At 42.7% G+C, this 252,988-nt stretch overlaps 28 protein-coding genes, 2 long non-coding RNA genes and 1 other non-coding gene across 63 annotated transcripts; 14 read left to right on the top strand and 17 right to left on the bottom strand.

The window, feature by feature from the left end:
- The first annotated feature begins 21,407 nt into the window (after positions 1-21,407).
- On the top strand, positions 21,408-21,845 carry LOC127776225 (SKP1-like protein 5). Its single transcript, XM_052302585.1, has one exon. It carries the CDS (start codon positions 21,408-21,410, stop codon positions 21,843-21,845), a length of 438 nt encoding a protein of 145 aa, XP_052158545.1.
- Positions 21,846-22,117: 272 nt separating this feature from the next.
- LOC127777214 (uncharacterized) lies at positions 22,118-27,205 on the top strand. 18 transcript variants are annotated; one of them, XR_008018285.1, is made up of 6 exons: positions 22,118-22,431; positions 23,093-23,267; positions 23,672-24,513; positions 24,829-25,301; positions 25,410-25,485; positions 26,359-27,205. It is a non-coding gene; the product is annotated as an uncharacterized LOC127777214 (long non-coding RNA). The 18 variants fall into 18 exon arrangements; XR_008018284.1 differs by lacking the exon at positions 26,359-27,205 and having other exon boundaries at positions 24,829-24,904; positions 25,190-25,301; positions 25,410-26,350; XR_008018283.1 differs by having other exon boundaries at positions 24,829-25,485; positions 26,359-27,204.
- A 1,193-nt stretch (positions 27,206-28,398) lies between these two features.
- LOC127776224 (putative disease resistance RPP13-like protein 2) lies at positions 28,399-31,566 on the bottom strand. The gene is made up of 3 exons (XM_052302584.1): positions 31,555-31,566; positions 31,300-31,463; positions 28,399-30,790 (listed from the first exon to the last, which is right to left on the bottom strand). The coding sequence occupies exons 1-3, from the start codon at positions 31,564-31,566 to the stop codon at positions 28,399-28,401; spliced, it is 2,568 nt and encodes an 855-aa protein (XP_052158544.1).
- A 2,836-nt stretch (positions 31,567-34,402) lies between these two features.
- LOC127776223 (disease resistance protein PIK6-NP-like) lies at positions 34,403-35,328 on the bottom strand. Its single transcript, XM_052302583.1, has 2 exons — positions 34,833-35,328; positions 34,403-34,481 (listed from the first exon to the last, which is right to left on the bottom strand). The coding sequence occupies exons 1-2, from the start codon at positions 35,294-35,296 to the stop codon at positions 34,403-34,405; spliced, it is 543 nt and encodes a 180-aa protein (XP_052158543.1). The 5' UTR covers positions 35,297-35,328.
- Positions 35,329-47,104: 11,776 nt separating this feature from the next.
- On the bottom strand, positions 47,105-49,662 carry LOC127775705 (uncharacterized). Its single transcript, XM_052301994.1, has 2 exons — positions 49,457-49,662; positions 47,105-48,561 (listed from the first exon to the last, which is right to left on the bottom strand). Exons 1-2 carry the CDS (start codon positions 49,552-49,554, stop codon positions 47,352-47,354), a joined length of 1,308 nt encoding a protein of 435 aa, XP_052157954.1. The 5' UTR covers positions 49,555-49,662; the 3' UTR covers positions 47,105-47,351.
- A 164-nt stretch (positions 49,663-49,826) lies between these two features.
- LOC127776005 (uncharacterized) lies at positions 49,827-52,308 on the top strand. Its single transcript, XM_052302328.1, has 2 exons — positions 49,827-49,906; positions 50,776-52,308. Exon 2 carries the CDS (start codon positions 50,797-50,799, stop codon positions 51,973-51,975), a length of 1,179 nt encoding a protein of 392 aa, XP_052158288.1. The 5' UTR covers positions 49,827-49,906; positions 50,776-50,796; the 3' UTR covers positions 51,976-52,308.
- A 947-nt stretch (positions 52,309-53,255) lies between these two features.
- On the bottom strand, positions 53,256-57,402 carry LOC127775851 (pentatricopeptide repeat-containing protein At5g27270). Its single transcript, XM_052302159.1, has 8 exons — positions 56,872-57,402; positions 55,482-56,763; positions 55,082-55,393; positions 54,796-54,900; positions 54,616-54,703; positions 54,387-54,508; positions 54,193-54,257; positions 53,256-54,097 (listed from the first exon to the last, which is right to left on the bottom strand). Exons 1-8 carry the CDS (start codon positions 57,358-57,360, stop codon positions 53,519-53,521), a joined length of 3,042 nt encoding a protein of 1,013 aa, XP_052158119.1. The 5' UTR covers positions 57,361-57,402; the 3' UTR covers positions 53,256-53,518.
- Positions 57,403-57,824: 422 nt separating this feature from the next.
- LOC127775852 (extra-large guanine nucleotide-binding protein 3-like) lies at positions 57,825-64,042 on the bottom strand. 3 transcript variants are annotated; one of them, XM_052302161.1, is made up of 10 exons: positions 63,807-64,042; positions 62,507-63,543; positions 62,283-62,420; positions 61,344-61,448; positions 60,866-61,048; positions 60,259-60,436; positions 59,931-60,175; positions 59,441-59,613; positions 58,923-59,120; positions 57,825-58,562 (listed from the first exon to the last, which is right to left on the bottom strand). In XM_052302161.1, exons 2-10 carry the CDS (start codon positions 63,497-63,499, stop codon positions 58,172-58,174), a joined length of 2,604 nt encoding a protein of 867 aa, XP_052158121.1. In that variant the 5' UTR covers positions 63,500-63,543; positions 63,807-64,042; the 3' UTR covers positions 57,825-58,171. The 3 variants fall into 3 exon arrangements, with proteins under 3 accessions (XP_052158121.1, XP_052158122.1, XP_052158120.1); XM_052302162.1 differs by lacking the exon at positions 63,807-64,042 and adding an exon at positions 63,627-63,796; XM_052302160.1 differs by lacking the exon at positions 63,807-64,042 and having other exon boundaries at positions 62,507-63,796.
- A 6,975-nt stretch (positions 64,043-71,017) lies between these two features.
- LOC127776762 (6-phosphogluconate dehydrogenase, decarboxylating 1) lies at positions 71,018-74,098 on the top strand. Of its 2 annotated transcripts, none has more exons than XM_052303297.1 (2): positions 71,018-71,141; positions 72,393-74,098. In XM_052303297.1, exon 2 carries the CDS (start codon positions 72,399-72,401, stop codon positions 73,839-73,841), a length of 1,443 nt encoding a protein of 480 aa, XP_052159257.1. In that variant the 5' UTR covers positions 71,018-71,141; positions 72,393-72,398; the 3' UTR covers positions 73,842-74,098. The 2 variants fall into 2 exon arrangements, with proteins under 2 accessions (XP_052159257.1, XP_052159258.1); XM_052303298.1 differs by lacking the exon at positions 71,018-71,141 and adding an exon at positions 71,196-71,214.
- Positions 74,099-75,499: 1,401 nt separating this feature from the next.
- Positions 75,500-85,165, top strand: LOC127776001 (putative acyl-activating enzyme 19). Of its 6 annotated transcripts, none has more exons than XM_052302321.1 (19): positions 75,500-75,795; positions 75,881-76,297; positions 76,697-76,893; positions 77,600-77,800; positions 78,536-79,246; positions 79,392-80,122; positions 80,390-80,465; positions 80,544-80,630; positions 81,422-81,465; positions 81,850-81,958; positions 82,038-82,097; positions 82,283-82,367; positions 82,622-82,686; positions 83,138-83,197; positions 83,313-83,357; positions 84,143-84,246; positions 84,323-84,692; positions 84,779-84,851; positions 84,943-85,165. In XM_052302321.1, the coding sequence occupies exons 1-17, from the start codon at positions 75,549-75,551 to the stop codon at positions 84,543-84,545; spliced, it is 3,462 nt and encodes a 1,153-aa protein (XP_052158281.1). In that variant the 5' UTR covers positions 75,500-75,548; the 3' UTR covers positions 84,546-84,692; positions 84,779-84,851; positions 84,943-85,165. The 6 variants fall into 6 exon arrangements, with proteins under 6 accessions (XP_052158281.1, XP_052158282.1, XP_052158284.1 ...); XM_052302322.1 differs by having other exon boundaries at positions 84,779-84,866; XM_052302324.1 differs by having other exon boundaries at positions 84,771-84,851.
- A 553-nt stretch (positions 85,166-85,718) lies between these two features.
- LOC127776003 (uncharacterized) lies at positions 85,719-87,726 on the top strand. The gene has a single exon (XM_052302327.1). The coding sequence runs from the start codon at positions 85,837-85,839 to the stop codon at positions 87,268-87,270; it is 1,434 nt and encodes a 477-aa protein (XP_052158287.1). The 5' UTR covers positions 85,719-85,836; the 3' UTR covers positions 87,271-87,726.
- Positions 87,727-88,677: 951 nt separating this feature from the next.
- LOC127776046 (cellulose synthase-like protein D2) lies at positions 88,678-93,881 on the bottom strand. The gene is made up of 4 exons (XM_052302361.1): positions 93,516-93,881; positions 92,123-93,110; positions 91,000-91,807; positions 88,678-90,736 (listed from the first exon to the last, which is right to left on the bottom strand). Exons 2-4 carry the CDS (start codon positions 93,064-93,066, stop codon positions 88,979-88,981), a joined length of 3,510 nt encoding a protein of 1,169 aa, XP_052158321.1. The 5' UTR covers positions 93,067-93,110; positions 93,516-93,881; the 3' UTR covers positions 88,678-88,978.
- A 9,546-nt stretch (positions 93,882-103,427) lies between these two features.
- LOC127775753 (pentatricopeptide repeat-containing protein At1g11290, chloroplastic) lies at positions 103,428-106,170 on the top strand. Its single transcript, XM_052302043.1, has 2 exons — positions 103,428-105,785; positions 105,897-106,170. The coding sequence occupies exon 1, from the start codon at positions 103,474-103,476 to the stop codon at positions 105,676-105,678; it is 2,205 nt and encodes a 734-aa protein (XP_052158003.1). The 5' UTR covers positions 103,428-103,473; the 3' UTR covers positions 105,679-105,785; positions 105,897-106,170.
- A 159-nt stretch (positions 106,171-106,329) lies between these two features.
- Positions 106,330-109,896, bottom strand: LOC127775755 (bark storage protein A-like). The gene is made up of 6 exons (XM_052302045.1): positions 109,166-109,896; positions 108,379-108,446; positions 108,044-108,199; positions 107,009-107,200; positions 106,754-106,927; positions 106,330-106,623 (listed from the first exon to the last, which is right to left on the bottom strand). The coding sequence occupies exons 1-6, from the start codon at positions 109,413-109,415 to the stop codon at positions 106,432-106,434; spliced, it is 1,032 nt and encodes a 343-aa protein (XP_052158005.1). The 5' UTR covers positions 109,416-109,896; the 3' UTR covers positions 106,330-106,431.
- Positions 109,897-110,750: 854 nt separating this feature from the next.
- LOC127775754 (probable transcription factor KAN2) lies at positions 110,751-116,568 on the bottom strand. Of its 2 annotated transcripts, XM_052302044.1 has the most exons (6): positions 115,592-116,566; positions 115,382-115,458; positions 114,069-114,114; positions 113,557-113,710; positions 112,322-112,379; positions 110,751-112,127 (listed from the first exon to the last, which is right to left on the bottom strand). In XM_052302044.1, the coding sequence occupies exons 1-6, from the start codon at positions 116,196-116,198 to the stop codon at positions 112,029-112,031; spliced, it is 1,041 nt and encodes a 346-aa protein (XP_052158004.1). In that variant the 5' UTR covers positions 116,199-116,566; the 3' UTR covers positions 110,751-112,028. The 2 variants fall into 2 exon arrangements, 1 of the variants encoding a protein (XP_052158004.1); XR_008018033.1 differs by lacking the exon at positions 110,751-112,127 and having other exon boundaries at positions 112,328-112,379; positions 113,624-114,114; positions 115,592-116,568.
- Positions 116,569-124,227: 7,659 nt separating this feature from the next.
- Positions 124,228-127,168, top strand: LOC127776663 (5'-methylthioadenosine/S-adenosylhomocysteine nucleosidase-like). Its single transcript, XM_052303171.1, has 8 exons — positions 124,228-124,430; positions 124,513-124,576; positions 125,028-125,119; positions 125,243-125,349; positions 125,438-125,512; positions 125,910-125,984; positions 126,210-126,302; positions 126,687-127,168. The coding sequence occupies exons 1-8, from the start codon at positions 124,355-124,357 to the stop codon at positions 126,882-126,884; spliced, it is 780 nt and encodes a 259-aa protein (XP_052159131.1). The 5' UTR covers positions 124,228-124,354; the 3' UTR covers positions 126,885-127,168.
- Positions 127,169-127,549: 381 nt separating this feature from the next.
- LOC127776664 (B3 domain-containing protein Os06g0112300) lies at positions 127,550-129,724 on the top strand. Its single transcript, XM_052303172.1, has 3 exons — positions 127,550-127,582; positions 127,940-128,166; positions 129,163-129,724. The coding sequence occupies exons 2-3, from the start codon at positions 127,954-127,956 to the stop codon at positions 129,475-129,477; spliced, it is 528 nt and encodes a 175-aa protein (XP_052159132.1). The 5' UTR covers positions 127,550-127,582; positions 127,940-127,953; the 3' UTR covers positions 129,478-129,724.
- An 867-nt stretch (positions 129,725-130,591) lies between these two features.
- On the top strand, positions 130,592-133,739 carry LOC127776662 (binding partner of ACD11 1-like). Its single transcript, XM_052303170.1, has 5 exons — positions 130,592-130,788; positions 131,717-131,820; positions 131,922-131,997; positions 132,531-132,614; positions 132,962-133,739. The coding sequence occupies exons 1-5, from the start codon at positions 130,774-130,776 to the stop codon at positions 133,466-133,468; spliced, it is 786 nt and encodes a 261-aa protein (XP_052159130.1). The 5' UTR covers positions 130,592-130,773; the 3' UTR covers positions 133,469-133,739.
- A 143-nt stretch (positions 133,740-133,882) lies between these two features.
- On the top strand, positions 133,883-133,954 carry TRNAD-GUC (transfer RNA aspartic acid (anticodon GUC)). The gene has a single exon. It is a non-coding gene; the product is annotated as a tRNA-Asp (tRNA).
- Positions 133,955-147,412: 13,458 nt separating this feature from the next.
- On the top strand, positions 147,413-149,433 carry LOC127777189 (transcription factor MYB53-like). Its single transcript, XM_052303734.1, has 3 exons — positions 147,413-147,769; positions 147,862-148,695; positions 149,057-149,433. The coding sequence occupies exons 1-3, from the start codon at positions 147,504-147,506 to the stop codon at positions 149,133-149,135; spliced, it is 1,179 nt and encodes a 392-aa protein (XP_052159694.1). The 5' UTR covers positions 147,413-147,503; the 3' UTR covers positions 149,136-149,433.
- Positions 149,434-155,438: 6,005 nt separating this feature from the next.
- On the bottom strand, positions 155,439-180,374 carry LOC127776647 (callose synthase 10). The gene is made up of 51 exons (XM_052303140.1): positions 180,089-180,374; positions 179,834-179,931; positions 179,595-179,749; positions 179,215-179,338; positions 178,966-179,079; positions 178,720-178,845; positions 175,302-175,391; positions 174,661-174,758; positions 174,459-174,576; positions 172,634-172,762; positions 172,227-172,303; positions 172,064-172,142; positions 169,988-170,080; positions 169,784-169,886; positions 169,396-169,519; positions 169,127-169,316; positions 168,985-169,037; positions 168,656-168,716; positions 168,479-168,560; positions 168,293-168,342; positions 168,117-168,203; positions 167,929-168,005; positions 167,749-167,773; positions 167,071-167,165; positions 166,914-166,995; positions 166,664-166,824; positions 166,431-166,551; positions 166,190-166,287; positions 166,013-166,103; positions 165,770-165,930; positions 165,584-165,693; positions 164,992-165,123; positions 164,742-164,810; positions 164,483-164,660; positions 164,220-164,328; positions 162,694-162,813; positions 161,872-161,987; positions 161,699-161,779; positions 161,455-161,567; positions 160,970-161,022; positions 160,370-160,546; positions 159,314-159,361; positions 158,793-158,951; positions 158,565-158,678; positions 158,402-158,490; positions 157,780-157,938; positions 157,388-157,490; positions 157,170-157,289; positions 156,684-156,734; positions 156,402-156,584; positions 155,439-156,177 (listed from the first exon to the last, which is right to left on the bottom strand). The coding sequence occupies exons 1-51, from the start codon at positions 180,330-180,332 to the stop codon at positions 155,941-155,943; spliced, it is 5,727 nt and encodes a 1,908-aa protein (XP_052159100.1). The 5' UTR covers positions 180,333-180,374; the 3' UTR covers positions 155,439-155,940.
- Positions 180,375-185,056: 4,682 nt separating this feature from the next.
- LOC127775701 (uncharacterized) lies at positions 185,057-190,934 on the top strand. 3 transcript variants are annotated; one of them, XR_008018015.1, is made up of 4 exons: positions 185,057-186,763; positions 186,860-186,973; positions 187,084-187,157; positions 190,804-190,934. It is a non-coding gene; the product is annotated as an uncharacterized LOC127775701 (long non-coding RNA). The 3 variants fall into 3 exon arrangements; XR_008018013.1 differs by lacking the exon at positions 190,804-190,934 and adding an exon at positions 187,482-187,577; XR_008018014.1 differs by lacking the exon at positions 190,804-190,934 and having other exon boundaries at positions 187,084-187,203.
- LOC127775700 (uncharacterized) lies at positions 187,262-191,811 on the bottom strand. Its single transcript, XM_052301988.1, has 5 exons — positions 190,724-191,811; positions 190,038-190,129; positions 189,189-189,285; positions 188,294-188,350; positions 187,262-187,733 (listed from the first exon to the last, which is right to left on the bottom strand). Exons 1-5 carry the CDS (start codon positions 191,809-191,811, stop codon positions 187,454-187,456), a joined length of 1,614 nt encoding a protein of 537 aa, XP_052157948.1. The 3' UTR covers positions 187,262-187,453.
- Positions 191,812-194,950: 3,139 nt separating this feature from the next.
- Positions 194,951-195,497, bottom strand: LOC127778016 (late embryogenesis abundant protein 6). The gene has a single exon (XM_052304654.1). The coding sequence runs from the start codon at positions 195,413-195,415 to the stop codon at positions 195,101-195,103; it is 315 nt and encodes a 104-aa protein (XP_052160614.1). The 5' UTR covers positions 195,416-195,497; the 3' UTR covers positions 194,951-195,100.
- Positions 195,498-196,876: 1,379 nt separating this feature from the next.
- Positions 196,877-201,369, bottom strand: LOC127776323 (eyes absent homolog). Its single transcript, XM_052302678.1, has 6 exons — positions 201,189-201,369; positions 200,682-200,919; positions 199,919-200,086; positions 198,846-198,939; positions 197,931-198,086; positions 196,877-197,702 (listed from the first exon to the last, which is right to left on the bottom strand). Exons 2-6 carry the CDS (start codon positions 200,910-200,912, stop codon positions 197,452-197,454), a joined length of 900 nt encoding a protein of 299 aa, XP_052158638.1. The 5' UTR covers positions 200,913-200,919; positions 201,189-201,369; the 3' UTR covers positions 196,877-197,451.
- A 1,258-nt stretch (positions 201,370-202,627) lies between these two features.
- LOC127776322 (ent-kaurenoic acid oxidase) lies at positions 202,628-208,344 on the bottom strand. Its single transcript, XM_052302677.1, has 7 exons — positions 208,006-208,344; positions 204,612-205,362; positions 204,411-204,500; positions 203,827-203,905; positions 203,542-203,648; positions 203,339-203,460; positions 202,628-203,076 (listed from the first exon to the last, which is right to left on the bottom strand). Exons 1-7 carry the CDS (start codon positions 208,272-208,274, stop codon positions 202,974-202,976), a joined length of 1,521 nt encoding a protein of 506 aa, XP_052158637.1. The 5' UTR covers positions 208,275-208,344; the 3' UTR covers positions 202,628-202,973.
- Positions 208,345-220,338: 11,994 nt separating this feature from the next.
- LOC127777188 (UMP-CMP kinase 1) lies at positions 220,339-223,519 on the bottom strand. 5 transcript variants are annotated; one of them, XM_052303729.1, is made up of 10 exons: positions 223,328-223,519; positions 222,652-222,721; positions 222,257-222,314; positions 222,006-222,123; positions 221,729-221,885; positions 221,487-221,567; positions 221,296-221,403; positions 221,059-221,130; positions 220,840-220,956; positions 220,339-220,705 (listed from the first exon to the last, which is right to left on the bottom strand). In XM_052303729.1, exons 2-10 carry the CDS (start codon positions 222,667-222,669, stop codon positions 220,610-220,612), a joined length of 825 nt encoding a protein of 274 aa, XP_052159689.1. In that variant the 5' UTR covers positions 222,670-222,721; positions 223,328-223,519; the 3' UTR covers positions 220,339-220,609. The 5 variants fall into 5 exon arrangements, with proteins under 5 accessions (XP_052159689.1, XP_052159691.1, XP_052159690.1 ...); XM_052303731.1 differs by having other exon boundaries at positions 222,652-222,713; XM_052303730.1 differs by lacking the exon at positions 223,328-223,519 and adding an exon at positions 222,785-223,282.
- Positions 223,520-231,514: 7,995 nt separating this feature from the next.
- Positions 231,515-232,591, top strand: LOC127777143 (haloacid dehalogenase-like hydrolase domain-containing protein Sgpp). The gene has a single exon (XM_052303681.1). The coding sequence runs from the start codon at positions 231,530-231,532 to the stop codon at positions 232,439-232,441; it is 912 nt and encodes a 303-aa protein (XP_052159641.1). The 5' UTR covers positions 231,515-231,529; the 3' UTR covers positions 232,442-232,591.
- On the bottom strand, positions 232,458-237,209 carry LOC127777142 (cell division control protein 48 homolog C). Its single transcript, XM_052303680.1, has 10 exons — positions 236,340-237,209; positions 234,919-235,532; positions 234,565-234,717; positions 234,224-234,340; positions 234,033-234,137; positions 233,775-233,840; positions 233,615-233,679; positions 233,331-233,532; positions 232,940-233,083; positions 232,458-232,816 (listed from the first exon to the last, which is right to left on the bottom strand). Exons 1-10 carry the CDS (start codon positions 237,136-237,138, stop codon positions 232,769-232,771), a joined length of 2,313 nt encoding a protein of 770 aa, XP_052159640.1. The 5' UTR covers positions 237,139-237,209; the 3' UTR covers positions 232,458-232,768.
- Positions 237,210-237,718: 509 nt separating this feature from the next.
- Positions 237,719-241,642, bottom strand: LOC127775862 (WAT1-related protein At3g30340-like). The gene is made up of 6 exons (XM_052302172.1): positions 241,348-241,642; positions 241,196-241,258; positions 240,979-241,095; positions 239,995-240,409; positions 238,252-238,403; positions 237,719-238,141 (listed from the first exon to the last, which is right to left on the bottom strand). The coding sequence occupies exons 1-6, from the start codon at positions 241,536-241,538 to the stop codon at positions 237,997-237,999; spliced, it is 1,083 nt and encodes a 360-aa protein (XP_052158132.1). The 5' UTR covers positions 241,539-241,642; the 3' UTR covers positions 237,719-237,996.
- Positions 241,643-242,447: 805 nt separating this feature from the next.
- On the bottom strand, positions 242,448-245,041 carry LOC127776451 (WAT1-related protein At3g30340-like). Its single transcript, XM_052302824.1, has 6 exons — positions 244,814-245,041; positions 244,652-244,714; positions 244,430-244,546; positions 243,940-244,345; positions 243,115-243,266; positions 242,448-242,792 (listed from the first exon to the last, which is right to left on the bottom strand). Exons 1-6 carry the CDS (start codon positions 245,002-245,004, stop codon positions 242,645-242,647), a joined length of 1,077 nt encoding a protein of 358 aa, XP_052158784.1. The 5' UTR covers positions 245,005-245,041; the 3' UTR covers positions 242,448-242,644.
- Between the last annotated feature and the right edge of the window lie 7,947 nt (positions 245,042-252,988).

Below are 252,988 nucleotides of genomic sequence, written 5' to 3'. Positions count from 1 at the left end.
TACACGAGAATGCACCACATCATCACAAATATAATAGCCGTCAGATAAAGGGTTTGGGTAAACTATTGCCATTGGATCAAACGGGTACATGTATTAAAAAAAACATAAATGGGCTAAACATATGGAAATTTCCGGAGGTTTCTGTTACCTCCTCCTAGACACATGATAAAAATGAGTGAGGATAAAAGAGAGAAGAAAGATCTAGTGATTTCTCTTATTATAACCATATAGTACAACTTGGAAATCAATACTTTGTAAAATAAAATTAACTTATTATATCAAAACCTTCTTCAAAGCTTAGCTAAACTAATAGACCATATAGAAAAGTTCTTAAACAGATTAAAAAGTCGCGCAAAGTGCGACTACGTGGCTAGTTTAATTTAGCACTGCTACACAGACTAAATTTTCTTACTCTCTCCATCCCAAAATAATTTTCTTACTCCCTCCATCCCAAAATGTTTGACGCCGTTGATTTTTTTAAACATGTTTGACCGTTCGTCTTATTCAAAAAATTTAAGTAATTATTAATTATTTTCCTATCATTTGATTCATTGTTAAATATACTTTTATGTATACATATAGTTTTACATATTTCACAAAATTTTTCGAACAAGACGAATGGCCAAACATGTTTAAAAAAGTCAACGGCGTCAAACATTTAGGGAAGGAGGGAGTATTAACAATCATCTCAACCATTTAATTTAGTTGCATGAAAGTTATAAAAAAATCAACGTAAACTCATAGCGTGACACGTCGGTTTTAGTAAGAAAATGTTAGTACGTATAGCCTTTTCCTTGTTTATTTATTATTAGTTAAAGACATTATTATTCAGAGTAATTAGCAATAGATTTGTTTATTCCTTGTAAAAGATTTCGAATCCTGATTAATGATTTATAGTATTTTGCAACGGATTTGCTAAATGTGTCGCCAGTTTTTTTAGGTTTATCAGGTTTTGGAAAATAATATCTGCTCAGCAGATAAATGTCCTTCCTGACCAGTATGAAAAAGAAGGCAAATTTTCAGGGAACAATGCTTTCATGAGGAATCCATTTATGCCGAGTCAATAAACCGTAGTTAAATCACACAAGCAGTATGGCTAAAAACTTGATGACAACAAAACGAAGATGATAGATAGATCACTGGTTGATGCAAGCCGACGCTTCTTCATTCAGGATTCCATGGATGTACTCACACATGACACATTAGTGTTAGTGTTAGTAAGAGTTTACTAATAAAATTTCAGTGAGTTAGTAAACCATTACTAAAGCAAAAGACATGATTAAATGATCGTCCGATTTTCGGTTCTGGAAACTAGTGTTAACCTATCTATCATGCGCCTTCTCGATCGCTAAGAGAAGGTAAAGTAAATTGCAATGCCAAGGCGTTCCGCTAACGAAGTCAATCATGAAACAACTCTCAAGAACATTCATAGTACAATTTAGCCTAAAGATATATATATATATATATTGTGCAACTCATGCGTCACATAACATTGTCAGCTATATAATGTAAGTCTGGAACTGTTGAAACATGAATTCGGCAATAATAAAAGAGATAGTGCATGAGACCTAAAAGTGGATGGATGCGGAGATAAGGATTTAGACAGGTTCAGGCCCTCTCAATGAGAGGTATCCTACTCCTGTTTGGGAATTTGAATCCGCCGGGTGTAGTATAGATCTGACGATCATATGTGCTTATGCCCCCTAGAGGGCCTCCTGCCCACCTTATATAGGATGGAGGGCAGGATTACAAGATAGAAACCTTAACCAATACGGTATCGGTTTACTAAATCTACTTTACAATCTTATCAAACCAGGACTTTAGGCCGTTCCGTAATATACAAGGAAACGTAATACCCAAGTCATGATCTGTTACATATTTTATAGATATGAGTTATCCCCTATAACTAGTCGGATAACCATGCCGTGTGGGTATGGGGTACCCATAATCTCCACAGTAGCCCCTGAGACCTTCGCAGTCGAAAAGATAATCTTCTCTCGAACTATATTACTCCAAAGCCGAGTGCTTCAATCATCTTCGCCATGATCTCCCGAGTACTTTTACCGAATCAGAAGACCGTGGAGGGCTGAAAAACAAAGTCAGGTGCATCGACTAGATGCACCTAATAGGTGTAGCCCCGACTATGTGGTTAATTGAATAAACCAAGCATATAGTCAGGGAATAAATAATCCAACCAACTGAGTGGTTTTTGATCATTATAGTCAACCAAGTGACTTGATATCAATATATAGCATATGCGGTATGAATCCCCAAATAACATGATCCAAGTGATATACCGACTACTTTGTAAAAATTGATGCGAGCAACCTAAAGTTGACTACATCATTGAAAATTCACTTAGCAAAACAGCTATAAAAAAGCTTGAATGCAGTGAATAAAGAAATTTCCAAAGTATTGGGCATACACCATGCACACACTGCTTTAACAGATGTGCTTAAGTCCTTAAAAGACACATGGTTTCACCACACCTGGAAATATACGGCATATGTGGTGTAACATCCGAGTAAATAAACTCATAAGGATTTACCAACCGCCTGGAAAATGACCACAATATATAATCAGCCTAAGCCATAATATTGGTCAATAAAAATGCACACTTACGTGGCAAAAAGCAATGATATTGTATCCAATCAATTGCTTGATAAACCCAAACAACGCCTTGACTATATAAAAAAGTCAGCGGGGTAGCTATAAAAAACTTCACTGTTGGTCACCTTTTAAAATGCATTGTACCAACTCCTAAAAAGTTGAGTAACTGTGGTATAAAAAGATTTTAAGGTATTGGGCACTTGATCACGCGCACTTTGGCCTAAGCAAAAAGTGCCTAGGTCCCTAAAAGAACGTGACAGGCCACACCTGAAAATATGGGCTGCAGACATATTAGGCCTAGGCCAAAAAATATGCCTTCGACACCCTTTAAAGGATGACGCATGTAACATGCTCCCGAGTAATAAATCTTTTGGGTGATATAGACCAAGTGTAGCTCATATGAATAGCTTCTGATCTGAGTGATTATCCCTTATGGGATACTCCCAAATAGATATAATAATTGAATCCCGACTGGCGCAAGTATTCGGTTGATAACCCTTACGGGGAATAATAAATAGTCCAGTCTTTGAGCATAGAAAATAGACCCATGATCATGAATTCATGTTGCATGTATCGGGAACAAGTCCAAATTGAAGGTATGATGCTTGTGTTTGAGCAGGTAAGCCCCTGAGCATATAGCTTGTCCTTCTGTCGTAGTCACAATTGTCCATTGATGGTAGCTGACGCAGTTGATATAGAGACAAGACGACCAATATAGAGATAATATTGCCCACCAGAGGTGGCAAAAATATTGGTGGTAGTGAAGATAATGATACCAATCAAAAGCGATAAAGTTGCATAGCCGTGGAGGCGAAGAAAGTAGTCGGTAGCAGTCAGGTCAGCCAGCAATGAATATGAAGGCGCCCAGCGATAAAGTTGCATAGCCATGGCAGCGAAATAATCAGTCGGTGACAGACGAGGCAGCTGGTGAAGAAGATGAAGATGCCCATTAGTGGTGACATAATAAGTCATCCGTGAAGGCGAGGATACCGGTCGGTGGTGACGGAAGCAAGCCGAGGGTGAAGATGTAGACACGCATCAAAGGCGATGACGAAATCCACCAATCATGAAGATGAAGAAAATAGTCGGCGACGACAAACGCAACCGACAGTAATGATGATTAGTAGCAACAAAGATGATCGACTATGATGACGAAGTTGCCCATCAAACAGCATTAGAATAGGCTATGTTGAAGAGGCTTGACAGGATATTGATGAAGATGACGATGTCGGTAATCCAGTCAATAGCAGTGTAGCAACCAATGATAATGACTAAGACGCTCATCAGCGTTTGCATAGTAGGTCAACCGTGAAGGCGAAATAACAAGCCGGCAATGACGGAAGCAACCGGAGGCTAAGACGTAGTCATCCATTAGCAACGGCAGAGATGTCAGGGCCGATGAAGTAGAGGTGCTGGTAATGAAGTCAGTGACAATAATCCATCAAACTGTTGAGAAGATATCAAAGCTCAAGTAATTTTCTTGATGTGTGCATAACGAAGATTGATGCAACACCCATTGATTTGTAAAGATGGTAGTAGAACTTGGAGTTGTAGCTGTTGCAGATGCTTCACTTGAAGGAAAGTAAATACTGTTATCCAACTCATCAAAACTGAGCTGATTGGTTGATAACTCTAAACTCTCGGACATGTAGATAAAATCTCAAACTTTGATACTTGAAAAATTTGGAGTAGATTGTGGCGGCGTGAAGAAGCCAAAATTGCCGGTGTAATAATAAGAGTTGCTGAAGTAGAACGTCTGCTCTGAAGTGAAGACGAAACTGATGACTCCCGAAGTAGATTCCATAGAACTCGTTGGCTGATTGATTGATTGCTTCATCTTGACATAAAGCTTGTCGAATTTTGAGAGTCTTGTATTTGTGTAGCCCCCGACTCTTTGGTTAGTTGAGAAACAACTAAACATAGAGTCGAGAACTGTAGCTTTTTGTCGTCGAGTAGTCATTGCTTGAGTGAAGATACGCATAGAAGATGTCCGAGTAGAAATCTTGAATATTGGAACACCACTTGTTGTAGTAAAATAACACGGCATTATACTTGTTGACGCATGCCGAGATGTTGAGGCTCTTGTAGACGTCGTGGTCGGCGAAGTAGCAAAGCTTGCGAAGTAAAGGCAATAGAGTTTGCCGGTGCCGAAGATAATAAAGATGAAGTTGCTCGAAGAAGTAGAGTGATGATGAAAACGAAGACGTTCTTTAACAGCGGCAAAATAGGCCAGCCATGAAAGTGAAGACGCCATGGGCGGTGGCAAAGGCAAACTGGTGATGATGATGACACCAGTCAATGTTGACGAAGACATGTAGCTGTGGAGGCAAACAAACCAGTCGGCATCAGACAAGGCAGCCAGCAATGAAGACGATGACGTCCATCAGTAGTGGTAGCGGTATAAACCAGCCGTAGAGGCAAGGACACCAGTCAATCAGTAGGCGAGACGACCGGCGGTGAAGACTATAAGGCCAATCAATAGTATCATAATCATGCAGCCATGGAAGTGAAGAAACCAGTCGGCAGCAGACGTAGACAGCTTGTGTTGAAGATGACGACGCTTATTAGCGGTGGCGGCGACGTGGCTAGCCGTGAAGACGATAGCACCAGTTGGCGTCATACGAGGTGGCCGGTCGGTGAAGATGTAGATGTCTAACGATGGCGGCAAAATAGGCCAGCCGTGCAGGCGGAGACACCAGTCAGCGGCGGACGAAGGCAAGCCGGCGGTGAAGTCGTAGACGCCCAACAACGGCGGCATAATAGGCTGGCCGTGCAGGCGGAAGCACCAGTCGGCGGTGGCGAAGGCAAGCCGGCGGTGAAGTCGTAGACGCCCAACAACAGCGGCATAATAGGCCAGCCGTGCAGGCAGAGACACCAGTCGGCGACGGACGAGGCGGCCGGTCGGTGAAGACGTAGACGCCCAACAACAGCGGCATAATAGGCCAGTCGTGCAGGTGGTGACACCAGTCGGCGGAGACGAAGGCAAGCCGGCGGTGAAGATGTAGACACCCAACAACGGTGGCATAATAGGTCGGCCGTGCAGGCGGAAGTACCGGTCGGCGGTGGCGAAGGCAAGCCGGCGATGAAGTCGTAGACGCCCAACAACAGCGGCATAATAGGCCAGCCATGCAGGCGGAGACACCAGTCGGCGATGGACAAGGCGGCCGGTCGGTGAAGACGTAGACGCCCAACAACAACGGCATAATAGGCCAGCCGTGCAAGCGGTGACACCAGTCAACGGAGACGAAGGCAAGCCGGCGGTGAAGATGTAGACACCCAACAACGGTGGCATAATAGGCCGGCCGTGCAGGCGGAAGCACCGGTCGGCGGTGGCGAAGGCAAGCCGGCGGTGAAGTCGTAGACGCCCAACAACAGCGGCATAATAGGCCAGCCGTGCAAGCGGAGACACCAGTCGGCGGCGGACGAGGCGGCCGGTCGGTGAAGACGTAGACGCCCAACAACAGTGGCATAATAGGCCAGCCGTGCAGGCGGTGACACCAGTCGGCGGAGACGAAGGCAAGCCGGAGGTGAAGATGTAGACACCCAACAATGGTGGCATAATAGGCCAGCCGTGCAGGCGGAGACACCAGTCGGCGGCAGACGAGGCGGCCGGTCGGTGAAGACGTAGGCGCCCAACAACGGCTTCATAATAGGCCAACTGTGCAGGCGAGGACACCAGTCAGCGGCGAATGAGGCGGTCGACGGTGAAAGCGAAGATGCCCACCAACGGTGGCATAATAGGCCAGCCGTGCAGGGGGAAACACCGGTTGGCGGCGGCAAAGCCAGGCCGGCGGTGAAGACGTAGACGCCCAACAACGGCGGCATAATAGGCCAGCGGTGTAGGCGAAAACACCGGTCGGCGGCGGCAAAGGCAAGCCGGCGGTGATGACGTAGATGCCCAACAACGGCGACATAATAGGCCAGCCGTGCAGGCGAGGACACCAGTCGGCAGCAGACGGAGGCAGGCCGGAGGTGAAGACGTAGACGCCCAACAACGGCGGCAAAATAGGCCAGCCGTGCAGGCGAGGACACCAGTCAGCGGCGAACGAGGCGGTCGACGGTGAAAGCGAAGATGCCCACCAACGGCGGCGTAATAGGCTAGCCGTGCAGGCGGAAACACCGGTCGGCGGCGACAAAGGCAGGCCGGCGGTGAAGACGCAGACGCCCAACAACGGCGGCATAATAGGCCAGCGGTGCAGGCGGAAACACCGGTCGGCGGCGGCAAAGGCAGGCCGGCGGTGAAGACGTAGACGCCCAACAACGACGGCATAATAGGCCAGCCGTGCAGGCGAGGACACCAGTCGGCGGCAGACGGAGGCAGGCCAGAGGTGAAGACGTAGACGCCCAACAACGGCGGCAAAATAGGCCAGCCGTGCAGGCGAGGACACCAGTCAGCGGCGAACGAGGCGGTCGACGGTGAAAGCGAAGATGCCCACCAACGGCGGCGTAATAGGCTAGCCGTGCAGGCGGAAACACCGGTCGGCGGCGGCAAAGGCAGGCCGGCGGTGAAGACGCAGACGCCCAACAACGGCGGCATAATAGGCCAGCCGTGCAAGCGAGGACACCAGTCAGTGGCAGACGAGGCGGCCGGCGGTGAAGACGTAGGCGCCCAACAACGGCTTCATAATAGGCCAGCCGTGCAGGCGAGGACACCAGTCAGTGGCGAACAAGGCGGTCGACGGTGAAAGCGAAGATGCCCACCAACGGCGGCATAATAGACCAGCCGTGCAGGCGGAAACACCGGTCGGCGGCGGCAAAGGCAGGCCGGCGGTGAAGACGTAGACGCCCAACAACGACGGCATAATAGGCCAGCCGTGCAGGCGAGGACACCAGTCGGCGGCAGACGGAGGCAGGCCGGAGGTGAAGACGTAGACGCCCAACAACGGCGGCAAAATAGGCCAGCCGTGCAGGCGAGGACACCAGTCAGCGGCGAACGAGGCGGTCGACGGTGAAAGCGAAGATGCCCACCAACGGCGGCGTAATAGGCTAGCCGTGCAGGCGGAAACACCGGTCGGCGGCGGCAAAGGCAGGCCGGCGGTGAAGACGTAGACGCCCAACAACGGCGGCATAATAGGCCAGCCGTGCAAGCGAGGACACCAGTCAGCGGCAGACGAGGCGGCCGGCGGTGAAGACGTAGGCGCCCAACAACGGCTTCATAATAGGCCAGCCGTGCAGGCGAGGACACCAGTCAGCGGCCAACGAGGCGGTCGACAGTGAAAGCGAAGATGCCCACCAACGGCGGCATAATAGACCAGCTGTGCAGGCGGAAACACCGGTCGGCGGCGGCAAAGGCAGGCCGGCGGTGAAAGCGAAGATGCCCACCAACGGCGGCATAATAGGCCAGCCGTGCAGGCAGAAACACCGGTCGGCGGCGGCAAAGGCAGGCCGGCGGTGAAGACGTAGACGCCTAACAACGGCGGCATAATAGGCCAGCGGTGCAGGCGGAAACACCGGTCGGCGGCGGCAAAGGCAGGCCGGCGGTGAAGACGTAGACGCCCAACAACGACGGCATAATAGGCCAGCCGTGCAGGCGAGGACACCAGTCGGCGGCAGACGGAGGCAGGCCGGAGGTGAAGACGTAGACGCCCAACAACGGCGGCAAAATAGGCCAGCCGTGCAGGCGAGGACACCAGTCAGCAGCGAACGAGGCGGTCGACGGTGAAAGCGAAGATGCCCACCAACGGCGGCGTAATAGGCTAGCCGTGCAGGCGGAAACACCGGTCGGCGGCGGCAAAGGCAGGCCGGCGGTGAAGACGTAGACGCCCAACAACAGCGGCATAATAGGCCAGCCGTGCAAGCGAGGACACCAGTCAGCGGCAGACGAGGCGGCCGGCGGTGAAGACGTAGGTGCCCAACAACGGCTTCATAATAGGCCAGCCGTGCAGGCGAGGACACCAGTCAGCGGCGAACGAGGCGGTCGACGGTGAAAGCGAAGATGCCCACCAACGGCGGCATAATAGACCAGCTGTGCAGGCGGAAACACCGGTCGGCGGCGGCAAAGGCAGGCCGGCGGTGAAAGCGAAGATGCCCACCAACGGCGGCATAATAGGCCAGCCGTGCAGGCGGAAACACCGGTCGGCGGCGGCAAAGGCAGGCCGGCGGTGAAGACGTACACGCCCAACAACGGCGGCATAATAGGCCAGCGGTGCAGGCGGAAACACCGGTCGGCGGCAGCAAATGCAGGCCGGCGGTGAAGACGTAGACGCCCAACAACGACGGCATAATAGGCCAGCCGTGCAGGCGAGGACACCGGTCGGCGGCAGACGGAGGCAGGCCGGCGGTGAAGACGTAGACGCCCAACAACGGTGGCATAATAGGCCAATCGTGTAAGCGAGGCTGATTTGTATGTAGATTCGTCTCTCTGATTTTGTTGACATGATGGGCTTGGTGCAGCCAACCGGCCTTAGAGGTGTTGTGTGTGGCATGAGCGAACGCTGCATCATCAACATCGGTAGTCGAGCCATGCACTATGTCCTGGCGTACCCCTCTCGGCAACATGGTTACAGTAAGAAGCATTGCACCGACGGCCATACATGCAATAAAAAATCATGAGAAGATTAATATGCGTTAGTAATTAATCTAAATATATAAATTACGAGGAGGTCAGGAACCGCAGCACTGCCAAATCCCATCACTCGTTAATGGACGATTTTTTGATCTCAATTGCCATCCTGGGCATGCGACCAACCATGCATCGCTCCAGTATACATGCAAAACAAACAGATATAATTTGATTAGCCTTAAAATATTACACGCTTAACTATGTAATACATATATCAAGCTAGGGTTTGATATTAAGCCGTGCATATCATTGATCTGCATGTGAAGCACTCAATTGCTGTTGATCCCATGGACATGAATTGTTCCCGTGTCGTATGAAGGTTACGCCGGCACCTGTACAGATCGTACCGGGCGACGAGAAGACACACCGGGACTTCGTCTTGATCTCAGCCGGTGCGTGAAAACAAGAAAAAGAAAAGTAATAGGAGATTAATGTGCAGTTAGAGAACAATCTAACTAGTGAAACGACAAAGCCAATGACGTTGGAGATTGAATCGATGAAATCGCCGAGATTGAACCCTTCGGCTGGATTGAATCCGAGATGAAAAAGACATGCTTGATGAATCCGGCGATGTCGCACATTGGTTCCATCACACTCGTGACAGGAAACTCGACGCTCCCCTACCTGACGCACCAACTATCGAAACATGAATTCGGCAATAATAAAAGGGGTAGCGCACGAGACCTAAAAGTGGATGGGTGCAGAGACAAGGATTTAGACAGGTTCAGGCCCTCTCAATGAGAGGTAATACCCTACTCTTGTTTGGGGATTTGAATCCGCTGGGTGTAGTATAGATCTGACGATCATATGTGCTCATGCTCCCTAGAGGGCCTCCTGCCCACCTTATATAGGATGGAGGGCAGGATTACAAGATAGAAACCTTAACCAATACGGTATCGGTTTCCTAAATCTACTTTACAATCTTATCAAACCAGGACTTTAGGCCGTTCCGTAATATACAAGGAAACGTAATACCCAAGTCATGATCTGTTACATATTTCATAGATATATGAGTTATCCTCTATAACTAGTCGGATAACCATGCCGTGTGGGTATGGGGTACCCATAATCTACACAGGAACTTTTTGTGCTGGAAGTCTGGAACTTGGTACTGTTGAGGATTTCCACTGGTGATGCTAGATAATGTTTCATTCTGTAAGGGTTTGGAACTTTTGTTCTTCGCAGCAATGGTTTGGAACACTAATGTAATGCTTGTGCACTTTGGCTTGTGATTTGGTGCTGCTCCAAATTTTCTTGCAGGACAAATAATTTTGGAGATATTTTCTTGTACTATGATATTTTCTATGTACTTCTGAATCGGAATCACATTGGTAACTTCGATCTGTAATAATTTTGGAGTTTCAGGAAGCAGAAAGAAGCCTAGTGTTCCGGTAATGGGCTGATAAATATATTGGGTAAATTGCAAATTTGCCACAGTTTTAAATTGTTATTGCAAAACTACCACATTCGAATAGCATTCTTGCAAAATATCATAAAAACCAGAGTTGTAAGTTAGATTAAGAAAAACAATGGACAAGTTTGCAAATGCCCCAAACGTATAAGATTTACATAAACCCTGTTTACACCCAAATTTGGCACCAAGAGATTAAATAGGAAAAATTGCCAAAGTTTGGAAGTCTGCCGGTTTCCTCCGAGTAGGGCCGGTCTGACCACCGTGCGTTGGGCTGTCAAACCACCGGTTTAGGGCCGGTCAGACCGGCGGCATGTGGCCGGTCTGACCGGCAGGTCCGAGTCCGACTGTGTTTCGTCGGGTCTTGAGGTTTCCTTGCTCGGGAAGGCATGTTTCGGGTTTCCTTTGGTTTCTACCCCGAGTTGGACGTGGAGGAGGGCCTGTAGAGGGCAAGACCAAGCCCTATATAAGGGACATGGCCGGTTCAATTATAACTAATCAATTTACAATCAATCAATCGAATCGTTTTTCATATTGCCTCTACCAGTGCTAGCCAAGCTCCTATAGATCAAATAAATAGTAAAACCGATGGAGCGAAGACACAACAAATCGGCGAGGGCTTTCCGGCGCAAACTGCCGATCAGACCGGGCCAGATGGCCGGTCTGATCGGGAAGCCACTGCCGGTCAGACCGGCCAGATGGCCGGTCTGACCGGGTTTCACCCCGGCGGTCAGACCGGGACTCAGGCCGGTCTAACCGCGCCTCTGGACGCCGGTCAGACCGGGCTCTGGACCGGTCAGATCGGCACAATAGTGCCGATTCAGGGGATAGATTCCATGACTAATGCTAGTTATTTGTATCATCTTAGAATATTTGATCCTCCTATATCTAATGCTGCAAGTAATCCCCAAGTTCCCCCACATGTTCCTAATGCTTATAATGATGTTTCTAGGGGGTATCCTCCTGATACTAGGCAAGGCCAATATAATCATATTGCGCCACAACATCAACCTATTAGGCCACCAAATCCACCACCAAATCAACATAGGCCTGATAATATAGAGGACTTGATTAGTGGGATTATTAGGGATAAATTCAGGATTGAAGCTAGGAATCGTGCTAAGGTTTTCCAAAAGCCGTATCCTGATTACTATGATAATGTGCCATATCCTCGTAATTATAGGGTTCCCGAATTTACCAAATTTAGTGGTGAGGATAGTAAGACTACATGGGAGCATGTAGGTCAATTTTTAGAGCAATGTGGAGAGGCTAATAGTGATACTTTTAAATTGCGCTTATTTTCTTTGTCTTTGTCCGGTACTGCTTTTACATGGTTTACTTCTTTACCGGCAAATTCTATTCATACTTGGGCTCAATTAGAATAGAGATTTCATGATTATTTCTATACTGGTGAAATTGAGCTTAGGTTATCTGATTTAACATCGGTTAAGCAAAAGTATAATGAACCTATCATTGATTATGTTAAGAGATTTAGAGATGTTAGAAACCGATGTTATAGCTTGAACATAACTGATAGAGATTTGGCTGATCTTGCTTTTAATGGTTTAATTACTCCTATTAAAGAGAGATTAGATGGCCAACAATTTATTGATGTTAGTCCTCATGCAAAAGGCTCTGGCTCAGGAAAGCCGGGTTAAGGATAATAAAAAATCTGTTAGACCATATGAGAAAAAGCCTAATGTTAATTCAATTGATTACTTTGAAGCTAGTGATAGTGATGATGAGGGTGATCATGACATATATGTTGCTGAGTGGTCATGGACTAACAAAAATAAGCCTTTTGTTTGCTCTAATTTAATGCCGACTCCTCGTAAAGATCGGCAAAGTGAGATTAAGTATAGGTTTGATGTGGCCAAATGTGATAAGATTTTTGATTATCTTTTGCAAGAAAAACAAATTAGATTACCTAAAGGCCATATTGTCAGGGTTATGAATACCACATACCCAATAGTAGTTGACTAAATCTCGGCAGGACCCACCACATACCATGTCTTATACGGAAATTGACTTCGAGTTGGAGGGAGTTCCGGATAAGGAAAGACAACTAGAGTTCTACATGGAAACGGCAAGGACTAATCGGATTGTATCCATATTGGACTCCCTAGTTCTACTTGGATAAGGGGACACCTATGGGTATAAATACAAGACCCCCTAGGAGGAGAGGGGACACGCAACAATAGAAGGAACAACAGAAGCCAACATACGCCAAGACAAGCCGCCGGATATTAACATCAGAGATATGCCTAGGAGGACCCTATCCGGTACCTATGGAGGCCGGCTGTAGGGATCTAGCGTTGTCTCTGATCTCGCCAGGCACGAGTTCGAGGAGGAAGACTACCCTGTTGTCGACTACGAGTCAGCACTCTAGACCGCCAAGTCGACAACAGATAGATAGGCTACCACAAATATTGTACTGGTGTTATTATGGTGAATAAGAGCAACGATCGGCTTCGGCTAACAGGATGTAGGGTTATTACCTGACAATTCAGGGGCCCGAACCTGTATAAAAATCCCTGTCTCTGTCTCTTTTACCTCAATCTCGCGTATATCCTAGTACCAACGATCCCCATACTATGCAAATACCGGAATCGCGACATCAAATGTCGACACATATCATACCATCTCAAGAAGAATTGAAGCATCGAGCTTATTGTAAATGTCATGATTCTCATTCTCATTCTACTAATGATTGCAATGTGTTTCGATGACAGGTTCAATCGGCCATAGATGAAGGATGATTGAAGTTCACTGATGGTTCCAAGATGAAGCTTGATCATGATCCTTTTTCGGTGAATACAATTAATTTCAATGATAAGAAGGTGTTGATTCGGCCGGAGCAAGCCGAATCTACTAAAGGAAAGGGAGTGATCATTGGTGAATCTAGGCCAAAGATGATAGTGCCAAAGAAACCGGAGGTTGGTGTATGGAAGGAGAATAGGAGTGAGGCTTCAACTTCTAAAGCACCTAGGAAGACTAAAGTGACTTTGGACATGCTTTTGGAGAAGTATGAGAAGCAAGGTGGTGAGAGAACTCGCAACAAAGGAAAAAGACCAAGATCACCTCCTAGGGAGCGATTTGGTCATTCACCAAAACGGTCGCAATCACCTCCATATCATCATTCACAAGACATGTCATGGGGACCTTATCCAATGCCGCCGCCGGGTTATCCTTATCCTTACTACATGCCATGGGGGGCAACACCGCCAATATTCAACCATATGCCTCCAATGCAATTCAACCAAGGGTGGGGAGGACCAAGGAGGGCAATTCATGAGCGCTTGTCTTCACCAAATAATAGCCGGTTTTATGGAAAAAATCGGGTTAATGAAGAAAAGAGGGAAGGAAAGCGTGTTAAGGTGGAGGCAAGGACTTCGGAGGTGATTACCATCAAAGTGGGATCTCATGATATGCCAATACCTTCTGGAGATGGAGTTGGGGAGTCATCAAGCAACAAATCCGAAATTGGGACCAGCTCATCGCAGTCAGCCGGTCTAACCAGGCCCTCTGGCCGGTCTGACCGTAGCTCTGTGGACGGTCAAACCGGGCCATCAGGCCGGTCTGACCACCGGCCTCACGTCGGTCAAACCAGGCCTTCTGGCCGGTCTGACTGCCGACCCAATGTCAGTCTGACCGGCGCTTCTAGCCGGTCTGACCGGTGGTCTACGTCCGGTCTGACCGGGCTCCAACGCCGGTTTGACAGGAGGTTTGAAAGGAGTAGTGCAGGGGCTTCATTGTCTTCAAGCAAAATCAATATGGGGCATTATTTACCTCCTGGAACAGAGCCGAAACCTAGGTGGATCCCTAAGGATTTAACGGCTACTCAAAGGAGAAGGTTGCAGCGTCTTCGGGCCCAAGAGATAAGAGAGAAAAAGGCCGAAGAACAAAGAGATAAGAGGTTCAATGAATTGCGACCACCACCTTTTGGAGGCGTAAATCCGTAGAGAGGGAAGAACCGGTTGTTGTAGAGGAGAAAGAAGAACAATCGGTTGCTAAAGATGAGTCATCTCCAAAGGAGGACATGGATATCAACATGGTGTGTATGTTGCCTATGGAGTTTTGTGCTATGGATGAAGCCGAGGTTGCTCAATTTTCACTAGGTCCTAAAGATGCGGTTTTTGAGAAGCCCGATGAATCAAACCGTCATATGAAGCCTCTCTATCTCAAAGGTCATGTTGATGGGAAGCCGGTCTCTAGGATGCTAGTAGATGGAGGTGCCGCCGTGAACTTGATGCCGTATTCATTATTCAAGAAGTTGGGGCGTGAGGATATGAATTGAAGAAGACCAACATGGTTCTCAATGGCTTCAATGGTGAACCAACGGAGGCGAAAGGTATCTTTTCGGTGGAGCTCACCGTGGGAAACAACACGCTACCAACCGCTTTCTTCATAGTCGATGTGCAAGGTAACTACAATGTTATTTTGGGTCGTTGTTGGATCCATGCCAATTGTTGTGTGCCTTCTACCTTGCATCAATGTTTGATTCAATGGGACGGCGATGATGTTGAGATTGTTAAAACGGATACATCGGCCGAGGTTGCAATGGCCGATGCTACATTTGAATGGCGTCATGGGAATATCCAATGCTTATCGGGGAGGGATCTTTCTAGCTATGATTTCATTAGTATCTCCGATGGCAAATTTGTACCTATCTCTGTAAAGCCGGCTAGCGTAGCACGGCTAGGCCATATAAATTTGTATAATGAGTAAAGAAGCTAATTTAGAGTGGTTGCAAAAGAGGGTGCAAGAATATCGGTCTACAAAGAACGATATTGGTGAAACTATTGAAGATTTTGATGAAGTAGAGAAGCTTGGACAAGGGTTTACATCGGCTGATCCATTGGAGGAAATAGACATAGGTGATGGAACAAAGCCAAGGCCGACTTTTGTAAACAAAAATATGAGAGCCGATTATAAGGTTAAAATAATCGAGCTACTTAAGGAGTATGTGGATTGCTTTGCATGGGAGTATCATGAGATGCCGGGTCTTAGCTATGAGCTTGTTGAGCATCGGCTTCCAATCAAACCGGGTTTTAGGCCTTATAAACAACCACCTCGTCATTTTAATCTTTGCTATATGATCGAGTCAAAGAGGAGATTGATCGGTTGTTGAAGGCGGGGTTTATTAGGCCATGTCGTTATGCGGAGTGGGTTTCTAGCATAGTCCTGGTGGAGAAGAAGTGGAGTGGTAAGATTAGAGTTTGCATAGATTTTAGAGATTTAAATAAAGCTACTCCCAAAGATGAATATCCTATGCCTATAGCCGACATGATGATCAATGATGCCTCGGGTCATAAGGTGATTAGTTTTTTGGATGGTAATGCCGGCTACAATCAAATCTTTATGGCGGAAGAAGATATGTACAAGACGGCTTTTAGGTGCCCTGGATTTGTTGGTTTGTTTGAGTGGGTTGTCATGACTTTTGGATTGAAGAATACCGGTGCAACATATCAAAGGGCAATGAATTTGACCTTTCATGATTTGCTAGGTATTATCTTAGAAGTCTATATTGATGATATTGTTGTCAAATCGGATGGTATGGAGGGACATATAGCCGATTTGAGGTTAGCTTTTGAGGGGATGCGCCGGTATGGTTTGAAGATGAACCCACTTAAATGTGCTTTTGGTGTGTCGGCGGGGAAGTTCTTGGGATTCATGGTGCATGAGAGAGGGGTTGAGATTGATCCTAAGAAGATAGAAAAGATTCATGATTTCAAAGCGCCGACATGCAAGAAGGAGGTCCAAAAGTTGCTAGGTAAGGTGAATTATTTAAGAAGATTTATTTCTAACTTAGCAGGTAAAATCGATACTTTTGTTCCTATACACGCTTGAAAAAAGAAGCCGATTTTACTTGGTGGGCAAAACAACAAGAGGCGTTTGAAGGGTTGAAGAAGTATTTATCTACTCCACCCGTTGTACGGGCGCCTAAAGCCGGAAAGCCTTTTCGGTTGTATATTGCTTGCGAGGATAAAGTCATTGGTGCTGTTTTGCCGCAAGAGGAAGATGGCAAGGAGTATATCATTACATATTTCAGCTGCCATCTTTTGGATGCCGAAACGAGGTATGTCTTTATAGAGAGACTTTGTCTATACTTATACTATGCTTGTACCAAATTGAGAAATTACTTGTTATCTAGTACATGCATAGTTGCTTGTCAAGCCGACGTTATTAAACACATGTTGCAATGGCCAATTCTAAGTGGAAGAATTGGCAAGTGGGCATATGCTTTGATTGAGTATGATTTGGATTATGAACCGTTGAAATCTATGAGAGGCCAAATTGTATGTGATTTTATAGTAGACCATCATGTAGATATTGCTTATGAAGAAGGGGTTTGCTTAGTTGAAGTTATACCTTGGAAGATTTATTTTGATGGTTCTTCATGCAAAGAAAGTCAAGGCATAGAAGTAGTTTTATTTTCACCTAATGGCATGTGTTATAAGGCATCAGTTCGTTTGGAGTATTATTGTACAAATAATCAAGCCGAATATAATGCTTTATTATTCGGCTTACAAGTGATGATTGGAGCTAAGCACGTGGAAGCTTTTGGTGATTCGGAATTGGTGGTGCAACAAGTCGCCGGAATCTACAAATGTTTGGACGGATCACTAAATAGGTATCTTGATTCATGCTTGGACATTATTACTAATTTCGATAATTCTAGAGCAAATGATTTGGCACAACAAGCATCTGGCTATAATGTGAAGAATGGATTATTTCTGATACTAGAAGAGCCGCTGCTTGATTTTTAAACCTTTGTGCAAAATTGGCAAAACTGGAGACCAGGGGCGGTCTGACCGGCGTTGCACGGCCGGTCTGACCGGTGAGCAGGGGCGGTTTGATCGGCCACATGCCACCGGTCTGACCAGCCACCCCGGGCGGTCTGATCGGTCTTGTATGGCCGGTCTGACCGATTCTGGACAGAGCGATGGGGGGCACGCCGCAATTGATTCAAAGACCGAATTAGCTGTGAATTCAGACATTTGTGCCCAGGGAACAGAAGAGTCCAGATCGGCTATGACCAGATCGGCTGAGTCCGAGTCAGATAGGGTTAGCCGATACAGCCGATTCCGACAATATGAATCGGTTTACATTATCGGGCTGAGTTAATGTGCTTTACATGGATTGCCACACATGGATAGAGTCCTAAGAAGGCAATTGTATCTATTAATTAGGATATTTTATGTAATTTCCTTAGAGATAAGTTTGGGCAAAAGTCTGCCGCAAAGACTTATGATATCTTAGAGTTTGTTAGAGATAAGAGTCGTGTCCGACAAAGGACATATTTTGTAGTCTCGGGTATAAATAGACCCCGAGTCCCATGTAATCAATTAACACACGTTCAAATACAATCTCGGCGCATCGCCACCCTTTTACTTTCGTTTTGTTTCGACGAGTTCTTGCTTTCGGGTTGAGCTGCATCGGTTTCGATCTTCGACTAGAGGTATGACTTGTTATGGTGGCTTGCGTTCTCGGGATTGGTGCTTCCATCATTATGATACTCTAATCCTATCTATGTAAGTTGTCGAGTTATCATATATCTTATATAATCTCTGACAATATCGCTATCTAACCTCCAATCGGCTAATGTCTATCGCTGGAGAGCAGCCGATTAGGTTAAGTATCGACGTTGGCTTAGATTATATAGGATATCTACCACTTTATGAAGCTTCCAATAGCTTGATTGTCTAAATATTGTCTTTCTTTTCATACTTATGGCTACATCAGTTGAGTTTGATCTCATAAGTCGTGCTTAGAACTATAATCTCTAGCCTGCTTCTTGGTTGTCGATTAGAGTAGTATCAGGGTTTCAGCCAATCTTACCTGATTTAGCCTTATATTTCATGTGCTTAATTGATATGTTAAATCTGTCCTTTATGTTAAGATCTTATTGCTTTTAGGTGTGTTAAACTTTACGTTTGATATATTTTACTTGCTTTAATATCTTAAGATAGAGTAGTATCGGAGTATTAGCCGATACACGCTAGATCTATTTATTCGGCTATGCTGTGAATGATTATAGTTTCCTTGTTAATATATATTTCGGTCTAAGTGATTTATACTGTCTCGGCATGGCGACCGATCTATCTCAATTACTTGATTTAACTATATATCGACATGAAGATTATTTATCATTGATATCTACAGCCGATTGAATAGATTTAGTTTCTTTATTATTGCCTCGCACAGCCGATCGATGCAAAGATGACATCGGCTCGAGTACAAATGATACGTCATCGGCGGCTGGCCGATCGGCTATCATTTACGGACTAACTACTATTTCTTTGTTTTTATTTCTTGTTGATTGCAGGATCAAATCAACTGGCATGCTCACGAACCTCAAAGGCAAGATTTTGGACCTGCACTGGAGTTAAGCAGATCTCCCAGGCCTCGTGTTTTTACATCAACACGCTCTTGGCACGCCCGGTGGGACCTGAGTTTTCAACGACTTCATCCCGATGGCCGAAAAACCACCACCATCACCGGAAACAGGAGTCAAACCTCCCGTAAATAAAATGGGGGCCAAAAATCCATCAGCTGAAGTGGAGCCAACCAATATTGTTCCAATCACATTGGATAGGCTGACAGCTGAGCAAAGGGATGAACTTGAACAGATGATGAGCAACGTGAAGAACAAATTCATGGATTCTTTTCAGGAGACCCGCAGAGGAACCATCGTACAAAAGTACAAGTTGAAGGTGGTCGCAGCCGATGAGGTCGGCCCAAGTTCATCTCAGGGTGACAAAGGTACTGCAACTGGCTCAGGTAACAAAAGTGATATTCCTCAAGATGGTACAGTTGAAGACCTTGGTGCAGATGGCAACCAAGAACCACTGCAATTCAATAATTTTCAAGATAGGATCGACTATGCCGTGCAACATGCCTTGATCAATCAGTCTGGAGTATTAGTTAATACCTTAACCACTACTGTTGTCGATGGTTCGATAGCCGAACATCAAGCTTCAGGACCAGTCTATTTACCAGGAGGTGTTTTTCCAAATTATAGACCATTGGTCACAGCAAATCAGTCGAATGTCTCCAATGCATTACCGGCTCAGCCGATGGCTTCAGCTTCAACTTCTGCACAAGCTACATCATCAGCACCAAGACAGATGGTTAACCCCAAATTGTTGACCAGAGAACAACCACAACATGCTGGGCAAAATGTCAATCGGCTGACTCAGGAGCAAGTTGCTGCAATGTTCTTGCCAAATCCGACAATAGCCGACCCAACACAGCCGTTGCCGACTCAGCAAGCACAGCCGAGGTAGCAGACGGTTCATCCGACTCAGCAGCAAAACTTACAACATGCGTCAGCGAGATTGAGAACACCTGACAATCGGCCAATGCAGCATACTGTGAACCAAGTTATTCCTGAACACTTGGTCCATCATGTACAGGCCGATCAATCAGTTGTGCCTCAGATTATCCCTGAACATTTGGTACGTAATATTCAACCGAACTTCCAGAACTATCAAGGAGGAAATTTGAATTATCAATATCAACCTCTGTCACCTCATGTTCAGTATCAGCAGGCAGGATCGCCTCAACCTCAGTTTGCTCCTCAGTTCAATCAATCAGTTTGAGCCAATGCAGCAACAAACACAAGGAGTACCTCAGCAAACATCATGGGCTGATATGATTGCCGATGTAATGAGGGAGCAGTTTGGGCTCAAACCAAAAGATACTGGAAATTTGTATCGGCATCCTTATCGAATATGCGGCATTGTTCGAGGGAACGCATATTTTTTGGAGACACTTCAAGGGGAGCATTTTCAGCAAGCAATCAACGGGAAATACTTGAAGAAATACTTCCCGAGCGTTTGGTAAGACGCTTAGGAGGTGCTATGGCCGGTAATTGGATTATCGCCCTAAGACCAAAAACATGTTCTATGCTTTTGGATTCACGTTGTTCATAAAAAAGGCAGGGGGGCATGTGTTTACACCCAATTTTGGCACCTAGAGATTAAATAGGAAAAATTGCCAAAGTTTGGAAGTCTGGCGGTTTCCTCCGAGTAGGGCCGGTCTGACCGCCGTGCGTTGGGCGGTCAAACCGCCGGTTTAGGGCCGGTCTGACCGGCAGGTCCGAGTCCGACTGTGTTTCGTCGGGTCTCGAGGTTTCTTTGCTCGGGAAGGCATGTTTCAGGTTTCCTTTGATTTCTACCCCGAGTTGTACATGGAGGAGGGCCTTTAGAGGGCAAGACCAACCCCTATATAAGGGACATGGCCGGTTCAATTGTAACTAATCAATCTACAATCAATCAATCGAATCGTTTTTCATATTGCTTTTAATTTTCTCTTAGTTTATCCATCTTTGTCGATTTGCGCTGTAAATCGTCCGCCGCCGCTGCGAGAGTGCGACACCCCTTTATAGGTTTGTCCTGAAAACCTTCCGTTTTGCCCACGAGACGGGTAGTTGTCTAGAAATCGGCTCCGCTAGCCGATTTAGTTATCAAAACCCATCTTGGTCTAGCTTTTGGCTAGATCGAGGTGGTTGGCGACTCCATATCACCGCAAATCGTTTAGGTGCTGTGATCGTGCTTGTCGACTTTTCACGAAAAGTTGCCAACAAACCCCTCTGGATCAGAGCAAATCCACTCAACTGCACGCGTGTGCATGTTTCAGAAACGGATTCATCGCAACAGTTGGTTTACGATTTCGTAATAAGTTGAAATTAGACTCGGATTAGATCGGTTTCATGCAATTAATTAATATACTAATAAAATAGATGATCGACAAAGCATATTACTAATTGATTTCTCCGTGCAAACCGGTCGCTAGCTCGCTGGACAGTTGTCGTCATCAATGGCGGAAGAAGATATCAACAAGATGATGAGCTCCGACGGGGAGATATCATCAATGGCAGAGAGGGCGGCGAGTCTGTTGCGGGAACTGCGGCAACTGATCGAGGACGGCTGCGCCGCCGCCAAACCCCTCGCCGAGATGGTCGAGTACTGCGCCAAGCACGCCGCCGGCGACGAAGCTGAAGGCAAGGAAGAGGAGGTATTAGATGATGGCGAGTCCAGCGACGATGAGGAGGAGACGGACATGCTCAGGCTGGAGGCCAGCTTGATGGACGTGGAGAACATGCTCAGCGTGGCCGCGCAGCGCACGGCGGAGCTCATCAAGGACAAGGACAAGCCGCCGGAGCCAGAGCCGTCGCCGGAGCCATCGCCGGAGAACGACCCCTTCCACGGCTTTCACAGTTTGCATTCATTTACTGAGCGCTGCTACACGGACTAAATTTTTTTATTACTAAACTTTTACTAACAATCGTTTCAACCATTTGATTTAGGTATATAAAAGTTATGAAAAATCGGCGTACACTCATATAGCGTGACACATCTACTCTATAGTTCAACAAATATCTACCCTATAGTTCAACGAAAACAAATTCTTTCACTCATTCACTCATCACTCGTTCTTTCATTCCTCACTCAACGGTCCAGATTACCTCACTCTGATCCAACGCTCCGGATTCACCCCACCTCCCTCCCCACCCCGACAGCCCGACCTGGTGACCTGCGCCCCCTCCCCCAACCCTAATCCCTCCTCTTCCCCTCTCACGCGCCGCCGCCGACGCCCTTCACCTCTCTGCTGACGCCGCCCGCGTCTCCGCGCCGACGCAGCCCGCGCCTCCGCGCATCTCCCTTCGCCTCGCCATCACCGCCGCCGTCAATTGCCTCCACCCTCTTTGATGCCCTATCCCCGCCACGCGCAGCTGCCTCGCCGGGGATGACCTCGCGTCAGTGACAGTGGTCCAGTGCTCAATTTGCTGCTCGGTCTGCGTTGACACTACTGAGGTCTACGGCGAGGCTACTCCCCTCAGGTCTTATCTCAATCCCCCGCCTACGGTGGTGTATGGTTTGCATACTTTGTAGTGTACTGTTGAACTTCGAGTCATTTTTCTCACTAAGAAAATGGTAGGTGATAAGATATCAGGTACTTCGGTTTTATTGTCTCTCAAACATCAGATAGTTCGGTTGTGTGTTTAACCAAATAAAGCATAATATAATGTATATTCTTATGACAATGTATTAGATCGAACAATGGTTTTTTTAGGAGTATTAATTTGGCACTGTTATTAGATCGAACAATGGTTTTTTTAGGAGTATTCAATTTCAATGTAATCTGGTTCTTGATCTACAAAGGGTTCACGTGTACTGTGTTGGCTTGGGGTCCAGTCTCCTCCTCCTGCACGTGATGTGTGCTGAACACGGCGGAGAAATAATGGACTGCCAACATGATCGGACAATTCATTGCTTCCTTTAGTTTAACTTGCAGTGTGAATGATTTTCCTATTAAGAACGCATGAAGTCAGAATTAACTGAAAGAAAGATATTGCGTGTTTAATTAAACTATCCACAGAATCTGAGTAATTCAGTTCATTTTCTTCACATTCTTTTCAAGAATAGTCTTTGATATTTCGTATTAGAATTGCATGCATATATACAACCCTGTCTAATTATATCTGTTCAAAATAATTTCAGCCAGCTTGACAAGCAATAATTTCTCAGGAACCTCACTTCTAGGAGGAGGAGAGGCTGCTCCGCGGGCTTCGTAGGGATCCCGGCGAGCTCGCCCCCGTGACTCCTGCTTCCTCTGGTGTGGCGAAATCAGTTACGGCTCCTCTGGGGCTTTGCTTGTGCCTTCTGTTCTGATTAGGTTAGGACAAATTTGTAACGGCTTTGTGGTCTAACATTTGCTCTGTGCGGGCGAATTTTTTGGTGGCCCTATAATAATTGAGTTCAACTAATCTACCCTTTAGAGCAACTCAAATATCGATCTGTCTTTTGTTAATCCAAGCAACACATATGCTGCAATGGATAAGAACAAAGAATATGGTGCTGTTATAATTTACATGTTTAGAAAAAAAAACTAATGCAGTAAACACAATTATTCATGGAACCAATGATAATTTACACTTGCTATAGATATAATGTCCTGTATATTTCAGAATAGAGTAAAGGGCACGAGCGGTCCCTAAACTTGTGCGGGTGTGTCACCTAGGTCCCTGAACTCTCAAAATGCACTTTTGGGCCCCTCAACTTGTCTCGGGTGTCATATAGGTCTAAATGGGCTCCAACTCACTCCGTGTGCTGATGTGGCATGCCATGGTAGCGCCTATATGTCAGTAGAACCCATATGGCAGCGGTGCGGTCACAAGTTCCACCACGGTGAGTGCCTTTCTGCGTTCATATCTCCTTGTACTGATTTGATCTTGACTAGCATAATTATATGCCTGTTTGCATAAAAATGGTGTATTTTTTATCGTGTTCTTGGCTCAACGTGCAGCTCTCCAATTATGTTCCCTTTTTCTGTGACATTTTAGTTAAATAAATATCCATATTCCATATATGACTATGCATGATTTGATCTGGACTAGCATAATTCAGTTTTTGCAAATATTGGCTAGTAGGTGGTTGTCATATGGTTGTTAGCGATTGTAGAGAGTTTTATTGAGTAGTTCAGCTACTAGCTTGGTGGTGTCAGTGATTAGTAGCTTTTTTAGAGAGTTTTATTAAGTTTGTTTCTGAACCATGTTGATGAAATAACGGAATTGGAACTTGTTTGGTCAAGTATATCAGTTATCACCAGAAAATTACATTGTGTCATCGCATTTAAAGGCTATAGATATTTTTCTTTTTTACGGAATGATCAAACCAAATCAGGGGATACACGGCAAATTATATCTTCTCGCCCTGGAGGACTTCTATATGGAGTGATCTATATCAAATGTTTTGCTTTTGATTCTACCTAGGGAAATGAAGGAAATTTTGGATTCTAGCTGTAGATTTGTGCTACATGTATGATGTTTTCTCTCGCATTGATTGCTTCATAGTCCCTTGCCTTGTTGTGTATTATAGGAAGGGGCTAACTGAGGCCATGGAATGATCGCTTCATTTTGAGGGTACTTCTAAATTTATAATTCTACCCTTAGAAGTTTTGTTTCAGATTTATTTTAATTTTTGTAACAGCAGTATATGCTATACATATTGCATACGTAAAAGAATAATCCATACCTCTTTGTTTCTTGGATGATCTGCCCCTTGTCTGTTTGTTTATCTGTCGCTGAACTTGGGGAGGTTTTGGTTTCTCGATGATTTCGGGGCTGTAATCATGGAGAATCTGGTTGCAGATGATATGTTAAAGTTATTTTTTTCCATGATTTCGGTTTCTGTGTTTATTTCTGGTGATAGGTGATAGGGATTTCATGACTCTGCAGGATCGGCAATGGTTGTAAGCATCGGCAGATTCGATTCACCGAGAAGTTCTTCCTCAGTGACACTGTTGTCCACAAGGTTGGTAGGTTCCTCTTCTTGCTTTCCTCATTGATGTGTGATTCCATTTAGTATGCTATACAATAAAACACTGAACCATGTTGTCTGAATAACCATTTGCAGTTTGTATTGCAAAGAGTAGGCTATAAATTCACTGAATCATGTGTCTCATGTTTTACCGGTTTTTATTTACTGATAGGATGATTCTATTTTTAGTTAGTGGTTTTCTCAACAAACAAAAGTTTTACATGAAGGATTGTTACTTTCACATATAATAGTTTACTGATGGGAGGATTTTATTCTTAGTTTCTGGTTTTAAGAAGACAGCAAGTTCTCAGCTTTTTTTCTGAAGTTCTGATGGTTGGCACAGTTAGTACTATGGCTTGCAATAGGATTATTGAAGCACTGCAATGAGCTGGTAATAGTTTTTTTTTTCCATCTTTACAAGAGGAGACAACCTATGGGGATGGTGGAACATCTGTACTTATCTTTTTAGCCTTAATATGGACCTGAGTTCTCATTGCAGGGAGTGCAACAATTCCCTGTAACCAAAAGTATGAAGTGGACGAACAGGTTCTTCTCCACGAAAATAAATTGGCAAGGTAAGGATACATAGGATGCAACAGCACAGTTTGTTGTAGTCAATTTGTAAGCTTGTTGTAGCACCACAAATGATAATTTAGTTGTTTAGAGAGGATAATTGCAATCTTATTTATGTTTAGGCTAACCTTAGAGTTGAAAAAAAAAATCTGGGATTGTAAGAGCATTGCAAGGGAGAACTTCTGAAAAGGAACTGTGAGTACAAAGAAGAGCTCACAACGAGTACAGAGTTCTTGCATTGAATTAACATATGATTTTTTTTAAAAAAAATCCTGCAAAAGGCTCCAGTTTTCCTTATATTTGTTCTATTCTATAAGTTCAGACTTTTTGTGTCCACGTTTTGAGGATGGATTAATTTTCCAAGCACCTCAATTTGATGTTGTACAACCCTTGACACAACATAAGCACCAGCTGTCTATTTTTTTGGACAACACTGTGTCAAGCGAGTGGAGATACGGTAATCACGGTGTGTGCATGAATGCCCCTGTAGGTGAATTCTCTCAATATTGTTAGAGCTGTACTAATTTTTTATTTATCAGAGTTGTTTCTCAGCTACTATACCGCTTGATTGGAATATTTACCATGTGCATGTAGGTTATCGATATCTTTAGTGCCCATATTATTTGGCTTGGGCAACTATAAGAAACTAATCAGGAAGGGCAAGCAGCTTAGGCTCCCATCGGTTGCTCATTTTGCCTAATAAGCCAAAATGGTTTATTAGAAAATAAAAAATAATTTATAAGTAAAACTTTTATAGATTTGTTCGTAGCGATTTAAAAGCCAACATTAACAAAAATTATATTAAAAGCATATCAAAATCAACTTCAAAATCAAGTTCAAAAATTTAAATTTTAGCTTATTCTTTGGCTGTTTAGGCCAAACGATGGGGCTGTTATTGTGCACGAGGTTATCCCGAGGTGGGCTTGCAACAGGAGAGAGGAGGCTGGCGCTTATTTCTTCCCACTCATAGGATCTGTCATCTTTATTTGTCTAGTGAAGGCTTTTTGTTTATCTACAGAAACTACTACAGGACAACCATTTTTGTTGGTCCTACCTTTGTTTGTTTCATCTGTATGAAATTTGACATATGAAGCATAACATGTTGTGGTATTGCCTATGATTTTACTTGCAAGGAATAAAATGTGCTCTGACAATAGTGTATTTGTAAAAAAAAACAGAACTATAATATAATGTCATTATTGTTTTTTCCTAGCAACCAAAGTCTGCGATTCAAAGAACAATACTACTATGTACGTACCTCTATCGTCTTTTGGTTGGTTGAAGAATGAATAATATCAAATATCGTCTTTTAGTTGAAGGATGAATTATATCAAATATTGCTGTAATGTTAGTACGGACATATTCCTAGTCGGTTTTAGTAAGAATTTAGTAAGAAAATGTTAGTATGTATAGCCTTTTTCCTTTTTTATTTATTAGTTAAAGGCATTATTATTCAGAGTAATTAGCGATTCCTTGTAAAAGATTTTGAATCCTGATTAATGGTTTATGGTATTTTGCAACGGATCTGCTATAAATGTGTCGCCAGCATTTTAGATTTATCAGGTTTTGCAAATTAATATCAGCTCAGCATATAAATGTGTCTTCCAGACATGTCAGGTGTCCACGTCAACACCTCCCTTTGCCCTCTTCTCTCCCTTCTCTCTCATTTCTCTGCTTAGGCTGGCCGGTGCCCGCCTGTAGACGAAGCGTGCCGCCCCTCTCCCCGTTGGCCGCTGCCCCTATCCCTGTGGCCCGCTTCCCGCCGGTGGCTGCAGTCGTCGTCCCGTGGAGCACCGTTTCTCCCTGCCCAGTGACGACGTCTGTCGTAGTGGCGAGCACCCCAGGCACCACGACCTCGGCGACGGTGGCCGAGGAAGGCATCTACGACAGCCACTTGGTGGCCATGCGCACGGATGCGGCGAGGTCCTTCTTGCGTGGCGCTGCGAGATGGCGGCGTTGCACCTACGTGTCATGCTCTGAGACAGTGTCCACTGGGTCTAGCCGGCGGCCACCACCGCCAATGCCAAGCTCCTCTCCGTTGGCCGTCACTTCTCTCCCCGCTCGTCTTCACCAGCGAGTGCCACCACCGCCGAGTTTAGGACGCGCGGGCGACCGCTGGAGTCGCCTCCCGTCGAGTGGAGCGGAGAACGAGACGAGGCGAGGGGAGGGCGAGAAAGAGGCCGTCGTCGGTGGAGCCGCCGCCGCGTCCGTCTCCACCTCCGCTCCTCTCCCCGCCCATCGTTAGCCCAACCCCGCTGCACGTCGCGCCAGCCCTCCTCTCCGCCGACCGCCGCCCGTCGCGCCGGCCCTCCTCTCCGCGCGCTCCCCCCTGCTGGCCGCTGGACGCACCCGTCGTGCTGGACCTCCTCCACCAAGTTGAGAGACCTTCGGTGTACTTTTTCCAACCAAACCGCATGCCCCGTACAGCTTTGCAATCCAGCCCAAATACTGATTTGGGCCCATATTTCTAGGCCTGCATGGAAGGCCATAAGACGAGAAAGAGGAGAGAGAGAGCGGGCAATCGACACGCTACATTTCTACTCCTATATGTTTCTGATATGACGTAATCTTATATTTTGGAAAGGAAGTATTTGATCTAAATTTGTAGTATTAATTTTTGTATTATTTTGTAATAGGTTAATAGGCTAGTATATTTTGAGATAGATATAGATAGATAAACTAATACACAAAGGCCGAAGCCTGATATTTTAAAGTCTAAATCTAATCCTGCACGGTGCAGGAAGGAATTGGCAGGGTAGGAAAAAACGTAGAAGAAAGCAATATTAAGGTGTTTGAGAGGGGTCAGAGGGGGCGCTCTCGGCAGGATACAAATACTAAAATTTATTTGATATAGATGGGATCAATAATACAAATCTTTTGAAATTTTACAAAGCTACTGTAAATATAGTTCAATTTTACAAAGCTTGATGAGGGAGACCCGGCCCCTGTTTGCCCCTCCCTTGGCAGGGTAGATGCGGCCTGAGACGGCGACACCATATGTCGAACCTATTCCGGCTCTCTGGCATTTGCGCCGCTCCGTTGTTTTGTGGTGCGCTGACACGGAAGAACTTGTCATTTATGAAGGTACTGCCTTCTTGCAACCCCCAGTTATCAGGCATGTTGATGACCTTGAATTCCGTGAGATTTATGAGCACTTGTTCCCCTTCAAGGTCGTTGAGTCTCATCTTGTTGCAATCTCCAACAGTAATTTTCCTGACTTTTGGGAGAGACTCCGACTGTATTATCAGCAAGGACAATTCAGGGAGGTTACGGATCACAAGATCTGTTAGGTTGCCAAATCCACTCGCCGGAGAGAACGTTAGTTGTTGCCCGTCATATGATCTAGACAACAACCGTAGCTCAGCGAGGCATGGGAGCTTGCCTACCATGTCGATGAAGCCGTGGTTAACCTTTGAATTTTTCAGCACCAGCTTGGTGAGGCTTGGCAGTGTGCACCGTTGTTCTGTGTCTGCGGTTTGCATGATCATCTTTCCGGTCAGCTGCAGGGATTGTAAACGCCGCATGCTAAAATTTGTAAACAGGGTGGATGGTATGTCAGTCCCGATTATTTCCAGGTGAATGAGTAGTTCTAGCTTACTGAATGCGTCCGAAAGGGCGGCCGAGTGACTGGAGGTGAGGCCTGAGATCTTCAGTTTCCGAAGATTTACCATGTTGTGCAAGGGGCTGATGTTGCCGTGCCATGGATGAAGGCAAACCAGGCCCATGAGTGCCTGCATGTTTTTCAGCACCCCTACTGACTCGGGCAGATCTAACCTTTCTGCGATGACATGCCGCAGCGTTGAAATCTTCCAAAAAGATGCGCTAAGTTTCTTCACACTACTTTTTGCAATATCCAGTGTCTGAAGGTTGATCAGATTTCCAATGCTTGATGGGAGCTCCACCAAGCAGGGACTCCGGATGCACAGGTACCTAAGATGGATCAAGTTCCCAATCACGTGAGGTACCTTTTTCACTTGCAACCCTGTGAGCTCGATCACTCGGAGCAACTCAGATTTTCCAAAATGTCCCAGATAATGGTCATCACTCGTGATAGCAGTAGCACCACCCACTGCTTCTGCTCGCTCCCAATTATTAGGGAAAGCACATAATACAGACCTTAGGTTAGGGAAGCGAGAATCCATATGAATGTTGGCGTTCCTGATGTTGTTAAGGAAGATGTGGCGAACAGCTGCAGATGACGGAACATACGTCTGGCCATAGACATCCAGAAAAGTAGCTTGATAGTATGTTTCAGATCGTGCCATGGCATGGAGTTGCTGATGGATGGTCACAAGCATGATTTCCCCTTCACTTTCCTTCTTGATTAGATGGATCATACCTCTTGAAACTAGCTCTTTTAGGTAAGTATGCCCGACATCCTCCATTGTTTCTCCCTTTGTGTGCTGGAGGAATCCCTCAGCAACCCATAGCCGCACCAACCGCCTTGCGCTGTAGATGGTATTCTCTGGCCTTAGAGCAAAATGCAAGAAGCATGGCCTCAAATCATGCGGAAGATCTTCAAAGCAGAGTGCAAGTAGACCCTCCAGAGGATTACAAGGCTTCTTGAGCTTCAGATGCTTGAGCACTTCATTCCACTGGCCCGGGAACTCCTTCCTCCGAAGGAGCCGACCCAAAAGAACGATCGCCAGAGGGAGGCCATTGGTTATTTCAAGCATATCCTCATAAGCATTCTCCATTGTTCTTGACTCCAATTCTCCAAATAATCCCCTGCTGCCGGCCGACACGATGACGGGATTCTTTCTGCTCCCACAAGCATTGCGAAGAAATAGTGACACTCTGTCTCCCAGAGGAAGCTCATTAACTCTGAGTTCATGAACACAACTTAGGCCATTAAGTGCACCTTCACTCTCCTTGAGGGAAGTGATGATCACTAGCCTGCTTCCCTTGTTGTTTTCTGGCAGGGCGTCCAGGACGGAACTCCAATTGAGCAACTTTGTGATCCCATCCAGCACAATCAAATATTTTTTTGTCTTCAAGGTTAAATTGAGGGCTTCAAGAATTTCTTGTGGGCTTTCAGCTTTAGCCCTGGCACCAGACGACAGGTGCTTGTTGATGGAGTAAAGTATATCAGGCTCTTCAAAGCATGGTGAGATATTGATCCAAACATGAACCTTGAAGCTTTTGCGTACGTCGGAACTGTCGTACACACTCCTTGCAAGAGTAGATTTGCCCATGCCACTCTCCCCGACGATCGACGTGATCGATCTCTCCTTACCACCTTCGAGAAGATAGGTGAGGAGGGATGAACGTTCCGTGTCGAAGCCAAATATTTCCACCTCTTCATCCCTGCATGTATATATGGAGACATATGGCGTTAATTCGTTAGATGAAACAAAGTGTCAGCTTATAACACATGCCCACATATAATAGCTTATTATATATCATCACGCATGTATGGATTGACTTAGATATGTGTTTTACGTGGATTTACGTTACTTATATATTGACGTGCAATTATTTTGCGCGTTTGCGAAAGGAAAAAAAGGTACTTATATATGTTTTAGTTTGGTTGCCGCCTTATTAGTTTTAGAATCAGGAAATTAATTTAGTAGTAAATCACTTAGGGATAGTTTTCCAAAGCAAAAAAAAAATCCGAATTAGTTCCCTAAATGTACCCCTTAACTCAAATACCAAATATTCTACACTCACTAACCGATTTCATCACTTCAAGTTGGTATTGGTCGTACGTGGCACACACATGGCAGCAGTTTGGCCACGTGGCGAAATTCACTAAGCACACAAAAACATTAAAGAAATTGTGGGCCCTACATATCAATGTTATTGCTCCACCCTACCCTTCTTTTGTTCCAAGAGATATAGGAAGAGCGAGGGACATTGCCTCATCATCGTTCATGAACAGCACGATCCCTCTACCTCCTCCAGATTTGGCCAGCAGCGCCGGCGAGCCCTCATCGGATGCACCTCCAGAGAGCGCGACGTGCACTGCCTCCGATGCACCCTATCTCTCAGAACGACAAAGGTCTTGGCGATGGCTCCAAGCGGCACAACGGTCCCACAACAACGGACACATACAAGTGGCGGTGGGTAGCCCAAATCCCCATGATCGGGGGTGAGCCGGGAGGCGGTGATGGTGGTCGTGCCTAACCCCGAGCAGCGGAGAGTCGGTGAGAATAACCCAACTAAAGACGCGAATATTAGGAAATGATCTAATATCAAATAATTAGAAGTGGTGAGGCTTCCAAATCAGATCGTGTAGCCAAGAAGACCCAACTCTTGAACGATGGTGACTTGGAGAAGGATCACACCGACAACGAGCTTACGACGGAGAGTTGCATGATATTGTTAACGACCAAATTTGGTAATCTAAGTATCGGAGATAAAGACTAGATCGAAGCGGAATCCAAGTTCGAGATCATATCGGAAATATAGCAAGAATCGGCTAGAATCCAAATCGGCTACGAACAGATCGGCTGAGTCCGAGTCAGATAGGGAAAGCTGATACAGCCGATTCCGACAATATGACTCGGTTTACGTCATCAAGCTGAGTTAATATGCTTTACGTAGATTGCCACACACGGATAGAGTCCTAAGGAGGCAATTGTATCTATTAATTAGGATATTTTATGTAATTTCCTTAGAGATAAGTGTGAGCAAAAGTCTGCTGCAAAGATTTATGGTATCTTAGAGTTTGTTAGAGATAAGAGTTGTGTCCGACAAGGACATATTTTGTAATCTTGGGTATAAATAGACCTCGAGCCCCATGTAATCAATTAACACACGTTCAAATACAATCTCGGCGCATCGCCACCCTTTTACTTTTGTTTTGTTTCGACGAGTTCTTGCTTTCGGGTTGAGCTGCATCGATTTCGATCTTCAACTAGAGGTATGACTTGTTATGGCGGCTTGCGTTCTCGGGATTAGTGCTTCCATCGTTATGATACTCTAATCCTGTCCATGTAAGTTGTCGAGTTATCATATATCTTATATAATCTCTGACAATATCGCTATCTAACCTCCAATCGGCTAATATCTATCACTGGGGAACAGCCGATTAGGTTAAATATTGACGTTGGTTCAGATTATATAGGATATCTACCACTCTATGAAGCTTCCAATAGCTTGATTGTCTAGATATTGTCTTTCTTTTCATACTTATGGTTGCATCAGTTGAGTTTGATCTCGTAAGTCGTGCTTAGAACTATAATCTCTAGCCTGCTTCTTGGTTGACGATTATAGTAGTATTGGGGTTTCAGCCAATCTTACCTGATTTAGCCTTATATTTCATGTGCTTAAATGATTTGCTAGATCCGCCTTTTATATTAAGATCTTATTATTTTTAGATATGTTGAGCTACTTGTTTGATATATTTCCTTGCGATAATATCTTAATATGGAATAGTATCGGAGTATTAGCCGATACATGCTAGACCTATCTTATCGGCTGCGCTATGAACATATATAATCCCATTGTTAATACATGTTTCGATTTAAGTGATTTATACTGTCTCGGCATGGTGACTGATCTATCCCAATCACTTGGTTTAAGCATATACCGACATAAAGATTATATATTGTTAATAACTATAGCCGATCGAATAGGTTTAGTTCTTTTATTGTTGCCTCACACAGCCGATCGATGCAAAGATGACATCGGCTCGAGTATAAATGATATGTCATCGGCGACTGGCCGATCGGCTATCATTTATGGATTAACTATGGTTTCTTTGTCTTTATTTCTTGTTGATTGCAGGATCAAATCAACTGGCACGCTCACAAATCTAAAGACAAGATTTTGGACCTGCACTGGAGTTAAGCAGATCTCCCTGTTTTTACATCAACAGATATGAATATGATGTGCACATATATAGAGTAAACAATTTGCCTACGATATATATGATGGAAAAGTTAGTACTACTACCATTTTATCTTGGACTAAATATATTACTAATACTATGTAGTCAAAATGTTCCTAATGCACTTTGGGCCTTTGTTTCTTACCAAAGTTTCACTTTTAATCATCCTTAAGCTTTGTTCGAACGTGCAACTAGACTTAGTTACTCAGTGGCATGGAAAACACAATATATGATTAGCGTATGATTAATAGGATATTAATATTGCAAACTTAAAAATAGACTAGTTTAATTTTTCAAAGATACCTTTATATCAAAAGTATTTGTAATAACATTCACACCGCATAATAGTTTGGGAACATGCTCACAATTAATGAGGGTGTGTTTGGAACTCCTACATCTTATTTTCCATGCGCACGTTTTTCGAAGCGTCAAACCGCACATTCTTTGAAAAATAATTTCCATAGGAAAGTTGCTTTAAAAATCATATTAATATATTTTCCAAGCTTTTAAGCTAATACTTAATTAATAATACATTAACTCGCTACTCCGTTGCGTGTCAGGATGAGGCGTTGGCAACCCACACCACGGAACACAACCTAATGCTATTAAAAGTCTTCAACACACAAGCTATATATGCACGAGATGGTACTGCGCGTGGCAACATATGGATTAAGGTGGTGTTTAGATCCAGGGACTAAACTTTAGTCCCTATCACATCGGATGCTTGACATTAATTTGAAGTATTAAACATAGACTAGTTACAAAACTAATTACATAAATGAGAGCTAATTTACGTGACAAATTTTTTAAGCCTAATTAATCCATAATTAGCACATGTTTACTATAGCATCACATAGGCTAATCATGGATTAAATTTAGTTCCCTTGACACCCTCTGAAAGGGTGATTTTAAAAACACGTCCTCTTAGAAGGCATGAGGCGTCTAGATTTATAAATTTTTGAAACATATTTTTTAAAAAATATTTTAATTAAAAAATATAAAAAAGAAAAAAAATCTACATGTACATTTTAATGGGCCCAAATAATTGAGTGGGTTCCACAGACCATGAGTCCATGACCCATCTATTATGATTGGGGATGGTTTGGGAGTGTAATGCGCACATTCAACCGGTTTTTTTCTCTAGTGCTGCGTACTCCATCTGTCCTGTAAAAACGAATTTAGAATCAGATGTGATATATTTTAGTACGATGAATCTGAACATATGTATGTTCAGGTTCGTAATATTAAGATGTGTCACATCTGGTATTGGGTTGGTTTTTTATGGGAGGGATGAAGTACAGGTGATGGGAGGAGAGGACAGGTCCACAGTTTTCCAAGTAGGAGAGACAGCAAGATATATGTGAAATTTGTATGCATATATATAGTCTTAGGAAAACTGTAGGTAAAAACATTAGCGGCGCCCGCGCCTAGTTTATTATTATAAGTAGAGAAAAAGATCTATGTAAAATTAAGAGACTTGGTAGAGAAGTATAGGAGATCGACGTACGTACGTACCATCCATCAATTACGGGCATCGAGGGAGCCAGTAGGGTTTGTGAAGAGTACTTGTGGATGTAGTCTCTCCTGTGCTTGGAGATCTGGTTCAGCCTTGCTGTGATCATGGAGATTCTCCCGGACAACTCTCGGCGGACGGTCACCTGCGTGGCGCAGGCGGTGAGGAACTTGAGGCACTTGCTCCACAAGGGCAGATGCTGATCCAAGTTGACGCGGACCATGAACCTGTCTATCACATCCTCCACTTCCAGCGAGACGTCCCGTGTCTGCTGCACCCACACGTCCACGTAGGCGTTCCCGTTGAGACGGCGCCTCTGGTCAGCTAGCTGGACGAATGTGTGCAGCCACTGGAGCTTGTCTCTCAGCAGCACCACGTCTCTTTCGACCCCCTGCAGGACTTTGGCCTCCTTCGCCACAAACTCTGCCAACCGCCCCACCACGAAGCCCACCGTGGAATCCGCCATTTTCTTCGCTCTTTTAATTCTTTCGTTTCTTGGAAGAGGGGAGCGCGCGCGGCCTCCCTTCACCGCCCGCCCGGGTCTATATATATATATCTAACATCCATCTGCAACTGATCGAATTTAAACACTTACCGGGTTTAATTAATTAGATCACCCACCTACTATAGAGGAGTATTTCAATTTGACGGTGACCTCGATAATGTAAAAATGGATAATTAAATTATGAGATGGCATCTTGGCCTTTCAAGCTTCAAAGGTCCACGCCACACACCCCATCGCCTGAGAAGGAGAAAGGGCAGGGCCAGGAGACCTCCACTTTCGGCGCTGCCTCCTGCTGCGCACCTTCTGGTTGCATACTCACCCTTATTTTCTTCAGTCTAGTATGTTTTAAACAACGGCAATGTACATCCCTCCTTGAGATATAAAAAAGAAAATGACATGCCACTTAGAAAAGGATCCTGATTTTCTAGCTAAAAGGGGGTTTCTAGCTTGGTGTTCTTGAGAGATTGGATAATCCATACACAGAAGTAGGGTGTTATTCCTCCGATGATCTAAACATATATAATTTTTGCGTTCACCTTCTTTTTTGGCTTTTTTTTACACACCCCATAGGTGAATTCAATCTCACACACAGCTGAGCCCTCGGCCGTATCTTCACGGGGGGCCTGCTCCTCCCCATAGTTGGCAAACCGCTTACTCAACAATATGATATGTGTATATACTATTGAAAAATTGTGGCAAGGCATAACTGGGTAGTGAATCAAACGCATATATCTAATAAAGTGAGCTACAGGTCCTCGAAATTACTAAAGAAAAGACCAATTTTTTTAGGGAGAAAAGACCGAACTTGAGTATTGCCTCCCTCTCGAGTCAACGGTTAACCTAACCTACCTGAGATAATATTTTTAGAAAGCAGGTCATTAGACCGGGGTTTTATTAGAAAGCCAAAGAGATTACAAAGTCAAGAAAGATACTTTTTCCTACGAATAATAATAATACAGTTAGGTTACCGAGATCAGATCTAACCATTTTGTATGCATTTGGATATGCTCCTGAACTATGTTACCCAGATACGGATACGGATACACGATACGGCGATACGTGGATACGTCATTATCATTTTTCTAAAAGTAAGGATACAGGGATACGCTTATATATATATATAATTAAAAATATATAAATAGGGAAGTTTTATAAGAAAATAATCAAAAGCATAGCATTCTTTGCATCCCTTAACAATCTTCACCAATTCTCCTCTCTAGATATAATTCAAGTTGGCGAACTGATTTAACTTGCCAGCTGCTAATAAATTAGAGAAAAATCAACACATACATGAAAGATCAATAAATTGATGCATCATGTATACAATATCAATTGAAGCGTCGACTAACAGGTGGCATGACGCTAGCACCAAGCCACCAAGCACCACTAGATCAAGATGTTGCTTGCCCTTGATGTTCTATTAGTCTCATGATAAATTTGTAAGCGTCAATAGCAGCCGCACTACCACTAGGATGGCTAGATATACACACGCACTAGCACTTGAGGTTCTAGTTCCAAAATCCATGGTAGCACTTGATTGACACATGGAACGAAGGAAAATGCGCTGGTGACGGTGCTATGCCTGGCGACGGAAGCGCTGTGGGGGCGGCGGTGGCCCTGGACACCATGGTCCTGGCGGCGGAGGTTCTGAGCGCTAGCTGGTGCACCCATTAGCGATGGCCTTGTAGCTTGCGCGCTCCTCTGCTTCGCTGCGGCCGGTTGCGACGCGCGCTATCGTTTTGGCGGATACGTACAGGATACGTATCGGGATCCGTCCGCGTATCCGATATGGATACGTGGCTTCTCTGCCGTATCCAGGTAAAGTAGCTCCTGAATAATAATAATACAGTTCTACCGAGATCAGATCTAACCATTTTGTATGCATTTGGATATACTCCTCTTGTTTTGGAATTCCGAGCATCTGCCGATATTTTTAGAATGGAATTAGATTCCAAGCTTTTCCATAATAAAATGCACATGGTCCATTTCATTGTTACCATGTCAAAAAGCCCAATTTAGCATGTTTTAATTCAGTTATTAATTCAGATCTTTTTGTGTGGGCTCTGGACGCATCCCCCCCGCGGGTGTAATCGCCCGATTGTTACGGGCCACTATTCTACACTTGTTTTGGGCTTAAAATTGCCCTTCTTTAACATGCACGACGATGCTTCATTGATCAGGTATCCAGAGCCAAAGCATTCTGAAAGCTGATATGCTACATTGCGTATGCAATAGAATCAGCATTTTCTGGCATAAACCATTATCTGTTAACTTATTGAAGTAATAGAAAACAAAAGTTTCCACGTTCGCTCTCATCATCTAGAAAATCTCATATTGATCGGAAAAAAAGAAAAAAAAATAGAGTTCAATATAAATACAATTTAAAAATAGCTTAAATTTGAAATTAAAAAATAAAAAATATTTGAAGAGGATATTAGAGTGTATACCGTCTCACCCTATTTGTACTACACTATTAGGGTTTCGGAAAAAAAAGAAAAAAAATATATTTACTATTAAAATTGACCAAAATACTCTCGATACACTTCACTTCGCGCCGAGGGAGTAGCAATGACGGTATCGGGCCTGCCGACGGGGGGAGGGCGTGCCAGTGCGCGGGGAGAGGAGCGGCGACGGTGCCGGCACACAGAGGGAGGCGAGGGCGCGGTGAATCTGGCACGCAGAGGGAGGGGTGGCGGTGCTGGCGCGCGGAGGGAGGCGGCGGTGCACGAGAAAGCGTTGGCTGTTGCATGTGATGTTGGTGGTGGCTGCCAGGGGCGGGCCCAATGGGTAGTCCAGGTAGGCCCAGGACTACCCTAGAATTTGGCCCAGAGAACCCCAGGTATTCATTTTTTTGGCCCACGAAAAAAGCCTAGCCCATCAAAACAAAGAAAACCCAAACTCCTCTCCAGTCTGGCTGTCTCCCCCGTGCGCTCTCTCCCCTCCCACTCGACGGCGTCACGGCGACGGCGCTCCCGCGACCCGGTGACCGCGACGCGAGCCGTCAGGCCAGCCGCCGGCGCGACTTTAGTGCTCCCGCCACTCCTCCAGGCTGGCCAGCTCCCGCCAGGCCGCCAGCCGCGCGCCCATTCGTGGCGGCAGAGCCGCGCCAGCGCCCGCGCGGCCGCGTCCTCTCTCCGTCCCGTCGCGTCGTCCGGCCGTCCAGGGGCGGGCCCAATGGGTAGTCTAGGTAGGCCCAGGACTACCCTAGAATTTGGCCCAGAGAACCCCAAGTATTCATTTTTTTGGCCCACGAAAAAAGCCTGGCCCATCAAAACAAAGAAAACCCTAACTCTTCTCCAGTCTGGCTGTCTCCCCCGTGCGCTCTCTCCCCTCCCACTCGACGGCGTCACGGCGACGGTGCTCCCGCGACCCGGCGACCGGGACGCGAGCCGGCAGGCCGGCCGCCGGCGCGACTCCAGCGCTCCCGCCGCTCCTCCCGCCGACCGCCGCTCCTCCCGGCTGGCCAGCTCCCGCCAGGCCGCCAGGCGCGTGCCCATCCATGGCGGCAGCGCCACGCCGGCGCCCGCGCGGCCGCGTCCTCTCACCGTCCCGCCGCGCCATCCGGCCGTCGCCCGGCGGCCTCCCGCAGCCCGCAGGCCGCAGTCCTGCTCCCGCCGCCGTCCCGGCGCGGCGGCACCTGCCCGGCGTCCCGGCGTCCCGCTCCCGTCCCCACCCGAGTCCCGACGACCGACGCTGCCAGCAGCCAGCGCAGCAGCGCCCAGCCGGCAGCCGCCCAGGCCGGCCGGCGGCCAGCGCCACTCCATCTCCAACTCGGGCTCGGCTCTTCGCCTCTCCGGACTGCGGTGAGCAATTCCACAGTCCACTCACTGTCTCACTCCCTCTCGGCCTCTCCCCCTTCTAGAATCTAGAGACTAGAGTTCTAGTAGTAGACCAACAGGCAGCACTAGTTGTTAACAGTGAAATTTGGTAAGCCCTAAAGTCATCATCGGCTGAAGATCAGTATCGGCTTCGGAGTTCTAGAATCAGCCGATTAGAGTTATCAAGTTGTCAATTGTCGGATTCTTTCTATATTCGGTTAAGGAAATTGATCTAGTAAAGGAAGCTTATCCAGAAGAAACTGAGTTCAAGGAGGATGCGGCATAACAAGTTATCTATTAATTAGGAATAGTTTGTTAGTTTCCTTTTATCTTTAGGAAAGTGTGTCCGATAAGGACTTTATCTTTTCCTTTTATCTTTAGTTTCTTTCCTGTCCGACAAGGACTTGTATCAACCCATGGGTATAAATATGTACACCTGGGGTCTATGTAATCTATCAATCTCGATCAATACAACTACTCTCGGTGCATCGCCACCCTCTTTACCGAGGTGTTTACTTATCTTCCGGCGGAATTTGGGCACCTGACGCGGGGCTGCATCGGTTCAGTTCGATCTCCGGCGAAGGGGTAAGTCCTACGTTCCGTCGGGCCCTAGTGAATTTGTCATCTACATCGGCGTCGTACAAGGCTGTATCAGTATATTCGACCTCTTGGATTGCTACGGTTTGGATGATATATTTACCTACCTATTTATCGTATGTCTCTGTTAATCTAGTCTTAGCATATCAATTTAGCTCTATCGGCTACTTCTCGCTTTAGGGTTTCTGCCGGTATCGGCTAAATCGTGTTGCTAGATTGGATTAGCTTAGGCATCTACCACCCTGAAAATCAGTCAAGGGCTTGATTGTCTAGATATTGTGTTTCTTTTCATACTTAGTGCTGCATCAGTTAAGTTTGATCTACTAAGTCGTGCTTAGAACCATAATCTCTAGCCTGCTTGTTGACTGCCAATAAGGGTTTCATCGGGGTTTCAGCCGATGAATTATCTAGACGTTACATCAGCTTATAAGGATTGTATATATAAGTTGGATTTAGCCGATGACAACAAAGGTTTCACTGTTTAATCTAATCTTGTGGATTTTATGACATCGGACCTCCAGCCGATGTATGCTTTAACCTTCGGATCAGTGCTTATTCTATCATATCATTGCTAGCCGATTGGTTTCTACTGGATTATATTGTTATTTTATTACATCATCATCAGCCGATTGCCTTTATATCATTATCTACATTGGACATATAGCCGATAGCTCAAAACCCTATCAGCATCGGCTATTATCGGCATCGGCTGAGATTACTCCATCGGCTTGTCAGCAGATCGGCTATTTGATCTACGGTTTACATATCTTGTCAGTTGCAGGATCAAACTGACTGGCACGCCCGCATCTCATCAACCTTTGGACCTGCACTGGAGCTAAGCAGATCTCCCAGGCCAGTGTGTGTTTTTTGCATCAACACTAGTGTACTACCCCTTTATATAACAATTTTGCATTGTTTGATGGTTGTTAGGAGATTGAGGCATGGAGAAGTCAAGCATTGCGTTGCTTTTTCAGAAGCATGAAGCAAAAAAAATGCTTGTGATCTACCAATCCCACATGTGGATGAAGGGTCGTCTATTCCTGCTGTAGATGATGCTCCAATTGATGAAGACACAGTTGTTGATGAAGGGGTATGTGAAGAAACTGAAGAAGATACTGTTGTAGATGATGCTCCACCTCCAGATGTTGTTGTTGATGAGGTTTCAATTGAAACTAAAGAAGAATCTCTGCCGGTTTATGATGTTGATGATCTTGAACATGATCCAGGCTTAAGGGTTCCTATTTCAAGTTTTGGTGCCAACGATCAAGATGCGGCTAGAAGAGGGTACATTCTAAAAGGTCCATGCCATCTTTGGGCCTTCAATTTTCCATCCAGAAAAATATATGGTAAAGATCGCCGCTTTAGTGTTATTTGGTTTCATAAGTACCCTTGGATTGAATATAGTGTTGACAAGGATGCAACATTTTGCTTCGTTTGTTATTTGTTTGGCAAAGAAAGTGGAAATTTTGTTACGGGTGGTTGGCATAATTGGAATGTAGGAGCTAAAGCCCTTGATAAACATGTTGGAGGAACATCTAGTGATCACAATTTTGCTCAAGAAAAATACAACTTATTTGTGAAAAAGGGTACACAAATTGATATTGTTATTGTGAAGGTGTCAGAACAAGATCAAGTTAATTACAAGGCTAGATTGACTTATTCACTTAGATGTTTGAGGTATCTTTTGCATCAAGGATTGGCCTTTCGTGGACATGATGAAACTGAAGAATCTAACAACAGAGGAAACTTCCTTGAACTTTTGAAGTGGCTTGCAGGAAATAATGAATTACAAAACTATTTTGCATATCATTGACATGTATGATACAATCCGGGAAGTACTCATAACAATTGGAAAAGATCCCACTCAAAGAGAGGATTGGCCAATCATACATGCTATGGTTCTTGCTTTTGAGTCATTTGAGTTTGTTTTCAATGCACACTTAATGCTTGTCATTTTGGGTTACACAAATGAGTTTTCTAATTCATTGCAAAAGAGGGACCAAGATATTGTTAATGCGATGTCACTTGTGGGTTTGGCAAAGAAAAAAAATGCAACAAATGAGGTTCAATGGTTGGGAAGGTTTCTTAGGAAAGGTTACATCATTTTGCATCAAATATTCCATTGATATTCCTGCAATGGATGCTAAATATGTGCCTCATGGAAGATCCCACCGTTTTTACCCGGATCAAACAATTGATGACCACTATAGGAGAGAAGTGTATATTGGTGTCACTGATAGAATTCATCAAGAGCTGGAGAATCGGTTTGATGAAGTTAGTATGGAGTTGCTTCTTTGTATGTCGGCATTCAATCCAACATATTCATTTGCCTCATTTGATGCACAAAAAATACTTAGACTTGCAAGCTTTTATCCTAAGGACATTGAAGGCTCCAATTTGATGAAACTTGAGCTCCAACTTGATACATATATTAATGATATGAGAGAGGATGATAGATTCAAAGGCCTAAACAACATTGGTCAGCTTTCTATTAAGCTTGTTGAAACAAAGAAGCATGATCTTTATGATTTGGTGTATTTGCTTCTTAAATTGGTGTTGATCCTACCGGTGGTGACGGCAAGTGTGGAAAGAGTATTTTCTGCAATGAATTTAGTGAAGACTAAAGTGAGAAATAGTATGAGTGACAAGTTATTGAATAATTGTTTGGTCACCTTCATTGAGCGTGATATGTACGTGAGAAAGACATAATTCACTCTTTCATGACTATGAAGAAGCGTAAAGCAAAAGCTCTTGAGTCTTGATTAGTATTGTAATATCCTATGTATCTAAAGACCTTGTATTATGTTTGAACAATTTACATTTTTATCTAGGTAAGATTCAAACTTATTTGTTATTTTTCTACTTGTATTGAACCATTTAGAGTTATATACCATATCGTACTATCGTTTACCACATTATATATCGAATCATATTGTATTGCATTCGAATTTTTTTTGGCTAGGCCTACCCTAGGTTCAAATCCTGGGTCCGCCACCGGTGGCTATTATTGCACTAGGCCATGAATTTGTTGTTGGAAATCTCAGTTGGATTTGACTATAATCCATGTTTATGCTTCATTGTATGTGATTTGGGATCCACAAAATATGACAATATGTTGTCACAATTTTTTAAAAAAATTCTGCCAAAATTATGTCAAATTTTGTTTTCTTTATTTTGTCAAAAAAAAGTTTCAAACTAAAGTCAAATTTGTTAAATTGATTCAAAATTTTAAAATTAAAAAATCAAAGACAAATATATCAAACTTGTCTTAAATGTCAAAGATATATCAAATTTGTCACAAATATGTCAAAAGATCCAAATATATGCATGTTTTGACGTAACGGAGTCAAATAAGCAAGGGCAAAGGGGACTATTTGCCCCTTAGTTAACACTATAGTTGGCCAAAAGACCCACAGCCCGACGAAGCAACCCATGGCACGGAGATTTGGCTAGATCCAGACACGTCATGGCTCGACTGTTGTCGGACCCATGCCAGCTAGGCCTAATTGTTGGGTCGTGCCTAGGCCTCTTCCTCGGCACGACATGGCCCAACGATCAGCAGGCCCAAATAGATGAGGGAGGCAATATAGACATTTTTTTCTAGCCATATATCCACGACCCTGTTAACGACAAAATTTGGTAAGCCCAAAGTCATCATCAGCTGAAAATCACTATTGGCTGCAACATCTCGGAATCAGCCGATGGGAGTTATCAAGTTGCCAATAGTTAGATTCCTGCTATATTCGGTTAAGGAAATCAATCTACTAAAGGAAGTTTATCCATAAGCAACCGAGTTCAAAGAGGATGCGGCATGGCAGTTTATCTATTAATTAGAAATAGTTTGTTAGTTTCCTTTTATATTTAGGAAAGTGTGTTTAGTGTCCGATAAGGACTTTATGTTTTCCTTTTATCTTTAGTTTCTTTCTTGTCCGACAAGGACTTGTATCAACCCATGGGTATAAATATGTACACCCGGGGTCTATGTAATCTATCACTCTCGATCAATAATACTCTCAGCACATCGCCACCCTCTTTACCGAGGTTTTTACTTATCTTCCGGCGGGATTTGGCACCTGACGCGGGGCTGCATCGGCTTTCGATCTCCGGCGAAGGGGTAAGTCCTACGTCCCATCGGGCCCTGGTGAATCTGTCATCTACCTCGGTGTTGTTCAAGGCTGCATCGCTCTAATCTCTTGGATCGCTCTGGTTTGGTTAATACATTTGCCTACCTGATATCTCGATTCTATCTCTAATTGCATTGTGTTTAGAGATGCATCGGCTTAGTTGGAACTGTCTCGGTTAGGTCCGATCTTCTGTCTTAGCCGATATATCTCTACAATCACAATGATGTTCTAAATAGATTTGTTATATCTATCACATTAGACAGATCTATCGGCTCATCGAGTTGATTATCATATACAATCTCGTGATGCATCAGTTAGGTTCGACCTACTAGATTGCTGTTGATAATATAAGTCTTGTTAAGCCGATAGGTTCATGCTAATGTTTTATCGGGGTGCTAGCCGATAATTTATCTGGACATTGCATCGGCTTATAAGGATTGCATATAAATATAAGTTAGATTTAGCTGATGACAACAAAGGTTTCATTAATTTATCTAATCCTGTGGATTTTATGACATCGGACCTCCAGCTGATGTATTATTTACCCTTCGGATTAGTGCTTATTCTATCATATCATTGCTAGCCGATTGGTTTATACTGGATTATATTGTTGTTATATTTTATTATCATCAGCCAAGTGCCTTTATATCATCATCTACATTGGACATATAGCCGATTGCTTAAACCCTATCATTATCGGCTGGTATTAGCATCGGCTATTATCGGCATCGGCTGGAACTACTCCATCGGCTTGTCAGCCAATCGGCTGTGGGATCTACTGTTTACATATCTTGTCAGTTGCAGGATCAAACTGACTGGCACGCCCGCATCTCATCAACCTTTGGACCTGCACTGGAGCTAAGCAGATCTCCCAGGCCAGTGTGTGTTTTTCACGTCAACAGACCCAAAGAGATGAGGGAAGCAAATAGACTTATTCCAAGGACGAGCATGATGGACTAGTGGCCTGGTCGTGCCTTCGGGCCGGCACAGCACGACCCGAGTTTTATTGGGCCATGCCTAGGCTGAAGGTGCAACCCATGGGCGGGCACGGCACGGTTTGTTAGTCGGGCCGTGCTGGCCTGGCTACTCACTAACACTATTAACTCGTTTTAATGGAATAGTGTCAGCCTTCATCTTCGATTTTGAAAAGGAGGATCAAATAAGCAAACTAAAAAAAGTAGGATCAGGTTGGTAGTTACTAGTTAGGCTGTGAAACAAGGTCAAATGAGCAATTACCCCTAATTTATTTACTGATATAAGGTGTCGTACCTATTTGATTTCGTGTTATATGTTTGCTTATAATGTACTCCATATCTTATATAGTGAAAGCAACAAGCTTTCTTGCATGAGGATGTGCCACATCATCAAAAATATATTAGCCATCAGATGAAGAGTTCAAATAAACAATGGTCATTGGATCGAAAGAGTGCATGTATTAAATTTCCGGAGGTTTCATCTCCTCATAAACATATGATTCAAAGAGAAGGAACAAAGGAGGCTTCTGATTTCTCTTATAACATACTCATATAATACAACTTAGATATATCTATAGTTGGCTAGGACAATCGATACTTTATAAACAAATTAACTTATATCAAAACATTTTTAAAAGCTAAGGTAAACTAATAGACCATACACAGAAGTTTTAAATAGAATCAAAAGTCGCGCAAAGCGCTAGTATATATGAAAAATATAAGGATAACTTCAGGAATATGTAACGAGACCACCACTAGGACTTCAATAAACTCCTAAGCATGGGCACCAAGATTTGTAATTGGTTCTCTACCAAGTTGTATCTGTTTCCCCCAAAATACATTAATTCATATGCATTTATGCAATTCATAAAGTTCAAGCGTGGATTGTGTTCACCGGTAAAAATCGTAATCAGCCGCCAGCTGATTTGAATTAAGCTTCGTGTCTCATTCTTAGGTTTTATCTCGGCAAATCGTGGTTTTTGAAGTTATCTTTTCCTGTGATCACGTTCATGCATGTTGTGATCACGTATACCGACTGTATATAAATTAGCAGAAGAGATGTGAGAGACGGATCGATGCCATTAAATAGCCGTGATGAGCACGTAGGCGAGACATGACAGGATCATATATATCCAATGTGAATAAAAGAACAATATTCAAAACAGATTGACAGAATTTAAGATGGTTCGATCGGTAGCTTGGAATTAAACATGCTGTGCATCGATGCATATAGGCAAGGGGCTGTCGATCATGCAAGTTGGACATATTAATTTTGGTATTTTCGCAGACGCCATCTTATGTGGTCCGTGTGTGAAAATATGTCTTCGCAGACGGATTGTCATATCGTCCTCTCCCTCCCCCTCCTCCTTGCCATTTTTTTAGGCAGTCGTTTGGCTTCGAGAGTTCTACGCGCCTAGAAAAACATTTTGCCATTGTCTAGGAAAATGGTTTTACTAGTTTAATATGAATGTGACTAATTTATTTATCAAGAGAAATAACCGTCCAAATAGTAATTTATTGACTATGAAAATCTTTGTGGTAATCTAAACATATGTTGTATAGATTCATTAACATCTATATACATGTAGGCAATATTAGAATGACTTACATTATGAAACAGAGGAAGTATATTTATAATGAGAGAAGGGGTAAGAACCAATTGGGAGTAATTCATTTACCGAGGGAAGAATACCAATTGATAGTAAATCAATTACCGAGAGAAGGAAGTGGGAAGAAAAATCAAGACTAAATCAATTACTGATAGAAGGATGTGAGAAGAAAATTTAGGAGTGAGAAAATGTGCAAACAAGAGTGGTGGGAAAGGTGTGGGAGGGAGGGGCAGAGGAGTTAGGGGGAGGGAGGGGGTGTACCTGTGAGAGTGCGTTTTAGCTAGCAGACACCCCAGGCGCGCTTTAGCGTGTCCCTGATAAAATGTGAATATATATATATGTGTTATTATGTGAGAAAATATAATAATGTTAGCCACGCAATCTACACGGCCATCATTCTAGTTATACATATACTATTAACTGAGCAAAGGACATGAACAAGCAATCATCATATTTGGGAAAGTAGTGTGAGCTTATAAAGAATTTGCCTTCCTGACCAGTATGGAAATGCAGATAAATTGTCAAGGAGAATTGCTAGCTAAATCATTCATGAAACAAATATCAATGATATTCATATAATCCAACTTAAAGGTAAATTGTGCAAGTCGCAACTCGCAAGCGATAATATGACATTCAGTAAGCAGTCTTCGAAAAAAGAAGAGAAGATCGTAAGCCTGCATTCACAAGGTCACAGAACACAAGCCAACTATGCGTACAAGCGAAGCAAGAACTAAGCATGGAAACTGCACGACAATACAACTTCGATGTACAAGAATCCATATATGCCAGGTCAAGAAGCCATTACAGGTACATAACCTATTAAATCTAACAAGCAGTAAGGAAAGGGCTTTGCAATGATGGCTAAAACATGATGACAAAACAAAGATGATAGATCACTGGTCAACACCATTAATAAAACTGGGGAGCACCCAGAGGTTCTCTAGTTGACTGCAATGGCCTTCAGTTCGCAGGAGTGCATGACTGTATGGAACACAATGTGTTGCACCAGGAATTGGTTGACCAAGCTCGACTGCAGTCCAAGGTTCATCAGAATCTTCAGATGGTTTCGCAACATAAATGCAGTTACTCTTTCCGCCCCATCTTTCAGGGTTCGTGCAAGAGAATGTAGGATTCCTCCTATCAAGGCTGACAAATAGAGCACTATTTTCCAACTTTTCCATCTTCATCCACTTGGCTGTTTGAGCAGAAAAGTCAAGACGAAAGACTTGAAAGGTGCCAGGGAAACCATACGAATGGTGAATGCCTACTGAGAGGTCAAGCATGAGAAGCATGTCACCGCTGATCACCAGCCACGGCTTAAAATGTACGCCCACAAACATTTCTTCTCCCCACACAACCCCTACTTCCTGCATGCTGAGCTGAGGTGCAAAGCGCATGGTATGGAGCCTGTGATGAAAGTCCATCGCAAAAAACTCACCTTTGAAGAGCACAATCTGAAGAATGCGCTCACCGCCAAAAGGGTGCTCTGACCAAGAATTCGTTCCAACCTGCCAATAGAATATGGACGATCTCGAACAAAGTAGGAGATGCGATATTGGCAAATTAAGTGGAGCAGTAAGGATGCCATAGTATGTTTCCTTGTTGCCTGCGGATTGTAGTTTGGGAGGCTTCACCTTAGCGCCAGTGTACATATCAACAAGGAGGCAATTCTCATAATATGAGAAGATGAGATACCCATATGAACAACCCAAATAGCGCATGCGATTTGGAGTATTTTGTGGAGCTGAACAGCGAAGGGATAAAGTTCTCTTGGATGGATCACCAAGCTGCCATCTGCATTTATATAAAAGAGTGTACCTAAAACTGCTGCAATGGGGATGGGAATTAGGTATATCTGGTTTCAGGTGAAGAGGTGGGAAGGTGAAAGTATATATGGATGGGAAGGAAGATAATGCAGCTCGCCAAGAGCGGCAAGTGCCACTAAAAGCAAGCAAGTCCTGGAATGAGCTAAGCAAAGCAATGATTTGGTGAAGTATGCTGTCCATGAGACCTGGCCAAACATGGGGTTCACACATGGTAGAGGATGTAGACACTGATGAGTGGCAGGTTTTCTTAAAGGGCCTTTCTGCAACAGAAACTTCCCTGTCAAACAAATGAAAAAAATTCAGGACGACTGGATCAGAGAAAGCACTCAAAGATAACATTATTAGTAAAGATTTAGAAATGGAATGATATTGATCACAATGTCGGTTCATTTAAAGAAGCAACATGAATTGGTAACTTCACCTACAGCTTGGGCATATCGAGCAATAGGCTCTTGTAACATGCTGAGGCAAATAATTATGCCCGTTTCATTGAACTGTAACAATTCCAAGAACCACTTACAGCTTTGATACCTTGAACAATAGCACAGTTGTAATCTGTCTAGTGTTCCAAACCCTTTTTTGGCCCCTCAAAACAATGACAGAGCGATACATTGTAGAGCACCCTCAGAACAAATATCACCAAAAGTGATGAAAATATTTATTCCGACAACATGAATATGCGGGCAATGCATCCAATTTAACAGGAAAAAAAATTGTAAGCGCATTTGATTAATTCATTAATCGATCTTGCTCCTCTCGCGGCCCAATTTAAACCACTACTGGCAATGCTACCATACAAGAATGTCAGGTACCATAAACGTCCTGGAACTATGTAATCGACTAGAATCGTGTCGAGACCGCATTAAATTGTACCTAAATTTGAACACCAAATATCCATCATCTCCCACTATACCAAATTACCAAATAGTTTCACACCTCATCACTGAACAACAGAACAAGTTATGCACTGGTGAGCTAGCTCACCCTACCTAGTTCATGACATCATGAGACGAAATCGCTATCGGCGCGTGGTATACGATGAATGAGGGTTCTTTGTCGCCTCACGATGATTTGACGCACATCCATCCACTCAGGAACATCGAATTAACAAAGGTGAAACAGAGAAGGATAAATAAAACAGACCAAATCATGGTTAGGGTTGCGGTGCGGACCTTTGGCCGAGAGCGGTGAGCTCCGTTGGCGAGGGCTCGGCCTGCGGCGACGGCGGCCGTGGTCTTCGCCGCTGCCGCTTCCGGCGGCTCCCGGCCATGAGCGCTTGCTAACCCGTAGCTTCCCCGGATGCGCCGGTGAGGAGACCAACCCGGCGGTGGCGACGGCGGCGGCGGCGCGTCCGATGGGAGTGGAGGCGAGGCGAGGAGGCGGATGCGTCAGCGAGGTGATGATCCATGGGAGGCCCAACCAATCCAGCCCAACTTTTGATTTGGGCCCACATTGCTAGGCCCAGTTAAGAAAGCCCAAATTGGGCCCACGATTGGAGGCCATAAAAGGAGCAGGAGAAGGGGAGTGAGAGAGGGGCTAACCGCACCGCACGCCGACATCGCCGGAGAGGGCGCCGCTCGCCGGCATCGTCGTCGCCGGAGACTCGTCCGTCCATCCGCAAGGCCTGCAAACTCTCTCCCTTCTCCCCCAACCTTGTCGCAACCAACACCTCATCTCGTTTTTTTTTTTTTAATTTTTATTTGATACATTTCTCAGTTTCTCCTCGTGTGTGTGTCTGTGTCACTCGTGTCTCCGAATCCGATCCTAACCGAGAAGCGCGTCCCGTCCTGTGGTGGTGAGATCTACCCCGCGTTGGTAGGGGTGGATCTTGCACTGGATTTTGTTGTTGGATGTGCTAGCGAAGAACCCTAGATTGACATGGTTGATCACGTATATGAGAACGGCCTGATCGTTTGCAATGTTTAACCAAACTCTACTATCTTCTTCTAATATATTGACGCGCAATCCTTTTGCGCATTCGTGAAAAAAAAACGTAGGTTTATGAGAGCGTATAGGTGCACGTGCCTCTACTAGTGTGAAAACAAAATGCGCGAAATTGGATGCAATGTGGTGATTCCTGAACAGAAATTTTGATGCCATGCATGAATGGATCCCCAAATTGAGGAAGGCCTCAAAACAGAAAATATTTGTTTTTGTCATAATTTGACCCTCAAATAGAGATAGGCATCAAAACAGAAAATATTTCAGGCCTTTTTTTTTACATTATTTGAATACAATGATGGGCTTCACATAGAAAGTTTTAAACTTTAAGCAGGCATGCATGCATTTTCAAGAAAAACGAGCTACTGTTTTTCCTGTATGCTATTGTTTCTCCCTGAACATAAAAAATGTACCTGCTGGAATCAAGATCTTTGCCTTTTATTTTCAGTGTATAATGACGATTGAGGTATCTTCCGCATATATTTGGTAGCTGAAATTCTAGCAGGCTTTCACCGTTCTAATTTGTTTTTGAATTCATTATGTGTTGCAGGGAGTCCAGCAATACTCCATCATGCAAAGCCCCAGCAAGGTTTCTGAAGCCTCTGGCTCAGCACCCCCTGCCACGTCTGTGATCGAAGGTTGGGCAGAACTCCCAGAGGGCCTGCTTCACTCCATTGTTGCTCTGTTGGGCTCTTTCCTTGACCTCCTTGCCTTCACTGGCACCTGCCATTCTTGGCGTGCTGCCTTCTCATCCTACCCATCAAAATCTAACTTTCGCACCATACTCCCACCCCTCCTCGTCCGACCCAATGTCCGCGTCAAAGCCCCTTCTAGCAGCAATGGTCATCGCAAGCTACGCTCGTGTGAGGTCATTGATCTAGCCAACCGAAACACCCCACTCCGCTGCCAGATTCCTCAAGAAACTCTGCAGAGGATGCATTTTGCAGGTTCTTCCCATGGTCAGCTCATCTGCTGCCGCCGTGGTTATTGTCTTGTTGTTGATGTGTTCACCGGTGCTGAGGTTTCACCTCCACGCCTTCCATTCAGTGAGAACTGTGATGAGTTCTACTACTGTGGCATTCTGACGGCTCCTATCACGTCACCTAACTCACATCTCATTATCAGCACTCAGTCCTCCCTGTTTGATTGGCCAGTTGGAAGTGACTCTTGGTCTGAGCTCAAGCTGCCCGTTAATCGGGTCGATCAGATTGTGGAATTCAATGGTCAGCTCATCGCTGTGATTGAATACAGTCTGTACACTTTGCAGTTGGCCCCCATTCTTCGCTTGGAAAAGATAAAAACTCTCTGGTGGGATAACATGAATGAATGTCCGTATATGAGACCATGGTTTGTGGTTTGTGGTGACATGCTTCTCATTGTTGACCACTACATAAGTTTTTCATTTGGAGCACCGGTCCTCTACAGGCCATACCGTCTGGACATGTCGACCAAGCCTGCAAAATGGGTGGAGGTAAAGAAGCTGGAGAACTGGGCACTCTTCATTGGGGGTGATGCAAGGAGCCCTCCATTTTCTTTCAAGAACCCGGAGCGCTGGGGAGGGAGGAGCAACTGCTTGTACTATGCTCACTACTCTCAGCCATTGAGCCTGCATGGGTTGGGTGATGATGCAGATGCTGTGTGGGATCCTAACACTGATGACAACCTCGTGTTCAAAAGAAACTGGTACCGCCAGCTGCAGGCCTTGTGGGTGTACCCAAGCATGTTCTATTCAGAGGGAGACGGCCAGTGATTGCTGCACAAGAGCTCTGCTCTTATCATCTGATTCTGAGACTCTCTTCTGAATTCTGATGTAGGGCAGAGCATCTTAATGCTTAGCTTAATAATACTTGCAGTCGTTTTGTAGCTCAGTTGTTAGCTGCATTCTCTAGTCTAATATTTTCGAGGTGCACTGGATGCTTTTGTACCTAAACTATTAGTAGCTGTTGCTTTTATGCTGGAAGTCTGGATTCTGGAACTCGCTACCGTTGAGGATTTCCACTGGTGATGGAGATAATGTTTCGTTTTATGAGTGTTTGAGCTTAGCTGCTATATTTTGGAACATTAATATATATTCTTGCGTGCACTTGGCTTGTGATTTGGTTCTGAATGTAACCTATATGTTGTTCGAGCTTCCCAATATAAATGGACATTCAGGCAGGGAGTCTGAAGCTGAGTCTGAAGCTGGGGATGTCGTAGATGCCATCAATACGAGTGGTGCGTCTTTCTTGAGGAATCTAAAGGTTGGATCAAAGTTGGGAGCAAGTGAATCTTGAACAAGCTGTGAATGTCACGTCCGATGAAACCGCTGTTAAAACCGCTCGGTGGAAGTCATATAAACCAGTATTAGGCTGTGTTCTTCACCCCTTATTTCCCAACTCACCTACTTTTTTTCACGCGCATATTTTTCAAACTGTTAAATAGTGTGTGTTTTACAAAAGTTTTCTATAAAAAAGTTTCTTTAAAAAATCATATTAATCCATTTTTTAAGTTTTGGGGTTAATATTTAATTAATCACACATTGATGAGTCATATCTTTTTTACAAAAGTTTTCTATAAAAAAGTTGCTTTAAAAAATCATATCAATCCATTTTTTTAAGCTTTGAGGTTAATATTTAGTTGATCACACGTTGATGAGTCATATCGCTGAACGTGATCGTGGACAGCCGCATCCCTGGAGCCAAATCGCTGTGCTGCATCGACCTCTCCCTCACGCGCTACAACTTGTTCAACACTACAACACCATGGGCTCCTCTGTTTATATTTCAGAGGAACTCCGTGGGCTTTCTGAGGGAACAATGGGCCGCTTTTCACAATGGACCACCATTTGGGCTGTATCTGTAAATGGGCTGTATATGTATAAACAGTCTATTGTACCTCCCCAACTATGTTCGAGTCCAACTTTCCCTCCTGAGCAAAGACTTGTAGCTTCGATTTGATTCTTACAGAATTTTCAACCAATGGATATAGTCCGTTTTTTAAAAAAAAAAACAAAAAGATAGAACCATATAAAAAATCGTAAATCGAGAAAAAAGTTCTAAAATTTAATTCTGGTGCATTTGTAATCAAGTGTAAAAGTTCGATATACAAGAATACGAATCTTGATGCAAGATCCTACATATGAAAAAGTGAAAGATACTAGCCCAAAAATCTGTCACAAGTAAAATAGCAAAACCAAAAAAAAAAAAAAAAACTAGACAGATATACAACTTCCCTCGGTTATTAATACTGGTTTATATTGCCTCCCTCGAGCGGTTTTAACAGCGGTTTCATCCGACATGATACTTACAGCTTGTTCAAGATGCATGTGTATCATTTCTCACTTGCTCCAACTTTGATCCAACCTTTAGATTACGCAAGAAAGAGGCACCACTCATATTGATGGCATCTAGGACATCCCCAGCTTCAGACTCCCTGCCTGAATGTTCATAGAGATGAAATGCAGCACTCAGGATGAAGCTATCCGGTTTCAGAAGTCGACATGCCGTTTCGAAGAACAAGATGCCACCGTCGACGTAACCGTGATCCAGATGCATCCTCATCATCGTCCGACAACATGCCAAGTCAGCAGGTATGCCTGCCTCCTCCATTTGGTTGTACATCCTCTGGGCTTCATCAATCTGACCTTCCTTCAGAAAGGCGGAAATGAGATGGTTGAAATGAGTGCATGAAGGAGTCATGTTGCTTCTCAGCATCATCTGGATGGCTTCCTCAGCTTTGGAGTAGCATTTACCCTCAGTGTATGCTCTGATCAAAGCAAGATATGTGTGCGAATCAGGTACATGATTGTTTTTCTGCATTTCTTGGAATATAATCTCTGCCTCATTGTGCAATCCTGAAGTGGCATAGGCATTGATCATGGTGTTGAAGCTGATCTGCACATTATAAGTTAAGGTCCAAATTACATATTCTGGTTAACCTCAAGGCTAAGTATACCATTTCTTGCTTTGCCACTAACAAAAAGGAATACCTTTCCAGGCCTGATACCATATTCCTTCATTCTACTGAACAGTAAGGATGCCTCATGATGCTTCCCTGCAGAAATAACAATTTAGCACTGAATAGAATGAAGAGCAAAAAAATAACTAAAATGTAGGTTCTCTCTTCGATGCTTTTATCAAAGTTCCTTAGATCTGTGCACAATGCAGGGAAAATTTAAATTACCTGCTTTTCCATAGAAACTAAGCATGTTTGTGTATGTTTTCTCATCAATCGGTAAGCCTAGTTCCTGTGCAGCACTAAACATTTCAACAGCCTTCTCCAGCTTTCCTCCTTGGCCATAAACACTGAATGAGAAAAACTGAAACTAATGACATAACGTTCTCAGCAAAAAAACATCAAAGGGAAAAATAAAGCCCAGTTTCCTGGCTTGTTTTTTCTGAATATTATCTACCTTATCATTATATTGAATGTCTGCATGGACCGAGGAATGCCAGAAGATATCATGCGATCATATATGCTGACAGCTGAGTACAGTTTGCCTGCTTGGAAGCTAAAGCTGTTACAGTTAGCTATAACACCATGTGATCTGAAATGTTTTCTTCTCTACCTAATAAAAAGACATTGTCCAGACCTGATTCAAGCATTGACTTGATAAAAGTATTATATACAACAGTGTCGAGCTCAGCTTCATCGTGTAAACAGCGATATATGATGTTTTCTGCCTCCTGAAATTTCTCTGGAAGTAACATCACTACGTCAGTGCAAATAGAAGTAAAGTAAAATATATCGGTAAAATTACAGTGCAATATTGATGCATAGTTTTTGGCCTCTAAACAGCCAGTCAATCAGTCACAAATTCATCTGGAGCAGTAAAAGTTATATAGCAGCCGAAGAAAGCAACCGTGAAAAAAACCCACCTTGCTTAGTCAGGTGTGTGACAAGTATGCTTATTGTCACGGCATCTCCATTATGACCTTGATCGATCAATTCCATGAAAAGACGATATGCCTCCTCAGTTTTGCCACATTTGCACAATGCATCAACCATTGCATTGTAGACAGATCCTCCTACTGGAAACGATGTCGATGCTGCCTCAAACAGTTTTTGTGCTTGTTCCAACTGCTGGGCCTGGCCATATTGTACAATTAAAGTAGCTATTGCAGTATCATCAGGCTTGGCTCCCAATTCAGTAAGGTGTTCATAGAGGAATTTGGCCTCATCTGTACTCCCTGCAGAAGAATCCATGTAGAGCCAGCAGTAAGAAGCAGTATGTTCAGGCATGACTACAATGTTATGTGCGGCATCTAGCCTCCTCACCTTCCCTAGCAAATTTCATGATCAATTGGGACACACTGGACAAGCCCCCAGGTTTGTCCAACAAGGATTTCAACATCATACTAAGTGTTGAACTATCTGTTGGATTTAGCACCTTTGATGAGCTACCTTCATTCTGAATCACTTCCGTTAAATTATCCGTATCCTTATTTATACTGGTTTTGCAACAAACTTCCAACACAGTCACACATAGATCCTCATCAAACTGGAGAGCTTCCTTCCTCATTTTCAGAATGAGTGCCCTGGCCTTGTCTAGATGGCCAAGCCTCATATATAACCTGAGAAGATCATTACAGCAAAACACATCGGGCGAGCCATAATTGGAGAGAGCTCTGAAAGTATCTTCAGCAGCATCCACATCTTCCTTTGCCACATGACATCGGAGAAGAGCACTGTAGGAGAATTGTGATGGCTTTACATTTCTCGCCCTCATAGCATCCAAAACTTGCAATGCTCTATCATAGTTTTGGACATTCATATGAACTTGAGCCATTGCCACATAAGTCTGCTCATCGCTCAAAAGACCTGCCTTGTCAATCTCCTCGAACATACGCTGCGCGTCCTCATAAAGCCCAAGCTTACCATATATCCTAACAAGAATTCCATAGATAACCTCATCAGGAACAATCTTATTCTGCTCCATCTCAGAGAACAGTGAAAGTGCCTTCGAGTAGTCCTCCTTCTTGTAATAGAGTGTCAGGAGAGATGCACATGTGTAGTTGCTTGGGACAATACTCTTAACCTTCATCTCATCATAAAGCCCCAATGCCTCTTCCCCTTTGCCATGCTTGGCACTCAAGCTGATCAGAAGACCGTATGTCGCCTCCTCCGGCACAAATCTGCAGCGCTTCATCTCACCAAATGCATCCATGGCCTCCTCCAACATACCTTCCTTGGCATATGACCCGATCACAACTGTATATGTGAACTGATTTGGGGCAACATTGGCTTCCAGCATCTGCTCCCACAGGTGGATTACCTTGCCATGTAATTTCTGCTTCTGCAGAGATGAGACCATGAAATTGAAGACCGAGATGGAGGGCACAATGTCGCGGCGGCGCACCGCGGCGTAGAACATCAACATGTCGTTGAGCTTCCCCCATCTTGCGTACGCGCACAGGAGGGTTCCACATGCCACTGCGTCAGGCTCGCAGCCGGCCTGAAGCATCTCAAGAAATGTCTCCTCGGCGAGCTTGATCTTCCCAACCTGGCCGTACAATCTGAGAAGGATTGTGTAGGCGACAACGGTCGGTTCGTAGCACAGCTGGACGGATCAAGAAACAAATTCATGGTGATCAGCTCAGAAATCGAGGTGAAATCGTTAGGAATTCAGAAAAAAAAAAAGAGGAAAAGATTCAGTCTCTTTGCTTACCTGAAGCTTCATCCAGGCGAAGAAATCGCGGGCCTGGCGCCAGCCGCGGAGCTCGTGGAGCACGAAGCACATCTCGCGGAAGGTGAGCTTCGCGACGAACGACGCCATGGCCTCGCGCATGTCGGCGGAGGAGGGGCTGGAGCAGGACGCCGTGGCGCGCGCCGCGCGGACGGCGGCGACCACGTGGCGGCCGTACACGTGGCCGGCGCGGTCGTCCTCGACGTAGCGGGCCATCTGGTCCGGGGTGCGGCGGACCCACCGGGGCGTGTGCGCGCCGCTCCCTTGCCCCCGGCGCTCGCGGCGGAGGCGCTGCGCCTCGTCGTGGAGGAGGCGCCGGTACGGGCGCTGGCGCTGGGAGGAGGAGGAGGACGACGACGTGCCGGATGAGAGCGACCATGAGGTGGCGGCTCCGTCGTCTTCGTAGGAGGAGGAGGAGCAGGTGATGGATGCGGCGGTGGATGCGGCGGCGCCGGCGATCGCCGCCGCCATTGGAGTGTGAGGAGCGCGGGAAGGTGAGAGGAGATAAGGTTAGATTATTAGTTTTTTTTTTCCTTTTTATCTTGGCTTTGGGTAACTAACAGTGGGGCCCACATGTCAGACCAATGGCCAGAAGAACAGATTTATTATTTCATCTTAGGGCGTGTTGTAAAGTGTTTAGGGGTAATGAGTTTGACAATTTTTCAAGGGCACAAACGAATGAGTTAAATATTTTAAAGTTAAAAAGTCGATTGAAAATGTTTTCTAAGAAATGCTCATCAAGGTTTTTGCAAAACTTATACCATTTAATAGCTCGGGAGAAATGTGTTCATGGTAATCATCATCCATTAACTGAAGAAAAACCTTTGAATCTTATAGATTTTTTTTTTTGCAGTAATTAATAACTGGTAAAATGACCAAAGAACAATATTTATCCACAACATTGGGGGTCGGAGAATTAAACACCGACCCCCCGGTTGTGTCCAGAACTCCAGGAAATGATTTTATAAGCTCACACAACACAACTTACACAAGTCACAAAACACGCATGATAATGATTTTACAAGCTAACCATTTCTCGTCCTCCACTATATTTGACTGGCAAATTAGTATGAAAGTGTATTAATTAATGATCTATAAAGAACACACAATAATCATCATCTCCATCTGACAAACTAATACAGCAATACTACTATACAATACAATCAGTAACGAGATCTCTGCCTGCACAGAACGAAATCGGTTGCAAATCACCCAGGGGAAAAAAATACTACTGAAAAAAGAAGAGCAACAATCTCCAGTTTCTTTCTGGGCAAAATGTGCATCATTCTTGTCTGATCAGACGTGAGGAGCTGAGCTCTGTGGTGCTGTAGAAGGACTCATCTGGGTAGTAGCCACCCCCATCCTTCTCATCCTCCCATTTGAGCACCTCCCTGATGAACTTGAAGGCCTCGTCGACGGTCAGCCTGTCGCGGGCTCGCGCCTGCCACACGAACAGCTTGCGATCCGTGCAGGCGGCGTACAACTCCTTGAACTTCATCGCGACATAGTAGAATGCCTGGTGAGCCAGCGACTGATTGTTGTGGTGAGTCCGGAGAGGGCAGAAGTCGCTGAACCACTCGCAGGTGGAGAGCGGGACACGCCCGATTTTCTCCTCGAAGAGGTCGAACTTGTTGAGCACAAGAACAAATGGCATGTCGCGGAAACATGGTTGCCTGGGACAAGTATAGGTTAGTAACTTTGGTCCTGGAATGAGATTTTACTAATTTCAGGAAAGCTGTAACATTGTTCGCATTATATATAGGCAATATGGTATTCGCAAATATGAAATGTGCAATCTTCCCAAACTATTAGATTCAATTGAAACAAGCTGTAACATTGTCCATTTTGTACACAAGCAATACGGTATTCGCAAATATGAAGTATGCAATCCTCCCAAACTATTACTAGATTCAATTGGAACAAGACCAACCTCCCTTGATCTATCACTTGTCACTTTAAATATCTTTTTTCTGATTATGCGCAATTATGGAACTGTTAAAGTTACAAAACTATCTGGCTAATGCCAATAGTACCTGATTGTAGCCTCAAACAAGTCCCTGCTTTGGATCATCTTATTCACAAGGGGCCTGTTGCCACCACTTGAAGGGGCCCCCAGCTGGTCATAGTCACTGAGTGCTACCGAGAATATTACCATGCTGACATCCTCAAACATTTCCACCCACTTGCATCCCTCATTCATTCCCTTGGCACTTACTCTAATCAGCTGATATCTGAAAAGGAATAAAAGCTGATGAGACAATAGCTTTCCGGTACTTGCTTCGCAGGGCAAATAAATAATCACCCCAAGCAAAGAGCAGGTAGCCTACCTATTTCACTGACCAGTAGAAATGCATTTTACCACAATCGAAAGATACATTGCCAACAATTTAATATCTAAGGCTATTTTATTTATAGAGAGCTAGTAACAAAAAAAATGACGGATGGAAAAGGAAAATAAAAGGCACTGTTTAGGGTATATGGATATGTAGAGATGTGTGCTATTAAAGGATTTATATGCCCTTCAGGCATGAGTCATGAAGAAAGAGTTTACTTGTTTAGTGTCTGAGAGTGAGGCTCATGATTGTCAGTGTACATTTCTGACATAGGGCTACGGTCATCCAGAGTAAACTCAATGAAGGCTAATCCATTCCCTTGTGTTACTCCTTCAGCATATATTATATCTTTCTCTGAAGGTTCATACTCATTACTTGATACTTCAATGGCCTGCAAGGATGTCATAAAAAGACAAGTCAATGAAGGATTCAAACACCTATAGTGTACACAAAAAAAAAAGTAAGTGCAGGGGCACATTATGTTATGCTTGGTGCCAGAGTAAGGCAAATGATTAGTGGTTCAAGCTGTTGTAGAATTTTTAGGAACAGATATGATATAGGAATCTAGAGGGATTCACTGACACTTATAAAGTTATAACCATAATAGGTACTGGTGTAGCACAATGCACAAAGGCAGGTTGTGAATAATAATGCATGTTTTCAATGATAAATTCACTCTTTGTTTAATATATAAGCTGAGTTAAATACCCTGCTCAAGAAATATTCGGCAACATCAGGGAGAAAATGCAATTCGTCTTTTCTTTTATATGTTGCTTGTATGGCAGGATCCTTCCACATTTCCTCAACAATTGGAGCATATTCACGCGTAGCTGCAGGGAAGAATGCATCGAGGTCTCCCATTGCTATTATATCCAAAAGCCAATCCGAGAACTTCTTCAGCTTTGCATTTATCGAGTATATGCAAGAATCTGAACCATTCGATTTATTTCCATCTGCATCAATAAGAAAAACTTAAAGATATTGCATATAGCCCTGATAAATAGAAGTGAAGAATATGTGTTAGCTGTGGTTCTACCATGCTGCGTATTCTCATCCTCTGAGCTTGGGTTATTCGATCCAGCCAAAGCCTCTTCCTCAAAACGCTCACGGCCCTCAAGAAGGATCCCAAGGTACTTGAACATATTGCTTTGGATCATAAGTTTGATACTATCAAGTTCTTCTTGGGTAAACCTAGTGTCGTATAATAACTTTGCCTGTTTTGAGAAAAAAAAAATCATGCAAATGTATACAAGATAAATAATAGGGCTGACTCCTCAATTGTCCACTGGAAACTGTGCATCCACATATCAGAATGAATAACTTGTGTGGTGCTCCATAAAAATTTGCAGGCATTTATTGGAAAAGAAACACACCAGAGATAACTAAACTACACATGAAAATTGATCAGTGATAGTTTGCAGAATGTCATGTCACGTTGCATATGTGATTGTCACCTATAACAGTTAACCTGCAGTCCTGTGCTTCCAAACGGCAAGAAGGTTTCTATGTCACTAAACGGAGACTATAAATCAAATTCAAGCTGTATATCATACAGGGCCAGTAGGTAAAGGTAGAGTCCACCCTAAGAAATGTATAACAAAGTAAAAGTTTACTGCAGTTTTAAATGTCAAATTTGGTCGTACCTGCTTGAATATGGTGCTTGTACCAGCTCCAGGCGATCCAAGAATAAGAAGCTTTTGGATTCTTTTCTGATCTAAGTAATCAGGAACAGTTCTTGCTGAATAAGGAGCTTCGTCATTTGGTTCGTCAGAGTTTGCTGGAGGAACCGGTAGTGAAAACAAGGCACATGCAAAACGTGTCACAGGCTGCAAATAAGGACATGCAAAATCATGTTAAGAAAACAACAAGACATGCAGTAGTTTTAGGAAGTACAATGAATGGGTTAGAACTCCTTTTTCTTTACGTGAAACAGTAGGAGAGGCTCCTACTGCATTAAATATTAAAAATAAGATAAATTACAAAGAGGGAAGGGAGAATGCACTGGATTATGTACGGGGAGAGGGGCAGCAGAGGAAAAGAAGGAAAATAGAACACGATTATAAAAGTGAGCTAATCCATGATTGCCAAAGTGGTTAGAACTCCTTTGAGCAAGATACATACCGATTCCCATATCTTCCCTTTGATATTGTTTTGGCCTTCTTCCTCATAGCCACCATCATGGTAAACCCAAAAGTGAGTGTCACGGGGGCACTGAACTTGTGCAATCTACAAGAATGATTCAGATATTGAGGCAAATTCAGTGATAGTGATAGCACAGTTATAGTACCAGCAAAAAAATCGCCTTATTCGTTTCCTAAAAACCACGCACATAGTCCTTACACTCTTTCTTAATCTGGTGAAATAATAGTCAGACTACATGCTACATTCATCTTCATGTGTTTTGCAGTTAATAGAATACAACATTGGGTATACCACTCAAGTCTTTCCTCTTAAGATAGATAACACCAAAATTGCTGGGTTCACTTTAAGACCATCCAAACTTCACAAATCTCATCAACTACTATTCCCGTTACCTCACGTCCAATCTCCTAAGAGAGACTCAACTAGATGGCTGATCTGGCTTGGTTTGACTTCTTCCAAACCAGGACAGTAGACAGAACCGCAGAAGGAAAGTGAGGCACTAGACAGAGGCCAATCCTTCTTACCCAAAGCCAAGCCACACCAGATCAGCCATCTAGTTCAATAGCTATTAGGAGGTCCAACAGGTGGTAATGATAGTGGTCAATTTACAAGAGTTATGAAGTTTGGACGGTATTAAAGTAAACTTTATTTTTTGTGGTATGTGGTATATTTCTAAAGAAGAAAATTTGGATGGTATACAGTATACACCTAGTTTCTCCCGTAATATTGTCTTCTTGGTTTGAACAATCATATGAAATTCTATGAAAGGCTGTATGCCTATAAGAAAGTGTGTCTATGATATAACTTAGACATAGTCTTAAAAAAATGTGTCATATATATTAATATTGTTTCATAATGGATATTTCTGCAATTGTACCCGCTTTCAAAGATAGATGTACAATGATAGAACACTGATACCTTCAGAACTCTCAGTTCAATCTTGGTAATTTCCCTTCCATTCATATAAACCTGAGTGTTGCCATTACTGGCATTGGGCTGAAGCTTTCCATTAAAGGTTAGGTTAGTGCTGACAACCCTGTCTGGCTTTTCTCCTTCCTATCAGCAGGAACAAAATGTCATTAGCAAAAGCTCAGACTGCATAAGAAGGTATGCTCTTCTCCTACCAACACTAACAGGCTTACCTTTCCCCACAAGCCTGACTCCTTGTCGTACCAATATCTTCCAGGCTTGAGCTTTTGAGGAGGCCGTTGGCAACTAAGCAAGCTGGCCATCTCATCTGGATTAAGAGGAAAACCATTTATGATGAGTTGCTCAGGCCGGAGCTGGTTTGCTTGGCATTCCTTCTCAGCTTTCAGTATTTGCCTTACTTCCAACGGGCTGAGCAGACGTGATAGTATCCTCGAACCCTTCCCGAGCTTCGACCGCTTGCTCTCATCGATTGGCTGGCCAATGCAAGTGATGCACTTGCGCCCTTCTGGCATCGAGCCCATGGCCCTGAGCACGCAGTAGCTGCAAAACCTCGCGTCGCAAACAATGCATGATTCCTTGCTCTCCCACTTCCTTTTACCGCAACGGCTGCAGGTCCTCCCTCTCTTCTCCTTCTTGGTCACCGCCACGTACTGTTCCGACACATCATCAAACTCTTTGCTCTCATACCTGCTGTCCTCAGTGACCCCAAATGTGACAACCTGAGCTCTTCTTCCCTCCTGAGCAGCTGTCCTACCACCTCTCTGCCCATGGAAATTGTGCGCGGATTCTTGCGACACCGAGCATGAGTCATCATCATCAGAGAACCCCTCATTCTGCGGCGCCGAATCAACCGATTCCGAGCTTCTCCTCCTCCTACCCTGTGCCGCAACCGGCGGTGGCTCGGCACGGTGAGCATCCTGCTTCCGGTGCACCGGCGGCATAAACACCGGCCTGACGACCGGAGCCACCACGCCGTTGCTCCTCCCGGGCACCAGCGGGCCGGAGACGGGCTGCGCGGTGGGAATCGCCGGCAGGTCGACGGGATCGATCCTGGGGAGCTCGTAGGACACCGGAGGGCCGTCGTACTCGAGCGCAATCGAATAGTCGAGGTTGGCCGGCGCCTCCGGGATGGTGGTCCCCGGTGGGAGCATCCTCCTCACCATCTCCTCCCAGTTGCTCCCCCCCACGGCTCCCGCTCCGGCCATCTCCCCCTCCAAAAACCTAGGTAACCTAACCTCCTCCTCCTCACCTGCCAAATCGAGTAAACATGGAGTAGTACAATCAAAACTCACTCCGACCTAATTAAGACTTGAAAACCCAAAATCTTTTCACCGCGGATTGAGGAATCCCTCCTCCACCGTCGTCGACGACGGCCAAAGCCGGGTCAAAGCCCAATCTTTGAGCCACCACCAACAACCAAGAAGAGCGAGGATACTGAACCAAACACCAACGACTCCACGTCTCCACTCCACCCCGGGTCAGTCAAACGAGAGAAACCCCCAAAAGGCTAACCTTTGAACGAGTTTGATGCTGCACAAGGGAGGGAGAAAGGGATGTCGCCAGTTTGGACCGAATGGTAAAGTTGCGATTTTTCTCCTCCTTTTTTCGTCTTGTATGTTTTTTTGGGAGGAAATGGAAATGGAAATGGGAGAGATTGGGTGGAGACGACGACGACGAGGGTTGAGACTCGAGAGTTCAGACTCGAGGAGACGACCGTTTCAGACTTTCAGTTGCTAGAGCGGTTTCGCTTTGCACCCGTATCCTATCCTATCATTCTCACAAATATCTAACCCCCTCGCCATTATCAGGAAAGAAAATTCTTGACCACTGCTACGCGTACTAACATTACAGACAATGATCTGATGTTAATCGTTTGATTTAATTAGATGTAAGTTAAAAGAAAATCTGAATATACTAAGCCTTTTCAGAAAATCTCAACTGTACCGTATTCTTTCCCCTTTTTTTCTTTTATTTGTTCTTTTGTTTTTCTCCAATTCGATGGAGGCACATCTGGATTGCACGAAGGAAATGGGAAATGTTTCAAGCTGGAAAGGAAGCAGAGAGAACTGAAAGCCCTCTGAAACTTGATGGATTCTATGCTGCTTTGCTCCTTCATCAGTGTGTCATCAACTCATCATTGTCAGTATGTGTGTGTGTGCTGTGTGGGTCAAGTGAATCTTCAGCAGTGAGCACTCCATGGCGTATCTGCAAAAGCCAAATATATTTTTGCGCTTTGTACTTGTGGACCCCCGTTTCTATAACAGGAATCATTCGTGTAAACAGTACCATTTCCCTGGATCAAGTAGTCTGGTACACACGAGTTCATAGCTGAAATACCAAAAACACATACACGAGAGTCTAGTGCTAATTATTACATCATAAGCCCGCAGGCATTCTCTTAAATCATCGAACCGAGCGGTCCGGAATACATCCAAAAGCAGAAATAGATGAGGCAGCGGAATTCAGGCAGCGGCATGCCATTGCCACAGGCAACGACCGTAACTAAGACCTACTGAGCGCCATCGTCTTCTTCTCCCTCCTGGTAGTAGGCATAGGGATCCTCCGAAGCTTCATCTCCCGCTTCTGATTAATTTTATAATTGCAAGGGTGAGTACCAACCGTACTCAGCAAGCCACCACAGCAAGAAATGCACATGATAGGGGTATTCAAAGGATAGCTATGGTTCCTTTGCGCAAAGCCGGTTTTGTAATTCTTTTCGCAAGCCTAAGACCTAGCACAGACTAATCAAATTTTAGTACCAGTGTTCATATTAAACAATGACGGTTCTGTCCACCATCCATTGTGATCCCAAGGATAGCTTCCCGCCATTGAGTCGTCATGGTTTTCTGAGGACGTCCACCTTCTTCCTCTTAGGAAGTGGCTCCATCAGCATAAAAATCATCATGCAATATCCCATCCCACACAGGTTAAGAATTTAGAGTCTAGCCAAGTGTAATACATGTCCCGGTGCTCAATAACCGCGAGCACGGCTATTCGAATAGATTTGGTTTACTCACACTGCAGTGGATGTACACTTTACCCGCACTCCGCAACTGCCCAACACATGAGCCTCGTCCCAACACATGAGACGCGTCACGGCAAAGCTTTTCGATAACCTCGCATTGGCAGTACCCGCTCCATGAACTTAAATCCTCATGCACTCTAGGTGTTCATGTTTCTAGCAGTGAGAGGAGTTCTGGCGCTCCCGGGAAAGAGAAGTCTCACACGCATATTAAATTATAGTTCAAGTTAAGTTCTCTCTCTCACACACTCATGGCAGTCCTACCAATGGCGACACCGATGTAGGGCACGCCTCTCGGCCCTACCTCAACGGCTGTCCCATCGTAGCGCACCTGCCTCACTCAGGGGTGAACCATCTATGCAGGGATACTGCCTCCGCTCGGCTATCTAATCCGCTAGGTCTGTACCCATTCGAGAAGTACGGTTGTACGGGGGGTCATTTCATGCTTAACTTCATGGCTCGGTCCTTAATTGACCGGGGACGGTACTAGCCTTTTCCAGATACCACCCAAATCCTCCGTCCGCCCCAGTCGAAAATAGTTGTTTAGTTTTATTTTTCCTTTCACAAATCATGTCATCAATATCATGGCAATGTGGCGCTCATGTCTCCACATGCCGCATCTCAATTACCTTCCCAAAGGTAATTGCCCAGGCATATAGCATTTGATAAATATGAGTATGCATAATTCTAGAATAGCATTTCTAAGCAATTGTCATAATTGACTAGGGACTCATACGTAAACATGGTTACGAAGGAATAAGGGCAAACAATAATCAAGGCATGGCATAATCACAAGTAGGATGTTCATCATTGCATGCAATTTTATTTGTAAACAAAATAATTTCGCAATTGGGATCAACATGTTCAAAGAATAGTGATGACTTGCCTTGCTCAAGGTCTTGCGGGTCTTGGTCCTCGCTTGGATCCGCAACTCCCTCGGGCTCTACAAGTACGTGCGAAGAATCGATTTTGAATTCGGTTAGAATTCAAGTAAAATCCAAATAAATCCAAGTGGAAGTCGAACGCGTAAGTCAATTCTTTTATATTAACTTTCTTTTTCGCGAACTAAGGCAAACCCAATTTCGATCCAAACTATTTTGCGGGTATAAATATTTTGTTGTCATAAGTTTTTAATTTAATCTAACCGAGCATTATATCCATATAATAGGTTAGAAATTTCTATCGCGAGCTAAATATCGGACGGAATCCTAGAAATATTATACGATTTAATTTAGCCTATGACTAAATGATTAAATATAATACACGGGTAACACCCTAGTAATTAAATCCGAATCGCTACCGTTAATCGATTACTTATAGAGATTACCCAGAAATAATCCATAATAATTTACGAGAATTCATACATTTGTTTAATTATTAATTACATCTAAATTAATACCGCGAATTGATTTCTTATGGAGAGTACTAAAAATAATTTATAATCTATAGGAATTCATCCAATTATATTTTCATCAATCCTATATTTAAATGCTAGTATTTTAGGTATTTAATTAGTAAGATTTCATCTAACTATATTTTCATTAATCCTATAATTAAATTCTAATATTTGTAAATATTTTTAAATTTCCCCCTAAATTTTTCCCTTTTCTTTTCCCCCTCTCTCTCTTTTCTTTTCTTCTTTTCTTTTCTTTTCTTTCTTTTCTCTCCCTCTCTCTCTTTTCTTTTCTTCTTCCTCCTCCCGGCTCCTTCTTTCTTTTCCTTCTCTTCCTCTCTTCTCTTTCGGCTTCGTCTCCCTCTCTCTCTCTCGTCCTGCCTACCGAGACCGGCTGAGGAAAAAGGAAAGAGGCGGCGGCGGCACGGCTTACCGGCGGCAACGGCAACGGCGGCGGCGCACGGCGGCTGCGACGGCGGCGGGGAACGCGGCACGGCCAAGGCGCGGCGCGGCGCGGCGGCTTCATGGCGGCGGTGTGGCGGCTCTATGCGACGGCGTGGCGGCGTGGAGGCGACGGCGTGGTGGAGTGGGTAGAGGAGAGGAGGTGAGGATGGAGGGAAAGAGGGGGAATAGTGGGGTTTATATAGGAGAGGGGAAGAGATAAGGGGGGGAGAGGGGAGACGCGACGGCGGCGCGGGGCGCGAGGTGGGGGCGCGCGGCGCGAGGTGACACGACGGCTGTGGCGACTCGCGATGTGACAGCGGTGGCGGCGGCGCGTGGCGACGGGACGGCGCGTGGCGCGGCGCGGGGCGCGGAGCAGCGACGGCGACGGCTCGGCAGCGACGACGTGACGGCGGGCGGCAGCAGCGGCGATGGGACGGCGCGACGGGATGGCGGCGAGCGACGCGTGACGGCACGGGCGCGGGGCGCGAGGCGGCGGCACGGTTCTCGGGATGACGCGACGGGCGGCAGCGGCGACGCGACGGCGGCGGCACGAGGCGCGGGACGATGGCGACCCGCGGCGATGGCGACGGCGCGCGGCGCGACAGCGGCGACGCGATGGACGGGCGGCGATGGCGACGGCGCGGCGACGTTGGCGCGGCGCGGCAGGGGCGGCACAGCTCTCGGGGCGGCGTTGGCGCGGCAGCGGGGGAGGGTTAGGGCTAGGGGACCTCGTCGAACACTTTAGGTGCAATGAACAGTGCCGTTTTCTAATTAACCCGATTTTGGCCCATTTATTATTTAAATTTGATTCTTTAATTCCCAAATTTTGCATAAATGAAGTATACTCAATATTTGTGCTATTCCAATCCATGGATTCATTCTAGATTAATTTATTCCATGTTTTATATATTATTATTATAATTTACTTGAATTTAATTAGAGTTAATTCTCATTCCATTGCTCTTTAAATTTGATGGATATAAATATGGTCGTAATAATATTTTACTCATTTCTATCCATACCTAATCTTTATTTTAATTTATATTTATTTTACCAATTTATTTTTAAGGTTTATTCCTAATTAACTATTCTTTACTCACGATTAATAAACTTCGAGATCAAATCCAAAAATAGGAGAATAAGATCGGCATGATGCAATTGATTAAAAAAAAGTTTTTTGAAAATCCGTATTTTTAGAGTTTAGATTTTTTTTTGTCGGTCGAATTTTCAGGGTGTTACAGTACTCCATTGCTTTCTTTTTCCTTGCTTGCAAAAATGACACTTTTAGGACATGGTTATATCCATTTTGAATAGCAAATGGCAGATAGCAAAAGTTTTAGTGGTAAAAGTTTTGGCATTTCAAAAGTACTAATTGGTGTTTAGATCATCCTAAACTTTTATCATTCTAGCATTTTTTGTAGAGAGAGAGTGGTCGCAAAGTTTGCCATTTTGGAGGATGGGCCTTACGCTCAACTTTTTGTTTTGCATTCCTCTGTCCTGGCAGAGAGGTACTGTTTGATAGATAATGTGATTTATGATAACTGTTCGAGGATAGATACAAAAGAATTATGACAACTACAAGGTTCAAAAGTTGCTTTAAAAAATTATATAAGAATTTATACTAAACACAAAGCTTGGGAAGAACTTCAGCGAAAAAACAAAATCCAAGATAAGAAAAGAAAATAACATGGCCAAATGGAGATTCAATGTGACAGTAGAAATTAAAAGCAGGGGGTAGTAATAGTAACAGTCATGTGCAGACAGTAAAACGGCAACAGCAACAGTACTGCAGAACAAAAAGGACACTGCCTAAATTTTTCTCATTACCTTTCCCTCTCTCTCTCTCTCCAGTGACAATAATGTCAGAGGATTCAAGGTAGTGTGTCCTTTTTGCAGCTTGCATTTGAAGTCGATCTGTGTGAAAATCTAAAGTTTTACTGCGAGTGAAATGAAGGTCCTCCTCTTGGCTCTTGCTCTGAATATACTGGCCATTCTGTTGGCCAAGCAATAATGCAGGTAAGCAAGCGTCTTATGGATGGAAAGACTATAACGATAGAGACATGTGGTTGCTGAAAATTTGTATGGAATTGCGCCCAAGTTGACGATGTAGAAGTAGAACGCCATCATTTGTGCAGTGAGCACTGAGCAACGAGGAAAATGCCGTCCTAAGCATGGCATTTGCAAGAGGAGACAGTAGTGTGACAGCTTTGTATTGCCAAGCTACCAAGGGGATCGTTTTGTCCTGTCTCCACCTGCAGCTTTAACAAATGAAACTTGGTTAGTTTTCAATACTTCTTTTTTGTTAGGTTAGAGGGCAAACACATTGCTAATCACACAAGGGAACATGAAGAATGGAGTGAACCATGTGTGCTGCATATTCAAGGACTAAGGAGTGCATTGGTATGTAACAATAATTAATATATGTACAGTTAGAATAATTAAGGACTTGCTATTTATTTTCTTTATGAGTATTTTTTTATTATTATATATGAAAGACAGCTACGTGCACACACTACACTTATGCATTGGTGAATACTCCTAAAAAAACCAACTTTTGACAATGGTCCAGGTTCATTGCTAGAAGTTGGTTTTTTATGGGAATAAGGGAGTACAGGAGTGTGGATGGAAGTGCTTTTGCCATATCAATTTAAGATGAAAAACATTGATCTTGATCGGTGGCGTTTAAGAAAAAAAAGTAATTTGTAGTATTAAATTAAACTGCAATTTTCAATATAAAAGTAAGTTGATAGAGTATTTGCAGCAAACTAAAGTTGAAACAAAAGCATCACATTGTTTGGTTTGAAGAATGCAAGGACATTTTAGTATCATGTACTCCCTCTAACCACAAATGTAAACATTTCAAGCGTTTAAATTTTTATCCACCAATATAAGTATTCATAGAGTACTACTTGATCCATCAATCATTTTTTATTTCAATAATTTGTTTTTCATCTCACCCCTAACCATTATTCATTATATAAACACAAAAATCTTGGGAAGCTTCTGACAGTTACAGCTTGTCCTATAATCAAAAGTTCCTCCAAACAGTTCAACTTTTTTTTATATTATGAGAAGCTATAGTTGTAAGATAAAGAAAATGAATTAAAAGACATAAACTGAGGAACCAAGCTTTTCTAAATTATCAGAAGTTGACTACCAACTAGCTGCTTATATAATATTAAGTTATCCCAAACATATCATATCCTTAGGTTTAGTTTGGCACTAAATGATGTGTGTTCTGGAAAAAAAATCTATATGAAAGCTGTTTAAAAAATATATTAGTCAATCAAATTTTAAGTATTTTAAATCATGTGCTAATAACTTGTTCCGTTTCGTGTAGAGATTCTCAACTAGCTATGCCGAACATGACCAATATAGAAAAGGTCATGTTTGCGAATAGAGAGAAGTAATAATATGAATAGCAAATACGGAGTACGTATATAGCATCATATAACACATGGAAGTCTCTTTCAGTTAGTATCACATGCGGGATTTGCGGTTAAAAGCTCTGTTCCCCAAAACGATAAACTAATCTAAAATCCTCGCAAAAAAATTTAAAAAATCTGTAATCTTAAATTCGAGGAAACTCATGTGAAGAATGAGGTGGTGGTGACGTCACCAACAAACAGATGCGAAATGGAGAAGATGCCCTGGCCTGCAACTGGGCCGAGCCGCCGTTGGTCCGGTCCACGTTCTGATTGCCAGTTTGCCACCAACTCCAACTCCATATGGCACGTGGGGCCCACCACGCCCGTGGAGACCCAGGCCCACAAGTCAGGCAGCAATTTTGACCCGCCTACCGCCGCTGCGGCGGCTATCTCTGCGAGGCGGTCCGGTCCCACCCGTCAGAGAGACGCCCTGATCGCGGCAGGTGTGAAAGGCAAGGGGGATATTTGGTGGGCTATTTAAGCAGGCGGTGCGGTAGGTGGTCGACTCGCTGCACGCCTTTCCGCGATTTCGTCAGTTACCCAGATCTCATCTTACGCAGGTGAGCTCCGATCTCCCCTCTCCCGCGCTGCGATTTTGATTTGATCCGTCGCGCCGCATCGCGTCGTCGCTTGGTAGGATCATCCATCCGCCCCCCGCGCAGCGCGAGCTGTCTAGTTTCTGCTCGATTTTTTAGTTCCTGTTTATGGGGGAGGGAGGGAGAGAGGGAGGGATTGGGTGGAGGCGAACCAGGAATCGTCCTGGCGGTGTGATGTCTGGATGAATTGGATTGGCAGCGTCTTTTAGTGGCTGAGAGATTGTTTCCTTGTTACTGTTCCGTGGGGTTTACAACTTTAGAATTTGTTTCTTCGACAGCATGCAGCAACTTGGTAGAATTTAGCTGCATGTTCTAGGTGGTTTGTTGCTGCTGATCCTGCTCGTTTGGATCAACGATTTTTGGGGGGCTGAGATTAATTGGTTGGTACAGTCTTGGTTAGTTACATCCATGGGAACATGCAGTTGGTTATTGGTTTGCACATGGAGTACTACTGCTAATGGGGTAGATATAGACAGTGTGTGCGCCAAAGCTTTGCTACCACTAGTTTCTTTAAGTATAGTGCCTCCCAATTACCAATATTACCTATTTTCAGTGTAAAGTGTTAAATAGAAAGATTGCTTCTGATTGCTATCTCCTTTACCTGAATTGGTAGTTAGGTACACATCTTCCATTGTAACGTATGTGTTACCATGGCTCATGTACTAGTTATGCTAGATATGTTGTGCTGCTAAACATATATACTAGAAAGAATGCTACCACTCGTTCCTTCTGTTGTTAATTGTGGAATGTTTTGCAATCTCTAGTTTGTAGCTCACAACTGACCATATGATTCCCCATCCAAGTGTCGACCTCATGTGTGATTTCATAAATAAAAAAGAGCATATTTTCAGGATCCTGTTATGATCCTCATTTCATACATTTATATACCTTTTTCCATAATACATGAATGATGCCTCACTCAATGCTATAAATGTTCACGTTATATATTACCTCCTCCTACAAGTATGAAATATGAATTGCCATAGGCCATACAAAAGAGCCCACTCCCTATATTGGACTCGATAAATATTTTTAGTACATAGCTCTTAACTTGCATGTCATAGTCTGATGTACTGTCCTTTTTGAATTGGAAACTCTGTTACTTTATAAAAAGGATTGACATTTGTATTCCATTGTTAAAAGAAAAGCAACATCTGCACAAACTAGTTTGTTCTGCGCATGATGTATTGATACATTTGGTGCATCTATCTGCAGGCAGAGATGGCTGTCACTAGAATTGGTCTTGCTGGCCTTGCGGTCATGGGGCAGAACCTTGCCCTCAACATTGCAGAGAAAGGGTTCCCTATCTCTGTCTACAACAGGACGACTTCTAAGGTTGATGAGACCGTTCAGCGTGCCAAGGTAGAAGGAAACCTTCCTGTGTACGGGTTCCATGACCCTGCATCCTTTGTGAACTCCATTCAGAAGCCACGTGTTGTCATCATGCTTGTCAAGGCTGGTGCACCAGTGGACCAGACCATTGCAACTCTTGCAGCACACTTGGAGCAGGGTGACTGTATTATTGATGGAGGAAATGAGTGGTACGAGAACACTGAGAGGAGGGAGAAGGCAATGGAGGAGCGTGGCCTCCTCTATCTTGGGATGGGTGTTTCCGGAGGAGAGGAGGGTGCCCGCAATGGCCCGTCCTTGATGCCTGGTGGCTCATTCGAGGCGTACAAGTACATTGAAGATATTCTTCTCAAGGTGGCTGCCCAGGTTCCTGATAGTGGCCCGTGCGTCACATACATTGGCAAAGGTGGATCTGGAAACTTTGTCAAGATGGTTCACAACGGAATTGAGTATGGTGACATGCAACTGATTTCTGAGGCATATGATGTTCTCAAGTCAGTTGGTAAGCTCACAAACAGTGAGCTGCAGCAGGTGTTTTCTGAGTGGAACAAGGGTGAGCTCCTCAGTTTCCTGATTGAGATCACAGCCGACATATTTAGCATCAAGGATGACCAGGGTTCAGGCCACCTGGTCGACAAGGTCCTGGACAAGACTGGGATGAAGGGAACTGGGAAGTGGACTGTGCAGCAGGCCGCAGAGCTTTCTGTGGCTGCTCCTACAATTGAGGCATCCTTGGATTCCAGGTTCCTCAGTGGGTTGAAGGATGAGCGTGTTGAGGCTGCCAAGGTCTTCCAAGGTGACTTCTCCAGCAACTTGCCAGTGGACAAGGCACAGCTGATTGAAGACGTGAGGCAGGCTCTTTACGCCTCGAAGATCTGCAGCTACGCTCAGGGCATGAACATCATCAAGGCCAAGAGCATGGAGAAAGGGTGGAGCCTCAACCTCGGTGAGCTAGCGAGGATCTGGAAGGGAGGGTGCATCATCCGTGCCATCTTCCTGGACCGCATCAAGAAGGCCTACGACAGGAACTCCGACCTCGCCAACCTGCTCGTGGACCCTGAGTTCGCTCAGGAGATCATGGACAGGCAAGCGGCATGGCGCAGGGTGGTCTGCCTTGCCATCAACAATGGCGTCAGCACCCCAGGCATGTCGGCGAGTCTCGCGTACTTCGACTCCTACCGGAGGGACAGGCTCCCTGCCAACCTGGTGCAGGCACAGAGGGACTATTTCGGGGCTCACACCTACGAGAGGGTCGACATGCCCGGCTCCTTCCACACCGAGTGGTTCAAGATCGCGCGTGCTGCTAAGATGTGAAATGCTTCAAATTTTCGGTAATATTTGGTTGCTGCTTGCTGCTGAGTCGCTTGTAGGGTGGGAGGAACTGTTGTTAAATTTTATGGTCAATGTGCTACGCTTAATTTGGATAAGGAGGTCCATAGCTATCTCCATTCTTTTAATGTAAGGAGCAGCCCAGGGTGGAGAGAACATGGATATTTATCATTGGAACCTTTGTTGTGATCTTTGTAAGTCTATATATGAATAAAAGCATTTTGGCAATGCTTGCTTTTTTACCCCTCATTGTGTTACAATAATCTGTACACGAAAGTTAGTATTCTTTTAAATTCTTAGTGCGTGTGTTACTATGTTCATTCTGGTTATGGAAGAAGATTCTCATTCTGATTCGAAAAGAAGATTTTGCACTTGATTTATTTAAACTATAAACTTGCAACTTAAAAGTTGCATACAATTTCGAGAGGAATAGCTGAAGAGAAAGCAAAATTACAGCATTATTCAGATATCGCCCAAGTGCGTAAGCCAAGTTCGAAGGCGTATTTTAGAAGCAGCAGCGAAAGCGGTTTTGGCGTCCACGCGTGCTCTCTCCCCTTTCGAACCAAAGCTAGTTCCCTCTTCTGGTCTTGGAGAGAATTTTCACTATATGCCACTCAATTCGCAGCACTATCAGCTTTTGCCACTCAGTTCGTCACACTTTCAGAATATACCATCGAGGATGCAAATTGTTTCATTCCGTACCACTCCGTCCATCCAATGTGGCATCCGTCAATCGGTCCATGCAAGCGCCATCGTTCGTCCATCGGGCGGGGAGCAGCTTGTCGGTCCTCCCCGCGTGCGCCGCCAGCTGTTGAGTTCCTTCCTGCACGCGGCGTCGGCTGCCGTCGAAGTGGACAAAGGAGTCGGAGTTCCCGCGCTGCCGACGAGGGCATTCATCTCCTCCGGCGCGCACTCGCCGCTCCGGCCGCGCAGCACGCACCCAACGGCCCCATCCTTGTGTCACTAGCACCCTCCTCGTCCCCATATCGCATCGCTCTGACCATGGTCACGAGCAAGAACAACATGCTCACAAGCAAGAACACCCCATGAACGCTATGAAGTAATGTGTGCATGCTCGCTGATAATGTCCAGGATGTTGAGGCCATGCATTGGAGAAGCGACCGACGCGGCTGGACGACTGGACCTCGTTGGCCAGCACGCTGCGTGTGAGGGGACCCCGCCGGCCAATGCCGTGCGCGAGGAGTAACTCGTCGATGGCGGCCGAACATCCCAATGAGACCATCGGGAGTACCTCGGTAGCTGGCGGTTCTCGATGGCGACCGGATGCGTATGCTGGGCAAGACATCGACTGCTGATGGCTTACGCGAGGAGGAGCTCGCCGACGGCGGCCACCCATGGAGGACCTCGGCGGCCGGCTGCGCTCGACGGCAGCCAGATACGCGTGTGTACGTCCTTGCTGGCCGGCAGCGCGTTGGGAGGACCTCGTCGGCCGATGGGACGAGCGAGCTGCTCCCCGCCCGATGGACGAACGACAGCACTTGCACGGACCAATTGACGGGTGCGGCATCGATGGACGGAGTGTCACGGAATAAAACAATTCGCGTCTCTGGTGGTATGTTCTGAAGGTGTTACGAATTAAGTGGCAACAGCTGAAAGTGCTGCGAATAGGATGGCATATACTGAAAATTCTCGGTCTTGGAAGGCGAGGGAAACCTCGCTGGCAGCGGCGGAATGGCGGCCGAGGCGGCGGCGGCGAAGGAGGAGGAGCCGTGCTGCATCTCCCACGCATTCGACCGCGCCGCCCGCCGGAACCCTACCGGCCTCGCCGTCATCCATGCGGCCTCCTCCTCCTCCTCCGGCTCCGACAGCGAGCGCCGCTTCACCTGCGCCGACCTCCTCGCCGCCGTCTCCACCCTCTCCCGCCACATCGCCGCGGAGCTCAGCTCGTCTACCTCCCGCCACCGTGATGAATCGCCTGGTGAGTGAGCGGTGACTTGGTTCGTGTTTTTTTTAATTAACTCGTAGTTTCGTCCTCTGATCGAAGGGGGAATTTGGAACCCTAGGCTGTTCGGGTCGCCCCGTGGAAGCCGCCGCAGCGCCTAGGGTTGTGGGGGTTTACGCCTCGCCTTCGGTGGAGTACATCGCCGCCGTCCTCGCCGTGCTCAGATGCGGGGAGGCGTTCCTGCCGCTGGACCCATCGTGGCCAGAGGAGAGGATTCGATGGGCCACCTCGTCGTCGAATGCGGTGCTCGTTGTATCATCAGGGGGTTTGGGAGCAGCTCATGTGTTTGCGAGCAGCTCTTGCTCTGTTATTCACATGGACGACGACTTATGGCAAGTGTTTGAGGATGAAAAGGGTGGGATTGGTCGAGATGAGCTTGCTTGGCCGTGCGAGTGCAAGAAGCCGAGGGAGTTCTGCTACGTGATGTTCACATCTGGTTCCACTGGAAAACCCAAAGGTGTTTGTGGAACAGAGAAAGGTAACATCACTGCACCTTGCTGCTGGTTCACTGTTTCTTCTATGCTATCATTTAGAAATTTTGCTTCTGACATGGCAAAGGAATTGGTTGACATGTCTCTAGATGCTCTTCTTGAGAAAGAGTAGTTTAGTATACTGCCGTGATGGCTATCTTATGCCAATGTTTACAATATCCAAAATGCTAGCCTAAGCCCAAATGTTTACTATGCCAAACTGCAGGCATAGAGTATCTGAAATTACATGGTAGCAAAAATATATGTTACCAGCGAAACATTAAATGGCTCATATTTTTTTATCTTTTGCTTTGTAATTTCTTATTTAAGGTCTGTTAGATTGTCTTTCTAGGTTTGGATTGGGCGGACAGCTCATTAAGATCTCTTATTTTGCTATTATTCCTTAGGTCTTCTGAACCGCTTTTTGTGGATGCAAAGATGGAAACCTCTATGTTCAGATGACCTGTTATTGTTTAAGACATCTGTCAGCTTTGTAGACCATCTGCAGGAGTTCCTTTCTGCTGTGTTGACTTGCACAACACTTGTCATTCCTCCTCCTAATGATTGGAGAGCTAATCCAGCATCCTTGGCCAACTTGATTAAGGTTACCTAGTTTAATCATTGTTTTGGTGGAAATATTGCTATTCTTTTTTAATGAAATAGTAGGGGAGAGAGAGTTATGCTTTCATTGTCCAATTTGTCTTCTCCATAAAACATTATATCCAAGGCTTCTGCTTGTTGAAATAAATTGCAGTAGCGTTCGAAAACAGCATCTCTGATGAATTTTGCAAATATAGTCCTTTTTGTAGCAGTCATTTTGAAATTTTGAATTACAATTTAGTGGGGCAAACTAGGATGAAAGTGGACTGTGCACATGTTGGCACGGTTGTACACTAATTTGCGATAAATAGGCTTACCTTTTCATTTTCCTTACATTTTCGCAGTTAGGATTTCTTTTTCTAATACAAGTTATATTTGCTTAATTGTGTCCAAAAGTGGGTAAAATTTAATGTATATTAGTACATTTTTGTCCTCTTTCAAATATCATTGGAAAGAGCTACTGCTAAGAGATATAGTTCTACATTATTCTTCTTCCGTAGCAAAACAGTAATTTTAGGATGCTACCAATGTTGACAGAATTGGTACTATAGTTTCTGGCTCTTGTCTATTTTAGAGTCAATTGCTTTGATAAAAAAAGTAGCAACTCATATAATGGGATTTTCATGGTAAATCAATACATATTACGATTATAGCTATTACGCCATGTTCTTCTTGGTGGGCCTGATTTTTTTTTTCTAATTTTTTCTTAGGCATATGGTATATCAAGGATGAATTTGGTTCCATCATTGATGGAGATAATACTACCTTCCCTGGAGAAAAATCTTTCATGGGGACATAACCCGCTTAAGATGCTAATATTTAGTGGCGAGAATCTATCCATATTGTTGTGGAAGAGAGTGCATGAAATTCTGCCAGAGACTACTATTGTAAATCTGTATGGAACGACAGAGGTGAGAAAATTAACCACTTGCATTTCATATTATGTTATCTTTGTTTTAATAATGTATTCTTATAATCATATGGTTTACACCATTTATCTTACTGGCTTCTGGCGATCAAAATCAACAGTACATTGGCCGGCCATCTGGCTTGACTTCTCCTAAAATAAATATTGGTGAAAACTGATTTGTACCGCATCTTTTCCATGCACACAGAATTGAGAGCATGACTTGTGTCATCTTTACTAGTGTTAGCATAAATTACAGTAAAATATTCTTGCAATATTAAGCTTGTGACCATGAGTGGTAATTCATGGTTTGGTTGCACATCATTTCCTAACCATCATTTTACTGATTCCTGTTATACTAAAACTTTAAGGGAGTTATGATGAAGAGCACATGTGCCATAAGGGTTGAGTAGTTAAATTCTCTTACACCTTTTTATTCAACATGAATCAAACTTGATATTTGCTTCATGATAATTTAAATTGGTCTTGAATTATGATATGAAAATTGAAAAGGTACAGTTAGTGTTCCATTCTGAAACACGTGTTACGGTGTTAGGTAACTCGTGTAGCAATATAGCGTACTTATCATTACTTGGTATATGAAGGCCATCGAACTGTGATCTTGAAACTAGCATGTTTCATTTATGCTATATTTGTCCTGTTCTCCTCATGCAAGGAGCTGAAATGGCAGTGGTGATATTTCTTCTTTAGCTAATCAAATGTTGCGCTTGTGATTCAGGTTTCTGGTGACTGTACATTTTTTGATTGCACAGATCTGCCTATACTTTTAAAGCGAGAAGAATTAACTAGTGTACCAATTGGATTTCCTATTTCAAATTGTGAAGTTTGTATTGCAACCGACGCCGAGGTAGCAGATGAAGGAGAAATGCATGTCACTGGAGCATGTTTATTTGCTGGATATTTAGAAGAGTCCATGGCGAGTAATCACACTGAAGACAATGGAAGTTCAACATACTACAGAACCGGTGACTTTGCTCGACGCTTAAAGAGTGGTGAATTTATTTTCCTTGGGAGAAAGGACCGTACTGTAAAAATTTATGGGCAGCGTTTTTCACTGCAGGAAGTGGAATCTACCTTAAATGAACATCCAGATGTCAGTGCTGCTGCTGTTACTTTTCAAAATAATGAATTTCTGGATTTTAGGGCATACCTGGTGCTTAAGAGTAGCACCGCATCTGTGGAAGACTGTCAGCGGCGTAAAAGATACAAATCTTCTGAAGTTATCATGCCATCAATTCGAAGTTGGCTCATAATGAAGCTTCCACCAGCCATGATTCCAAGGTTTTTCCTTCCCATGGAATCATTACCTCTGACTTCTTCAGGAAAGATTGATTATATGAAGCTATCAAGCTTGAAGTGTGCCTTGGAGTCCTGTGAAACTGAAACTGAAAGAATTACAGTTAATCCACATTTGCAAGTTATCAAAAAGGTCTGTTCAAGCACTCTCTTGTTTTTACCATCTACTCTACTGTTAATTTTGTTTCTGTTTGTTTCTCTTTGGAGCTATTGTATTCTTTGAGTATTCATTATTATAATGATCATTTTTTACTGATGTCATCTCTTATCTACTGTAGGCATTTTCTGATGCCTTACTTGTTGATGAAGTTTCCGAGTTTGATGATTTCTTCACCTTGGGTGGTAATTCAATTTCTGCTGCGCACGTAGCCCACAAGCTGGAGATTGACATGAGGATGCTTTATATATATTCCACCCCTTCTAAGCTCTTGGATGCTTTATTTACAAAGCACGGTTGTTTACTTTCTTCTAGTCATGAGCCTCACCCTAAGAAGGGATTGGACATATCTTCCAGCATACATAGCTCATTTAATCCGATCGCTACAAGTGTAGATGATAACTTTCCTGAAGTAAAAGCACATATAAATGGAGATGGAGAGTGTGCACATGATGCCATTTCAGGGAATTATGCAAATGAAGTAGATGGCCAGCTTAACAGAAATGTGCCTTTATCTAATGATAGATACCAGACAAAATCCCTCTTGTTGGATACATGCTCAAATGACAGAAACAGTGTCGATGTCAGTCCATGGATCTTGAATTTTTGTTTAGTAAAGAAATGGTCTATTGGACGTTGCAATAGATTTATGCATGGATACGAAGATAAGCTGCAAATTGAAGATGTTTGCTCATATGTTCCCTACAACAAAAGAGGTTATCTTCAGGCCCTTTGGAACATTCCTCTCGGTTCATGTGTTGACGCGTCACCTTTGCTTGTCTCCAACAATGGCATGCTGAGTATATTTATCGGGTCCCATTCACACAGATTTCTCTGCATTGATGGCTGTAGGTGAGTTTTCCTTGTTGCAAGGAGTTTTTTTTTTATCTTAACTAGTCATTGTTTCTTTTGCTTTTCCTGATTTACTTTGAAGTTGAATCTAGAACAATCTAATGTGCCACATACGCTCTAATGTTCTTATGAAATGGCATGTTGTGTATTTAATATAAAGTAATTTATTATTGATTTGTTTCATTTTAATTTGATTCAATGAAGTATTTAGGTTCTGACCTTTGCATACTAACTGTTGTTTGAACTTGCTCCCAACATAATATGAAGTGGTTCTGTGAGGTGGAGTGTCAAATTGGAAGGACGTGTAGAGTGTTCTGCTGCTATAACAGGTGACTTTTCAGAGGTAACTCAACAATAAACACCAGCACGAATTCACTTAGCATTCTTGCAGCCAGTTCATGGTAGTACATCTTTTGGGCAGGTTGTAGTTGGATGTTATAAAGGGAAAATCTACTTCCTTGATATGTTAACTGGAAAACAAGCTTGGACCATTCAGACTGATGGAGAGGTACAGCTGCTGCAATTTTCTCATTCAAGACATCTTTTAAGCCTTATAGTGACATAGAAGTTGTACTTTCATTTCAGAATAATACCGAAATGACGCTGAACTGATTATTATAAATTATAGATATACTCCTAGTAAACTTAGGGTTTCGGGTATAATCCCTGTTATATTTTCATATTATTGAAGTGGCTATACTGTAACTCCCTAATTGCTAATGGTAAATAATAAGATAAGGGGACATTTATGTAGATTGTAGAAGTTCCTCCCATTAAGCATCAGCTGGAAAGATATATAGTGGCAGGTGTCTATCTCTTCTTAAAGAAAGAGCATCCAAAAAGGTGCCTTCATTTAATTGATTTATTACGGACAGTACTTTATTTTTCGTGAAATCAAGGGTTTGTACTGCCTAATAAGTCTTAATGTCTTGCTATATTGAGGCTTATGAGTCCTTTTTATTGAGTTTATTTCAGTTTTTTCCTACTATTAACTAGCAACATGCTATTGGGTGTTACAACGAATGCAAGTAAAATAGTAAATGCATTAGAAGAGTGACACACATGTCTACGCATATCTAGCCATGCAAGTTGGGGATGGAAGTAGGCAAAGCAGTCTCGAAGTTATGCCATGACTAGTTATTAGTTCTGTTGGATTTTGTTCCAACAAGTTCAGTATGGCTTTGATGCTGAACTTTCGAAAAACAATATGCTATTATTCTCCTGGTCACTATCACCTCACAGAATGTTGTCACTGTTCATGTCTCACAATCTCAGATTGAGGTATCTATCTTCTCGCAGGTAAAAATGCAACCGGCTGTGGACATGATAAGGAACTTAATATGGTACCATTTTACTCTTTCATCCATAGTACATTAGTACTCGTTATCCTTTGCACTTTATACTTTTTCTCTGGTCTGATCAAAGCATGTTTGTTCCAATAATAGCCTCTCTACTTTCAACTAGAATGTGGTAGTCATGTAAGGGGGCTTATGGCATTCTAGTCTTAGTCTAGTGTTTTGTCATGGCAATACATATGTTTGTCTTTGACCTCTTACCATACATCCAATTGGTGGTGTCTCGACTAACTTTACAGGATGATGAGAGGAACCAATACCAATAGTCTCTCATCCTATGTCCTCTTCGATCATACAGATGCATACCCTTACACAAAAGATGAGATTCAGCTGGTAGTTTTTTATTAATTCTATGTGGTTTATAATCTGCAGGTGTGGCTCTTATGACCACCATTTATATGCGTTAAATTACAAAGATCGTTGCTGCACTTACAAAATTTCTTGTGGTGGAAGCATTTATGGTTCTCCTGCTATAGACATGGTATTCTTCCTCACAGTATGGTTATTTATTTCATCTAGGCTATCCACAAATACTTTGTCATCTATATTGCTCCTTGCAGACACACAACATGATATATGTTGCATCTACGAGTGGCCTTGTGACTGCAATATCACTTGAGGTGAGTTTTAGTGTGATAACTTAAATTTAGGGAAAAAATACAGCCTTTTCCTTCTCATCGGTATTTCTTTCCTTCTTTGGGTTCCATGGGAGATGTCTTTGTGAACTTGGTGATATCAACGAAAACATCATTAGCAGCTTAATGTTTGAAGTATTCACTGGTTTGTGGTTTCTTTGTGGTAACAGGTATCGTCATTTAAGATAATTTGGCAATATGAAGCCGGGGCACCAATTTTCGGTTCTCTTGCTATACATCATCATGGTGGAAAAGGTAGTCCTCAAACATGTTGCAATGTGCATTGATATCCTTCAATATGCACTTGTGTTTTTATTATATTTCCTCACAAAAAAAGATTTAAAGAAATGCAATATGTACAGCGTACCACAGGATCAGTGAAAACTATATTATATATATAGTTTGGTAGTATATGTGTGTACACGGATCAAACATATTTTTATGATTCGATCAAATATATACTTTTATGGCATGCAGTTTTTGCTGATGATTGTAGTTGCAATTTACAGTTATCTGCTGCCTGGTGAATGGTCTGGTGATTGCATTGAACTCACATGGCTCTGTCGTTTGGAAGGTGCAACAGCTTTATACAGTACAGTTCTGCAATTGAATGACACATCATGGATGTAGTTGTTGATCATCTGTAAAATACTAGTGGAAATTCATTATTCGTATTTGGTCAAATTTATAAGCAGGTGTCATTAGAGCACATATAAACTGAGTACCTCTTATGATAGCTATGGCAGTATGCCACTATTAATTCTGCTGGTGCCAGCAAGTGGTGGGTTGGATAAATGGGTTAGAAAATGGCTCCCATGTTAGGCAAATGGGGTTGGGCTTGGGTCTAGTGCCATGTGAGCAGGAATTGGTGTAATGCCAGATGATATTTTGGTTGGTTAGGCTTATAAAAAAAATCAAGCTTAGATTACCAAAGTAAATCCAGTTTTATTGTGGTGTGCCCTGGTGCTTTCTAAACACATTGATGTTGCTTTCAACAATGTAGTAACTAATTTTTAAAACCACAGGCATCTGTTGGTGGTCCTATTTTTGCTGGTGCATGTTTGTCATCTGGCCTTCCTACTCAGGTATGGTATCAATTTATGTGTCTTTTCATTGACTAATGATCAAAAGTTACATCTGTAGCTTATGGAGTTCCATGTGAAGTGTAGTGAAAATCTTTTACATATATGTCATTTGCAGGTGTTGATACCTTCCCGTGACGGAAGATTATACTCTTTTGATACTGTAAGTTTTGATCTCCTGAATTTTGAACCTCTTATGTGAGCAGAACTTTAGCATAGAGTAATGAATTATGCATGGTATTGCATGAATGCTGCACCATACAATAACTCTGTATTTAAACAACAGTTTCAAAATATATTTGGTGCTCGTGTTTTCAAACACAACACACCCGAATTACAATTACTGATCATTGGACACCTCTCACTGCCATGCTCCTGTACTTGTTTCCTGATGCTAATTTAGCCATTTCAGGGAGTCCTCAACGTAAGGGATGGTCAATGAAACTAATTTTAGAAAGGGATTATCTGTTAATTAAAACAGAACTCTTCAATCGTTGAACTGTGTCATAATGTGTTTCTAAATAACCAGAAAAACAAAAGGGTATCTTCACAATTGATTGGTACCTAGCAATTTATTACAATTCTGATTCCCATCTTTTAGCAAAGACTAGCAAATTGCATGTGCACTGCAACAGCAAAAAATAAGTCATGTTGTGCACACTCATTCTTTGAAGAATCTGCAAACTGGCCCTTTCCAATTCCTTTTAACTATACGGATTACTTCCCTACATACTTATCAGGTCTTACCAAACAAATATTAACATCATTTTGCTTAGACATGCTTCTTGTGGGGGCCGTTTGAATTTAGTGAGCACGTATGTTTCACCGAGGAGGAGGCCCCATATGTCAGCGATATAGGTGGTGGTGGCAGATTCACTTCCACCACCACTACTACCTTTTAAAGTAGTGTAGAATACAGGTAGTGGAGTGATTTTTTTTTTCTTACAGACATCTGGTGCTCTTCTTTGGAAATATGAAGTTGGAGACCCTATTACCGCATCTGCTTTTGTCGATGAAGTGTTAACAGCAACCTCACCTGGAGCATCTGAAAGGTATTTCATATATTGATAACATAGTTACGCAGTGATCATGTATCAAGAAAATGACCACACCTTTTCTTATATATAGATTCGCTTGTATCTGCACGAGTTCGGGACAGGTCCATGTCATTAGGATTAGAGCTGATGCTAAGGAAGAGAAAGTTAATGGAAGTATTTGTAATGACTTGGTGCAAGGATTTGCTGCAATAGATCTTCCTGGGGACATCTTCTCATCGCCCTTGATGGTTGGTGGACGCATCTTTGTTGGATGCAGAGATGATCAACTACACTGTCTCACAATCAGCTCATAGCTTCAAGCCTCTCACAATCAGCTCATAGCTTCAAGCCGCATAATTGGAGGGCAGATAGTTTGCTTCGCATTGCTGTACCGAGAGCTCAGCTAGTCAGCATCATATCCATCCTGCTATGATTATACAACGAGAACATTTTCCCTCCTGGTAAGACGCACATCATTTACTGTTCTGAGTGCAATGTTTACTTTTGAAGTAGTCTTCTGAACTAGCCAACAATGGAAGAATTGCAGAAGCTGCTGGTCTTCCTGCAAATTAGCAACAGTGAAGAAGTGCAAAATGAAACAGGACGACGTATGGACTCCGGTAACTAGGCACAAGGTTTTGAACGTCAAAAATTCAATTTCACAACATGAGTGTTTTCCCCATATGTAAAACCACTTCCGTTACTCTGCAGGGCTATCAAGCAGCCGCTGCTTACTTCAGTTATGCATTCTTAAGGCTGTGATTTGACCAAACAAACTACACACACAACTGGGGTCTTGTTCAGCTTTGCCTTACCCGGGCAGCTTGGTTTAGGGATGCAAATGGCCCGTATTAATTAAGGCCTGTTGGGTTTAGAGGAATTTCGCGGGAATTTTTAAGGAATTGAATTGTTTGCTGTGTAAATCATGTAAAAATTTCTGCTTTTCGAAGGAGCCCTTATCGGGGGAATCCTTGCTGCACGGGACCGAAGTCACCGAACCTCTGCTGTATTGGTGGTGACTGAGATGTTGTGCAGTATGCCAATTCGTCCTTGTGATTCAGATTAACCGTAAGCTCTCCAGTTCAAATGGTCTTCTCGTGGGCCTCTGTTTCAACAGCATTTTGGGTAGTCTCTACTCAAATCCGAGTACCATTTGCGACAACGCGCTGTAAGTTCGTTAAGTTGCTCCCAAAAATCCAAGGGTAGGGTCCGAATGATACTCAATGTGAGTACCATTTACGACAAAAAGGAAACGTTAAGTTGCACCCGAAATCTAAATGTTTATGTAGTAGTATAGTATACACTAGTAACTTGCTAACCAACTCGTTCGCAATTCACAAAGTGCTAAAGGGTAGCACAAAGAGAGAGAGTAGAAGCAAGCGAATGCAAAAGAATTAAAGAAGCCTTTATAAGAAGAGAAGGCCAAGCTTGTGTTGGGTTGGCTAGGTAGCAGCAGTCCAAGGCCCACCAAAGCCCACACCAAATAGAATAGCAGCCTCTCTCCATCTCTCTCACACACTCAACTCAACTCGACTCAACCAAGCCAGGTTGAGGCGGCGCGGCGACCAAACCCCCACACCCGCAACCACCCACCACCCGCCGCCGATGCCCGGCGGGCCCTCCCGCGCCGCCGATGCGGACGACGACGACGACGAGCTCTCGCGCCTCCTCTCCCTGGCCGAGGCCGACCTCGACGCCGGCCGCCTCCGCGCCGCGCACAAGCACGCCCGCCGCGCCGCCCGCCTCGACCCGGACTCCACCCGCGCCTCGCTCCTCCTCACCGCCGTCTCCGTCCTCGCCGCCGACGACTCCTCCCACCGCGCCACCCTCCTCCTCCCCGACTCCCCCCACTCCCAGGCCTCGCCCCTCTCACCCTCCGCCCTCCGCCGCCACTACAAATCCCTCTCCAAATCCCTCCGCTCCGCCCCGCCCTCCTCTTCCCCCGCCGTCTCCTCCGCCGTCAAGGAGGCGCTCCGCCGCGCCGCCGACGCCTACGCCGCGCTCGCCAACCAGGCCGCCGCCCCCGTCCCGCCCACCTTCTGGACGGCCTGCGCCGGCTGCCGCCTCCTCCATGAGTTCGACCGCAAGTACGTCGGATTCCGCCTCATGTGCCCCTCCTGCCGCCGCACCTTCCTCGCCTCCGAAGTGCCCCCTCCGCCGGAGGCTGAGGCGGAGGCGGAGCCAGACCCGCTGCCGCCGGCTAAGAAGAAGCCCAAAACCCAGAAGCGTGAGATGACGCTCGCCGAGATGCAGCTCCAGCTCTCCAAGAAAAGAGCAACCAACAACTCATCCAGACTCGACGAGGATGACGACGATGACAATGACGATGACGATGAGGATGATGAGGAAGAGGAGCAGCAGCAGAACAACGACTCTGAGATGATGGATGTGGAGGACTCAGACTTCTACAACTTCGACGCCGACCGCTGCGAGAAGTGCTTCAAGAGAGGCCAGGTGTGGGCATTGTACGGTGATGATGACGGTATGCCTCGTCACTATGCGCTGGTGGAGATGATTACACCAGGGGGCCGATTCCGTGCACAGATAAGGTGGCTTGATCTCCAGCCAGATGGAGGGGAGGGGAAGCCATGTGGGGAGTTCAAGGTCGGGAGAACGGTCACCGTGCATTCAGTGAACATCTTCTCGCATCATGTCGCCTATGAGAGGGTGGCGAGGGAGGTGTACCGGATTTACCCCAAGAAGGGCTCGGTTTGGGCGCTCCATGGCGGAAAGGATGCCGATTCGGGGAGGCCAAAGTATGAGTTTGTGGTGTTCCTCAGTGGGTACAGTGACCTTTATGGTGCCAGCTTCGGCTACCTGGAGAAGGTGGAAGGTTTCAGGAGCATCTTTACCCGCCAGGATGTCGGTCGCTATGCTGTCCAGACCCTTCACAAGGGAGATATGGGGAAACTCTCGCATCAGATTCCGGCGAGGAGAGCGCCCAAGGGTGAAGGCTCAACCCTGCCTCCTACTGATTGCTGGGAGCTTGACCCTGCATCATTGCCTTCTGAGTTGCTGCATGACAATCAGCAGAAATAGCCGATGTGGTAACTTCGAGGAAGTATCTTAGCTGATAGGATTGTTCATACTGTAGAATTTGTCGGAGGTCATAGGTCTGTGGTGGTCTGCCTAGTGAAATGATCCGGTGATGCATTTGCTTCACCTGCTTTGGATGTATGTTCCTCCATGCTTATGGCTCCTCGTCAAGGTAGAGATTTAGATAGCGGGATACTTGTACCTGATGCTGTGTTCAATTCCACCATCAACAACTTGCAGTGCATGAAATGAATCATCTTTTGGTATTGATGGTAGACACTTCTCTGTTATAACTTATATGAATGATATTGAGGAAATTACTCTGCAATGTCCATGCTATCTGTTGCATTTCAACCAAACTAGTGTCTATCGTGGTGAGTTTTATGCATATAAAAGGGTGTAAATTTTTATCTGGAAGAAGCAAAAAGCAATGGTGGTTGCATCTAGCAAGTGGTGCCGGGAAGGCAGTAGAAACTGCTTGGCGTAGTCCAGTTTGGACAGTGAAAGTACAACCACGATGGATGAAATGTTGTGTGCCGGTCAATAGTAGCATACTTTTAAGTGATGCTTTGTTCAATTCCACCATCCACAAATTGCACTTCATGAAATAAATTATCTTTTGGTATTGATGGTAGACACTACTCTTATCACATGAATGATATTTGAGGAAATTACTCTGTAATATCCATGTTTTAGGTAGCATTTTAACCAAACCAGAGTTTTTCTTCTTCTGAAAGGTGCAAGCGTGGGGTAATTTTCATCGAGAAGAAGCAAAACTGCAAAAGCAATGGTGGTTGCTCTATGGTAGTATTGTGCAAGTTTTGCTGAGAGAAGGCAGTAGAAACTGCAAAAGCCAGTTTGGAAAGTGAAAGTAGAACGACAACGATGGATAAAATGTTGTGCTGATCAGTAGTAGTAGTTGGGAGTACTTTGTACTAGTAGATGACATGATTTTTCCTCTTTTCTTCAGTATCGTTTTCTTTCAGTTGTGACGTGTTTTTGAAAGCTCACACCGCTGTACGGTATAGTTGACCCAGCCAGTATGGCGTCAGTCAATTACAAGTAGTCACACCCAGAAAAAGAGGCGAATACTCCTTCAGACAATAATGATTCTCCAAAAATATCCATGTCAGAAGTCACAACTGAAAGCAATGCTAGCTAAAAGCAACACTCGAACAAACACAGCAAGAATTGGTCTTTGCCTTGCAGGCAGCACAAGCTCTGACCGTGTCATGCAACACTTTCTCTGCTACTACACCGTCAGAGAAATTTCCGTGTTGAAAAATACTAAGCCATTCTTACCTGCTCGTAACGACCAAGTGTAATGAAAAGGAAAGCATCAAGAATGATAGTACTACTGCAAAGTGAAGGATTAAGAGTAGACAAATGCAATACAAGTAGACAGCGCAGTTATGCAGAATGGAAGAGCTCCAAAGAAGTGCAGGAGTGCAACTCTGAACTTCCTAGTCTCCGAATTTTTGCAATTGATTGATGTTCAGGTCCAAACAGAACCTCTTCTCATTTTGGCACAAAAACGAACAAAAGAACTAGTATCATGCATGATTCATAATAGTATCATCTTGGACCCAAAAAAAAAAGAAAAACCTAAGTAAACATAGGTAAAGAATTTACTTGTCCAACAGCAAGGACAACTGCTACTGGGACCACTCTTATAATTCATCATACAAAAGGTTCATGTTCATGAGGAAGCTCAGGGGAACGTGAAGGAGCCGCCTATCTGCGAGTTCTGTGACGGCGGATTGATGGCAACCCACAGCAATGAGATGGTGATGGCAAGGAGGCCAGACCAGACGAAGACGATGGTCGGTGTTCGTCCTCTCCTTCCCATTAGCCCCTTGGCGAAGGGGTAAAGGTGAGCCAGCACCCAGAAGCTGAAGAACACGCCTCCGAGGAGCTTGCTCCACTGAGGGATTTCACTGTATATTGTCCTGCTGAACCCGACAGCGATGGCGATCAGGTTAACCATCATGATGACGATCGGTGGGATCATGAGTGATGTCCACTTGACGATGTAGAGATCAGCGAACTCGTCGTCTGCTTCATCTCCTCCAGATTTGGATGTCAGCGTGAAGGAGATCTCGATACCAGCTATCACCTTGAGAAGACCCTGAAGAACAGCAGCAAGATGGGCGCTAGTTCCTCCGATTAGCCAGAACTGCTCATTCCTCCACCATTCCTCCAAGCTGATGCCTGACCACTTGATCTCGAGCACCGCAAGCATGCACATTGTCAGAGTGATGACGAGCAGATAGGTCAGGAAGGTCACATTTAGCGTCCGCACAATGAACTGTCCCGAGAAGAGGGACAGGGCTGGCAGGAAGCAGTAGACAATGAGGAAGATTGATGTGAAGGGGTAAATGCCGACGTTCAAGTACGCAATCCTTTGAAGAAACTTCATCTTTCGGCTTGCAAGTAGTGCATTGTTGCGTGAGAAGAAGATTTCCACTGAACCAGTAGCCCACCGTAGCACCTGATGAAGACGGTCAGTAAGGTTGATTGGTGCAGTGCCACGGAAAGCATCACGTTTGGTGACACAGTAAACTGATTTCCATCCACGGTTGTGCATCCTGTAACCAGTGACCACATCCTCTGTGACTGAACCATAGATCCATCCAACACGCTGACCCCACTCAGTCTTATCTTCATACCAGCATGAGATGACACTGATAGCCTCAGCAACTGTGGAAGCATCAAGAAGGTCACGAGGGACGGTGAGAGCACCAGGAGGACGTCCATTTTTGACTCCAGGATGGTCAGCAAGAGGTCGCCCTTGGAATTCAGCAATTGGGATAGAGTTGATGAGGAAGTTTGAATTACCGAACTTCTTGGGAAATTGTGACATGTTCATTTCCTCATCATCAAAATCTGCCATTCTCAAAGCCTGCCTCTCTTCAGATGCAACTGTGGAAGTTTTAACCTTGCGCCTCTGGGGGAAGCAACAGCTGCAGCAACCACTATGTTCCTTGGAGCGGGGTGGGTCAAATCCATACAAAGCAATGCGACGGAAAAGACATCCAGTGCCGACATAGACTGGTCCCATGATACCATCAAGTGCACGCATGTTGACATCGAAGAAGACAGTGTTGTGGTTAGCATATCGATCTGATGGATCAATGCCCTCAAACCGTTGAGGGAACTGGACATAGCCAATACGGTCACCACCACGATCCATCATGAAGCACATGCCTTCACGGAAAGCTTGTGAGTTGTAAACATAGTGATCACAATCAAGGTTGAGGATGAAAGGTCCATTTGACATGACAGCAGATGAGCGGACCAACGCATTCATCGCACCAGCCTTCTTGTTGTGATCATAACCAGGACGCTTCTCTCGGGACACATAGACCAACATCGGCAAACGGATGTCAACCTCAGTGAAATCAAGAGGTCTGCCTTCTTCACCGCTGGTCCCATACAAGGGGTCATCACTAGGAGGTTTCAGCATTACCTGAACACAAAACGGCAATGATCAAACGGGTGGCATTTTCCTGGTTCACTATTACAAGATAGATAGAGGTAAGCCCCATAGAGATACTGCTAGATATTAAAACAGTGCAAAAGATGAGAATGCTTCTGCTCAAGGGAAAAAACAAAAATGAACAGTAATTATTTGTGCAAACGTGCAATACTGCTTATATGCAGCTAGCTAACTTGAGGGCATTGCAAGCCATATATGAAAATCAAGTTGAGAGGTGATGTAAGAATGTCTACCTGAATTATTCCAGCATGGTCACCCCGAGCATGCTCAGCAGATGGCTGAATCCAGGTACCAGGCCAATGCGTGCCATCAGCCATCCAGGTAGCTTTAGGGATTTTAACAGCCTCCACCACGTCATCGAGAGCAGCCTCTCGTTGCCGCTTCATGGCCTTGATTTCCTCCCTGGCATGATATGCATCGGAGCGGCGGCGGATTGAATCAGGCAAGCTATTGATCCTGACCTTGAACTCGTCGTACTCCCTCTTCACCCTTCTTCTGTCCTTGACAAAATCAGAACGGACCTTGTTCTTGTATGGGTCCCTCTTCAGATTAAAGTAGCTCTCTGGGTTGCGAGGCTCAATGTCATGTTTGCGACAGAAAGGAACCCACATGTTTGCAAAGCTAGCGGCTTCAGCCATTGCTTCAAATGTCAGGAGAGCGCCTCCATCATCAGAAACATAGCAAGAAAGCTTCTCAACAGGATAATCAGCAGCAAGGATGGACAGAATAGTATTCGCTGTGACCAATGGGGGTTCTTTTTCTGGATCAGCAGTAGAGACAAATATATCGAGCCCCGGCAGGTCAGATCTTCCGTTAGGATTTGATGGCGTCGGGGTCTCAAACTTATCTTTCAGGACAGCAAGGTCAGTTGCTCGGTTAACAGGGCACAACTTTGGCAGCTGATCCAAGAGCCAAGAGAGGCCAAACCAGAGTTCGCAAACAACAGACATGCCCCATAGCCACATTGCATCCTCATTCTTGTGCTTAATTCTCCATGCAAGGAATAGACCAAGAACAGCCATACGGATAAGAATAAGAAGCCTGCATGGAACAACCAAACTAAGGTTAGCATCTATAAACTGCATTATAAGATTAGCTATAATATTGTGTATTTGTTTGGAAGCTGGAGAGATCAGAGGAAATAGAACAGATCTAACAAGTCAGCTAACATATTTATCTATTGAGCAGAGATCTAACAGCTGGGAGTATATATCTACAAATCCAGGTTTGTTTTTTAGTTTCATTTCCAACACTAAACAAATCAAATGCATCTCAAAACAATATATTACTTTCTACCAGATCAACGGATCCAATCAGTCAAATGTGAGCACATGGATGGACATGTGAGCCATTCACCTGTATGGGCTAAGGACACCCGCAGGAATCTTGAGCTTGCGAGTGAGCGGCCTCCATGGCTTGCTCGTGAACTCTGCCGGCTGGCCGTCGCCTCCACCCAGCCCGCCGCCTCCGCCACCGCCACCGCCATTGTCGACCTCGTTCTCCTTGGGCCAAATGGCATTGCCATATCCGTAGGTCCCCTTGGTCTCGAACAGCCACCGATTGTGATCCCAATCGCCGGTCTGGCTCCTGGTCATGGCCTTCTGCGACCGCATTATCGACAGGCGCCTCTCCATCCTCGACGCCGGCAAGCCACCGGGCGGCGGAGGCAGCGACAGCGTCGGCCTCGCACCGACCACGTCGTCGAGCTCGGTGGCCTTGTAGGGGTCCTTGCAGCCGGGGCAGGCGCCGCCATTCTTGACGGCGTCGGCGAAGCAGTCGGCGCAGATCTTGAAGTCGCACTCGCAGGGGAGGATGTCGTCGCCGCGCTCGTCGCTCATGACCTTGGCGTCGCAGCCGTTGATGGCGCAGGAGGAGCCCTTGGCGCCGGCCATCTGCGGGTGGCTGGCCTCCGACTCGATCACCTTGTCCATGAGGTGCGCCCGCGTGACGCTGTTGAAGCCGCCGGTGAAGAGCGAGTTGGAGACGTACTGCTCCTCCACCCGCGCCGAGATGGCCGGGTCCATCGGCTGGTTGTCCGGCGTCGCCGGGATCGTCACGTGGTAGTTGAGGAACTCCTGCCCAGACTCCGGCGACATGTCGCCGCTGTTGCCGAGCTCGCTGTCGAGGTCGTCGCGGGAGTAGCTCACGTAGCGCCCCGAGTGGGTGCGGCGAGCGAACGTCACCATCGGTCGGTCGCCGCCGGCGACGGGGGCCTGAGCGCGGCCGTCCTCGCCGGAGTAGGACATGCGCGAGAGGCGGCTGCTGTTGCTGTGACGCAGGCCGCCGCCGTTGGAAGCCATGGCGGCGCCGCGCTAGCTTCTCTCAGATCACCTCACTTTCTGATCTGCGAATCGAAGGAAAAGAGCAAGTCTTTACCGCATCCGAGGATAAAAATGGCAGATTTGTGCTCGAAGATTCGATTCCAGCTTTTGAACACAAAGAAGCGTCTTTGGAAAGAAATCAGAATCAGACAGGCAGCGAGAGAATAGGCTGAAATCACGGGACCCAAACCCAAGATTCAAACTTAGGAAAGCAAAAGGGAAGAACAAATCTGAGCAGCAAAACCTGTCGCCATCGCCCACAGAACACGAAGCAAGAAGCATAAAAAAAATCGAATGGAATCCGAAGAGATAAATTGAGTGTTCACTCAACCCTAAATCCAACACCGCCGGCAAACGCAGACTGACCGATTCAAAAACCAGAGAACAGCCCACAGATTCATCGGATCAGATGGAAATGGCTTTCTTACCATGCGACCACTCGAATCAATCAAACTCGAGGAGGAGGAGTAAGAGAGATGGGAGTAATGGCGTGTGGTGTACTTGTTCTTCTTCTTGGGCCACAACACCGTATGAATGGAAAGACAATGAGCAATGGAAGGGGAAGGGATGCGAGTTAATGATGATAGACTACACGTATTAGCAATTGATGAGGAAGATTTGGGAAGCGAAGAGTGAGTACAAGTACTAGTGGTTTGGTGAAAGCTAAGCTCGGAGAAGATGACGACGAAGTCTCAAAGGAAGCAAGCGGCTGCTGCAGCGAGGAAGAATGAGTAGGAGGAGGAGGAGGAGGAGGCAGAGGAAATGGAAAAGGGCAGCACAAAGACGCGTGCTCACATGGGGATGGGGGAGACTTGGGAATGGGGAGCCAAAATATTTCAAACAAAAGGAGAGATTTTCTTTTCTTTTTTTTTGTTTTGAATATTTTTTTTAAAAAAATTAAACATTACAACGTAGATACTCACCCTTATGAACATACACATGCAACCCTATCCCTATAAGTATCTTCAAAGACTGAGCCGGCAAATCTGGAGATTGACGAAATCACCACATGCGTTTCGCTGTCGACAGATACGTTGCATACCACTGAAAGAACAAAGTCGTTAAATCCTGAGAAAATCGCTCGTATAAAGAGTCGAACCCAGATCAAAAGTGCTACACTGAACAACTTGTTTATGAGAGAAATTCTTCGTTTGTTTCTTTCTTTGTTTATTTATTTATTGTTGTGGTTTTTTCTTAATCTTAAAGCTTCTTTTTAATTGGCGGCTGCTGGCCTGCTGCTGCGTGCATATGCAGGAGGGGAAGAGCTGTACCAGGAAGGAAGCGCGTATTACAGGGTAGGATGCAGCTGGCCAGGTGACCAACAAACACCTGCCAGTGACGGTGAATTCTGCACAATTTTATTTTTTTTTGAATATCTGAATGATTCACGCGTTTTTTAAAATTTTAATGCCAGGCTCTAGGCATCAATTACTACCAAATCTGCCGTGAGTCCCCACCAGGGTTTTGCAAAATCACGCGGCTAATACGTGTAGTAAATCTTCTTATTTATTAAAACCGTGATATCTACACGGTTTTCATGGTTATCACAATAAACATCATATCTTGGAATGGCGATAATTTTATTTAAAATGGTTTGGTGAACTCGGGTCCCACTATATTAGGGTGATATGAAAATCTCACTATCAAAAGCACAGGTTTAAGCTTAACAACGAGCGGAGCGTGTCTGACTGAGCACGCACGGTTATTAGATCAATCAAACACACCAAACCCACTTTGCCGTAACAATCTGCATGCAGGTCATTTTTAAGTTTCACTTTATTTATTTACAAATGGATTGAAAGTTTAATACTCAAGATAGTGTCAGGAGATGATGGTGTGAACGGGAGCGGAGGGTTCAGATTTCAGAATGCACATTTCTCATTTCGCACATGCACGGATGCACCTGGGTCCATCTGAAAAACAAAATTGCCAAACCGCATTCATAAACACCACCACCGCCATCATCATCATCATCATCATCATTCATATCAGCCACACCGCTGTATATGAAGAGTACACCGTACCATCTGTCTAAACAAGAATCAACTTCTGTTTTAAAACATTTATCTATATTAACTTCAGAAGTTGATTGAAGGGAGTATGAGTTAACAAATAATACGACATGTGTTTAACTTGGACGGCACATAAGGGTGACATAAACAATTAGGGGTGATTGAGATCACTGGCAAAATTTTTTCCCCATCACATCGAACGTTTGAAAACATGTACGGAGTATTGAATATTGATAAAAAAAAACTAATTACACGGTTTGTGTGTAAATTGCGAGACGAATCTTTTAAGCCTAATTGCGCCATGATCTGACAATGTTGTGCTACAGTAAATATTTACTAATAACGGATTAATTAGGTTTAATAAATTCATCTCGCAGTTTACATATGGATTATGTAATTTGTTTTGTTATTAGCATACGTTTAATACTTCAAATGTGTTCAGTATATCCGATGTGACACACCAAAACTTTACGCCCCTGCATCTAAAGACACCCTTAATTTCGTTTGGTTTGAGGAGTTGTGTACGTATGTTGGTGTTCGGTGTTCCCTGGCCCCAAGCTGGCAGCATACTAGTACCCCTATTGAAATGGCCAAATTAATACTGGCGTTCAAGATATTGCTTCATGGACCACAAGTTTTGCATTGTAGACTAGTTGCATATCCATTCCTTGCATTGCATCTGCTAAGCTATGGCCGGGCTGTGTGTCAACCCCACAGCTTCTTCTTCTTCTTTCTTGGCCTACAAAAATCAGCACCAACGGTTGTGTTGGGTTTGGGGTTTCCATGTGTCCCATGTTATTGTGGGGATGCACCGACTTGTTCTTGTCTTTGGAGTTTGGAACAGTTCAATTAATTAATTAATTAATCATGCAGACACCAAGTGCTCTTGTTGTTTGCTTCCAAAGGTGTACTAGTACATGTACAACGGCTAGTGTTATCCTCATCACCGGCCGGTTCTTTCAGTTTCAGCTGAATGGATAGATGGACGATGGCTTATCTCATTTTGTGATAATATTTATGTCTTACATAATTGAAAATATGTTTTAAAAATTACTATATAAGGCCCTGTTTAGATTCTAACTTTTTTCTTCAAACTTCCAACTTTCCCGTCACATTAAACTTTCCTACCCACAAACTTCCAACTTTTCCGTCACATCGTTTCAATTTCTTCAAACTTCCAATTTTAGCGAGGAACTAAACACAGCCTAAAAAAAGGGCATTTAACTATTTGCCATGTTTAATATGTGGCAATTAAGAATTTGTCACCTACAATCTATGGCACGTGGGTCCTCATGTGTCTATTACATGTGGGTTCAATGGAAAACCTTAATCATTACTTATAAGAGTGGCAAATAGATAATTATCTCTAATTCATAAGAACTATACTGGCCTGAATTCACAACTCTCTAATTCACAATAAGAAGAAAACAACGGGCCTGAATTTGGTAGAGAGAGGCCGGCCGGCGTTGAGAACTATACTGGCCTTCAACAACATCAGTTCAGGGCACTTCTGATGCTGAATAATGCTCTGTGAAGTGAGTATACTGCAGGTTGTCTGTTTGTAGATATGAACATTTTGAATTGATCCGAAGATTGGTTCGTGGTAGGGTCGCAATCACATGCATTAATTATGTGGAGATTAACTAGCTAGTGTTGAGCTGGAATGAATTCAGATTGGTAAGCAGTTTAATGAAATCACTGGTGTCCATATGGCACATATGAATATGATCCGCCATGTGCACATATGCGTCATCCGGGCCATGGACTATGGAGTACTACTATTATTTGGATGCTTAATTACTTTGTTGAATGGATCGGCGAAGAAGAGAGCAGAGCAGAGCAAACACGGCAGCTACCAAGAATTTGCCATTTTATTTATGATCAATTGATCTCAACAAGGCCAAGTTATAGGAGCATATATACTCCCATGTTTAATTAACCAGCCAGCTGATTGCATGCAGCCTATCACAATTCAGAGGATCGAGATGACACGTAAACGTACGAAATACTTCTTCTGATTTTTAATTCATAATAACACAGTTAACTTTTAACACAATGTTAACCATTTATCTTATTATAGAAAATTATATAAATATCATTTATCTTGTTGTGATTTATTCTATTATTAAATAACTTCAGGTATGACTTATACTTTAACATATTTATATTAAATTTTTTAATAAAATGAATGGCCAAACATTATTATAAAATTAATGGTGTTATCCATTAAAACATGAAGGTAGTATATATATAAGTCATTGATTAATTGTTGTGTTTTGTTTAGAAATTGTTGTGTAATTGAAATCACAGAGCTATACGTACGTACTGTATATCACGAAAATTGAAGCAGCAACAGCAAGTAGTAGCATAATATAGAGAAACGGTCTATGTACTCCGTATATACTTATGTATGGGATGGGTTGTGTTGGAATTAGTCTCAAGACTAAAATTAAGTGCAGTACTAGCGAAAGGTGGTGATGATTAATTCAATTGTTGGACACGATACGTGTACGTACGTACTTTAGGCTAGTAATAATAAGATTAGCTTATGTTCCGGCTATTCGCGCCGGACGATATAAAAACGATGAACGCGGTGGAGACCAAGTCTAAATATGGTTGACCACGTAAAATTCATAGAAATGAAATGGGCATACATATGTTCATATGTTTTGATGATAATCGTTGCTAGATATTTTCTCCATCCGAAAATGTAAGCATTTATAAATTAAAGTTATATACAAACATTAAGAAATTAGATAAAAATGATTGTACTAGCTAATACGATGGATATATGTGGGTGTACTCTCTCTTAAAAAGAAACAATTCGAATTATCTGTTCAGATTTATTTTTAGAATTTAGTTTTTTCTTTAAAGCGTACGGAGTAAAGAAGCATCATATGAATGCTCCATCGATGTCATGTGAGCTGATGATTGTGTTCATGTTATTGTTGCAGAGTGCAGACACAGGGCAGGCAGGAACCAATCGATCAATTGACCAACAAAACGCGGTGGAGTTTGGTTGGTACTCTTTTTTTTCTTTTTTTTTTGTTTGGTTTTGTTAGGCACCGATCGATTTTGCACCTTATAATTATACTGTTGCAGGTGCAGCCCTGCACTAGTACACCTCCGTGTCTTGTGTTGCACATGCGCAAAATAAACATCTTGTTCTATCTCACTCTCATATTATTTGAGTAATTTTATCATCCTTGGAGAGATACTTCGAAGGTCTCATATTCTCTATTGTAAAATTTGATATATCTAGTTATTAAGTATCTCAAAGTATCCAAAATTTTATTATAAAATTTGGATATCTCAATATATTTTCTTAAATACTGTAAAATTCCTCGTATTATTTGGGTTTTAGTCTCGCCCACAATTTTTACCATTTTCCTTCCCTTGCTACAAATGAAAATAAATGGATCAACCTTGGAAAATAAATGGATCAACCTACCAAGTAGTACCAAAGCACCAACATTACAACATTATACATCTTTCTCTATCTACTCCCATATACCAATCCCCTGCCCCTTTTACATATGACTCTCAATTCTTTTCATACCATAACATTATCATCATGTAAGTGTAAACCAAAGTAAAGTGCGGGGATCGATAAGAAGGTGGGAATTGGGGGCATTAGGAAAGGACACAACGGTTGTTTAGCACATATCACCACCAAAGCTCCATGCATCGGTCTTCTCCCCCAAGGATGGCACTCGTCCCTTTGTACTAGTATTGCATCTTGGCTGTGTTTAATTCACACCAAAATTAAAAGTTTGTTTAAAATTAGAATAATGTGACGGAAAAGTTAGAAGTTTGTGTGTGTAGAAAAGTCTTGATGTGATGGAAAAGTTGGAAATTTGAATAATAACTTTGAAACTAAACACGGCGCGTGTTGCTCATCTTACTCTGAGTTCAGGATGAAGAAACCTCCCACCGTCCCACATTACATATGAGCCAGCTTAGGCTATGTTTAGATAACATGTGTGAAAAGTTTTGGCGTGTCACATCGGATATACGGACACACATTTGAACAAAACAAATTACAGATTTCGCCAATAAATTGTGAGATGAATTTATTAAGCCTAATTAATTTGTCATTAGCAAATATTTACTGTTATACCACATTGTCAAATCATGGAGCAATTAGACTTAAAAGTTTCGTCTCGCAATTTACAAGCAATCTGTGTAATTAGTTTTTTTTGTCTATATTTAATACTCCATACATGTGTCCAAACATTTGATGTGACAGGGTGAAAAGTTTTTACGTGGGACAAATAGGGCCTTATTCAACATGTTATATATCGACATCGTCATATTTCCCATGTCAGTTTATATGCCCCATCATGTTTACAAATAATCTATATTATCTTAAAATTTTTTTTATAGATAATCTGACATATTTTCTTTGAATGTCATGCTGCTCACTATGTACGTACGTAGAATCTTTTGTACAATACGTATGTACTATTGATGAGTTGATCATTAAAAGATGAAATGAATACTGTCTTCAGTCAAGTAATGTAGCTCACCAATCTTCTCCTGTTGTACACAATGCTTGCTTCTAGCTAGCTTCTCCTCTTCTCTCATACCCATACATATCACATATGAGACTCTTCGTCTTCACCAGCTAGAGGAGTGATCAGCAATATAATGCAATGCAAGCTCCATGGCCTATTCCATGCATGCATTTACCCAAGCTAACCGAAGTTCATATAGTGTCTTGAATCATCCCTACTAGCTAGCAGAGTACATTCCAAATATATTGGAATGTTCATGTAGGGGTATAGGAGACATGGGGAAAGAAACAAGCATTGCTCCGTGGAGGTAGCAGCCATTGATAGGTTCTACTGTCAAGAGTCCATGATAAACTTGTCAATCTTTTGATGCCCTACCTTCCCTTTGTCCTCACATGAGCTGAAGACATGTACTCTGCCTCTAAATTAAGATCCTTGGTTGACGCAGGAGATGCCATTCGAGCGCAAAGACGCCTTTTGGCTTGCCCTCTTTGCAAAATTAATAATGGATTTGTACGTGTAGACCGACTTGTTTTTTCCCTTTCAGCGTGTAATTTTGAGAGACAGATGGCATTGGTTAAGAATTAGTCCATGCATGAGTGTAAAATATGTTAACTTCTTTTTTTTAAGAAAAGAGAGAGAGAGCGCGCGCGCGCAGCGCATCGATATGTGTATTGATCCATTCTCTCTTTTTATTTTTTGAAACTTATGCATTGATCCATTCTAATCAACCAAGTAATTATTACGGAGGACTCTCTCCGTTTCACAATATAAGTCATTCTAGCATTTTTCACATTCATATTGTTGTCAATGAATCTAGATAAACGGAGGTAGTATAAGATATAAACATTGTCGTTATTTTGTTATTTTCATTCGCTAATGTGTACACAATGAGCCAGGCCCAAACAATTAACAGTACGTGCTCGTTCGGCCCACGTCCATTTTCTCTCTGAAAATGTTGCTTTGGCCCTTGTCCATTGGTGAAACTTTGTCAAAAATATAAATTTACTCAAATATAATTAATGAAACAACCTACCAATATAATGCTCCTCGGCCTCTATATAGTATCATCAATTGTCCCTCTTATGCATGTATATATGGCCTTCAATTCCTCTATATTATAATTATACTTATAGTGCCGTCTAATTAAAAAAAAAGAATAAAAATGTGTGGAGATCGATCGATGGGAGGAGAGGGGAAGGGATCGGAATGGGAGGCATCAGGAAAGGAACACCAATTGCTGTACCTCAGTTCATCTCGCAGCCGAAAGATCAGACATATCCTTTCTCTACAAGATGTCCCGTGATGTACATTCCAGTTAATCGATCAATGCATGCATTCATCTTGTTCATCAGATTACTGCACTTGTCGATCGATGTCCTTCCGTTATCGCCACCGTACCATGATCATATTTGACATACTATTTCATGTATATGCTAATAGAAACCTCTGTATATACCTGATTAAACATGTATTTGCACCAAGAGAAATCGCAGCTTAAACCTGATCTAGACATAACAACTTAGTACTAACGGCACAAGCTGATAATGCTACCTAATTCTGAACTGTAGAGGGTATATATTCACTCAAGGAATGCATATATTGTTTGCAAAACCTGCTCAATATTAATGCATTTCTTCCTAGCTCAACCAGTTTACAATTAATCGTCCTTGATCCGATATATAAACAATTATTCATAATGTTATATTTACACTTTCTTTAACTAAAATGTTATATTTACATTGATATAACACGCACTCAAAACGTGTACTCCTAGTACTAGCTAGTGCTCTCAATTTTGGTTGTTCAATTCTAACCATGTCATGTATATTACCGTCCAATTTTTTTTTAAAAAAAAATTGTGCAGATCAATGAGAGTCGGCAGCGGAAATAGGATTCTTCTAAATCTAGAGCTCAGCTAATATAATTTACATAGCTTTTCCTTTAATATTCTACTTTTTAAAGTTTTAAAGTACAATTCTAATGGATATTTAGACTCAGTAATAGAGCTGCAGCCCTAGCTGTCCTACTCCTGTCTCCGCCCCATTGAGAGAGAATAGTGAAGCATAAGGGAAGAATAAACTGTTCTACCATACACCTCGAACCCTTCAACGATGGTTTAGTAAAATGAGAAAACAAAAATATATTGCTTCCGTTTCATATTATAAGTCGTTTAACTTTTTTCTTAGTCAATGTTTTTTAGATTTGACTAAGTTTATAGAAATAATGGCAATATTTAAAACACTAAATAAGTTTATTAAATTCAACATTAAATATATTTTGATAATATATTTGTTTTATATTGAAAGTATCAGTGTATTTTTCTATAAATTTAGTCAATTTAAAGATGTTTGACTAGAATAAAAGTCAAACGACTTACAATATGAATCGGAGGGAGTACTTTTTTTAAGGACGTGACTACACAGCTACCACTCCATCTATGAGAGACTCTATCCACCTATACTTCAAATAAAATTTTCTCTTAAACTACTCATCCGATCTACGATCTGATTACACCGTTGTGTTCGTAACAACTAAATCTTTATAACAAGATCTCACATGATTATATTTTGATGAAAAATTATAAATTACTTTTATAATATATCTAAATTACTTCTAGATTTCACTAAATTACTTCTTCGACATATAAAAGTAAATTAAATAAAGCTTAAAAAGTAATTTACATATATTATAGAAGTAACTTATAACAAAAAGAAAGTAACTTTAATGCATGCCTTTTTTCATTGGACGTGACTGCTGGTTTGTACTCCAATAGTATGTATCTTTTTTAATCTTTTTAATAACTTATGTCTTTTAAATCACATATTGTTTTTAAGATATATTTGCATCATTGTACTCCACTCAAAATATGTGACAAAACGATATTCATATTGAATATATTCTCATTTTATTAATTTAAAAGTAATTTATTACATGTTAGAAAGTAACTATTACATCTTATACATGGTTAATTCTTATTATTTATTCCATCATTGTTATTTACAATCCATCAAAGGTTTTATCTTCTTTTCTCATTCTACATAAAAAACAAAAATAAAAGGAAAAAAACAATCGGTGATTAAACAGATTTATAGAGAGTTACTTCTGAACCATGCAAAAGTTACTTCCAATTAATATTGAAGTTACTTTTAAAAATTGTTAAACTTACGTGTGTTGATCTGTGCTGACTAAATTTAATGTCTAGATAAAGTCATATTTTTATCCCTATTATGAATTTACTTCTAATGTCGTGACAAAGTTAACTTCCGTTTTGTTTTAAGATACTTTTATAATATATGTAAATTACTTTTAGACTTCATTGAATTTACTTTTATATGTCTAAGAAGTAACTTAGTCAAATCTAAAAGTAACTTATATATATGATAAAAGTAATTTACGTATATAATAAAAGTAATTTACAAATATAAATTTTTTTTCATCGTCATATAATCATATAAGATCTTGTTGTGAAGATTTAATTATAAAGAATGCAATGGTGTAATCGGATTGTAGATCGGATAAATAATTTGAGAGAAAACTTTATGAGAAGGAAGAAAAAGACATGCATGTCTAAGAGTAAAAACAACATGCACGTCAGCACCTGTAGCAGTATCTCTTCTCACAATTGGTTCGTCGCTGATTAACACTAAATCGAGAGGCTTCTCGGTTTAGATTTTGCCTTTTTTTAAGTATGTTTTGCTCAATTCATTTTACAACAAATCAAATCTTTTTTCTAATTTTTGTCCAAGTGAGAAATAGCTACTACTCCTATAAGAGATAGTAACAAAGAAAGAAACAAAAAGGGCGCGCGTAGCGAGTGCCAGTGGCGGTTGCATGTAGAGCCGCAGACCGCAGTCGAGATGGTGTGCTCCGTGGCCGCCACCGCCTCGCTCCTCCCCTCTCCTCCTCCCAAACCCACCGCCCTCGCCGCCGACGACCACCACGCCCGCCTCAGGGCGGCGGCCGCGCGCTCCGACCTGCCGGCCGCGCTGGCCGCCTTCGTCGCCATGTCCTCCGCCGGGGCGCCACCCGTCCTCCGCACCTTCACCTCCCTCCTCAAGCTCTGCGCCGCCCGCGGCGACCTCGCCACCGGCCGCGCCGTCCACGCGCAGCTCGCCGCCCGGGGGCTAGACTCCGAGGCCCTCGCCGCCACCGCGCTGGCCAACATGTACGCCAAGTGCCGCCGCCCCGCCGACGCACGCAGGGTGTTCGACCGAATGCCTGTCCGGGACCGCGTCGCGTGGAACGCGCTCGTGGCCGGCTACGCGCGGAACGGCCTCGCCCGGATGGCCATGGAGATGGTCGTCAGGATGCAGGAGGAGGAAGGGGAGCGGCCTGACTCGATCACGCTCGTGTCCGTGCTTCCGGCCTGCGCGAACGCCAGGGCGCTTGCTGCCTGCCGAGAGGCGCACGCGTTCGCGATCCGTTCTGGGCTGGAAGAGCTTGTTAATGTCGCTACGGCCATCCTTGACGCCTACTGCAAGTGTGGGGACATCCGGGCAGCAAGGGTGGTCTTCGACTGGATGCCAACCAAGAACTCCGTGTCCTGGAATGCCATGATCGATGGATATGCACAGAATGGGGATTCAAGGGAGGCTCTGGCTCTTTTCAATAGGATGGCCGAGGAGGGTGTCGATGTGACGGATGTCTCTGTCCTGGCAGCACTGCAAGCGTGTGGGGAGCTTCGCTGTCTTGATGAAGGGACGCGTGTCCATGAACTGCTTGTGCGGATTGGCTTAGACTCCAACGTGTCAGTGATGAATGCACTCATCACCATGTATTCCAAATGCAAGAGAGTTGACCTGGCATCTCATGTGTTTGATGAGTTGGACAGAAGGACGCAGGTATCGTGGAATGCCATGATCCTTGGATGCGCACAGAATGGATGCTCCGAGGATGCGGTGAGGCTTTTTACTAGGATGCAGTTGGAGAATGTGAAACCTGATTCATTCACTCTTGTCAGTGTTATTCCAGCTCTTGCGGATATTTCAGATCCTCTGCAGGCAAGATGGATCCATGGATATTCTATCAGGTTACACCTAGATCAGGATGTATATGTTCTGACCGCCCTTATTGATATGTATGCAAAATGTGGCCGTGTTAACATAGCTAGAATTCTGTTCAATTCTGAAAGGGAGAGGCATGTTATCACATGGAACGCTATGATCCATGGTTATGGATCACATGGTTTTGGCAAAGCTGCAGTTGAGCTATTTGAAGAGATGAAGAGCATTGGCATAGTGCCTAATGAGACAACATTCCTTTCAGTCCTCTCTGCATGCAGTCATGCTGGTTTGGTTGATGAAGGACGGGAATATTTTACCAGCATGAAGGAGGACTATGGGCTTGAACCTGGGATGGAGCACTATGGTACCATGGTGGATCTTCTTGGCCGAGCCGGGAAGCTAGATGAAGCATGGGCTTTCATTCAAAAGATGCCTATGGACCCTGGCCTTAGTGTTTACGGTGCGATGTTAGGTGCTTGCAAGTTGCACAAGAATGTGGAGTTGGCAGAAGAATCGGCTCAGAAGATTTTTGAGCTAGGGCCACAGGAGGGAGTGTATCATGTCCTCTTGGCAAACATTTATGCAAACGCTTCCATGTGGAAGGATGTTGCAAGGGTGAGAACTGCTATGGAGAAGAATGGCCTCCAAAAAACTCCTGGATGGAGTATCATTCAACTCAAGAATGAGATCCATACCTTCTACTCTGGAAGCACAAATCACCAGCAAGCAAAGGAGATATATTCAAGGTTGGCTAAGTTGATAGAAGAGATCAAAGCAGTGGGCTATGTGCCAGACACTGATTCAATACATGATGTGGAAGATGATGTCAAAGCACAGCTGCTCAACACCCACAGCGAGAAGCTTGCCATTGCTTTTGGGCTCATTCGCACAGCCCCTGGCACAACAATCCAGATAAAGAAGAACCTCCGAGTTTGTAATGACTGCCATAATGCAACCAAGCTAATATCTTTAGTGACAGGACGGGAAATAATCATGAGAGATATTCAGCGATTCCACCATTTTAAGGATGGCAAATGCTCATGTGGAGACTACTGGTAGTGAAGTGTTGAGACAGTTTGAATCTGCACCCGGAGATGAGGGAGCTTCAGAAAGATCAGAGTATCAGATCTGACAATTAGGTGAAACTAATTGGCAAAGTTCTTAAGGTAATTGCTTAGTTTTATACGTGGTACATGCTATGCGATAATAGGATTCTACATATATGGTTTTCTATTGCCAACGCCCTTGCCAATGAGTTTTACCTTGTTTTATTGTAGGGCTGTGCAGCTGCCTCTTATATCAACACTAAATGGCTAAACTTGTGAAGTATCTGAAAATTGTTATGGCCACTTCACCTTTTCAGGAAACATACTGCAAATTCCAGTCAGTCATTGTAAAATTGAAATGCTTCTATTTACATTAAGATACTAGTGCATAGGGAACCTGTTCTTCATAGCAACCATGGCTTTCTCATGTCTTATCTTTGGCCTGAGATTAGATTCACATGTTCGGTCGAACTGTCAATAACTGAAAGTTATCATTTTCTTCTTACCTTTTGATCATGGATTAAAAAACCGTACTGATGTAATTTGTTTTTTTCGTAAAAAGCAACATCATCTGCTATTCCATTTGCAATAAAATGATCGCACATGCATGCTTACAAGTTTCAACAAAATAATTCAACACTAATATCCTTTATGGGAGAGGACATGCACTTGAAGCTCAGGAAAGCATCTTATTCTGAATGCAGCTACTGCTGTAAAATGTTATTCCAGGGCATTATTGGATCAGCATGGATGTGATCTTTTTCCTTCAGTTATTAGCACTTCCTGCTGACATTGTTGACTTCTGTTTCCCGACTGTAGCAATAAACTCCACTGCCACTTTGAGTGCATTAATAGATGCCAGGTTCATCAGGCTTGTTGACGACCATGTTGGCTCCCCTCCAGCCAAATCAGAAACTCCCCGGAATACAATCACAGGTATGCCAGGAGATGTTGTTGTCTGTTGAAATTAGTATATGTTCTGTTAATTATATAAATCTATCTTAACCTTCATGATTGCATGAAAAATGATGTGTAAATATTGGCAGATATTTAAGTAGAAACCATGAGAGATAAAATACAAAACTCACCATCACCACTGCTGCACTCTCCTCATCTACTGTTGATACACCAAATTCTCTGAAAAGGAACTTCCTATATTCTGCATTGTCTAGAAACATATCAGCTGACGATCCTTTTAGCCCACAGACTACTTTTGGAGTTGTTGGCAAGCAGAAAGTGTCGTTACATCTTTCAAGTGAAACCTATAAAAATTTCACAATTAGTACAACTTTTCGGGCATGAATGGTCAAGCATAAGCTGGCATTTATTATGCTATATCTCACCTTAAGTCCTTCTGCGATTTTGAACCATGCTGAATCTACAGGTAACCAGAAAACTTCTTTCATAGGCTTACCCACTGAGTATAGCTCCTCATTTCTGAATTTCAGAGCTCCTAGAAGATTCTCTCCTCCATTTGGGACAGTAAAATCTCCAAAGCTAAGTTCTGTATCCGACTCTTTTGGTGATTTGAACTTCTAAAATAATCAAAAACAAGAAGTCATATAAAGAGTTAGTTTGAAACGTGAGACAGTTGGTACTAAAATACTCCCTCCATCCCAAAATATTTGACACCGTTGACTTTTCTAAAAATGTTTAACCGTTCGTTTTATTCAAAAAAATTAAGTAATTATTAATTCTTTTCCTATCATTTGATTTATTGTTAAATATACTTTTATGTATACATATAGTTTTACACATTTCACAAAAGTTTTTGAATAAGACGAACGGTCAAACATGTTTAAAAAAGTCAACGGCATCAAACATTTAGGGAAGGAGGGAGTATGTTCTAATTATCCTGTAGTTGTGCTTATAAACTGTCCTCTACTTTCACTCCAGGCTCGATGTGTGTTTACCTACTAGGCTACTACTAAATGTGATTTTGATTTTTAGTATACCATAGAATTTAAAACTAACATGCTTATATAAGCATTGCTAGTTTAATTTTCTCTAGTCAGAACTAAATTTATTAATAGATTAGCTGAATGTTCATTCATTTGCTAAAGATTAAAAATGAGCCACTCATGTCCTAACATTATGCAGCAAATGGAATCTTTTTTTATTGAACACATCAAAGCAGTCAGTAGAAGATGTAGTAGAGAGAAGGCTGGGTGGTAGACTCACCAAAGCATTCTTTTAAAAGTACAGTAGTGTATATATTTTGACACGATGTAACTAATTTAATGATTCAAAGCAACTATAATACTGGATTTACAGATAATCATATTCCATTCTTTTAAGGGGAATAATCAGATTCCAGTTGCTTTGAATCTTTACTTCTTTGAGGTTGGAAACGGAATCAGATCACAGTTGGAGGGTACCTTCCATGTCCAAGCACTTGTATAAGCAACAAATTTGGGGACACTGACATCGCCAAATGACATTGAATCATTAGAACTTCCTGCTGTGCCATAATGAACAATGCCAGACACAGTAAAGACGTCGATGAGAGTCTGTACAGTCACAGCCGCATTTAACTGGAAGAACAAAGGCATAGTAACAATGCATAAGCATAGCGCAGTTTGTATTAAAATCCTGCATGTAAATAGCATCTCACAGCAGTTTCTTTTGGCATTACTTGTGATATATGAAAATGGTTTTCTCCATGTATCACAAGGCAGATAATGTAAACGCAAATAATTTATGAATTTAATACCCTGCGTTGTCCTGTCAGTGCATATATAACATTGACACCTCTAATACTCCCGATGTGATACCTTCGTCCTGAAATTTGAAGAGTTCAGCATTTTATTCTTGAGAGTCCATTATAAGATGTAAAAGAATTAAGGACTACATGAGATGTTCTGAATCGAAATTGAATGGGAATATAATATATCAGCGGAATATAAAATTTCATTAAACCTGTAAAATGAATATTTGATACAATGAAAATGTGGTATATTATTGTTTTTTTTCCTTTTGTGTTCTCCTTATGGCAAAGTTTTCTATTTTATAGTGCATCTATCAACATGATGTGAAATCTTGGTTTACGGCTTTACAGTTCCTGTACAGCTGTACCCCGTTCTTTGATGTGTTTATCCAACAATAAGTAAATGGGACGATGTGCCAAACCACATTATGAAATTGCTAATTGACAGGCTAAACCATCACATGTTGAATTCTTCAGGTCTTGATTGAGCGCAGATCATTTAAATTTGCAGAGCAAGCTGGCTTCATCACATATGACAAATTCAGGTATATCTAAAACTTGTATTCAATGTCCTTAAATGTTGAAACTACTGTCCTTCGGGAAAAAAAATGCTGAAACTACCACTGACTTCAATAGTAGTATTATGTATCCATATATGCATTTGTTCTGTTTTTGGTATTTTGGTTCACTTAGCAGTTTTAGCAGTAGTTATTGGATGTTGGAAATGCCAATGAAAGACGCCAAGACTTATCCATTCAAGCATGTGGGTTGGAAATGGAAGGCCCAGAGTTACCGTAGAGGTCAACGAAGGGGAGGACATGCCAAGGTCTGAAGTAGCCGGAGGATTCAAGAGCAGTGGCCTCATCGATGTACGACATGACGAGCCCGATGGAATGGCCCCGCCGGTTGACCTTGTCGACCTGCCATCGCACCCTGTCCATTGCAGGATGCACTGGCAAAGCCATGGAGGAGGATCCTGCCAGCAGGAAGAGCAGGAGCAGTGGCAGATGGCACCTCGTCAGGTTAGAGAGCTCCATGGCCATTGATGGATGTCTGGAGCTCGATTACTGGATCGGTGTGAGCTTAGAGCAGCTGAGTAGCAAGCTTTAAAGTCCAATTAAGGAGTTGGTAATTGGTACGGTTGATGCAGAACGTGATCAGCGTGCTCCAATTTAGTATAATATATATAGTATATGAGTACGGCGATCAAAGAGGGCCGCCAAGTGGTGGTACTAAACTACTAGTAATATTGAGATTGTTGGATGTGTCTGTCATCAGTGTCGGTTTTTATCAGAGAAGCTTGAGCTGAATGCAAGAGAGAAGAAATCAAGCCTGCATATGCAAAGATTTACCTCCATCTCCATCCCAAAGCATTGACCATGTACAGTACCAGTAAAACATTGCCAAATCTAAAGGTAAGGATTTCAGCTGGCCCATACAAGTTCGCTGCTTTTCTGACTATAACTGCGGAGTTAGCATAACAGGATTTGGTTACTCATTGCTTTGTTTACTTGCAGAGGTCAGAAGGAAAAGGGCTGCCTGCAATTGCAAAGCAACCCTCGGTAGTTGAAGTCACAGCGACCGTACAACCTCCTGCAACTGCACCTCTGCATCAGTGGTAGTAGACTCGTCGTAGATGGATCATGGATGGATTGAATTGAAGCAGAGAGAGCCTTGCCTTTCAACTTCTCACCTTGCCAGTATGCCACATGGGGTGAAAACTGAAAAGTAAAGGTACTAACTGTTGACTGCGGAGGCGCTGATTTTTACAACTACGATGACCACTACAGTACATGCTCTGAAGTCTCATCAATCATGGGCCAATGGAGTGCCAAATCATTCTTATCATATCCTGGACCCTCTTGCCTGCCTGATTGTCGTGTTCATTTGTTCCCTTGTGCACGGGGCCCCACCTGGCAGTGACACGTACGGCTGCACGTCGTCGTCTCATCCCTGTGTGTGTGTGTGGACGGTTGGCACAGCTGCACGTGGCCCTCTGACGAGTCGCTTTCGTCGCTAGCTTTGCTGGTCCAGCTGGTTAAAATAAAGTTTACGGCCCTGCTTTCGGTGCAAAGTAAAATGGCTTAAGTAACATATGTTATTTTTATTACTTACAGTTACAAAGTTAATTAGTCCCAGGTTTTTCTTGTGCAAGCTCACTATTAGCTCCCATTCAACGACATTAAAGAAAAACTCACTCTTATGCGCAGGTCATCACAGCTTCTACTCAGTAGCCAGTAGCCAGAAAAACAGGAATGATTAAAGAGAGGATCTGTACGTGATAAAAGCCCTCATCATGGGATCAAACACCTATTGTCGATCATAAGGTAATCATTATATATTTTACTGCTTGCTACAATCTCTCTATCTCTCTCTGAATCTGTTTACACACGCTACTCTTGCACTCTTACTCCTTGTTGGTTGGGTCAATATCAGACACATGGTAAAAAGGTGATTAGGAGATCACCTCCATCAACTTGCTTCTTGCTTGGTTTGTTCTACAGCCTGCCCCAGTTGCATTCACAGTAGTGACTAGCTACAAAAGCTGAAAGATGGCATGCACATTGGCAGTGCTTCTTGTTCCCAATATAAAAGCTCTATAAGATAAAAGAAGGGAGTACTATGTACTATATATCATTCACACGCCCATCTGGCTCTAGTACATATCGATACCTTTTCGTCATCTAGCTAGCTTCATGTTTAATGCAAATCCCCATTCTTACATGCATGTTGATATAGGTTTTCACCGCACACATGTAGTAGATCTCTTGCCTTGTGGGGATTACGTACAGCAAAGAAATAGTTAACTAGAGAAAAGAAATCAGAACTAGTGCATATATATATTGAGTATATATACTGGTACTCTCAGGAGTGATGTTTTATTTCACCAACTCACATATAGGAAATTACCTCAAAAAAAATTATATATAGAAACTAGCTAGCTCTAGCCTCTAGGTACTCGATCTCTTGTACAATGTACACACATTATACAACATTAATTAAGCTTTCATAAACATGTTTTCAAATAAATGACATCTCTCACTGCATGCATTGTATGCTCAGTCTCCATTCATGAAAACAAGTTAGGACTGCATTCAGTAAAGATCATCCTTCATGCACAAATTTTCTTGCTTTGTGGGGCTCTGAAAAGCTGACTCTAATTGGGAACTGCACGTGCGTGATGCAGCATTTCCTTCTTTGTTAGCAGTAAAAGATGAGCCCTTGCCTGTCACGTTTGCTGCACTCCATGCATGAACATAGCTTTAGACAACATATGACTTTTTCATATAGAGCCAGATCATATGCTACGTACTAACCTACTTTGTCTGTCTCACACACACACATACAGACAAGACTATATTGTATATCTATATGGTAGTGCTGGCATCTCAAATAGAATCTCTTTATTTCTCCACAATGCCCTTTATCAGAACAAGGCATGTGTAAGAAACTAGCTAAAATACAGTGTCTCTCCTCTCTTTTTTTTTAAATCTTTTTGTGCCTTCACACTTCACAGTCTTATTGGCTTCTTATCTAGCCAAGCTAGTCATTTCGGGCAAATGACACTATATACTACTAACTGGGTCAAGCTAGCTATAGCACACCGAAATCAATCAACTTAGTTATGCATGCTTGGACTTCGCGGTTCTGATGTATCATTGTGAAGCCTTCCCAATCCCAAGTGTGAACTCAAGGTTCAGCCGACCTGGTAACCTCAACATAGATGTCTCTAAGTCCACGCTCAGTTTTGTATTCTGCAACAAGAAGCTAGGTAAGATCAACTGAAATTTTGTGCTATATATATATCTGTCACTTTTGTGCTTTTTGTGATGCCTTCATTAATACATAGCACAATATAATTCTATATGAAAGAAATTAAATAGAGTCACATACATATGGGCATAAAAGTGGGTAAAGGTTACATATTGCTTAGGTATTATTTTGTTACCTTGAGATATCTTCTGTAAATTTCATTAGCTGGTTCTCTGATGGGTAAGCCTACCTTGCTGCAAATAGTCCATCAGGCAAAATAGAAAATATGCCAGACAGTAGAGGTGTTAGAATACGGTCTATTCATTGGTATATGCATTTAGTTTTGCAAATATATATATCCAGTAAATCAGATATATATTAAACGAATTTGGGACAGTTGTTAACTATATGCTTGCAAATGATGCTTAGGCAGTAGGAAATTAACTTTGCCTAATAACACATTAACACAGGCAGGAGTCATTAACAAATTAAAGACTAACAATGTTAGCTTAGCTAGAGAAAATGAATTGGCTAGCTTCCATGCAAAGAAGTTTCAATTTAATTTAATTAATTTGCCGTGCTTTTATTTATATATCCCATATTAATTTAACTCCTAGTTTGAGTTTCTCAAAAGACAATATCGTTGACTTATATAATAATCCAAACAATGTGTATTTTCAACAGTTGTTCAGATATACCTTTTCCCGAAACACATAGACTTGTCTTTCCTAGAAACGATGTGAGAACTAACTCACGTCTTTAGTCATAGAGAGATCATGCATGCATATATACGGTACAGTTGGAACTCTATCCATGAAATCATTGCATCATCATGAGTTTCAAAAACCTTGGAACACTTACTACTGCAAAATGGTCCTTGGTTCGACAGAGCTAAAGGCCTAGGGAATTGCACACGCTGCATCTTTTCAGGTTGCAGCGTGCAGACCTGATATCTCTCTTTCTGTGCATTGTAGTACTGTGCTAGCTAGTAGCTAGTGTAGCTAGTGTGTTGCTGCTGACATTTTGAAACACATTGTGGTACGTGCATGCATGAAATTTTAATTTCAACAGACATGCATGCATTGATGGTTTCATCAGTAGTTCAGAGTACTGGCACTACTGGCTACTTTACTACTCCCTCCGTCCTATAATATAAGGGATTTTGAGTTTTTTTTTAATGTTTGACCATTCGTCTTATTCAATTTTTTTAAAAAATATTATTTATTTTATTTGTGACTTACTTTATTATCCATAGTACTTTAAGCACAATTTTTTGTTTTTTATATTTGTAAAAAAAATTAGATAAGATGAGTGGTCAAACGTTATCAGCATAAACTCAAAATCACTTATATTATGAGATGGAGGGAGTACTATCGAGCAGGATACACACTTCGCTACCATTGTTCGATCGAGTAAGATTGAAAGAAGTACCCTGACGAGTTATTGCTCCATAAACCACTGTAAATATTGGTGTCGTTCTGTTCAGATGCTAGCATACTTTTGTTTTGCCTCAGAGGACCGTCAGTAAAACTGTCGTCGGAGATATCTCCAGCCGATGCATTGTCAAACCCATCGTTATTTTGTCCTGAAATTTAATAGATGAAACATACACGCATGGAGGGTGAAATTAAAATTGTACTCCCTCCGTTTTAAAATGTTTGACACCGTTAACTTTTTAGTACGTGTTTGACCATTCGTTTTATTCAAAAAAAAATTTAAGTAATTATTTATTATTTTCATATCATTTGATTCATTGTTAAATATACTTTCATGTGCACATATAGTTTTACATATTTCACAAAGTTTTTTGAATAAGACAAACTGTTAAATATGTGCTAAAAAGTTAACGGTGTGAAACATTTTGAAACGGAGGGAGTATTTACTTTTTCTCTTGTACGTCAGGAAATATGTGCAAACTAGGATCGGAGTACATGTAGTAGTACCTGCATTTGAGACCGGTCTGTCGGTATTTTTAATTGTGCGATACATCTGCATCAATATGGCGGACTTTATTAGCAGATTGATCACACAAAGAAGAAATTTAAAATATAGTATCTTATGCACAGATACGTACGCCGTGCCTGCTGGAAATTAATGGAATCTTACTATCTGATATATAGTGTATTATATATGCATGTTAGGAGATTTTGTCTCTGCTTAATGCAAAAGATCAATAGCTGGTTCATCATGTGGCATAAAAGATACTCCCTCCTTCCCTAAATATTTGACACCGTTGACTTTTTTAAACATGTTTGACCGTTCGTTTTATTAAAAACTTTAATGATATGTGTAAAACTATATGTATACATAAAAGTATATTTAACAATAAATCAAATGATAGAAAAAGAATTTACAATTACTTAAATTTTTTGAATAAGACGAACGGTCAAACATTTTTAAAAAAGTCAACGGCGTCAAACATTCTGGATGGAGGTAGTATGAAAGTAAAGCACTGCATGCACATTTGCCTTTTACAGGGTTTGACGCCATATGCTTTACTTTCCCTATGTAAAAGCTGCTCATATATAGTACATATACAGATTTAAGGAGAGAACTGGATGTGATCTCATCTAACTAGTGTTTGCTTTGCCTTTCTTCTTACAATGATGTACTAGATCTTGCTAATATACACGCACGAACACACAAGATGATCTAGCGGGCTTGCAGCATATATATGACTAGGAAGAAATAAAGTCCTGCAGGTACTCGATTAACACATGCATATAATCCCTACTTCCCTAAATGTTTCACACCGTTGACTTTTTTAAATATGTTTGACCGTTCGTCTTATTCAAAAAATTTTGTGAAATGTGTAAAACTATATATATACATAAAAGTATATTTAACAATAAATCAAATGATAGAAAAAGAATTAATAATTACTTAAATTTTTTGAATAAAACGAACGGTCAAACATTTTTTAAAAAGTCAACGGCGTCAAACATTTTGGGATGGAGGGAGTATATAATAGAATACATCTACTCCCTCCGTTTCACAATGTAAGTTATTTTAGCATTTTCCACATTCATAGTGATGTTAATGAATCTAGACATATATATCTATCTAGATTCATAAACATCAAAATGATTTACATTGTGAAATAGAGGAAGTAGATAATATCACTAACTTAACATACGATTTTTTTTTCTGAAAGGTGTAGAGGAAGAAGAGAAGAAGAAAGAAGATGATGATGCATGGTGTTGGTGTTGTGATACTATTAATCAATTAAATAAACATTGATATACTTAATTAAGACCTGCAGGTGAGACTTGACATGAGCCAGCGTTAGATCCTTGACATCCATCAGCTCCAGCACTGACTTGGGCGTTGCTCCTGTCATCGATCGATGATAATCATCAATTAATTGGCCATATATCTATGCACGTAGTACTTAGCAGCTTGCATATAAATATTGATTTGAGGGCCGATTTTATCGATTGATCTGGGCTGATTAATTTTGACGTACTCTCATGGCCGCCGAGGAGCTCGACGGCGTGGACGAAGCGCGCGTGCAGCGTCGTCGTCCACCGCATCCGCGGCGCCCGCACGCTCCGTCTTCCCGGCGGGAGCCTCGGCAACAACCTCGCCGGCGACGACGACGACGACGACAACGTCCTGCTTGGAGTAACACCCACACCCACATGGTGGGAGAAGAGGCGACGGCCGCCGTCGCTTTGTCTGGTTCCCACCACGTCGTACGGATGATGCAACTGTCGCCGTTGCTGCTGCTGGTGACCATGGTACACCGGGATTCCGTGTATCGGCTGCCTCGCCTCCGCCTTGAGCTGCTGCGAATTCACAAGGCCGCCGTCGGCGTGGTGGTTGGTGTTGGTGGTACTGGAGCCCCTAGTAGAGAACACATCGGAGTTACACAGTAGCAGGGGAGGAGCTGATCTTGAGGATGTCGTCGTCGACGTCGTGGCAGCGGCTTCTTCTTCTTCAGGCAGCTGCTGCTTCGTCGTCCACGGCCAGCTGCTAGCGGTTGTCGATGCCGACGCCGGCGACGGCGAGAAGCAGCTGGGCGTGCTGATATGGAGGGACAGGTCCAGCTGCCGAGGGAACAACTCCATCATCTCATATATATGTATATATGTGTGGATCTCACTTCTCTATAGCTCATGAATCTCACTTCTGCAGCTCATGATTTCTTGGGATGAACAAGCTACCTAGCCGGATTGATGAGATCTGGATATATCGAGGTGGAAGAAGATGGATCGATGCAGCTAGCTAGGTATTCTCCTTAGATCTGGCTTGCTGCTGTTTAATCATGCATATGTGTTTGATTAGAGGCAAGGGAAGGGATCATATGGATCGAGGGGTTTGGTGAGGAGGAAGGTATATAAAGTGTGTTGAGATAGTATTTGTGGTGTAGTGGCTTTCATGCTTTGTGTGGGATAGAGCTGGGAATGGGAAATGTGCTTTGCTTGCTCCTCACTTTCTTGCTCATCTAGCTGATCTAGCTATCTATGCTTTTCCTGTTCTTTTCACTCGGTCTGTCTATTTGTCCTTTTCTCTTTGAGAAAATTATTAGTGTCTAGGTATATGTTACAATTCTATTATATATTCCGTGCAGACTAGTAAGATACATGTCCTGGCGAAAAGATTAGTAAGATACATTATTGGCTGTGTATATTCTTTATGAATATAGAGGTCGGATTAATAAAAATCCATTTTTCTAAAAAAAGAAAGATACACTAAGAGCCTGTTTAGATTCCACCCCTAAAACTTTACACCCTGTCATATCAAATGTTTTAACACCTGCATAAAGTATTAAATATAGGCTAAAAAAATATTACCTCCGTTTTAGGTTATAAGACTTTCTAGCATTGTCCATATGTCTAGATTCATTAGCATCAAGGGCGGATCCAGAAACAAAAAGTTGGGGGACTCAACATACCGAGTACATCAATATAAACACATAATCTCAGTATTAAACTATACTAAAATGCTATTATGAGACCTTTAACACCTCCTATCTTATCAACTATGATGAAAAAATTGAAGGGGGGGCTTAGGGGGGTATCCATGGGTTTTGTGGGTGTAGGGAGGACTTGAGTCCCCCCTGCACCCACGTTGGATCCGCCCCTGATTAGCATCTATATGAATGTGAGCAATGCTAGAAAGTCTTATAACCTAAAACGAAGGTAGCATCTAATTGCACAGATTGCGACTACTTTGCGAGACGAATCTTTTAAGCCTAATTGCTCCATGATTTGACAATATGGTGCTACAATAAACATGTGCTAACGATGTATTAATTAGGCTTAATAAATTCCTCTCGCGGTTTACTGACGGATACTGTAATTAGTTTTTTTATTAGTACCCGAACACCCCATGCGACACCCTATTTAATACCTGATGTGACACGCCAAAAGTTTACACCCCTGATCTAAACACCCCCTAATTCCTCAATAATGGAAAATTGAAAAAGGACAGAAGAACTGCTACTGATGTTGCTGGCTGACTGCAAAACAGCCTAACCTAATATTGTGTCTTTGACTGACTATTATTGGTATATATGTATACACATCTTATTGCCCAATATAATATCTTCGTATATATTCAAATATATGATATTGTTGTCTTTATTCGGTTAAATTTTTAAAAACTTTGATCATTGATAGCTCTCAGAATATCTAGTTCGAGAGCATAAAAATCACATGGGTAGATTTTTCTTCGAGTACTTTTACAACATTATAATTTTGTTAGATATCTTTGTTATATTCCAATAGAAAAAAAAAGTAGTTAAAGTTATACAACAAAAACCAGATGAAGTTAATAATATCATATACTCCCTCCGTTTCAAAATGTTTGACACCGTTGATTTTTTATCACGTGTTTGACCATTCGTCTTATTCAAAAAATTTAAGTAATTATTTATTCTTTTCATATCATTTGATTTATTGTTAAATATACTTTCATGTACACATATAGTTTTACATATTTCATAAATTTTTTTAATAAGACGAACGGTCAAACATGTGCTAAAAAGTCAATGGTGTCAAACATTTTGAAATGGAGGGAGTATTTAAATATGGATGTAGAATATAATTCTCTTCAGTTCTTATGAATCTGTCTGGTTGTAAATTTCCGCGGCTAGCATGGGTTGGGTGTGGTCCTATGGTGGAGTACTATAATACAATACATGAATTGACAATGTACTGGAAATTAATCATTGTGAAGATAGTACACTTTAAACTAGATAAGTTTTTATATGACTGTTTGGCTTTGGCATATAATCTACTACCGGCCAGCTCGTGATTAATGGTCGTTTGCCTTTATAAATTTCTCCTCTGAACACATATATATAGACGCATGGTCTGAAACTCTCTGAAATCAAAGCTTTAACTCATCGCGAGTTCCTCACCCACCCACACACATGTACACCAAATAAAGGGATGAAAAAGGAAAGAATAATCAAGAGAGACAAACAAAAGAAGGGATCGATCTAGCGATCGAGCTAGTAGTGGTAGAGAGCAAAAACTGCACAGCACACATCACCTCACTTTGGTTGGATGAGCTAGTAGCTTTTAGCTTTCACTAGTCCTGTGTCCAACTTATTTTTCTGAAAGCGAAAGATGACTATTTTGTTCAGATGATCAGTGCATGTTTGTTTGCAAGCTCTCTTCCTCCAGCCTTCTTTTCTCACTCTCTCTTTCTTTCTCTCCTTTCTCACTGTTACACACTTACACCCCACATGATATGATGCTTGCATTGCCTTCGTTCTCCATCTCCTTTTGCAATTGGTCCCTTTGCATTCTCTGTAGCATTCATGCATTGCAGCAAAAGTATCAAGCAACACACATACAGATATGATACAGCTAGCTGGTTAGGGCAGTCCTAACCCTCCACCTAGGATGGTGTTTATGGCATTAACTACATTGCCATGTAGGACTTTTAGCTTATGTGGCACTATATTAATTAAGAGAGAGAGAATGAAGAGAGGAAGAAACTATGTCTCATGCAAGACATAGCTTCAACACGAGAACCTATGCACTAGACACTGTCAAGTTTTGCATTGGGAGAGAATAGTGTCTTCAGATGAAGAATAAATCTGATTGGTAGAGAAGAGAGATGATGTATTTATTAATGGTCCACTTTAAGAAATCATGGGTTGTAGAGTGTAGTTTCTATTGGAGAAAATCCCCTATGTACCCATAAAAGTTCACCTAATCCCTTCTATACCCCTGAATTTTGCTCAATCCTTACATACCCCTGAATTTTAGTTTGGATCCCTTCCATGCCCTTTCCGTTAGTTGACCGTTAAATTCTTTTGAAAAAGTCCATTTTGCCCTTTGCTATAAAGAAACATAATAAATTAATGAAGTATATTGTTGGAATGTAAAAATTTATTGGATAAGACTTATATTTATGAGTATGTGATGCACCATATTTTTTGTGACAAATTTACTTTTACATATGATATAAAAAGTTGATACATATTTATTAGTTATTAAAAGTTCTTTTATGTAGCATATGTGTTTTCATAGTAATACAACATATTTGTTTATTACTTCAGAACACATATGCTAAAAAAAAAATCTTTTAATAACTAATAAATTAGTATTAATTTTTTATGTCATATCTAAAAGTATATTTATCGCAAATAATATGGTGCATAACTATCTCATAAACATAATAGTCTCATATAATAAATTTCTATGCTCCAACAATATACTCTGTTAATTTATATGCTTCTTTATACCAAAGGGCAAAATGGACTTTTTCATAAGAATTTAACGGTCAACTAACGGTCAACTAGTGGAAAGGGCATGGAAGGGATCCAAACTAAAATTCAGGGGTATGTAAGGGATTGAGCAAAATTCAGGGTACAGAAGGGATTAGGTGAACTTTCAAGGGTACACAGGGGATTTTCTCTTTCTATTGTGATGTCTTATTGACATGGCATCATAGACACTACTTATAGACACTATGGGTTGGGACTGCCCTTATATGTTAGTATAGAGCTTTGATTGATCGTCATCCGATCCATGTCTTGTCACTGTACTACTGTAGCTAGTAGTATGTAGGTTTGCTGCCCTACCGCTTGCTTGTTTTCTCACTTTAACTAATTGCTTCTAAAACGCATTGAAATCGAATTGATCTTCTTGGTTACGGATGAACGTATTATATAATATGTTTGAGTTAAATGTCTCTACTTTCAAAATTTTGTAAGAACAATCTGATTCTTCGTACTGTAAAACTGGAACACGTCAATGCATACAGAATTAGTAGTACAAACTTGACTGAAGAAATAGTGTAGCTGAAGGTTTTGATGGCAATTATATATATTCTGAAATGTCAGATATAGATATTAATTTGTCTTTTTCATTCAGTGCCTGCATGCATGTGTCTCCGGCATTTCATTTCGTCCAGGCTAGCAATCTACTCCAGCTAATAAGCTAGCAAGATGGTCAGATAACTGACTGTCTGGCTCCCACTAACTAATTATGCATCCACAGTCCATAACTGTAGCACAAGTACTCAGCAAAACACTCATGTTGCGCGCGGTCAATGCTATTGCTACCTAGTACCTACAGGATACTTGTAATTGGTTGGGCTACTGAGAGGAGAGGAGGAAGAAGAGCTAGCAGGGTGAAGAAGAAATACTATACTCCATTTGTTCATTTTTATAGTGTTTTGTTTATTTTAAAATCTATTTTCAAAACAATACCGCGCTCATATTCACGTTCGTACACTCACTTCTAAACTCATACACATACACTTTATCTCTATGAGTATGCACTTTTAAAGACTGGATCAACATATCTTAAAATTGAAGAAGTCACCGTAGACATGAATGTGAGCATTTGTGCTAAGTCTAGGAATTGAACTTGAGTGAGCAGGTCCCATACTCCCATCCCAAGGGATCTTTTGAGCTCAGTTTCATTCTTTGAGAATAAATTTTAACCATCCATTTGAATTTATCATGACATATGTTTCTAATGGATATAAAACTAATGTTGGTTGGAAATACTTTGAACTGTGAGTCTGATAGTGTAAGTTCTATATACTAACTATACTACCTTAATTAATTATTGATCAAAATCTTTTGAGTTTAACTTTCGGAAATCAAAGTACGTCATGTAAAAGTAAACGTAAACGGAGGAAGTAGAATAATTTGACAATCAAAGAAGAGAGCCCAATACAAATACAAACCAAACCGGCCTCATAACGTGAATTCACATTTGGGCTTACCTGATAAGCCCATAAGTTTGAGAGGCCCATGTTGGTCTATCCGGTCGAAGTCGGACGGAATAAGTTCACTTTGGGTCCCTCTATTTGTCGTCCAGTCTGATTTTCATCTATTGATCGCAAAACCGGGTACGATAGGTCCCCCAACTTACGAAACCGTTTAAATAAGGTCCCTCGGCAGTATTTGACCCCGGTTTTGACTGAGGTGGCGCCTACGTGGCTAATTTGACTCGGTCTTCATCCGACGTGGCATTGACGTGGCGCTTACGTGGCAATTCAATCTAAAAAATAATAAAACCTATGGGACCCACATGTCAGTTTCACACACACAATAAAAAAAATGGTGGGGCCTACGTGGACCCCACCTGTCATCCTCACTACAGCTCTCTCTATCCCCCCTCTCTATCCTCTCTCCTTCCTCTCCTCTCTATCCCCCCCTCTCTCTCTCTCTTGAGAATGGCGAGCGGCGGCGGGCGGCGCTGAGGGGTGGCGACGGAGCTGACAGGCGGCAGGCGGCTTGTGGAGCAGCGGCGAGCAGCGGCACACGCGCGCGTGGCGTGGGCGCTGGCGCGGTGGAGGCCCCGACACACCCGCTCCCCCACCCCCACACACCTGGCGCTCGCGGCGGCCACTGACGCGGCGGCCGCAAGCACCGCACCGACGTTTACAGCTTCGGATGGTTCTCCTCGAGCTTGTGCGCGGCCGCAAGAACCACAGCGAGCACGTGAGCGCCGGCGCCGGCGCCGGCGCCGGCGGTAGCAGCGGCGCCGCCACCGGCAAAGCTCATCGCGTGGCGCACAGAGCGACTACTTCCCACTCATGGCGCTGGAGGGGCTCGAGGCAGGGTAGTACGCCGAGTTGGGCGACCTGCGGCTGGAGGGGAAGGTGGTCGCCGGCGAGGTGGAGAGGGTGATAAAGGTGGGGCTCTGCTGCCTCCACGAGGACCCTCAGCTGCGGCCGAGCATGGCGATGGTGGTCGGCATGCTTGAGGGCACCATGGAGGTGTGGGAGCCGCGGGTGCAGTCACTCGGGTTCCTCCGGCTCTATGGCCGTCGTACAAGTCGTCGTCGCAGCTCTCTCCGGTCCAAGATAGCGCGGTGCACGCCGGCGAGAAGATTGTGTTGTTAGAGATAGATTATATGGTTGCATTGATCATTTTGGTTGATTTGTAAACAGAAGGATTAATTTGTGCATCGTGAGGTCTATACAAATTTTGATCTGTTTTCCCATCGGCACACGAACCTAATATTCTCGGTGCTGTTCGCGGCGTCGCTGGCGTACCTAATGTGGTGGTGGTGGGAGAAGATCTGGTCGTCGACGCCGCTCCACGTGGTGGGGCTCACTGAGATGCTCGCCATCTTCGGCCTTGTCGTCGTCTCTTGCCGAGATGCTCGCCATCACCGAGTAGTCGCTCCGTGCGCCGCGCGATGAGCTGCCCATTGTCCTGTTCGAGGAGTTGGAGTCGTCGCCGGTGGCGGCGTCGACGCCGTCGCTCACGTGCTCGCTGCGGTTCTTGTGGCCATGCACAAGCTCGAGGAGAACCATCCCGAAGCTGTAAACGTCGGTGCGGTTCTTGCGGCCGCCGCGCCGGTGGCCGCCACGAGCGCAAGGTGTGTGGGGGTGGGGGAGCGGGTGCGTCGGGGCCTCCACCGCGCCAGCGCCGATGCCACGCGCGCGCGTGCCGCCGCTCCACAAGCTGCCTGCCGCCTCAGTTGCGTCGCCGCCCGCCGCCGCTCACCATTCTCAGGGGGAGAGAGAGGAGGATAGAGAGAAGAGGAAGGAAAGAGGATAGAGAGAGGGGATAGAGAGAGCTGCAGTGAGGATGACAGGTGGGGTCCATGTAGGCCCCACCATTTTTTTATTATTGTGTGTGTGAAACTGACATGTGGGTCCCATAGTTTTTATTATTTTTTGATTGAATTGCCACGTAAGCGCCACGTCAATGCCACGTCGGATGAAGACCGAGTCAAATTAGCCACGTAGGTGCCACCTCAGCCAAAACCGGGGTCAAATACTGCCGAGGGACCTTATTTAAACGGTTTCGTAAGTTGGGGACCTGTTGTATCCGGTTTTGCGATCAAGGGATGGATATCAGACTGGGCGACGAATAGAGGGACCCAAAGTGAACTTATTCCATGTCGGACCATGACCGAGAGAGAGAGAGAGTAAAAAAAAAGTAACAAATTGATTGTACTTTTCACTCAGTAAAAAGAAAAAAACGACTTTTTTTTACATTAGTCACATAAGCCTGCATTGCAACAAGATTTAGGAGGTAAGAAACGTAGTTTAATCTGATATTTTCTTCTACAACGTTTTTTATAGGTGAGGGTGGGAGCTGTTTTATATATAAGAGGATATCTTTTAATACGTGGAGGTTAGGACCGGATAAAAGAAAAAAAAATGCTTTTAAAGTGATACAGATAATTCTCATAAAACTATTTTAAAGACTTATATCTACCTCCGTCCCAAAATAAGTGCAGCCGTGGATATCCGTATCCAACTTGACTTATTTAAAAATTTTATGAAAATTTTTTAAAAAATCAGTCACACATAAAAGTACTACTTATATTTTATCATTTAATAAAAAATACTAATCATAAAAAAGTTTTAATAAGATGAACGGTAAAAAAAATTGGATGTGAACAAAGTAAAACATCATTTATTTTGGGACGGAGGTATTACTTAGCAGGAGTATATACGACTCTAGTGTAATTTAGAACCTATTTAGATCCATGGAGTAGTTTCTCTAAATTTTCCACATGATCAATGTGAATACAGACGGAGATCATACATACAGTTTTTAAAGTTAAGCATTACCCATCTCTAAAAACATTGATAGACGTGTGAGAAGTGACAAAAGAGGGGGCAGTATTTAAAATGAAATCCGGCAATTAGCAGTGACAGCCGGCGCTAATCATGCCGTCAAGCTGCCCTCTATCTGACGACCCACACCCACCGTCTCTCTCTCCTCCCCCACCACGCGGCGGCAGCAGCAGCAGCAGCAGCTAGGGTTTAGAGAGCAGCCCCCAATCCCATGGCGCCGCCCTCCGACTCCGACGACTCGGCCCCGATCCCTGCCGGCGCCATCTCCAAGCTCCTCATCGTCATAGGTACTCTCAATCCTCATCCCCTCCTGCGCTTCTGCTTCTTGTTGCTAATCCCGTTGCTGTTGTTTGGTTGGTTTGGCTTCAGCGATGCAGACGGAGGCGCTCCCGCTCGTCAACAAGTTCCACCTCGTCGAGGCGGAGGAATCCATGTTAGTAGTGTTCTCCCGTTTCTCCCCCCTTGTTCCTCTTCACCAACCATTTCCTATCCTTCCATGCCACATGCTGCACTTACTGCTGTTGGGTGGTTATAAGTTAAATCCCTGGAATTAGGATTTTTTTTAAAAAAAAAAGAAAAGAAAAAAGAACAAGTTATTTTTGTGGATGGTGATGTTCTGCTTTACTAGGCAAGTTTAGTGGCAACCTTCATTTAATCTGTCTCATGAAAATGTCAATGTCAGCTGTCCTCGAAACTTTTGGAAATAATTATATCCAACTTACAGGGATAGTCTGATACGATCCGTTTTCACTATTCCTGTTCCTGTGTCCTTCATACATAAATTAAGCTTTAACCTTGTGTCATCACCCTGTTTTGCTCATATAACCTGTCCGATACTCTCAGCTCTGAAGCTAACTCCTACCTTTGTGGCACACGCCTAACAGATTTCCTAAAGGTGCCCCATGGATTAGATACCATGGCAACTACAAAGGCCTTCACGTTGACCTTGTATGGCCTGGAAAAGATCCTGTTCTCGGTAAGTTGTCATCTATAATATGCTGCTCACCAGCTTGTAGTCAAGAATCAAGCAATAATTTGATAGGTTTCTTCATCATGTAATTCTTACAATTTATCCACAAACTAACCTTATTTCTTTCAGGAGTTGACTGTGTTGGCACGGTATCAGCAGCACTTGTGACTTATGCTTCTATTCAGTCATTGAAGCCAGATCTGATCATCAATGCTGGCACTGCTGGTGGGTTTAAGGTAATGTTTCAAGATATCACATGTTTGATGCCATGCTGTCGTTTTATTGTACCTGGGTTCTGATGTTGTTTCCCTTCTGGTCTTTCAGGCCAAAGGAGCAGACATTGGAGATGTCTACTTAGCATCCGATGTTGCATTCCACGATAGGAGAATACCTATCCCTGTGAGTGTTCTGTTATGTCTTGTAGTATTTTTTTTTTTTTGTGGACCTAGTCCCATTTTTCTGCAGTGTGACCTTATTCAGTTCATTGATGTGCTACATTATTAGAATTCAGAAAGTCATACATGTCTTGAGCAAAACATTGCTAGTTTTTATCTGTTTATTTCATAATCCAGTCCGTTTCATGGTTTTCTAATTCTACCTTCCTGCACCGTGACAACTAATTATTTATAAACTTATAGTCTGCTTTACTCACTTGTGCTTGTGGTGACATCTGCTCCTTTGCCATTTATTCTCAAGACATTATATTTGCATTGCCATATTTTCTACAAGTTCTTTTTAGATAATCTATACACGTTTAATTGAGATGTTGACATGGACCTTCTTGGCTTATCCACAGGTCTTCGACATGTATGGAATTGGAACACGAAAAACATTTGCTACCCCTAATATATTGAAGGAACTCAATTTGAAGGTAAGCTACAGAGCTATGCTAGTTGATGCCAAACTGCTGGAATGAATACTGTGTGAGTCGTGCTTACATGCATATATCTTACTGTCTCCTTTAGCATGGTGTTGTTTCTGAAACGAATTTGTGGATTTTATTGGTAAACTGTAGCACTGTATAGACTCAACAAGATGAGTCGATCACATGCTAGTGTTCAACATTCCGGAAGTCATTGTGCCTTATTTGCTTCAGGTTGGGAAGCTCTCAACTGGCGATTCTCTAGATATGTCTCCCCATGACGAGTCAGCAATATTGAACAATGATGCTACAGTCAAGGATATGGAGGTATCTATTTACTTCTGCTCAAGCATTCAGCTTAAGAACATAGGCACACAACAGGGAAATGGAGGTCTTCAACCATAGGTTCCTCTTGGAAGTTGGAATGAATTCATCCTTAATGAACTTTAGGACAACTTTTACACGTCTTGCATTTTGTGGGTCGTTATGGCATTGAAGTAGGCAAATGTCTATAGGAATATATTTTTATCCAACTAATTATTTGCTGATCTCTTCAGTTTTTTTGTTAATGCCTGAGTTCAAGTTAAATCGACTAGCATGAATAAGATACTTTGTGTGCACTGGTATTCATACGAAGTTATCTGCTGCTCTGCTTTGTTTTCAGTTGTAATTTGTAGGCTCAAACTGGCTTCGTTATTCTTGTTTTTCCAGGGAGCCGCGGTGGCATATGTTGCTGACATGTTTTCAACACCGGCAATCTTTGTGAAAGCTGTGACTGATATTGTTGATGGGGAGAAACCAACAGCCGAGGAGTTTCTGCAGAACCTGGTTGCTGTGACAGCAGCTCTGGACAAGGCAGTTACAGAAGTGGTTGATTTCATCAGTGGGAAATGCATATCGGATCTTTGAATGATGAAGCTTAGAAACCTGTTCATCAAATCCAAGCTCTGCTGCTTCAATGCACTATACTATACTACATCACTGCTGTATGATTTTTCATGGGGATGCGTATACAATTTTTAGGTTCCCCTGAGGCCCTGATCCCCCGTATGTACAAAATTCTTGGCAATTACTTGGATCAATGGCGTGGAATTTTGTAGAATATTCTGCAAAATGTGCAGTGTAATGAAACTAAATAAGGTGATATTCTGTCAAACTAAGATAAGTGGTGGGCGGTGGAGTTATTTTCTTAATAGAGCATTGAGACCATCTTCATTGTTTGCTCTACGATTGGTAAACTGTGAAAAAAAAAACCCCGAAGAAGCAATAAACATAGTTTACGTGTAGACCTTTTATGTTTGTATTCTTAGTGATTAAAAAACTCATGCTAGAGAATAAATACGATGCTATAAAATTCAAACAGTGGTGAAGAAAAAAAAGAAAAGAAAAACAATAAAACAAGAGGCAATCTGCTTCTCTCATTGTCTCTATGCACTAGAGGTAGAGGAGCAATTAAGCCTCGTGTTGTGATTGGTTGGCTGGTTGGTTAGTTGGCGCTTTTATCGTGGTGCCTGTTGGCATGCCAGAACCTGAAGAGTATAAATTGACTCCTGGTAGTTTTGCCATTGGTAGATACAGCCCTTGACTCTGCTGCCTCTTCAGTTCAGGTACTGCCCTCTCCTCTTCCTTTACTCTGCTCTCTTTTTCTTTATTTTTTTAGGACCCTTCTGCAGTAGTACTACATGTTTGTCCAGCTGCTGCTGCTGCTGCTATCAGTTTCTTGTCCTTGTGATACATAATTCTGGTGTGAATCTTGCTCTCTACAAATTATTGTGCACACGAATCTTGCTCTTCAGTTCCTATGTTGCAAATTCTAGCACATTGCAAAAGGTTTTCGTCATGGCATGAACAGAAATAGTTTTGCAGTACATAATTTTGTCAAGTTTGCTGAAGAAGCTCTGAAAATTCCTTGCACATTTTACTAGGACAATCGATTTCCCTATTTTGTTTACAATGAATGGCAGATTGATCTTGTCAGATGGAGCTGGACACTGATCCTACCAAGCTGAAGGCCAAGCCCATCATCAAACCAAAAGTAGAACCCTGCGACGACGATGACGAGTTGCCGCCGCCGCCGCCGCCGGCTTCAGGATCCGGCGAGGATTGGGAGGCCACCACCCCTCTCGCCGCCGGCAACCCCTTCTTCACCGCCCTCATCGCCAAGTCTCATCTCCACCCCAAGTTCCAGATGGTAAGCATCACGGATTTATCGCTGGTATCTTCTTTTTCGAAAAGTTTGGACACCCAGAAATGATTTAGCACCAATGAAGTTAAAAAAGAAGCAATAAGATATTTTATCCTAGCACATCAAACATGGTGAAATTTTGATTAAGAGACTCGAACCTAGGCTGATAGTGCTTGCCATCCTAGCCACTGCACAATGAGCTCATCTCGACATTTTTTCTTTTCGAGTGTACTTCCTCTGTCTAAAAAAAAGACAACCTTTATGATGATTTGATAACATGTCCAGATTTATTATTTTAGATAGTATCAAATCCCTACGTAGGTTATCTTATATTTGGGATGGAGGGAGTAGGTGTATTAGAAAGGGAACACACTTATGGTGTGTGCATGCGTGGTGGTGATGAACATGCATGTGCATTCTTCATTTAATAAAAATGTTACTTATATCTTCGACTATCAATTTTTAAAAATTATTGTAGTTTAACATATACCTTATTGTATCATTAAGATTCACTACTAGAAATACTTTCATAATATATAATTCACATATTGTTAAACTAGATAAATTTGTAAAAGTGATGTGCTAAGATAGAGCTTAGGACAAATGTAGTAATTGGAAATGGAGGGAGTAATTAAACGGTTTTCTTTAAGTTAAAGAGTACTCTCTCCATCCCTAAATAAGTGAGGTTTTAGCTATTTAAAGACATATTAAGAAATATGTTAAATGACTACTACTATGTCCTTAATTGATATGGTGAGAAAACGAGGATAGAATACTATTGGTTCAGTTACTTAAAAATGAGAAGAAAACCACTCTAAAAATACATTCATGTAAAGATAAATTTTTAGCCTAAAGTTGCACTTGTTTAATTTACTCCTAATAATCATCATTATGTGGATAAGTATATCATCATGCATAATTAAATATATATATATGTCTGTGCGGAATTGATTTGATTATTTAATTTGTCCGCGCGCGCGCACTAATATTATTTATATGCAGTGGATTCCACCTCGGTTCCAGCATCGGCTGGCGGAGCCGGAGGCGCGCACGGCGGCGGTGCTCCACTCCGGCGGCAAGTCGTGGGCGACGAGCTACTGCGGCCACCTCAAGATGAAGAAGCTGGACGCGGGATGGTCGGAGTTCGCGGTGGACAACCGGCTCCTGGTCGGGGACGCCTGCGTCTTCGAGCTCGTCGCCATGGGCGCCACCGGAGGTCTGGAGTTCCAGGTGCAGATACTCCGCGGCGGCCTGCCGTCGGAGGTCGTCACCTCCAAGGGCCTCACCTCCGACCAACCCATCCTCATCGTCGACTAGCTTAGCTATCGATCTAGCCACAGTACTAAATCATCAAACTCCACTATTAATTCCACTGTCACTAGCTCGATCGGTAATTAAAGGCAAGGAGCTTTAATTTGGTGTCAAGCAAAAATTTATCCAACCAACTTATGTATGATGTACTGCAGCAGCTGCAATGGCTACTATAGGGATTGTAGTTTGCTACTATATCTGTTTGCAGGGATGGATCCAGGAACAAAAAATAATTAGAGGGACTCAATTACGCAGTTTGTTCAACCTCTAGCCATTTAGGAACCTTTAGTTTATCATTTATGGTGAAAAAATTGAAGGGGTTGCTCTAGTGGTATTTTGGGTGAAGGGGGGACTTGAGTCCCCTGCACCCACGTTGGATCCGTTTCTGACTGTTTGTTGCCATCTACTCCCTCCGTCCTATAATATAGCAACATAATACCGGTTAAGATATTTCGTAGTACAATGAATCTGAACATTTTATAGTTATACCCAACAACCTCCGATAGAAACCCAGGTTCAAATTCAGGATTGGGTTTTTTCTGGGACGGAATGAGTACATCCTTATATGGTTTATTAGGCATCTCCATGCAAGTGAATATATTATTTAGTTGCAACAGAACCGAACAATAGAGTTGTTTGCTAAAAATGTACTAGTGATCATCATACCCAGCTCAACTGAAGTTATCTTAATCCTTGTTTGCTTAACAACACATCTTAGTTAAGTTTGAGATGTAAAGCTTAAGAAAATGAACGAGGCAAACCGAAAACAAATAATCTGAAGATGCCCCTAGCTTTGTTCTCAAACAAAAGTTGGGATTAAGCTAGAGAACAATGTAAAAATATCTGAATGTAATTATTTGGGTCGATGGTACTGTCAAGTGTCAACTGTCAAGTACTCCAGTATACCAACTTGTGAGTTGGTTACCATCTGGTGTACTACTAGTAAAACCGGAAGATGCTTTTGCAGAATTCAAATTCAAATTCTCCGTATTTTTGACTTGAAAATTGCAGCGTTGACTTACCGATCTACTAAATAAATAAATGGATCAGATCGAGAAAACAGAGAGAATTAGGCCCAGCAGAAAGCCCAAGAAGCCCAAGAGCGAAATCAGCAGCGCAATACGCGTAGTCTAGTCTCCTCTCTTTCTTTCTTCTTCTCCTCCGCCGACGCCGTCGTTTTCTCCGCAGTTCGCCGCTGCTTCCACTCCGCCTCCACCTCCGCCGCCGCCGCTGCTCCTCCTCCTCGCGCTTACAGTTTCCTCTACTTCCCCCTCCTTGGTCTTGGTCTGCCTCCTCCTCGCCATGGACGTCAAGCCGGTAAGCGTCCGTCGATCCCCCTCCCGCACTTACCCTTTCCTTAAGGCTTAAGGTTTAGCTTCTGCGGTCTGCGGAGAAGGCGACGTGTTGCGGCGAATCCGGTGCTGCGGCGATTCAGATCGGAATCGCGGTTTTTTTGTTTTTGTTTTTGCCGGCGAATCCGGTGCCCAATCGGTCAACCGTCTAGTCATACATAGCTTAATCGGTGGTGGGCAAATGATTTTAGATTTACGCACAAGAAGAGGGGAGTGTTTACGCAGATCTAGTCATGGAAGATCGTCTGGAGTTAGGGGAGAGATTATGGGTGTAGTGTAGAGATCATCAACACTTCCTACTCCTCCCTCCTTTCCTTTCCTTTTAATAAGCGACCTAATTGATCCCGTTTGCATAGTGACTCCGAATTAGGGCAAAATTAGGCAGGCGGTTTGTTTGTGGCTCTGTGCTTGGGATTATTAGTCTATAAATAAGCTTTATTACTTCCATAAACAGGCTCTAGCCGTTCTGCGCAAGTTTTTCAGTGCTGTAAGCCCCATTGTCATTTTGGTCGATGGTGCTAGTTTGTAACTGCACATAATATTATATTGACCTTTTCTGGTACGCTCAGAAAATACATCTTTACATAGTTTAGGCTTCTTCATGCGAGTGAAGTATTATTATTTACTTCATTCATCATTTTAGGCTGTGAATTATTTATGCAGATGAAAATCTCAAGCTTAGACTAGGTTAGAAGTTGGTCAAGGGTAGCCCCACTTGCATGCTCTCTCTATAAACTTTCAAAAGAAAAAAAAACCTTTCTTATATGTGTACAGATGCTGATCTCAGTAATTGTGTGCTGTTGTCTTTGATTTTTTTTTTTCATATACCCTGTTTTCTATATCCCTACATACTTGATTCGAAAATTGTAGTGATAATGTTTTATTCGTTACAGGTGAGGACTGTGAAGGTCACCAATGTCTCCCTGAGTGCAACTGTGCAAGACATTAAGGAGTTCTTTTCATTTTCAGGAGAAATTGAACATGTGGAGATGCAAAGGTTCATTTTTTTTTAAAAAAATTGCAACATGTACCCAACCAAGGAGATTTGGTTTGCCCTTTACTAGCATTCTCATCATTTTGTTTGCCTTCCATTGGCAGTGGCGATGAGTGGTCTCAAGTTGCATATGTGACTTTCAAAGATCCCCAAGGAGCAGAAACTGCACTTCTTCTTTCAGTAAGTAATTGAAGGACTTCGTAGCATTGAGTACACTTGTTGCATATTCTGTACTCCATTTTCGCTGTTCCTTATTCCTTAACCTTCATTGAACTCTTGTTTCCTTCATCGCTACATGTGTATGTGTGTGAAGCTTTGATGTCTGATGTTTCTGATTGCCTTGTCTTGTCTTACCTTATCATGCTTTTTTTTAAATAAAAAAAATAGACTTATTATCTCAATGAAAGCACCTTGTTACCTACAAGTTTGGCATGCTTGATGTTTCCTCAATACCTGAAGTTTAGCTTTCGTTGCTACTTATCAGTTGTGAATTAATACCCTTTTTACCCATTTTTTTTTTTTTGCTGATGATGGGCTCGTGGTCAATCACTATGGAACTTCTAGTGCATGCATTGCCAAAAAAAAGGAAGCAGAAGCAAAAACAATATCTTTAGTTGCATTTCCATTTCCTATAGTAGGATTTGATGTCCCTGTAACAATTGTTTGTTCTGCTAGAGCAAAAGCTGAGATGTCGTTCTATTTCATTGAAACAGGGCGCAACGATAGTTGATCTTTCTGTCATCATCGCACCTGCTCCAGAATATCAACCACCCCCTACTTCATCTGCTCCTCCAATGGTACACAATTCCTCAGTTTTGATTTAATATGCTCATATTTTGATTTTTCAATATGTGACCCAAGTGAGATGTTATCATCAACTGAATATGGCAGTTTTGTCTGCACAATAATTCTCACCCATGTTCTTGATTGCACTGAATTTTCTGCTTTCTTAGCTTAAATGAAACCTTGTCATGTGCTTTTACATATTCCATTTTCATAACCATAAGTGCAATCTATAATTTCAAATTATAGGTGCAAATATAATTTAGAGTAGCTCCCGGTGCTAACATGGGCATATTTGCAACATTCTGTTGATCTTATGGAATATGAATAGCTTGAATTGAATATTGTGTTCTGTTCTCAGTATAGTGCAACCAGTGTCCCAGTCAGTGGAGACAACAATGTTGTCCATAAGGCTGAGGATGTTGTCAGCACCATGCTTGCTAAGGGGTTCACCCTGGGGAAAGATGCCGTTGGCAAGGCAAAAGCTTTTGATGAGAAGCATGGGTTCACATCCACTGCTGGCGCCAAGGTGGCCTCCATTGACAGGAAGATTGGTCTTAGCGAGAAGTTCACTATTGGTACTTCCATAGTGAACGAGAAGGTCAAGGAGATGGATCAGAAGTTCCAGGTGTCGGACAAGACCAAGTCTGCATTCGCTGCTGCTGAACAGAAGGTGAGCACTGCTGGATCTGCTATCATGAAGAATAGGTATGTCTTCACCGGGGCTTCGTGGGTCACCAACGCATTCAACAAAGTTGCCAAGGCTGCCACTGATGTTGGTACAATGACAAAGGAGAAGATGGCAGCTGAAGACCAGCATAAGGGCTCGGGTCCTTCTGGAGGGCACTCGTACACACCCATCCAGTGATGACTCCACGCTCTCTCATGTGCCGCATTGTGTTGTATTGATGGATGTAAAACATAGATATAGAACAGAAAAAGTCCCCTCCTGGCATACCACATACTTCTATCAGTGAACTTTTCGCATTGCAGGAATTTTGTTTCCAGTAGAATAGGAAATATGATGGTGATCACAATGTATTCCGCTGGTTTATAAGGCGTATGTTCAAACTGTTTCTGGTTGTAGTAACTTGCATGAACCTTGGCCAAAGTTGTGGAAAGCTCCTTTAATAATGTCATGTTGATGTTGGTTCATGGTTTTGTATGTGATTACCGTGTCCATTGAAAACATATTATGGCTTGCTCAGTAATAATCTGCAGTTGTTTGACCGTACAAGAAATGTCCCAATTTTATGGGGTGCAATCGATTGTAAGCAACAAAGTCGTTGTAGTATAGTGGTGAGTATTCCCGCCTGTCACGCGGGTGACCCGGGTTCGATCCCCGGCAACGGCGATTTGACTGTTTTTTTTTGCCAGTTTCACTTTTTTTTATTCTTGTTGATATTCTAAAGCTTTTGTTTATATTTTTTTGTTACTTCTTCCGTTTGTTACTTCTTCCTTTCGTTCTGCTCCTATCGGTGCTTTTCCGGATACTACTTTTTTAATCTTTTGGTATTCTTGTTCATACTCTTCATTCTAAAGCTTTTGTTTATGTTTTCTAATACTTCTTCTTGGTCATACTCTTCTTCCTAAAGCTTTTGTTTATGTTTTCTGATACTTCTTCCTTTCATTCTACTCCTGTCGGTGCTTTTCCTAATATTACTTTTATTTTTTGGTTTTTTGGTATTCTTGTTCATATTCTTCATTCTAAAGCTTTTGCTTATATTTTCTGATACTTCTTTCTTTCGTTCTGTTCTTGTCGGTGCTTTTCCTGAAACTATTTTTTTTATTTTTGGTATTCTTGTTCATACTTTTCATTCTAAAGCTTTTGTTTATGTTTTCTGATACTTCTTCCTTTCATTCTCCTCCTGTCGGTGCTTTTTCTGATACCACTTTTCATTCTTGTTCATACTCTTCATTCTAAATCTTTTGTTTATGTTTTTTGATACTTCTTCCTTTCATTCTGCTCCTAATGAATTAGCTCTATGTTTTTTTATACTTCTTCCTTTCATTCCATTCCTGTTCATTCTAAATCCTTTATGTATTCTGATTCTACTTCCTTTCATTCTACCCTTAAAAAAGCGCTCCATGTTTCTTGATACTTCTTCACATTGCTTATTTCTTATTATAGGTCATCTTAGCAGATTCATGAGATCTTAAATATCCATAGAGCATCCAAAAATGTGGGCATTCACTTGTTATAAAATAATATCAAGCTACAAGTGACATGTACAGTATGTTATATATTGATGTATATATTGCTATATTATTGGTGTGGTGACAGGAAGAGTAACTTGCCACTCCATCTGGTCCACCACTCTAATGCATGTGTCAAGTGTCAACTTAATCTCAAGCTCAAGCTGAATAAACTGAGAGGCTGAAGCTGAAGCCTCCCTTGCCAAGCTACACAAAATGCCATCATGTCTCAAGCTACAATTAGCCTGGCTTGTCCCTTCCAAATTAGCATCATGCATGTCCTTGATGCGGACAAGCCTCTTGTTTCTTGCGCTGGCTTCTTCCTCAATCAACTACCTATATCTACTACTAGCTCCATGTATGTACTATAGTCCACTGTACTCTTCTGCTTCTACTAACTGCACACACACGATTAAATTAATCCAACAATCAAGTGCAGAACTGACCCTAATTAATCCTTCTGTGCTTGCTTAAGCTCAGCACTGGCTGGAGTACTTTTTATTTTTGTGCCCCAATAGGAGTCAAGCACTGTTGCTAGTCATCCATGATGTGTGTGTGCTGCCCCTTTTTTCTTTGGCTTTCTGATGCTTCTCAACTATGCCTTTGACCAAGGAAGGATTCATCTACCTAAAAAAAAATGAAGCTGCCGCTTGCTAAATTGGTTACATCTCCATGAATGTAGCCATCTGGGACAGTGTAATGATATCAAGGGATCAAGAATCTCAAGCCACATTTTTCATTGGCTGCATTTCAGTTGATAATTTTAACTTCTTGTTAAACTCCTATTAATCCCTCTTGTGACTTGTGGATAACGGTTTTCTTTTTCTCCTCCTCTGTGTCGTGTACAGGTGCTTGTGCTGAGGCACTTGCGTAAATATAATTAATTAAAATGACAAAATGCTTGCTATAGTATTACTCTCTAGGTATATATATTCCAGAAACTCCCATTTGTGTGGATGTCAAGATAAAAGAACAGGTGAAGTGAGATCCTCCTTTTTAATTTTAAGTGAAAAACAAGAACACTATTTCCTTTGGTGAGATTCAGGCAGCACTGCATTTATATGGTACTATTTAGAGCACTAAAATGGATATGCAATCTCATGGTGTACATGTTCTTGTTGCAATTGAGACTTTTGGCATGTTGATTTTGTACGGATTAAACAGGTGCCTCACTAAAGCACTTCATCCAGTACCATTTCTTTATGTCCAGAAAGCAACTATAAACTACTGGATTCCATCCCTAAGCATCAATCCTGTGGTCACAAGTACATGAACTAGGATCTGACAAGGACAATCACAGGACAAAAGAAATAGTACTAACTACAAATGATTCAGTTCATCAGTTGGTTATAATCCAAATTATAGATGCAACTTGCATACTAGTACCGTATTATTTTAGCATCTCGGAATCTGTGCCGAGAGCATTTCAGTTTCACATTGCTATTGGCTGGTTTTGGATATATGGTACAGTAGCTTGTGCTTGTTTTGAGGTTCAGACACTGACACACAGATTCAGGGTTGAAGCATTCTCTGAAACAATTAAGAATTGAAGATTTGGAGTCCTTCCAGTTTTATCTGTAACCAACTCTTGATACCTATAGTACAGGCATGCTCTGAAACGAAATGGTTCATCAATTGTGCCTAAAAAAAGAAGAAAGAAACATCGGTTCATCAAGAATGGTCTGTCAATCTCAGCAGCACTGTTTTGTTTGATCTACACGCACAAGCATCAAGTTGACTTTTGGCAGGCATTGGAAGTGAGTTGTACACTGAAATTGCGCTAGTTAACCCATCCATTCGGAGAAAATTTCAGGCCGGCTTGATTTGCCTGACCACAAAGGCAAATGTTGTGTCCATAGTTGCCACAGACAGATCACCTGCTTCTTAATTATTTCTAGAACCGTTGTGAGATGATGGCAAATTAGCAATGAACAATCCAATTCCAAACCTCGTATGGAAAATTAATATTCTTTTGCAAATTGATCTGAATGAACATATAGACCAGGCCCCTGGTTTCAGTAAGGTAAAGTCAACTCGTGCATGCATGTATGCAGCACGGCCCGGCTGCCCCGGCATCCCCTAACAACTCAGTTTAATTAGTTTTAAGCACAAAATTGTGAACAATAGTTAAGTTCTTTTTGCACATTTTCAGGTAAAGCAGTTGTCGGTTTATTACACAATACCATGACACCATGGAGACCACACATGCACTGCAAGTTGAAAAATCTGAAGATAGAATGAACAAAATATGTTCAAAGCCACAACTGTTCTTGTTTTCTATGGCGAGAAAACTAAAAACTGTTCGATCTTATAATTTATAAGTACAACATGCCATGATCTTTTTTATTTATGTCGATGCATCAAAGATTTACCATATCCAATTATATATACTGAGATATTAGTTATTACCTGCAACCTGAGACAATTGCATGAATATTTTTACTGGCATATGACATCTGATCGATCAGCAAGTTTTTTTTTTCCTTTTTCACGATATGTAACTGATGATGTCACAGGAAGAAGAGATCAAGGACCGGAGCAGCGAACTCAGTCTCGAAACGGTCTTAGTTGACTCATACAAATTTATCAAATATCATATTCATTTCTAGCTTAATTTCTACACGTCTGCATTGCAACAGTGTACCGTTGAATCAACGCTAACACCCAGCATTTTTTTAATTAATTAATGCTAGCTACGTACCAAGATCGATCGATCAATGCATTAAGGCATCAAGTAGAATAAGAAGTGCGTACTATTTGGGATTAATTAACATGTAATATGCGTGGAGATACACGTGAAGGGGTAGATAACTAAAATCAACTTAGAAGCTTAAACACACAAAGGCTCACCAAATTATAACAACTAACAGTGACCTACGGAGTGGAATTAGATCACGTAAAGATCTGGTCCTATTTCTTTATCAGATTCTGTTTACTAACTACTCGTATATTTATATAGTGGGATGCAGTCTCTATTGCTTATTGCATGTAAATTAATCATGGCCCTGTTGAGCCAGATCAGCCGTAATTCAAGTCATCATACCAAGGAAGGACGTACATGCATGACCATCATCATATTCATTCATTCATATATATTCTATGTTAAGGGTGCACATATACTAATTAGGTTAAGACCCTGCATCCTAATCCTGGCTAAAAGATCCCCATGGCTGTGCAGCTGTTTGAGGAATCCTCTTGAGTTTCTGTTCATTTGACTTAAACCGTTTGGATCCCTGTTTTGTTTTCATATATAAGTAACCACATCTTGCACCAACTAGCTATTTGATTAGTCTCTGCAAGATGAAACATTGAAGCTAGCCTTAATATTATTGTGGCCAACGAGAATAATGGTAACCGTAGAAGCATTTGGTTTTTATAGATTTTTTGGATAATGGATGGAATCCGGAGTATATATATACATATGTAAAGGTTTCACGAATACTTATATTCCAGGTCTTATAACTAATAAACAACAACAAAAATTAAAAAAGAAAACAAAAAATACTAGAATACTCAGTTTTGGTTTTCTGCTGCCTGATGAGCCTTGTTGTACCAAAAACGTATCGAATAAATATTGAAATGTAGTCAAAACTCCTATACCCTCATCCTCTTTCACCCACCTCTCTCTGGTTTGTTCGCAAACCTACCCCTACTATTGGACGGATCCATTTGATCTAGATCCGGAAACTCCCAGCACTTACTTCCTTCGCTTGCTGACATCATCGAGTGGAGGCAAAGAAGTGAAGAACTAGTGCATTTGCTCTCAGATGCCATCCAGTGGAGGTAGAGAAGAAGAAAACTCTTTGGTGCGTCTGTCACTACACGATTGAGTTCGGGCACAAACACGGAAACACCTCGGATCCATGGCACTTAGACCCTAGATCTAGGGTTGTCTGTTGCTGTCATTGCTAACCAGCCTACTACCACGCTGCTGATATTGCTCCTCACTATAGCCGCCCTGCATACTGGTCACCACTGGCACCACTAACAAGCCCGTCGTCTTTTTGTTTTTCTCACTGCATCCGCCTTTTGTCAGGGCACTGGATCTGACCATTAGGCCGAAGCTATCCACCCTGGATGTCGCTGATACCGTCTACAATACCGTCTTTGTTCTAGGTTGTCGTTGCCAAGCGAACGTTACATATGCACACCCTTCTGTTTAGAAGCATTTTATATCTCCAATCTTCATGTTATTCTCTCCCCCTAAAGCTCATATGCGCCTTTTTTTTCTTATTTCCTTTTTCTTTTGTTAATCATCATCTTGGGGCATTTCAGTTTCTGCTTTGTTAGTTTTGAGAACATATACCAGAAGTATATAGACCGGTTGCACCCACTCTGGTCTCTACCTTAATATTCCAAATAAATAACACATCTTAGTCTTTTTCCCTATACTAGAAAAGATATCCGTGCGTTGCAACAGTTGAATGCTATGTTAATCTTATTATTGTTATACGGTTTGGCTAGGGTGAAATTCACTCTAGAAATCCGCTTGGATTTTTTTTCTAAAGAATTATGAGCTGCAATTAGGAGTCTGACATTCATCTCAAGTTAGTATGCAAGTTTTTTTTAAAGAGATATATTATACGACTCCTTTTGTATTTCTAAAAGCAAATGAATTTAAAATTCGACTCAAACATGGATCTGTATTTTCAAAAGCAAACGAATTTAAAAATCGACTCATACACGGATGACGTAGGAAAATACCGGCAAAAAAATATACAGTTTAGTTAAGATGAAATTCATTGTGAGAATTCGCTTAGATATATATTTTTTTCTAGAAAATCATGAGTTGCAATTAGGAGTCCGATCATCTCAAGTTAGCATGTAAGTTTTTTTGAAAGAGATTTCTTATACGACTCCTATATTTCCAAAAGCAAACGAACTTAAAAACCGACTCAAACACGGATGACGTACCAAAGTATACCGGCAAAAATATCTTCAATTTTTATAATAGTATAGATATAGATATGTACTTTTGGTTATGATTTTGGGGAAAAAAAAATCAGGAATTGAATTCCCAACGATATATAGCTTAGGCCATAATATATATAGTAAGACACCTCAACATAGGAATTATTAGGACACCTAGAATATGATATACAAAATTAGCAAGTTGTTCTATCGCATTTCTGACATTGTTGCTTCCATTGGTACGCATTAATGATGAACTGAAAATGAGTGTTTCATTAATAAACATATGGCAGTACATGATGTCCTTATTGGATTTCTTACCAGAATGGATTACTCTTCAGTTGAGCGCGAGACTATCAAAGATCTCTTTCATTTCAAAAGGACTATCAAATCTCTCGTACAAATAATAGAGAAGGATTATAAAGAAACAAATAACAAGAGAAATCTGACGGAATGTTTTGCCTGCAGTAGTATTCATGTATTGCCTGCAGTAGAGACAACCACTGGTACTGTATCTTGTACGTCCTCTGACCATACTCCAATTTAATTTGTATGTACTGATCACTGCTACTATCTTTGTATCATAATACAAGGGATTTTGCTCATGTTGCATTTAGTTATATGCCTATAATCTCTTATATTATAGGACATAGGTAGTATTAATTAATTTGTAAGACATGTTAAAACCGATCAGAAAACTAAAGCAATCTTTTGGTTCAATTTTTTTTCTTCCAGTAGTGCTAATGTAACTGTGAATAATGCTTTGAATTTGGCAGTAAAAAATAGAAATTTGCGTCCATGCCGGATTCGTGTAGTACTGTGCTTCAAATATAAAATCACACTAAAATAATGCATTCTCGTCTCAATTATACGAGCAATAGCAAGACAACCATTTCTTGTCTTTTTTCCCTAGTAGCTAGATGTCTATCTAGATTTTTGTTTTTAGATGATGAGATGTCAAGCTAGATACTACTCATATATCTGAATTCTACTGTGGCATGCTTGCCAATTCATCCATGCATTAGCTAGATTACTTCCACACTCTACCAAAATTAAAACACAATTTCTTCCTGTCATGTCTACTCACATTATTTAAAAGGAAATATGCTCTCAATTATTTGCGTGAAAAGATAATAAAAGTACTACAAAATACAAATACTAAAGGTGCTCTGTACGTACAAAAGCAAACTGATGTACTGCTTACTTCTGAACATTACTCTGTGAGTGTGTGTCTAGCCGCAAGTTTTTAGTGAAGATTGTATTAATTGTAGCAAGTTAAAATCAGAATTTCATTGTTAATTAGCTGGTATTTGCACCAAATAATAATATAGTCTGGTTAAACCAGAGATGCAATTTTAAAAAGAAGGTAGTTGAAGGGGAAGACTAACCAAATAGGCTGCTTAATGCTGCAACACTAAGGGAGATTAGTACAGATGAACATAGTTTAATTTCACACTCTGGACAGTGATAGTGATTGTCCTGACGACGATGCTGATACGAAAGATCTATTGACATATGTACATATACTATTCAAGAATAATTCGCATTATATATATGGTAGCTAGTCTGCATGATTAGTTATTGATACAGAGTGAAACCTGCAGACTACGGTACAACAGGGCCTGAAACTTGTACTGCAATAACTAGATTTGTAACCAGCAGCTGCAGAAAGGGTTGTCTGATTAATCACTTCACTAAACTTTATGGGAAGGATAAATTGGCAGATGGGAATATATGGCTATAGCCGTGTCTAGTTCCACAGTCAAATTTTTTTAAAAGTATACGGACACATATTTAAAGTATTAAACCTAAACTAATAACAAAATAAATTACAGATTCCGCCTGTAAACTGCGAGACGAATTTATTAAGCCTAATTAATCCATTATTAACAAATATTTACTGTAGCACTACATTGTCAAATCATTGGCGTAATTAGGCTCAAAAGATTCGTCTCGCAATTTACATGCAAATTGTGCAATTGGTTTTTTTCCACATTTTAATGCTCCATATATGTGTCCAAACATTTGACGTGATGGAATTTTCGGAAGTTTGGGAACTAAACACAGCCTATATATGTGCAGTAGACCAAGTGAAAAATGCATTCTGTTCAGATGTTCTCTTCCTTTGTAGTTTCAAACTTTCAAAAATGCATTGACTACCACTTCTGAAACTATTCATCCTTTAATTTAGGGACCTCAAAGAGAAAGAGAGAGTAATAATTACACTCGTATAGTGCATAAACTTACATGGGGTGAGTGAAACAATTTGCAAAATGTGTTTCCCCCCTTTTCTCTTTTGGCAGAGTGCATGTTTTAGTAGAACAACTTAATTATTTAGTCTGTGTAAATTAGGGCTAAAATTGGCCACACAAATTAATGAACTGAGACTATTTTGATTGGAACACTCATCATTCCAATTTATAATTAAGTTGTCTAATCTGGGCAATTTACAATCCATTGTGTCTTGGCCTTATATATATATTTCCTTCATGTGGTTAGAAGGAGTACTGGGGACAGCAGAGGCAAGCTCAGTGTAAGGTGGTCTTGCAAGCCAACCTGGCATCCTAGCTAGTCAGTACAGAAAATCAATAATTTGCCTCGGAGACATATTTTGGCCTTGTTTTTCACTGACTAATTACACCGGAATAAGAATTTTGCATGTTTTTAAACGTATTTTCACCCACTGTACAAGTTCAATTCATACAACGTATTTGTCAGTATTTGTCAAGAATGACATTAGCAGTTATGGCAGAATCTCTCAGCTTGGAATTGAAGCTTCCGATGAGGTGTTTGTACGCACGGCTCAAACTTCAGTTTGCAAATTTACCACAGCAACTCGATCTCTTCATGTCAAAGAAGGTAGTTGTGCGTTTGGTAAATGATTAACTGATGACCGTGTGCATTGCATCTCAAATTAAAGTTGCTTTGGTTTCTTCGATCAGTACCAAATAAGAAATAAAAAACTGGGGGAATAAAGAAAACAAGCTAGTATTTGATATAGACAGAAGAAGACTCAGACAGATCGAGTATTATTGTTCATGTGCAGAAATTAAAACCATCAGAAGAGTGTAGCCATGCATACACCTACCTGCAAACATGCATCTAACTGCTGGACTCCGTGCAGAGAACACGAATCAAATCACTTTCCTGCAACCTATGTGTCCTGCAATCTCTAAACCAATACATGCTTGCAATTTACATAGTAATCAATCTGTACTGTTATCATGTGTCCATGTCAAAGGGTCTAACATTAATTCCAATTGCACAACTAATTTTCTGGTATACAGTTAAACAAATAGTGTGCAGGTACACTTTGGTCCCCCTTAATACTATACAAAAATGCCCAGCTAGCTAGCTGTATACGTATACACATTTAAGCTAGCTGCCCTTAATACCTAATGATTCATAATGTATAGCCTTTTATTTCTTTTGTCCAAATAGAACACTAAACAATTCAAGAAATGATAAAGGGACCCACACATCTCCTATGAAGGTTTCTGTGTGCTGAAACCACGCTGTTTCATCTCCCAGCTAGCTAGGTCTTCTGATGATATGAATATGAATCATTTGGACGTGGAAACCGCAGATAATTCAGCACTTGACCTTTGTTTTATTCTTAATTACGCATGCACCCTGTCTAATCATCTTTAACAGGATTCCAGTGTAAAATATCTGATAGGTGAATATCAGATAGCTAAGCATATATATGCATGTTCCACAAAGTTCAGAGAGTTTGCACGCGTCATGGGTGCAAATATTGCCTATTGGCCATAAAGGATGCATGGAATCAAGGGATATCCCAACATATAGTGCATATATAATTAAGTTTTAAGATCGACATTCTCATCCCAGGCAACTTCAATTCGTCTTTAATCTTGCAAACTAATTAACACACAATATACAAATTTGTGTTCTCGAAGGTACTTCCCATAAAGATCAATTATACATGGAAACGACACATATGACTCCTCACAAAATGGATCAACATCTGAGCAATATAGTGTAAGTTTCAAAAGTCAATTTGCCTTGTGTTGTGGATATGCCATTATATTGCTAACTGTAATGCTCATGATCTCCCACAACAGAGCGCAAATGGTGCTAAGTCAACCATTCATGCGTATGTACTATATATGTATATATAGTTACTAGCTAGTATACATATGTTCTTTTTTGGTAAAATTGGAACCATGCCATTATAATTTTACAAAATTTTAGATATGCCATCCTGACCCACATGTCATTGACTCATGTAGGTCCTACATATTATTGAGATACCGATGGTATATCTCAAATTTTGCAAAATTATAATGGCATGTTTCTAAATTCTTTTTTAGATAATGGATGAAACTAATACACTCATATACTATTAAGTTCGTTTATTAGCATATGCGATTATAAGTTTTAAGGTCGATCAATTATTTTTTTCATTAAGTATAAATTGATGAATTAATTAGTTTTCTTTAGTTCATCTACTTGCATTCTAAAGCATCATCTATGTGAGAGCAAATTAACTGAGGTTGCACTATATTTAATTATTTCCCATGCATATTCAAATTAAATTATATATTCGTGAAAAAAAATATCACAATAAAATCAATATTCCATACAAAATGGATCAACATATAATTAGCTTGAGCTAAAAAAAATCAGAATTCAATTTACTATATGTTTGTGGTGAATGCTCCTATATATAATATATAATGCCAATAATTAATATTGGGTAGAATTTGTCACTCCCATCCCATGCATACACATATATATAGCTACGCATGCGTGCATGCAGTTGTGTACATGAGAAGGAGGAAAGGGCCAAGTCAACCATGAACGTAGTAGGTAGCTAGTACACATATAATAATGCAATTAAGTTTCGTTAATTATGTCATCATTGCTTTACAAGGAAAGACCAGTTTAGAGCAATGGCAAGAACAAAAGCTATATATGCACATGAATTCCACATCTGTAGCTAGTTGGGTGGGCCCCAACCCCTAACGACCGTAGCTATAGCTTCTTGTTATTGATGCAAATATATATATATATATATATATATATATATATATATATATATATATATATATATATATATATATATATATATATACCAAATTAAATGAGAGGTTTACCAACTGCTTAATTGTATTTTGATCGTGTCATGCATGTGTGCGTGTGAAACAAGGGATCTAGCTATCATATCCATTCCATCAATCGAGCAGGTATAGTAGTTCCTTCCTTCTTCCTGGATACTCTAGCTAGCTTGCTTAATTTGCTCCTTGATGATTTGTTGTTGGATCATGGCAATTAACAGGACACACGTGTCAGACCACACGAACCTAATTCTCCTCTGCCTCCTCAACACGTGCCGTCCACGCACTGGATCTACACTTCATCCCATATTTACATGTGTGTCATGTCAATATTACCTAATTAAACACGCATGCCCTGCAGGTATACCGGCCGACATATTAATACTTTTGCATTTGCGAAAACCTACATATTAATTTGTACACGTAAATACCAACGTATCATTGTCAATAGTTACTACGATACTCCCTCCGTCAAAAAAAAAATATATTTTTACCTATAGACTTCTTAAAGTATCTGCAACGTTAATTCTGAGGAAAAACATATAGTGTAAACCATATATATAATGGAAACCGAAACTACCGTTAAATAAAAAAAATGAATATTTTTGATTTATCTATGTCACCAAGAATAAAAATTCTACTCACAGATTCAGTCGTGAGAAAAATTTGCTGGGGGTAGAAATTTTACTTTTGATAACATGGATAAATATCACACATCCATTTTTTAATCTAATAATAGTTTTTAGTTTTTTTTACGTACGTGGTTTATACTATATATTTCCCTAGTTTTAGAGAAGGTCCTAATTAAGGGGAGAAAAAGGGATAGAGCCCACCCTAAACACTGTAGCTGTTTTTTCAACTGTCCTCAACATAGAGACCGGTACCAGCCATAGTGCTTGATCCTTAATTAATTAAGGAGAGAGAGTATTTTGACCATTTGTCATCCTTCACAACTTTCCTTTTTTAACAGCAGTGGATCACACCCATATATATATCACCTCTGAGAGTTTTTATACACTACAAAGCTTTTCACAAGGTGCATGCTTTCTTCACCGTGGGCCCCACCTATGGGACCTTGTTATGAAATAAACATTACACATGCTCCTCTTAGTATTGGGTTTATTAATTATTTTCTTCTCGTTTTAGTCATTCAACTATTAGTACGCACTTCTCTTTATTTTTCTCCCCTATTCATTTTCTCTATGCATTAATGATTTAGTAAGAACAAATACACTTACATATAGATAGATACTCCCTAAATAAATTCACTTTTATGCGTGAATCTCGACATATAGCCCATACTTTTATATGATAATTTAGACATATAGGTGAACTTACTTTTGGGTGGATGTAGCAATTAATAGAATTAATATAGTATGCACACCACAGGTGGTATATAGTATATTAATAAAGTATCATTAAAAAAAGAAAAGAAAAGAATGGTGTCCTTTAGTTTGTTCTCTCTTGCTAATTAAGTTTCCTGGCTGGATAATTAAGTTGTCAAGCGTACGTGTCAACGCACTATATTGTGTACGTAACATGACGTCCAAATCATGCATGAACTTACTTGATCAGAGAGGTGTTTTTCTTGTATATTTCCAAGTAACACGTCGCCCTCGTAGACGCACACACAGTAGAAAATATTACTATCACATCGATGTACTAGTATATATGTATGCTAATGTGCTGGCCTTTTTCACATCTATCTTTGTACAGTATCTACCATGCATGTCTTTATACGTAGAAATATATATACCATTATCACCATCATCCTTGCATGCATCCACGGTACGTTAATAAAATCGTACGTAGAGCAAAGTTATATAAGGAGTATATACGTACAGAAGTATCTATATATATATATATATATATATATATATATATATATATATATATATATATATATATATATATATATATATATATATATATATATATATATATACATATATATACTAGTAGTAATATATATCAATTCGTATGCTATAGTATTGTGAGTTTATATTAATATAATTGTGCATGAGAAAAATAATGTAATTGGGGGATCATAAATAAAACCCCACTTGCATTGGGCCATATATGTATATGTTCAAAAGTCCCAAATAATTTAAGGTACAGAAAGTACGGAGGAAAGAAAAACAGGACACAATAAGCACACGACACCCAGAGCAAATGCATATCGATCTAACCTTAGCTACCTACATTGACAACATGCTTAAGCAAGCTGGCCCCTGCTCTCTGCTGCTTTCCGTTGGTTCGTTGGTTGCATGAGCTAATGACTAATCACGATGGACGTAAGTCTTTGGACTAATTGAAGTCCCAAAGTGAGAAATCAATTAGTGCCAGGCATAAGAGTCAGAGCTAGAGACAGAAAGGAAGGATGTTTGCTTTGCTTGAGCCCACAATTAACCTCACTTAGCTTAGCTAGCTAGCTGACTCGATATGATCGATCATGCATGCATGCTAATGCTATGGTAGTAGTAGTAGATCTTTGTGTACTTGTCTAGTTTATTTATCACTTAAATTAATTAGCCCCGTTAAATAATATTAGGGCTCTCTCTTCCTCTTCTCCTATAAAACCACCCCCACCATAGCCGTCCATCTAACCTATCATCCAAATTAAACATACTCTTGTGGCCATCGTCTAGCTTAGCTAGCTTCTTCCTCCTAGCTCAGCTAACGAACGAGGAGTAGTAGCTAGGAAGAGAGATCGAGATGGGGAGATCACCGTGTTGTGAGCAGGACGCCGACGTGAAGAAAGGGCCATGGACGCCGGAGGAAGACAAGCTTCTGGTAGAGTATATCGGCAAGAACGGCCATGGCAGCTGGCGGCGCCTCCCGAAGCTCGCCGGACTCAACCGCTGCGGCAAGAGCTGCCGCCTCCGGTGGACCAACTACCTCCGCCCTGACATCAAGCGCGGCGGCTTCTCCGACGACGAGGAGCGCCTCATCATCCACCTCCACGCCACCCTCGGCAACAAGTAACCACTAGCCTCTTCTTCTTCTTCGTCTACCTCTAGCTAGCTAGCTCATACATATGCTAATTAAGGGAGTTGCTTTCGTGTTCGTGCAGATGGTCGTCCATCGCGACGAAGCTCAAGGGGAGGACGGACAACGAGATCAAGAACTACTGGAACACGCACCTCCGCAAGAAGCTTCTCAGCCAGGGGATAGACCCCGTCACGCACCGCCCGCGCACCGACCTCCTCGCCGGCCTCCCCAACCTCCTCGCCGCCGCCAATCTCGGCGGCGCCGCCCACCAGCTGCCCTTGGACTTGAACGCCATCAAGCTCCAGGCCGACGCCGCCAAGTTCCAGATTCTGCAGGGCCTCCTCCGCGTGCTCGCCTCCACCACCGCCCCGCCGCCCACCGCCGCTGTGCTACCTGGCACAGACCTCATGACGTCCATCCTCGGCGCCACCCTCGCCGCCAACTCCGCCGGCATACTCGGACAGCAGCAGCAGCTCGCCGGCGTTGACCTCAGCCGCCTCGGCCAGTACAACGGCAACTACGACAACCTGCCGCCGTTGACCAACGACAGCTGCACGCAGCAGACGCAGCCGGCCATGTCGAGCATGTCCCCCGACAGCCTACTCAACAGAATTTCCAGCGGTATTTCCGGGGACATGCTGGGCTCGCCGGAGCTTTGCCACGGCGGGGACGGGCTTAGCTCGCCGGAGCTCGGCCAGGGCGGCCCGAGCGCAAGCAACATGACGACCTCACCGATGGCGCCGCCGCCGCCAATGGTAGCTGCAGATGATCATCAGTGCAATACTAACACCCCCAGCGGCGGCGGCGACGGCATGTCGTGTGAGCAGACGCCGGCGTCGAGCACGTTTGACGGGCTGAACCTGGACGACATCGACATGGAAGGTTGTTGGGCGATGACGGACATATTGCTAGCAGAGTGAGTAGCTACTCTCATCAACTTTCTAATTAATTAAAAAAGTAATCTTATATCGAGTTCAATTGTTATCCAAAAATCTTTTTTTTTAAAAAAAATCTTTCCAATAATTCCTCTCTGATATATAGTTCACCAGACTGGTCGAGGTGGAACTACAATAATGTCAGGACAATATATAAGATTCTAATACATGATCTAATATATACTATATATATTAGTTTAGAAATTCAGTACTACTGTATGTAGCTAGCTTAGGTGCCCCTGATCTTCTTTTAAAACCCTGCATGCAGTTTATTGCCAAATTAAACAGATTAATGGTTACTACTTATATATACTTATCTCACATGATACTAATTTGATGCAGGCAATGCCCATCATGGTTGATCAGCAGCAACAACGCAAGTGAGATGTATATTTCAAAAAACAACACAAGTGAGATGTGAAGAACTAGATAATTAAAGGGATACTAAATGGAGATAATATGAACCCAAAAAAAAAAAAGAAGAAGAGAACTATTGGATCGGTTGATGTCAAGTTTATTTGTTTGTTCACATCAGAAAAGGTGGTTTGGTCCACTTTTAGTTATGTAGAAAGAACACAAAGAACATGCATGGAACACTCGATCAGTAGTGTTTTTTTGTTTGTTTAGTTTTATCGTTTCTTTTTTACCTTTACAAGGAGGAAAAAATATATGTAATGATTAGATAGCTGGGACATGAAATTAAGACATTAATTTTCCCATTTTTATGTCCAAGTGTGACTTCTGTTCAGATATGTACTTGTTGACACACCATTTACTACTAATATCGTGTGTGACTAAGCTAAATTTTGGTCGTCACGGTATTGAAATAATTGCTCGATCTCGGAATAATTAAGCTAGGTATGCGTTGTCAGTACAAAAATAAACAATATATAAATTGCTTCTCCAACAGATGTCTAAAACTGTTATTGTTGATGTGGTCGCTAGCTTCCTTTTGGACCATTTCAAAATCCCAATCCCTAGATACACTTGAAACAAAATCAATCAAATGACTATATATGTACTACAATATATATATTTTTTACGATTTCGTACGGCTATAATATATAATCCATATATAGTCTCAAGTTTACTCTAGTTAATATAGTATATACGAAACCAGTTTTAAGCAGAACAGTAATTAAGCCGGCCGTTCATCCCCGCAAAAAAAAAAAGTAATTAAGCCGTTCATTTTCACAGCAGGACTTCGACAGAGAACAATCTTCTTTTCTTTTCGGGCACAGTATTATATATGTATACCCTCTAATTAAATTGCCAGGGGATTTAATATATATCATTGTCTAGAATAAATGATAAAAAAAAAGAAACTAAAAAAAGCAACGGACGTATACATCAGCACGCATGGCCCCTGCATGCATATGCAGCTTCCCTAGCTAGCTTTAGCCCGTGTCTTTCCGAAACGAGGTTAATTACTGGTTAGACACATCATATCACTAACCAGGGCGGTTATTAGATGCATCAGATAACATGCAAACGGTATATGACTTAAAAAGATTTAGTTAGTTGGAGATGGAGAGGGATGGGTAGCTTGTGAAAGTAGAAAGGGTTAATCACCGGCCGGCCCCTATGTTCTAGAACTCTCTCCACAAGAATGAACCTACATATATTAATCAATTCTTAATATATTGGTCAGTATATATAGCACAGTCAAATAATCAAGGGAAGTTTTAACACTTAAGCTAGCCCCGTAGTTAATAATAATGAAAGTCAAATCTAGCAAATCCTAATTAATGTGTATAGCATAAATGCACATATATATATTTCCATGTATCCGATATGTGTTTGGGCTGTTTCAGCAGATCTTGTTTGCTTCATTGCTTGTGCATGTATTGTTAGATTCGTTAGAAATCGGATGTGGAAATATCATTAGCTACTTGAGTGTACTTGTAGTTAAAATGGCTCCTAGTTGTGCCTTTTGCTTTCCATAAAAAATAAATATATTATTTTTCTCTGGTCCTGAAACACAAGTCAGACAATTAGTTAGCCAGTAGGTATACCTCATTTCCCGACACCACAAGCCATTGACTATCCCACCTTTGCGCTTGCCTATGCTTCATCTCTCTCATCTGCTGGCTGCAGGCCTCTCTTCTCGATCAAAAGCTTTAATTATTATTAGCATCATCCTTTAGCAGCCCTAACTATATGTATATATATGCCTGTCAAATCCATTTTATGCATGGTCATAGGTTATTACAAGCTTATCATCTGAATTTGACAGAGTTGTTGAGTTGGAAGGTTTTGATCGAGCTCATTATTTTCCACCTCCTGACGCAGCTAGTAATCAAACAACTAATTTGCTTGGTGAAATTATTTTTTATGCATACAATGTAAATTGCACGTTGTTACAAATTAATTGAAACATACGGCCACCCTTTATAATTCTATTGCCTTAATTAAATGGGCTATATATACGTTTTATTGTTTTTATACATTTAGTTATATCTGGTGTACCCGGAAATTTTCGTATATATCGCTTTCTGATCATGCAGGTTTTGTCATGTCCATGTTGGGGCAAAGCATAGACAGTCTATGGATAATTGTTGAACAGGAAGAACCTACTCTTCTCTTTCTCTCTCTTCCTTTGCACACGTTTATAAAGGCATTAATATATAGCTCAGGTTTGGCGGCTTCAGAAAGAATTCTACAGTGACTTTCATGTAGGGACTAGTACAGTTTGCTGTGCAACAGAATTGATGTGCAAGAGAGAACAAATTAATGTACAGGGATCGATCAGAAAGGCACCTGTCTTGGTAGTACAGTAGCAGTATTTTCTGCACGAAATGGTCTAACAAGCGGAGCATTCAATAGCAACATGGTTAGAAATCGAATGCAGATGTTATGCATCGATCATTGCTGTACGTAATACTTTTATTAAGATATCCTAAACTGTATGCATCAGGTAAATATAATTAACGTGTACAGATCGAAAAAGTAAATTAAGTTACAGAGGTAGCTTCTACCACCTGAAAATAATCCTCTCAATCGTTGGCATGCGATCTACGCAACCCAGTCCACAGTATGGTGACATACACAGATTTACCTAACCGATGAAAAAGGAATATAAAATATGCATGCGATGGCTGCAGAGCATGGTCAACTTCACATATTGACTACCAATGTGTCAAACCTAGACTTTCTTATGCATAAAGTGTGAATAATTTAAAACTTTTAGAAAATTTCCTGAAATTGTGCTGCTTTTGAAATGTTGAAGAAGGGAGACTTCGAGTTGCTATTTGTTAGGAAATAGTGCATTGTGACATAGGCTAATCAACCATACAGGATACGCTTTGAACAACCATCATTAGCTGTCTATCAAATTAAGTATATATGACTTGCTCGGTGTTCTCAAAAGTTTCCAAATGGTATGGGTTGCATTTGTCACTGCAGATTCTGAAACTTTTTGTTTCACACAAACTGACAAGAACATAATTATTAGTTTAATGGAATAAGTAAACAACTTTTCTTTGGCTCTACATACCTGAAAGAAATTAGTGTAGAGTCGGTTTTGAATCATTGAGCTCCCGTTACCTGAGTGCCACCGTCCACCAATAGTCCAATATAATCTTAGTCGTAAGTATTCAGTCTACTGAGTAAGTTTGCAACAGTGGCCTCTTATTCCACTCCTGCATTAAACCACCGAGGAGAATGTTACTGTCCAAAGAAACTTTTTTTCTTCTTCTTGTCGGATTAGCATGCAAGAAAACGTGCATATTATAGTTTGGTTGTGCTGAATACTGTCCATAAGCACACGATATGATTAACAAGTCAAGAACATATCATTTGACCTAGAGATATATATATATATATACACATCCGTTAAAATTCCCCAGCTACATGAAGTAGTTTCTATTTTGTCATTTTCACAATCTGCAACTGCTCGCTTGGAATGATACATAAGCAAAATCTAACAAGGAAGGCAAGGCAAGGCACGGCCTTTCCATGAAACTAACCTCTCAATGGCGACATCTTCACCGGTTACCTGAAAAATGGATTAATCCACAAACTATTAAGACATCATAAAGTTTGACTTTAATGTAGCTAGCTATAGCTCCTATTTGTCATGCAATTAATTGTAATGCGCAGGAGTGCTCAAGAGGATAACAAAGTGGCAGTATAATCACAAAGCAAGAAAGCCTTGTCCCACAAGGGATGACAAGATATTAGTAGGTAAACCATGGACCTAGAATGGAACAACCACGTACCTACCTTCCGCAAGAATAATCCTGTGGTCCAACCGATGCTTGCTCTGCCTCACTCTCAACCTCGTTGCATCATCAATGAAGGCAAGGGAGAAATGATACATTTCTGAAAGTGCTCTGCTTTATTGATCCAATGATAGATGAAAGTACAAGTTATCATCTATAACACAGTTCTATAATTGTAAGCCTAGTAGTACATCATAATTCATAAGTACCAAGGTTGAAGAAGTACCCTTTCTTGAATCATTGTGCATGTTAATTTGTTGAAACTTGGTTGTTCCCTGTAGTTTCGTACACATGATTAGTCTTGGAAAAAACATGATCAGAGTCAGTTGCTCCGTAAAATTCCTTTAGAAGTACACAAATCATTAAGCACAAGTGTTATCTGTTATTTGGTGCAGATAAACCCTTCATATTCTCATTTCTTCACAATAATAAGGTCATATTTCTTCTAGAGAAGTAGAAACGTACACATAGGTATGATTACATTTCCTGCCCTTGCAAAAGTATAGAAGTTACATCATACATTTTCTTTTTACCATCCATTTCAGTAGCAGTAAAACAACAACCATAATCACCTAAAGCTTGAGGGAGAAAGGAAAAGGTGTTTTAGTTCAGCACGCGGTAAAATGGATCAGGTAAATTGTAACAGATAATGATCAAAGATCATCATCCAGTGCATCATCTTGATCAAAAGGTATTTTAATCCTTCACGTGGTAAGAGAGTAAATTCTTAGGACTCTCATGCAGGGCAAAACTTTTCTTGTAAGCTCATAAACAAAAGGTGTTACAATTCAGTTGAGTTTTTACCAAACAGACAGAGATGGATGCATACATGGAGACAAGAGGAAAGAGCTAAAATATATTCAAGCACACTGTCATGGTTTTTAATCACACCTAGCTGTGCTACTGCTGTTGATTTCTTGTTGCTTATCGGCAAGTGTTGCTTGCAGAGATTCACAATCTGTAAAAGTTAAAGAGGGATTTCATTATCAGAGAGGGAATTTACAGAGTTTACCCGAGTGATGCAATGATGAATAGGACAATATGATGGTGCTCATGGCTTATATGAAGTGTGACAGGCAGGCACATCAACGGTGCTCATCAGCTTCCGTTTAGGCTGTTTCTGTCAAACAGTGGTTCGGTTCAATGGCTTGTTGGGAGCATACGGAGCTCCTTCCTGCATGCATGCTAAGATAAATTGGGTGCAAACCAATAAACATGTAGCCAACATTGTTCCTGTAACTACTAAGAATTGTCGAAATGCAACTAGAAAAAAGCTAGTGCTCTGGCATCTCCTGATAGCATAGCAATCACCAGTAGGTTCATGATAATTTTCAGATCCCCGGATAGGCGGATACGAACTGCACCTGGCAGGCTAGATCACCAGTAGGATATTGATGTAGTTCTAGAATGGGGGTAGAAGCACTGCATTTCTCCATAAAGATTATTAAGCAGGATTTTCTCTGAATGGTTACAGGAAAGGGATGAATGCAGAACAGAGTCGAACTTCACTGCAGGACAAACATAAGTTGTGTCTGGATTCTAGGAAACCGTTATTGGGCTATTACTAGCATGCAGGTGTTTATGCCATTGCAATATTGCATAGCTAGGTGGTTAACTACAAGAGAGGTGATAGTGACACTAATGGCCCACAATCATCATCATTGTCGGCAGTTCGGCACATGGCATACATTACCCGTCCAGCCAGACAACTAATCTAGTGGCATGACCAGGATTCATCTGGCAAGGGGACAATAAGCAAAACAGATGGGCCATGCCATTTGCACATATGTAGGCTGCATCTGAGGTAGTTTTCTATATGGATTTCAAAGCAGACTACGTTATTTAAGGACTTCTTTAGAACGCAGTTACAAAGGAATAGAAATTTTATTAGTTAGTTCCTACGAAAAAAAACAAAATCTCATCCATCTCATCCATTCCATTCCAAAGGAGGCCTAAACTAGTACCCCAAAGATCCTAGTGGTAAAACTAGCACGTGTAACAATCAACAAGTAGGAAATAAATGGTAAATATGAAGTGGCAGAGAGAATGGATCCGTAAGGGGCACTAAGCTTTTAGATAGTAACACATCCCTGTGGATAGTGCTGATGCCTGCCTGATGGTCCATAACGTAAGGTATACTCAACACAACTGTGGGCGCTGTGGCTTACGAATCCAGAAGTGCCAGTGAATCGGGAGCTTATTTAGAAAATGACCTAGCTAGGTGATGTAGAGAAGGAAGAAATGACAAGGACCATAGCCATCTCCTCCACATAAATAAATAGTACCTGATAGATCCTCCAAGAGCCCTTTCTTTGTCAATGTTGCAACGGTGTGGAGTTCTTGAAAAGCCTTTCTTTTCCGCTAGGATGTTGCAATGCAATCATGGCGAGTTCACTCTTGCTTGCCCATCCTAGAGCAGTTGATCTATACAGAAGAACGGAAGGATCAGCAGAACAATAACGACAGCACAAGCGACACATTTCATGTAGTGATGACCCAGGTTCTTCAGAGACATGTAATAGTATCAGCCACTATGAACTTAATACAAATTCCCTGTGAACGATCTGGAGTTCTGGACGACCACATAACAAAAGAATGGAAAAGATTCTTCAAGAGTCTCCGGTCCCAGAAGCGCGTGATAAATGCCACCGAAGCCTAAGACTGCGGAGGAAATTAGATGAAGTACTCCAGATACAAAGTACGGAAAAGTATCTAGAACTTCTCCCCCGGGCCCTACTCCCCAACCTAGAGTAGCTAAGTGCGGAAGTAAAATCAACCCTTGTTCATACATGGGTTTTTCTGGTACGAAATGGGCCACTTCAAATAGGTTCATTGCTCCGGCCCAGAATACGATTAATCCTGCATGGGCTACGTGAGCTCCAAGTAGTTTACCCGACAAATTGATAAGTAGTTATGTACAAAGGTGTTGTTCAAATCAAGTACCACTAATCAATTCCAAGAATATACAACAAAAATATCCAGGCGGTGAGGTGGTTAGGCTTTTCATGCCTCCTGATTTGCCTTGTTTCCTGCCAAGATGAGGGAGATCTCCAGACCACGGCTGAAAGCTTGATTAAACAGGAAACGTGACTGGAAGGTGGATACGAAGGGGAACCATGAAAAGAACACAATGGGCACAAAGATGAGAGCACCCATTCCGGCATCATACATCCGAGCAATCTCACGGACTGAGTCCCAGAGCCCAACGAATTTCACGAGGCGCTTCCATGTGACAGCCAGCTGCCATGATATGCAACAGGTTAGAAGGCATGTGGGTAAAATCCAAACAACAAAGCATAGAAAATGTGGCAACCAAATTCAAGTAGAGGAGTTTGCATAAGCCAGGACCACATCTGTAAGAACTAATCAAACTAACTACCAGTGATGCAACTAAAATCTGGTGCTACAAACAGCATTAACCCTGCAACATTTGAGGAAAGAAACAAGAGGAATGCTGTACTTACACATAGAACACACCATCCAGTTGCTACAAAAGCAAGCGCACTTGCAAATAGATCAGCAATTGTAAACTTTGTCAATGCAATAAGTAGAGCAATTCCTGCAATCATTCCAATCGCAAGGAGGCCCTGTAGAAACCGAACAAAAGTTGGCAAGGCGGTTGACTTCTTCGGAGTTGCAGTAAAAAGCTGCAGCACGATACAACAAAAGATTAGCTTAGATGATGTTGCCCGTATAATTTAAAATCACTGAACAGATAGAGATATTAAGACTTCAACGTAGCAAACCTTAAATAGGAGCACCAAAACGAGAAGTACAATCCATGAGAAGCCATAAACCTATCCAAAAAATGCATTAGATATAATAGAAGATCAGAAGGATAGATTTGCTAGATTGTAGAAGCTATAGGAATCCATACCATGCAGTCTTTTGTGGTTTATAACACTATTGTTCACATAGGAATTTAAAATCAGGTGTTCCAGACAAATGCCAAAACTAACAAAAAATTCTTTTTCAGCTAACATGAGGCCTCACAGTACCAAGTGTTTCACATTAACGAAAACACATGAATGTTTTTTAGGCCAGGAAAGAAGAGCTACAACACCTAATAATGCATTCGACATGAATGGAAGAATGCAAGATGGAAAAAGAATCAGGCAGACATGTGCTTAACTGAATTTTTAACAAAGGTTTTGATGTGACTAAATGGTTTGCTAACATAGCAATTAAAAATTTACAGTGCAAAACTAATAATGGGGAGATCCCTGACTTACCGCAAGAGATGTATTGTGTGAAGTAATTTTGAGCTTATAAACAATGCCGTATTGGAAAATAAGAAATCTGAGGCTTAGGATAGTCTCTAGGATACGTCCTCTTAATGTCTGGATGTGGGCCTGTATGTATGCAATAAAACAGTGCATAAGTGAAATAGTCAAAAGCTATGGTTAAATCAAGTATACGGTTAACACTCCAAACAGTCACAGTTACTGACTTGCTCCTCATCCCACCAAGATTCCCAGCTGTTTTCCCCCTTTACACCAACTCCACCTTTATAAAGTAACCAATTTGTCCAGTCATCGAAGTCCTCAACAGTCCTGACGTTTGGAAATGGAAGCCAATGAAGAGTGAGAATTGTGGAAATTAATTTATCCAGCATACATATATCTCACGTTCATGCAACCCCAAGAACATCTCTAAAACTACCCCAAGCGTAAGTTTCTACCCTATATACTCCTAGAAAAGGTATTTCATCAAACATAGTGTTATGTTTCTTCACAAAAACAAATTGAACAATCCCTTGATTTTACCCAATCACTGGTGAAAACCTTAATGTTAGGCAACTAAAGAGAAATCAACTAAAAGATAGGAATATTCTGAACATACTTTTGCCACTCGAAACCAGAAGGGTTGAAAATGTATGGTGCGAAGAGCCAGGACACAACGAGGAACCAACTACTGATAGTTAATAGAATAAAGGAAGATGAACCGCCCCTTGTATAACCATATGCAATGTAGATAATGAGGAGGAGAGCAACTTCAAGCCTGCAAATATTAATATATATCAGATTAATCATCAAGTAGTCAAGAAACCAATCAGGCACACCATAATTAAAATTGCAGATTTCATTCGTTGAGTCAGATCCATACAGTATCCAGACAAAAGAAAACAGAGATGCGTGTTTGCAAGAGGACTTGTGAGCCTTCTAAAGTAAAGGTATCTAGCACTTCCCTCCACCAATATTGACACATGGGATAGAACCAGATTTTGATTCATATTGTAAGATGCATAATGAAACATTTCATTCAATCACTCTCACAAAATAGCTCATGTCTGATAACATAGGTAGGCATGGGTCACTGTAATACGACATACTAAAAGACCAATATGAATAAAATGAAATGCACGCTCCATTTCATTAGGCGAAGATATCTATAAATGACAACTACTCATATAAGTTGAATTTCTTTTAAGTATTCACTTGAAAACTTGGAAGTAGAAACTTACGCTTTCACAAAGTGGCTTCGAGAATAGAGCCGATAATTTTCGGCAAATTTTATGTGACGAACAACAAAACCTCTACCAGTAGCATGATACTGCATAAAGGGCCATGCGTCAGAAAAAATCTAAAAGGTAATATAATATATGTACACTAGCAAACAAATTATACCTTTGCACCACCATGAAGTATTGTTCTCCCAAAATAATGTGTTCTAGTTCCAAGAGAGAATGTGAAAAACACTGAGCAGAACTGCAGTTGCATTGTAATAAAACTGAAAATAGCCTGCAAAACAATTGAAATTGTAACATGATTATCATCTCAAAAAAGAATCCTAACATGACTTACAGCAACCCTGTGAAAAGCATGTATCGTTCTCTAAAAGGAAACAAAGCACACCTTAAGTAGCCCCAGTTCCAAAATGAAACCCATTATCATCGGTACTGCAGTAAAAATACCAATCTGGACCAAAAATTGAGCGTTCAAAGCAGCGTCGAGTGCAGTGTTTCCCAGAAACCTAAATTGACGAGATATTTCATAGTCGAGCCCAGAGAGTGCCTGAATTTACAAATTTGCAATAGCTAGTAAGAATGGTAAAAGAAATATATAATATACTCTCTCCGTTTTTTAATAGATGATGCCGTTGACTTTTTCTCACATGTTTGACCATTCGTCTTATTCAAAAATTTTATGCAAATGTATAAGATATAAATCACACTTAAAGTACTATGAGTGATAAAACAACTCATTACAAAATAAATTATAATTACATAAATTTTTTGAATAAGACGAATGGTCAAACATGTGAGAAAAAGTCAACGGCGTCATCTATTAAAAAATGGAGGTAGTACAACACAAGTAACATTCAGCAAACTTTACTTGCATTCAGAAGCATAACACATTATAATTTAAATACTTACCAGATAAACCCTTCCATACAAAAAGATATACACAGTTAGAACAGTCATCTGCATGCACACATAAATAATATAGTAAATAACTGGTGATAGTAAACAAAATAAAAGAATTGCTGACAAAACTACAAAAATGTCTATGATGTAAACGTGTCCAAAATCCTCTAGGCAACAATATAACTAATGGACATGCAATATTCCATTCCTCAAAACAATGCTTATAAGGACAGTGAGACATTAGATATCAGGTCACAGATTGAAAATCTTGCAGTTATAGAAGCTATTTATCCAGCAACAATCAAGAAATCAAACAAAGAGGTCCTCGGATGAGAACTAGTATTTTCGATCAGAATTTATCATATTCACATAGCACTATATTCCATCAAGTTAGTGAAACTATCTTTTGCTAATTGCTAAATATAAAGTTATGCCCCTAACATATACTGCTATTATGATTTAACAGGCGTATGCATGATGAGGGTTTATAATAAAATATGATGTTCGATTATGAGAGCAACATGGCAGGTATCACTCAATGAGAGTTTGGAAGAGTAGCAAGCTCCACCCCCATTGATTAAAAAAGAGAAGCAACAAACAGGTGTATTAAGCCTTCAACTAGATGTTGCATCCTCAAACCTTAAAGACCTTGTTTGGCAAAGGCCAAACTACCAAATCCTGGCTCCTCCCTGGATGATCCAGGAATTTAGTTGGCCAGAAATTTGAAATAAATTCCCGGCCCATCCCTGGAAAGGACCTAACTTGGTGTAAACCCATTCATGGTATATGATTTAGACCTAGTTCTCGTATCTCGATCCCTGTGTTTGATCTCAAGCAAACAGGTGATAGTTTAGGATAGTGCAATGCAATCAAACCAAACCATGATATATGATTAGCTAACTGCAATTTGTTGCTCTCATCCCATCTAATAGCAATTATATCAATCAAATAATTGTCTGGATGCAGTGCACACATGTACTCAAGTGTTCAAGCCAAGCTGGTTCATCACATAGACCATATAAGTTGCTTCAAGCGTAATCATGTGCGATTGGGGCGAGGGGTTACCATTGTGCAGACATAATAACCAACTGTGGTGAAAAAGAAAGTAAGCATCCTAAAGAAGTCAAACAGCTGCCCCAGACGGTACACATCTCTGCTTAAAACTTGTTCACCGTTACCACCGGCTACTTTCCCTTCAAAAAGTGCTATTTGGTTCAAACCAACATCTCGTCCTTTCCCAACCTTAAAAGAAGTGAAATAGATTGTTAGATTATTTTTTTGGGAAATGATAACAAAGATATACTGATTTTAAAATGCAAGTGTACACAAGATGACATATGCACCCATTAAGCAAATGCGTTAGCCTGCACTTCCAAAAAAAATAAATCAAAAGTGTAAGAAAGTTTAGTTCAGCTGTTCAAGTGCATTTGCTAATTTGCATGCCCAAGAAAAGGGAAGACCATATTGATGTATGTGTAATACGCGTCCAAGCCGCTTAATTCTCTGTACCAGACATGCTAACAAAAAAAAAATGCAAGTGCACATGCCATATTCCAAAACCGTGCATATTTAAAATCCTCAGGACCAATCTCATACACAAATCATAATGATTGCACATTATTCATGTTATACACATTTGCGGTGCAAAAGAATTAAACAGATAACCTGGATATATTCATGGTGTGTGATATTTCCCTGGCGCAGAGTCGAATTGAATCCTGCAGATTAGATAACACATACAAGTCAAGTTTGAAAGAGATACACTACCAAGCATGCACAAGTGACGTAACTAATGTTTAGTTCTCAATAAGCCAGATATGGTTTATATACTGTGAAAGAACAACAGGTATGGTTTATCAGAACAATCTTATCAAAATAATGGCACCTCAACTTTTAGCAGGATTGATGGGTTGTCTCGTGAATGTAGACTTAACCTACGAGAGGGGGGCAACAAAAATAGATCCATCAAGGAACCCAACAGTTTTTTTTTTTCAGTTATGGTTTTTATTTTCACGGTGACCATGGGAGATTCCTTTTCCAAGTTAAACAAGCAGCCTAGACAGCCATGAGGCCATGAGATGTTTTCAATGAACAATGCAGCAATAACCACATTCAGGTAACTTCTTAACCGGAGCATACAAAATACCAACCAGCATATATATCTTCACTTATATTAATCACCCGGGATGCTTTGCTTATGCCACCTCTGGTTATATGAAATATGCGATCAAAAACATCAGGATGTCCGTAATGCATTCGAACCCTGTAATAAGAACAATAAAACACAATTAAGTTCCCTGATTAAAACCATTGTCACAGGTTTGTTGCGGGGGAAAAAAGAGAATGTGGTAAGAATGAGATATTATTCCCTGCAACTAGCTAAATTTGACTCACTTGAGGTAAGCAAGAACACGTTGCCCTAAAGTAACAAAACTTGTTTCCTGGTTAGACATAAATGATGCAAGCGAAGAAACACTGCAGCAGGAATAAAATATAATAGGTTAATACAAAAATAAAAGCAAAACCAAAAGCTAGTGAATAACTGAGAGTAGTCATAGTAAGGATACCTTCCCGTGAACACATGTTCCCTAACACCAAGAATTGTTGGAGGGCGGATTCCATGCTTACCACGAAATTCTTCAAGTAAATTCCTCATTTTCATTGCTTCCTCTAAGTAGTTATCCTACAGGAGAAATTTTATCAGCCAAGGATCCAAGATGGTTTCTGGTGCACAGACACCTTTTCGAAAAAGAGGGGAGTGCCAAGTATATTTCATCTACGTGGAGCAAGTATAAACTAATGTATTGCATGGACCAATGGACAAGATAAGGTAGATGGGTCAGAATATGACCCCATGTTATTTCTCCATATGAGCCTGGGTCAATGATCCTCACATCTCTTTTGAATCTAATCTGCATGTCACATGTTAGCACCTAAAGATGTCCTCTACCTCACTCAATGAGGTATTGAGTGTAAATTCCCCGTGGCCCCTGGTTTGTACACAATGGATACCTTTCTCCAGTGATTTTGTTAATACTTCCATCACAAAGAAAAAAAAAAGAACTCATCTGCATGTTTAGTTGTTTACACCAATTTACCAAGCATGAAGAGGACCTATCACCGTCAGAATCATGGTTAATAACAGCATGAATTGTGAATAATCCAAATGGCAAGCAGCGTACTACATGAGCATATTTTTAGAATCTATCTCATAGAATTACACATAAGAATCTAGACAAGCTCAACATTTCATGAGGAATATATATCAACAAAAAGGATAATGCTACTGTTTTTTTGCCGGGTCGACCAAAAGATTCGGTCGACCTAATTTCATTAAGGAAAAGGGGAGTGGACAAGGCTACTGTTAATGATAATGATAAGAAGAAAACCTGATTCATGTCAATTGTCTGTATTGCATCTCCTCGAGTGAATATAATAGCATGGTTCTGATTTTCAGGTTTTCCCTCGCCGAGCTTGGGATTACCAGGCAGTTTAATGGAGTATATTTCCTACAGGTGCAACAGTATGGTTAAGTAAAACATAACTGAAGCAAAATACACCAGTAAAATACATCATAGATTGACAAGAAAATTCCTTCTAGAGTTCGGATTATGGATAATTAAAGTGCACCACAACAGGGAACAGAATAAAATAAGAAGCATGTCATATAGTTGAACGGTCTAATCCCAAGACCTTATTCAAAAGTATATTTCATTCAAAATCATAGGATATCTCTCAGCACAGTAACCTGAATTAGTAACCAGACTACCATGATTAACACCAACGGAATACATGAGTTATATTTTCATAAACTGTTAATTTATTAGAGGATACAATTAAAAATTACCTAACACTACTTTTCTACAGATTGTGCATAAGTTTTTATTTATGTCTACTCCCTCTGTCCCAAAAATAACTTCATCTTTGGCTCTAGGTGTGAAAAACAAGGTAAGAGAAAAAAAACTACAAAAGTGCCCCTCATTAACAGAAAAGTAGTATTAGTGGGTGGGTAGGCAAGGGGTATTGAAGGAATAAAACTCATCGATTTGCTGATAGTGGGTAGGTTAGAGAGTAAAAGTGAACTTATTTTGGGACAAAAGGTGGAGGCTAAAAATGAAGTTATTTTGGGATGAAGTACTTAGCAAGGCTTGGAAAAGGGCAGAAGAGAAATAGCTATATAGCAATATATGCAGAAGACAAGATTGATACACAGCAATGTCAAACAATAACATTTGAAGATACTAGAAGAGTTAAGTGCTCAATGCAGACAGCATTGGAGCTGGTTTTTGGTAGCAAGAACACATAATGCAGTAGCAAGAGACTATGAAATGGTGACCAGGATCATGTTTCCTCTTACTCGACATATGAAAATTGAGAAGACATTGTTGCAAACACTTTACCAACCTAAGAAAATTTGATCTAGAGGAAACAATGTCAAATAGTTGAGAATCACAGTAGTTTCTGGGATTGCAAACAAGGAAAGAGGACTACAGGACATCAGGAACCTGTGAGCACTTGATTACCTATCACCCACTAATTCTTTTTAGACAGCCAGTAAGGCCAACAAGTAATAACGCTAAATAGTTGATAGTTCAATCCAATAAACTATTGTCTACTCCCTCCATCCACAAAAATATAAGGGATTTGGGGGTTCAAGTTTGTCCACAAATATAAGGGATTTCAACCACCCTTCATTTAATTTTCACCCACCCTTACCTCCACGGCTCCACCTACCCTCTGACTCCCCAACTATCCCTTAGTCTTTCCCCCTGACTTTAATCTCTCCAAAAGAGCCTAAATCCCTTACATTTGTGAACGGAGGTAGTATCTACTATAGCATATTGTGTAGCAGGGTTCAGAAACATGCACCATATAGGGTAAATATCAGTAAGAAAATTAATGAGAATATACTAACTTGATCTTTTCCATGAACATCAGCCTTAACTAGCTTGGAGTAGTACTCTTTACGGCCATCGCTTGACACATCCTCCTCGTGTATAAAAGCAACCCGAAGAGCTTCATTTCTACAAGTTATAAGAACAAAAATCAGCATTTATTCAATGGTACAGTTTACAGCATGTAACAGCAACAATTAAGATAAGACACTTCTCAGGGAACTTCGCATAATGAACACGGAACCAAGAACACCTAGCACACCACACAAATTTACCAAGCTACCTTTGCATTAAGAGCGCAATATCTGCAGCCTCTGGTGCTTTCCTTTGCTTCTGCTGTCCATATATTTGGCAAGAAACAACATAAGTAAATTTAAGATCTGCTTGGGCCCGTGCATCTGGAGACACCTCATAACCTTGAGTGTCAATATATTCAGCTGCAGAATATCCATCTTCAATGCCTGGTAGAACAATCAAAATGATGAAGATAGCCGAGAAACGTATTGAATTAATCTAGTACCAACAGAATACCATATACGCACCCCCAAGATATCTCTTCTCCAGGTAACTCTGCAACATCAAGGCCCTTCGGTAGTACATCATACCACGCACTGTTTCAGCAAAATATGAAGGAATATAGCAATCAAATGGTAGGACAAGACATGAAATTTGATATGAGAATAAAGTTGATATACAGGTGTAGCATTAAACATACTATATTGGTTGGATATGAACTCCATTGCAACTTTATCATTTATATTGCAGACAAAAGAAATGAAACAACAAACTGACCTGTCCTTGCCAAAGTTTGTCCACGATATGATACCCAAAACCGCAGTTCTAACATGTCACTTGGACTTTCCTTGAAATCATCTTCGGATAATTCTCCCCGACCAATTCGTTCTAAGAAGTTGTTCCACTCATCTGCAAACCAAATAAAACGCCATGCCACAAACCCATAACAACTCACCACATTATAATGAAAACAAGCATCTTTAGATAAATATTGATTTTGAAAATGCTAATTATTATATGTTGTTTGGAGTTGAAAATGCAAACATAATCATGGAAATTTAAACAAAACTAAATTGTTTTGTGAAGACATTAGCTGTGGTCTGTTATGGTTCCAAAGGGATTCAAGGATTTATTTTATTTTCATTTATTTATTGCAATAATGATTCTTTAACCCGTTACAATCAACGGATAACTACTAGCCATAATCTATAAGCAATTATAGTATTCACAAGTCCCAGCGCTATCCACTTATTTATATAGGTGAGCACTAAATATAAATATGTAAAGAAGGAGCAAAGTATGTCCAAAAGCAAAAGAACCTTCAGAGACAATAAGATATTGTAATAAAGCAGCGGAATCATAACAATACCAGGATAGATTTTTTGAAGATAGAAAAGTATAGAAATGCCATCTTCGTTCTCAACACATAGCTCAGACATGCTATAAAGCACAGTCTCACTGTAGTATGGGGTAAACACACTGTTGCACAAGATAATTAGGTGTCAATAGGTTCCTATTTTTGAAATAGAATGAAGTCCATACATATTTACAGTACCTGAAGGGTATCATCTCCGAGACAGGCTTTGCTGCCGGCATATCCATGAATAGAGAGTTCGTAAAAAATTGCAACCTTCTCTGAGCTTCCAAATTTTTGGGAATGTTGGCAGCAGAGTCTTTAACAGTCAAAAGTAGGTGTAACCGCTTAACTTGTTCTTTCTGCAGGCAAACATAGAAACATCACTCAACCAAGAACATAGAAAGGCCAAGCAAATTTCAGTTATTTGCATAAGAGAAGTACCATTTCCATATCCTTTGGCCAGAAAATCCTAGAGAACAGACGCCCCTCATTTCTAGCTCTTAACAGTAGTTGCCATGTATCGAATTGTTCCCTGTAACAAGAAAGAGCATATTTTCAGAAGAAAATAAAACGGAGCTATGTCTTTTGAAAATTAAACAGTGAGTTCTCACCACATACCTCAGGTTCGGTGCCAGAAACTCATGGGTAACAACCTCATAAAGCTCACGGAGAGCTTTTGTAACACCAGCTGCACGATCAGCAGTTTCATCGCGTATCTAAAAGATATTCAATTTACCACATAAGATTTCTTCATGGTAAATTTACCAAACAGAAAAAATAGGAAATAATTAAACAAGAACCAAGGCACGATATCTCTCTATTTGCATTTTACTCCAAAATAAAGTGCAATAGTCTTTACCAGAAGTCCTGTCAAACCAGTAAGCCTCGACTGGACTAATTGCAGCTTCTTGAGATTTATGGTCACTAAAAGTGAACCTTGTGCTATACTTTCATTCAGATCCCGAAAAAGCCTTTCAACCCTGTACATGTATCAATAGTATGCATTGGCATCAAGTAAAGAAAACTTGGGGGAAATACAACACAATATTGGTGTCAGTATCAGATATTTCATCTTTCAGTAAGAAAGCATACCAACGCTGCCCTTCACCATCAACTAAAGAGTGAAGAATTCTCTCTGCACTGAAATAGCATTCCTTGACGGCGTAGGCCATGTATTCATCTCTTGATATTCTGTCCCATAACTCATACTGTGAGTCTTTACAATCTGAAGCATAGTCATTCGCCAACATAATCTACAAAAGAAAAAAACCAACAGATTCATAGCAACCAATAAAAGAATATATATGCAAAAAAGGGATCTAGCTAATTTCAATTAGGATACCTTGCTAGTCAGAAGAAACAATGGCCACTGTACAAGTCTTAGATTGCCACAGTTACTTGGCATCATAAGCAAATCCATTTCCCTGAAAGAGAACTTTGTCATGATACTGAAGCCAATGGGATATAACAAAATAACAAATGGCTGTAATTACATATACCTGTTGCTGATATAGTCCTCTTCACGTAAGCTCTTAATAATATCATTCCAAAACGGGGAGAATATCGAGGCGTGCATCTTAGTAATTTCTGGACCCTAATGTTGAGACAACCAAAGCAATGGTACATACAGATATTACACTTGTTAGAACGTCAAAAACAAGACTAGTATATCAGCTAGCCTGATTTGGGGAGCTAGATTGTGGTCAGATGGCTAAGTGGCGCAATTGTGCACCCAACCCTCTACGGTTCAAATCCTAGATTTGGAGGTTGTCCACCAATTTTAGGAGTGTACATGCATGCAAATTCAGTGGACACACTCTAGGGGCCGTTCGGTGCCTCCCATAGTTGAAGCGCGCAGGTGTGTGCGTGTGATAGTGTGATTGCGGTGTGTGTCCAAATGTACTCACTCAAAAAAAAGCCAGATCTTTTAAGTGGATAGAAAACGGAGGTCATACTAATATGTTCAGGTTATCATAAGTTTAGAGAGGTAGCGGCGAGAATAATGTAAGAATACAACAAATCTGGTGCTTAACAAGTTAAGAATAAACCTAGTAGCTCCAGACAGAAGTCACAGAACAAACTAAATTAGAATGACATGTTTGGTGAAGTTTAAATAATTGCATGTCAGAACCAATCTATTGAAGTTAGTATTAGAAGCAAAACGTAAGTTTATTTACCTGAGCAACTGGTCCGTTAGATATCCTGCAGTGTTACACAAAAACAGAATAAAAACCGAGGATCGGAAGATCAAAATCAAATTAACCAAATGACAGATCTAAAAGAAACTATAAGATCTATTAATCAGCTCCTATCATAAGCAGACAGAATAGCAATTCTGGATTAGTGGGAGCGAGTACCTCAGTGGGGAAAGGGTTTTTGCAAAAGCTTCAGGAAAGCTCTCAAAACGTTTATGAAGCATTTCTATTGAACGGATCTGCGTTAAATTAGCAAATGTAATGATGATTACAGTTTGCAAACTACAAAGAGTGAGCATACAGTTATTAAGTACTTGGGGATAGTTCTAGAACATCAGAACAAAATGTACCTCTCCAAGGCGATCTCTAGCACCCATAACACCACCAACGAGAGCAGATAAAAGAGTGTACCAAATGTGAATGTCCATCAGGTATATCTAACATAGAAATGAAATGAACCATGTATCATTTTCAAAGTTCATCTTATTATTTCATAGAAAATTACATGTCAACACAAGAAACTTACAGCTAAGACTGGTGCCCATAGACTCAGGATGGTCAAAGCATTTTTATTCCCTAAAATGAAACACTGTCAGGAAGGAATTTGCTTATCTCGTACTTAGAGGAAAAAAGAAGAAAATAGTTTTCTTCTTAGTAAAGCTATAGCAGAAAATGGGCAATGCTTTTAGTGATATGTGCAAAATGTACTAACCACTTGATACAAGATCATGCCAGGAATACCGCAGATTACGGAGTGTCACAATCACATTCGTAGGATCGACTAGAGGTCGAATCTGCAGAAATGAGATAACACAATAAACAAGAGTAAATTTTGATAACACAAAAAAATAATAAACATTAAAATTCTGAAATACACAGTTATAACCACCTGGAGAAAATATGCAAAAGTAAATTTGCATGCCAGTATAACCAACCAAAACACAACGTATCTGCATCAGAATGTCACATGTAAATAGCATACCATGACCAAAAAAAATAGCTATAAGAGAACCGCTGGTGAATTATTCAAACTAACAGGTTGGTAACGAATCATGTATATGGTTAACAAATCAGAAACAATATTCAAGCTTTTTCTTTTTTGCGATTTCCACATAACGACTGGGTATTAGAATTTTTTTTCTAATCTGGAGAGATCACCAGAAAAACTAAGAATGCCTTGTACATTTCCAAAAATCATCTAAAGTAAAAGAAAAGAACCTGGTATATTCGCCTATACTCTCATAAAGTCCTCGTCCAATATAATATCGCTCCTAAATGCAAACAGGAGAAACAATATAAGTACACGATTTCACAATGTAGATATGTTGCAAACTACTGTGCAGGATGACAATGTGCATACTTGGTATATCCACTTAAAGAATTGGAAAAACTGTGACCCATCAGAAAAATTGGAGAGCCTGTGACACGCTGGTATCTTGGCCATCAATGCAAACACAAGCCGAACAGCAGCATAACCACCAAGAACAAGAACGTAAATCCGGAAATAAGTTGAATCAGAGCTTCTTGCATTTTTCTCATCCAAGACTTTCCTGTTTGACATTCAGCATTCAAGTGAGGTGACTTGCTGTACATTAAAAAAACATGAACAAAATCAAACTGAATACTCACAAATAAAGATAGGTTACAAATGTTGAGACTGCAGTCAACCAAATGAACCGGATGACTAATCTTGATAGGGCAAAACCTCTAGCTGTCTTATATGCTCCAAACATGAGCAGCACATCCAAGCAGCCTAGAGAAGAACAAAACCACCAAAGTCAGCTTAGGAAGTATCCTTGGATCCTAGTCCACATAACAATTAGAAAAGGGATTCTCTTTATGTCACGAAGCTGTACATTCATCTTGGTTTAACATTTTGACTGTTAAGGCTACATGTCAGATGAACCCAGTGGCAAAAAATGAGATGCATGAAAAGCTTCGTGATGAAACAAAGTATATCCACCAAAAATTGTAACTAGCAAAAGTGAAACCATGAACAAAGAAATAGAGAGCGTACACTCAATGAAGTTCAGTATAAAAAATGCTGGTCCAGCACTAAGTAATATTTTAATGGTACCAATGTCTATCTTCCCATGATGAAAAGCTATAATAGTTAGGCACTGCATCAGAAAAGAGCACTTTTAGCATCATAAACTGTATTCAGAAATGATCCTTGGATTTAAGCTATACATGTGTACAAGTACGATATCAAACCACTGACCTGGAACATTAATATTAGAAAAATCCAAAGGCGATGAAAACTACGGTACAAGTGCAGAAAAGTGCGATGCTCAACAAAGTTTGTCTTTCCAGTCTGTAAATATAAAATTAAAAGCAAAGTTAAGTGCACATAAATAACCATAATGCAAACAAGATATGTACAAATTTTCAGTAAAATAAATGTGTCCATTTCCTTCTAGTCATTGCCCCAGTCTTAGTCATCGGTAAGACCCAATATTTTACATAACTAAGTTTGTCGAGGGGTGATCCTCTCGAGCAGGAGGCTGTGAGACCCCCCTTCGTGAGTTCGGCCAGGGGATCGGGCGCGATGCTTAGGAGCGTATTCTCGCACGGGGGAGAAGGATCCGCCGGGCTAGACTTGCGAGGTGGATGGTGAGGAAGGTGAGAGAGAGGGATTATTTAGGTTCGGGCTGCTATGGAGCGTAATACCCTACTCTTGTGTATGTGTTGATCTTCGAATGGTTACAGAGAACTCGGATCCTAGGTGTACAAGCTGGGGCTTGACTAGCCTTTTCCTAGAATTCGTTCTAGCAAGCGTCGTCCCGCCACTCGTAAGACAAGGTCCTCCTTTTATAGATGAAGGGGATACCACATGCAGCGCTCCTACGCTCTTCTCTCGGGAGAGGGGGCCCACATCGCCTGTATTGAATAGCGTTTCGTGCCTTGGGCCGGAAACGATCCACGTCTGACACGAGGGACATCCCCCGTCATTCCCTAATAACTTCTCGATGACTTCGTGGGTTCACGCGCGTGGGGAGTACCGACCCGCACGCCTATTCTCTGCAGATGATGGGACGGGGCATACCAGCCCCCACGCCGCCTGACACAAAGTGGGGCGTGGGTGCGCTGCCGCCTGTCCCATCCATCCATTGCCGGGTCGCAGACCGGTCAAGAAACGGTCGCCTGGCGCACGTCTATCAACGGGCGGTGCGCGACCTGCCACGTCACATTAAATGCGACAGGGGCGGTTGGGGCACCGCCCATAAATGCGCCTGGCGGGACGGCGCTCCCGCCTGCTCGGGGGCCGAGCGAGGGCCTCGGGGGCGGCTCAGCCCCTCGGGCCCGAGAAGGTGCCCCTGTACCCCCCGAGGGACGGGCGGCCAATTTTTGGCCGAACGCCCGACCCCTCGGGGGGGGGGGGGGGGGGGGTAGGCCCACTGGGTGCGACGCACAAGGAAGGTTCCCCTTCCCCTTAACCCAAGTACCCCCGGGCTCATATCACCGACAAAGTTTAATGCCCGTAAGTTTGCTATGGGTTAAAAATCCTACTTCCATAGCACAGCAAGCCCTTGTCACAAATACCAACACATGCCACACCATATGTTCTGCTATGGTGACTGAACGAGCTCCGCTTTGACCTCTGTTATGCCTCTACGGCCTTGCACTACCTACATCTTGCCCTCTTTTACACCGCGCACAACCCACTTTGGATCCACTGTTAGTGGACAGTGGGAGTGTAGAGCACACCATGTTACCATCACAATCACCAAGTGCATCTTTTAAGTAATAGGCATAAGGATAGGTTAGGATGAAGATTGAACACTGCATGTTTACTTAACAGAATACATATTCTTTTTAATACTCTCCTTTTCAGTCAATAGATACATACAACTCATTTTTAATACTGAGGCTTATTGTTCTCACTCTACACATTCATTACATGATTGCAGTAGGGTACATAAGTGCCCATTTTGTAGCAACGACTCCTGTTCGACAGTACCTGCGGTACAACTTATGTGAATAGAAACCATGCCTTGGCCCTTAAGACAGTCTCTACTTTCCTAACAATGGCATATCTCTAACTTACTAATTAAACCGACAACCTTCCAAATTAATACATAGGATTCTGATCTATTATCTAATATTACGGAAAAAAATAATGTTACACAATCTATCTCTAAGGAAACTAATCCCAGTGGTGCGAAAGTACTGTTGGCTAACTGATAGAAAGGAGAATCTCAAATGATACAAAAGCACACATAGGCTGATTTTTCCATAGGTTTGCAACTCACACAGCCATATTGCTAGTCCTAAAATACTATGGATGACAACTTACTCGTTTCCTCTTAGCAGGCTTGCGCAAAAATTTAGAACCTTCAGCAGGTGGCCAACCAAGATTAAAGCAGGAGCGTGACCTAAATATATGCAAGAGATTAAATACAGAGAAGCAAGAGATATAATAGGAAACAGCATAAAAGCAGCAGTTTAAAGGAAAAAACCAGAAATATTCATTGAAGTCATCATAATTTCGCCATGCAGAATGTGCAGCTTTCCCATTATTATTATTCTGTGACTCCTGTAGAAGGTATATAATGGATATAACTTTAATACAGAAGAAAAATATCAAACATACAGTAAACGGTTGTTGCAATGTAACTAGCTCAATTTATCATTTAAAAAAGGATTAAATCATCACATGCCTCACAATAATCAACCAATTTCAAATGAATTGGACAAAACTACTGAGTGCGCAGTTACAACGAAATGCCACCTAGTAGTGGCCGTAGACAATAAGACATGAGAAGATTTCAGAAGATTCAACTTAATTGGTACTGATTTAGATTTAGCAGAAGCATCATCTAAACCCAAAAGTAAATTGAGATAGACCTTCAATAACTGAACGTACCGCTTCCATAGTTTGATATATCGGAGTAATTATTTTCTCCAGATACGAAGCAGAATCATTAGTAATAGAACAGCTCTTTGCACGTTCAGCTTCAGATGAATCAAGAATCCCATCAAGTTCCTTTGCCATCTGACAATTTGCAAGCAGCATCAGTAAGCTCAGCGTATTGTACAACAGGAAATTGTCACTAAAACCAAAAGAACTACTCTCCTAATAAGTATATATACTGCTACGTAACACCAAAATGCCATCCGATTGCTGTATCAGTGTTGGACACCGTGTTCACACAAATATATCTCTGAGAGAGCGCCATACTGCACAAGTACCAGGATATTCAAGAGAGAACACAGATTCGACATTTCATCCACATATGCCCAATACAGCCCACCCACAAGGCCAGAACTCAGGAATAAGCAGAGTCCAAATGATCAGCCCCAACCCCACCCAGTGCCACCTTCAGTTGCAACTCATGAATCACTCTCCATCCTCTCCCATGTTCCCACCGACGAGTTCTTCACCCTTGATCAGGCAGTGCCCGGCCCCTTCCTTTCTGCCTGTTGATGATTTCCTATCAATCTCAGCTCTGTACCCGTCATCCTCGATCTCGATCTGGGTAACTTAGTTGCTTCGCACTGCACCCATCTTATCCTTAGGAGATGGAAGCTAGATGTAAGTACGCTGATTGAGGAGCAAAGGCCCAAGCTTAAGGTTTCACGGTGCAATTGTGCTAACATTCTAAACAAGATCTGCTCTAATTAATTTTATCATGCTATTAAAATATATACCCATGTCACCATGTTGGTGACTTCTGAATCCTTGTAAATGTGCAATGCTGTGACGAGATACCCGTGTCCAAGCATCAAAGATATACTGAATCGTCTAATATCAACAGTCAAGCTCAAGTTTGGCATAAATATACAGTTGATTACTTTAGGACATGGTGTTTTGTTCATCCAAAGAATAAAAACTAAGGGTAAAGTCCATTTATAGCCTTTAAACTTTGGCCAATGGCCATTTTTCACCTTCACTAGAAAATTGGATATTTTTCACCTTCAACTCTTAATGGGACAAGAAACACCTTGGGACATTTTTTTAGTGGTTTTGTTTGAAATGGAGGTGGTTTTCCTAGCTGCATATTTTGTTGATGCAAATGGTACTTAATTAGGTCGAAAATCAAAATACTTAACTGAAGTTCATGCTAGCGAAAAACCACTATCATATCAATTAGAACCACGATAAAATATGGTTTAGGGTGTTATGCGCAAGATTTTCTAGTTCAAGATGAGAAATGGACTTTGAGCACAGTTTAAGGTTACAAATGGACTTTAACCTAAAAGAAATTCATGATCTAATATTTGCCTAAATGAGGAATTATCGACAAAACTTATTTGACTATCCTTTTTTAGCATAAAGCAAGCTTCCCTAAATGTAGTAGTGCAATATCCCATTATCAAGAAACATGGAAGTTTCCTGAAGGAAAAGCGCTCAACAGAAAAGTAGAAAAGTACAGTCAATAATGATCTCCACAAACAATATTGCTCATTATCATTTTGCGACATAGAAAAAGTAAATGTGCAACATCCAACATGTGTTCTCACAGTACTATAAGATTGAACCCTAAAAAAAGCAACTTGACAAGGCGAAAGCTGAGGTAACAAGTCATCTAAATGTTTGCTGTATTTAATAATTTGGGTCATCAGCAGAAACAGACCAGACCATATATATATAACACTGGATCCTATGTTGAAATAATTTCTAAGTGTCATCATCTGCAATTACATGAAAAGAAAAAGGGCAGAAACTAGTAGGAGAGAAAGGAACTCACATTGTGGAAAATGTAGCATAGGCATTCTGGAAGAAAACGGACATTTGCAGCTTCACCCCAAATAAGAAAATACAGAGCAACCAATATGATTTTTCTGTTCTTGTTGACTGCTTCAAGGCTAATAGAAAAGGAAATTAATTAGAAAGCATCCATTGAAATAATAACAGGCACAGAGAAAATTAACCATGAGAGGTTAAATTACCTGGTCCATGCAACACGCTTGCCCAAGTACCTACACCATTTCATGTAGTTGTCCAGCACTTTCAAAAATACTTCTGTCACAGCCCTCTCATCAATTTTCTACAAGAGCCATGACCATTGCCAATGTTTATTGCATAATAATATGTATCACAAGAATTTATAGACAAACATTGCAAGTACATGGAATTTAAAGGCCAAAAAAGAAAGGAACAAGAGTAATGAGCCTATGCACTGTTAATTACTAGTAACTATACCTCATTCATTACTTAAGGTTTCAACTTTGCTTTCATAAAACATCTGGCCGCTGCGCCGAGGCAATTATAATAGATTAGCCATACTGACTTATATTTCTATTCTACAAACAAGTTTCAACTTTCATTGATTCTATGAAGGGAAACAGCAACCAATGAAATTTATTTCGGCCAGTAGAGATAAACCGAAGATAAAGCAAAAGGCTGGTGACAATTTTAAAGCTCAGACAGTAGTAAATGGTAACCACCATTATTGTTGCATGTGCTCCCTTTTTTTACATGCAGAACTATATATATTTAGTAGCAGAGGAAGTATCATGTCAGCAGGAAGAAAGATCTTATTGTACTACAAGTCCAAATGATACTCCATGAGAATAGGGGAAGAACTAACCGGCTCTGTCCCATCAAGCAAGCCGAGCCGGGATTGGGCATTGGCTAAGGCAAGCACAACATTCTCACGCTGATTGCGAACATTATCTTCCTGGAAAAACAATTTAATCTAATTAGAAACTCGATAGAAAGGCAGTAACCAGTGATATAAATTAGACCAGTACACAGAAGCAGGAAAACAGAAAGAAACAATTTCTCACACAATAGATCGACGAGTAAATAATTTAAATAACATAAGATCACCAAACAAATTATGACAAAGCACATATTTGCACCAAACTTATTTCTGTTTTATAATCTTTAGTTCTTCACAAGGTTTCCATCTTTCTGAATAGTAGAACCGTAATGATCCTACAATCTTCGGCAATCATTCCAATCATGATCTTGTACAGGATCTAAATTAGGGAGAAGTGTACTAAATAGTAGTCCAGATCTGACCATCCTTATAATAATGATGTTTCAGGTTTTATCCTGCAATTCATATCCTGTCAACAGTCAACACAAAACAATCCTGCCTAGAATGGGATACTTGACATGCAAACCTTGCTCACAAGCTCCAACATAAATCAAGAATGTTGATGCAATTGCAAATTCGCAAAACATCTAGAAGATACCATAACATTTAATCTTCAAAAGTAGAAGCAGATTATGATCAGGATTCACGTAAGCTGCTAGATGGTATACTGGCTTAAGAAACCAATCGAAAATTGCGATAGCACTATAGCAGCATGTAATCAAGTGAAGTTGATCATTATAGAGAGATAAGGCGTAGTGAACAATAAATATTATGTAGTATGTGCATACTGCAGAACAAGGATTTGCTGGTAGATGCAGCATGGAAAGGACACAGGTCATGCCAATCAATGTTTAACTGCTAAGCTAGTACAAGATTTCCAAAGGTTCTATTTATGACTGGATCTGCAGAGAGGATGTGTTATGGATTGGCTAGGGTAATGGTCCGAAGACCGGGGGATAGGGCACTCGCCCTCTAATAGCAGCATCAGGGCTTCTCCCTGCTGAGCTAAAAGAGGCTCTGAGGCTTAGGGCTAACTTTAGAGATTCATTGATTGATTGATAATAGAGTACATGGGGTCCCTTTATATATAGGGAGGATAGACTAGACACATAAGGAACTAGTCTCTACTATTATATAAACCAATCCAATCTCTATCTCTAACTTTCTAATAAACCTCATCTCTTTCCTAACTAGGTAATTTCCTATATTTATGTGACATTCCTAAATTATCATGCCTAAACTGTTGCATGGGCCTAGCCCATGCCCATAACACTACACCCCTCGCGGACAAACAGCTCGTCCTCGAGCTGTCAGCTATTCCTCTATGATATCTTGACAATGCTGAAGTTATGCCCATCGCTAAGAGCTGAAATCTTGACAATGTTGTAATTGTGTCCATCAATAGAAGCCAAAAATTGAGTGGGTCAGTCCTGGAGAAGAGCTTGCCTAACAACATCAAATGGAGATCACAATACGTCAATAAGATGAAGTAAATGCATGTCTGGTTGAAGATGGAATGTCGGTCGTCATAGTAGTTGCTGCCCTGCATAGGTTGCAGCACCAATGAAGCTGCCAATATAGATGGTGGTGGCTGTAGAGGTGAGCGAAAGCAAGACAGAGCAGCGGCCCTAGCAGAAGGAAGGAGCATAATAGGAAGATGGCAGCACAATGGATTTGGGTCTGGTGGTAGAATTGGTGGAGGCATGGGAACATCCGTTGGAAGCTGATCTGAAGCGCTTGTGGAGGAATCGCTGATAGCAACTGTCTCAGGCTTGTTCTGCACATGGGATGCAACCGTGGAGATGAATGCATGGTGAAGGAGGGCTCCCATGTTGGATTTTGGTGGAGAGGAGGCTGTGGAAGATGGCTGCTGCTTGCTTGCTACTGCGACACTCGATGCCTTGTTCTGTTTCTCTTCTGTTAGCATCTCCTTTAGCTTAGTAAGGCCATGTTGTTGAGGTACAAAAGTTGATGTTGTTGTATGTGTAGGTGGTAGCTTCACATCCACTACAGCAGCACATGATGCCTCCTTTTGCTTCGCTGCTAGAATGGCCTCTAAGTCAGCAAGACCATCAAAAAGTTTTCTGAAAATTTCTTTAGTTGATGGCAGAGGCAATGGTGGCAGGGACGGCGGTGGTGGTGGTGGCGGCGGCGGCGGCTGTGGAAGATCACTGAAACGGAGCTTGATATTTTTCTTGAGTTCTGGCCAAGTCTGAATTCCGTAGGCTCGCTCAATCAACTCATACCACATCGCGGCAAACCCGGTCAGGTGGCTTGATGCAAACCACCACTTCTCTTCCTCCAAAATTCGCTGCTCAACGAAGAACTGCTCGATACTCTCCAACCAAATCTGCGGATCATCCTTACCATCGAACGTTGGGAGAGGTTCAAGGTGGCGAAATCTCCACATCCAATTGAAACCCCCGCTGAACGCCATCGAGGGTGGGGCAGCTGTTGGCTCTGATACCAAATGTTATGGATTGGCTAGGGTAATGGTCCGAAGACCGGGGGATAGGGCACTCGCCCTCTAATAGCAGCATCAGGGCTTCTCCCTGCTGAGCTAAAAGAGGCTCTGAGGCTTAGGGCTAACTTTAGAGATTCATTGATTGATTGATAATAGAGTACATGGGGTCCCTTTATATATAGGGAGGATAGACTAGACACATAAGGAACTAGTCTCTACTATTATATAAACCAATCCAATCTCTATCTCTAACTTTCTAATAAACCTCATCTCTTTCCTAACTAGGTAATTTCCTATATTTATGTGACTTATTCCTAAATTATCATGCCTAAACTGTTGCATGGGCCTAGCCCATGCCCATAACAGGATGCCTCCTAGTATGGCAATTTGCTAAATACTCCAACATGTCACACCAGCAAAGATTAAAGGAAAACTATTGCACGATTTCGGAACAAGTAACAGTTGTAACTGTCACACGTCAGCTCAACGCATAATCAATTCAAAATATTCTCATAGAAATCAACATAATGTGGTCAACTAAAGAAGAATTGCCCGTATGCTAAGCGTACAGCTTTTTTGGTGCACCCTTGAAATTAACTATTGTTTTGGCACCAAAAAGAACATAACAACTTCCAAAAAATGACAATGCAGTCTACAGGATGTCTTTGCACCCTGCATATTAAATTTTTAATTTGAAAATGTATAAGGAAAAAATTACAAGTAGGTCCAAACAGTGGCATGCGTCTTTTCCTCCTTTTCATTGTCATATAATTTTCTCGTTTTTGTTGCTGTTTGCATAGAATAAATTTAGACTTCAAATTTCATTTGTCATATTGAATCAGTGCTACAAGAAAAGGCAATTGCACGTATGTAGCCAAAAAAAGGATGGTTACATAGCAAATGTTGCCAGGAAAGATATGGTATATGACTTTTCCTAACCTGGAAGCCGAATACGAATTGCAGAAGGTCGAAAACATCTTTGTGTCTTAGCTGTAGTTGCAGTGCATCTGAAGGAAATCGTGGCAGGTCCTCACAGTTTTGAATTGCAGCTATTGCAGCCCTGACCTAATAGATTTGCATGAAACAATAGACAACACCATAAATATCTTTCTGTTTGGCAAAGTAATGCAAGATGATAATGGAAGATTTCTGTGCTGTGTGGACAACAAGCATTGCAACATGTACCTCCGGGAAAAAACCAATAGTATTTGCCACTGATGATGGTGCATCAAGGGGTACAATATTGTATGGCATAAGTTCACCTCTCAGGGCTGCATCAGATCTTTTTATTCTCCTAATCTGTAAAACGAAAATGAGAGGGGGAAAAACACTAGTTGAGTAAGTATATGAAAAAAAATCCTCAGAGGTGTTGGTGAGCAGCAGCAACAAAAGGGTTTAACAGGAGTAAGGGTGTTGTAATGACTGCACAATTACCTCGTCTAGAATTTGCCTACCAAGTCTATCGGATGGTGATTGTCCAATGAGAATTTCCAGAACATCAAGTAAAGCCCTCAAAGTAGCATAGATCTTTTTCATCTCGACAGCCCTAGATCCCATGCTGGCAAAAATAAAATAGTCATGACAAATATTAGAATGTGCATAAGTTGTTTTTCTATGGTTAGCATAATACTACAATAGAGTGTAAACACGAGAGCAATATAATGATGCAACATCGATTTCATCGAACAAGGTTGTTAAGAAATGGCTGGCAGAAATAATGGGCACTGCAGAAGTTAGTAGTTAGGAAACAAAAAAAAAAAAAGGCACATCAACTGGTCAAAACTAGTTGGGGTGCGATTGGAGAGATTGCATACTCTGTACTAAAAGTTCCCGACTCGCGGAGCCTCTCCTGCTCACGCTGCATATCATCGACCCGGCGGCGACTCTTGTATTGTTGGTAGAAGTTCCAGAGGACTTGGATGTCATTCTGGCGGTCTATGGGCGCGCCATCCTTCTTAGCAAGCTTTTGCTGTAGAATGCGATGGGAGCAAGTTAGATAGAAATGGCATTGACAGAGAGAGTTAGTGGCACGGGTGGGAAGAAGCATATATACCTTGATGACAGAAGCTAAACCCGTCTTGAACTGTAGAACACCTCGGCCATCGCTGTCGGGATCGAGATTCTGTGCCATGGTGTAGGCTTGCTCGCAAACTGGAGTGCAAGGAGATGAAATGATCATCATCAACAACAACAAGTGGTAAAAAGTAGAGCAGCGGAAACACTAAACCCCCGGAATTAGGGGGTGGGAAGAGGAAGAGGAAGAGGAAGCAAAGGGGATGGATGAGTGAGGAGGGGTAAAGTAAGTTACGGATCCGGGCGACGTTGGGGTCGTCGTCCTCGATGTCGTCGGCGGCCTGCAGGATGTGCTCGATGTTGGTGGTCTTGCCGAGCGAGGGGGGCACGGCGGAGGCGAGGCCGATCCCGGCGGCGGAGGCGGCGGCGGCGGAGGGGGCGCGGTGCTGGTGCTTGAGGGCGGCGCGGACGAGGCGCTCCCAGTTGTCCATGACCCGCTCCGGCCGCGGCGGCCTCCGCCTGGACGACGACGACGACATCGCCGACGCGGCGGAGGCGGAAGCGGAGGCGGCGAGCCCTAGCTAGGTTGACGATCTGGTGAGACCAAGCTATACCTGGCCAAATGGGCCGTGCCAAGCCGGGCCGGCCCGAGCACGGCAGTACTGTAGCCGGCCCAGGCCCGGCACGGCACGCCAGCCTGTGGGCCGTGCCAGCACGGCCCGTTATCCCGTGCCGTGTTTGGGCCGACGCCTCAGCCCATGGGCCGGCACGGCACGGCACGTTTACTGTAGCGTGCCGGCACGGCACGGCCCAGGCATGGCACGGCCCACCGGCCCATTTATTTTTCCTACGATTTTCTAATTTTTCCCATATATTTCTCATATTTTTAATTTTTTTTCCACATTTTATCCTATTTGTACCATATATTTTATGATATATTTCCTAAATTTTCCTCACATTTATCCTATATTTATAATGTTTTCCTTTATATTATGTTTTTTCTGCCTTTTTTTCTTTTTTTCCCCTCAAATTTCAATTTTTACGGGCCACATGTACTAGTGGGCCGGCTACCAGCCCACGGTCCGCTACAGTAGCTGTGCCGGCCCGGCACGGCCCAGCACCTCCTTGGGCCGTGCTTGGGCCGTGGCCTTGGCACGTGGGCCGGCACGGCACGGCCCGCTATAGGAGCCGTGCCTAACGGGCCGTGCCCTAGTGGGTCGTGCCGTTAGTGTGCCGTGTCGTGCTGGGCCGGGCCACCCGTTTGGCCTGCTATAGACCAAGCTTAGCAAAGCGTGCTGCGAGAAAATTACATATCTACCCTCGCATAAGTTTGGATTCGCTGAAATACCATCAGCTTCGCTAGAATACTATCCTCAACCAGGACATCTTTCTAAAATACCCCTAATTCTTCTTCTTCCTCACTCCAATACCGGAAGGGCTCACCGGCAGCCACCGCCGTGCCATTGGTGCCACCTTGCGGCGGCGATGGTGGCGCGGTCCTCCCCGTCGTCCCCGCCTTCCATCCTGCCCACCGCGCTGGTGTGAGGAGACCGCAGCTGACGTCGACAGAGCTGGGGAGTCGACCGGGGAGTGGGTCGACGGAGACAACTCACCGGCGACAAGGGCGGCGCGTCGAGGCGGGCGGATGAACTCGCCGACGGTGGGGGCGGCGCGTCGACGGCGGCCGGCCGAGACGGCGTCAGCGAGGCGGCGACAGGCCGATACGACGCACGCGACGGCGGCCGACCGACACGACACGGGCGGCGAGTAGGGGCAAGACGACGCGGGCGACGGTGGCCGGCGAGTCGGGACGGGGCGGCGTCGCGAGCGAGTCGGGACGGGGCGGCGGCGCGACGGAGGCCGGTCGAGACGACGCGGGTGACGGCGGCCGGCGAGTCAGGGCAGGGCACCGGCGCGAGGGCGCGCGGCCGAGACGACGCGAGCTGGCGCGTCCTCGTCTCACCTGCCGCTGCCGTGTCGAAAGTGGAAGATGAAGAAGTGGGGCCATTTTCATCTGTCATGGTATTTTTTACAAACACACCTAGGTCAGAGGGGTATTCTATATGGGTTTTTAGCGAATCCAAACTTGTGCGATGGTATATATGCAATTTTCTCTCTTCTCTACTACTCTACTTTTTTGGAAAGAAAAAAATATAAGTACTATTTCTTCTTTTTTTTTCCGGGGTAAAATCTGGTAGAAGAAAGGGGAAGAACGCGGTAGCGTGCAGGGCCGCGCGCGACAGACGCGCCGCGACTCTGCTCTCTAGTATAGTTATATGGGCCTGAGCCTCTGCCTCCGCATACAGGCCCATTCTCTCCCATTCATGTGCATGGCCCACCTCCATCTGCCCGCTCGTGTAGGCCTCCTCCGTTAGGAATAAGTTCACTTAATCCATGACCTTTAACCACAAAATCAGATATCTTGACCCCCTAAACTGTTAAAACCGATTCAATTTGACTCTCTCAGTGGTTTTGAAGAGCGGTTTCGCTGACGTGGCGCCTACATGACAGTGTTGACCAAGTCTTCGTACTACGTGGCGTCGACGTGGCGCTTAAATGGCATTAAAATTAAAAGTATATATGCGGGGCCCATTTGTCATTAAAAAGGTTGTAGGCTCCACTGACATGTAAGGCCCACAAAATTCCTTCTTCCTCCTCCCTCTCTCCCTTTCTCATCGGTTCTTCCTCTTCGGCCGGCGGTGGGCGGCAAGAGCGTGCGGCGGCGGGAGGGCAGGCGAGGGCTGGAGCTGCGCTGGGCGGCGAAGGAAGCAGCGGAGACAGGGTCGACGAGACCGGTGCCGACGCCATCTCGCTCCCGCTCTCATCCACCTCTGCTCCACTGATTCGCAGCGACAGCGCGCAAGTGAGGGCCGGAGCGACAACGATAGGACGGGCGAGGGCAGGAGCGGCGAAGACAAAGGAAGCGGCGGAGACGGCGGAGACGGCGGCGAGCGGCGGAGACGTGGTCGACGAGACCGGTCGACGCCATGTCGCCCCCGCTCTCATCCCCCCTACTCCACAGATTCGCAGTGGTGGAAACATCTCTCCGCCTTCCTCGACCACGGTGTGGGCGCGGGCCGCTGCGGCCAGGATAGCTCGCCACCGCTACCTCCGCCATGCCTCCCGATGCCGTATCACCCCTGCCTTCGCCTTCTACAAGCTCCCATGTCGACTGCACGGACTAGAGGCGGAGAGGCAGAGGACGAGGAGAACCCGTGGCAGCCGAGGGTGTGGCGCTGCAAGCCAGACAATGGAGTGACCAACGTGGAGGCGGGAATAGGGAGTCGGACACTCGGATGATGGCCGACGATTCTTCTCAAGCTCAACCTTGTTCGCGTGTCCCCGTCGTTGCCTAGACGGAGAGGCCGGAGCCCACCGGATCCACGAGCGCAACGTTGGAGTAGTCGATGCGATCATCTGGCGTCGCTTCACCCGAGTAGGACACCGGCATGTGAGCTGCGTAGGCACGAATCGCCGAGCTTCCTCTACTCCGCGCTCCGGCGAGGTGTTCCACGACCTTTCTCACCCTGGCGGCGAGCAGCAGGTTGGTGACACAGGTGCTTCACCTCTCCCTGGGGAAGGTCGACGAACCCTGTCGAGTTTGAGCTCACCCGCCTGTTCGTGGGAAAGGGAGGAAGCGGCAGTGGCCAACGAACACCATCGAGCTCTCAAGCTCTCTGCTTCTTCGTGGTGCCGACCCCCGTCCTGGCGGCTGGCGCAACCACTGTAAATTGAGCCCAGTGTGTTCAATCTGGCTAAGCCACAAATTATCGCAACCAACCAGCTACCATCCATAGCTTCTTGCTCTTGTTTTTGTTCTTCTTGGTGGATGGATCTACCGTGTTGTTGCTGATACTCATGGATTGGATTGGTTGCAGGGCACCATGCTCCTCTTCAACAACTACTCATCAGCGCCTCATCGCGAGGATGGATCGGATGCGGGTGCCAGTGCGGGCGGTGGTGGGCTCTAGGTCGTCAGAGAGAGAGGCCGCGACTGTGGTGGCCGCCGCGACGTTGTCGGAGAGAGAGGCCGCGACCGCCGACCGCCGCCCCCGGTTCCGCTTTGCCCCGGTGCCGCCAGCCACCGCTGCTGCCAACGAAGAAAGAGAGAATACAAGAGGGGAGTCGCTATCAGGTGGGCCCCACTTTATTTTTTAAATTTATTTGATGACTGGGATGCCACGTAGGCACCACATCAGCGAAACCGTCCTCTAAAACCGCCGAGGGAGTTAAATTGCACCGGTTTTAAGAGTTTGGGGGTCGAGATATCCGGTTTTGTGGTTGAGGGTCACGGATTAAATCTCGATCACTTTTGAGGGTCATGAAGTGAACTTATTCGCCTCCGTTATAAGGGCCTCCGTGCCGGCCCAAAAGTTGGCCCATACATGTGAAAGGTCCAATTAACTTAACTCCATGTAAAGCCATCGAGGTTTTTTTTTTCTTTTCAAGCAAAACGTAAATGGCGACCTTAGGGGCACGTATTATCATTATCAATTAATAAAAGCCCTGGTGCTACCGATTTTCTCAGAATTTTAAATTTTTTTGGCTCCTCAATATTTGTGATACATTTAGCAGATATCTCATGGCTCCTCGTATTTTGGTTACGTGTCAATCTGCATGCAATGCGTCGTAGCCTGGATTGGTGGGGGCAGCGGCTGAGCTGTGGAGGCGTGGTTTTTCTCCTTTTTTATGATTTTTTTCGGCTCCTCATCAGACGGTTCTGCCGGTCTCCAACTGCATGTGCGCCACGTTTTTGCCTCCTTCGACTAAATGACGCGTGCCGGTATTTATACAAAAAAAACTCCTAGTGTTTGAACGGATTAGCGCGCATGTCCTTCAACTGACTAACACCACGTTCCACTTTATACGAAACAACCCTCGTATAGAAGTACAATATAAAGAAGATACTACCGCAGTTCCAAAATACTTGTCACTTTGAGTTTTTATCTGTATCTTTTGATCATTCGTCTTATCCAAAAAATTATGAAATTATTATTTATTTTGTTTGTGATTTGCTTTATTATCCAAAGTAATTTAAGTATGACTTATCCGTTTTTATATTTGTACTAATTTTTTAAATAAGACGAATGATCAAACGTTACATAAAAAAGTCAAAGTGACTACTAATTTGGGACAGTGGTAGTAGAGTTCTACTCCTAAGGGTAGCTGTGTAAAGATAAAAAACACGAGGGCTTTCTCGAAAAAACATCATATATATCCCCTCCCCTTTCCCGGCTCTCACCCCCAATCTCTATTGTCCCATCTCCTCCGCATGGCGCTTCGCCGCCGCCCCTCCCCCTTGTCCCCCCCTATCCCGCCGTCGGCCGGCAATGGGGCCTGCGACAGCAGTCGACCCGGCCGCGAGCGGAAGCCGTCCCCAGCAGGAAGCTGCGGCGGGCGAGCAGGGCAGGCGGTGGGGAGCCGGGAAGTAAGAGGTCGTCAGCGTGGAGGAGCTTGCGGAACTCGGGAGCGTCGACCATAGCGGGTGATTTCGGGGCGAAGGAGCTAGTGTCCCTCAACAGTGACGGCCACGGTGCGGTGTTCACCCGCGCGGGGAGCACGGCCCTACCCCCGTCTCCATCAGCGGAGCCGGCCCGTGAGCGCCGCGTGCGTCGGAGCTCCTACTCTCCCCCACCTCGCACACCGGCAACGGGGTTTCCGCAGTTCTCTGCTCTTCCGCCTCCGCCTCCGCCGCTGCTCTTCACGCGCTGCCGCCACCTCCTTAGCCATCTTCGTGGCCCGTGAGGAGGCCGAGGTCACCGGATCCAGCGACCCTGGCCTCCTCGCCGTCGGATCCGACCGACCGGAGTAACGGGACGCTGGTCGACGCCGTACTATTCATCTACACCATGCTACTGCTCCCTCCCCTCACCTCTTCCCTTCTCTGGATCGACGGAGCCAGCAGGGGTAGTAACGGCGGTGGCGGTGGTTGAAGGTGCTGGTAGGAAGGTGGCGGTGGCGGGGGGTTTGGATGAGGTGGCGGCGGGGGTATCGCTGCCGCCACCGTCAGCCCGCGCCTCCGCATGGCCGCACGCACCACGTCCATCAGACCTGACGCCGGTGCCTCCTCCCTCCTTATCCCTCTTCTTGTGGTAACGTCAGCAGGGGGAGGGCGGACGCGGCGCCCATCGGGGCCTAGGGTGGCGGCGGAGCTGACCATCGCCCCTCGGATCCGGTGCCCCATAGCCCCTTCTTCATGCGCCATCGCCACCTCCTCGCTCTTCCCTAGCCGTCGTCGCCGCCCGTGAGGAGGCTGGGGCCACCAGATCCAGCGAGCCCGACCTTCTCGTCAGCGGATCTGGCTGACCGGAGTAATTCGACGCTGGCCGGCGTCGTACTCTTCATCTCCCTCATGCCTCCGCTTGCTCTCTCCCGCCCTCTCGCCCCGCTCGGTGGGGTGCCGGATTTGCCGAGCAAGGTCGGTGGCAAGGAGCAGGGCCAGCGGATGTGGCTCGTGCCGGCTCCAGCACCGCCGCTCGCCCTCTCTCCTACACCTTCCTCTCCTTCCCCAGCTGGAGCTCCTCCTTTCCTCTCTGGCGGCAGCAACTGCTCAGCATAGCGCCGGTCGAGACGACGACAACGGCTCGCCGGGCGGCGTGCGAGGACGGGCTCGACTGCGGGCCTTTTATCCACCACCATCCGCTTCCAACTCGCCGTGGTACAGATCCAACTAGCTAACTGGTGTTCTCCTCTATCCCTCTCAGCTGCCGGAGAGGCCCTCTCCTCCCACATGCTGGCACGCCGCACTCTTCGTCAATGGGGTAAAAAACTCGTGACATCGCGCGGGAGTTGGGTAGCAGTTCGCCGTCGACGACGAGCTCCAACGACACCACCACCTTTCCCTCTTGTCTTGGCGGCGAGTGATGGTTCCAGGGGTGCCAGATAAAGTGGCATGTTTGCACCTACTGTTACCATGCATTACAAGAATTTAGACCCTAAACCCTTGCACAGTCCTCTTCGAGCAGAGCTGGTGAGTTCGTCACCGTCACGGTCATCTCTCCCAAAACAACCAAAAAACCTCACCGCGGCCATTGATAAGCCTTGTGCTGGAATATGAAATATGCAGATGAAAGCTCCTAGATTTGTACTGCTCAGGAGGAGCTCCGTGTCCTTCTTTGGCTTCGAGAAGCAAGAATCCGCACTGTCCAAATGGGCGAGAGCAAGAACACGAGAAACCAAGGTGAGCATTTCATGGTTTCACACCTAAATTGTTTATTGCATCTTGGTCAATTTCTAGCTCTTGGTCCCATTTATTTTGGACCAATTAACCTGAATTCCACACAAATTTAGGTTGGAAAGGGGTTGTCCAAGGATGACTAGCTCAGAAACTGCTTAGAAACTTGCATTTCAGCACTGGCTTGAAGGTGCAAATCTTTTTTTTTCTACAGATACTGTGAACTTTTTTAAGTCTATAGTACGGCTTTAAAACAATTGCATGTGATGTGTATGTCTAATCAACGGTAAAGAACAAAGCCACAATCGGTTTCGTACTTTCGTGTGTAACGAAGCAAGGCAATAGTCCTCGCTGAAATTTAATTAGCCCGTCGTATATCAAAACTAGCAAATAGGCGCGCCAGTTCATCTAGTTTATATCCTGTACATATTCATTGAGGCTTTTTTTTAAAACGTATAAATTTATATAATTATCTAAAGTGTTGGTTTAATTTTGTTTGAATTTATATAAAAAGGAACCAGCCCCTTCCTCCTCCTCGGCGCCGGCGCCGCCACCTTCATCGTCTGGCTCATCCTCGTGCGCACTCCCGCTAGTTCTTGCAGCGCCTGGCCGACGGAGCCGCGCCGACGTGCTACCGCCGGCGGTGACAATGGAGTATCGCTCCGCCCGTCGCCGTCGCGCCCAATCCGTCACCGCCTCGTTGCCCCGTCTCCCACGTCGCTGGCCGCCAGGCCTCATCCTCTCCCGCCTCGCCCTGTTGGCTGGCCTGCCCAGACCAGAAATGTGAGAGGGAGAGAAAGGGAGATAGGGGGAGTGATGACGTGGCATCCTGATATATGGGCCTTACGTGGGTCCCACGTTGACTCAGCTGCCACATCGGATAAAACCGGGTTAAAATCACCAAAGGATCTAAAGTAAACGGTATTGTAAGTTGAGGGATATTATATATCTGGTTTTGCGGTTAGGGGATGATTTTGTAACTCAATGACAAGTTGAGGGACCATTGATGTACTTTTTCCTCTAACCGAGACGTCGCTCCGGCCCGTCCTGAATCCCCGGCCCATCTTGATTTGCGCAGGCTTCGTGCTTAGGGTCAAATATGTCCCAAGTTAACGCTTGCTTAACGGTGTTAGTCATGCCGTACGGCACAAGGATGGATTACTCTTTTTTTTATACTTTCTTTTTGCATGGAGGTACGGTAGGGGACAACGGTGTCATTTTCTCTTGTAATTAAGATGGTGCTAATTACATGCATGCAACTGATTTAACCTCGATTCTACAAGCATATAAGAGAGCGCTGATTAAGATCACTGATCGTCTGATCACATGTCATCTTCGGTTATCTCGCAGCGCAGGCGCAATTCATCACGTTCTATGAAATTCCTGCAAAAAGGCCAACAAAAACGTTTAATCAATGAGTGGAAAATTTATGTATGAACGGATATAATACACGGAGGTCTAACAGCAACTCCAACAGGTTGGTCATCCCACTCTATAAAAAAAAATAGCAAACATGGCAAGAAAATAGACTGCAACAGACTCTCCGCCATTTGAATGGCTAAGCCTCTCGCTGGCGAAATATGCAGGAGGGATGGCCAAACACCAACATCAAGTAACACTGCCCTGAGTAGGGCCAACGACAAGAGCTACCTCACCGCCACCACCTCGCCGCACCGATGCCAAGGTCCTCCATCACTCCAGATCCAAGCCTATTGGAGTTGCCACCGTCTTCCCCAGCTCGAGGAAGAAGGTCCCATCATCACCCTGGTTGTCGACTCGAACACAGGACAATGAGGTGGGAGGATGGCAAGCTAGAGTCTCCTCCAGCACTCCTGCGCCACCTCATCCCAGCTTCACCACCACCATCTCCAGCATCATCCCCCATCCCCATTGCCGGAATTGAGTGGAGATGTCATTGCCATCACCGCCACCGACCTCCCTTGCATCCCCTGTTGTCATTGCCAGTGAAGGAGTCCTCCAGCGTTGTCGAATAACATAGCGCATGGCGGCAATATCGTTGCTGCCATCATGCCCGCCAGTGAGTAGCAATGCCTCCGTGAATCCCATCACCTCGAGCAGTCGCCGCCATCACCACCCCATCCGATGCAGCAGTGCAGTCGCCACCTGGCCCTGCTGACGCTGCCATCGCCGTCAGCATATCCATCCTAGGGTGCCATTGCCCCACCTCCTCCTCCCTGTCATCCTGCTCCCCCCATCTCACCTTGTTTCTCGCCCTCCTATATGGTAGGCTGCGGCGGTTGTGGCGACTTGGGCGGCGATGACGACGGCTTGGGCCACGGTGGGACAGTCGGCTGTACCTGTAGTTTGGGCACAGAAAGCGGGGACGCGGAGAGAATAACGTTGTATTACTCGTGGACAACCAACGGTGGAGAGGAGAAGATTGGAGGGAGGAAGAAGAAGTATTTAGAGACCGACAGGAAAACAAAATTGACACTGTTTAGTTGGCAAACTGGCTAAATAGATATTTGGAGATGCTCTAATAGGTGAGCGGTCTGCGCATGCAGATGAGTTTAGCCTAGCTCATTTACATATGTCTTTCTGTATAAAAATATTTAAATCCGAAGTGACATATATAAACTTTTATTATATAAGCTTTAGACATGTATAGACTTTTTTAAAAAAAGACACACATTGTCAAAAAGGAATTTGCATGCCAAAAGTTTGCTAGATAGCTTTTATTTTACGAATCGGCCCTTGGAAAGTGCAAAGTTTAATTGAATATATAGCATGGAAAGATTAAAAAAGATATACTACTTCTATATTTTAATGTATGACGTTGTTGACTTTTTATCTAACGTTTGACCATTCGTCTTATTCAAAAAAAATTTATGTAATTATCATTTATTTTATTATAACTTTATTCGTCATCAAATGTTCTTTAAGCATGACATAAATATTTTTATGTTTGCACAAAAATTTTGAATAAAACGAATGGTGAAACAGTGATTGAAAAGTCTAACGGTGTCATACATTAAAATATGGAGGGAGTAAAACCCTAGGAGGTTATAGCCAGGAAAAAAAAAAATACCACCAATCCACCACCCCGTACCGACGTAGCCTATCCACGTACTGCGTGATTGGTTATCGCTAGATAGCCTATTGATATGGAGACCACCTATACATTTGTCGACAAATTTTCTACTAAAAATTTGACAGATGTAATTATAGTACAATCGTAGTATAATTACACTGTAACTTATATGTAATTACACTGTAACTTGCATGTAACTACAGTGTAACTTGTATATAAGTTTCATGTAATTTTGAATCTTTAGATCTATTACAAGATTTGTTTTGGTGAGGAAGAAAAATAAAATCACAGCACATACATGTGTAAGGATTTGTTTCCACAACCTCTATTTTACCGAAATAACATATTACGGAGAGATTTTTGAAAGTTACATACAAGTTACACTATAGTTACAGTGTAATTACATGTAAGTTATAGTGTAATTACACTACGATTGTACTGTAATTACATCTGTCAAATTTTTAGGAGAAAATTTATCGACAAATATATAGCAAAATCGATTGATATATACACACTATAATATAATTTTGAATTCACGTATTTATGGTTGAACTTTCTCTATGAGGCATTTATTAAGAATTTAATATTAAGAGATTCCGTGAATATGTGCGTGTGGCATGCAAGATATGATATATAAAAAAAACACAAGCAAGAAGGATTATATATATGAATATGAGATTAATTATCGATCAGTATATATGTACCTTTGGACGTACTTCCAGCGGCCAGGCATGATGCCTTGCAGGACGTCGTTCATCAACTTGTCGCAATCCTCCATTTGCAGGAACCTCTTGGCCTCGTTGTAGCAGCGAGGCAGCCTGCCGGCGAACAGCTCGATGACGACGTCGGAGAGGTGGCGGCCGACGGCGTCGACGCGCACCTCCTTGGCGTAGCAGCAGCGCCAGTCGAAGACCCGCAGCTTGGGCGCGCGCAGGCGGAAGTACGAGTACTCGGTGAAGCTGGCGCGGAAGAGCGTCTCCACGCAGAGCATCTCGTGGCTGGACGGCGGGTCGGGCTTGCCGCCGTCGTGGCAGGACACCCGCAGCGTGGTCAGCTCGTCGGCGAGGACGGCGATGGCGGTCGCCGTGCCGAGCGACACGCCGCTGACGTCGGCGATGCGGAGGTGCTTGAGGCGCGGCATGGTGGCGGACGTGATCTCGATGCTGCCGGAGAGGGTGCAGCCGGAGATGTGCAGCTCCTCCAGCGACGGGAAGGCGGTGTCCTGGAGATAGCCTGGGTGGAGCACCATGAAGCTGTCCTTGAAGGTGAGCGACTTGAGCGCGCTGGCGCCGGGGCCATGGACGTGGGGCGGCCTCACCGAGTACCAGCACGATTCCATGGACAAGCAGGCGGTGGCAGCCGGCAGATGCAGGGACCACGGCCCGGCGTCGTCGTTGCGTAGGTTCTTTGGGCAGTTGAGGAACAGCTGCAGCGAGGAGGCGGCGGCGAGCGCGATGAACTCGTCGGCGTACCGGCACTCCATGGGCACGTCCTTGCGGTAGGCCAGACAGAGGCGCTTGACGGTGTGGCGGTCTGGCCCCGCGCAGCGCCGGCGAAGCGTGCGCGCCATGCTGTCGACGCGCTGCCTGCTCTGCGTGGACAAGGACGACCCCTGGGCCCCGAGCACCGACATGATGAACGACACGGCGGGGAGCTTGGTGTGGAGGTGCTTCCACCGCCGCGACACCGCGGCGGTTCGCACGGCTTCCTTGTAGCGGACCATCGACAGGATGTGCAGCAGGATGTCGTCGGGCAGCTGGCTGATTAGGTCCTTGCCTTTCCTCCTCGCCATCGTCGTACGTACCTCGTCGATCGCCACGAATATTATACGGCAGGCACGCGGCACAGCACTTGTATATGGACACACAACATCTTTGCGGACATGGACGGATAGTCGGTCTCCCTTTTGGGCTTCGATCGCTACTGTAAAGACGTGTACCAAACGGGGATGTACGTGGTACGTACGTACGAATCCCAATTCACCTACCTTGTACACAAGTTATTTTGTAAGACATATATATATTACTTAGATCAATCCAATAGAAATCATTGGCCAGCAACCCCCGCCCCTCTTTCCCTCCTCAGCCTCACCGCCGTCCGAGCGGGTCGTCGAAAACCGTGTGGCCACAAGGACAATGACGGCAGGGCTTTCCTTTTCCCTGAGGTCACGGGGTCGGAGTACACGACCCTGACTAGATATGGGATGACAATGATCAAGGCACCGATAGCCGTGACAGTGCTAGGCCGGAGCCGGTGCCTCGAGGGGCTGGCTGCTGGCGGCAAGGTCTGATGAGGCAGCGTCGACCGAGGCGACGATGACAAGGTGGTGTCGTTGAATCCGGTGTCCACTGCGAGATCCAGCCTCCTTTTGTTAGGATCTAGCCTTTTCGGCGCGGGCGACCGACTCATCCCCTGCGCGCACCCGAGCTGACAGCGACAATGAGGCAGCGGGGTGCAGCTATGTGAAGACGGCGTGGCTTCGATTGTGGGCACGACCATGCAGAGAGGTGATTGCGAAGCCAACCGGGTAAGCGGGCTATGTCGGGTCGCCGACGTCAAGAGGAAGGTGGCGGAGGTGGCGGCGGGGATAGAAGGAAGCTGGCGGTGTCGGCTGGGAGCAGAAGGCGTCCTCTCATGCTCCTGGCGGAAGGCTGGCTTAGCGTGGAGGCCTGCGGCTGGCGGCGGTAGGCTAGCGCGACACGAGGAGGCGTAGCTGGCGTTTGCGGAGACCAGCGTGGTTGGTGGAGATGGGACCATGGGAGGCTGGTGCTACGAGTGGGTGATGGAGCGAGAGGTCAGTACGGGCAATGGCATGGAGGCTGGCCCGAGTGACGGCGTGTGAGGCCGACGTAGTAATGACAGGGAAGCCAACACAGTGGACGTAGTTATTTCTTGTTGATTGTATGATCAAATCAACCGGCACGCTAGCATACCCGAAGACGAGTCTTGGACCTGCACTGGAGTTAAGCAGATCTCCCAGGCCTCGTGTTTTCTGTCAACACGTAGGGGAGGCTGGTGACGGCATGTGTGCCATGTTCCACGTCGAGGCTAGCTGGCATGGGGCGTTGGTACAATGTTGTTCATGCACTGACTGAGGTTGGCTGGTAGTGGAGCAATGGAGCGTTTAGCTATGGATCGACAAGGAGCAGGCGACAAGTAACGACGTTTCGGGTATCATTTTTCTTCTTGGAGGCTATGTCGAGCCATCCTTCTTCCTCTAGTAGGGTTGCCAAGTGAAACCTTGTCTTCAGGACCTTGATGGACGGCGGCATCGATGCTCATCATCGATTTTCTCCCTACAAACGTCGTCTAGGAGGCCACCTTGCCAAAATTCTTCCAAATAGCTTGTGTGTGCTCTTTTTATATGTCTGTCCTCTTGTGGCAATGCCCTAGCTAATGCAAGCTGGCCATGTTAGGGGAGGGGGCATGTGTGGGGTGTTCCATTTTTCTCTCACCCTCTCCCCCTCCAATACCAAAGGCGTGGATATAATTGAGTATAGTGCTCGGTTGATAAGGTTTGTTTTTGGGTAGTTCGGATCTTTGTTAGTCTAGAGGCGGCCGATCACGCTTACATGCGTCCGGTCCGGGTACTAGCCTTCTCTTGGGTTTTATTTAGGTGTTTGTCCGTGCGTGGTGATAGATTTTTTTTCTTTCCTGACTACTGCTTTTCAGTGTGTTAGCCTTGTAATTCTTTTCCACTCTATTCAATGAATAATCACACATACAGTGTTGGTAGTTATAAAAAACTCCTATGGCTCTAGCCAGCCTCCCATTCCCATAGTACCCAGGCTACAATCTGATCTGCCCTGGCCGTCGTTGCGTCGATACACTCGCAGTGTAATCCTTAAGCTTCAGGAGGTTAAAACTATGGTATTATCACAAAACTATATATTTTATATATTTAATCTGAAGTAGTATTATAAAACTATAGTTTTAACATTAAATCTATATCCCAAAACTTTATATTTAAGGTGGCATTACAGATTTAATAGCAAAGTTTTCACGAAAATATAAATTTAGTGACAATTTAGTTATAGAACTCAAAAAACTAAAGTTTAGTGATAATTTAATCGTAAAACTTGCACACACTAGTGGAGAAAGAGGCTTTACTCCTGGTTAGAAACCCCTTATAGTCTCATCTTTAATCTCGGGTGAAATAACCGGGACTAAAAATTCATCTTTAGTCCCGGTTGGTGTTACTAACCGGAACTAAAGATGGTGGGAGCAATCCCGGTTGATCTTTTTTTTTTTCTCAAATTGATCTGCTTTCTAAATATTCCCAATCATATCCCCAAATCATCCACAAATCAAAGTAGCATCACAAATTGCTAGAAATGCATCATAGATAACGAATACATCACATCACAAAATCTCAAACAAAAAATACATCACAAATCCTAAAAGAAATACATCACAACTCAAATACATCATAGATCAGATCCAATATCACATACATCACATATCAAATCCAATGAATCATAAATTCAAAAAAAAAAAAAATCCAGCATAAGAGGGTAGAGGGTAGGGCGCCACCGGCCTCCCGGCCCCATCCTCCCGGCCTCCGCCGCACCCGCCCGATTGGTATTACCAACCGGGACTAAAGATAAAAAAATACCTCTCAACTTTTAAACCGGGACTGAAGATGCTTTTTAGTCCCGGTTTTTATTAGAAAAGGGACTATTGTGAAATTTAGCCGACTGACCAAAGATGATTTCTCCACCAGTAATGTATTATAAGATGATTTCTCCACCAGTGACGTATATAATACGTTTAGTCAGAAATCTAAGAAACTTAGTGTTGAATCGCTGTGATCGATAATTTGATGAAAGTATCGGTAGTTTTATAAAATTTACTCTAAAAATAGACGTAACAACAATATCCATTATAAAACTTCCTCCAGTACTCTAAAGAGATCACAATCCGACTAATTAACAACCTCGATAGATATATCACTGATATCTTGTCTGGCACACAGTACAGATTACATGCACACTGGCTGGCTTATTATTTATTGTAAGTAGATTGATTAGTGGAAACTGTTACGATAATTAGCAGCACAGAGAGACATGCGTGCATACTAGCTACTCGTAGTAGCTAGCAGGTGGGGGGTGCGGCGCCGGCGCCGCGGCGGTCGGACGAACGCCGGCGGTGGTTCCGGCGCCATGCTTATGGAGCCTGTGCTGGATGGCCTCCTCACGGTGGAGGGCCTTGTCCTGGTGCAGCTCCATCTTGGCGGCGGCGACCCTGGCCTTAGCGCGCTCGTGCGCCAGCTCCCTCTCGGCGTGGGACCTCGCCGTCGCCACCTCCTTCTTCTCGTCGGCCTTGGCCTTGCTCACCTTCCCCTTCGCCTTCACCGCGCTCACCTTGTCCTTCACCTTCTCCTTCACCGCCTGCATCCTCGACCTTTCTTACTTTAATTATCAATCTGATGATCTTCTCCGATCGATCGATCGATCGATCCTCACCAAGCTAAGCTTGCAGGGCGTATGATGGGAAGTAAGGTTGCTCGAGTTGCATCCGATTATATATATGCTGCACTTGGACGACTTTGGTCGATGGACAAAGACGATCATCATGCATGAATGGCTGTTACGTGGACGCGGTGCATGTACACCACGTCGATCGATCGGAACACCAGGACTGGACACACGTCCCCGCTAGTTGCGATCGAGATTCTTCTGGATGCACCACCTGTACAAAACGTACGGCATATGTTCTTCTCCGACCAACATGCTTTCTGCCGACTCCTGCTACTAAAAGCCACACATCGTTTTCCCGGCCGCAGGACCTTGGTTTGGTCGGCGGACTCCCTCTCCACCACCACTACGAAACCGGTCATTCGTAACGAATTAATTGTAGATCTTATATGTTGATGGATGATCTGCTCACTAATTAGTGATTACCGATATAGAGATTATCTGTGTTGATGGATATATTGCACGAAGTATGTGTAGTTTCGTGATAAACGGAGACGCTGAATTTGTAATTTTATAAAACAAGCTCGTCGGTCACACAACTGTGTGCGATCATATGTAATGAATGGGAAACTTGAAAATTAGCAGGGCTAGTTAGCTCGTTGAGTGTTGCCGCAGCACCAGCTTTAGAAAGATTATAGCCTTTGAAACTTGCTTAATGTTGTAAAGGCGGTGCTTTTGACGCACTGCATTTGTGCCTCCTCCCGGGGAGGTTTGTATAGTTTTCCTCTTTTCCTTAATATATATCGGTCGGCATTCTTCACCATCCCGGCGAAAAAAACAAGCTCTGAAATTTATAGTTTTGTTATAAATAATATAAAATACATGTAGTTTTTGTAAAATTTAATCTAGATTATATAGTTGTGGAAGGGTACGTTTTCTGCGCCATCGATCTTGTCCACTTGGCCTAATTAATAAACTGCTGGTAACTACTTCTTCCTCCCCCTGCTGCTGCTTGAGCAGAATGGAAGGAGGCCCTGGAACTTGTTCGCTCCCGTCACCTGCACCTTCAGATGCCTATTGTTTGGCCAAACGGCATATTCGTAAATAAGAAGTAATTTGTGAATAAAATTTTTATATGTGTTCTTAACGATCTAAAAGCAAATGTTGAAAAACAAATTTTAATGAGAAAAACCTGAAAATTAGTTTTAAATCTAATGTTAAAATTTTAAATTTTGTCTGATAAGTATAAATATAAGCGAAAAGATAAGATAAGGCCATATGCTTCTTGTTCATCATCTGCAGCTTGGCATTGGCTGAGTTGGGCCGGATCCGATCAGAACTCGTCTTGGGACGGGCCAGATAGCAACCCGAGTTCGGCATGTGCGTAAGATAAGAAATTGAAAGGAAACCGACTGAACACTATTCAGACAAAAATAAATAAATAAAAACTAGTAGTATGTTTCATATACATATATCAGTAGGTTAAAAATTTACTCAACCAGTGAAAAGGCTCTTCACTAGTATATCACAATGTTCCTATTGAATTTGTGAAATTTTCTACATATGAAATGTACCAAACAAGAATCATAAGCTAGCACCCCCCATGCATCGCAAGGATCTTGCTACACTTCCTATTCATTGTTCAGACGAGAATCATCATCAACCAACTCTAAGGAAGAAGAAGCATATGTACAAAATCACCTGAAATGCCAATGCACACCGCCGGCGACCACAATGGCCGGGATACATACAACAACCAACAGACGAACGATTTGCCTGGTCAGAGTAAAATGGCAACACGAACAGCACAGAATCTTTCTAGAAACACATGCCGGAACTAGTCGGACGCTTTATTTATCACACACCAGCCTCCTAATTCTCCAGGCAGAGGGTCAGCAATATGCCTTCCCATCGCATCTCTCTGCTTACAATTTCCTTTAACAAGGTCTCCACGGCAATTGGCAAATGCCGGCATCGGAGGACTGAGGTAAACAGGAGGACCAACAGGATGTTGGTTAACCATCGTTGCTCGATGAATCATAAACGGTATCCATGATGCGATGAATGGTTGGAAGGTTCAGGCCAGGGAACCTATGAGGGGCATCAGGGTGGAACTCGATCTTGACAAATGGCCACTTCATTATCTGCGCAGCGGTGCATTCTTCGTGTCCGTCTCCGATTGCACAGAAACGGACGTTTGGGCCATCATAGCGCTCCTTGATCCATTTGAAGCACTGCAGTTTCCCGACTTCCCAGGAGCTGTAAACTGCAAAGCAGAAGCAGATTTTAAGTAAATTAATCTACATTTGTTTATGCGTAGAATTCATCTACTTCCTAGTATGACAACAGTAGCCAACTGCTACGGGATTTTCTGGACATGGTATACAAAGGCCATCAATCATTCAAGAACTATCAGCACGGCCAATTATCCCATTGCATATTTTCCATAAACACGCAACAGAAACAAAATGCTCAAAGGAACTTTTAGACATACCATTCTCGAATGCAACCACATCATCCAGACGATAGAGCAAACATTTGGCAAGACTTGGAATCAGGGACCCTGATGTAACTATGCAATTGATGCTTGAATGTTTGGCAGTGGACTCAGCTGTTGATTTACCCATTGCTTCTTCCAACAACTTATGAGCTGCATAACAAGAGAAAAGGCAATTGAGCACTGAAGCAACAAAACTGATTGTTGAATTTGGCTAAAGAAAGAACAGTTAAGACAATATAATCTTGTTCTCAAAAGTTCTAACGCATAGTACACAGAGAAAAACTTAAAAACTCCTGACTTTTCTTTCAGTGGACATGTATTCTGAGGTGGCAACCTACAGTGATTAAAAGCATACATCAAGCCAGTGTTTTGAAAAAAAGGTCTACAAGGCCACGTACAAGGCCGCATACAAGGAACGGATGCCCCAACCTTGTACAGCTTAAGCCGCATAAGCACCCGATTATACCACATAAGCATCTGATTATGCCACATAAGTGCTACAAAACCACATATCGCTTTTTGAAACATTGTATCAAGCAGAAGGGACATTATTTTGGTACATGCATTGTTAAGTTGTTGCAGGTCCTCTTAGTTGTAAACTCTTATAGCTTTGGTGATAACAATTATATAGTCCATAAACAAAAATGCCAGCCCAAATTTAATCCCACTGGTTGAAAGTAGAAATATCAGAAGCATGTTCTTTCGGCATTGACAATTTGGAGTACCATCAATTATGCAACATAAGGCTCTAGAAGATTCTTTGTGGTTGTAAAACCCTTACAACTTTGTTGTCATACTTAGTTCATCAACAGAACTGAAGGCCAAAGTATTTTTTTTCTGCCAACAAAAATCAGAAAACTAGTCCTTTTTTTCTAAATATTAAAGGAAAATAAGTACGAGTTAGAATACCTGAAGAAAGCCAACCATCGGTGTATTTGTCGGTCGCGCTATACAGATCATTCCAGACTTTGATCATGTGGTGGTCCAGAATTTTTTCCAAACCCTGAGAAGAAACACCAAAGAAGTTCAATTACTCATTACAAACATGAAATTGACAAAATATTAGAAATTAGTACTGGCATGAAAAAGTTCTAAATAATAACAACGAAATGAAAACAGAAGAGCTCTACAAAATAGATAGCTGAAAAGTGAATATCTAATGATGATGCTCTATATAAAGTCCCAGCACGGCACTTATGACTTCTAAGGCCCTATTTCTTATTATTGTTCCTAAATAAAGTTTCGCTAAGATCAAAACCTCTGAACAAAATAGCCTGAACCAAAACATGAAGTCCCAGAGAATCACTGAGGAGGACAAGTCATTTCAAAGAACTGAATATCCACTATAATCCCCACATAACTCCCCACCCCTGTCGCCTTGATACAAATTAACCTACATACTTCCCAAGAACAAACCTCTTTCTTGCTGTGTGTGGCAACTCTATTACAAGTACAGACCAGTGCTCAGCGTAAAGCTCACAATGGAACATCCCGCAAAAAAAAGAAGAAGATAAAAGCAACATACTTCAGTTAGCACCCTGCTACGATTTATTCCTAGACGTCATAAAGAATCTATTCTATTTCTTAATATAAAGTCCAAGCATTATAGCAACTAACAATGATTGATCAAACACCAGAAAAGTGTGCTGATCCATACCAGACACAGACACTCCATGGTATCAAATCTTGAACAGTAACAATATTCTTACTAAATGGAATGAAGCATCACAGTTTCGCTAGAGAAGTGACCTGAGCACTGCACCACATCCATATTTAGAAGGTTCATTCTTAAAAGGTACACTCAAAATATGCCTGACAGAGGGCATGAACCTTAGGCCCTGTTTGGATGGGCCAATATGGAAGTGAATGAAAGTTATTCTAATCAGGTGGATGGCCAGGATCCCTCACCATCCTAGCCCCTGAAAAAAGGCCTAGAGAAAGCAATATGGGGTGGATGTAAGAGAAGGTAATTCCTGTGATACCTTTGTATACTTCTCTCCAATAGCACGGTGCCTGTAAGCAAGCTTCCTTTTATTCAGATCATCATAAGGCGAACTAAAGCAATCAGCTTCAAAATCATATGTTGTCAAGTCTTTCCCATCATCATATTCTTTGACAGCACTGAGAAAGGGTTCATTGTAATTCTCAATCTGCATTTTGTGTGAGAACAAAAATGATCAGTTAACAAATATGACATAAAAAAGAGTGGTTTACCCATGCATTAAATGAAACATCAGACACTTAAGTGCAGAGCCCAGCTAGATGAATTATATGAAGCAAGATTTCACGTACAAATGGATTCCAAAAAGATAACTACACGACAAGTACAGTGACAAAAAGAAGATACTGGCATGGACAGTCCAATTTGTAGAAACACTTTATCATACGTTCTATCTATTTCTGGTACAGTTGTCGTATCTATCTATCCGTTATATTATTGAGAGCTCACTAAAAGGAGCTACCACGTTTGCTCTAAAGGCATATAAAGCACCACGTTGGCCGGCGGAAAAGAGAAAGATCTCCACCATCCATCATGGTGGGACCAAATTATAACGGCCTAGATTAATGGCTACAAACATTTAACAGATACGATTCTATTTCAAGTAGACCCGCGCAACTTTGCGCGGGAATTTCAACTTGTTTCTATTACTAAAAAGGAAATCAATCACATCTACCCAAGAATGTGCCTACAAATATATAGTAACATGGCAAGTAGCCAGCAGATAGTAGTGGAGTGGAGCTGACCTCCTCATAGAAGAAATGCTCGTCACAGAGTTCCAGAATGAGATTCTCCCACCTCTTCCCTATATCAACACTCTTATCATGGTCCTTGAGGCCATCAAAGGCACCAGCATACGAGCCATCCAGCAGCGACTTGAGCAGAATGAGGGTTTCATCCATGTCCCATATGTACACATTCATAATCTTAATCTCGTCCCTGGTGGCATCAGCCGAAGCGGCGACAACCCCATCCATTTCACTCCTGCTCTCATCAACAACAACAGCAGGATTGCATCATCACTGTTATCAACCCAATTTCATCGATAAACTAGTACCTAAAGCGCCTACGGTAAGGGGGCAGACCTAACAAAGCTGCTATGAACTGCTACAAGCACAGCACGACGCCCGAAAGAGATCAGGAAGACGCTGGATGGGTCAGCTCTAGGCAAAGAAACCAAACCCTAGTCCGGGATGGATCCCCAATCCATGCCACGCGGGCTCAATCCAAGGGGAGAAGAATTGAGTGGATACCTCAAAATTGGACGCGAACCGGAGTCGGAGGTCGGGCGGGCGGGCGAGCGAGCGAGGAGGTCGCGCAGGGGAGGAGGGCAGAGGGCGGGTCCGGGAGGGAGAGGAGGCCGTCGACGGCGCCGGCTTGCTCGCCGGCGAGGCGGAAGGCGCTGCAGATCGGAAGCAGAAGAGAAGGGAGATGGAGACAGTAGAGGAGCACAAACACAGAAATAGATGGAGGGGAAGGGGGTATTTTGGTCATTCTCCAATTTCTTTTTTCTCTCTTACCCTTTTCTTGTGAAACTGAATTTACCTACTGGTAGGCTGTGATCTTGAACAAAAAAATATATTGATTTGTGCCATTTGAAATAAGCTTTTGTTTTGTGTCTAAAACAGCAGATAAATAGTAGTAGGGTATTGAATGTACAATTTTTTTGTGAGAAATTTGCTATATGATAAGGCTGAGTTTGACCCATCATAACCGTTTGTCGGAAAATGGGGGCTTTCCTAAAGTCTTTCCTTGTATAGAAGGAATAGGAGAACCTATTTTTCCTTCTTTTTTTTGTTGCGATCATGTAGAAGACGTACGTACATCACGTGCATATACTACACACACCCTTAATACACTTTCTGCGTAACGCACTGTCGAGACATGTTGAATTCATTATTGTCGGTTACTTCCACCTGTTAAGTCTTAACACATGTTTGCGTAGAGCATTGTTGATGCACGTGAACTCATTAATTGTCGGTTACTTGTGCCTCTATGTATGTTTCGAAAAAACAAAACTTTCACTTTTTGTGAGGGGCTAAACCTTGGGTAAGCACTATATTTGTTATTGCGGTCACTTCCCACCCCCCTCTCGGCACCCAAAATGTTATTATACGTTGAATGATTTAGAACAAATATTTCAAGTAAACCTTCATAGCAACAACCTTATATTAGACTTTTTTTTTCCTTTTGACTCAACAACCTAATTTAAGTATTTGTATAAAAAAGATATTGAGAACCTTAAATACATTAGTTTTATATTTGTAGCAAAACTATCTTTGGTCAATTTTATGAGAGACATACAAAGATTTATGATGTATCGTTGATTCAATCTTGAAAAATGCAGTCCACCAATTCAGCCCTCGATCAGAACCTCGAAAAATCTTCTCTGTTGCAAGTTGCTCAGTGGCTTCTTTAAAACCTCAACATCAGGTTTAACTGAAGGACGGCTAAATCCATATGAACCATATTTATCATCGACGCTTGTGTTCATCCAGCTGCATTGCCGGATCATTTGGGGCAAGTATTATTAGTAGGGTTGAACAATAAATAGCTGTGGTTGAAATTATTCGGGATAAAAAAAATATGACTAAACTTCTGCAGATAGGTATGTAGCTTGGGGACTAAATTGCCCTCACAGAAAAAGAAGCAATATTTTTGAAAAAAGAATAAAAAGAAGACAAAAACCAGCTTAAACTGCAACTTTTCGTGCCATCTTTATTAACTGATAAAGAACAATCCAAATTCAGTGAGGTGGATAGATAGAAAAGAAGGGGAATGCTTGCGTGTTTCCCATATTCAGGAAGCTTGTTAGTATAACTCGAACTGCTTTACTTTAATCTTTGTCCTAAGCTAGGACAAACAAGAACAATGCGAAACCAAAGCGAGCATATCAAGACGAATACACATCACTTCTCTCTCTTTTTTTTCTTCCAGAGTACGTGATATACTTTATAATCATGTTTATTTACTTGTCCCAGAGGAACAAGTAGCCTAGCCTGGCTGTTTTCGGTTCCAGCTAAAGAATCCCTGAACTTTTAGTGTTCATCGGAAACTTTGGAGATCGTCGCCAAGCAGTTGTCCACAGGCCGGGGATGAGGCAGATATCTCACCCTGCACTTTGGATTTGCCCTCTTCAGCCTGCACACAGCAGTCAACTTTCAGTTTTGAACTTTGAACAAAGCAATTTTATCCTTTTTGGAGTTGGTATTCTGAAAGGCATAACTTTCAGTTTTGATCCTGGAAGCTACAAGTAAACTGATAATGAAATGAAAAGAGTAGAAGAAATAAAGACTGAAAAGAAGAAGAGAGGTGCAGCAGTTAGTCTTTTATCTGTTCACAATTAATCATGTTCAGTTAACAGTAGTTTTTTTTGTCATAAATATGTTGAGAGGAGGTTTACTTGTAACCCAGGAGAAAATGATGGAGGAAGACAGAGATCTCCAGCTTTGCAAGATCATTTCCAGGGCACAGTCTTGCTCCCAGTCCAAATGGAAGGAATGTTCCGGCTTTCGGAGGGGGTCCCTGAAAGAACAAAAAAAATTACATCGACCATTGAAACACACTGAAAAAGGCAGAGAATCGAATGGATTGAATTTAATTTACCTCCCATCTTGAAGGGTTGAACATTTTGGGGTCAGGATAAACTTGGTCATCCATGTGCACACTTCTGTACCACAGCTGAACCTTCCACCCCTTGGGGATAAGATAACCTGCTGGGTTCTTCTTGGTTAGTATAACATTCATTCATTCATTTTCATTTCATTTCAAGCACTAGTAGTAATCAGTCGATGTGGTTCACTAGAGAAACAACAACATCAATCAGAATTCAGATGATGATGATTCTGATATGTCTTTAAGGGATGGATTTTCAGCTATGTGAAAACGCACCGTTCACAAAGATGTCTCTTGTGGCCTGACGGAAGGACACGAAGGAGATGTTGACGCAGCGAAGTGTCTCGTCGACAACCTTCAGATTTCATCATCATTAGCGTGCAAATTAGTTATGCAGTAATTACTGTGGTAATTCGGCTGGAGCAGTAGTATATTCCTCTGTGTTAAAAATCATTTGCATATATGGAAGTGGATTTTTGTCTCTCGAGTGGACATCCTCTCGTTTTGTGCATGGCGTTCAAAAAAGTTATCAAAAAATTTAAAAAACTTTGTCAAGGTAGATGAATATATGATATATCTTTTTACAAACATGCAAGTTAAAATTCGACATATACAATTCAAAACAAAAATAACAAATTTGACAGTGAATTACGTGTTCTATCCATCAAATTTGTTATTTTTGTTTCTACTTGTATAAGTTGAATTTGAATATGTATGTTTATGAAGTAACATATCATATGTTGATATATCATACTAATTTTTTTAAAAAAATTAATGACTTTTTAAATTTCATAAAAAAACAAGGAGATATCGCTTTAAGAAATGAATAGAGTTTCCCTATATATATTATTATATTATACCTGTGAGAGGAAGTGCATCTTCTTGAAGTCCCTGAGGGTTAATCCGTTCTGCGTTGCTGGAATGCTTCTCATGATCTCCTCTTGCTCAGCCTGAACTCAAAATCAAATCATGCAAAATTTCAAATAATGCAAAAGTTCAGATGATTGAAACCAAATTTGGAGTGACAGGAAAAAAAAAAAAGAAGCAGAGTGAGGAGTGACCTTTGCTCTTGCGAAGATGTCGGGGTTCTCCTGGAGGAATACGGTGGCCCACATGGTGATGTGGCCGGAGGACTCGTGGCCGGCGTTGAGGTACATGATGAGGACGTCGACGATCTCGTCGTCGGCGAGGCGGCGGCCGCGTTCGTCCTCGGCTTCGATGAGGCGGTCCATCATGTCCATGGCCCCGGAGCGTTTGAAGCCCTTGGCGGCGGCGGCCCTCCGGCCGTCGAGCACACCCTGCAGCACGGACACGAGCTTCCGGCGAGCCCTGAGCGCGCGGTAGTAGGCAAAGCCGGGGAGGTTGATGGCCATGGCGCGCATGCCGTAGTTGAGGTCGGTGTAGCTCCGCTCCAGGGCCTCCATGGTGGCGTCGTCGGCGCCGCTCATGAAGATCTGGACGATGATCTTGAAGGTCATGCGCCTGAGCTCGGTGAGGAACTCGACCTGGCCGGACTCCGGCGAGGACCAGCGGCGGAGGGAGGCGACGACGGTCTGGTCGATGAAGGAGAGGTAGGTGGTGAGGGCGTCGAAGCCGTTGATGGGGGCGGCGGTGAGCTTGCGGATGCGGCGGTGGTCGTCGTAGGACATGTTGACGAAGGATTTGGGGCCGATGAGGGTGACGGTGGCCTTGGGCCAGCCGGTGACGAAGCCCTCGTCGTCCATGAGCACCTGCTTGCACGCCTCCGGCGTCACCGCCAGGATCGTCGGGCTGCTGAACATGAACGTCCTGTACACCCCTGTCCGCCCAAACCTGTGCCATTCTTCCATGCTTACCATCAAATTCCCATTCTTCTTTTTTTTCTGTTTTGATTACTATCAATGTGCTACAATATTTGCTACTCCCTCCGTTTCAAAATGTTTGACGTCGTTGACTTTTTATCACATGTTTGACCGTTCGTTTTATTTAAAAAATTTAAGTAATTATTAATTCTTTTCCTATCATTTGATTCATTGTTAAATATATTTTTATGTGGGCATATAATTTTACATATCTCACAAAAGTTTTTGAATAAGACGAACGGTCAAACATGTGCTAAAAAGTGAACAGTGTCAAATATTTCGAAACGGAGGGAGTACTACTTTGTGATCACAACGATCAGTGATCTTGTTTTCAGTGTCAACTCTTGTTTCAGTTGTCAGAAATTAGAGCAAACCTGCCATTCTTTGCATTCCCATGCTTCCAAATCACCATAAGTTTGCATATTTTTAGTTTCGATTTGATTGTGATTAATAGCATTTCTGTTTCATTCCGTCACTTCATTCGCTATGAATGTACTATTACAACTTTATTTGTTATAACTTCTGAATTAAGCTGCTGATGTTCCAGTGATATCAGTCTCTTGTTTCAGTTGCCATAAATTAGAGCAACTTGAACACACACACAAAAAAAGAAGTGATTTTTTTTTAACAGATGATTTCTTTGTTACTGAAACTAGTACTCTAGTATATATGCAGAAGAAATATACTGAGATAAGTGAATGAAGAGACAAAAGTCATTTTGCTGTGATGCAGACAATGGTACAGACATGACAAACATTTTTCCTATGCAAATCTGAAGAACTGATCTTGCAACAATCTTTCTACTTGTGCCTCATTTGTGTTATCTTTCTTGACAAAAAGGCAACACATTGTTGCATCTTTCAGAACAGAAGGCATTAATCTATGAACAACACGTGTAACCATCTTTTTAACATCGATTAAGATAATCAGTGCATAAGACAAGCAATAAAAGGACACCAAATCAATCCGAGTGTGGGAGATTACGTTTGACTAAACGACAATCAGGGTGAAGCGCACATATACTAATTTGGAAAGCACTGGGTGCTTTGTTTTCACCTAGCTATATGATATTGATTCCCATGGCATATATAGCAGATTAAACAAAAGCTAATGCATGCCTAGTTATGCCCACCGAATTTGTCTTAACAGTAAATATATGCAACAAGAGATCAGCAAGCAGTGTATTAACTATTTAGCAAAGCACCGAAAGAGATTTTTGTCCTGAAACTTTGTTCGGCAAAATTGGAATATGTTGTTGCATATCTGGAGTGGTGGAAATCTGATGATGGACAGTGGGTGCCACAAAATTTTCATTTCGGTGTCAGCAACCTAATGACTGGCTAAAACTAGCTCGTACGTTTATCTGGCTGTGAATTCTCGTGAGCCTACCACATTAGCATCAATTGCTGTCAATTCTTGTACAAATAAAGCTGTGCCGACAATTCCTAATCTGAGCCAAAAATGCTTAGACATCACTCAGCAGAATAGTACATGGCATAAAGCCATCAAATATCCCATGGTTTGCTGTTTTTACAACAGGATGGGGTTTTCTAGGAGTAATAGCTATACTTATTAGCTAGTGATTTCTTTTCAGGAGTGTGTTTGGTCAATGATTCAGACATATCAACATGAATATTTAACAGGACCGTTTTGAAGGATATGAAGATATGCATGCAAGTTCATAAAGGTGAAAAATAAATAAAATAAAAGGCATAATATATTTTTATTGCTGCGAGAAAAACACATCGGTATGGGTTTTGACAACAGGGCAGGGCAGGGCAGCATATCAGGTATGATGATGAAAAGGTAGAAGAAGAGCATCCTAGTGCAAAAAGAAAAGAAAAGAAAAAGAAAAAACAATCAAGTACCATGCCTTGATGCTAGGGTCTGATAGATGGATCATGCATTGCAACAACGCTGATATCATACTAGCAGTAGTACCATTCAAAAGGGGAGCATCTTTTGATGTTTACATAAATTAAAAAGCAACCCATCCATGATCCGTCCATCCATCCACAATCTTATTGAAATCAAATGGAGTATGGATCCATATTAAGGGGCTGTTCAGATTATAACTAAAACAAACCTTACCAAATTTTGGCATTGTCAAAATTTTTACAATTTGACAATATTACCAAGTTTTGACAGGATTTCTTATATATTTACCAAAGTTTTATAAAAAAACTAAATGGATATACATTTTTAACAACTTTACCAATTGAAATGTCATTAATCTGAACAACCCCTAAATTCCCGATCATAACAACATCTCGATGGGTTTCATTTCCAGGGTCAGCCAAACCAAACCAAACCAAACCAAATCTCTCTCTCACGCACACCACCAATTGAAATTCTGCGTTTATATATGTGGGATTCGATCCAAGTTGCAGCGATCAAAGAGATTCAAAGATCACACTTGCATCAAAAGATCACTCTGCGGATGTGTGTGTTCTCATTCTTTAATTTCTTGAGATATACGTGCATATATGATGCAAAAGAGAGCAAAAAAAAAAAAAAAAAGAAGGATCGATCACCGGTGGGGCCCACAAGTCAGCAGTGGTGTGGGCCCCACCAGTGACACGTGGCAGGAGGAGGGGAGTATGTTAGTACTGACCGTCGGATGAAGGAGGCGATGAAGGCGTCGGGGTTGCCGGACTTGAAGGCGCGGAGGAACGCCCACATGCTGCCCACCATCGGCCACCCCATCTCCCCCGGCGGCAACCTCGACCTCCTCTCCGCCCCCAGCGCCGCCACGCGAACCCAGTCGTGCGCCCTCCGCACCACCGCGTCGACCAGCACCACGCCGGCCACCACCGCCGCCGCCAGCACCCACAGGTCCCCCGCCGCCCACGCCGCCGCCATGCCCATGCCCTCCATCACCATCGAGAACGATCTATCGATGAACCAACGCAACGCAACGAAGGAACGAAACGCACGCAGAGACGAGTGTCGCCAAATGCTAAGCTCCTCCCTCTCTATATATACCCTGGCGACTGCCCAATTCCCTCCTTTATTTATTTATTTCTCTAATTTTAATTTACGCGGAAAAAAAATGCGTGCTTAGCTTTTTTTTTTCGAGAGGACAAAAAGGGCTTTACATAATTAATCAAGATGTTCTCGATTTAAAAAAAGAAACCGATAACTAGGTTGATGATGTTTGTGATGCATTATTTGGCGATTAATTAATTTGTTCTCGAACCCTCAACACTTAATTACTAGTAGTGAGTTTTGTATGTATAGTAGCTCGATCGATGGGATTATTCATCGTGAGCATGTCCAGAGATCCTTTGTACTTTCTTCTTTGGACTCTTGTGGTTTGGTTTCGATCCATCTAATTTATCGCCGGCTTTTCTTGTACCCTAGCTTAATAACAACACAGTCCATCAATTCCAGTGATCGAAATGCAAAACTGATTAACCATGGTTTTGCTCTCCATATGTATCTAGCTCAATTAATTTGTATGTAGCAACGTCTCCATTTACATGGCCACACATGGATATATTACGTATCTCTTCTAGCTAATAGTTGCACGGTCTATTTCATCCAACTCGTATCACGTTGAGTTTAATAAAGCTTCTAATATCTTTTAAAAATAATCATTCAGATTGTTCTTCTGTAAAAAAAAATCATAAAGCTATAAAAGAAAACATTTTAATTTTTACTTGCGTATAGACTGTACTGAATTTTTCATATTCTGGTAAAAAAAAAGATGAGCTATATGCTAATATATATATATATATATATATATATATATATATATATATATATATATATATATATATATATATATATATATATCTGTGGTAGTCATCAGTTTTGTTCCTGATCGAGATGGTGGATCCTAAATGAATGAATGTTTGATTGACTAATTACTACCTCATGTGGATTGGTACTAAAGCTTTTACCATTTTGGCTGGCTTAATTAAGCAGGGCATGCATGCATTCGCCTAAATTTAGTAATGATTAAGGAGGACAACTGGTTAATTAGTTCCTTCTTCTTCCACATGTTACTATCCATGCAAGTACAGATAAGAATGAGGATAGGATCAATTGGCATGCGCATGCTATCTGTTCTGATTTTCTGGACCATCCAACCATTCTCCACTTGTTTAGTTAAAAGAAAAAGAAGAAGAATTCCCCAGTGAGAAGATAAGATCGATAAGATTAGTTAGTCAGTTTTAAGGAGTAAACCATGCATGCATCCCTAAGATAATGCTGTCCATTAGTAAAACATACTACCATTTTTTACATAATAGAGAAGGTATGTATTACAATCTGAAAAAAAAAAAAAAGAATTCTCCCTTTTTATTTTTTTTGCAGGACTTTACTAACTGTGACACCATACCAAACATGATCATCTCTGGTTGAAGCCTCTCCATTCTGAATTATGGAGATATTCGAGAAGATCAGTTCAGAGTTGAGAGAGAGAGAGAGAGAGAGGATGCAATTGCAACACGATAATAAAGCTACTACTACTAGTGCAGGCAGGATCTCTTTCTTTCTTTCTAGCCGGGTCCCCTTGAAATTTCTTTTTGAGAAACACACACACACACACATATATATATATATAGTCCATAAAGCTAATCCTAGAAAAGATATGGGGTACACAGCCCACAGATTGCAGAGTGTGGTGATCACTGATCAGACGAGCGAGACTGACAGACTCTCGCACGGATCACAGGCAGTGTCAGAGATTCAGAGTGCAGAACACTGAAGATGAAAAGATGCTGTCCGTCTGTCTGCAACCCTGCATTCATCGTCAGACAGACATACTGTAGAAATTAGTACTAGTACTGATCGGGATCACCTGCAGCAGTGAGCAAAGCTCAACAAATTAACTGTTCATGTAACTGTAATCAGAGAGGAGGAGGAAGAAGAAAGCATTGGTAGGGTTGTGCCTTTGTCACTGTGGGGTTGCATTGGGGGGGGGGGGGGGGGGGGGGACGGTGGTCAACACTAACAGATGTTACTGCTGCTGCTAGATGTTGCTATAAAGTCTGTCTGTCTGTTTGTCATCTGACTGTGTAGCTCAAAAGCCATGATCGAGGCCAACACAGATTCTCTAGCATACTGTGTACTATGTCATCGATCTCTATAGTCTCTACTAGTGTGTAGCGTACGTGTGCCATCGAATATATACTTCATCAAATTATTATTCATCAGGCAAGCTTCTTCAGGCAGGCAGGCACACAATTCAGATGCTTCTTTCTTTCAGACACTCCTAATCAAATTCATCAGCGATGCATATCCACACTCCTAACAAAGGCATGCAAGTGACCGTAATGTAACAGGGCTAAAAGCAGTAGCATGGTTCTTTTGACTTGAAAGGGAAATCGAATGAGAGGGAATCTAGCTGGATAAAGCTGCTGTTGCTGTGCTGACAGTTTAGTGCTCCCATAGTCCCATACTCCTCTGCATCTTGCAGAAACTCCTGTGCATCTTGCAGAAACACGCTGACCTGATCATGCACCATTGTAGCACAGCGAGCTACTCCTAGCTGATTGATCTCACTACTTTAAGCACTATTATATGATCAGGAATAAACACAACTTGGATCAAATTTAAGACAAAATTTTCCTAAAGTACAGTAAAAAATTAACTTAGCTTTTGCCTGAGCTCACCACTTGCTAGGGTTTTCGAGAGGGTGAGTGACACTACTAAAAATGATTTTTTTTCCTGATGTCACCTCCTATTTTTTCGCCGGTGATGAAAAAAAGAGAAACGTTAGTGAAAATACACCAAGAGCATCCAATTATGGACCAACTTGATTTTCATAGGCAAAGACTTAAGAGGGCAGCTTGTAAAAATAACCCTACTTTTATAGATATCCATCTTAATAGGACTATCAGCAAAAACATTGGAGGCCTTATCAGCCCGGGAGACACTCTCCTCCACTCATTCTCATCCATCCATCTCCTCTCCACTCGTTCTCCCTCTCCACTCTATCGCCCAACAGCTCCAAGAGGTGGCGGCCTCGGGACGTCAATGGTAACAGCAAGCAAGACTTTAGACAGTGACGACAGCGGAGGGGTCCGCCTCAGGACCACTAGATCCGGCGACGATGGACCTCGGGGCCGTCAGATCTGGCATTGGTAGGTGTAACATCCCGGCCTAGGACTTAATAGGATTAATAGAATACTCATATCAACAAGTTGCAACTTCTTTTCCGGAAGCCAATCTCCAAAGAACTCCGGGATTAAGCGTGCTTGGCCTGGAGCAATTTGGGATGGGTGACCGACCGGGAAATTCTTCTCGGGTGCACACGAGTGAGGACAAAGTGTGCAGAAAAGACATGTGTTGGTTTGTGAGGGCAGTCTATGACCTATGAAAGCTGCCAGATATAAGTGGGCTCGGCCTGGGAGAGGCGGGTCATTACAAAATGGTATCAGAGCCGACTCTCGCGGTTTCACGGGCGCGTGTGTGATGTAAGTGGGCCCGGCCTAGGAGAGGCGGGTCATTACAAAATGGTATCAGAGCTGACTCTTGCGGTTTCACGGGCGCGTGTGTGATGTAAGTGGCCCCGGCCTGGGAGAGGCGGTTTCACGGGCGCGTGTGTGATGTAAGTGGGCTCGGCCTGGGCGAGGCAAGTGGGCCCGGCCAAGAGAGGACGTTCCTAGCCTGGGGAGCAATTTGGGATGGGTGACGCGTGTGTCGCAGTTGCGCAGGCATGGTGCGCATGGCCGGTGTAGACCGGGAGTGGTTACACAGCATGGCACATGCGCTGGCACTAGACACATGGACGTGGCCAAGAGAGGACGTTCCTGGCTTGGGGTTGATCGACGAGGGCGTCGATCTCTCTTAAGGGGGTGAGGGTGTAACATCCCGGCCTAGGGCTTAATAGGATTAATAGAATACTCGTATCAACAAGTTGCAACTTCTTTTCCGGAAGCCAATCTCCAAAGAACTCCAGGGTTAAGCGCGCTTGGCCTGGAGCAATTTGGGATGGGTGACGCGTGTGTCGCAGTTGCGCAGGCATGGTGAGCATGGCTGGTGTAGACCAGGAGTGGTTACACAGCATGGCACATGCGCTGGCACTGGACACATGGACGTGGCCAAGAGAGGACGTTCCTGGCCTGGGGTTGATCAACGGGGGCGTCGATCTCTCTTAAGGGGGTAAGGGTGTAACATCCCGGCCTAGGGCTTAACAGAATTAATAGAATACTCATATCAACAAGTTGCAACTTCTTTTCTGGAAGCCAATCTCCAAAGAACTCCAGGGTTAAGCGCGCTTGGCCTGGAGCAATTTGGGATGGGTGACCGACCGGGAAATTCTTCCCGGGTGCATACGAGTGAGGATAAAGTGTGCAGAAAAGACATGTGTTAGTCTGTGAGGGTAGTCTATGACCTATGAAAGTGGGCCCGGCCTGAGAGAGGCGGGTCGTTACAGTAGGCCCCGATGGCAGATGGCTTGGTGACGAGTGCGAAGGGGAGGGTTGCGGCCTGGTGTGGCCTGGATCCGTCATAAGGAAGGCTGGATCCATTCACACCTTTGTCGGTGGAGCTCGACGATACAACCACCGTGATGGCGTTGCACGCGACAATGCCAATTTTGATGTTTTTGTTTGTTGATATTGAAATTGTTGATGTTTGCATGTTGTTGTAGTGGATTTGAATCTGGTCATGCTGTGGGAAATCGATTTTATTTTCTTTTTTGGCCAAACATCATCTATCCATCCGGATGACTTAAGGGTGCTGCCTATGGTGCTGCTTGAATTCACTGCCTTTCATCGCCGTCGCTTCCAATTTCTAGAGTTCTGGAGATTAAATCGGGGGAGGAATGTGGCCTAGATCCAATTTGCACCGGACCAACTTGGGTAACAAGCCCCTAGCTTAAGGGTAACCTTGTCTTTTTTATAAATTTTTATCTCTCCATTTAGTCAAAATAATAAAGTAATAGCTATGGTGTCTTTTATCAAATTACTAGTTTTTGAAATGTATTCGAGCCGTGTCATGGTTTTTTAAGATGTACTCTAACAACAAATCCACAAACTTTGAGTGTCATGTAATAGCAAATGTTTCCTAAATTTAATAAAAAAAGATTTGGAGGGTGAGACATCCCTCTAAATATTTTTTAAGAAGAAATTGTGAGTATGTTGGATATTGAACACGAGATTTCAGGGTTAAAACTACACACTCTTTGCTAATTACTGCTACACTATTAAATGCATCTCTAAGCTAATTTAGTCATAATGTATGCTTCTAAGACCTAACGAATCACAAACATGACACATGGATAGCTTAATTAGCTAGTCCATATATATATATATATATATGTGTGTGTGTGTGCATGTGGGATGCAATGCAAGCAAAAATCTGAGAGGTGGTGGTGAGTGCTGTGTACATGTCCAGGGGAGCAGAGCACCCTGAAGATCAGCTCTGATCTGAGTGGTGGTCAAGATAAAAATCGATATGGCCTGTATGGCCTGCATGCATGCATGTCTTGCGGGCAAGGCTGCATATATGCGTGTTGCATATATGGCCACTAAACATGGAATGCACTGAGTTGAGAAGTTGAGGTTGAGGCAGCACGACATACATCTTATCTATATCTACTGCTTCCTCCGTTTCATATATATTACTCCCTTCGTCCCGTTTTGTTTGACGTTGCAGTTTATTTTAAAAGGAGTCTAAATGTTTGACGCTGCAGTACAATCAGAAAAACCGTTTCCATCTTTACCCCTCTGTTCGACGGCGACAGTCACCTTCCTCGCCGGAGACGGCGCGGAGAAGCAGGGGATGGCGGCAGCGGGCGCGGGACGACTTCGGGAGCGCCGCCAGCGACGACGCCAGCGTGAAGAGCGGCAGCTGCGAGATGAGCCGCTCCATCTCCGCCGCGTGCTCCGCCAACGCAGGACGCACCACGACGGGAAGCACCGGCGCAGCAGAGGAAGACGCCGACGACGCGGCGGAGAAGGCCGACGAGCCCCGGGCGGCGGCGTGGCGGCACATGTGGCAGATGAAGTAGTGGATGGAGACGGACGCCACCATCTCGTCCCATGTCCTCCACCTCCGTCGTCGGCCACTATCGGCACCCTCCTCTCCGGCGACGGCGGCGGAATCACAGCCGAAGACGACATCAATTCCTCCAGTTCTTGAATCTCCTCCTCTCTCGCTGCGTTCTTGCGTTCTTGGTGGTGAAGAGGAAGGTGAGCTAGCTTAGCTGCTGCACTTGTCTGTGGCTTATAAATAAGGTTTTTGGCATGATTCATTCAGCACACAGTGGATGCCCTTGCTATGCCCTTGCTCATCTTTGCTGTTGTCAGGGACAGGGAGGAACTGAGAAGTTCAGAAATGAAAAAGGGAAATGTAGGTTGGTTGTGAGATGATGAGTTCTTCAGACCTTTGTTTGCCTGAGAATGGTAGTTGTCTGCTTTGATGAAGCTGCAACCTAAGGTTTCAGTAAGGAGTGCTACTACTGTCCTGCGAATTCACAGTGAAATGCTGAATTCATAAGAACTGTCATAAATTCTGCTAAGAGGTAAAAAAAAACTGAAGTAAATTCAAAATTTAAAAATAAACAGTACTATTACAAAATCTGAATGTAGGTCTGAAAGTCACATCCTAATTGCTCTTGGATTCTTCCTCTCCTACATTATCACAAAATCTGAATTTCAACATGCACAAAATCTGACCATATTGTCACTTTTCAGGCCTATTATCACCTCACAAAATCTGACCATATTGTCACTTTTCAGTCCTATTATCACCTCACAGCAATGATGCACAAAATATTGCTCTACTAAGAGATGAAGCCAGGAAGGTTCAAGCAGCCCAGCGGCAAACAGAGTTTCTACTGAAGGATTAATTCAGATTTTGTAAATAAAATGAAACTCAAGAACTGAGTACACTCAGTACATACTCTTCCAGTTGAACTGCAACTGAACAAGTCTGAAGACACTGTCAGTCTTTCTTTGTCTGTCCGAGCATATCTGCCCACTGAAAATTACTGAGCCAAATTCAACATAAGATGATCTTTGTCTGTCTGAGCATTATATAACTCACCTATTTGCATAGCTCAGGAGTTACTGTCCTGTTGCATTAGATGATGAATGCACTTCTTCTGGCAGATGATGGTCTGAATCTTCTTTTCCCAGAAGATTGGACGTTGAAATTTGATAAACTAGTGTACTACTGCAAAAGAGAGTTTTTCTGAGTGGGCAATGAAGGGAGTAAATCATCAGAACTGCTATGAAATTTCAGCCGAAAAACTGGCAATCCAAGAGCAGCTCTGAAAATACTGTAAAAACACAAACTTTTAAAGTAAAATCTGAATACTGTAAACACAAATGATTCATTCTTCTTTATTCATCTTTAGAAAAGGAGATTTGAATGTTCTACTGCTCACTTGCCCGGCCGAGTCAATCTATAGCTATTTTGCACAGGATAAGCACAATTTGGCAGATGCAGCAGCTGCAGCGTGCCTGAACCTGAGAAATGATAAGGTTTTACAGTGTTCATAGATCAGTGGCAAATGGCAAATGGCTCAGGTGATCGATCGATGCCGTTGTAGGTGAAAAGGAGGGCATGAGATCTTACTACGAGTGTTGTAAAATTTTGTCCAAAGATTCTGCTGGGTCTCAGGCCTGGGGTGCCCAATTATGAGCAGCGGCGTCGGGAGAGAGCGCCGGCGGCTCCGGCAAAGAGGGGTGGCGGCGACGGTTCCAGCGAGTACGGGTGGCGGCGGCATCTTGGAGGTGAGCCCCGGCGGCTGGCGTAGCGGCCGGCGTTTTTGGCGTTGGGGGTGGCGGCGTTTCCGCCTCTTTCTTCCGTCGCAGGCTCGCGGCGGCGACTCACGCGTTGAGAGGAGAAGGCCCGGGGCAAATATGTAATTTCACACGTTCCTTAATTTTCACGATCTGGTCGGAAATGTCAAATATAACGGGACGGAGGGAGTATAAGATTTGTCCTGTCTAAGTTCATTAACATCTATATAAATGTGAGGAATGGTAGAATGCCTTCTAATATTAAACGGAGGGAGTAATATATATATTTGTGCTTTGGATCAGATCGATCGCAACAGAGAAGGAACATGCATGAATGGATGCACATATGTATATATCGATCGAATCATGGCCGGCGCGTGACTGCATTTGCATTTGCATATCATCGTCTCCATGCATCGAGATCAGACTAGCTACAGGGATGTGATAAAGCTAGCAATTCAATCTGTGATCGTTCATATGCAATATATATAACGCTTAATATATTAATCACCACTGGTTCATGATAGATAATATGAACCGTGCGTGTGTGGCAACAGCGGGAGACATAGGTACATCGTTCATGCATGTGCTGCTCGATGTAGCTCCATCGGCCAGAGATGCATGCATCACCCAGAGGAGGCATCTGCAGTACGCGTCATAATCGTATCATCTCTATCATATCAGCGATATATATATATATATTTATGACCAGTCAACAACAGCAACATGATCTAATTAACAACAATCTAGGTCGATGGGTTAATAAAGTGTGCTAATTAATTAATTAGCAATCACTTTAACTAATAATATGCATATGAATGAGAAGGATGGGTCCTTGCATTGCATGATCTATCGATCATGGAGAGGGTCGTGATCAGATGGGACACGATCGATCGCGAAGCAAAAGAAAAGAAAATCTAGCTAGATTTATATCTTTAGATGATCGATCGATCGATCGATCAATGGGATCAGTGGCGACCAATGCAGGGGTAGCTTGCTTAATCGACTCCACCATGCATGCATATTGGCCTCTGGAGACATTATATGCATGTGCATCAATCGATTGATTAATTGTTGCTTTTCTCTTCCTTCCTTCAATTCGTCCTTTCTTCCTTTCTTTCTCTCTCGCGCATGATCGCGAAACGCACGCACATCGACCCTTCCTTCTCCGTCGCCGTCGCCGCTGCCGGCCGCCATCTTAATCGCTTGGCCTGATTAATTAGCTAGCTAGCTAGCTGCCTGCCTGCCTGCCTGCTGTTCTACTACGTTGATCTCCTAGCCTATCGATCGAGAAGACCGGCCGGCCGGCTGCTTGCAGTTGCAGCTTGTTGCCGACATAAATTTAAAACTTTTAACTAAATTATAATTTATGTATTGTTTCTAAAAAATAATGGTAATCACTGTCATTAGCGTTAAGATAATAGCATGAGCTTGTGGCAGCCGCGCGCGCGACATGCGCTTCCCGACGCGCACGTGCGAACTAATGGATGAGAGTCTAAACAATGTGTGAGTGGGCTTTGAAAGGACTTCTCATGGACCGCTTTCCATTTTGCGTACCACATATATAGCCCGAAAAATATATAGTATGCAAATCACATATGTAGTGGAAACTTAAAAACTATCATTGGATTGAGAAATGGACGTCCAAGATTCGTCCATGTTACCATGAGTTAAAATTTCCACAAAGTCACCCTTACTTGTTGCAAGTAATCATGCTTTGTTTGGCAAATAGGATGTGGATTTATATGAGGTGAAAAGGATGAATGCCTAGAATTAAATCTTATTCTTTAGTGGATGGGATATTGTTTTTTTCAAACCCATTTGACAAACAGGCCCCGAGTCGTTATGCAACAACGAACAGATCACCGCTGCTTATAAGGCCGGTAACTGTAGTCTGAACTCTAAAGGTGGTATACGAATTAATGGGCCTGGAAATACTGGCCCAACAAATCTACCTCTGTCTCTATTAGAAGTAGAGATGGCAACGGGTGCATACTCATCGGGTTCTCTTGCCCCATACCCACACCCACCATATCTAAATACTCCCACTTAAATACCCACATCCATCGCGGGTACAAAATTGTCCCCATACCCACACCCGTGCGGGTAACGGGTATCCAACGGGTACCCATACCCATATAATTGACTTGTAGTATTTATAGTTTTGTACTGCAATTAGCCATATTAGAGTTGTAAACCATCAATATTTTCTCTAACAACAATGCTATTAATATTAGTGTTCAAAGGCGAGTAAATAAAATTATACAATTACATTACATAATCAAGAAATCAAATAATAATTTCATATAACTAGACTAAGCAATGCTTTAAGATGTGAAAGGAGTTTTATGCTATGATTTAGTAGTCGTCGAGAGTTATATTGCTCATAGTTTTAAGCTCAATGAATGGGTTTTTTCTACCCACGGGTTGGTGGGTATGGGTGGGTAAAGAACGGACCCATACCCACGTACCCAATGGGTAAGAGTTTTCGCCCGTTAGTAAACCCATGGGTATAAGAGTTAGAACACGAGTAGCTCCTAATAGAGTAAAAACCCGTCAGGTCTCGGGTTATGGGTACCCATTGCCATCTCTAATTAGAAGAGAGGAGGTATTTTGCAGTGACATCAAACTTCATCAGTAACAACAGCTTGCATTATAAGTAACTAGCATGGTAGCCCGCGCAGATTGCGCGGCTAGCATCGTTATATTTTCTCTCATATAATAGCATATATGTTTTCTCATTATATTATTCAAATATATTAAAATGACAACATAATTTTAAATTTTACAATAACTTTACAAAACTACTAATGTGTAATATTCATATTATATTTTATATATGCGTTAGTTATTAATTATTTTTAATATCAAATTATAGTTATTTTTAAATTATATATATTCCTATATGGACTCTAGACTCATCTTTTAATATTTCTTTTTTTAATTTCGAATTTTCTGTAAATTGTATTTCTATATAGACTCTATGCTCTTCTTCCAATATTATTTATTTTTATTTCTGAATTTTCATATTATATTTTATATACGTGTTAGTTATGAATTACTTTTAATATCAAATTTTAGTTATTTGTAAATTATATATATTCCTATATGGACTCTAGACTTGTCTTTTAATATTTCTTTTTTTAATTCCGAATTTTCTGTAAATTGTATTTCTATATAGACTCTATGCTCTTCTTCCAATATTATTTATTTTTATTTCTGAATTTTTATTATTTCTAATTGTATTTCTATGTGGACTCTAAACTCATCTTTCAATATTCTTTAATTTTTAATTTCGAATTTCAGTTACTTCTAAACTCTTCTTCCCATGTTTTTCTTAATTTCGAATTTTAGTTATTTGTAAATTGTATTTTTATACGGACTCTAAAATCTACTTTTAATTTTATTATGTTTATTCTAAATTTTAGTTAGTTTTAAATTCCTATATGGACTCTGTACTCTACTTCTAATATTCCTTATTTTTTAATTCCGAATTTCTATTTTTTTTTCTTAATTGTATTTCTATATGGACTCTATACTCTACTTCTAATATTCCTTATTTTTAATTCCGAATTTCAGTTATTTCCTAATTGTATTTCTATATGGACTCTAGTCTCTTCTTCTAATATTTCTTATTTTTAATTCCGAATTTCAGTTATTTCCTAATTGTATTTCTATATGGACTCTAGTCTCTTCTTCTAATATTCCTTATTTTTTAATTCCGAATTTCAGCTATTTTTAAATTGTATTTCTATATGGACTCTAGTTATTTCCTAATTGTATTTCTATATAGACTCTATACTCTACTTCTAATATTCCTTATTTTTAATTCCGAATTTCAGTTATTTCCTAATTGTATTTTTATATGGACTCTAGTCTTATCTTCTAATATTCCTTATTTTTTAATTCCGAATTTCAGCTATTTCTAAATTGTATTTTTATATGGACTCTAGTCTTCTCTTCTAATATTCCTTATTTTTTAATTCCGAATTTCAGCTATTTCTAAATTGTATTTCTATATGGACTCTGCTTTTTCTTTTTTTTTTCGATTAATGTGAGAATTTCTAGGCCATAAGAGTGAACGTAGAGGCTGCTTTTTCTATTCCTTTAATAATATAATAGATGCGAACGTAGAGGCTCCTTTTTCTATTCCTTTAATAATATAATAGATGATCAAGATATGATGTATGGTTTTACATCTTCAGCTTCTGCCATAACACACACAATCATAAATTTATTAAAAGGAAAACATAAGGTGATGGGATAAATTCCCCACTCTCTTTTATTATTAACTAACGTTAAATCACACAGATTTTTTAGCCAACAATAATAATGAATCTCGAAGCTGCAATCAACAAACCAAACAAGCCAACATGCAGTATCTTCACAGGTCACACTAGACTATTGAACCGAAACAGTCAACTAGCACAACACACCATCACCATATATACTAGTAGTAACTCAAGACATCACAAGTTTTTTGTTCTCTCTCTTTCTGAAATTCTGCACCAGCCTCTAGGTACTCCACAGTCCACCACACACACGCAGAGAGATCATGTCACTTTCATTTCTACTGTCAGTTTCTTGCTTCTTCTTTAGTCCCAAAGCAACCTGACAATCACAAACGCAGAAATTAGTCATGGTAAATTAGCAAGATAAATGTAGTGTGTGCTTGTTTGGTTTGTTGATGTAATGAACTAATGACAATCAAATGGTAAATTAGTCATGGATAAATGTATTGTAACCTGAAACTTGCTAATGGAGGTTAGTTGCTCACCGCAGAAAAAGTCAAAGAACCAACGTTTCAATGGATTCATTTGTGCTCTGCTCAAACCACTAGCTTGCTGGCCACCATGAATTTTCTACACAAAAAACAGAGCAAAACCTCAAAGTTCTTGCTTTTTATGCAGATACAAATATTACTTCTACTAGAGATTTCAAACTGAGAGAAATATGGGTGTTACCTGATTGTTCAACTGAGCAAAAATGGCCTTAACGTCTTCGAAAACTTCATCTACCTGTCGGTTACCATCAACCTGAAAAGGCACATCCATAGTTCAGGGCACAAAAACAAGTAAAACTTAGTACTAGCAAAAAATGGAATACAGCAGCTATATTTATTATTTTTTATTACTCCTATTTTATCATTATTAAACTATAACTTTATCACGTTGTGTTGTTCATAAATTCAAAGAGAAGACCTTTCTGAGTTTCCCCCTTTTCTCATAGTACTGAATAACTGGAAGAGTTTGCTGCTGAAAAACATCAAAGCGTCTCCTAATAGTGTCGATGTTGTCATCATCTCTTCCCTGCAGATTGCAAAATTCAGAGTCCCAGATCAACCAAATGAAACAACATGCTGAGCCTAAGAAATCACAAGCAAGTAAAATGCCTGGTTTCGGTTCAAAATGCGCCGCTCCATCTCTTCCTTTGAGCAGTCAATGAACAGCAGGAACTCTGGCTCAATGTGGATCTGCCACGAGAGCAATACTCATTTTAAAAACACACGACAAAAAGATCATGATACTGTCCCCTTTTAGCACTACTAGTGCCTTTCGGTTTATGTATTAATACTGCTGCACTTTTTAACACAAAAATGACCTAAAGGTAAGACATTCAGACCAACAGTCTTACAATATTTTCATACGCATGTCGATTCTCTTCATTTCGTGGAAATCCATCAACAAGGAACTTATCATTCCCACTTTCTCGCATGGCCTTAAATAGTAGCTTAACGATGAGATCAGATGACACAAGCTTCCCTTCATTCATGAGATTCTTGATCATTGTACTGATCGAAACAGTCATATGACACATAGATATCAGCGACACAATCAGATCAGCAGCAGTTGGAACAATAAAAACAGCTACCAGAAACCAGGACTGGACTAGTTAAGCAGTTGTTAATTACCCTTGTTCAGTATCATATTTTGCTTCTTCACGAAGGAGATCACCAGCACTCAGATGTGTAAAGCCAAACTGCTTAACAATTTTGGCACATTGAGTGCCTTTGCCACTGCCAGGGCCACCTGCAAATTAAATGATTCAGCAAAAGCTCAATGGAGTATGAAGTCACATAGTACTAGGAAAAGCTGAAGCTTGTAGTAGTGTGAGCACTACTTATTCAGCACAGTGGGTTAGTTTAAAAACAGATAGGCATACCTATGACGAACACGATTGTTATCTTTTTCCCAGGAGGTGGAAATGACTCAATGTGATTCTGCATCAGCAGCCAGTAAATAGCAAGTGGTGAATATATACTTGACTTGACAAATACGTATGGTTGGACAGAGCAAGTGGACAAGAAAGATGAACAAAAGTTGCAACCATAAGTGACCTTAAATTTCTTTTGGAAAATATATGAAAAGGAGTTCTTTAAAAAATATATATATTCTAGATTTTGGTATGACCAACAATAGGTCATAACGTTGCAGTATGCATGTTTCTTCACATGTAAATCTGCCAATATACTTCAAATTTTCACTAACTAAATTTGGACTGTAGACAAGAAAACAGGTAATATTTCCCCTCATACAAACAAAGTATTAGAGAGTTACCTTGTTTGCGTGTGCCATCTATACCTTTGAAATGATGAGCCGGCGTTCAAGCTGAACAAGCCCTGAAAGGCTGAAACACAAAATTAATGAAGCAAGCAGAGAGAGAGAGAGAGAGAGAGAGAGAGAGCCTCACATGTCACACTGCCCAAGTCATGAGTATGAACAAGAGGCAATTCATCAGAAATTTCACATCATATTTATGGAGAGCCTGTGTGATCACGTAAATAGTAGAATTGATAGAGCAAAATGACTAGTATACTCTCCTCTTTTTTTCTTTTGGTCTAGAGACTTCATGTTAGTAGGAAGCAGCAACAGGTGACACCTAAGCTAGTTTCCTCTAGAAATTTCAAGCCGACAGGTGGAGCTATCAGAATACGTCAAGGACACTCTATAAACAGTTAAACACCACACCAGAAGAAGCTAGTAGCTAGTAGCAGGTAAGGTTTTTTGTGTGAGAAGAATCAACAAACTACTCTGTATATAATACGAGTAGCAGCTAGTATCCAAGAAATTAATCGGTAGGTGAACCTAAGCAAAGAACTCTCTGGGAATCATGCATGTTGAGATGGAAATAGACTAGTACAACTCCAGTATTAGGAAGGAAGAAAGCAATGAAACAAACAGAAAGGAGTAGGGAGTAATGGAGAAGAGGAAGTTGCTAGATAGGCTAACTTACTTGCTGCGACCGCCCGTTCTTGGCAAGAGGAAGTTGCTAGGTGCAAGCAGTCATGCAGGCATCGATGGCATCGAGAAGAAGCAAAGCAAAACAAGACAAAGGCAGAGCAGAGAGAGAGAAGAAGAAAAGAACAAGGGCAGAGTAGGGTACTGGAGAGACCGAGAAAGAAAGAGGTATAGATTGTGTTGAGACAGAGTGAAAGGAAGGAGACGGGATTCGGATTCTGAAATCCAATGGCGAATGCAAAGGCAACGGGGCCGAATGGATACGGGAATCGGGGACCAGAACAAAGTGTTGTGAAACAAATATCTTGGGGATAAGTTTCATGTGGGCTAATCTGAACCGGAGTAGATATAATATCTATCTCCTCGTAAGACCCCTATATATACAGGGGTAGGGTGCGACATCTAATGGTTAATGGCTGGCTTGTACTCCAGATGAGATCTATAATGAAGAGAGAGCTCCACCCTATATATGTGTTCATTGTCTACTTCTGCAATGTTCTTGAGGACAAAGGGATGGGCGCGGGTGTTCTACATCATCTCACGTCTCTATTGTTGTGGGAGGGACAGGGAACGGATCCGGTGATCCGCTAATAGGCGTGTTGGTTTACAACACGTTATCAGCAGACCGGTTTGTCGTTCCAATCAAATCGTCGTTATTAGATTATTACAGATTGATCTCCTGTTTCTCTGTATGCGTGTAGCGCAGCTGCTGGTCAAGCCGCCGTCGCACTCGCGTTGGCCACCGGTGCCCGCGGCTCCAAGAATTGCTGCCGGGTGGCATACTGATCGGCCCCACGCGACCTGCATGAGCCACCGTGTGCTGTTGACGGCGATCTAGCCGCGCCGCCGGATCGCTTGGCCACCGCGGTCTCTAGCGTGTGCATATGCATGCAGGAGCCGGGCAGCCGGTCACACGCCCGCGCGCGCCCGCCACGATCGCATGCTGGCATGCATGGGCGATCAAACCAGCAATAGCAATACATGCATGCACGTCGGCAAGCAGATTGATCTACATGCACGACACACCAACTCACCAAGGGAGCAAGGAAACAACACACATGCGCATATATATGCTTTGATTTTTGCATCTGCATATACATATGTGTGTTTAATTAGTTGATGCTCATCAGATTGTTTCATCCCTTGTTTGCATGCACGCCGGAGATGTGACTGTACGTGTGGTTGCTAGATCGGTTCAAGCTCCAGCGACACGCGCACAGGAGCGAGCGTCGCTGATTTGGATCTTGGACTCGGCCGATTGGTTCTGGTACGGTTGGTCGACGCACACACGCACATCGACCGCGCGATCTAAGACAGACGCGCAAATCACGGTAATTAGTAAGATTAGTTTATAAACTAATTTACTATAATTCATATATATACATCCGGGCATGTGTCTATTAAGGTATGAAATCTATATGTTTTATAGATTGATTATATTTTCTCGTTTTTATCATATGGATGCTTTGCTTGCAGTAGATTTGATTCTGCTCTTGATCTAGCGGTAGATTAATTTCCTGCTTTTGATCTATATGCATCTATTTTATTTGATGAAAACTGGAGAAAACTGGAAACCCTGTACTGGAGACGTGCCTAATTCGGCTAGGCCGAATCGGCCGACTCGCCTGCCTACCTCGCATCTCTCTGTTTCTCTCTCTCTAATGATGCCACGCCGGGAACACGGTGACATAATCTCAGTCCGTTTTGCTGGACTTGGAGACGTGTCAACTGTCGTTCGCCGTCGCTGTTGGGTACGCCGTCGGCCTTGCGTCGATGCCGTCGCGGGAAACCGCCGTCTCGGAGAAAGCCCTAAACCATGTCGCCGTTGCCGCCGTTGACCTCCCATCGACGCTGCCGTCGAGCCGTGGTAGGAGGATGATGGGTCATCGGCTGCCTGCTACCGGATTAACCTCCGCCAAGACGATATGGCCGGATGCAATTTGGTTGCCGTTGTTGGTGTCTCAGTTGCCGTCGTTGAGTTCGCCTCGCCGCCGTCATGAGGATGCGCGGGTCGACATGGAGCTCCGTCGTGTGCCACCGAGCCGCCACCGCACCAAATTGCCACACAGGAGTGATGTCATCGCCGCCGTCCTGCCAATCGGGGTAGTGGATGGGTTGTCGATGACCTCCTCGCGTGCACCGCCCTAAATCCCTTCAAAGTCGACAGTCGACGGTCTCCAACGCTGCCGCCGTGCCCGAGGGGCCGGTGCGCCGGGCGGTGGACGCCGTTGCGGACAATGAATGGGAAAGGGGAAACCCTAATTCCCCCTTCCCTCTCTCGGTCACTTAGGCGAACCGGCTGGGCCGGTCTGCCTCTGCCCGACCGAATAAAGCCCAACAATAACGAGATAGCCCAAACAAATTAATAAAAATAATAAACCTGGAAATCCTCATGGGCCTAGAGTTTCGGAAATTCGGCCCATTAGGCATTTTGGGCTACACTGTGCTTGCTAGCCCAAATAAGATCGTGGCCTGAACGGTAATTCGGCCTGATTAATTTCGGTTTATTGACAACTTGCGTTTAAGCCCCCGGAGTGTTGGGTTTTTATGCTATAGTTCACTGTTTAATGCAATTTTACAGTTTGAACCTTGTAATTAACAAGAGATTATATTAATTTTGTTTGTGTGGCTATGTCTTGTTGCTTAGGTCCTGTATAGTTTGGTTTTGCATGTGGGTCTCCGGACTCGTAAATAACCATGTAATGGTGTTTTTTAAGCATTGCTTTGCTTTTAAAATTGATGCAATTCCAACTAAATAATCTAGAGATGGTTTTCTAGATTATGATGCTTCCATAAATTGTGTTCATACAGTGTAGAATCCCCCCTTGGAAGCATTATGATGGGTTTATTTTCCTGCATTTATGTGTGATGGTTTTCTGTGTGGCATAAATATTGGGAATATAATGCCAAATAAGACCAAGTAAATAATAGAAAATCACCTAATGCATGGAAATTCTGGGAAATTAAATATCCATGGCTATGGATAAGACCACTCTTTACTGATACACTCCTCCATACATAAATGGTGATATCGATGTGTCTACAAGATGGAGTCACGTATACTTGTTGTACAAGATCCATGCTCTTGCCGAATTCACTCTGCATATCGTCCGTTTGTGTGTTGCGTTCTCTGAGAACCGCATGAAACGATTCGGATGATAGTGTGGGTGATTTCACGTAAAAGTCTTCAATGACTATTGTATGGCTTTGGGCATTAATGTAGATCACTCTATCCCTGTGATCACACTCAAGAATGGGATTCTGAGTCGTTGAAATGTGTGGGATTAGACAATGTGTTTGGGATTCATTGTGTCTTTCCCCTAGTGGCTTAACATCTCAATCAGAGTATGGCCGGACTACGATCGACATTTTTTTTGCTTTTCCAATGGTTGAGAGCACGCTTTTCTGATTTGGAGATAAATGATTATACCTCAATTTTCTGGCAACGTGGAGTTGCGAGGTTCAATAATTTGAGATATTTTTCACCTGGCCCGGTGAAAGATGTAAAGTGTTTTCCATATGGTGGAATGACACTGTTCGTATGGTTGCCGTTGGTGTGCACAAATTTTCTCAATATTATTTGGAACCTGATGTCTTGCGAGGACACCGGAAAAGAGGAGGCAAATCTAGAGGGATAAGCCCAAGGGTAGATGCTGTGAATAGGCATGATTCCCACTTCACTATAGCGCCAACAGCTTGACTTGGGTGTTGACCCAGTCTCGGTCCTCGTGTGGATCTAGCGCTAAATTGCCACCTCTGGTTGTTGACCAATTGTTGGTAGTGTTTGTCTAATAAAGTTGTTTTGACAACAGGAGTTGTATGGCCAGTTTAGAGCATGTCCTAGGAGGACAATGGTCGACTATACTGTTGCCAAGCAGTTTATCTTTTGCTTAGTTTGGAACTTTGCATTAGATCGATATTTCTCAAATAAATAACGTTCTTGGTCTTTCCTGTTCTATTCTAAAGCTTATCTTCATGCTGGAATTGATAAAATGCTTTAGTTTAGAAGAACAATTAGTGTATAATCCGAGGAGTTACAACCACTCACACAGTTCGACGTAACTGTATTTCAGACAAAGGTTGGCTATGCACTATTGCGTTTTATCGCGCTCTCGTAGTCGATGACTACTCCCTGGTTGTGTTGGTTGATCATCCATGGGTTGATGACCATGCTTGTCGCACACTGGCATTTTTCGCGTGTGGACATGTGCAAGCCATGCAAAGGTTCGTCGTGTTGCATGCGTTGAGCTCGTTATGCCAACGACGGTTGCACCGACACATTCCACTATTTTTGTGGATATGTCTGAATATAATGGTTTTATTGTGAATATTACCATTGTTGGAGGTATTGATTATCTCTCGATGGCTATGTCCAGGGGACATTAGCAAATGTGGTTTGATAATTCGCTCGTGGATCGTACCTAATACATGCTGCTTAACTATGACCCAATTCTCGAGTTTGGTATGAGTAATTGGGGTCAAACTTGGGCATTAAACGAGATGGACTTTAAAACAACTCTGCACCACAAAAATCTGGTTGGCAGCACAGGCTAGTGGCCGCGCATTTTGCTATCATACTCCTTGTTGAGCGCATCGGAATGCGTTTTGCCACCATAGGTTGCCTTCTTAAGCATATGACATGCGATGTCTAATGCACGTTGATCCGGAATCGATTGTGAGTTTGAATGGCACTAGGTGAGCATTAATCCATGGAGAGTGCATTTGGCTAAAGTATTTGCTTGTTGGTTGCATATACATTTGATAGCAATGGTGGTTTTTGCAAACCTGTATATCCTAACTAGGAGGTTGAGGATAACCCTTCGGAAGAAGGAAGAATACAGTATTCATGCCACTGTATTGGTATATGTCCAGGCTCACTGCATATAATGGACAAATCTCTCCTATTAAAGTGCGTAATATTTCCCAAATATATCACCACCGTAGCATACATTTGTGGGAGAACATTTGTGATCGAGGTGAAATTCCTTAATCCTATTCCACGATATGGGGATTTATATTATGCTATTGTAAGACATCTCGGCATTAGAGGGAGAGAAAAGCCCATTTTGAAATGCCTGGAGATTTCTTTGAGTGAACGCACTAAATGAGCTAAACTTGTATGTTTAGTTCTTACTCCTGGTTGCTTGGTGCACGGAGTTTTTGCCAACAAAATCATATGAGGAACAACTGGATAGTTGTTAAAAAGAGTAATGCTCCCAATTGTGGTAAATGTGGATAGACCCGGGAATAATATCGTATCCACATAAGACTTATGGCATTTGATCATGTTGTGCGGGGACGCCTGCTAACACGATCCGTAGTCCTTAGTCAGAGCATAAGAGTTCTCACTAGATGTGAGCATACTCCTCTGATTCTCCTGGTGGAGAATTCACCTCTGGAAGGTAATATACCTCATAATGATGTTCGTCGTGGAGACTACATTCCTAGCAATGCGCGCATATTATGGTGCTAGGAATACGGAACAACCATGGATCGATCATTTTGGGAAATGACGAAGATCTGGTTAAATGTGTAAGTGGGAATAAATGTGTCGACACTATGTCGCCTCTTGCTAATGATTCTCTTAGAGAGAACCCGGATCCGGAACAAGTTCATGGCATGAGCATACGGTGCTCAAATCGGGTCAAATGGAAATGCAATTGAGGTTGAACCGAATCGCCAATTGAAAATCACGAACGTTGTTCGGATTTTTATGGGTCATTATTAATATAATGAGGTGGTGATGCGCGATGGTTCAAGTAGGTCCTTCATGAGACCTCTCCCACGTGAGTTGAATGTTCCACTAAACAAAGGTATTGGCAAAATGGCATGAAATTAATATGCAGTTAAAGGATTTGGGAAATCCATGAGGAGGTCTTGAATAGACTCCATAGTGAAATTGCGGCATGCAAATCTCTTACCAATAGGTATTCCGGTAAGAGTACCATCTCCCGTTGGGAGAAAATCTCATGGACGGAATTTTCTCTGAGGGGGAGACCTCATTGATGAATTTTCCTCTGAGATACAAAATAATTAGTAAGTCTGAATACACCATATTGTATAATCCCTTGGAGGGATGCTGACCCATTTATGACCCGGTAAGATTGAAATGAGGAACCTGATGAGATCACAGACGAGGTCTGTAGGCACATGTGCATCTCGCGATTATCACTGGAGTGTGTACACTCGTGAAATCCGTTCCACCTGATGGTTGGAATGGTGGTGTCCTCTAATAGCTATTGAGGTATACTTGGTGTTGTTGGCTGTGTGTTATCCCTCACAGTGCTTAAATTTTCAGACTAGCTAGTTACTCTGATTGTTACAACATGTCTTTGGAAGGCTTGTGGTTGATCTTGTGAATCCCTAATTGTTGTTGACACAGTCAGAGAAAGTTGCAATGATCAGGCCAAGTGCTTGATGGGGTCACGACCAGGAGGTGCGTGCCGTTGCTACTTATTTATCCCATAATCCTTCTGAAGGATGAAACAGATTGCGTTGCACAGCAGGATGGTATTATGGTATATGATAGTGATGGAATGCATTACTCTCTGTGTTCCCTATTCTCGTTTTAGCGGTGAAATGAGACAAGTCTTTTAAGACTAATGGTTTGAAGATCTGAAGGATTCTTGCCTACGCATACATCTGAGAGATGTTTAATGCTATGGGAACATGGTCTGTGACAAAGGTTGTCATCAGGGGGAGTATGTGCTATGTGTTGATTGTCATTTGCGAGACATTGAAATGTCTTAGAGTATGCCCAGGGCATTGACTCGATGACAATCACTTAGACCTGTTCCTAAGGTCCTATCATAATAAGATCTGTCTTTATTGACCGACACCAAATACAAGTGGGCTACCTCACAGACTCCTAAGGGGAGGTGAGGTGAGCAGCAATTCAAGTTGAATGATAATCTAGAGGATTGATCACCTAGTCTCTCCCAGCTTTTAGTTCTCGGAAGCTTTTCCGGAGAATTGGGATGAGAAGACTTTGATGTTTGCTAGGTTCAGGGGGAGAGCACCCTAGAACATGACCCACAATATGGACCGTGTAGTCCTTAGTGTTGTACTCTTTTTCCCTTGAGTGAGTGGAGCTGTTGTTCCTCACATAAGGTTTTTAACGAGGCAACAACGTGCAATGCATGAGCGATAACTATGTACTCTTTCTCCTAGCCTTTTTCCCACTGGGTTTTGGTAGGAGTTTTGACGACGCATGAGTTGGTCGTGAATTAGCCCAAGGGGGAGTGTTGTGAAACAAATCTCTTGGAGATAAGTTTCTTGTGGGCCAATCCGAACCGGAGTAGAGATAAGGTCTATCTCCTCCTAAGACCCCTATATATACAGGGGTGACATCTAATGGCTAATGGTTGGCTTGTACTCCAGATGAGATCTATAATGAAGAGAGAGCTCCACCCTATATCTGTGTTCATTGTCTACTTCTGCAATGTTCTTGAGGGCAAAGGGATGGGCGCGGGTGTTCTACAAAACCTCACGCCTCTACTGCTGTGGGAGGGACAGTGAACGGATCCGGTGATCCGCTAATAGACGTGTTGGTTTACAACACAAAGAGCCTCAATCCCGAATCCTAATCTTCCCTGCATAAATCAACAGAAGAGAGAAGCTCCTCAATGTTTCCTGCACCGGATTCTCCGCCATACAGTGGTCAAGCTTCGTCCATTATGGGCTCAAGAATTGAGCCCATAGTTCATCTGTTCTTTGCAAACGGCCCAAAGTTTATCTTCTTTCCTTCTGACTTCTTTGTGAACTGAAAGGTAGGCCATGGTTTCGTGGAAGCCGAAAGGCCTATACCAACTCTATTATTTTTGGTTACTTTACTTCAATAATGGTGTCATACACAATTATATGCACTAGACTCAATTGTCAGCTGGCTTTATATTTGTTTGTTGATTATTTACGTTGCATTCCTCCAGAACAATTCCTATGTTTCTCGCAATCATCCGGATACCCATCCTATAAAATTCATTTACTTCAAATCCTCTATTTTGCTTACACATTTCCTATCAAATTTCTCGGCTTTTCCTATTTCTCCATTTTTACTATTCCTATATTCCGAACAAGTCCTACGAGTTAAAATGGATTTTTCCCCCTTGCTTCAGAGAGTCAATATATTGACTGTTCAGTCAGACTCAGCGGTGGAGGGCAAGTCAAAAACAGTGGGAAAAATAAGGTCGGTGGAGACATGGCGGGAATCGTAGAAAAAGAAGGCGAGACGGGTCACCTCACCTCACCAACCGCGCCAACTTTAACCACACCAACCAACCAAGCCTTCGTCAATATAATAACAGTACTGATGATGATGAGCTTGATGGAGGAAGAGGCCATGGCCATGGAGACGATGGCGACGACGACGACCAAGAGGATGTCGGTGGCGGAGGTGTCTCTGGTGGAGGCCGTGCTGTTCGACATCGACGGCACCATGTGCGTCTCCGACCCGTTCCACCACAGGGCCTTCTCCGAGCTCCTCCAGGCCCTCGGCTACAACTCCGGCGTCCCCATCACGCCGGAGTTCGGCATGGCCCACATGGCCGGCCGGAGCAACCACCAGATCGGCAGCTTCCTCTTCCCGGACTGGCCCCAGCACCGCCTCGACGCCTTCTTCGCCGACAAGGAGGCCCTCTTCGCGCGCTACGCCGCCGAGGGCCTCCGCGAGGTCGCCGGCCTCACCGACCTCTGCCGGTGGGCCGCCGCCCGCGGCCTCAAGCGCGCCGCCGTCACCAACGCGCCGCGGGCCAACGCCGACCTCATGATCTCCATCCTCGGCCTCTCCGACTTCTTCCAGGTCATCGTCGCCGCCGCCGACGACTGCGACCTCCCCAAGCCCTCGCCGGAGCCCTACCTCCGGGCGCTCAGCCTGCTCGGCGCGTCTCCCCGTCACACGCTCGTCTTCGAGGACTCGGTGGTCGGGGTGCAGGCCGGCGTCGCCGCCGGGATGCCGGTGATCGCCGTCGCGGAGGAGGCCCGGGAGGCCAAGGTCGTCGCCGCCGGAGCGTCCCTCGTCATCAGGGACTACAAAGACCACAAGCTCTGGGCGGCATTAGACAAGCTCCAAGCAGCAGCAGCAGCTCAATCCAATGGACAACTTGGAGCATAGTAGGGGCTTAATTGGATGATTATGCAATCTTAGTAGGGGCTTAATTGGATGATTATGCAATCTCATAACCAATATGAAGTTTGTATTACAATACAAGATGATGAATGGTACAATAAGTGAAAAGAAAAAAAAACAACTATTTTTCTCGCATATTCGTACTACTACTCACTCAGCCATCTATGTTTCGGTCGCACAAAATTGCCACAAGGCCTACTCAAAGGGGAACAAAAAAAAGGGCAAAACCAAAATTGGTTGCAAGCGAAACCTGTATTTTCCCTGCAAGCAACTCAGAGGACATGGATCTCTGTAAGCATGGCGCAATATATATCAGCTTGCGGAGTATTTCTTGCACAACGCCTCGTAGTGTCTCCTTTGCTGTTGTGACCAAAGAACAAAACCAAGGTGAAACGTGTCATCAAAAGGGTTGACCATGACAATCTGATGTACATCTCCTCGCTATAGCAACAAGACATTTATGAACTATTAAGAGCTTCTAACCTGTTCAGATACTGATGGCTGCATTTTTGCTAGAGCACGTTCAAAATGAGGGAGCTCAATCGCAGATGATGAGCTCATTGACGATTCCCCATTCTCCAGGAACTCCAGCCTCTCTTCCAATGCTGCCATGGCTGCTTCATTCACCTGAAGAATGGACCACATTAGTTCCATTTTGCACGTTTCTTTAATCACATGATTAATATTCAAACAAAAAGCAACTATAATCACTCCAATATCCGGTTTAACTCACAAAATGTCCCATAGGTTCCTAGGGGAAGAAAATAATCAACTAAAACATATAAAGAACTACATTGCCCCAAATTAAAGCAGACATGATCACCCTGTACAAAATTCAAATGGAGAAACCACTCAACAAAAAGTCATAACTTACCATTGATGCTAGGTCAGCACCAGTGAGATTGTTGCATTCCTCTCTACGTGCCAGTGCACCCAAATCAACACTGGAGGAGATCGGTTTGTTCCGAGCGAGGGCTCTCAATATCGAAACCCGCTCATCAGCACCAGGTAAAGGTACATAATGTTTCTTGCCAAATCTACCAGGTCGAAGTGCTGCATCATCTATCACATCAATTCTGCACCAGAAAAGGAGCTGCAGTTTCAGCCTTATGTTCAGTGATAAATATGTAAGGAGAACCTATCAGCAGCTGACAGCACCTGTTTGTAGCTCCAATAACAAAAACACCTTTCCGTTCACCAGCACCATCAAGTTCAATAAGCAACTGTGAACAAAACAATTAGAGTAACACAGAACAAAAAGAACCTTGTTAGCAGATCAACTACCGCAAATATACATTAACTTGTAAAGTATTCAAACCTGGTTCAGGAGACGTTCAACAACCCATCCCCCCTCTTTCCCTCTTTTTGTTGTCAAAGCATCTACCTGTAACATCACATGGGTTTACACTTGAGCGTCTTAGAATTGGAAAAACGACTTCATACTCCACACATATACACTGCTTGATGTGTGTTTAACAGTCAAAATTTATCAAACATTCGGAGTCATTCAGTAACTTGTGTCCAAGTTTTCATCAATGGAACAGACTATATGGCTAGATAAACCAAAATCCTTTACCTCGTCAAAAAACAGGATGCATGGTGTATTAGTTTGTGCACGGATGAAAATTTTCCTAACTTCTGATTCACTCTCACCAACATACTTGTTCAACAGCTCTGGCCCCTAAACACACAAAGGAATATCTTAACGTTACTTTGTATAAATCTGAACGAACGTGGTCAAAATACAGAAATATAAGCATCAACTACCTTAATATGAATAAAATTTGCCCCTGCCTCATGCGCAACTGCTTTTGCTATCAGTGTTTTCCCACAACCGGGTGGTCCAAACAGCAAAAAGCCAGCTTGCATATTCAATCCAAATGTCTGGAAAATATAGACAACAAAGCGGACATGGAATAAAAAAATCAAATAAGTAAAAGTACTGCAAAAGGAGTCCTAAACTTCAAAACATATTGCAAATAAACATCATGGGTATGTCATGTGGTACTCTAAACTACTAGGCTGCATCATCGCTAAAAGAGGAACAATAGAACAGACATAAGAAATAATTGTAGAAAACGGTTTATTGACATACTAAGTATGTTCACCTTATATTCTTCAGGGTGCTTGATACATCGGATAATGTAGCGGTCAAACTCTTTCCTTAGCGAATCAAGGCCTCCAACGTCATCCCATGTGACATCAGGGATAGAAGAAAATCCTTCTCTTCTCAAAGATGGTTGAACCATCTTGGTTGCTTCCTTCAGCAAACAAAAAGCAGAAAGGTTCATTAGCATGGCTATTTAGTCCACATAAGGCACACAGTTGAAATGAGATCAGAACTAATCATGATTAAAGCATTGGATACGTGGCCAGGAAAACTATTTTAGAAGTTACACTTGATGACATTAGCAGAGGAGTTATTGGACTTGAGCTGCACATGTAACAGGTGGAAACCTCACCTCAAAATCATCCATTGTAATACTCAGGCCCTCTATCTCATTTGCATCCCAAGGTTGTCTCCACCAGTCGTGCTTGCTGTTTTCATCATGCTCCTGACAAAACTGAGCTCTTCTTCTATCAATTATTCTCTTCATTGCTAGATTCCCCGCTTTATCCACCAATGCCTTCAAGTCCGCACCAACAAAGCTTGATGTGGCCCTTGCTATCTTCAACAAGTCCAACTGACCTTCCAGTCGAAGATTCCGGGTAAGCATCATAAGTATCTTTTTCCGTGCATACTCATCTGGAACACCAAGAGAGATCTCTCGATCAAACCTTCCTGGCCTACGAAGTGCTTGGTCAACAGCGTCAGGTCTATTTGTAGCTCCAATGACAATAACATAGCCAGGTTTCTTTTCAGCTGACTCTGAACCCACATCACCGCTACCAGAGCCAATTTGTTGGTGGTATTCATCCATGCATGTCATTAACTGTGTAACTATCCGTCGTTCCATTTCCCGTTGCAGATTCTCCCTCTTGGATGCAATCGCATCTATCTCATCTATAAATACAATTGATGGAGCAGTCCTGTACGCCTTCTTAAACAGGCTTCTGATGTTTTCCTCAGAAGCCCCTGCAAGAAAACGAGGGTTTACAAGGTGTACCCTTATATGGCTACTGATAGAAGAGATCTATCTAAGAGTAGGGACGAAATATATATTAAAAAAAGGTAAAAGAAAATAGGAGATAGGCTATATCTGATTTGGTATGCAGGGTAAGGACAAAGCTTGACCGATATGGTTTCAACTAAGGATCATATCTCAGTGGAGCTATGTCATCGCAGAACATATTAGCAATCAGAACCTTTAAAGCCTATGTGTTATGTTTCATTGCAAGGCAGAGTATTACTATTACCAGTATAACAATAGAACTCAGGAACCTAATTTGATAGAGGATCAATCTCATGCCACACTGACATCAAGCAGAAACTACCAGTTCTATGTTCGGCTAGACTTGCGGGCACTCCTTCCCTAATGAGAAAGAAAACTAAGTGAAGTAGATCAAACGACTAATGTAAGAAGCAGCAATAAAAACAGTGATCCTGGTCTATTTGTACATATTGAACACTAATAGCTTCAGAGTCCATTAGTTAACAAATGAAATTCCATTTATCAAGTGAGGATTGCATTATAAGTTATTAAAACGAACAACCTGAACTTGCAGACATCGACACAACAGGTTACCAAATTTGCTAGTATGTTGAGAAGTTGCGATTCAGAAAACACCACATTAGCATTTGCAAAATTTAGCATTCCTCAAGCATCCCAGCAGCAAACATGATTGGTGGTTAGTAAGTTAAACTAATTTGTTCATGCTTGTAACACATGTTCAAAGGTTTAGCTAAGTTCAGAGTTTTCATGAAAAGAATCGGATAGCATACCAGAGACCCCGGACACAACCTCCGGCGCCGATATCTTGTAGAATGGCACGCCGGTCTCATTGGCGATGGCATGAGCGAGCGTGGTCTTGCCGCAGCCCGGTGGCCCGTGCAGCAGCAGCCCAGCCACAGGCTTAACCCCAAGCCAGCGCGGCACCTCCGGATGGCATAGGGGCACCACCACCTCCATCATTAGCTGCTCTATCACCGACTCCATCCCCCCAAGATCCGAAAACGTGGGCCCCTTGCCCCCTCTATCGCCTCCTTCGCTAGGTGGAGCGGACTCCGGCTTGGCCTCGCCGCCGGCGCCGCCATCGGAGGTGATGAATCGGCGGGGCTTCTCGGCGGCGATCTCGATTTCCAGCTGCTGGTTGCTGCCGGTGTCTCGCTTGGGAGTCTGGGAGGCGTACTGGGTGCGGAGCATGGACTTGGTGACGTCGTAGATGGGGGGAGGCGGTGGGTGCGCGGCGTCGTCGGAGAGGGAGGTGGAGGATGAGGCGGTGGCATGGGCGTCGTGGCGGGGGCGGCGGCGGCGGCGTTGGGAGGGAGTGGAGGCGTGGGAGTCGTCGGCGGAGTCGGAGTGGGAGTCGGAGGGGATGGAGTTGAGGGCGCGGCGGACGGCGGAGGTGAAGGGGTCGAGCTTGTGGCGGCGGAACTCGGGGAAGCGGGAGCGGAGGGCGATGGCGACGTCCTCGGCGGAGGAGGAGGAGAGTCCGCCGTCGGTGATGAGGCGGCGGAGCTGGGACTCGAAGTAGGGGGAGTGGGACCTGCCGGAGCCGCCGTGGCGCGCGCGCTTCCCCATCGCCGGCGGCGGCGGCAGAGGAGGAGGAGGAGGGTGCTAGCTAGGGTTTTGGGCCGAGGAGACACAGCTGGTTGCGCTTTTCTTTCTTTCTTTTTTGGAGGGAGATGGGTTAACTTTTAGTTCCGAGAATGAAATTTATCTGGGCCGGGCCCATTTGACAGCGCAAGGTTTAAGGATCCAGGCCTAGTAAGTGGAATTAAGCCCATAGTAAGTATCCGGGCCTCCGTGCTGGATCGCGATCTTCTTGGTCGCCGCCTTCCTTCCTTCCGCCGCCGCCGCCACGACGACGACGACGAACTCACTGTACCCGTACGTACGTAGCAAACCAAAATGGCATGCACATTTTGTTCCTTCCCTGTTATCTTTGTAATGGTGTTCCCTCCCTGTTCAGTACTTGCAGTACTCCAATATTTCTGAGATACTTCATCCGTCCTAAAACATAAGAAATTTTAGATGAATATGACATATTTTAGGTTATGTTCATAATTTTAGGATATATCACATCCAACTAGCTAGAATAACAGTGTTTTGCCACAATTGATCGATGACCACAAGCACAATAGGTTAAAGGGAAAAGGTGAGAGATGAAAAAACCACTTCTTTTGCACATCTAGCTCAAGCATAATGGTACAGTATTTCAGCACATATGTTCCTTCATGTGTACAGTCCTGTGAGTCTACTAATACTCTACTAGTACACCAATAGCTATTACAGCTTGGATTAATTGTACGTTGCCTTCTCAGATTTCTGATTAGTACATATATACTCCATCATCACGAATGCATAAACACTCAAGTTAAGTTAATTGCAACACATTTGCAGATAGCATGCAGCCTAGCTAAGAGGAATCAATATCAATCACACTTTCTCTTGCTGCTGTTCTACGTCTTGCACTGGCTTCTCCGGCGAAGCAATGGCATCTTTGCTGACGGCGGCGGTCTCCTCCCTTTTGCCCCACAGAACAAGGTAGAGCCCCAGAATCACCAGGACTGACCCTAACACACTGCAAAAAATTAACTATTCTTTTAGTGCCATACCAACAATCAGTAACTTATGGAATCATGAATGAATCAATCAATTCGTTTGTGCTAGAAATTAATTAAGAATTAGTACCTGCCAAGATAGAGCGGCTCGTGGAGGATGAAGAGATCGATGCCGGCCACGAAGATCTGGGATAGAGGGCTGAAGGCAGCGGTGAAAACAGGGCCTCTCTTCTCCACACAATATGTGAGCATCAGGTACCCAAAGCCAGACGCCACTACACCCTGCAAATTTCACAGAACAAATGCAATGCCCACATTTTGTTATTCGATATGTCGCAAATTCTTGTTACATCAGTGCTAGAAGAGCACCATACCACTTTTTGACTGAAATAGGAGCAACAGAACTTCAGAAAATGAGGTGCTAGTTTTTGTTACTAGTGCAAATAAAAATTATTTGCATAGAACAAAAAGATAAAATTATATACTCAAAATAAACTATAATATATTGGAAATGGTGATTTTGGGCTTAATAATTCTTTTTTATCTAATGGTCTATATACATATTATGCCTACTTGATTGCATATTGTTTGCCAAAAACTTTGGGGATACAATTCCACCCCTATGTCCCATTGTACAATTCCATCATGCTCATGGTTGGGAGGTATCAAAATTTACACTTAAAAAATCTGATACTTCTAAAGGACCATAGGACATGTTTCAGTAAAGATCTTTTAAGCTGCACGCTAGAAACCAATAGGCTTATCAATTTAATATATTGTAAGTTCTTTATCCTGGAATAATCTCTTTTTCGCCGGGCTAAATTTTCTTTTTTCACCTGGCTATCCTGGAATAATCTCTCCAAATATGTTAGATTTATACCTTTATGTAGGGATTAAAAATCTATAGATGGGGAAGAATCCTAGTAAAAAGGGAACAATTTGACCCCCTGTGCAAATGGTTCAAGTCATAAAGACAGGTTTGAGTGGTAACCAATCCCTTTCTATTGAAACTTGAAAGTTAGACCTTTTTCTTTTCAAATAAGGCTTTGTAGAAGGATCTCTGTACATTGAAAAAGAAGAGTTGAAAACTGTTAATAATGATCTGGCCTTGTTCTTTTCAGTTACTTCATGTATTATTATGGCGGATTATTTGCTCCACATCTCTATTTTTTTTAAAAAAAAAAACTTTCTTCAACTACATTGCTTAGGCCACTTGTTCGAAGCTATTTATTAAGTTTATTTCTAAAAATATTTAAGTTATTCCTACAATTAAGTAGATAATCTGTTGAATAATTTGTTTCAAATCGGGGCTAATGTTATCCTAAAGGTCTGGTCCATGATGCATGGTGTGGAGGATGGATCCATCCATCCCATATAATATACTGGTCCAATGAACACTATCTTCTCCCCTCTCTTTCCTTCCTTTTCATTTCTTTTTTTACAAAAGGTATCTTTTGTAGATAACCGGAGAAGATTATGGGTTCTTTGAGTGTGGATGTAGTTAATTATGTACACCTAACTGGATTTTGTTTAAAAGAATAATGTAGAGAATTTTATAATACGTGCACGAATGATTATTTGTGTAACATACAGAAAGATATGAAAGTTGTTGATTTATTTCTCTTTATATTATAGTACATATGTTTCATGTGTGCAAATATTTTAGCATGCTCTATGTTTTGTCTTGAGTTCTTTTAGAAGAGTGCACATGCAAATTAAGTATGCAGCTTCAAACAAAAAAAGAAGAAGAAAAGTAGGCGGGGCTAGTTCTATTTTCAGTTGGTACTTTTCGACTATGCCAAACAAAATGGACAAAAAGTATATAAAAGAAATGCTGCAAAATATGGTTGGGGAGCTCTGGAAGAGATCTTACACAATATACAACTGTGGCTATCTCTATTTTCCCCTTGAGAGCCCAGATTGAGATGCTGCTCCTTTGTATGGACAAGGCAAGTGCTCCTGCTTGCAAGCAGCTGAACAATGACATGAATGCAGTAGCAGAGTAGATTGCTGGGTACTTCCTGGTGAATTTCCTCTGCAGCATCAGCCACAATGCGAACCCAACTACGTTCGCGAGCAACGAGACGGAACCGAGCACCCAATGGGCCGTGTCATGTTCTTCAGCTTGGCTGTGGCTACTGCTGGATGCTGGACTACTGCTAGATGATGGTGTATGGGTCAGTGCTGAGCCCTTGTAGAAGGTGAGCATCATTGCTCCACTGAGAGAAACCAATGTTCCTGAGATCTTGGCACTCCCTGATCTGCTCTTTACATTAAGTGCTTCAAACCTATAAAGAATTGGAACTAGTTTGTGAGAAGTACTTCACTGCTTTTGTGTTTCACTGAAAAAAAAAATCCAAAAGCATGTGAGGAGTTGAAGGTGCCTTAGGACCCAATGCAATTTTCTTTCTGCTGGGCAACAAAGCTGGAGTTTCCTTTTAGGTGCTTTGGGGCCTTAGTTGATTTTAAGGTGTTGTAGTACAACTTCAAATGAAAAGCTATTAACATATGCTACCTCTGTTTTTTTTTAAATAAAATGACACAGTTGACCTTTTGAATTCATTTTTATCTAGAAGTATTTGCACAAGCATATTACGCACGCTTAAAGTATTTTTTATGAGAGATCTAGTGGTAGTCCTTTTACTTTACTTGACTAAGTAATTGAATAAATATTACTGGTCAAAGTTTGTGAAAAAAAAAGTCAATTGCGCCGTATCTTAAAAACCAGAGGGAGTAGTAGATAGTAGCAAATGTAACTGCTTGCCTGATATTGAGCTACTTAAAGAGAGACATATATAGAGGACAAAGTGCTCTTCAGTGAAACGAGTTCCAGATTTCTCAAAGAAATTGTAGTTACCTGAAAACGAGTGAAATCAAGAAAGTAACCACCGGAAGCAAATTGCCGAAAGTTGCAGCAAATGTTGCTGTTGTAAACTCCAGCCCTACAAACAGTGTATACTGAAGAAGCACCGGCCTGATGAATGCAAGTCAAAGAAACAATTGATCCAGGGGTATCAATGAATGGTGAAATCCAACTCTCTCTACATATAATATATTATTTGTCAAATGATTACCCAAGCATTCCGCTTAAAAACATGTAGACAAAGATTTCAGTTGTGAACTTTGGTCTTGTCTTCCTGAAAAATCAGTGATCAGCAACAGTAAAATACAAGCGACTAGTAGTTGGCAGTACTTTATTATTATAGTTATACTTTTGCTTTGGTACCTTTCCTTGAAGTAGGCTATGGGGCCAAGGAATACAGTAGCCACCATTTGCCGGAAAGTAATGAGGACCAGGCGGTTCATCCCCTGGTTGAGTGCTTGCTTGATCAAGGCTGTCATGATGGCTATCACAACATTGGTGGCGACCATTGACACCGTCGGCATCCATTGCTCCATGCATCCTGCCCTCCACATTTCAGGAAAACCAGAGGCCTTTCCTTTGCTCTCAACTAAAGTTTGATCCGGTGGCCTAGTTTGAGCAATTTGTTTTTGGTAATGTCATGGTTTTATAGGGAGCCATATGCCATGCATGGTGATGGTGCTCATGGCATCTGCAAGGATGATTTCGATTTCGTTTCGTTTTCGCAACACGTGACGAAGAGTAAACACAAGAGTTGGAGTTGAGGGGGGTGGGCAAGTATTAGCTGATGACATCGGAATATCTTCAGTATGGAAGATTTGCATTGAGAAAACGGCGCAACCAACCAATTGGAATAACAGTATTCTCATAGTGCAATGGAACAATTTAAAGCTTTCAGTTTTGGCAACCAAGTAGTATATAATTGTGATCATGCATACATTGCTTCTACTGTAGAGCATAGGATGCTGTTTCAGCACTAAAACATTAGCTTGAGCCTGTTTAGCAATTACTAAGAACAAGTAGAAAACATCTTTCCATGAGAAAGTCCTAAAGATCCAATGCCCATTGTCTCTGCTTTGATGAGCAATTGGTCACTTTAAGTCTAAATCAAATCACAAAGCATTGATTCGCCGCCCTCACAGGAGCTCTCGGTACGAAAATCGTGCATTCAAAGAACATTTCTTTTCCTTTCATGTTCAATGTGACACATAATAATGATTTGACATGCTCAAATGCAAGCAACTTGTGCCGCCATTATCTAACAACCTCAGGTTTTGGGTTAAATCTTGAGCATGTCCTTAAACAACGCGTTTCCATTTGACATTTAGTTTCACTAGCATATAGTAATTAATACTAGTCATTCCAATGTGTTGCGCTTACATGTTAAAACCTTTTGAGCGAAGCGAGGATGAAGGCCTAAAAGAGGTTCTACACAAGTACACATGCATAACCTGCCCCAGAAGTCAGGGTTAAGCATCAAGTGAATTTTGAGCTGCAGGGAGCAGGGTGATTTACAGTGTTCCATAATTAAACATAACTGCGGTGATTGGGAGAATACATCATGTTTCCCAGTAAAAGAAACTACAATACCAACACTACTGGTAGTAGGAGGATGAACTATTTTTCATGTTCTACAATCCCAAACTAGTAAAATACCAACTTAGTTTGGTCCTAATGGTTTGACTTGCTTCTCCTTGTCCTCTTCCTCTTCTTTGGCTTCTTTGGCAGATGCTGCTGCAGATGTATCCCTGTTCTTTCCCCACAGAAGAATATATAGGCCCAGAATCATCAATATGGATCCAACAACACTGCAAGGGCAAAAACAAAGTACATGTGATGCCATTTGGGCCGCAAGTCTAAAAAAAATGTGATGCCATCTGGACCAGCCATTTGAGAATCTGCTAGTCCAAAAACTCATAGCTTGAATGTGATGTATCTATGTACCATTTCACTCTTTTTAATAAGACTAGAATTTAGTTTAGAAAATAATAAGACTAGCTAGAATAAAATTGTGCTATATATCCAATGTCTGTTACTAAAGATTCTGCAGTTCTTCATCAGGAAGAGGAATAAATTAAGAAAGAAACATGAGACTCCATGCCTTGATTTAAGAACTGAAGACAAGATTACCTTCCAAGGTAGAGGTTCTCATGTAGATAGAAGAAATCAATTATGGCAACCATGATCTGGATGATGGGAATAAAGGCTGAAGTGAACACTGGACCTCTCTTTTCGACACACCATGTCATCAGTACGTAGCCCACTCCAGACCCCATAATTCCCTGTGGCAGTATAAACATTGATGTCATTCAGCCAGTTGTTTAAAAGAAGTGTTTATAAGCTCCCTTGAAGTTTTTAATGAAGTTAAACAGGTTTAGTGGCTGAAGGATTCTTCCTACTTTTGCCAAAAAAAAAATGGTTGGTTTACTCCATGTATAACAAGTTTGGGTCGATTCTCTACCAAATTACTCCCTTTGTTCAAAAAATATTTGACGTTTAGGACAAGATTTGGTCAAACTTATCAAATTCCAACAATCAATTTTATATTATAATAAGTTTCTGATATTGTAGTAACTTTCGAGGCAAATCTACATATGTTAATTCTTTTATTTTTAAATTAAGCATATCAGAAATAATTGATGGTCAGAATTCAAAATTTTGGTTGAATCTCATAATTATCTGAGAAGTAACTTTGCAATTTATGAAAGAAAATGCTGCCACAGCTTTGCTAAATAGGGAAAATATATGCTATGTTTCAACATGAATATACGAAGATATAGTGAGAAGAGAAGGGAACTAATCTAGGGTCAGTTGGTGAGAGGTGTGGTTTTACTCTCCCATCACCCAGATTTGAATCCTCTTGGACTAAAAAACATTGACCTATTCCTTACTAAAAACAAGGGCTAAGTGTCCTCCCACCTTTTCATATAGACAAGAAAAACAAGGTAATCTTACTGTATATAGTACTGCAACAATCTCCACTGTCCTTGTCAGAACCCACACTGATGCTCGCCTTTGTATCGCTGCCGTCAGGGCCCCACCTTGGAGGGAGCTGATTAAGAACATGTATGCAGTACTGGAGTACAGTGCTGGGTACTTCTTGGTAAGCTTGGTCTGCAGCAGAAGCCAAAAGGAGAAGCAAAGGCAGTTTGCCAGTAATGCTACAGTACCGAGTGTCCAGCTCTTTTTGCTGGGTTCTTCTATTTCTGCATGGTGATGATCTGAGCTCACTGAAGACACAACTTGGTGTGTCAAGGCCACACCCTTGTAGAGGGTGAGGAGCATGACACCGGCGAATGACATGAGTGTTCCGATGATCTTTGCAGCTCCTGCCTTGTTCTTCATGTTCAGTGACTCCACCCTGAGTACATGAACAGTACCCAATGATTCAGACAAAAAAAAGAAACAAAGCGCAGACAAGTACTAGGCTTGAAAAATGTAACACCTTAGGAGTGCAGCAATGAGGAAGGTGATCACAGGGGACATGTTGGTGAAAGTTATGGCGAATGTTGCGGTCGTGTACTGCAACCCATAGAAGAATGTGTACTGAGATAGCGCGGCACTAAAAGCAGAGAGGGGGAAAAAATGCAATCAATGGATTAGACAGATATAGTTTTATAAAATTCTGACCTCAATGTGATATCAACAAGTGGTTTTTAGATTGTACCCAAGTGCTGCACTGAAGAAGAGGTACACAAGGATCTCCAGTGTGAGCTTAGGTCTTTTACCCCTGAAAAAGAGGGTGGCAAAACCAACAGTAGTATCACATCATAGCTCAAGTTGTGAACTCTGATCACCATTTGCTGGAAGTTGCATTTAGGCAATGTACCGTTCTTTGAAATAGGCAATCGGAGCAAGGAAGATCGTGGCGACTAGTTGTCGCAGCGTGATGAGTACAAGACGGTCAAGCCCCTCCGCGAGCGCCTTCTTGAGCAAGGCTGTTGTCACAGCAGATATGAGGTCAAAGAACAGCATTGCGATCACCGGCTTCCACTCATCGACTTGTGACATCTTCCACATTATGGTGTTTCAGATGATCAGTACCTCTTCCACCTATATCGCCGCAGCATTGTTCTTGTAATGGACTATTTATAGACATTTTACTTGATGGCACTTTTTTTTCTTTTTCTTAAAAAAAAAGAGGTGTGACAGATACAGGATATACACACTGACTGTTTTAGCCCCCACCTCCAAAACATACACAAAAAAAAAGGGTACTGCACTATATCATGCATGATCACACATTTATTCAACAGTCATTATCTAAAAGGCCATTTATTCAATGGGACATTCAGAAGCAAGTCGGCAATGCAAAATGTGACAGTATTTTTTTTTGTTTGCAAACAAGATAATCATATACAATATTTCCAGTATATTTTGACCACTTCTGCGAATGTTTCTTTTGTCACGAAGCTGATGGTGGAGATCATGGAAGGTAATGGAGAAATATCAGGCACCTTTTTTTTAAAGATCTGAAATATCAAGCACTCAGCGCTCTTAAATTAGGGATTGCAAGTACTCAGCTCTCATAAGTGGAGTTTATGGAGGCATCAATAAAAAAGATACCATCGTTTGAACAGTTCGGTTAGCGTGGCAATGTCTTTGTTTGGGCCAGAAATTTGACTTGATTCGTATCATGGTGCATCTCGCAGTGCGATTCAATAGCGAAAAAAGGCGGCACCAATCAAATCCAAAGAATGAAAAGCAGCTCGGATAGGGCCGGAGGCAGGCAGTGGAGTGCTCACCTAGTGTGAAAGCTGTCTGTCTGATAATTTGATCCACCACATCTGATCAGTGATCATCTCACTTGTAGTTGTTGTATGTACTAACTCCTCTTCACGTTGCATTGGTAGTGCATCGTCATCAGTATCATCCTGCTAGTGAAGATGAGCATGGGCACAAACCCAACACACATCATGCTTGAACAATGTTACTATCTTCCTTATCAAAAAGAGTAAAAGAAATTGTTGAAAAATCCTCCAGTCTGATCTGATATCGCGTCGTACTCGTACCATAAAGATGAAACCGAGAGACGAGCAGCTTCCAATTGAAAAGAGGAATGCGAAAGCGCGGTGGTATATCCTTTGAGCCATTCTTTTTTCAGATCAACAAGTGACCAAATCTTCTTCTCCGACTACCGCTAGTAGATTCCAATTGCTATGATATGTTGGTAAAACAAAAATGTTCGTTGAAATATCAGACATCGGCAGTTACAACCGGTAACCACTTGCTTTGATCTACTGCATGAACTGATTCAGGCATTATTATAACTGCCCAAATGCATGCTCTGAAGATTTTTCAATCTTCTCACCCACTTTAATTTGTAGCCATTTTCTTTAGCTCTTCCATAAACATTATCTGATCATAAAGTTACAGGTAAAATGAGACATTAGTGTGACAATTCCAGTGATGATAAGAGAGAGAGAGAGAGAGACAGCAAACAAAAGCACATGGAGGGAAAGGAAAGGGAGAAAGAAAAAAAGGAAAATAAATAAAGGTAGCAGACATTGGCTTTCTCGGTATGGGGTATGGGGGCATGGCTTTAATTTTGCAGCAAAAATGTCTTTTTTGCATATATGCATTGTCACCACATCAATGGCTTTTGTTTTTGCTGTCTGTCCGACAAAATGAGGATGCAATGCAAGCTCATATTATCGATCGGAGCTCCTTAAGAACAAAAGAGACTTTCTAAACGAGATGATTAGAAAGATTATATTAACATTAGAATCAGTCACACTCACACATTAAGGAGAGAGAGAGCTTTCCTTTTAACAAGCTGCCTTCATTGATGATTGGATAGTTTCAGCGTTGCTCTGCCCTCTACTTAGAGAGTAAGGAAGCCTGCAATGCAACCAACCTTTGCCATGCAAAAGATGGTAAGAAAGATCTGAGAGACTGAGACTTCATTTTACTGAGCATATATACTCTCAAGTCTCAACGCACATCACACTCACTCCCATCCTTTAATTTTTGACAGTAATTGAAAAGCAGTATATGATAGAGGCGGAGTTATCTTTTACTGTCAATCACGAGGCACAAAGAAATGTATAGTTATCAAAAATTAAACTTTAGGAGATGCGTTCTGATAGGTGGAGAACTTCAGTAGTCTTGTGAAGGGTGAAGAAGACTCCCGGCGAAAAAAGGGTGAAGAAGACTCAGCTGAAGTCTTGAACCAGCTTGATGGGCTCCTCGCCTAATTTGGTATCTCTTGTGTTGATGGGCTGCTTGCATTAGCCGGTCCATTTTGCTTTGCAGAATGCTCTTTATATTATGTTATGGGCTAGAAATAGAGAAAAATATATACACTATATATCCCAAAACAATCAGCCCTGTTTGGCTAATGGAATAAGGAAATGATTTCTCACCCATCAAAAGATATGTTTAAATCCTAACCATCCATTCTCTCTCTTCCATTTAATCCTAACCATTTATTTATTTTCCGATCCTAATCCCACCCCTCATTTCCCATTATCCAAACACACCCTCAAATCCTGACTATGATGAATGTGGACAACCATTTATCTAGATTCAAGTTTCGCCCAAACAAAAATGTATAGATTCAAATTTGATTTTCAATTTTAAGATGGGAAGAGTAGACATCAACAACAGAAGGAGACTAAGAGTTTGTATTAGTTTTTTTATTTTTACTCTTTATTTATGGGGAAAATGTTCGAGAAAAAGAATTGAGGGGAAAAAAACAAGTGGCAGGCAGGCAGAGATAATACAGTAGATAGAAGAGGAGGAATTAATGAGGAGGTGTGGGGCCCAAAGTGGTCGGGGAGGAGAGTGGGCCCAGCCCATTGGTGTCGGTTTGTTTGTGGGTACAGGCCGAGAGTGGGCCCTTCAATGATCCCCTCGTCGTCGGAACCTTCCTCCTTCCTTGTTCGATCCGTCCATCCATCGGCCCACCATGCAATGCATACCCATGATTCGCTAGCTAAGCTTCTTCTAATTTTCACACTAGCTAGTAATTAAGTACTTTCTATGATACTCACTCTGGTAGAGTAGAGTAGAGTAGAGTAGCTTACTAGAAATTCACATAAATGCATACGTACGTGCAAGACTCTAGCAGGTCATCCTGGCATAGCAATCGTACGTTGGATCACCAATCTTGGCATCATTCTACGATGAGCAATTTCAAGTGGATGATCTCGTCCAGAAGCGTGGCATCGATAGCCACTTGACTTATCCTTTTTGTGCTCAGGAGCTTGAGACGACGAATCGCATCCTCCTCAACTGCGTGTTCGCTCGGCAGGTCTGGTTACAGGTGTTGTCCCCTCTTGGCTAGGCTGCCCTCTCCCCCGTGGCAACTGGCTCCAGAACTGGTGGCCATCTTCTAGGGCCTATTTACCTGAACGCCTCCGTGCCGGCTTCAACTCCCTGATCCTTCTGATCTCTTGGCAACTGTGGAAGGAACAGAATTCTAGGGTTTTTGACTCTGCTCTCTTCGTTCTCAGTGGTTTTAGAGTCCATTCTTTCGAAAGGCCGGCTGTGGTCGTTAGCGGGTGTTGCTTCCTTTGGGGATTTGTTGGGAGTGTAGCGTGGCTCTGCCCCCTCCCGCTGATTGGAGTAGCGTTACCTGTCGTATGAGTTTTTCTTTTTCTTCCTTAGTTTTTGTCTTTGTTTTCTTCCTCCTCTTGGCATAAGCCGGTCTGTCTAATTGTGTTGTGTAACAAAAACTTTTTTTTTCTAATATATTGACGTGCAATTCTTTTGTGCGTTCAGAAAAAAAGAAATTAATCCATGCAACAAGAGTTCCTTAATTTGTTTTAACTTTCTTCCCATCACATGTAGTAATGTTAACTCGACATGATTACAGATTAAAGTGAGGTTTGGAGTCGACAATGCACACATACTATACTCATTTAATAAAATAATTATGCATAGATCCAGCTGATCGATGCAGTACGTACTACGTAAGGCGCGAGCTAGGACGACTGTATTTCTTGTTTGTCGCGATCGATCGATCGGTCATACTCATATATCAGCTGGTCTTTTATTTGCTGGGTGATCGATTCAGATGCTTAGTTTGCCTGCTAATTAATCCTAGCTGTAGCTAGCGCTAGCTTCTTGTCTTTATTGATGGAGTGGTACGTAATTGAAGATTAACTAGTGACAATTAGGCAATTGTTCCACGTGGTGTGCCGGCCATCGTAGTGACACTATATAATATTCACCATATGGTTCAGTGTATATGCATGCATGTGGATGCAAATATATATACTCCCTCCCTTTCTAAATATTTGACACCATTGATTTTTTAAGCATATGTTTGACCGTCCATCTTATTCAAAAACTTTTATGAAATATTTAAAACTATATGTATACATAAAAGTATATTTAATAATAAATCAAATGATAGATAATTACTTAAATTTTTTGAATAAGACGAACGGTTAAACATATTTAAAAAAGTCAACGGCGTCAAATATTTAGAAAGTGAGGATTTATATATTATTTCATTCATCAATCGTTAAGTTATTTGTCGTATATATCCGACATAATGCGTTGGACTAATTGTCAGGGCATGGGCAAACGATAGATGCATCTACGTACGTACCTGACCATGCATCTGCTAGCTAGCTAATCAAGTTATATTGATTAGAATGAGTCACATGGCATGTCATGTCTTGGTCTCCCCCGGCCGCGCCCGGGATCGATCGACTCATGACTCATCATCATCATCATCATCATCATCATCATATGTATGCAGCCAGACATGCACGTAATTAACCAGATATACATGTTTATCGATCGTACGTCCATCGTACGAATGCAACATATATTTATATCTTTCGTATGTGCAATAATCTTAACAAAAGCTTATAGGGGAAAGGATCCCGGCCGGCCGTCTAGGGAATAGGGACGGGATATATTTTATGAAGGCTGACATCATCCACATCTTCGTTTCCTCTAAGCAAATCTACACACTACACTGGATCAGATTATCTCTGACGACCTCAATGTTAGAATAATTGGGCTAGGCCCAACTTATCCTATTAAATCTCAAAGGCCCATAATAAGTGTTAAGGATAATAATACCACCTCAGGATTTAAGCGAGGAATATCTCAACCTAAATAGGGAGTTATTGGAGGCCCCTGTTGACTGGTTGAGGTGGGGATCGGAATGCCACACGCGCGCGCGCCGGGCCGTGGGCGTGGCTGGCGGCGGCGGGCGGGCGGGCGTGCGTCACGTCGCTATTCTTTTGCAGCCACTAACCACGTTCCCACGACTCCTGAGCGATAAGGAGGCCGCGAGTCCGATCTATTCGCTACAGCGCGTCCACGTTCCAACGACTGCCTCTCTCTCCTGAGCGATACGCTTGCTTCTTTCCCGGTGTTAGTTCCTCCTCCTCCGCGCCAGTGCTGTTCCTCGCTTCTGATCTCTTGCGCGCACGAGAGATTGGAAGGAGCAGTGCCTCCGAAACCACATTCGCCTGAGATCTGCACCGGGTAGGCGGGTGATCAGGTTTTTGGGGAGTGCCTCTCGCACGACTGCTCGCCATGTCTGGAGTTCCCGCCGCCGCTGCTGGAGGAGATGGCAGAGGTGGTGCGCCGCCAGGAGCTGGAGCCGGAGGTGGTGCGCCAGGAGCTGGAGCCGGTGCCGCGAACGACAACATCAATGGAGGCAAAATCCAGCAGAGGGCCATTCTCGGGATATATCCTTCTCCTGTTCCCTTTGTTAGCGCTATTGCTTTACTGTCATGTGCGCTATGTTCCTGTTCCTGACCTTCATGATGCCTCTAGCATGTTATTGTGTTACTGTAATGTTCCTGTTCCTGACATTCATGATGCGCATAATATGCTACTGGTTATGTTAAGATCACCCTACACTGCTTATGCCATGATTATTGCTTTAACATTTTGGATTAAAATATGCCGATTCATGACTATATTTCCAACAATCCAAAAACCTGATAGGTCATTTTCGGTAGTTGGCTTTGCCGCTGCACTGAAACCACATGCTTTTGATGGTTCTAACTATAAGAGATGGAAAGCATGTGCACTATTGTGGTTGACAGCGATGCAGTGCTTCTATGTTTCACGGGGCAAACGAAGTGAACCACCTCTTTCTCCTGAGGAAGAGGCTAAGTTCGAGGCTTCGGATTGCCTGTTCCATGGAGCATTGATCAGTGTACTCGCTGACAACATAGTGGACGTGTACATGCACATGCCTTCCGGGAAGGACATGTGGGATGCGCTTGAGGCCAAGTTCGGAGTTTCTGACACCGGCAGTGAGCTGTATGTCATGGAGCAGTTCTATGACTACAAGATGGTCGATGACCGTTCTGTAGTAGAACAAGCTCATGAGATTCAGATGCTGGCTAAGGAACTTGAGAATAACAACTGTGAGTTGCCGGACAAGTTTGTGGCGGGTGGCATTATTGCCAAACTGCCACCTTCTTGGTCGGACTTTGCCACTTCTCTAAAGCACAAGAGACAAGAGTTCAGTGTTTCTGATCTCATTGGCTCTTTGGGTGTTGAGGAGAAGGCGAGGGCAAAGGACGTCCGGGGCAAAAAGGTTGAGGGAGGTTCTAGTGCCAATATGGTACAGAAGAAGAACCCTCATGCATCCCACAACAACAAGAAAGTCAAGCCTGATGTCAAACCCAAGGTTGCAACCAACTTTAAGAAGAAAGGCAAGGGAAAGGCAAAGGGAGACTGCTTTGTGTGTGGCAAGTCTGGGCATTGGGCCAAGGACTGCCCTGAGAGCAAAGACAGGAAGTCTGCCAACATGGTCATTAGCGAGGGCGGAGGAACATCAGGGTACGATAAAATATTACCTACAGTTCTCTCTGTTTTTCACTCACCTGATTGGTGGGTGGACACTAGTGCTATTATTCATATATGTGCTGACATTTCTCTGTTTTCTTCTTATCAGGTCGGGAGAGGTTCCTCCTTGTTGATGGGAAACGGGTTGCTTGCGGCTGTTCATGGTGTTGGTACGGTCGATCTGAAGTTTACTTCGGGAAAGACCGTGCAGCTGAAGAACGTGCAGCATGTCCCTTCAATAAAGAAGAATCTTGTTAGCGGCTCTCTATTGTGTAGAGAAGGTTTTAGATTTGTGTTTGAGTCCAATAAATGTGTCGTATCTAAATATGGGACTTTTGTTGGAAAAGGTTATGATAGCGAAGGCTTGTTCCGCTTTTCTTTGAATGACATGTGTAATAATCATAATGCTGTGAACCATATTAGCGAGAATGATGAGTCTAATGTGTGGCATTCGCGACTCTGTCATGTGAATTTCGGTTGTATGACGCACTTAGCTAACATGAGTTTAATTCCAAAATTCACTTTGGTCAAAGGTTCCAAATGCCATACTTGCGTTCAATCGAAACAACCTCGCAAGCCTCACAAGGCATATGAGGCGAGGAATTTGGCACCTCTAGAACTTGTTCATTCCGATTTGTGCGAAATAAACGACGTGTTGACTAAAGGGGGAAAGAAATATTTCATGACACTGATAGATGATTGCACTAGATTTTGCTATGTGTATCTATTGAAAACAAAGGATGAGGCATTGCATTACTTTAAAATCTATAAAGCTGAGGTAGAAAACCAACTTGAAAGGAAAATCAAACGGTTGAGGTCTGATAGAGGTGGAGAGTATTTTTCCAATGAGTTTGCATCCTTTTGCGAAGAGTTTGGAATTATTCATGAGAGGACGCCTCCCTATTCACCCCAATCAAATGGGGTGGCCGAAAGAAAGAACCGTACTCTAACTGAGATGGTGAATGCCATGTTAGACACTGCGGGGCTTTCCAAGGAATGGTGGGGTGAGGCAGTTTTGACCGCCTGTCATGTCCTGAATAAAATTCCAATGAAGCATAAGGAAGTAACACCATTCGAGGAATGGGAAAGGAAGAAATTAAATCTCTCATACCTACGAACATGGGGCTGTTTGGCCAAGGTAAATGTACCTATAGCCAAAAAGCGGAAACTTGGACCAAATACTGTTGATTGTGTGTTCCTTGGTTATGCTATTCACAGTGTGGGTTATAGA

This window comes from Oryza glaberrima, chromosome 6 (assembly GCF_000147395.1).
Source record: "Oryza glaberrima chromosome 6, OglaRS2, whole genome shotgun sequence".
Taxonomy (NCBI): Eukaryota; Viridiplantae; Streptophyta; class Magnoliopsida; order Poales; family Poaceae; genus Oryza; species Oryza glaberrima.
This window is presented reverse-complemented; position numbering and strand designations above follow the sequence as displayed.

What these genes read in the sequence shown, in the direction of transcription:
- LOC127776225 (XM_052302585.1), top strand. Translation starts at nt 21,408, where the DNA reads ATGGCGGAAGAAGATATCAACAAGATGATGAGCTCCGACGGGGAGATA.
- LOC127776224 (XM_052302584.1), bottom strand. An exon ending in TCTCTTGGAACAAAAGAAGG is followed by an intron (nt 30,791 to 31,299) that starts GTAGGGTGGAGC and finishes ATATACATGCAG; the next exon opens with GGATGAAGAGGTGGAAATAT.
- LOC127776223 (XM_052302583.1), bottom strand. Translation starts at nt 35,296, where the DNA reads ATGGCGGATTCCACGGTGGGCTTCGTGGTGGGGCGGTTGGCAGAGTTT. An exon ending in ATGCCCGTAATTGATGGATG is followed by an intron (nt 34,482 to 34,832) that starts GTACGTACGTAC and finishes TCGTTTTTACAG; the next exon opens with GACAGATGGAGTACGCAGCA.
- LOC127775705 (XM_052301994.1), bottom strand. Translation starts at nt 49,554, where the DNA reads ATGGCCGGGAGCCGCCGGAAGCGGCAGCGGCGAAGACCACGGCCGCCG. An exon ending in CTCACCGCTCTCGGCCAAAG is followed by an intron (nt 48,562 to 49,456) that starts GTCCGCACCGCA and finishes TTTGTTTGACAG; the next exon opens with GGAAGTTTCTGTTGCAGAAA.
- LOC127776005 (XM_052302328.1), top strand. Translation starts at nt 50,797, where the DNA reads ATGCAAAGCCCCAGCAAGGTTTCTGAAGCCTCTGGCTCAGCACCCCCT.
- LOC127775851 (XM_052302159.1), bottom strand. Translation starts at nt 57,360, where the DNA reads ATGGCGGCGGCGATCGCCGGCGCCGCCGCATCCACCGCCGCATCCATC. An exon ending in CACACACCTGACTAAGCAAG is followed by an intron (nt 54,901 to 55,081) that starts GTGGGTTTTTTT and finishes TGTTACTTCCAG; the next exon opens with AGAAATTTCAGGAGGCAGAA. An exon ending in ACATTCAATATAATGATAAG is followed by an intron (nt 54,509 to 54,615) that starts GTAGATAATATT and finishes TTTCTCATTCAG; the next exon opens with TGTTTATGGCCAAGGAGGAA.
- LOC127775852 (XM_052302161.1), bottom strand. Translation starts at nt 63,499, where the DNA reads ATGGCCGGAGCGGGAGCCGTGGGGGGGAGCAACTGGGAGGAGATGGTG. An exon ending in AAGGGAAGATATGGGAATCG is followed by an intron (nt 61,049 to 61,343) that starts GTATGTATCTTG and finishes CCTTATTTGCAG; the next exon opens with CCTGTGACACGTTTTGCATG. An exon ending in CACTCTCAGACACTAAACAA is followed by an intron (nt 59,121 to 59,440) that starts GTAAACTCTTTC and finishes ATTCCTTTTCAG; the next exon opens with ATATCAGCTGATTAGAGTAA.
- LOC127776762 (XM_052303297.1), top strand. Translation starts at nt 72,399, where the DNA reads ATGGCTGTCACTAGAATTGGTCTTGCTGGCCTTGCGGTCATGGGGCAG.
- LOC127776001 (XM_052302321.1), top strand. Translation starts at nt 75,549, where the DNA reads ATGGCGGCCGAGGCGGCGGCGGCGAAGGAGGAGGAGCCGTGCTGCATC. An exon ending in TGTTTGTGGAACAGAGAAAG is followed by an intron (nt 76,298 to 76,696) that starts GTAACATCACTG and finishes ATTATTCCTTAG; the next exon opens with GTCTTCTGAACCGCTTTTTG. An exon ending in TGACTGCAATATCACTTGAG is followed by an intron (nt 82,098 to 82,282) that starts GTGAGTTTTAGT and finishes TTGTGGTAACAG; the next exon opens with GTATCGTCATTTAAGATAAT.
- LOC127776003 (XM_052302327.1), top strand. Translation starts at nt 85,837, where the DNA reads ATGCCCGGCGGGCCCTCCCGCGCCGCCGATGCGGACGACGACGACGAC.
- LOC127776046 (XM_052302361.1), bottom strand. Translation starts at nt 93,066, where the DNA reads ATGGCTTCCAACGGCGGCGGCCTGCGTCACAGCAACAGCAGCCGCCTC. An exon ending in GGTGTCCTTAGCCCATACAG is followed by an intron (nt 91,808 to 92,122) that starts GTGAATGGCTCA and finishes TGTTCCATGCAG; the next exon opens with GCTTCTTATTCTTATCCGTA. An exon ending in ACCATGCTGGAATAATTCAG is followed by an intron (nt 90,737 to 90,999) that starts GTAGACATTCTT and finishes TTTTGTGTTCAG; the next exon opens with GTAATGCTGAAACCTCCTAG.
- LOC127775753 (XM_052302043.1), top strand. Translation starts at nt 103,474, where the DNA reads ATGGTGTGCTCCGTGGCCGCCACCGCCTCGCTCCTCCCCTCTCCTCCT.
- LOC127775755 (XM_052302045.1), bottom strand. Translation starts at nt 109,415, where the DNA reads ATGGCCATGGAGCTCTCTAACCTGACGAGGTGCCATCTGCCACTGCTC. An exon ending in CACTGACAGGACAACGCAGG is followed by an intron (nt 108,200 to 108,378) that starts GTATTAAATTCA and finishes TTGTTCTTCCAG; the next exon opens with TTAAATGCGGCTGTGACTGT. An exon ending in AGAGTGCAGCAGTGGTGATG is followed by an intron (nt 106,624 to 106,753) that starts GTGAGTTTTGTA and finishes TAATTTCAACAG; the next exon opens with ACAACAACATCTCCTGGCAT.
- LOC127775754 (XM_052302044.1), bottom strand. Translation starts at nt 116,198, where the DNA reads ATGATGGAGTTGTTCCCTCGGCAGCTGGACCTGTCCCTCCATATCAGC. An exon ending in GCTCCTCGGCGGCCATGAGA is followed by an intron (nt 115,459 to 115,591) that starts GTACGTCAAAAT and finishes GATCGATGACAG; the next exon opens with GAGCAACGCCCAAGTCAGTG. An exon ending in TGGAGCAATAACTCGTCAGG is followed by an intron (nt 112,380 to 113,556) that starts GTACTTCTTTCA and finishes GACTATTTGCAG; the next exon opens with CAAGGTAGGCTTACCCATCA.
- LOC127776663 (XM_052303171.1), top strand. Translation starts at nt 124,355, where the DNA reads ATGGCGCCGCCCTCCGACTCCGACGACTCGGCCCCGATCCCTGCCGGC. An exon ending in CAAGCTCCTCATCGTCATAG is followed by an intron (nt 124,431 to 124,512) that starts GTACTCTCAATC and finishes GTTTGGCTTCAG; the next exon opens with CGATGCAGACGGAGGCGCTC. An exon ending in GCACTGCTGGTGGGTTTAAG is followed by an intron (nt 125,350 to 125,437) that starts GTAATGTTTCAA and finishes CTGGTCTTTCAG; the next exon opens with GCCAAAGGAGCAGACATTGG.
- LOC127776664 (XM_052303172.1), top strand. Translation starts at nt 127,954, where the DNA reads ATGGAGCTGGACACTGATCCTACCAAGCTGAAGGCCAAGCCCATCATC. An exon ending in TCCACCCCAAGTTCCAGATG is followed by an intron (nt 128,167 to 129,162) that starts GTAAGCATCACG and finishes ATTTATATGCAG; the next exon opens with TGGATTCCACCTCGGTTCCA.
- LOC127776662 (XM_052303170.1), top strand. An exon ending in GAACATGTGGAGATGCAAAG is followed by an intron (nt 131,821 to 131,921) that starts GTTCATTTTTTT and finishes TTCCATTGGCAG; the next exon opens with TGGCGATGAGTGGTCTCAAG. An exon ending in CTTCATCTGCTCCTCCAATG is followed by an intron (nt 132,615 to 132,961) that starts GTACACAATTCC and finishes TTCTGTTCTCAG; the next exon opens with TATAGTGCAACCAGTGTCCC.
- LOC127777189 (XM_052303734.1), top strand. Translation starts at nt 147,504, where the DNA reads ATGGGGAGATCACCGTGTTGTGAGCAGGACGCCGACGTGAAGAAAGGG. An exon ending in CACGCCACCCTCGGCAACAA is followed by an intron (nt 147,770 to 147,861) that starts GTAACCACTAGC and finishes GTGTTCGTGCAG; the next exon opens with ATGGTCGTCCATCGCGACGA. An exon ending in ACGGACATATTGCTAGCAGA is followed by an intron (nt 148,696 to 149,056) that starts GTGAGTAGCTAC and finishes AATTTGATGCAG; the next exon opens with GCAATGCCCATCATGGTTGA.
- LOC127776647 (XM_052303140.1), bottom strand. Translation starts at nt 180,332, where the DNA reads ATGTCGTCGTCGTCGTCCAGGCGGAGGCCGCCGCGGCCGGAGCGGGTC. An exon ending in TCTTTAAGTGGATATACCAA is followed by an intron (nt 169,038 to 169,126) that starts GTATGCACATTG and finishes GTTTGCATTTAG; the next exon opens with GAGCGATATTATATTGGACG. An exon ending in GCATGATCTTGTATCAAGTG is followed by an intron (nt 168,343 to 168,478) that starts GTTAGTACATTT and finishes GTTTCATTTTAG; the next exon opens with GGAATAAAAATGCTTTGACC.
- LOC127775700 (XM_052301988.1), bottom strand. Translation starts at nt 191,811, where the DNA reads ATGGCGAGGAGGAAAGGCAAGGACCTAATCAGCCAGCTGCCCGACGAC. An exon ending in CGCTGGAAGTACGTCCAAAG is followed by an intron (nt 190,130 to 190,723) that starts GTACATATATAC and finishes TCAAATTTTTAG; the next exon opens with TAGAAAATTTGTCGACAAAT. An exon ending in GAGATAACCGAAGATGACAT is followed by an intron (nt 187,734 to 188,293) that starts GTGATCAGACGA and finishes TGGTCTGGGCAG; the next exon opens with GCCAGCCAACAGGGCGAGGC.
- LOC127778016 (XM_052304654.1), bottom strand. Translation starts at nt 195,415, where the DNA reads ATGCAGGCGGTGAAGGAGAAGGTGAAGGACAAGGTGAGCGCGGTGAAG.
- LOC127776323 (XM_052302678.1), bottom strand. Translation starts at nt 200,912, where the DNA reads ATGGATGGGGTTGTCGCCGCTTCGGCTGATGCCACCAGGGACGAGATT. An exon ending in TTGGAGAGAAGTATACAAAG is followed by an intron (nt 198,940 to 199,918) that starts GTATCACAGGAA and finishes GTTTCTTCTCAG; the next exon opens with GGTTTGGAAAAAATTCTGGA. An exon ending in TGTGGTTGCATTCGAGAATG is followed by an intron (nt 197,703 to 197,930) that starts GTATGTCTAAAA and finishes TCTGCTTTGCAG; the next exon opens with TTTACAGCTCCTGGGAAGTC.
- LOC127776322 (XM_052302677.1), bottom strand. Translation starts at nt 208,274, where the DNA reads ATGGTGATGGAGGGCATGGGCATGGCGGCGGCGTGGGCGGCGGGGGAC. An exon ending in TCAACCCTTCAAGATGGGAG is followed by an intron (nt 203,461 to 203,541) that starts GTAAATTAAATT and finishes TTGTTCTTTCAG; the next exon opens with GGACCCCCTCCGAAAGCCGG. An exon ending in CATTTTCTCCTGGGTTACAA is followed by an intron (nt 203,077 to 203,338) that starts GTAAACCTCCTC and finishes TGCTGTGTGCAG; the next exon opens with GCTGAAGAGGGCAAATCCAA.
- LOC127777188 (XM_052303729.1), bottom strand. An exon ending in AAATATGATACTGAACAAGG is followed by an intron (nt 221,886 to 222,005) that starts GTAATTAACAAC and finishes TGTTTCGATCAG; the next exon opens with TACAATGATCAAGAATCTCA. An exon ending in TTGCTCAGTTGAACAATCAG is followed by an intron (nt 220,957 to 221,058) that starts GTAACACCCATA and finishes TTTTTTGTGTAG; the next exon opens with AAAATTCATGGTGGCCAGCA.
- LOC127777143 (XM_052303681.1), top strand. Translation starts at nt 231,530, where the DNA reads ATGGCGGGAATCGTAGAAAAAGAAGGCGAGACGGGTCACCTCACCTCA.
- LOC127777142 (XM_052303680.1), bottom strand. Translation starts at nt 237,138, where the DNA reads ATGGGGAAGCGCGCGCGCCACGGCGGCTCCGGCAGGTCCCACTCCCCC. An exon ending in TTACAATGGATGATTTTGAG is followed by an intron (nt 234,718 to 234,918) that starts GTGAGGTTTCCA and finishes TGTTTGCTGAAG; the next exon opens with GAAGCAACCAAGATGGTTCA. An exon ending in CAAATTTTATTCATATTAAG is followed by an intron (nt 234,138 to 234,223) that starts GTAGTTGATGCT and finishes TTGTGTGTTTAG; the next exon opens with GGGCCAGAGCTGTTGAACAA.
- LOC127775862 (XM_052302172.1), bottom strand. Translation starts at nt 241,538, where the DNA reads ATGTGGAGGGCAGGATGCATGGAGCAATGGATGCCGACGGTGTCAATG. An exon ending in TTTTTAAGCGGAATGCTTGG is followed by an intron (nt 241,096 to 241,195) that starts GTAATCATTTGA and finishes TGCATTCATCAG; the next exon opens with GCCGGTGCTTCTTCAGTATA. An exon ending in TAGCCACAGTTGTATATTGT is followed by an intron (nt 238,404 to 239,994) that starts GTAAGATCTCTT and finishes TGAAATTTGCAG; the next exon opens with GGTGTAGTGGCGTCTGGCTT.
- LOC127776451 (XM_052302824.1), bottom strand. Translation starts at nt 245,004, where the DNA reads ATGTGGAAGATGTCACAAGTCGATGAGTGGAAGCCGGTGATCGCAATG. An exon ending in ATTGCCTATTTCAAAGAACG is followed by an intron (nt 244,715 to 244,813) that starts GTACATTGCCTA and finishes CCTCTTTTTCAG; the next exon opens with GGGTAAAAGACCTAAGCTCA. An exon ending in GAGAACCTCTACCTTGGAAG is followed by an intron (nt 242,793 to 243,114) that starts GTAATCTTGTCT and finishes TTGCCCTTGCAG; the next exon opens with TGTTGTTGGATCCATATTGA.